The 288,358-nt window shown below is 37.9% G+C and overlaps 2 protein-coding genes across 2 annotated transcripts; both read left to right on the forward strand.

Annotated features, from left to right (window-relative positions):
* Positions 1-25,695: 25,695 nt before the first annotated feature.
* Positions 25,696-29,118, forward strand: LOC106084908 (phosphoenolpyruvate carboxykinase [GTP]). Its single transcript, XM_013248876.2, has 2 exons — positions 25,696-25,985; positions 26,874-29,118. Exons 1-2 carry the CDS (start codon positions 25,954-25,956, stop codon positions 28,777-28,779), a joined length of 1,938 nt encoding a protein of 645 aa, XP_013104330.2. The 5' UTR covers positions 25,696-25,953; the 3' UTR covers positions 28,780-29,118.
* Positions 29,119-54,472: 25,354 nt separating this feature from the next.
* LOC106084907 (uncharacterized) lies at positions 54,473-201,257 on the forward strand. Its single transcript, XM_013248875.2, has 10 exons — positions 54,473-54,555; positions 88,831-89,117; positions 116,735-117,641; positions 117,702-118,056; positions 154,312-154,495; positions 158,758-158,978; positions 159,633-159,724; positions 159,781-159,973; positions 178,870-178,970; positions 200,989-201,257. Exons 2-10 carry the CDS (start codon positions 88,867-88,869, stop codon positions 201,145-201,147), a joined length of 2,463 nt encoding a protein of 820 aa, XP_013104329.2. The 5' UTR covers positions 54,473-54,555; positions 88,831-88,866; the 3' UTR covers positions 201,148-201,257.
* The last annotated feature ends 87,101 nt before the right edge of the window (positions 201,258-288,358 follow it).

Here is a 288,358-nt window from a genome sequence, read left to right on the forward strand (position 1 = left end):
TAAAAAAAAAAAATAACGAAGACCACTTTATCGATTAAAATACATTGATAGAAAAAGGACGGTACTTTGGCAATTCTTGCCATCGCGGCAAAAGTGTTGTTTAGCCATCATAACATATTTGTCTTAATTTAATAAAATGGTTTAATACCATTTGTGTGCATAAAAACCTGTTCAAATGCACGAAAGCGGTGAAAATGGAAATAGTACACTCAAATAGTAGTGAAATGAAAATTTAACTAAATAAAATTAACAAGATTTGTGCTTAAGATTTTTGTGGCCCATTTCTTAATTTTTTCGTTATTTTTAGAAAGTATTTATTTATTCATCAACTAGCTGGACAGGGCCCGCTTAGCTGCGTCTTCTTTCACACTATTATTTTATCTGAACCCTATACTGGCACGGCCAGGAAAGTCCTGTTTGGGGTTGCTGGTACGGGCTTTCCGATATATCGCCCCAATGTGAATATCATATTGGATCTCCACTCCCAAATACATTTCATTTGAGCCTTACATTGCTATGTTTGGTGTGGGGGTATTTTTCGGATGACGTGAGGTGAGGTGTGAGGGGAGATATCCCACCCTGAATAAAGATATCAAATTTCTGTTTTTGGGCTATTATAAGCAAACAAAATATCGCTTAAATCACCACACCCATCTCCGAGATCTGGCGTTTTTGAAAATAAGGTAAGGAGAGGGTCCGCCCATTAAAGTTTGGATGTTAGATCTACTTCATTCTCTTGGCTTTTGTGGTGAATTGGAGTAGCCCCAAAAAGTGGATATTATATTCTTACTCTATTCCCAAGAACGACAATTGAGCCACATATTGCTATAGTTGATATATATGTGCGGTTTAGCGGGAGTTTATGTGGTGAGGCGTCCCTGAAACACTTCAAATAAATGATATTTTTCTCATAAATAAAAAACTTTTCATTGCATTATATATATATATTTATTTTTTATTTATATTTTTTCTTAATGGTCCCAGGGTTCAAAAAAAAAAAAGAAAATTGTCGATTCCATTTTGTGCCTCTCTTCGATGTCAGCGGCACCGTCTGTAAAGGGTCTTCTAAAAAAAATAATTTATATACATACATATTTAAAATTAATCGTTATAAATACCAATCTTAGCATTTTACGTGCAATACCATGAAGTCTAGATGCACATGTGTTTTCCTCCATCCCCAGCCCCCAAGTCAATACAATCTATTTATCTTATATCTTCTTATATATAACAAGTAAAAGCGTGCTAAGTTCGGCCGGGCCGAATCTTATATACCCTCCACCATGGATCGCATTTGTCGAGTTCTTTTCCCGGCATCTCTTCTTAGGCAAAAAGGATATAAGAAAAGAGTTGCTCTGCTATTAAAACGATATCAAGATATGGTCCGGTTCGGACCAAAATTAAATTATATGTTGGAGACCTGTGTAAAATTTCATCCAATTCGTATAAGAATTGCGCCCATTGGGGCTCACGAAGTAAAATAGAGAGAACGATTTATATGGGATCTGTATCGGGCTATAGACCGATTCAGACCATAATAAACACGTTTGTTGATGGTCATGAGAGGATCCGTCGTACAAAATTTCAGGCATATCGGATAATAATTGCGACTTCTAGGGGTCAAGAAGTCAAGATCCCAGATCGGTTTATATGGCAGCTATATCAGGTTATGAACCGATTTGAACCTTATTTGACACAGTTGTTGAAAGTAAAAATAAAATACGTCATGCAAAATTTCAGCCAAATCGGATAGGAATTGCGCCCTCTAGAAGCTCAAGAAGTCAAATCCCCAGATCTGTTTATATGACAGCTATATCAGGTTATGGACCGATTTCAACCATACTTGGCACAGTTGTTGGATATCATAACGAAATACTTGGTGCCAAAAATTCATTCCAATCGGATAAGAATTACGCACTCTAGAGGCTCAAGAAGTCAAGACCCAAGATCGGTTTATATGGCAGCTATATCAGGTTATGGACCGATTTGAACCATACTTGACACAGTTGTTGGATATCATAAAAAAACACGCCGAACAAAATTGCATTCCAATCGGATAAGAATTGCGCACTGTAGAGGCTTAAGAAGTCAAGACCCAAGATCGGTTTATATGGCAGCTATATCAGCTTATGGACCGATTTGAACCATACTTGGCACAGCTGTTGGATATCATAACAAAACACGTCGTGCGAAATTTCATTCCAATCGGATAAGAATTGCGCCCTCTAGAGGCTCAAGAAGTCAAGACCCAAGATCGGTTTATATGGCAGCTATATCAGGTTATGGACCGATTTCAACCATACTTGACACAGTTGTTGGATATCATAAAAAAACACGCCGTACAAAATTGCATTCCAATCGGATAAGAATTGCGCTCTCTAGAGGCTCAAGAAGTCAAGACCCAAGATCGGTTTATATGGCAGCTATATCAAAACATGGACCGATATGGCCCATTTACAAACCGACCTACACTAATAAGAAGTATTTGTGCAAAATTTCAAGCGGCTAGCTTTACTCCTTCGGAAGTTAGCGTGCTTTCGACAGACAGACGGACGGACGGACGGACAGACGGACGGACATGGCTAGATCGACATAAAATGTCACGACGATCAAGAATATATATACTTTATGGGGTCTCAGACGAATATTTCGAGTAGTTACAAACAGAATGACGAAATTAGTATACCCCCCATCTTATGGTGGAGGGTATAACAATTAATTTGTGTTTGTTTGCATGCTTGTTTGTTTGTCGGTTTGTTTGTTTGTTCCGTATACACGCAAAAATGGCTGAACCGATTACCTTGAAATTTTCACAGATTGTGTAGGTTGGTCTGGAAAAAATCATAGGCTATATAATTTTTGATATCGGAATCGGGGCGGACCATCCCCCTTATCCTGAAAGTACTACCCAAAAATAAAAGTGTACCGATCGGGACAATATGGTACTCAAATGAAAGGTATTCAGAAGTAGAGTACACATTTCAAATTAAAAATTTGTTCCAAGTAACTTGGAGGGCCGCCCAACCCCAAACCCCCCTAAACCAAAACCTCCCTCCCCCATACCCCAAAACCACCACCCAAAATCAAAAGTTGGCCGATAGGCACAATATGGGTATTAAATTAAAATGAATTAGAGAAAACGAATAAAGTAGCGGAGCGGACCCGGTTCGGCTAGTGGATAATAAAATATTGAAATAAGATAATATTAATAATATGTATTAATAAATACCACGTTTACATTTTACAATGTCCTCCAATTTGTTGCGTTTGGAGTTTATCCATTCTATTTGTTAACATTCGGCATTTTTCTGCATTACACTACTTCAACGCAACATTTTCCAAAATAATTTTGTTTTACTTTATATTTTTTGATATTTTTTTTTTTCTACCCACGCCACTTTGTGTTTTGTTTTGTATGTGATAGAAGCTGGACATATATTTGACTCATGCACACTTCTTTTCGCGATAAATATGTGTGAAAGGGAACACAGTATAATATTGGTCAATACACAATTTATACTATTGAATAACAATTTAATTCTTACCATTAAAAATATGTTTAGCTTTGGCTTATTTGTCAATCACTTGTCGTAACGCAAAAATATCGAATTTCTATATAAAAAATAATTAAAGCAATTAACACCTTGGTCAAATTTAGGTCTATATTTTTTCTGTGCACTTGGGATACTATACTTTTTAAGATCCGTAGATCTTCCTGTATCTTTCCGGTGCCCCCGACGCTAAGACCCAAAATACAATTTTTTGAGACTTTTTTTTTTTGAGTCGCGATCTACATGTCCCGCCGTATGGCAGGACGTAACTCAGATACTTGACTCCCTATGTCAAAATTAGACTCTAACTCTATTGACATAGACTTTTCTTTTGATTCACATATTATCCACTTCGAACTATACGTCCTATTGAAAGGTATTTAGAGGGTGTGCCGGTCCCAGACTCTGTCCCAAATGTATATACCAGATTCGTAGTCAACTCCCAAAGACCTTTCATTTCATACCCATTTTGTGACATTGGACACTTATGTCCATTTTGGGTTGGGGAGGCCCCGTAGACACATTAGACCAAATTCAACGTATGTGTACTCAACTTCCACAAATTCATTTGATACCCATATTGTCCCAATCGGTATACATGTCCGTTCGGATGGGTTTTGGGATGGGCGTCCCTTCATCCATCTCCGAGATCTGGCGTTTTTGAAAATGGTGATATGGGTAAGGGTCCGCTCTACCTTCAGATATCAAAAAATGTACTACAATATTTTCACCGTGGGCCCCGTAGACACTTTGGACCAAATCCAACTTATGTGTACTCAACTTCCACAAACCTTTCATTGGATACTCTCTTTCATTGGATATTCTCTCAGTCGGTAAATATGTCTTGTTGAGAGGTTTTTAATACCATTTTTTTTAAATACATTTCATTTGATACCCATATTGTCCCAATCGGTATATATGTCCGTTCGGGTGGGTTTTGGGATGAGACGTCGCTTCAGCTCATTTGACCTGAAAATTTTATACCAATTTCGTGTGTTTGGAGTACCATAAGGTGGCATTTCGCTTAAATCGATGCACCCATCTCCGAGATCTGGCGTTTTTGAAAATGGTGGTATGATGAAGGATCCGGTAGAAGGTAGAAATTATCACAGGATCATCTGTGATAATTTCATAAAAATCGGTTCATCCGGTTTTGAGCCTATATGGAACAGACAAACAAATAAACAAACAAAGCGCTACAGTTTAATTTTTCAGCCCAATTCTGAAAACTCATTGGAAATAAACTCCCAGGGAATTAAATTCTCCCTCGAAAAAAAATTGGGAGAGGGAATTCCGAATTTTCGAAAATAGCTGTTTTATTTTGGCTAAACATTTGACAACATTTTTTGGAAAAAAGAATATAAAATGGAAAAATAAGCAAGGTTGTTAAAAAAAAAACTTACAAACATGTATAGTGTTGCTTTTATAATGTTTGTTTTAATTTTTGTATTAAATACATTTTGAATTAATTGTCGGGTATGTCACGATATTTTTGTGTTGTGGTAGCAATTTTCGTCTTCATCCAGAAATCGTTGGCAAAATGTTCCAAATGCTTCCAGAGTGGTCTGGTGGACAGATATATAGATTGGTTGTGTCGTGTTGTCCCTGGTTGCATCCGCTGTATACATCCTGCACGTTGATGTTTTCCCTGGCTGAATCTACCGAACCGTTGTTGGGCAGAACGACTATAGTGAATAGTATAAAGAAAAAAAGGTGTAAATTTTCTGTTCTGTTAATTTTTGTAATAATTGATTTTTCACTCATTGTCAATAAACACCTTATTAGATTTACAATTCGATAAGTGAGGTTGTAAATGTAGTTATCATTTTCATTATATTTACGAATATTTTCATAAACAATAATAAATAAAGGGTGGTTTTTTAGCCATCATCTTTTTGGTAACACTGGCTTAAACAGCTCACGCACGTTTCATGTTTTGTTTCACTGTCAAATATCTTCTGTTTGGTCTATACTTTAACCATGAATCGTCTTACAAACGAACAACGCTTGCAAATTATTGAACTTTATTATCTAATTCGGGCTCTGTTAAGAAAGTTCATCGCGCCCTTCTTCCATTTTATGGACGAAGCTTACTATTGGCTCAGTGGGTACGTAAATAAACAGAATTGTCGATTTGTGAGTGAAGATCAGCCAGAAGCATTACAAGAGCTACCAATGCATCCAGAAAAGTCACAGTTTCGTGCGGTTTATGGGCTGGTGGAATCATTGGACCATACTTCTTCAAAGATGATGCGAATCGTAACGTATATGTGAATGGTGAGAGCTACCGTGAGATGATATCCAACTGCAAAGTTTCACTTGCATGACATGTGGTTTGAACAAGACGGTGCCACATGCTACTACCGTGAGATGATATCCAACTGCAAAGTTTCACTTGCATGACATGTGGTTTGATCAAGACGGTGCCACATGCTACACAGCACTAGTAACAATGGACTTATTGAGAGGCGAGTTCGGTGAACATTTTATTTCACGTTCGGGAATGGTTAATTGGGCGCCTAGATCGTGCGATTTAACGCCATTAGACTATTTTTTGTGGGGCCATGTTAAAGCTCATCTCTATACAGACAAGCCCGCTGCAATTGACGCATTGGAAGACAACATAGAACGAGTATGCCAAAATTAAACTAAGCGGATTTGCACAAAATAATCTTCAAATATTAGTTTATATGGATTCAAATATTAAATTATATGGATCGTACTGTCGATTCAAATAAACATTTCATGAATTTTTCTGCATTTTACGTGTCTTTTTAAACTTTCCGATTACTCTTTGAAAATCACCCTTTACGTTAAGAACCCTCCGCTGTGCCTTCTACAGTACACAGATTAAAAATTTGAATTATAATCTAAACTTCTAGGTCACATGGGTGTATCTTGACTTCAAATATTCTCCACATTATTGACATACAAAACTTGCCAATACCTTTCGGTTGAATGCAGTGCATATCTCGAAAAGTTAAGATTGTACGGCCACACAGGCACTAAGCTCAATTTTTTTTCCTTTTGGAGGGGTTGGTTAACACCCATCCAAAACAAATAAAAAAATAACTTTCTTAAAAGAATGAAATAATTTGTATACATAATTTTTAATCAATGGGGTCGGTTTTTATTTCATAAAAGGTCCCGTTCCTCCTGTACTTAAATTGGGGGCTTAATTCTGAGTACTTAATAAAAAAAAATCATTCAACTTACTCTACGTTCTCAACAAATCAAATCTAGAGACAGGGTTTTATCGGTTGCAAGTCATAACAGAATTCTTTGTGCACAATTTTAGCTAAATCGGATAAGATTTGCGCCTTTCAGGGTCTAAAGAAGTCAAATAAGATGATCTGATTATGAATTTCTCATTTTCAATCCCATCAATAAAGAAGGATTTTTTGACAACAAGTTGAAGTGTTTTCGACAGACAGACGAACATTACAAATGTCATAGCCATCTAGAATTGTTTGGGTTATAAAACCAATATTTGGAGATGTAACAAATGGAATGCCGAAGTTCGGGTAAACCCATCTCATGTGGAGCTTTAAATCGAATTGTTGAAGGAAATATTTAACAAATGTTGTTATTAAGGCAAGTACAGCAACTATAAACTTTCATTTCAAAAAATTTACTACATCCAACCGCTAAGTACAAGTCATATTAATTAGGCCTTGCAACTTCTCAATTGCAAGGCCTAATTATGGTCTTTGTGGCCATAATTACATCAGTCGCATGTTGTTTCACTATCAGGAATGTGTTTTCACTATTGTTCACTTTTAGAATCAAAAAGTATAGTGGAATATAATTTATTAATTTTTAGCTAAGCTAGACAAAAATAAGTGTATAATAATTTAAAAGCATATGTATTGAAGAATTCTGGGGGTGGGGGGTACAGACTATCTGGGGGTAGCTAAGCCCATAAAATATCGCAAAGCTACATACATAAATATATGTTTTTATTTGGCCTTTGTATTCATAATTTACAATTTTGAGTAACGCATTCTAATGCCATCTAAACACGACTCTTTAGTAAAAATATTGTCTCTGGTCGGTGAAATGACATTTTAGCTAATGGAAACTTACGTTACAAAGGAATATATTGATCGAATCCGCAATTTCAGTATCGAAAAAATGGAAATACAAAGTGCCTGTTCAAAAAGCATGAAACAATCCATGTTAAGTTAAACGACTGACAGACACAATTTTAGCTGAACAACTAATTAATTTCTATCAAAATAAATCTGAAGTTGATGGAAAACATTTCAACACATGCTGATTTAACTTCAAAAAATTATGGTTTATGAATAAAGAATCAAAAACAACCCATTTTCTAAAAAGATAAAGTGCAAAGCTGAGTGCCAATTTTGCGCGTAATATTTTTAACAGGGACTTTTCTTTCATATTATTACTTCTCAGTAATTACATATTATCAAAACCTGATAATTGGACTAGCATTAAACTAGGAAAGGAAATGCAATAAGTAAAAGCTTGCTTAGTTCGGCCGGACCGAATCTTGGAAACCCACCATCATGGATTCTGCTAAAAATGTATACAATATATACTTAGCCCAAGGGCATAATTTTATTCTACATACCAAACTTTTGTCAAACCTGCAAAAATTAAAGCTTCTACGCTTAAAAATGATTATCGTAAAAATTAATTGATTACATTATACGCGATAGTTCATGATCTTCACTCACGTTTAATTAAAAATTCGTAAGGAGTTAGAAAAATTACTTTGTAGAAATTAAACTAACTTTTCATGAGTATAGATGAAATAGTTGAAAACTCAGGTGTTGTTAGTAATTTTAATTAAACTAATTTCTTTGGCATAAGCATGAGCAAGCATAAGCATAAGCTAACACATTACCAAACATGGGTAAAAGCTTATTATCGTCGACGATACCTCTTCTCAAATTTACTACTGAATGAACTACTCAGAGAAATTTGGAATTTTGGTTCAATACGTGTAATTTACATAAGTGTTTACAATTTTTATTTCCTGAGTTCACAATAACATGCTCGGAAGTAAGCATAATTTAATAGCTGTTAGTGAATGTTGAAGTAAAATTGAATTTGCTGACTTAGGCTTTATCAAAATATATTTGATTATTTCATTTGGCATTTCAAACACGCAGAATAATGTGGGACATAATTTTAAAGTATGAAATAATTTAACATCATTTTGCTGGCTTGAGACTCGAAATCGGAACCTTTGTATTGAAAAGCAGAAACACATGATTTGTGCCACAAAAGCTTATACATTTTTTTCTTGATAAATGTTTTTTTAAATTATGCTCACTTCCACTGCTGATAACATCGTGTATATAAACAGAATATATCAAACCTACACAAAAACATGGCCACCTTTGATTGAAAACAGTTAGAAAATGTTTTGCTTTTGTGTTGTTGGCAAATACTTTAAAAGAAGAAAATAGTCGTAAACTCAATTAATAATGATTTGGTTGAATGCGTAGAGCGTCTGCTTTGTAAATGGAAGGTTCTTGGTTCAACACTCGGCTGCGACAAAAGGTAATGTTTATTTAATTTATAAATGCAATGTTTCTTATTTAATCTATCTTCAAAACTGCTGAGCAATTGATATCGTGGGGGTGAGGGAGACAGGCGGAACTGATTAATGCAATTAAGTTGTGGTCGCCAATCTCCAATTACGAGTCGATGCTTCGAAGAATTCGGAAATAGCGATTTTTTTCAATCATTTTTCCTTTGAGTTTCAATAAACATTAGTTCATATTTTAACAGCGGGAAGAAAAAAGTGAACTAATAGTATGCAAAAACCATTTCGTAACTGTTATGAACTTATTGAACTCGTAGCGAGCACACAATTATTTAGCGCCATAGGAAGTTCAATATTTCACAAACTTAGTTCATTTCAACTAGTGTTGAGGTTAAAAATTTTTAGAGACCGTATTTGGCACAGCTATTAAAAATCGTAACAGAACACCGCATGCTAAATTTCATCCAAATCGGATAAAAATTGCGGCATGTAAGGACTCAAGAAGTCAAATTGAGAGGTAGGTTTATATGGGAGCTACATTAGGTTATAGACCGATTTGGACCGTACTTGGCACAGTACGGAACACTACATGCAAAATTTCAACCAAATCGGAACATCAGAAATGTTTGCTGCAACAGCAGTAAGTCTGCTGAAAATGAGACAGCAATAATCTGTTCCAAAAAAGCAAACATTTTCTGCTGTTTCACATTTTAAAAAGTTAAAACCGTTGAGTAGAGCGGACGTATTTTTATTTCGATCCGCAAGAATTTTATGTAACTCGTAATAAGTAGTTATTTTCGGGGAAATTTTTAAGTCAGTCAAGGATATCTACGATAGTGTTATCCATTAGGCGGTTGATGGTCAGCGTCTGTTTCCAGTGGAGTGGTAGATCTAGAGACCGGGGATAGGTTTAGAATGAAATTCCCAAAGGCTACACGTCTACATGCGAAAATGGCACCACCAAGGCATGCGGATTGATGCGGATGAGGCTGATGGCTACCGAAGACATGCAGTTTTCATACTAAACTCCGACTCGTTCTCAGACCTTAACAAGTCTGAAGGAGTTGTATCTTACGGTTTCAACAAGTTGAGACTGAAGGTTTATGGAAGCGGTGGGGTTAGGAAATCAAATGACGACTCAGCAGTTGTTGCTGAATACTTGTCTGAGGAACTATCGACCACATCTCTGAAGTCAGGAGGATTGCAGGAGACTGGAAATTCCCCTGCCATGACCCGACAAGCCCTGTGTGGGTGGGTCGTCAGGAGAAGGGGGAAGGACGGAACTCAAAAGGTACTTCCACAGAAGCCGCTAGTGAAGCATCTATGGAAGAATCGTCCACATCGCAAGTGTTCTGTGTCCTATGGAAGAGGGTTTCCTATGCTTCCTCAACTGCCTCAGGATGGGTAAGGAAACTCATCATGACACGAATCTTGTAAGGATGAACTCCAGGCGGACTCAGAAGATGAGGCTAATGCAACGGTGGTGGAAATTCTGAGCGCCACAGAGCGTCTTGAAATTTTAGTTCAAATCTTGGTAAGAGTGTGCAACAACCATATAGACTGATTCCCAGATTTAAAGTATGAGTCGCATTCATCGCACGATTTGACTGAAATATGGCACAGTGAGTAGTATTAGGGCCCTCGATATTCTTGCTCAGTATGTCCTAAGGGAATCCATATTTGCATATTCCGATTTCCAGGTTTAAGGTCTTTGACCCATAAAAGGCGCATTTATTATCCGACAAAACCGATAAAGTGAGCTGTGTTAATCCCTTCAAAGTCTGTACCAAGTTTGGTTTGCATCGGACCTTATCTGGATATAGTCCCCATATAGAGCGATTTCCCGATTCAAGGTCATTAACCAAAAATTGAGCATTTATTACCCGATTTTTCTAAAATTTAATACAGCGAGTTATGCTTAACCACTACATCCATTTTTATTGCTTGATATATTACATTCTTCACAGAATTTTGACAAAATGTGGTTATTTTAAATACCCGAGATTGTTTATGTGTATCCAAAGTTCGGCCCTGCTGAACTCTATGCTTTTTTAATTGTTCGTTCCTAAATGAAATTTTTTAAAGTACAAACTATGAATGTGTCTCTTCACATTAGTAATTTTTCAAAATTTTCTATCTAATTAGTAAATTTTGGAATTTTTTTCCTAAAAACCCTTGGAAGAACTGGAATTCGGATTTGAATTTTGGACATGAAGACTATGTTAAAATATAGAGCTTTCTCAAAAATTGTTTGCTTGCACATTTATTGCCCTCTGAGAAGGTAAAATGTCATATAAAACCAACATTTGCAGAAAACTACCGTCAAACTAATTTAAAATCGGTGAAACCGGGCGGTATTACTATATGGGGGCTTTACCTGCACATGGACCAATGTTCATAATTTTTTTGTAATGTCTGTTTGCGCTTTCTTTTTTTGGGCTTGAAATCTTATTGAGATTCCATTGCAGGATATTGTCCGGCTTTATGCCATTGTTTAATGCTTTCTATCTAAAGAATAGTATAGCAAAAGACATTTAAACATCAAAAAAACTTTTTGTAATAGTGTTTTTTACCCACTAGAAGCATATAATGCAAATTTTAGATCGATAGCTTCATTAGAAATATTTTTGTCGCACCTTTCCATACAAGCTAAACCATTGAAAAAAGGGTATAGTATTAAGTAGTAAAAAATTTTTCTAACTATTTTTAAAACATTTTCTTACGCTTTATGATAATTTTCTCTTTTGTAATAAAATTTTGCCAAACTACGGAAACATATCCTTAAAATGGGTATGGAAATTTCATAAAAATTTTTCTTTATAACCAGTTTAAAAATCTTAATTCTCGTTCAAAATTACTTGAGGAAGGGGAAATTACATTCAAATTGTAGCCTGTGACATACCAAACAAAATGTTGTATGAAAACTTCTTTTGCAAATTTATACTGTAGCTTATTAGCATATATTAACTTGTTTTAAAAACAAGTTTAGTATACAACATTTTAGTTAGTGGGGAATGAAATATGGTATACATGATCCTAAAAATATGTGATGCACTTTTAAGACATTTTCATTAACTTCTTTTAGAAGGTATACTCCTTAACAAAACAAACAGCATGTTTTGTTACGACTTTTTTCATAAATTTTCATGAACGAAAGTAATTTAGTTTTTTAACACACAACATTTATTTGTGAGATTTTAAATTCGTGACAATTGTGATCACAATAATCATAATTTAATATTTTTTAACAGGATTTCAGCAAACTAGACGACAACTTATTGTCAAAAAAATGTGTATTTCTTTGAATGTGTATGTGTGGATATGTTTTGCCTGCCTTTGTATATGTTGGAATGTTTCGGCAGAGGCCGCGGCACGTGGTTTTTCTTTAAAAATTAATTTTGGGCAAATGTGAGAATGAATATGAGTGTGTGTGTGCGCTCGTTATGTCCACACAATCATCGTAACGGAAAGAGTAGTGTTTTTTGTGTGTTTTTGTTGTTGGGCAATCGTGCGTGTATAGTCGATCAGTAGATGTTTGTTTTGTTTTTTGGCAGACAGTATGGTTTGTTATTAGAAAGAATGAGGTTCGAAAGAGAGCAACGGAAAAAATGTGGCTAGATGTTATTGATGAACACAAACAAGCTATAGATCGATTCAGACCATATGGGACACGTTTGTTGAAGGTCATGGAAGAAGCCGTTGTACAAAATTTCTGCCAAATCGGATGAGAATTGCGCCCTCTATAGGCTCAGGAAGTCAAGGCCCAAGATTGGTTTATATGGCAGCTATATCAGGTTATGAACCGATTTGAATCATACTTATCACAGTCGTTGGAAGTCATAACAAAACACCTCATGCAAAATTTCAGTCAAATCGTAAGAGAATTGCGCCCTCTAGAGGCTCAAGAAGTCAAGATCAAAGATCGGTTTATATGGCAGCTATATCAAAATTTGGCCCATTTACAATCCCAACCGACCAACACTTATAAAAAGTATTTGTGTAAAATTTTAAGCGCCTAGCTTTACTGCTTCGAAAGTTAACGTGCTTTCGACAGACATACGGACGTGCTTTCGACAGACTAGACGCATATTTCGAGGTGTTACAAACAGAATGACGAAATTAGTATACCCCCATCCTATGGTGGAGGGTACAACAAAAAAACAATAAATGGCCCCTTTGTGAAAAGTGTGAATATATCCATTAAAGATATTAAAATTAAGAAGGTTAAAAGCGCGTCATAGGATACGAATAATAACTCATATTTAAAGTAGGTAATACATTTTTATTAGATAATTTATTTATTTATACATAAGCGTAAATTAAAAAAATATAAACAAAAAGTTAAATCCAAATAAAATAATAAATTTCCTAACTAATAGTACTATTATACTATAATTTATTACACAGTGTATGAGCTTTGCATAAAGTATTACTGGAAACTATTATTTCTACTACCTAACACGCATAAAATCTAACTTTTATTTATTCTGCTTATACCTCATACGTTGAAATAATACAGGAAAAAGAGAATAATCTTTAAGAAATATATCAATTTTTCTAAATTTATATGTTATAAATTAAAGGTTAACACACGACAAATTTGTATGAAACTGGTATTAAAACGCATGAGAATTTTCTTTATAATTACGCTAAAAACATGCTGAAATTAAGTTCAGATATCCCAACTGGGGTTCACTTTTATTTGGGTGACTGTGCGTTATAAGGACGTTTCGGCGGCACTGAAGGTCCTTCTGATGGCAGGAGGATTTGAAGTGGTTCTTGTCCAGGAACCATAGGTGTAAGAATTCCTGGACTTAAACTGATAATTTTCCTTAAACTAATTGCTTTGGAATAAGCGAGCACTTACCAAACATGGATAAAAACATATTATCGTCGACGATACCTCTTCTCAAATTTACTACTGAATGAACTACTCAAAGAAATTTGGAATTTTGGTTCAATATATTGTATGTAATTTATTTAAATGTTTACAATTTTTATTTCCTGAGTTCACAATAACATACTCGGAAGTAGGCAAAATTTAAAAGCTGTTAGTGTTGAAGTTAAATCGAATTTGATCACTGTGGCTTTGTCAACTCCAAAAATATGTTTTATTATTTCATTTGGCTTTCCAAACACGCGGAATAATGTGGGACATAATTTTAAGGTATGAAATAATAAAAAATCATATTGCTAGTACGAGACTCGAACTCGAGACCTTTGTATTGAGAAGCAGAATCACATGCTCTGTGCCAAAAAAGCTTCTGCACATTTTATTGCTAAATATTATTTTAAGTTGTGCTCACTTCCACTACTGATAACATTGTGTCTCTCAATAGAATATGTCAAGCCTAGTCAAAAAAAAGAAAACGGCCATCTTTAAGGGAAAAGAGTTAGAGTTAGAGTTAGAAAAAGAGTTAGTTAGACTAAAAAAATAATGATGCGGATGAATGCGAAGGGCGTCTGCTATGTAAACAGAAGGTTCTTGGTTCAACTCTCGGCTGCGACAAAAAGTAAAGTTTAATTGAATTTATAATATTTCATATTTAATTTGTCTTTTTTAAAACAGCTGAGCAATTGATAGCGTGGAAGTGGGAGACAGGCGGATCTAAATGGGTTATGTAATTAAGAAGTGTCCGCCAAAACTCCAATTGGATTGTTCAAAGAGTTCGGAAATAGCGATTTTTCAATAATTTTGCCTTTCAGTTTCAATGCTCTTTAGTTTGTATTTTACCTGCAGGAAGTTAAAGTGAACTATTACTCTGAACTCGTAGCGAGCACATAATTCTTTAGCGCCATATTAAGTTCAATATTTTCCAAATTTAGTTCATTTTAACTTGTGTTGAGGTTCAGTACGTAATAGTACATTTGCTAAATTTTAATTGACGTTTATCTCGGGCATTTTCTCAAAAAGACATTTGATGGTCTGTAAAAATTTTTCCGCCTGGATATGTGATGATGGATGACATGGTGCGGTTCGTATGTGTCTGATACCATTGGACGCAAAAAAGATTCAAACTCTCCTCAAACAAAATTTCGTCATTATTGGACATAATGGTATTTGGTATACCATGTATTGTATCTCATTGATGCAATTGTCTTTGTAGAGCTATATTTTAACTTCCACCTATTTGCCATGCGAATCAACAATAAAAAGAAGATTTGTTCCCATAAATGGGCCGGCATAATCAATGTGCAATTTTGACCACGGTCTGGCAAAACAAAATTGTTCTGACTGCAGATTTCATGGCGGGCAAGCTCTGGTGAACTTCATGTAACATATCCAAAATCCAAGAACGGAAAATATGAGGTACCTGATTTATCTTGTAACCTTTTTAACTTTTCGCTGAATATGCTTTAGTACGTTTGAAAGAATTGGATTCTTCCATGTTGCTTTAGCTATATCGCGTGATGTTATGAGGTACTTATTTTCTACTTCCCCCATAATATTTCGGCAATATTCGGAATGGTGGCCACCCACCTATTTAATAGTAGTCTGATCCCTTCTCCTAGGTGGCATATGCTCCGATATGGGCTATAGTAGATTAAACAAGTAAAAGCGTGCTAAGTTCGGCCGGGCCGAATCTTATATACCCTCCACCATGGGTCGCATTTGTCGAGTTCTTTTCCCGGCATCTCTTCTTAGGCAAAAAAGGATAAAAGAAACGATTTGCTCTGCTATTAGAGCGATATCAAGATAGGGTCCGGTTTGGACCACACTTACATTATATGTTGGAGATCGTGTAAAATGTCAACCAATTCGAATAAGAAATGCGCCCTTTGGGGGCTCAAGAAGTAAAATAGAGAGATCGATTAATATGGGAGCTGTATCGGGCTATAGACCGATTCAGACCATAATAAACACGTATATTGATGGTCAAGAGAGGATGCGTCGTACAAAATTTCAGGCAAATCGGAGAATAATTGCGACCTCTAGAGGCTCAAGAAATCAAGTCCCCAGATCTGTTTATATGACAGCTATATCAGGTTATGAACTGATTTGAACCATACTTGGAAAAGTTGTTGGACATGATAACAAAATACTTCGTGCAAAAATTCATTAAATCGGATAAGAATTTCGCCCTCTAGAGACTCAAGAAGTCAAGACCCAAGATCGGTTTATATGACAGCTTTATCAGGTTATGAACCGATTTTAACTATACTATACTATACTTTATCAGGTTATGAACCGATTTTAGCTATACTTGGCACACTTGTTGGACATCATAGCAAAACACGTCGTGCAAAATTTCATTCCAATCGGATAAGAATTGCGCACTCTAGAGGCTCCAGAAGTCAAGACCCAAGATCGGATTATATGGCAGCCATATCAAAACATGGACCGATATGGCCCATTTACAATACCAACCGACCTACACTAATAAAAAGTATTTGTGCAAAATTTCAAGCGGATAGCTGTTGTCCTTCGGAAGTTAGCGTGCTTTCGACAGACAGACGGACGGACGGACGGACATGGCTAAATCGACATAAAATGTCGCCACGATCAAGAATATATATACTTTATGCCAAACTTTTATGCTGGATTAGAGGAAAGAAGATCAAAGGATATCGAAATAAATGCCAGAGGAAGAGATTTCATAGACCTTTGTTATGATTTTGGCTTAGTAATTGCCAATGGAATGACGAAAGGAGACGAACTGGGAGAATATACCTTCGTGAGTACAGTCGGTACCTCCGTAAATGACATATGTGCGGTGTCCCAAGAACTTTTGTCCCAAATATGCTCTTTCAATGTTGAAAACCAAACCTGGTCTGACCCTATAACACTATCAATGTTGTACATGCAGAGGAAATAAGTACGCTGCTACCAAAATTAAAATGGAATGAAAGTAAATGTCTGATGTACAAAAACAAATTACATGACCTTGTCGAAACTCGAAAACAATCAGTACCTTTTACCTTTACTGATATAGGAAATTTAATAAAAGACGCCCATAAGGCTTGCTCAAAAGGCTTCATAAATTTCTCCAGAACTGAGAGATGGTTTAATATAAATTGTTACAAGGCAAGAGCAGCATCATTTAAAAGTCTAAATCAATTTAAACGTGAAGGTACTATTGAAAGCAAAAATCGATATTTAGAGAACAACCGACGGTATAAGGAAATATGCAGATCTTCAAAACATCAGTATCATATTCAAATAGAGGCAAAAATAGAAAACGTTAAAGACTCAAAGGATTGGTGGAAGATTGTTAAAGAAATCCGAAATGATGAAACTCCAAACAATAGATGTGTAACATCGGCAGAATTTAAATCCCATTTCCAACAGTTGCTTAATCAGCCGCAGCTATCCCCAGACGTACATTATGCGCATATGTACTGGATTAATGAAGACTTGGATAAGGATATAACTATACTTGAGGTTAAAGAAGCTCTGGCAAAAGCGAAGTTGAATAAAGCACCCGGAAAGGACCGTATAACATACGAATTTTATAAATTCGCTCCAGAGAACCTTTTAGAAGAAATAACCAAGTCCTGCAATGTGATCTATGACAAAGGTGAACTTGACCCATCGTTTTTCAAAAGCATTGTTTATCCAATTCACAAAAAGGGAGATATGTCACAGCCAGGAAATTACAGAGGCGTATCCTTCATGAATTGCCTACCAAAGATATTGATGGGAATAATTACAGAGCGATTAACACGATGGACTGAAAAAAATGGAAAACTTAACGAATACCAAGCAGGTTTTCGGAAAAACTATTCCACGTCAGATAACATCTTTTCATTATCCTCAATCATCCACTTCAACTGGGACAAAAACAAAAAACATATGCATTTTTCGTTGATTTTAGAGCTGCTTTCGATAGGATATCACGAAAGGCAATGATTTATAAGCTACATAGCATTGGTGTATCATCGAAGATGGTAAAATTTATTGAAAATGTATATGAAAAGACTAATTTCGCAGTATGGACAGGAGAGGAGCTCTCGCATGATTTTTGTACTAATACAGGTGTCAAACAAGGCTGTCTCCTTTCACCACTTTTATTTGCACTTTACTTAAATGACCTGAATGACTTCATTGGCGGTGGAACAAACTTAGAAGTCTTGAATATTCGTCTGTTACTCTATGCGGATGATATTGTTATTTTGGCAAACGATGTAAACGTATTACAACGGATGGTAAATAAATTAGAAAATTACTGTAAACTATGGAATGTAGAGGTGAACCTGAACAAGTCCAAAATAATGATTTTTAGAAAAGGAGGAAGAATTTCAAAAAATTAAAAATGGTTTTATAAAGGCGAACAAATTATTGTCACCTCTGAATACTGCTATTTAGGCATGATTTTGACACCAAAACTTAGTTTCACCAAGCATATCCAAAAACGAAATCAAGCGGCCAAAAATAGCATAAATTCAACATGGAAAAACTTTCTATGTAATCAGAATGTATCAGTCGCCGATGGAAACTTTTTCTTGCAGTTTGTAGAGCAATTCAAACATATGGGTCCCAGGTATGGGGGTTCTCTAATTTCGAAGAAGTGGACAAACTCTGTTTATATTTCCTCAAGAAAAATTGCCAACATTTACACCCACTTATATTCTTATGCTCGAAACCGGTGTAGAAATTGGACACGTATATACCCATGGTACACTCCTAAAATATTTGCATCGAGCCATGTTTGAATACAACGAAGAAAGGCTTCCACATAAACTTGCAAAACTTATTCATCGGCGCCAACTCTTCTGGGCCAAGGGAATAAATGAACTTACATATGTTGGAAAACAATATGGAGCGTCTTGACTACAAATCAAGTCATACTTGGATTCAAAATAGTGAGCGTTTACTAAAAAACCTGCGATCAAAATACATCGATGGCTATAGGGCGAAAGCAAATGAAACGAGAAGGTTCTATGGTAAACTTGATGCATCTGTAGGTCAATTATACCTGAACAACTGTTACACCCAAGACGAAATAACGTGGATATTTAAGGCCAGAAGCAACATGATAAAACTGAATGAAACCCGTTTCCCTCAGAACTCAAACCCTCGACGTTCAATGTGTAATACAAACGAAAATGAAAGTTTGCAACACTTTTTATGTACATAAATGTCCCGCTTTAAGGGAATTCCGAATTCAATACTTCCAAAAGGTTTTAAATGGTATCAAAATAGATTGGAAATCTTTAGTTAACTTTATAAAAATCTGTGTTCAATACAGAGAACAATCGTTACACGAGTTCAACTTCTAAACTATGAACATCTATCACAGATTTATAGCATTTGAACAGTAAACTAACGGCCGTAGGCCAATGTCATAAGAAATATCAATATGCTATTCTTATTTTTATTTTTATTTTAAAACTTAACTTACATATATTGCAACCAAATTCTTATAAATTATTAAATGAATGAAATAAAGAATACTACTACTACTACTACTACTATACTTTATGGGGTCTCAGACGAATATTTCGAGTAGTTACAAAAAGAATGACGAAATTAGTATACCCCCCATCCTATGGTGGAGGGTATAATAATAATAAAAGCGGTTTGTGATCAGTTAAGATCGTAAATTCTTCTCTCTAAATATTGTTAGCAAATCTGCGGAGTAATGAACTAAAAGATTTTCAGATTGAAGATATTTCTTTTCCTGTTCAAAACTTGATTTTTGCTCTCATCCTTTCTTAAAAGACGTTGGCTCTAACATGTTCGATTTATTCCGGAAAAATCATTCGCAAAATGTAATTAAGTTCAAAAATGCCTGCAGCTGTTGTTTGTCTGTAGGCTCAGGTGCTTAAGAAATTGTTCTAGTCTTTTCATATGTCGGCTGCACTCCACTTTGATTTATTTTAAATCCTAAAAAGGAAACTTCTTGAACAGCAAAGAAATCTGTTCTTCCCTTTAGCTTTAATCCGGCTTCTTGTTTGGCCCGACATCTTTTGAACCGTTTTACCACCAATCAAAATATCATCGAAATGCACCACAACCGATCTTCCATAATATGTTGGAAAATACTGGGTGCTGTTGAAATATCAAACGGCAATCTGGTAAACTCAAACAATTCACGGTGTGTGTTAATAGTCTATATTCTGACCAATTCGTTGTCTTCTTTAATCAGAGTGTACTCCCTATGCAAGTGCCATTGTCACCACAAATGCGTATGGTATTACCTGGCTTTATAACTGGAACTATTGGAGTAGCACAAGTAGGAACGTGAGGCTCAACACAGCCTAATAAACAGGGACCCGACGATAGAACCATTCCTGACTTTGTAAAGATTCCGAAGACTAGGATAGGCAAAGACAGAAAAGTCAATGGAGCCTAATGAGCAGGCGATGAGACCATCACCCACCCCCCAATAAGCCCATTTTATGGAGGACTAATGATTGAGTTTATTCAGATAAACCTCCACTGGAGCAAGACAGCTATCACGCTCTGATGGAGAAAATCAGCAAGGGCAAGATTAATATTGTATTAATTCAGGAGCCATGGACGACCCGGAACGACGTCTCTTCAATGAAACATATCAACTATCAATTATTCTATGCTAACACTGGTACTTGGGAGAGGTCCTGCGTTATTTGTCATAAAAATTTTAATAATGTATTCTACCCAGAGTAGTCAACATAGGATGCAACAGTGATGGGACCAGGAGACGGTGGATCATATCTGGCATCACTTTATCTGGCTGTTGACTCTCCGACACTGCCAACTACGTCGGAGCTGCAACGGCTAATGAGGAACGCAAAATAGACAGGAAACGAGGTACGATGCGAACTCTCCCCGCCTTCGTGGGGTAGTTAATATTGGTAACTTATAATTGGTAACACCACTACCTTGGTTAATAGGATTAGGGAGGAGGTTTTAAATGTGACAGTATGTTCGGAAAATCTAATCGATGAGGTTCAAGATGGGAGGGTCTCTATGGAGCACTCCTTCTCTGACTATCGCTACATTAGGTGTAAAAATAGCACGACCAACGCCAAATCTGATAAGCTTCCGTAATAAGTTGAAAACCAACTGGCCAAAATTTGGAAAACTACTCAGATGAAGACATGGGAAAGATAATTTAGATTGTCCAAGCATAATTTAGATTGTAGGCATTGACAACAATATGAATATCAGGTCTGCGACTGCACTAGTGGAGTCTTTCGCAGATAGTTGTCCTCTTCGAGAAAGAAAATCAGCCCAAGAAAACCACGGATGACCGGGGAGATTCGCAATGCTAGGAAAGAGTTCCGCAGACTTTATGTGAGAGCACGTCGTTAAAAAGCCCAAGTATGTGCCTCCTGGAAGGTTTTCTGCGACCAGGTCAGGCGTTTGTCTCAAAATCCCATGTCTAAACTAAAATGTCAGCAAACGACATGGAAGTGAGGGCAGAGACAACGGAGTACATGTTGAGGCTTTTGATGAAAAGCCATTTTCCACGTGATACTACGGAACTCACGGAAACACCGGAATCTTGGAATAATGAGGTTGGTCGAGGCTTATCAAAACGGAATTTATGGTCAAGGAAGCTTTGAGGAGCTTCAAACCATTAAGTCACCCAGACCTGAAGGAATATTTCCGGCGTTACTATAGAAGGAGGCCGACTATCTGGTGCCTTATCTAGCCAACATTTTCACAGCGTGCATAGGACTTGCATATACTCCGAAAGCCTGGCAGTTGGCAAGGGTGGTGTTTATACCGAAGCCCGGCAAGGCAAGTTATGCGACAGATCCATAAGCCTCGCGTCCTTTCTACTCAAAACCATGCAACGCATTGTGCACACCATGATAAAGAGTAGGACATCCAGCGAACTGCTCAAATACAAACAGCATACCTATGTCAAGCGAAGGTCGGTGGAAACTGCCCTGCATGAAGTTGTGCATAACATAGAAGAATCCTTCGAAGCCAAAACGTACACACTGGCGGTATGCATTGACATTGAGGGGCCTTTAACAATGTGCGGACTGACACACTGATAAATCCTTAGACCAGTACTGGGTGGATGTGGATAAATTGTGTGTCCCATGGCATAGATATAAGGGAGAAAGTGGCACAGGGCACGACACATGGGGCATTTTCTCGCCCCATCTATGGGTGACCACCATAAATGACCTATTACGGATGGTGACTAAGGAGAGATTTGAAGCAGTCTGCTACTCAGACGATGTAATACTTCCTTGGGCCTGAATCCGAGGGTGGGCCACTAGATCTACAAGAGCGTAATTAGACCAATATGTACCTATGCCTAGTTTGTTGGACTGCGATGGAGAAAAAGTGTAACTTAAGGATAATACAACAGGTTCAGAGAATATGTTGTCCCTGCTTAAGCGGAGCGATGAGGACCACGCTCGCCTAGGGCACTGGAGATTATTCTAGATATCAGTCCCATAGACGTAAAGACTAAGTGTGAGGTTATGAGACTTAAGGCGATGGGAGAATGGATTGAGGATGGGAGCAGCTCGTACCATCGCGGTATAATCGAGGCGACGTTAGGAAACCTGGATGGAATGGAAGAGGTTTTCGATTGGATACCTGAGATGAGCCTTGAGGTCGAGTGCTAGGGGCTGCTGCCAGCGGCACATTCTTGGACTGACGTAACCCTATTGATGCCATCTGGCCATAAGAGCAATAAGAAACAGGACGGTAAAGTCCCAAACAGATTTGGACTGTAAAGAGTTTAACGCCTTCTCTGAGAATGGCACAAACTGCATCTTTTGGGTTCAGGGCCATCCCAATCACATGTAACAGAAGTGCCAGGCGGTCGACAGGACATGGGGTGATCCGGATTGTGAGAAGACGAGGCTATTACTGAAATGAAGCAAGCAGGATGTCTAAAAGCTTTTGGTATCATATTAGGACACATAGGTCTACGAGCTCACAAAATCTGCAAAATCGGCGCGGCAAGTGATAGCGGCTAACGACGAAAGCCTGATTTATTTTTGCAAGAAATTCCTGATTTAAATTTTGTTTTTCGAGGTTACTTTTTAGTATGTAAAACGCACAACAAGTCGATTGCTGGCTTAGGTGTACATCCATAGTGGCATGGGGCGGATTAATATCCGTACCCTCTTCTCAACACAACCTAAGTTGTCCTTCGAAAATTGCATTGAATTCTAATAAAGATAACCCACTTTCGACGTTGTAAACAGGACTGGTTATGGAATTTTCCAACTCATCGAACCAATTCCTTCCTATGGGAGCTGGTCTGCTTCCTCGCACAACTAACAGTCTGAGCCTTTTGTTTACGGCACCTAAAGACATTGTAACCTGCACTTTCCACAAATTTAAAATTTTTTCCGTTGTGTTACACTGAGACAAGTTGTAGAGTTTCTCATGAAACTTACTCACACTCATAATTGACTGGCATCAGAGTCAATCTCCATTTCTACTTGTTTGTCACAAGTTTTCACCACTCTTTGGATGGATATGCTATTTATTCCATCGTTATTATATACTCTTGGTTTCCGTCGTTCGAGGGTAAGTCAATTTGGTTAACACATTTCTTACTCATTCCTCCTGTATAGTTATTTTTCGATGATCTGGTCTTAGTGATACACATTTTTAATATGTCCACGTTTTCTGCAAAAGTGGAGGATTAATCTGTCCGTTTTTGAACACTCTAACCCTTTAACCCACACACCAATCTATCGCGCAACAATGCATCCAAGTCTTTAAAACTACAACCCTCCACCTCTTTCTGGTAAAACTGGAAACGCTGTATGATTTGATTTGGCGGTGGGCAAAAATGTTTAGCTAACAAATCTATGGTCTTTTTAAACGTGTATGTATTCTCCAAAATATTGTCTGGTTTGATTGTGGATTTTAAAAGTATGTATGTATCCGACCTACATGGGATAAAAATACAGCCGTCATCCGATCCAGGTAAAATTGTCAATTTCTCACATCCATTGGGAAACTGGTTTAAGCCACCGTATTTTGAGCCATCCTACTTTCCTGGACTTTATTTTTCACTCGCCGTCAATTAACATAACTTTTATTTTGCAAAATATTGGGTTGCCCAAAAAGTATTTGTGGATTTTTCATATAGTCCGCGTTGACAAATTTTTTTACAGCTTGTGACTCTGTAATTGCATACTTTCTTCTGTCAGTTATCAGCTGTTACTTTTAGCTTGCTTAAGAAAAAAAGTGTAAAAAAGCATATTTGATTAAAGTTCATTCTATGTTTTATTAAAAATGGATTTACTTTCTTTTAAAAAATCCGCAATTACTTTTTGGGCAACCCAATACTTGTTTACTACAGCCGGTCGGAAAAGGAAGAAAGCGAGGATTAGGAAAAATCAGGGAATGTCAAAACAATCAATTTCCACGGTGGCCATTCTTAACTATACTACACAAGATATATTTCGAAAAAGTTCATCTTCGAACTTCACCCGCCTAGGAACAAAATAGAAGCTGTTCAAAGTCTCAGCTCAATATCTCTATTTTGTAAAACTGTAGCGTGATTTCAACAGATATTGGGACGGTTATGGCTTGGGAGATTTAGATTTTTACCACAATCAAGAATATATTTTCTTTGGTCGGAAAGGGATATTTCGATATCCCTTGCAAACGATATCCCATCCTTCGGTGGTGGGTATAATTAAATCCATTATAGTGGAAAAGTAAATACCTCCCGTATATTGATTTCAGAAATTAATTTTTAAACGTATCCATATGAAGCTGAACCAAAAAGACTTTCCTTGTAGATTTCTATATAAATAAACGATTCTAAAGATTAGGACCGTTGGGCAAGTCTGAGTATAAAAATGCTTTATTAGATGATTATTGGATTAATAACCACCAACGCAACACATTAATATTCAAATAATTTGAAAAATCTTAAAATTTTCTTTTAGTTTCCAAGACGCATTTTTTCTCAGAAAACTGTGCGCTTCTTTTTTTACTGCGTTGAATACAAGGACACATGGAAAGGTGTGGCAAATTTAAAGGTCAATAGGACAATAATTTGTTCGAGCAGAATATACAAAACAAAAACACGTCCATAAAGCAATAACAACTGTAGATTGAAAGACGTAAAAATTATAGTAGAAAAACAATAACAATCACCAAGCAAAACAATGTTTTCTAAAAATTATCAACACATACTGCCGCAATATCAATCAGGTATGGTGAACGAGTAGACGCTGGCGGGGGCTGTATTGGCAGCTATTTTGGTTCACAAAGAAAAGAAATGTAGCCGGCTGTTGCTAAACACATTGCTTTTTGTTGTTTTATTGTTCCGAAATCTACTCGACAACAGGAGAAAACACCATAAACAATACCTATAAACAAAGAACGTCGCACACAATCAAATATAAAATGCCTGTTGAGATAAGAATACAAACAATAACAAATCGACGAGCCTCCATAAAATAGCCAATCAGCGACGTTTGACCCATCGGTTCTCAAAACAAGCCACATTCCAAAAGCAAATGCATATACCAAATGCCAACACAGGTTCCGTACACGACGCCACCGCCTTAATACGCTGACAACGAACGGCGACGACGCTCTCGGCGATCATTGATGTAGTAGAGATAACACAACAATAACAAACCGAACCAAAGCGAAGCGAACTAACGAGTTCTAGCAGTGTCTAGAGGCCAGCCATCCTATGTCTACAATGCTAGCGTACGGAGTATAAAAATGCTCTCAAAGTGAAGCAGTTCTATCAGTTACTCGTGGCCTGAGTAAATGGAAAGATCAAGTGAACACTTCAGTGGTCTAAGAACAAAATTACTTTTTGACAAAAAACTCTGGAAAAACATATGAAAGTTGTTTGAAATCTGACTTTAGTTTAATAAAAACCAAAAATTGTGATAATCCACTTGTGATCGTGTTAAAAAATTTTAACATATTAAACAAAAATTTTGATACTTATTTTCTACGTCCTTGCAATCAAATAATAAATTGAAACAAAAATGCCTGAGCTCATCGAACAAACCAAAACCATGTAAGTAATGTGCATAGGTAAAATCAAAATAATTGGACAATTATGCGTTACGAAAAAAACAAAATCCTTTTTCTCAATAAATACATATTTTTTTGACATGGGTATGAAGTAAAAAAAATTCACAAGATTCATATGGCAAAAGAACTTGTGAAATGTATTAAGGTGCTATACCAGGTACTACTTTCTTCTTTTGTCGAACTCTAAAAAATTTTATGAAAAATGTGTGAATTAAGCAGCCTTTTTTTAATTGGAAAAAACAATTCTGCACAAGTGTTAAAATTTTCCTGAAAGTAATCGTATACAAATAAAAATGTTTGGGTTAAGGGTTTTCACATCTATTGTGAATGTGCAGAACAGAGTCCAACCCCTTTAGTCACCGATTATTTATACCCTAGGCCGTCACTGTAGTACACGGTATTATAACTTTGTTCACTCATTGCAACATTGCAAAGAAAGAGACCAGCCATTGTTATGGCTAGTCAGATATTAACCAGATTTAGCACATGATGTTCTATACGATGTATATGTAAAATTTCATCAAAATCGGTCCAGAATTAGATATCGCTTCTATATACATTCATAAATCTTTCATCTAGTATGACTGTGGTAGCCACATATTTAGTCAGATTTTTGCACGAGATATTTTTTTTTTTTTGCGCTTGTTCATCGAAATCGGTTCAGATTTTCTAATAGACTTCAGTTTATGGCTTCAGTTTAGTTTATGGCGGTAAAAACCATAAACTGAAGTCTGATCAGATTAAGACACAGGTTTCATGGTGGACTTGGTGGTGTGAGTTATTATACAGTGGGCTCCGCCTGACTTCTGCTTTCTTTACTTGTTTTGTTTTTTTTTTGTAATAAATTGGTATTATTTTTTTCTTCTTACAGTTCCAATGGAGTTTCATCTATGCAAAACAAATTGAAACAGGATAGCTGTGGTCTTTACAATCACATTCGTGGCATCAATGTGTCATATGGCTCCGTTCAAAGGCTTACACCCAAGGTCCATGCATTCGTCGAAGAGTCCGTGGTATTGTGTCAACCAGAACAAATACATATTTGTGATGGATCCGATATGGAACACAAAATGCTTTTGAAACATATGTTGGAAGCTGGCACCATTGTGCCTTTACCAAAGTATGAGAACTGCTGGCTGGCCCGTACAAATCCTGCCGATGTTGCACGTGTAGAATCTAAAACATTTATTTGCACTGAAACGAGGGAAGAGGCCATTCCCACCCCTCAAGATGGTGTGAAGGGAACATTGGGCAATTGGATTTCTATAAGCGATATGGAAAAAGCCATCAAAGATCGCTTTCCAGGTTGCATGAAAGGTCGTACGATGTATATCGTGCCCTTCAGCATGGGCCCTGTGGGATCTCCCCTCTCCAAAATTGGCGTTGAAATCACCGATTCCGCATATGTTGTGGCTTCAATGCGCATTATGACTAGAATGGGCGCCAATGTCTGGGAGCAATTGCAAAAAAAAGAAGAATTCGTTCGTGCACTTCATTCGGTTGGTACTCCTATCAATGGTATTGTCGAGTGTAACTCATGGCCTTGCGATCCTGAAAGAACAATAATTTTACACAAACCCGCTGATAACTTGATCGTTTCATATGGCTCTGGCTATGGTGGCAACTCGCTTCTTGGCAAAAAGTGTTTTGCTTTGCGCATCGGCAGCACTATTGCCAAGAAGGAAGGATGGCTGGCCGAACACATGCTGATTTTGGGCATCACTGATCCAAAAGGCGTGAAAAAGTACATAACAGCAGCATTCCCTTCGGCTTGCGGTAAAACAAATTTGGCTATGTTAAACCCAACCCTGCCCGGCTACAAAGTGGAATGTGTTGGTGATGATATTGCTTGGATGAAATTTGATAAGAACGGAACTTTACGTGCCATAAACCCTGAAAATGGTTTCTTTGGTGTTGCGCCTGGAACGTCTATGGAAACTAATCCAATTGCTATGAACACCGTGTTTAAGAACACAATTTTCACAAATGTTGCATCAACCTCCGATGGAGGCGTTTATTGGGAAGGAATGGAGAGTAGTTTGGCTGAGGGTGTTACTGTCACCGATTGGTTGGGTAATCCATGGGATAAGGACTCGGGCAAACCTGCAGCGCATCCTAATTCGCGTTTCTGCACTCCAGCCAATCAATGTCCAATTATAGACTCCGCCTGGGAAGATCCTGCCGGTGTGCCTATTAGTGCCATTCTTTTCGGAGGCCGTCGCCCCGCAGGCGTACCACTTATATACGAAGCCCGTAACTGGACGCATGGTGTATTTATGGGAGCCGCAATGCGTAGTGAATCTACTGCCGCTGCTGAACACAAGGGCAAGGTAATCATGCACGACCCATTCGCAATGCGCCCTTTCTTCGGTTACAATTTCGGAGACTACGTGCAACACTGGCTCAGTATGGAGGCTCGTGGTAATGCCCCAAAGATCTTCCATGTCAACTGGTTTAGAAAGGGTGCCAATGGCAAATTTATGTGGCCAGGATATGGAGATAACGTTCGTGTCCTTGAATGGGTTCTACGCCGCATAGATGGTGATGAGTGTGCTGCGGAATCCGCCATTGGCTACATACCTGCACAGAATGAACTAAATTTGAGTGGTATGCCGCAAAAAGTCGACTTGGCTGAACTTTTTTCCCTGCCAAAAGATTTCTGGAACAAAGAGGTTGAAGAAATTCGAAAATACTTTGAAACTCAGATTGGCTCAGATCTTCCAGCTGAAATCTATAACGAATTAGATGAACTGAAGCAACGCGTTGCCACTATGTAAATACTTCATTTATTATTTTCTTAGACTTTGTCCAAGACATCTTTCCGCTACCTGTTTGGCACTGAAGTATTTATCTATGCCCAAACAATCCATTATAGTGTAGATTCATATACATCACACCGCTGTTTCAATTAATTATAAATATATATATATATATTTTAATTTATAACATCGCTATTAATTATATAAGCATTATTTTTTTTAAGATTTTTGCATTGTATTGTACGAGTATTTAATAAATACTGTATTTGCTATATCTGTAATTGCCCTGTAGTTGTAGTCAAATCCATACACAACCACGATTGGAAAAATTTAATTTAATTAAATCGTGCACCTAAATATCTATATGTTTCAAAATATATACATATACACAATTTAAAAAAAGCCTTTAATTAAAACAAGTAAAAACGTGTTAAGTTCGGCGGGCCGAACTTTGGATACCCTCCACCAAGCTTATAATAATCATCCTATTTTAATATAACTCTACTACTATACCCATAGCTATGTCTAAATAAGGGCTGGTCTCAATCATATTTTATTCAGGTCCCGGGAATTCAAATACGAGAAACAGTTTAGCGAAATCAGGCAAGAAAACTGCTTTTTATTGGATTAAGACCCAAAATTAGAAGTTCGGTCTATATGACAGCTATATCTGCATAGTCTAACCTGATTCGTATTGGGGTCGGAAGTCGGGAGGCTTAAAATAACTCACTATTTCAAATTTCAACGATATCGGGCAATAAATGCAGCTTTTTTGGGCTTCAGACCCTTAATCGGCATATCGGTCCATATGACAGCTATATCTAAATATCGTCCGATCTTTACAATATCTGGGTCAGATGGCGGGAGGCTTAAAATAACTCACTGATTCCCATTTCAGTGAAATCGGGTAATAATTAAAGCTTTTATGGGCGTCGAACCCTTAATCGGCATATCCGTTTATATGACAGCTATAACTAAATATATTGCTATCTGAACCATATGCAAATAGGGATGTCGGGAAGCTTAAAATAACTCACTGTTTCAAATTTCAGCGAAATCGGTTAATTAATACAACTTTTATGGGCTCAGACCCTTAACCGGCTGATCGGTCTATAGGTAGCTATATCTAAATATAGTCCGATCTGAACCATATTAAACTAAGATGTCGCGAGGATCAAAGCAATTCACTGTTTCAAATTTCAACGAAATCGGGTAATAAATAAAGCTTTTATGGGCTTCAGACACTTTATCGGCAGACCGGTCCATATGGTAGCTATATCTAAATATAGTCCGATATGAGCCATATTTGGTCCAGATTTCGGAAGACTTAAAATAACTCTTTAAATCGAGAGATCGGTCTATGCGGCATCCAAATCTGGACAGATCTGGCCATATTGCAGAAAAATGTCGAGGTGCCTTAGTTAACTGACTGCCTAAATTTCGCCGATATCGGACAAAAAATGCGAACGGCCTAACACAACTCACTTTCCCAAATTTTGGTTTTATGGGCTCAAGACCTGAAATCGAGAGATCGGTCTATATGGCAGCTAAATATATTCAAATCTGCACCGATTGGGGCTAAATTGAAGAAGAAAGTCGACTGGCCTAACAACGCAACTTACTGTCCCAAATTTCAGCAAAATCGGATTATAAATGTGTCTTTTTTGGACCTTAAATCGACGGACGGATCTTTTTGTAACACGTCGAAATATGCGCCTGAGACCCCTTAAAGTATATATATTCTTGATCGTCATGTCATTTAAAGTCGATCTAGCCATATCCGTCCTTCCGTCTTTCTGTCGATAGAACGCTAACTTTCGAAGAAATAAAGCTAGGCGCTTGACATTTTGCACAAATACATTTTATTAGGGTAGGTCGGTTGGGTTTGTAAATGGGCCAAATCGGTCCATGTTTTGATATAGCTGCCATATAAACCGATCTTGGGTCTTGATTTCTTGAGCCTCTAGAGGGCGCAATACTCATCCGATTTGACTGATATTTTGCATGTAGTGTTTTGGTATCACTTCCAATAACTGTGCTAAGTACGACTCAAATCGGTTCATAATATGGTATAGCTGTCATATAAACCGATCTTGGATTTAGACTTCTTGAGCCAATAGAGCGCGCAATTCTCATCCGATTTGGAAGAAATTTTGTACAACGGCTTCTCTCATGACCTTCAACTTATGTGTCAAATATGGTCTGAATCGATCAATAGCTTGAAACAGCTTCCATATAAACCTTTCTCCCGATTTTGCTTCTTGAGCCCCTACAAGGCGCAATTCTTATCCGAATGAACTGAAATATTACACAATGACTTCTACAATGTTCAGCATTCATTTATGGTCCGAATCAGACTATAACTGATATAGCTCCAACAGCATAACAGTTATTTTCAATATTCTTTGTTTGCCTAAAAAGAGATACCGCGCATAGAACTCTACAAATGCGATACATGGTGAAGATTCGGCCCGGCCGAACTTAGCACGCTCTTACTTGTTGAAGAATATAGCGTGATTTCCAAAGACAGACGGACGGACATAGCTAGGTCATCTTAGATTTTTACGACGATCAAAAATATATATACTTTATAGGGTCGGAAATTTATATTACAATGTGTTGCAAACGGAATGACAAAATTAATACACCTCCATTCTTCGGTGGTGGGTATAAAAATAATTAAAAATTGGGCAAAATTTAAATCGATGCTTGTCGCCATTTTATATTTTACACAACTATCATCAGCAATCCTATTTCAGCCGGTTGTACGTTCCGTATTGACCCGATGGTATCATTCATCGGCAAGGGCTGCCGCCTTAGTGTTCAACACATTCCTACAACAACAGTGGCGACATAAATGTCTTGGCTGCGACCGAAAATTCCGCCATAGGTGCACACCCAGCTTATGGCTCTATTACAATGCGTGCAGTTGTCTTATGACTTGTCAAATTTAGCACATGTAGAGTTGTACAAGTTGTGTACGAAACTAACAAATGAAAATAACTTTTCAGAATAGCACATTTATTTTTTTTTTTATTAGAGCGTGCTCTATTCCTTCTGACAAAAATATTAAGAAATCAGCTGTTGTTGTAGTCAGTCAAATGAAAGCAACCCCAAATTAAACTGTTTTAATAAATATATGATTTAACCAGCTTTCTCACAACTTTAACAATTATAACTCATAAAAAAATCAGCTTTTGCTCAAATTTTTAGGTTATATCATACGAAAATAACATACAGGTGTGATAGCAAAATGAAGAATCGTATGTAAATTGACAATTTTGGCAAACATTACATGACATGTCATAAGACATCTACATACCGTGTAATTGCGCCTTTAATAAAGTACATATTCTCTGAAATTAAACGTTTTTATTTGCAAATAACTTTATTTCATTTTGCATGGACATACATTGCAAACATACATTTTCATTCGTAATTGCAAGAAAATATTCTCCAAGGTCTAAATCCTTTGTTCCACAAAGAAAATGTCATTTGAGCTGCGTACCTGCAACCGAAGTTATCGGTAGCGAAAATTTAGCCAGAGGTGCATACTGCCCTTTATAGATAACTATCCGAACCGGTCCCGCTCCGCTGCGCCTTCTTTTACTTTATCTGGAACAAAATTATGTTTTGAATATGTATTTTCGACAATTAAAGAGCCTTTAGTGAAATAACATGCTATGAAAGTAGTATATGTATACCGGTTGACTAACTGTATAAAAATATAAATGCCTTTATCTGAATCCTGTACGATCTTTATTGGTATAAGAATTCCCTCGGAGGGTTTAGGGTCATTAACGTTTGGGTGTTCGATATACTCTTCTCTCAAAAGTCTTTATTTCAGCCGGATATTGTCATGATGTCCGATTTGGGGGTTTTTCGGGGTTGAGGTGGTCCCCTAGACACTTATCCCTGAAAAAAATATCAGCATCGAACTCAAATATAATTTATTGAAACCCCACATTGCAATTGGTTTAAGGGGAGTTTATGAGATGAGGCATCCTCACACATTTGGCATCAACATTTTTATGCTTTGGGGGATATTTTGGAAAAGGGGCTGTGCCCCAAATACCTGGTCCCACATTTGGATATCATATTCGTTTTCTATTCTCAAATACCTTTATTTGAGCCCCACATTAACGTGGTCGTGCTCGATTTAGGGGTGTTTTGGGGAGTGGGTTGGTCCCCCAAACACTTAGCCCTGAAAATATATCACCATCGTTCTCTACTCTCAAATATCCTTATTTGAGCCCAATTTTGGCGTTGGCCTCAAAATTGGATATCATTTTTTTTCAATCTCAAATACCTTTCATTTCAACCCTTTTTGCAAGGGGCAGCATATATGTCCGGTTTGGGCTAAGGGCCCTAAAAACTATCAACATCGAGATCCACTCCCTTTGATACCCAAATTTTTATGATGAGCAAATCCATCCCATTTGGGGGTTTTCGTGGGAGTGGGACGTCTCCCAGGCAGTTGGTCCCGAATTTTGATATCAGATTCGTTCAAATACCGTTCATTTGAGTCCCATATTTCCATAGTAGCAAACATGACCGGCTTGGGGAATGCTTTGGGGGATGGGGCGGCCGTTCAGTGACTTGACGCCAAAATTAAGTATCAGATTCGGGTTCTACTCTAAAATACCTCTTATTACAGCCCCATATTGGAATGGTCAGCAAATACGTCCTATATGGGTGGGGTTATGGGGGTGGGGTGGCTCCATAGACACTTTTTCCCGAAAATGTATATCAGATTCCTGCTTTACTCCCAAAGACCTTTCATTTGAGCCCCATATTGCTATAGCCGCAAATTTGTCCTCTTTCGGAGGTGTTTTGCGATAGGCGGCTCCCCTAAAAACTTGGCCCCACATTTGGGTATCAGATTCGTATTCTACACTCAAATACCTTTTATCTAAGCTCCATATTGCCATGGTCAGTAAATAAGTCATTTTTGGGGGTTATTTTGGGAAAGGGATGGACCCCCAGAAACTTGGTTTCTCATTTGGATATCAGATTCGTATTCTATTCGCAAATACCTTTCATTTGAGACTCATATTGCCATGGTCGGTAATGTCCGATTTAGGGGTGTTTTGGGGCTTGGGGTGGTCCCCCTAGCACTTGGTCCGACAATTGGATATCAGATATGTTTTCTTATCCTTAATATCTTTCATTTGAGTCCCATATTTTCGTGATTGGTCTAAATATATAATTGGTTGGTTTTAGGGTGGGGCGGCCCCCCTAGATACCCCATCCGTAATTTGGACACCAAATTTTTATTTTAAGGGTATTATAAGAGAGCACACAAAATTTGGCTTAAATCGCACCACCCACCACTGAGGTCTGGCGTTTCTGAAAAAATGTAGTACCCTATTTTCACCACGGGATCATTATGCACCATCAGTGAAAATTTTATGGAAATTGGTTCAGCCGTTTTTTGAGTCTACAAGGTACACACAAACAAACATACAAATAAACCGACAAACAAACACAAATTGATTTTTATATATTGTATAAAGATTTTTGAACAAGAGGTTTTCTTAAAATTTAAGACACTTTTGATTTAAATAATTGCCTGGATGTCATATCCGCACTTGCAATGTAACCAGAATAAATCATAAGAATAAAATAATGACTCCAATGATGAAGCTACTATTTTAATTGTAATTTAATGGATAAATGAATAAATAAATAATTCGTAAACTTATGTTTCAAAAATTAAGGCAATGGGTTCGTTTTTACCACACGAAAGCAATCAAGCATCCGCTTTTTAATAGAAACAAAGTCTCTTCTTTAAATTAAACAATTCTCATAATAGATAAAACTCTTTCTACGTAGGCATTATCGCTTCCGACGTCACAACAAATGCTTACAGTTATTTTGTTCATACGGCATTTTTCATTTTCAGAAATTCAGATGTGTGAGTCTAGGTCAGGTTAGGTTAGGTTTAAGTGGCAGTCTGCTAACAGACTCACTTAGGCGTTTTCGTCCATTGTGATTGCACAGGAACATAAGAAGGAAGATGCCTTCTGGTCCCTACCATTGAACTATCCAGATCGCTTTAAAACCCAGGCCACATAGTTTTGGAATGCTCACACCCCCCCTCTTGATCCTGAAAACTTAGTTTACATGTACCTACAGGCATACCCACAATTCCAGCTTCCTGGAATGTCTAAGGTAATTCCTAGTCTAGCAAGCTCATCTGCTTTACAATTCCCGGCACACACAACAGGTGAATCTTGAACTGTTCGACCATCTCGTTGTGGGATCTGCGACAGTCGAGGGCGGTTTTTGCGTTCAGAAATACGTTCTGCAGGGATTTAATGGCTGCCTGGATGTCTGAAAAGATATTTATGCCAATCGTCGTTATGACATTATATCTTAGCCATTCCACCACTTCCTTAATTGCAAGGATATCCGCATGATACACAATGCAGTGGTCGGGTAACCTTTTCGTTATAACCACTTCTATATCTTTAGAGTACACCTTAAATACCAAGTGTAGTGGAATTTGTTTTTCTGTTCTGTATTCGCTAACTTAGCGACGGACAATTATTTGGCTTTTACTTTAAAGAAGTAAATGAAGATAAATATTTATGATGGATTTAGAGTATTTTTCTCTTGTTTTTCCATTTTGGATACGTGTGTGTATATGTCCTTCATTTACTTACTTTACTTTAATTGGTTATGACAGAATATTTGTTCCACAAGTCGAACGTAGAATAGCGTTCCGAGCGCCTCGATCTTCTGCGCTCATTCTAAAATCTCTGACATCAAGTTTCGAGGTGTCTCCCACCACTTGATCTTTCCATCGGGCTTTTGGTCTTCCTGGTTTGCGTGAACCACCGTGTTTGCCTTCAAAAGACTTCTTTGCTGCAGTTTCTTCATCCATTCTGACAACATGACCTAGCCAACGCAGCCGTTGTATTTTGATGCGTGTAACTATTCTATCGTCGTCATACAGCTCGTGGTTCATACGTCGCCTATATTCTCCATTATCGCAAACTGGTCCATATATTTTACGAAGAATCTTTCTCTCAAACACTCCAAGCACTGCCTCATCTGCTTTCACAAGTAACCATGCTTCAGAACCATATAACAGCACGGGTAGTATCAGTGTCTTGTATAGTGTAATCTTCGTCTATCGAGAGGGGGCTTGTTTCTTAACTGCCTACTTAGTCCAAAGTAGCATTTGTTGGCCAGTATTATTCGTCGCTTAATCTCAAAACTGGTGTCATTCGTTTCGGTTACGGCGGTGCCGAGGTATATAAAGTTACTGACTGTCTCAAAGTTGTGGTTCCCAACTTTCTCCATTTGCTCTTATCTGCTCGGTTGTGCAAGACATTTTGGGAGTTGAAACCATCCATTTCGTCTTATCTCCATTTACTGCCATACCCATTTTCACTGACTCTCTCTCGATTCTTTCAAAGGCAGCACTTACTACTTCCGATGACCAACCTATGATATCGATGTCGTCGGCATAGGCGAGAGGCATGTGTTCTCTTGTGATTAGTGTGCCATATCTATTCACATCTGCATCTCGTATTATCTTCTCCAGCAGGATATTAAAGGTATCACACGATAGGCTGTCTCCTTGTCTGAAACCTCGTTTGGTATTAAATGGTTTGGAGAAATTCTTTCCTATTCTTACTAAGAAACGCGTATCAGGAAGTGTCATCCTGCAGAATCTTATTAATTTTGCAGGGATACCAAACTCAGACATGGCTTGAAATACCTTTGAACGTAAAGGAGTATCGAAGGCGGCTTTGTAGTCAACGTAGAGATGGTAGTTGTGAATATCTAGTCCAAGGTGTGTTTACCAGGTCTAAAGTCGCATTGATAGGGCCCAATTATCTCATTGACTTTAGGTTTTAATCTTTCACACAGTACGCTCGAGAGTATCTTGTATTTATTTAATTATTTATTCCTCTGTAGTTGGCACATTCCGTCATGTCTCCTTTCTTGTGTACGGGACATAGTATGCTGAAGTTCCAATCATCGGGTATGCGTTCTTCTAGCCAGATTGCGCAGATGATGCATACGCCTTATCAGCGTGTCGCCACCGGTCTTAAATAATTCAGCGGGTAACCCGTCGGCTCCTGCTGCCTCAGCATGTTGTCTGTAGTAGAATTTCCGGACTTCATTCTGACTCCTGTACATCTCAATTCGCTCGCACTCACGTCTTTCCATTTCCTTTTTCTTTCTGCGGAATAGACGTTTCTCCTCTCTCCTGATTGATCCTGACCCGTTGCTACTGATTGCAGGGTTGCTCTGTGTGCCGCATTCTTGGCTTCAGTAGCATCTCGACACTCTTAGTCGTACCATGCGTTTCTTGGAGGAGGCTTTCGGTACCCAAGTACGGATTTCGCGGCATTTTCCATAGAGTGGGCAATAGTTTGCCACTGCGCCATTATATCATTGGATCAAGGAGTGCTTTCATCAGTTCATCAGACTGACCCAATCAGTTGGGTCAGTCGAGTGGAGTATGCAGCTGCCATGTGTTGTGTTTGCAGCTTTCCAATGTCCAGCTTCCGTGCAGTATTAGATCGTACTTTCCTCACCATGTTCAAACGAGTGCGAACCTTTGTTGCAACAAGGTAATAATCCGAATCTATATTCGCTCCACGGATCGATCGTACATCTAACACGCTGGATGATTGCCTTCCATCTATCACAACGTGACCAATTTGGTTTTCGTGTTTTGATCGGGTGACAGCCATGTGGCTTTGTGAATATTTTTATGTTGAACTGGTGCTTTCCGACTTTTGGACCATAAATGTCTTCCTTCCCTATCTTCGCATTAAAATCTCCCAGAATGATTGTAGTATCGTGGGCGGGGCGGCGGTCATATTCTCTCTCTAGGCGCTCGTAGAAAATATCATTGGTCTGCTCGTCTTTGTCTTCCGTCGGGGCATGGGCACAAATAAGTCTGATGTTGAAGAATTTGGCTTTTATGCGAATTGTGGCTAGCCTCTCATCCACCGGAGTAAAGCTGGAGACAAGGTGTTTCAGTCTCCGAGTGCGGATATTCCAGGTGCAGATCCGCAAATTATGGTCCTTTTTTCGTTTGCGTGGATCGTCAACGTTGGGGGGGGGGGGGGGGGACCGTTTTTACTATTCCTTTATTTCTCATAGTTTTCCGGGGGCGGGTTACTGGCCCAGCGCCCCAACCGCATGGGTTTCGTTGTGGCGAGCTGCTTGCTCCAAGATCCGACGCTCGCCGCCAGCCGCCCCTAACCTGGGACCAGACGCTGATGTTGGCCATTGGTTATTTGTAGGCGCCAATAACTCGCCTTGTCATCTCGAGTATCATTGGCATTCAGTATTTAATTAAGAGCCAGTGCCATCTGACTCCTCACTGAGATTCTCCTCTCGAAAATCGCTGACTGCTCGCATTTGCAGCGACTCCGCAAAAAAATGGAGCTTTATATATATATATAACAATAAATATGGCCAGTAGTAAACCGTTCAGTGCGAACAAAGGGCATCAACAAGCTCTCTCCATCAAACTCTATCGTCGGGATAAGCCTTGGCTTGATTCCAACTCACTTTTCATACAGCGGATCTATGTGTTTTTCGGGCGTCCCCTCCCTTGCTGTCCTTGCAGGTTCCAGTCCAGGATATTTGTCGCTATATACTCAAAAAAAGTGAACCCACGGTTGAGTAAAAATAAACTAGTTTCGAATTTAGTTCAACTTTATATTGCGCTGAAAAAATTTTTAGTTAATGCAGATCTAAGAATAATTACTTCATGTGGTTCAACGTTAACTAAAGGGAAATAAACTATTCTTTATTCAGTACATGTGTTGAACAATTGTATAAGACATTTTTTACTGAAACCAAAATAATTGATACTAGTTCAACCATGCACTCTCCGCTTGTGCCCTCTTTTGGTATACATAGTACCTATTATTTTAGACCCAGATTGACATAAACATATCCATTCAGAACGTTCGTACTCTTAAAGTCTTTTATTTGAGAACCAGATTGGCGTGAACATGTCGCAATGAGAATGTTTGGAGATACTTGGCCTAAAATTTCGATATCAAATTCGTACTCTATTCTTAAATATCTTGAATTTGCAGCCGATATTGTCACAATTTGGTTACATATCCGTTACGGTGATTTGGAGTAAGTCCGTCTGAAACTTGAATCCATATAATAATTTTAGGTTCGTACACTACTTCTGAATCCCTCGTATTTGAGTGCCACTTTATCATGATCGGAAGTCTCAGAGTTTAGGATGACCCCCAAGCCCTTGACGCCATATTTCTTTGTCAGATTCGCTATGCCTTTGGTTTAAGACACCATATTGCCATGATCGCGCTTTTCGTCACATTACAACTTACAACCCCAAAGCGGACATGTACTCTTTAGGACTGTTAGGGCAAGGACGACCTCCCACATAACCCGTATTTTCATCACAGAATCATTCTTCACTGCGAACATTTCAAGAAAATCGGTTATGTCGTTGTTGAGTCTATATCAGTTATGGGCACACTTACATTGTTAAAAAGACCAAACAGTGTTGGATATTTTGATTGATGCCAATTTCATTAAAATCCATTCAGTCGTTTGGCCATAATATGTACCACAAACTCACCTTTATAAAATTTTTGGCCGTTTAATAATATATGTACGATTTGCATACGATCTGTAATGTAATTATGTTGTTGTTGATATACAAAGAACAACAAAAATGCAAATGCCACACACGCCAGCAAGCAATGGACTGACCCACATGCCAAGTATAGCCACGTGCATCACACCCCCACAAACCACTCACCTAAATAGTGATACCCTTTTTCACACACAACTATCAGTCGCTTCTCTTACTCTCACTTAGCTCATGCTCCCACAACATGGCATTGCGTTCTCACAAATAACAACCTCGCCTAAATGGTAATACCCTTTCTCACACACATCTACCAGTTGCTTCTCTTACTCTCACCACTAATACTTCCACCTATCTTCAAGAAAGCTAGTTTTCATATATATTCGTCGCTTCTCTGGAAAAGTATCTTTCGATTGATGTCAATTTTATTAAAATCTATTTAGCCGTTTGGCCGTAATATGTACCATAAAATTCCCTTTTTAAAACCCTTGGCCGTTTAGGTTAGGTTAGGTTGAAAAGAGGGTGCAGATATTAATCCGATGCCATTATGCCACTATTGACATACACCTAAGCCAGTAATCGGCTTGTTGTGCTCCAACGTCTCATCGTCTTCCTCGCATGCCCTACACATGTTATCACTTGCCGCACCGATTTAACATTAGTGAGCTCGTAGTCCTATGTACGGGACACATGATACCAATAGCTTACCGACCTCTTTCTTTCTTTCTTTCAGTAATAGCCTCGTCTTCTCACGATCTGGATCTCCCGATTTTCGCCATCCTACCGACCGTTTCGCTGTTCCAAAATTTTGCATGCGCATTCGACGCCCACTCCCTTAACTCGGACTGCGTCGAAAGGCTTCGGATTAACCTAGTTTATCGTCTGCCCTTTCATTTCCCCTTACTCCATTATGGCCCGGCACCAAACGAAGCGGATTTTGCCATCCTCAGAGAAGGCGTTAATCTCCCTCTTACACTGCAAAACTGTTCGTGACCTTACCGTCCTGGTTGTTATTGCCCTTATGGCAATGTTACTGTCGGTAAAGATGTTCAGACTCGACGTCCTCGCGTTAGCACCACACCACTTAACGGATTCAGTGATCGCCCGGATCTCCGCCTGCAGGACCGTATTATGGTCAGGCAGTCTAAAACAGATGTCAGTCCCAGGGTTCTCAATGTAGATCCCCACGCCCACTCTGTCCTCTAGCTTTGATACATCCGTGTAACATGATCTTCCAGATGGCAATATTAGGTTTCCGTCAATCTATGACTATGCCGCTGGCAGCAGTGCCTCGCACTTGAGTTCAAGGTTCATCTCAGGTATCTGATCGAAAGCTTCTTCCCTTCCTTCCAGGCTTCCTATCATCGCCTTGATTATACCGCAATGGTATGCGTTGCTCCATTCCTCAATCCATTCTCCCATCGCCATCCCATAGCCACAGTGGCTGCCTCACACTTAATCTGTATGTCAATGGGTCGGATATCTAGAATAGTCTCCAGTGCCCTAGTGGGCGTGGTCCTCATCGCTCCGCCTATGCCAAGACAACATGTTCTCTGAACCTGTTTTATGGTCCATATGTTGCACTTTTTCTCCCCATATGTTGCACTTTTTCTCCATAGCAGTCCACCAAAATACTGAGGCGTAAGTAAGTATTGGTCTAATCTCGCTCCTGAAGGGCCGGTGGACTATCCTCGGATTCAGGCCCCATTTCGAGCCTACGGCCAGTCTACATAGTGCCCAAAATCTGTGACCCTTCTTCAAAATCTGTGACCCTTCTCACTCCTGAATGTGACACTTTCAATTCAGTTCTGTCCAAGATCACACCTAAGTATATGACCTTGTCAGATATCGAAATCGTCTTATTGAAGAAACCTTCGTCTTTCTTGTGTCTTTTCTGGGTTAACATTGAGACCTCTGGGGCTAGCCCAGTCACATGCAAGACCCTTTCGGCCCTTAGGAATAGCTCGTTCGGATCCTTAACCCTTAGAAGTATTATAACATCTGCGTACCAGACGGGTTCAAATCCCTAATCAGTCAGCATCCAGAATAGGTTATTTATGGTGGTCACCCATAGGAGTGGCTTTCGGAATATATGCAAGTCCTAGGCACGCTGTGAAAATATAGACCACATAAGGCGCCAAATAGTCTGCCTCTTTCTGTAGTAACGCTGCAAATATTATATCAGGTCCAGGTGACTTAAATGGTTTGAAGCTCCTCAAGGATTCTTCACCACAAATTCCGTAACATTCGATCAACGTCATTCCAAGATTCCGGTGTCTCCGTGAGTTCCGTCGTATCCTGTGGAAAATGGATTTTCATCAAAAGCCTCAACATGTCCTCTGCTCTCACTCCCATGTCGTCTACTAAAGCTTCAGTTTGGACATGGGTTTTTGAGAGAAACGTTTTTATTTTGGCGGCGTCATTAACGCTATTGACCTGTTCGCAGAAAAGCTTCCAGGAGGCAGTTTTGCCGCTCTGGTAATCTTATTGTATTCCTTCAGCCATGTGTAATACACATCCCAATAAACTTCCGCTTTTTTACGACGTGCTCTTTTCAAAAGTCTGCGCACCTCTTTCCCAATGTTGCGAATCTCCCCGGCCATCTAAGTTTTTTCTTGGGCTGATCTCCTTTCCCGAAGAGGACAACCATCTTCGAAGGACCAGTGTAGTCGTAATCCTGTTGACATGTTCATCAATGTCTTCTATGCTTGGACAAACTAAATTATCTTACCCAAGTCTTCTTCTGAGTAGCCTTCCGAATTTTTTCCGGAAGCTTATCGGATTCGGCGCTGGCCATGCTATTCTAATCCTGATGTAGCGATGGTCAGAGTAAGAGTGTTCCATGGAGACCCTCCAACCCTGAACATCATCGATTAGATTTTCCGAACATATTGTCACATCTAATACCTCCTCCCTAATCCTATTAACAAAGGTAGCGTTGTTACCAATATTAAGTGTTATTAGGTCCTTAGTATTCAAGAACTCTGCCAGGGCTTGGCCCCGCTTATTAGTGTTGGTACTACCTCACGAAATGTGGTGAGAGTTCACATCGCACCCTATTAGTACCTCGTTTCCTGTCTGTTGCTTTCCTCACCAGCCGGTGCCGCTCCGACGTGGGTAGCGGTGTCGGAGAGTCGAAAGGCAGATAAAGTGATGTCATTTATGCTTCACCGTCTCCCTGTCTCACCACTGTTGCATTCGACATTAACAACTCTGGGGAAAATATATAATTAAAATTTTTATAACACATAACGGAGGTCCTCGGCCGAGCACCAGTGTTAGCATATAATAATTGGTCGTTGATATGGTTCAGTCCAGAGACTTTTTTCCGGGTCGTCCATGGCTCCTGAATTTAGGCAATATCAAGCTTGCCCTTGCTGATTTGCTCCATCAGAGCGAGTGTATCAGCCTTGCTCCGGTGGATGTTTATCTGGATTACCTTAATCATTGGTCCTCCAGTAAATGGGCATCTTGGGAGTAGGTGATGGTCTCATCGTCTACTCCCTGTTCTTTAGACTGCTTTAAATTTCCTGTCACTGCACTGCCTGATGCCATTGTTTTAGGTTCTTTGCCTAGTCTAGTCATCCGACTCTTTATAAAGTCGGTAATGGTTCTATCGTCGGGTTCCTGTTCGTTAGTCTGTATTGGGTTTCAATTCCCTGTACAGCCTAATGTTTCAATACTTCAGGATCTTTGCCTATATAAGTCTTCTTAATCTTAAGTAAATGGGCTTCTTGGGAGTAGGTGATGGTACCATCATCGGCTCCCTGTTCGTTGGGTTGCATTGAGACTCCTGTCGCTGCGCTTCATAATGTCTCAATGTTAGGATCTTTACCTATACCCGTATTTCGAATCTTGAAATCGGTGATGAGTCCGTCGTCGGGTCCCTGTTTGTTAGACTGTGTTGGGTCTCTCGCCACTGCACTGCCTGATATTTTAGTATTGGGATCTTTGCTTATCCTAGTCTTTCCATTGACAGCCCCCTGTTCGTTGGGCGGTGTTGAGTCACTTGCCACTGTGCGGTCTGATGTCTCAAAATGAGTATTTCTGCCAATCCTAGTCTTCCCAATCTTAAAACAGACAGCTTTGCTCCCGTAGGGCGTCATGCATTTAGTCTTAGCCAAACTCGTCACGCAGACTTGATCAATGCCAATCACAAGGAGAGATCCTTCCTCCTTCTCCTACCTGTGGAAGACCACCCACTTCTCGGCGACCAAACCCAATCCCAACATGCGTTCCGTCGCAAATTTACTGCCCCATCCCTTGATGCAGACCGTCGCCTTTGTGAGCTGGGGATATCCATCTTTCTTACCGGGTCGAGCTTTGCGCCCTCCCAGGGAGCGTGAATATCTCTGACGAGCTATTACACGCAAAACGCAGCGTAAAGATGTCTCCTCTATACTCGCAGCTCATCATTTGTATGGGTGGACCCTCTACAGTGTTCCAAATATGTTCGAAAATTCGATCGTTAACCAGATCCTCCACTTGGGACCGATGATCTGGTGGAATCCTACCGGATGCACAGCCGATATTGATGACTGCATAAGTCAGCTCATCTCTGTTGTGCTTCCTTGATACTCTAGCGTAAGAGGGCGACTCCTTACCATTCTAAGCAACCATCTTCCCCTTCTGTGATGGCTCAGTTTGGAAGTCGCAGTCCTCCATGAAGACTAAGGGGCAGGACACTGTCTGGAGTCTCCATAGCGGGATGGCCGGCTTGGTTTTCCCAGAGTACTTGAAAGCGCGGAGCTCTGATTTTTTTTCCAGCTTCCAAAGAAGTGCTTGGAATGTCAGTTCCACCCCTCTAGCATCCTGCGCTTTCTCCCGATTGCGCTGCCGATACATACTCCTCTGTCTCTTTCATCGTGCACCAGATCGTTTTCTCGGTTCGCTTGTGAGATTAGCAAAGCCATCGCTCACTTCTGCCGTCATCCCGATTCGGCGTGATGACTGTTTCATTGACACAGTCGCTGTCTAAAACACCACCTTAACTGTAAGGCTAGGAACGAACTGTGCATCCCTCTGGTTTATCCGTCTCTTCCTCATTAATTAGTCTGACGACTAGTTGTGCGCTTGAAGCATAACTTTCGATTACAGGTGCAAAGGCACCCACACCTATAGGAGGGGAGGACAACACGCTACGGTCTGACGCCACCATCGCAGATGTTGAGTCTTCGGAGTCTATTTCTAGCCTACTCCAAAAGGCTTTAAATTTTTTCATAATAGGGAGTACCTATTCCGACATACGGTTATTTTTTTTCTTTGAGGATCGAAATAAAAACACGTCCGCTCCACTCACACTTGGCAACTTGGCAATTTAATTATACAATATAATAAAATAGTTGACATTTTCTTGTGTGTTAATACATATGCACAAATGTATTGCAAAATCTCTACTTCTATTCAGTTTAGATTTAATTAATACGCCCGAAATAATAAATTTAATTGTATTAAGTTTCATAATATATTTTTTTTAATTTGTTTATTTTATACTAGTCTTGTTTTTTGTTTATTAATATATTTGATATTTACTCTTTGTGAATATGCAGTTCATATATATTAACGATTCAAATAAAAAGATCACTCTTTTAGTTTTCAGTGGCTTTGGAGAAATTTTCAATTGTAAAAAATTAGCAAAGGGGAAATCACTATATTAATTTTCATAGAAGTTCCGTTACGCCATATCCACAATATTTTATTGATTCAAAGAAAAACTATTGGAACGAAATTTAAATGTTATGTATAGATATAAAGGCCTTAGTTATTAGTATAACTCCTTTGTAAAAACATCTGCGTGAGATCGCGCTGCACAAATGTTTGTTGCATGGACTTTTTAAAAAGAAATGCGAACTTTCAATTTAAAAAGTCCCTGCAACAAAAATAAAAAAGGACCAGTAAAATAACATGCAATTTTTGGGTTCTTTTCTAATTCGGGACGGGTCGTGCTCTATGCAGTATGTTCTCTTCTAAGCAATTGTGATGATAACCAATTTCTTCAAAATCGCTGCAGTTGACGTATATTATATTTCTTCCTATTATTTTATTCAAAGACGAAAAAGTAAATCTTTATTTCAACAGAAACAAGAGGGGAATTCATTTCTCACCAAATTTACCTTGTTTAAAAATATTTTCACCAGACGTCTTTGTCTTCACCAGCAAAATCATTTTCCACGTTCGTGAATGCATTTACAATAACAAAACGGTGATTAGTTCGTAATCGTTTGCATTTTTTATGCGATGGTAGAAACTGTTTTTTTTATTAAATACGAATTATTAGTTTCATATCACATGTTCACAGGTTTTAACTTGTTTGTTTTTGCTTATTGCCGTACACGACTTTTTTCTCCGAATGCGTACGCCACACTGAGCTTTGTATTAACTTGAGCGACACGGTATTTGGGTTGTTGTTTGCGTAATTTTCAGCTATTGCCTGCGTTGTTAGTGTATTAGTGCACGCACAAGGAGTTTTCGCTGGCGGCATACTCGAAATGCGTATTGCTCTGGATGGTGTACGACCCTGCCAATGATGTTCAATGGCATATGCATATTTGTTTTTATGCCCTCCACCATAGGATGGGGGGTATACTAATTTCGTCATTCTGTTTGTAACTACTCGAAATATTCGTCTGAGACCCCATAAAGAGGGTTTTGACTTCTTGAGCCTCTAGAGTGCGCAATTCTTATCCGATTGGAATGAAATTTTGCACGACGTGTTTTGTTATGATATCCAACAACTGTGCCAAGTATGGTTCAAATCGGTCCATAACCTGATATAGCTGCCATAAAAACAGATCTGGGGTCTTGAGTTCTTGAGCCTCTAGAGTGCCCAATTCTTATCCGATTGGAATGAAATTTCGCACGACGTATTTTGTTATGATATCCAACAACTGTGCAAAGTATGGTTCAAATCAGTCCATAACCTGATATAGCTGTCATATAAACCGATCTTGGGTCTCGACTTCTTGAGCCTCTAGAGGGCGCAATTCTTATCCGATTTCATTGAAATTTTGCACGAAGTATTTTGATACGATATCCTCCAACTGTGTCAAATAAGGTTCAAATCAGTTCATGACCTGATATAGCTGCCAAATAAACCGATCTGGGATCTTGACTTCTTGACCCCTAGAAGTCGCAATTGTCAGCATGTTTTCCGATTAGACAGTGACCTGTCATGATGGACACAATGACTGAGCCGCTGTTCTAGCCAATGACAACAAAGCTGTACACCTCTTCTAGCCTAGTCTAGATTAGGCCACATAGTTTTGGAATACTCACAGCCCCCTCTCTCACAAGCTCGTACGCTTTACAGTTTCCTCGGATATCTCTGTGGTCCGGTACCCAGAACAGGTGAATTTTGAACTGTTTAGCCATCTCGTTGAGAGATCTGCGACAGTCGAAGGCGGTTTTGTGTTCGGAAAAACGTTATCCAGGATTTAATGGCTAGCTGGCTGTCTGCGAAGATATTTTTGCCAATCGTAGTAATGACATAATTTAGCCATTCCACCACTTCCTTAATTGCAAGGATCTTTGCTTGATACACACTGCAGTGGTCGGGTAACCTCTTCGATATGACCAGTTCTAGATCTTTAGAGTACACCATCCGTATAGAAGTCTATGTAACTTCTGTTACCAGGGATATCGTAGTTCCAATCGGTTCTATCAGGAATAGTGGTACAGTACTTTTAATTAAAAAGCGGCTCAGGTAGGGTGTAACTCACACTGTTCCAGGCATCGGATATTGTATCAAGGATAACACAGTGTCCGTAGCCGCCACATGACCAATGAGAAAGCTCCCTTAACCTCACGACAGTGGTCACTGCAATTTGGGTAGCCACAATGTCCAAAGACATAAGATGTAGCGTTAAATTCAGTGTTTTAGATGGTGTCGTCCTCAGTGCGGCTGTGATGCAAAACCAAGCCATCCTTTGGATACGGTTAAGTATAGAGCAGTAGGAGGATTTTTGAAGCGCCATGCACCAAACCACAACACTATATAGCATAATAGGTCTGACAACTGTAGTATATACCCAATGCATGACACGCGGTCTAAACCCTATCTTTTGCCAATGGCTCTCTTGCAGGTGTATGGGGCAAGAGTGGCATTTCTTGCCCTTTCCAATATGTTGGATTTGAAGTTCAATTTCCTGTCCAGCAAAACACCCAGGTATTTTGCGCTTTCTGCAAATGGAACATGCTCTCCACCCAAGGAGACAGGTTCCACTGTAGGTAACATGTATCTCCTGCTGAAAAGAACAACTTCTGTCTTGCACAGCATACGCTTTTACATACCACTTTTACACATTTTTCTTCCAGTTAATGGCTATATTCCAAAGTAGAGGAGACAGTACACCTCCTTGAGGAGTTCCCAAGCCTGCTCCTTGAGGAGTTCCCAAGCCTGCCGTAATGCAACTTTTAGTAAGTAAGTTATTAATAAACTTTCTTACGGTAGAGTTGATGCCTAGAAACTCCAACTCCTTCATGATTGACGTCAATTTTACATTATTGGGAGCACCTTCAATGTCTAGAAATGCTACCATTGTATATTCCTTGATAGCAAGAGAACCCTCTATGTACCCGACTAGGTCGTGAAGGGCCGTTTTAGTGAATTTGCCTTTACTTTACGCATGCCGCTGCCGCGACAGGCGATCTCCAGGGATCATTGACCTAAGATTTGTTTCTAACAACCTCTCAAGAGTCTTCAACATAAAGGATGGACTAATAGAACGAAAATCTTTCGCCTTCGTATGGTAGAATTTTCTTGCTTTCGGAATGAAAATGACCTTCGTGTCCCTCCATTCCACAGGTATATATGACATTCTGATACAAAGGATTTTCGGTTCAGACATAATTTCCCTAATAGCCTCCGACGATTGCATACCAATGACAACCTCTTCTGGCGCCACGTTGTCTGTTGGAGAATTTCTCGGGAAAATTTGTAATAGGTCTCGAGGACTGAATCTTCCTTAGCATAGAAGCCTCAGATGTATCCTCCACGGAGCTGCAGAATTCTGCCCAGGATTTGCTCTGACCCTTTCTTAGCTCGGACTTATATTTTCTTTGCTCAGCCTTATAGATGTCCCAATCGTGTCGTGCTCTTGTGGCTTTTGCTCTGTTGAAGAGTTTTCTGCAGTCCTTACTTAGACCAACCAGCTCTGGGGTTGGTCTAACAGCGGTCGCTGTTTGCCCCTTGGCTTGGCACTAGGGCATACTAACCCAAGCGAGTCATTCAGGGCCTTCGTGATCCACTTGACCACTTCCTTTTCTGGTCTACAAGGGATAGACGTGCAGAATTTGAGCCGAAATTTATCCCAATCCGCCTTCCTTCTGTTTAGCCGAGGGACTATTTCTGCAGTATTTTCTCTAAGGCTGAAACTAATATAACGATGATCAAAGAAGCTATGGTCATCCAACACTTCCCAGTCGCATATTCTTCCACTTATATCTTCCGGTACAAAGGTTATATTTAGTACCTCCTGCCTGTTCCTGGTATTAAAGGTCGGTTTATCTCTTTTATTACAAATCGCCAGATTGCAACTTATAATATATTCAAAAAGCAGCTCACCCCTTTCATTGACATCCGAACATCTACATCTGGTGATGTGCATAAGCATCACTTCCTACAATGAAGCTTTTCTTCCCTACAGAAGCGGCTGCAAACAGCGACTTAAGGTTTGAATTGTGTGCCATATATAGTGATGCCAGTCAGTAATGAAATTTGTTTATTTCAAGGCTGTCTACTACCAAATCTTCAGTGCTTAGCGACGGAAGAAGAAAAACATTTAGACTACCCTTTGCAAGAATATAGGCTCTGTGTCTCCCATTCCCCGTACCCCAGAGAAGTCAAAATCACAGAATTTTTAGTCCACGAACCGTTCCGCAACACAGCCATGGTTCCTGGATGAGAAACACGTCAAATCCCCCTGCTAACAGGAGGACCTTTAGTGCAATGGTGGAGATTTATCTGTGAAACCGGACCATAGTGAGGATTCAGAACTTCCACCACTGCCTTCTTCTGATTCCACCAGGAGTTCATCCTCGCCAAATTCGTTAGATCTTGTCATGATGAGCTTCCCTACGCATCCAGGGGCAGGTGAGAAAGCTGTTGAGCCACTCATCCACAGCACAGTGGGCACTTGCGGTATGGACGATTTCTCCTTAGATTCTTCACTAACTGCTGCTGTCGAAGTACTTTTTGAGTTCCTTGCTTCCTCGCTGGCGCACACCTTGAGCCCTCTTCAATTGGGTGACCCAGCCACACAGAGCTTGTAGGGTCCCGTTTCGAATCATCGATGCCCTCCTGTCTCGATTGTGGCAGGGGGATTTTCAGACTCCTGCAATCCGCCAGACTTTAGCGATGTGGTTCCTCAGACAAGTGTTCAGCAACAAGTGCTGAGTCGTCTCCTGATTCCCCATCCCCACAGCTTCTATAGTTTCAGTTTCAACTTGTTGAATCCGTAGGATACAACCCCTTCAGACTTGTTGAGGTCTGCGAAACAGCCGGAGTTGAGTGCTAATACTGCATGTCTCCGGTCACCATCAGCCTCATCTAATCTACCAATCTTCCATTCGGTGGTTGAAAAATTGGGATTATGTTCCCTTAGTCTTCCAAGTATCGCTTCAGGGTCTGAGGGAATCTTTGGTGTCCAAGCATGCGCCATTGGTCAAGAAGGAATATCTTCCTTCTTGACTAAATCTAGTGCTGCACCTGGCCAGATCTCACCAATCTTTTTTAGCGCACAGCGATACATTTCAATTGAGCGTTGATCGCCGATGGCAATTAGTCTGTATCGGCCCCGATACCAGCCTGCATCGTCACAAACTGGAGGAGTCCCAAGAAATTCCGCAAGGACATCGGAGTGTACTGATGACAGTCCATTGACTATTCCACTCCAATTATTCCTAGGTATGCAGCCCTGTTCTTCTCCCTTATTGACAACTGCCATCACCAAACTGTCCCTAGCGACATTAGTTTTTTAGGCATGGGATGCCCTCTCAATCTCTGTCCCTATTAGGGAGAGTCTTAGGATCATTCGCACCAAGCCTCTCAATAAACCCGAAAGCTATGCGTCAAGATATATTCATTTACAGGTAGTGGCGGTTGCCCAACAACAAAATACTGAGTACACTATCTGTCAAAATCACTCTGATGTTGAGAATGTTACTAGTTCGCGTCATTTTTCGATGTTTGTGTGTGGAATGGTTCTTAACTAGAATGCACACACACAACCAATACTCGATGACAGATAGTGCACTTCGCGAGAAAAAATTGTACTCAGCTGCTTACGGCACACTACTCCAACCTAATCCTCTCAATGCGAAAATAAGAAATTGTTTCTGGACAGATTCAACTCTGTCTATATAGCACTGATAACTAGGAGACCATATGATGGAAGCGTACTCGAACGTTTGCCTGTCAAGGTAAGTAAACAGACGTTTAGACAAGTAAGGATCATTGAACTCCTTAGCCATCTTTTGATGAAACCTAGAGTAGACATTGATCTACTGACAACAGAATCAATATGAGCATCAAATTTCAGCCCGCCATCAAGTACACACATTATCCAGTTGGTGTCTACCAAAAAAAAATATGGCATCGTCAAGGCAGACCTTCTGTAAAAGGTAATTTTCTTACATTTACTCAGGTTCAGAGTCATATAATTCGTATCGTACCAATTTGCTAACCCGTCAAGATCGCTCTGGAGGACAGCAGAATCAGTGGCAAAAGCAATCGGAGAAAATAGCTTAACATCGTCGGCGTACATCAAAATTCGGCAGGTGCTGATGACGGATGGTAGGTCATTAAGATACAGTGCGAATAGAATCGGCCCTATACGACTTCCCTGGGGTACCTCAGATGGGGCAAATATATGACGGGATAAAATTCCTTTATAAACAACTTGTTGAGTCCTATTTGATAAATATGATGATACCCAGTTTAAAAGGGAAGATAGAAACCCCAATTTGTCAAGTTCGAAAAATAAAAGGCCGTGATTTATCTTAACAAAGACTTTACTAAAATCAGTGTATATCGCATCGACCTGACACTGTACAGGGAAAGACTCAAAAATGTGAGACGTAAATTCAAGGAGGTTAGTAGACGTTGATCTTTCATTAATAAATCCATGTTGAGACACAGAAAATACAGAGCTTAGCATAGAACGATCCTACTCGTCACCAATTTCTCAAACAGTTTTGGATAACAATAAGTTTTGCTATTTCTCTATAATTTTCCACGTTACCCTTACTTCCTTTCTTTGAAGTGGGATAATAAAACTATCTTTCCACATAGCAGGAAAACATTCAGAAGATAAAGAGTAGTTGAATAAATCCGTTAAAGGAACATACAACAGTTCTTTAACACTGCAGATGGCATTCCATCTGGACCTGGATCGAAATCACGCTTGCACGTACGAAGTGCATTCAAGACCTCATCATAAGTCAATCTTATGTAAGATATTGCAAAAGGATACGCTGTGTTAAGCAACGCATTCCTAATATAGGTGGCGAATAAATTCTCAATCTCAGCTACGTCCGAAGATTCAGTATTAAAATATTTGAGTGTGTTAGGAAGGCTAGTACATTTCCTTTTGGAATTGACAAAACCAAAAACCCGGGAGATGTATATCAACAACTAGTTCTAGTGTTTCCTAACTAGACATTGTCCATGCATTCTCTGACTTTTGAATATATGTCACCGTAATAGGTATCGAGGATAGGAACTTCATATACCAAGAGGCCTCAGATGTATCCTCCACGCAGCTGCAAAATTCCACCCAGGATTTTTTTTAACCTTTTTCAGCTCTCATTATCATCAAATATATACAAATGTGAGGGTTTACTAAATTATGCTCAACACTTTGTTCTACTAGCTGTGTCATTTTTCCAATGCATGTGTGTTTTCATCATTTTTTTATAAATTCCGATGCCCACTAACACTTCATTAAGGAACAGGCAGAAGCCTTCTTGCACATCATTGAGTGCCGCCCGATTCTACTTTAAGCTCAATGATAAGGTACCTCCTTTAAGTAACCGACTCGGAACGGAGTGCCAATGAAATTGAAAAACTTAAGAAAATCTTCTATGGTGTGTACATGACATATTTAAACCGGGAGAACCTAACAAAATTTTTACTTATTTTTGATGAAAAAGTGAAAAATAATTTCCAAATATTTTAAATTGTTCGTAAGTAATAGGAAGTGGTACTATTTTTTTTTATAAAAACATTATATTCACAATTTTTATCCTAACTCCCTTTCATTTGTTTGGGGGAATTTTTCCCAAGCTTTATCGCCTCATTCTCCCTTATATATTGATTTAGAATAGCTACTTTTTTCTCTGGGAGAGATTTCCCTTTTTCGAAGTTTCTTCAGAATAAGGGAAAGGGGATTAGGGAAAAAACACCCAGTAAATTGTTATTCAGAATAAGGGAAAAGGGAGTAGGGAATAAACTCCCAGGGAATTGTTATTCAGAATAGGGCTGTAAAATTCGGGGGTTTAAGCTCATTAAAGTCGCATTTATTACCCGAATTCTTTGTAATTTGTAACAGCGAGTTATTTAAGATTCCTTGAAATTCTTGACATTATGACCCAGATCAGACCGAATTTAAACAACGCTACTTTATAGACCGATCTTCCAATTTTGGATTTTATTCCTATAAAAAAACGAATACATTACACTATTTCGCTGAAACTGACTTTTATAAGGCTTAGTCGATGCGCTTTTTCTACTCCGATTGAGACACCTCCAAAACATGGTTATTTAACGCTTCAACAACATTTTCGGGTGACGAAATTCATTGACCACCCATTTTTTACCTTAATTTTCGGAAATATAAAAAGTCATAGGGTGCCAAGTCAGGGCCGTAAGGCGGATGACCCACCAATTCGACGTTTTGGCCGGTCAAAAGGGGTCTGGTGTGAGCCGTGTCTTGATTCGCATTGAATGATTCGTCTTGTTTTGCTCGATTTTCGAATTTCTCCCAAGCTCAGAATTGAGCTCTTACGTTGATCAAGCAGAACAGTCACCACATAACCAGTTTTTCCGGAGAAACAGATGACCGTTTGCTGTGAAGGACTTCTCCCACGAACAATTTTCGTTGGATTTGGCACGACCTCGAAGACCCAAACGGTCGGTTGTTGTTTTGTTTCTATGTTTATGAGATCCATGATTCACATGACGACCTTGCATGATATCAATGTTCTATGGTACAACAGCCGGTTTTGGACGACCTGCACGGAATTCGACTTTGAGCGAGCGTCGACGACGACTGAATTCATTTAAAATTTGAGATTCTCGAGGTGACCAACTTTCAAGCTCCATGGATGAGCCCCTGTACCCACTAGGGTCCCTAAATTGTACATACGTGCATACACCTCAGCACTGACTACGTTTAGTTTAGTGTTGATATCTATATCCGTTCAACAATTCTCGAATTATTTTCAAGAGTATTCAATTTCGAAACACTGTGCAATTTCCTTTTATACAAAATTTTATCTTTGCTCTTAAAAATTTATTGGCATCATTGTATTTAGCAGCCACGCAATTGCCTGTTGCATGCGCAAAAATAAATAAATGTATGCTTTTCGACGAACTTTTACAGGACCATCACGAAAGCTCGATGCCTGATTTTAAAGCTCTCATACATCCCATACACAAGAATTATCTACGGAGTGAATTCATAAAATAATTCCACACAGACGACAGCTACCGCAGTAAAAAGCGAGCATTACAGATGTTAAAACGTGAGCTTATGTCGTCTCCTTGTATTCTGGGAACAGAAAGTGTCTGATTCGTTAACTACTCCAAAAATTACCAATTCAATTCTTTGTGTTTGCCCGGAAAATGTTCAATTCACTCAAAGTGTAGTGAAAAAAATTTCTGTAAAATCAGTGATATAAAACGACATATTTGCCTCAATATTCGCTTATTGCTAAAAATTCAGAACAAACAAAGCAAAAAAATTGGCTACAGTCAACCCAGTGAAATAGAGAAATCTATTGGTTATACACACTTACACATGCAGATACATACCCTACGGCCAGGGATACTTTGACTAAACAGGCAACAACACTTGTTGCTTGACTAAGCGTCCGAAGGAGGAAATGACTAAAAGACAAGTCAGTGGGTGTTATCGTCTCTCTTGTGAGCTTCTATTGCTTCCTTTTCATGGAGATTGCTATTGGTAAGCATTACAATCGGTGTTGACTGCAACCCTCATTTTATTGTCATCTAAACGACAAGGCCTTCCAAATAGCACAATTGCACACCAGAGTCAAGAGTATGATGAAACGAAAAAAAGCACCGATACTCACCAACACTCGTCCACTCTTTAACAACATTAATACCTGTGGCAGCCCGGCCATCAATCCATCTGCCCTCATGGTTGTGGTTTGTTATACTTACAAAGTGTATCGATGTGAATATAGGTATGGGCTTGTGTGTGAAAGCAGCGCACAAAGCCTAGGCCAATTCATGGGTATACAGTTTGGATGAAACAGTTTCCAACAGGAATCCAGAGCTCAGGAAGACTCAGTTCCAGACAATAAAATTTAACAGGATAACACTCCAAATACAACCCCAAAATCATTATGAATAACAATGGTGGGGGGCTTCTGCTTAGCTCATATGAAGGCTGCCCCTTACGTGAATGAGCATGGTTGCCAAATTGGCAAGGTTCTCGTCTTCAAATAATAGTCAGACATACATTCCCTCATTACTTGATATATTGGGTTGCCCAAAAAGTAATTGCGGATTTTTTAAAAGAATGTAAATGCATTTTTAATAAAACTTAAAATGAACTTTAATCAAATATACTTTTTATACCCACCACCGAAGGATGGGGGTATATTCATTTTGTCATTCCGTTTGCAACACATCGAAATATCCATTTCCGACCCTATAAAGTATACATATTCTTGATCAGCGTAAAAATCTAAGACGATCTAGACATGTCCGTCCGTCTGTCTGTTGAAATCACGCTACAGCCTTTAAAAATTGAGATATTGAGCTGAAACTTTGCACAGATTCTTTTTTTGTCCACAAGCAGGTTAAGTTCGAAGATGGGCTATATCGGACTATATCTTGATATAGCCCCCATATAGACCGATCGTCCGATTTAGGGTCTTAGGCCCATAAAAGCCACATTTATTATCCGATTTTGCTGAAATTTGGGACAGTGAGTTGTGTAAGGCCCTTCGACATCCTCCATCAATTTGGCTCAGATCGGTCTAGATTTGGATATAGCTGCCATATAGACCGATCCTCCGATTTAGGGTCTTAGGCCCATAAAAGCCACATTTATTATCCGATTTTGCTGAAATTTGGGACAGTGAGTTGTGTTAGGCCCTTCAATATCCTCCGTCAATTTGGCTCAGATCGGTCTAGATTTGGATATAGCTGCCATATAGACCGATCCTCCGATTTGGGGTCTTAGGCCCATAAAAGCCACATTTATTATCCGATTTTGCTGAAATTTGGGACAGTGAGTTGTGTTAGGCCCTACAACGTCCTGCGTCAATTGGCTCTGATCCGTCCAGATTTAGATATAGCTGCCATATAGACCGATCCTCCGATTTGGGGTCTTAGGCCCATAAAACACGCATTTATTGTCCGATGTCGCCGATTTGGGACAGTGAGTTAAGTTAAACCCCTTGACATACTTCTGCATTATCGCACTGATCGGTCCAGATTTGGATATAGCTGCCATATAGACCGATCTCTCGGTTTTAGGTTTTGGGGCCATAAAAAGCGCATTTATTGTCCGATGTTGCCGAAATTTGGGACAAAGAGTTATGTTAAGCCCCTCCACATATTTCTGCTATGGGACATAAGTTATGAGTTTTGCACCGGATTTTGACGAAAGGTGGTTTACATATATAGCCGAGGTGGTGGGTATCCAAAGTTCGGCCCGGCCGAACTTAACGCCTTTTTACTTGTTTTACACTTTTTTTCTAAAGCAAGCTAAAAGTAAAGCTGATAACTGACAGAAGAAAGAATAGAATTACAGAGTCACAAGCTGTGAAAAAATTTGTCAACGCCGACTATATGAAAAATCCGCAATTACTTTTTGGGCAACCCAATAAAATTGAGATTTTTAAAGTGTTTCAAGAATGTAATAGCGAAAAATATGGGGTTTCAACAGTGAAAAACCAAAAGCAGTAAAAATGTTTCATAAAAAATAAATGATAGTGCAAAATTTTGCCCAAAAGGGCTCAAGAAATAATATCGGGAGGTCGATTTATATGGGAACTATATATTTTGACCAATTCAGATCACACATAGCACGTATATTGGAGGTCATAGGAGAAGCCACTTCACAAATCGCATTACATTTCAGCTAAATCGGAAAACAATTATATCTGGTTATGAACCGATTCGAACCATACTTGTCACAGTTGTTGGTAGCAAAAGACCTAACATTAGTTTTTATCCAAATCGCATAAGAATTGCATCCTATATAGGCTCAAGAATTCAAAATCCCATATCGATTTATATGAGAGATATATCAAAACATGGACCGATATGGCTCATTTACAATTCTAAATTGCATACAATTATAAGACAACCGACCTCCTCTATCGGACAGACAGACAGACAAAACATGGACCGATATGGCTCATTTACAATTCTAAATTGCATACAATTATAAGACAACCGACCTGCTCTATCGGACAGACAGACAGACGGACGGAAATGGCTAAATCGACTCAGAATCTCAGATCATTATTTCGATGCGTTACAAAGGGAATGACGAAACTAGTATATCCCTTATCCAGGGACGGGCCCAGGAATTAATTTGGGGAGGGAGGCCCCATTCCACATCTTACATATAAAAATTAATTTGTATTTGTTTGTGTTTGTTTGTATGTTTGTTTGTCCAAAACTTCTAAAAGCAGACAAACTAAACGTCCATATCAAAATGAAAGGTATTTGGGTATAGATTTCGAATCTGGCATATAAAATCAGATCGAAGTTTTTGGCGTCACCCTACCCCTCAAAAACGCTCCAAATAGACATATACCCATCATGACTATATGGGACTCCGTTTATTTGTTTGTTCCGTAGAATTAAAAACGGCTGAGCCTATTTTCTTAAAATTGTCATAGATTGTGTAAGTTTGTCTGGAAGGAAGCATAGGCTATGTAATTTTTAAATATCGGATAGGGGCGGTCCCGCCCTCTTACGCCATTCAAAACCAAAAGTGGACTGATAGGCACAATATGGGTATCACATGCAAGGTATTGGAGACTAGAAAACGATTATTGTATTAAAATTTGAGCCCAAGTACCCAGCGGGCCGCCCCAAACCCAAAAACTGCTCTAAACAGAAATATATGACATTCATGTCAATTTGGGACTCAAAGGAAAAGTATTCGGATGTAGATTACAAATATGGCATACAAAATTAGGTCCAAGTAATGGGAGGTCGCCCCACCTCCAAATACCTCTAAATGGGAATAAGGCATTAAAATTTGCGTTCAAGTCTAGGTGGCGCTTTTTCTTCCAAAAATATGTCAAAAAGGTTGACAATAAGAGACTCAAATGAAAGGCATTTGAAAGTAGAAAATGAGTTTAATATCCAATTTTGGAGCCAAGTGTTTGGAGTACGCCCTAAACCACCCCTAAACTGAAATTCATTTCCGATTATGGCAATATGGAGCTCAAATCAATATTATTTGGGAGTAAAGAAGGAATTTGTTATCTATTTTCAGTAAAAAGTACTGGTTGCCGCCCCAGCCTCAAAACACCCTCCAAACGGTTCATATTTACCGACCATTTCAATATGGGACCAAATTAAAGGGATTTGGAGTGGAGCACGAATTTGATATCCATATTTGATTCGAAATGTCTGAGGTACCATTCCTCCCCTAAAAAGCATTACTCATTACTCTAATTTTCAAAAACACCAGAACTCGGAGATTGGTAATGTGGTTCATTCACAGTTGAAACAAAACAAGGGGTCTATTGTTGGGGTCGGGTGCCTCGGGGGCAGCCAATCACGACAACATAGAGCTCAAACGAAAGGTGCTTGAGAGAAAAAACGAATTTGATATCCAATTGAAGAGCCAAGTGTTTGGGGAACTGACCCACACGAAAATACCTCTCGATTTTATTACAGCTATTTGATGTGGAAGTTAAATGATTTTCGGGAAATTGATACTCATTTTCGGTACAAAGACCCTGGGGTCCACCCCACCCTCAAACAGAACTTATTTACCGATTATGCCATTATGGGGCTCATATGAAATATATTTGAAAGTAGACACAAATGTTATATTTACTTAAAGAGCCAAGTGTCTGGTTGGCCACCCCACCCCCGAAATACACCCTAAACGGGAAATATTTACCAGTACTGTAATAAAGGACTTAATAGAAAGGCATTTAGGAGCGGGGCGGGTAAAAATTTGCCCAGGAACCGAGCAGGGGCGAACTTCTCACACATCAATGAATGCTTTCCGATTTATACTTAAATTCAACAATAAGATAGTATTTTATAGCCGAGTCTAAGGGAGTTAAAGAGGGCGCAGCGGAGCGGGCCCGGATCGGCTAGTTTTTAATAAAATCGAAAAATTACCTAAATTCTTCTGTGACTGTGAAGTTGGTTAGGATACATCAAATTTTTATTAAAAGTTGTGGTCGCTACTGGGTGCAGGGTGAAGGGTGCTTGCCAACACACTATTTATAGGTCTATCCTAATCTTTCAAATTCTTCAAAATGTGCTTGTCTCTCAAGATTCGTCGAATCAGCTTCGGTATTTTGATGAAATTGTTTCTTTTGCGCTCATTTTAGTTTGCTCTCAAAATAATTTTATGATTTCAACAGGTTGTTGTTTGTGTCGGTATATTGGTTTTAAATTACTTTTAATTCCATACAATTTTAGGCAAACAAACTTAAAACATTAGGCAGCTATAATTGTTAAATATTTAAAAAGAGCCATCTACATTCGGCGTAAATGACTTTAGTAAGGTCTTCCTTCAAACTTTATTAAAATCGATCGAAATTCTGCTATTAATGAAAAGGGTGTCCGGTAAAAATTGACTAGTGCCACATAAGTTAGTAATTTTCATCAAGTCTTTATAAGTATTAGAATTTCCCTAATTTATTGGAGATGAAATAAGAAAAGGTGTAACAACTAAAAATGAGAAATGCGAAGAGATTTCCAAGTTATTGTAGGTGTAAACTTTTTTCTTCCTTTGGCAATCTTATTTGCGTTTTTAATTGTTATGATAATTTTTGAAAGGAAAATTTATTTCAAATATTCTCAAAAACCATATTCTCTAGAAAGCTTTTGCATTCAAATAGCCCACTAATTGATGTTAACTCCTAGCGGCAAACGTAAACTTGCTTTCGTAGAAGAACGTCTGCCGATTAATAGGATTTAACAAGATTCTTTGCTAGTTAACAAATTTCCCTATTAAGGGAGTTTCGAAGTTTTTTAAAACATTAACTTTGAAAGTTTCATAAATTTTTTAAGAAATATTTTCTTCGAAGAAAATCAAAAATTCAATAAGTACATTTTTAACTTTGAAAAAATCGCTGTGTCCAAATCTTAGGTCAGAGCCTACAGAAGTAATAAATTTATACGAGAATCAACTATACGGATAGATTTCGACCCTTAATCACTATGAACTCCGTATCAATTGCTTTAAAAACTGTATGGTGAATTGTGGAGTTCCAAGAAAACAACGAAATGGTTTCATTTGAAATAATTATTTTATTAATATTATTTTTGATCATTTCGGGGTTCTAAAATTGTGTTTTCGAGTCCTTAAAATTTTTCATTGTATTCCTGATTTAATGCATATAATTTATAACTAAAAATTTCATATTTTTTGGAAATTTGGAAATCATGCATATATTATTTATTCAAGTTTTTCAGATTATCAAGCAAAAGATTTTATTAATGCTATTTTGCATAATTTTTTTTTAAATAATATAAATTATTTTTTTTAAGTATTTTATAAGTTTTAAAACAACAATTTTTAATTTTATAAGTTTTCCACCAAAACATCAAATCAGTCATTTTGGTGAGTAAGGCAAGACATGTGTATAAAATGCTTGGCCTTTCTAGTTTTAGAACTAATTTTAAAATAATATTTTCTCAACAGATAAAATTTCAATGAAAATAAAAAACTATCATTTAGAGAAAATTTCTATTGAATTATATCCTAGAGAAATGTTTGTTTATTCTTGCCTACAGAAAATGTCATTGAAATTTAGTCTTTGAATTTACGCAGTCCTTGAGGAGCTTCAAACCATTTAAGACCCGGACCTGATGGAATATTTCCGGCATTACTACAGAAAGAGGCCTACTTTCTGCCCTAAGACTTGCATATACTCCGAAAGCCTGGCAGAAGGCAAGGATGGTATTTATACCCAAGCTCGGCAAGGCAAGTCATGCAACAGCAAAGGCCTGCAGACCTTTAAGTCCAACATCCTCTCTACTCAAAACCAAATTTATGGTGGTCACCCCATAAATAATTTGCAACGATGGTATAATACTTCTTAGGGGTAAGAAACCGAACCAGCGAGCCAGAAGGGCCGAAAAGATCTTACATATGGCATATGACTGGGCTAGATCCAGGGGTCTCAGTGTTAACAAAGAGAAGACTGAAATATTCCCGTTCACGAGAAAAACGAAGGTGGGCCAATTTAACGCACCACGTTTCCCCAACAAAACGATTTCGATATCTGACAAGGTCAAATACTTACGATAGGAAACTTAATGTCAAATTCAGGAGCATGCTGAGAAGGCTCACAGATGTTGGACACTATGTATTGTAGAAGGGCCCTACGTTCGAAATGGGGCCTGAATCCTGGCTCTACAGAAACGTGTTTATATCAATACTTACTTACGCTTCAGTAGTTTGATGGACTGCTATGGAGAAAAAGTGCAACATAAGGACAATACAATAGGTTCAGAGAACATGTTGTCTTGGCATTGGTGTAGTGGTGCGGACCACGCCCACTAGGGCACTGGGGACTACTCTAGATTTCCGACCCATTGACATACAGATTAAATGTGAGGTAGCCACTGCGGCTGCGAGACTTAAGGCGATGGGGGAATGGATTGAGGATGGGAGCAGCTCATACCATCACGGTATAATCGAGGCGACGCACAGTGTTGCCCCGGTGGACAAAAATGCAAAAATCGGAAATGAAAATTTTTATGAAATCTTTTACTAATCTTTTAGAAAACACTTCAAATATGAAGAATTTAAAAAAAAATAATTATATTTGAAGTTCCTCGTCATCTAATGGGCGTTTTCGTACGAAGGTTTTTTAACAAATGGATGATGCATATTTTTTCCCAAAAATTAAAATTTCTGTTTATGTAAACAAAATTGATTTTTTATTTATTGGGGTACCAAAATAGAATAAGATCTTAAAGAGGACATAATTGACAGCACATTTGTCAACGTAAGGTGTCACTGACATGAACATATGGTTAGTACCGTTACTTTTAAATAAGAGGCAAAAATAAAGCAATTACTGTCAAAAGTGAAATTTTCAGCAGAGTGGATCTAAAAAAGTCCAACTGGGACCACGCTAACTCTTTTTCAGCGTTCTTCAGTGAAGTGTCCTGAATCAAAAAGGCTAAATTTCAGCTGCACCAACTTGCACCATTTGCGTATATAGTGTTATATTATATTAAAGCTAAAATGAAAGTGCGTGAGTTGTATAATATTTGGTTGTCTGTTAAAGCAGTAAACCCAACGCATGTAAACAAAGTAATAATAAACAAAATCGAAAGCAATGGCAACAAGTTACTGAATGAACAAGACAAAGAAAAAATAAAATCAACTTTAAAGAAGTTCAACAAAAAATGGGTTAAATGTTCCCGTATGAAACTAAGGTTTGAATCATCCAATAATATTTGGCTGGATACCGACATGCGTCTGGGCGTAAATGATTTCTTTGAGGTAATTAAAACATTTTTTTTAAAGCTTATCACCACTATGACCAAAAATATTTAAAATTAGGAACCAAGTACTAGTGGCAGTAGAGGAAGACCACGAAAGTCCTTTGAAGAATCGTGCAATAGAACAAAGAGAAGGCGAGTGGATGAGTTAGTTACATCGAATTCATCAGAATTAATTAAAAAAGCTGCGGAAAAGCTAACTATCCTGAGTAATCAAAGCACCATATCAGTTAAAGAGGCTTTGGGCTTGTACGTTGATATGGATTTGTCCTATAGAACATACAATATGATGAGAAATTTAGTAAATTCATTTCATAAGGATTGTTTCCCATCGTATAAGGCTTTATTCAAATCTAAACAAGAACTTATACCACATGATATCGAGGTAACAGAGAGCTCTGCAGAAATTCCATTGCAGTCTCTATTAAATCAAACCGCAAAAAGCTTGATGGACTCCCATAACTTGTGCCCCAAAAAAGATATTACATTAGAATGTAAATGGGGGTTCGATGGAAGTTCGAACCACAGCGTATATAAACAAAAATTTTCGAACCCAAGAATTAATGATGAGTTTATATTTGTGGCATCTCTGGTACCATTGCGATTTTTTGATCCTAAAACCTCCACAACATTATGGGAAAACGATCGCCATTCCTCACCCAGATATTGTCGACCAATAAAATTCATGTTTATGAAAGAAAACCCTGATTTGGTGAGAGATGTGGAACGGAATATTTCACTTCAAATCGAAAAATCTATGAAGCTAACTATGATAGATGGCGCTGTCTTAAATGTTCTTACGAATAATAAAAGCAGTTCAAATTGTTGTATTTGTGGGGCGAAGCCTACCGAAATGAACTCAACTGCAGTGTCTGAACGCGATGTAAATGAAGAGCATTATAAATATGGACTCTCGACGCTGCATGCTAGAATTAAGTTTTTTGAATGTATACTCCATATTGCGTATAAGTTAAAAGTGAGAAAATGGAGGGTTTCAAAAGAACAGGAGAAACAAGTAGTTTCTGAAACTAAGTCACAGATTCAAAAAAAAATTAAAGAACAATTAGGATTAATAGTAGATAAAGTTAAAAATGGTTATGGCACAACAAACGATGGAAATAGCGCCAGAACATTTTTCTCAAATATTGAAATTGCATCGAAAATAACTGGAGTTGATAACAATTTAATACGAAACTTTTCAATAATACTGCGAACTATTTCAAGTGGATCAAAAATAAATATAGAAAATTTCGATACGCTCTTGAAGGAAACAAGGGATTTGTATTTAAGCAAGTATGCTTGGTATTTCATGCCAGCTACGGTGCACAAAGTACTTGTCCATGGAATAGGATTCATAAAATATTTCTCAATTCCTATTGGAATTTTGTCAGAGGAGGCAATGGAGTCATGCCATAAAATAATCAGAAAGGCAAGACTAGAGCATACACGAAAGTGCGACAGAGAAAAAACTAATAAAGATTTGTTTGTATATATGATTTTACACTCAGAGCCATCCATTAGTGTTTTAAGTCAAAAGAATAGAAATATCTCCGAAAACTTAAATGATATTCAATATTATATTGAGCAAGATTGAAAACCATACAAAGAAATGTTGATACCTTTTTTGAAGTGTTATTATGTTTTATGTTGTTTTATAAGAAATATGAAATAAAAAATTAAATAAAATAAATTTGAAAAAAATTTCGCTTTACATTGGTTCAAGAAGTCAAATCGGGAGATCGGATTATATGGGAGCTATATCAGGACATAGTCCGATTTGAACCATACTTACCATGGATGTTGAAAGTCATAACAGTAGCCTTTGTGCAAAATTTCAGCGAAATCGGATAACAACTGCGACCTCCAGGAGCTCAAGAAGTCAAATCGGGAGATCGGTTTATATGGGAGCTATATCAGGATATAGCCCGATTTGGTCCATACTTAATGTTTTTCTTAATTTAAGTCAAATATACATGTATTTAAAATTTTAGAGCTCTATCTTAACTCTAACTATTTTTGTCCAACGAATGTATGAAGAGGCAACACTGTGCGACGGTAGGAAACTTGGAAGGAAGGGAAAAGGTTTCTGATCGGATAACTGACACGACACTTGAGGTCGAGTGCGAGGCACTGCTGACAACGGCGCAGTCTTGGACTAACGGAACCCTAGTATTGCCATCTAGAAGATCATGTTACACGGATGGATCAAAGCTAGAGGAGAGAATGGGCCTGGGGTCTATATTGAGTACCCAAGAACTGAGATCTGTTTTAGACTGTGAACAGTAAACTGGCGATTGGAGGCCACCATAGCGTAGAGGTTAACATGTCCGCTTATGACCCTGAACACATCCTTCGAATTCTTTGGCGAGAACATCAGGAAAAATTTGAAACGGTTGTTATGCTCTCCTAATGCTGGCGATATTTGTGAGGAACTATGCCAAAGAGGAGTCGAACGCTGGAACGCTTTTCAAACTCGGCTATAAAAAGGACTGCCCTTGTCATTGAGCTTAAACTTGAGTCGCGCTCAATGATATGTAAGAAGTTTTCTCCTGTTCCTTAATAGAATGTTCATGGGCAAAGTTTTCATTTGCAAACTGGCTATCAAGGCAATAACAACCACGACCATTTGGTCACGAAAAGTCCTGAAGTGTAAGAAGGAGATTATAGCCTTCTCAGAGGATGTTATGGTCCGCATCGTTTGGATGCGTTTGTTTACCCGAAGCCTTTCGATAGACCCTCCATAATGGATCGCATTTGTCGAGTTCTATGCGCAGTATCTCTTTTTTGGCAAACAAAGAATATTGAACAAGAATATGTTATTGTGTAATATTTCAGCTCATTTAGATAAGAATTGCGCCTTGTAAGGGCTCAAGAAGCAAAATCGGGAGATCGGTTTATATGGGAGCTGTACCAAGCTATTGATCGATTCAGACCATCTTAGACACGTATGTTGAAGGTCGTGAGAGAAGCCGTTGTACAAAATATCTTCCAAATCGGATGAGAATTGAGGGCGCAAGAAGTCAAGATCCCAGATCGGTTTATATGGCAGCTATATCAGCTTATGTACCGATTTGCGCACAGTTATTGGAAGTCATAACAAAACACCCCCTGCAAAATTTCAGCCAAATAGGATGAGAATTGCACCCTCCAGCGGCTCAAGAAATCAAGATCCAAGATCGGTTTATATGACAGCTATATCAGATTATGAACCGATTTGAAGCATACTTAACACAGTTAATGGAAGTGATACCAAAACGCCACGCAAAATTTCAGTCAAATCGGACGAGAATTAAAGTCAAGACCCAAGATAGGTTTATATGGCAGCTATATCATAACATGGACCAATTTGGCCCATTTACAATCTCAACCGACCCAAACTAATAAAAAGTAGTTATGCAAAATTTCAAGCGGCTAGCTTAACTCCTTCGAAAGTTAGCGTGCTTTCGACAGACAGACTTAAAATGACATGACGATCAAGAATATATATAGTTTACGGGGTCTCAGACACATATTTGTTACAAACAGAATGACGAAACTTGTATACCCCTATTCTATGGTAGAGGTAGAGGAGAGCTTTTGTTTCTATTAAGAAAAAATATATTAAAAAGTTAAGGCAGAATGTAGTGTCGCAAAAAATTTTGGGATAATGTTATATCGCCCAAAACATTGGCTTTACGCCATTGCCTAATGCTTTCTATTCAAAGAATAGTATAACAAAAAATATTTAAAAGTCAGCAAAAGGGAGTTATTGCTAGAAACATTTGACTGGTTTCCCGAATCGCGATTTCATTTTTGACCAAGAAAAATCATCACAATGGAATTTTATTATCAAAATGCATGCTCTGGCGCAGTCACGGTCAACATTTTCATGAAATAATTTTCAAACATTAACTTATATGGACCGTACTATCGATTCAAATAAAGATTTCATGAATTTTTCTGAATTTTATGTTTTTTTTTAACCTTTCCTATAGATCTTAAAAAATCACACTTTATAAGTCACACTTAGAAACTTTAAGGAAATCGGGTAATACATGAGGATTTTATGGCTCAAGATCCCAGATCCATAAGTCCACTATATCCAAATATGACCAACTCACTGCTCTAAATTTCAGCGAAATAGCAAAATACGACCTTTATGGGCTTAAGAACCTAAATCGGTAGATCGTTCCATATGGCAGCTATATCTAAAATTTGTCTGACCTTGACTATGTTCAGTTCGGACAATAAGAGTCCTAGTGCAACTTTCCGTTTCAAATTTCAGCGAAATCGGGTAAGAAATGAGGCTTTTATGGGCGTAAAACCCTAATTCGGAAGATCGGTGTATAAGACAGCTATATCTTAATATGGTCCGATCTGGGCTATGTTCAGGTCGGACAACTAGAGGCCTTGTACTTCTATCTGTTCCAAATTTCAGCAAAATCGGGTAACAAAAGGGGCATTTATGGGTTTAAGACCCTTAATTGGCAGATCGATCTATATAGTAGCTATATCTTAATATGGTTCATTCAGAATCAAACTCGTTGCGGATGTAGACAGAAAGTCACCGTTTTAGATTCCAAAAAAAAAAAAAAATCAGGAAATAAACGCGCTTTTAAATCGGTAGGTTGATCTTTATGGCAGCTTTATCTAATTATGGTCCGATTATACCATTATCGATTCGGATATCGGGGGCCTATCAAAAAAACTTGGCAAATGCCATTAATGGTGGATGGTATACCAGATTCAGCCCTGACACACTTAGCTCGATCTTATTTGTTTTGACTTTAAGACGAATCTTTTTAAAGTTGGTACAAATCTGTCCACTGATATGTTTTCGATTACGATTTAACGAAAGTCAACTCTAAAGTTATTTCATGTTAATTTAATTATTTTAAATGTTTGTTTTAATTCGCCAAATAACAAGTTCGTAAACCAAAAAAATAGCTAATAAGCAGGGTTGTCGAGCTTGGTTAATGTGGTAATTGTATCATAGATGCGTTTTCGCAATTAATACAATTCAAATTCAACATACCAACGCACGACCCTTGAAGCCATCACACCCAATATGGTTGAAAAGTCTTCTAACCAAAGACGAAACGCGTCCCATAGTGGTTGGTGTGTGTTGCTATCTTCGGCTTTCCTTTTCCATTTGCATCTCCGATCAATGAGCTCGTCTCGAAAGAGAAACAAACAACAAAACAATATATTTTAATGGTTTTTGTTTTGTCGGTTTCCAATCTCAAAATCCGCTTCGCTCTGATCCGCTCCACGCTCCAATTGTCACAGGTCGTAACAAATCATACAACAAGTGGTAGGAAACGTACTTTTTCTAGTATGATTGAAGCCTTGAAAGTATATATTAGGCGACTTGAAGATTTTATTTTAATTTGTACATTTAGGTACCAAAACGTAAAAAATGGCACTTTCTTTGCAATTTGAGTTTAAGCTCTGATATTTGGGATACATGTACCCCGTGACAGTATATATTGGGCAACTGGAAGATTTTTTTGAAATTTGTAAATTTTGGGATTAGGATTGAGCTACAGCTATAAAATCTTGGATACAGGCACATCCTGATAGTATGTTTGGTGTGAAAGACTAGGCCAGAAATTTGTACATTTAGGTACCAAAACGTAAAAAATGGCACTTTCTTTGCAATTTGAGTTTAAGCTCTGATATTTGGGATACATGTACCCCGTGACAGTATATATTGGGCAACTGGAAGATTTTTTTGAAATTTGTAAATTTTGGTAGTAAGACGTACAAATCATACTTTTTTAAGGATTGAGCTACAGCTATAAAATCTTGGATACAGGCACATCCTGATAGTATGTTTGGTGTGAAAGACTAGGCCAGAAATTCGTACATTTAGGTACTAAAATGAAATGCACACAATAGTTCTTTTTTTACAAATTTACCTAAAGCTCTAACACTGGGATACAATCGTATATAGTGGACATCTAGAAGTTAATATTTGTTAATTTAATTAATTTTAATTTTAATTTTTTTTATGGAGTGAGCTAGATCTCTGAAATTTACAATACAGATACACCTTGACAGAATGTATAGGCGACTACAAGATTTTTTGTAAATCTTACATTTAGGTACTAAACCGTTTCAATTTGTACTTTCCGTTTTACATATTGAGCTAAGGCTCACATAATTCGGAAACATTAACAGAAGTTTATTGGGATGTGTATTACACACGACTCAATGAATACAATAAGATTACCAGAGCGGCAAAACTCCTGGAAGCTTTTCTGTGAACAGGTCGATAGCGTTAATGACGCCGCGAAGATAAAAAAGTTTCTCTCAAAAACCCATGTCCAAACTGAAACTTTAGTAGACGATATGGGAGTGAGAGCTGAGACAACGGAGGATGTAAACCCATTTTCCACAGGATACGACGGGACTCACGGAGACACCGGAATCTTGGAATAATGACGTTGATCGAAGGTTTATAATAACGGAATTTATGGCGAAGGAATCCTGGAGAAGCTTTAAACCATTTAAGTCACCCGGACCTGATGGGATATTTCCGGCGTTACTACTCTTATCTGGCGCCTCGTCTGGCGAAAATTTTCACAGCCTGCCTAGGACTTTCTTATACTCCGAAAGCCTGGCAGGAGGCAAGGTTGGTGTTTATACCTAAGCCCGGCAAGGCAAGTTATGCGACACCAAAGGCCTACAGACCCATAAGCCCTATGTCCTTTCTACTCAAAACTATGTAACGTATTGTAAACAGCATGATAAAGAGTACTGCTCAAATACAAACAGCCTATGTCAAGGGAAGGTCGGTGGAGACTGACCTGCACGAGGTTGTGCATAAAATAGAAGAATCGTTCGATGCCAAAACGTACACACTGGCGGTATGCATTAATATCGAGGGGGCTTTTAACAATGTGCGTAGCGACACACTGATCCAATCCTTAGGCCAGTACAGGGTGGACCCGGTCCTTAGAGACTGGATAAACCATATTCAAAGGAACAGGCGGAAAAATTGTGTGTCCAATGGCATAAATATAAGGGAGAAAGTGGCACAGGGCACGCCACAGGGGGGCATTTTATCGTCACTCCTATGGGTGCCCACCATAAATGACCTACATATTACGAATGCTGACTAAGGAGAGATTTGAACCAGTCTGCTACGCAGACGATGTTATAATACTTCTAAGAGTTAAGGATCCGAACGAGCTATACAGAAGGGCCGAAAGGGTCTTGCATATGACTGGGCTAGAAGTTTTAGATACAAACTTCTCTTGTGTAAGTTTCAAGTCTATCTGAATCTTTATTTCAAATTTTCCTTAACGCTAGCTTAATAAATAAATGTTTACAATTAGCTGATGAATTCTTCATAGTATATGTTTACATTATGGCTCGCTATGGGTGGTCAAATGATATTTGCATTGAACTCTGTTTCTCTGTGGCTGGTTGGGGTAAATGGATTTTGTATATACAAAATCCATTTGCGACAATTTCGTTGATCATGGATTTTTGCTAATGCTGCAAAAATCCATAGTCATAATGAATTAAAATTCTGCGGACAGCGTGGGTGGCCCTGTAACTCCCCCAACGCTTGTTTCGGGCTCCGTCCTCGGAGTCGATGATAGATTTAACTTAAATCTTTTTACACTTTGATATGAAATAAGTATAATTATAATTGATATTAACAAATACAGACATGTATAATGGTAATTTGACACTTTTTGATGTTTTTCAATTTTGTTTCTATTTTGGACATTTTTTGTGTCCAATATTTCCATAGTAAGTTCTTCTTTGGTTGTATTTGTAAATGGTATAGCTTTAATAAACTCAGGGTTTAAATAATGGTGTTTAATAGTGTTTTCGACATTTGTAAAAGATTGATTTTTAAGGTATAAAGTACAATTTTTGTATTTAATCCATTTTGTTCCTTCTACAAAAATATTATGACCACAAGTAGTTTTCATTTTGGTTTTATGAAATTTCTGTATTACAATAGAGCCTGGCGTTATAATTTTTATTGTTTCTTCTGCTTTTTTCTTAATTCTAATGCAATTTTTTATTATGGATTTTGTAAAAATATCGATAATACATTCATCATTTAATTTTACAAGATTGCTTGCTTTTTCCGATTTCTCATTAAATTCGTAAACAATACCGTCTTTTAACAATATTTCTTTGTGCTTAAAACTAATTGTTTCATTTTTATCATCCAAAATTTCAAAAAGACGATATTTTTCATATTTTTCTTTTCCGTATTTAGGAATTAATAGAGTAAATATAATAATATTATGCTTATATAGTAATGACACTAAATCAATATTTTTAAATTCTTCGTCAGATTCTATCAGTTTTGTTTCTTGGTCTGTCAAAATATTTCTTGTGAGGATACCTAATCGGCTGGTCAAAATAACGTCCTCTATTGTGTCGATAAAATGAAGTAAAGAATTAATGTCATTGTGTATTTGAAAACATACTTTCAAATAGTAATAATGTTCCCTAATCTGAGTATTTAATACAAGACTTTTTATTTGGCTGGAAATATATCTTTCAATATTCAAAATATTTTTGTTTAGAATTTCTATCTGTTCCTGTAATTCCTTGTTTATTTTAATTTGTTTGTTATTTTCATTAATAAGTTCGGTATTTTCTGTATCTAAATTATGTAATGCATTATAGATTGCTTTTTCATCCTCACTGTCCATGGTTCCTGCAATAACTTTTAATGTTTTCCCTAATAAGTCAATTAATCCTCTTTTATTTCTTATTTTTGGTGTTAAAGCTTTAAGTTTTGTATCCAGTTCCCTAAAATTCCTAAGCAACGTCCTATGTATATAGTCATTTTTTGTGTCACTTGGTAGCGTTTCATTTAACATCTTAATATTAACTTCTATTTGGTTTCTAGCAACTTCTAGTTCTGTTATATTAATTATGTGTAATACTTTCATATTATACTCAATAAGCCGCACTTCATCCACTTTGATTGGTAAATAACCATTGTTGTTGTCCAAATCGATTATTTCGATATTCTCCGCATGAATTCCATATATCAAAATTATTAGTACCAACAAAGTTGTCATTGTGATCTAATAGAATATAAGATCAAGGAAGACCAATTTAGACAATTATGATAATTATTTGTTATTTAGATATATATATATATATATATGTATAAAATTAATGCAGTAATCTTTAAAATTCGATTTTATGCTCCTGTATTGTTGCTACTAATTATTTCGTTTAACAGCATTACCCCTTCTAGTGGTTTGTTGCACTGAGAATCTTACGTTCTGTGCGTTTTGGAATTTCTTTTTCTTTTTAACATGTGTTTTATAATAAATTTGTTTTGAATTTTGGTCTTTTAAATGAGAGTCGTCAATTTTCCTTCCTTCTATTTTCCTGAATTTCTGATAATTTTTGCCTCCTCTAGTCTCTTTGATATAATTGATGCCGTCTTCTAGAATTTTTTCTCCTATCCTTGATTCATTCAGTTTATTAATTACTTGTTCCTTTTTCTTTAGCATCCTATCATATATATCCGGGTATTGAGATTCATTAATCTTCCCTTGAATAAAATCAATTGGTTTTATATTTGTTGTACTATGTATAGTATGGTTGTAGAAACCATTTATTTGAATCATCTGTTCTTCTATAGAAATGTCAATTTTGCTTTGCTTGAGAATTCTTAAATGTTCATTGATAGTATTATGTAGCCTTTCAATATCGCTATTGCTATTATGATTTAAACTTGATGTAAAGTTAATTTCAATATTCTTTTCTTTTAAGAACTCCATCATTCCATGTGATTTCATTCCGAGTTCGTTATCTGTTACAATTTTTTCAATATTTCCATAAGAGCTTAAATATCTTAAGATGCATTTCCTAAATTCGGGGTCTGATCTATTGGTAACACGAGTTATAAGTGCTACTTTACTAAATTTGTCTATCATGGTAACAAATATACTTTTATTTATGGAATAAAATACATCCATATGGATAATTTCATGTGGTCTTCTAGGGGTTTCAGATATTTTATAAGGAACTAGATCTGGATTCCTTTCGTATTTTGACAGCATACAAACTTCACAATTGTTTATAAATTCCGATACTTTCTTATACAAATATGGGTAATAATATTTATCTTTAATTTCTTTGTAGTTTTCATTGCGTCCTCTATGGTTATTTTTCAAATGTTCATTAGAGATTATCTCTTCTAAATACTCCTCGTCGAGGATATCAATTAATTTCTTGAGACATCTGACAATTTTTAGATTACTATAATCTTTAAATAAGATTGATTTTAATTTATTAAATATGTCATCATCTACAAATAGTGCGTTTGTTTTTTCGTGATCAAAATGATTTTCTATAATTGTTTTCAGGAAATCATCGTCAAATTCCTTTGCCTTTATTACTTTTCTTTTGTGGTTATGTATGACTGAGTTTCTAATTGATACAGCGCCTGATATTATTTTTTGAAATATAACTTGATTGTCATAAATATTTATTGGTTTTTGCAATTCCTTAATTGAATTTAGATTTTCATTATTGTTAAAATTTTGATTTGATGATATGGTATTATTAATTTCAATTCTACTAAGACAGTCTGCCACCTTATTTAGGTGTCCTTCTTTATAGTTTATTTCATAATCATACTCTCCTATTTGAAGTCTCCACCGCATTAATTTCGAATTTGGCTCTTTTAAGTTATTTAACCATATTAGTGGTTTGTGGTCAGTAAAAAGTTTAATTTTCCTGCCATAGACATATGGCCTAAATTGTTTTAAACACCATACAATTCCAAGACATTCTTTCTCAATGGTGGAATAGTTTATTTCGTGTTCATTCAAAGTTCGAGATACGTATGCAATCGGTTTATCGTTCTGCGATAGAACTCCTCCAATAGCAACATTGCTCGCATCCGTAGTAATTTCAAAAGGTAAACTGAAGTCGGGATAAACTAATATTGGAGCATGAACCAACTTTTCCTTCAAAATGTTAAATGCATCGATGTAATTTATATCTTTTATATCTAAAATCGAGTCCTTTTTCAAGTATTTAGTCATGGGTTTAGTAATGTGTGCATAATTTTTTATGAATCTTCTATAATAGCCCGTCATTCCCAAGAATCTTTTTATTTCCTTTTCAGTTCTAGGAATTTGTAATTTTCTTATAACTTCAATTTTAGCTTGGTTCGGGGACACGCCTTCTTCATTTACTGTATGACCCAAAAATTCGACTTCTTTCCTGAAAAATTCACATTTATCTAATTGAATTTTGAGCCTTGCATTTCTTAATTTGTTAAGCACTGATTTCAAATTTTTTACATGTTCTTCTAGTCCATTGGAAAATACAATAATATCATCCATATAAACCATACACTCCCTTTTCGAAACATTTTCCCTTAAAATATTATCTACCAATCGTTGAAAAGTGCTCGGTGCATTTTTCAACCCGAATGGCATTCTATTAAATTCATAATGGCCGTTATCTACTGAAAATGCAGTTTTTTGTCTGTCCTTTTCATGGACTTCGATTTGGTGAAAACCGCTTTTGAGGTCAAGAATAGAAAAATAATTCGATTTTCCTAACTTGTCTAATATATCTGTTATATTTGGAATCGGATAATTATCCTCAATGGTTTTATCATTTAATTTTCGATAGTCAATGACTAATCTAAATTTCTTCATGCCCGATGCATCTGATTTCTTTGGTACAACCCAAACAGGACTGTTGTATGGACTACTGCTCGGTGCAATAATTCCATTACTTAACATTTCCAAAATCTGTTTTTGGATTTCATCTTTGTATATATAAGGGTACCGATAAATTTTACTTCTTATTGGTATTTCATCAGTGGTATCTATAGTATGCTTAATTTCGTGGGTAAAAGTCAATTTTCCATTATCAGAAAGTAAAACCTTAAAATCCCTAATTAGTTTCTCCAATTCTAATCTCTCCTTAGAATTAAGGTGTTCGGTTCTAATTTTCTTTAGAACTGAATCAACATCTATAATTTCGCTATTGATTTTTCCACTAATATCATTAATATTATGAATTTCCGAAATTTCTTCATACGTCAAAATCACTCCTGTATCTAAAACAATAGGTTTATTTGATTTATTATTAATCTTTACACACACTTCTCCATTTTCACATTTATAAAGACCTTCATTGAGAATTATTCCATTACCCTGCATAATATTATTAATTAATACGTCTCCATTTTCTAAAGGAAGACATATTTTACAATCTTGCTCTCCCGGTGGAATAGTTATCTTTACTTTCGTCGTTATTTTCTCAGAAAGTAATGGCAGTTTTGAACCATTTAGAAGTAAATACATCCCTTCGTAATTTATAATCGCTTTATTTTTCAATAAAATGTCGTTGCCTATTAATCCTTCAAAATTATTATTAAAATTGTAAACATAAAATTCAAACATTTGATTTGGCAAATTAAATTCCCTGAAAGCCTTCACCACGGCTTTATGTGTAACTATATGTGAATTTTTTAAAGCTAACATTTCCTTTGGTCCTTTTAATTGTACTATTTTACTTTGATGAAAAACATTTGGATTCACTAAGGAGTTTGTGGCTCCTGTATCAATCAAAAATTTGCACTTGTTAATTACTATGTAGGTGAGTTCATTGGAGCTGTCTGACAAAAATTTCCAATATCCATTGGTGTTGGTCTATCACTATCATTTATTGGCTGATTAGTTGAATCACTGCTAACGGTGTTATTTTGAAACGGGTTGTTTCGATTATTACTATCATTCTGTCTCGGAATATAATTTTGATATTGATCCTGATATCTGGTATAATTTTGATTCTGATGTTGATTTTGTCTGTGTCTTTGATTTTGATATTTATAGTTTTGATTTTTATTAAAGTTCGTATTTTGATTCACGCTTTTATTTCTATTGTCATGAGTAGAATTTGTTTCGTTTTTATTTGGAATTGGATTAGGATTATAGAAAGCATAATTCGTATCGTAAAGTATTTTCATCGCATTCTCGATATTATTTGGATTTCTACAAATTATAATGGAACGCATTGGTTCAATTAATTTGTTTTTAAATACGTCCAATGCTACCCTTTTATTAGCTGCAATGAGAGCATTGTAGCCCGCTTCGTTTTGATGTAATGATCGAGTTTTCATGTTAAGTCTTCTGAGATAAGTTATTATCTCGTCATAAAAATTCTTTGCATTAGTTTTAAATTTAACTGATCTTAATTTATCATATAACTGTTCATCTGTTAATCTATCGCCAAAGTTGTTAATAAGGGTTTCTTTTAGCTCTGTCCATCTTGTAAGGTGATTGTTTATTTCGGAAATGTCCTTAGCCGGTCCACTTAGTTTTGACTTAATTATGTCTAAAAATATTCCCTTCGACAAGTCATCATAGGTTTCTAAAATTTGCGTAATTCTGTCAACTAAGTCAATAAAGGTGTAGAGTTCGCTAAAACTACCGTTATAAACCGGTAATTTTGATAAATACTTTATAGGATCAACCGTGACTGCGTTAAGTGCCATTTTACTATTATTTAAAATTTTTTTTTTTGTCTAAATTAAAACTTTTTTCTTTGCTGATTTTTTTTTTATCAGAAACAATTTTTTTTTTAGCGTAAAATTTTCACAATTTTTTTTTTCACAATTTCTTAATATTCACTATTATTTTCTTATTAGTTACCATAAATTAGAGTTATCAGAAACAATTTTTTTTTTTTTTAGCGTAAATTTTTCACAATTTTTTTTTCACAATTTCTTAATATTCAATATTATTTTCTTATTAGTTACCATAAATTAGAGCTGGTATGTTTCTCCCTCTTTCTTCCTTTATCCGTCGTATGGTTTTTCCTGCTGCCCGGACAAAACCTTTTCCTGGATTCCGAAAGTAAATCCTTTTCGAGGATTTATGTTTTCATCCTTTTTCTTCCTTTATCCGTCGTATGGTTTTTCCTGTTGCCCGGACAAAACCTTTTCCTGGATTCCGAAAGTAAATCCTTTTCGAGGATTTATGTTTTCATCCTTTTCCTGGATGGTGTTGAGTCGTGGATACCTTGTAGGATCCTACCGACTGCGCCAGTTTTAGATACAAACTTCTCTTGTGTAAGTTTCAAGTCTATCTGAATCTTTATTTCAAATTTTCCTTAACGCTAGCTTAATAAATAAATGTTTACAATTAGCTGATGAATTCTTCATAGTATATGTTTACATTATGGCTCGCTATGGGTGGTCAAATGATATTTGCATTGATCTCTGTTTCTCTGTGGCTGGTTGGGGTAAATGGATTTTGTATATACAAAATCCATTTGCGACAATTTCGTTGATCATGGATTTTTGCTAATGCTGCAAAAATCCATAGTCATAATGAATTAAAATTCTGCGGACAGCGTGGGTGGCCCTGTAACTGCTAGACCCAGAGGTCTCAATGTTAACCCAGAGAAGACTGAATGGATTGAGGATGGGAAAGCTCATACCATCGCGGTATAATCGAAGCGACGATAGGAAACCTGGAAGAAAGTGGAGAGGTTTCCGATCAGATACCTGAGATGATATCGGCACAGTTTTGGATTGACGGAACCCTAGTATTGCCATATGAAAGATCATGTTACACGGATGGATCTAAGGTAGAGGACAGATTTCAGTACGTGGGTTTAAACCCCCAGGCCCACGGGTTTAAACCCACGGACTGAAATCTGTTTTAGACTGCCTGACCATAATACGGTCCTGCAGGCGGAGATCCGGGCGATCACTGAATCCGTTAAGTGGTGTGGTGCTAACGCGAGGACGTCGAGTCTGAACATCTTTACCGACAGTAACATTGCCATAGGGGCAATAACAACCAGGACGGTAAGGTCACGAACAGTTTTGCAGTGTAAGAAGGAGATTAACGCCTTCTCTGAGGATGGGAAAATTCGCATCGTTTGGGTGCCGGGACATAACTGACTTAGGGGAAATGAATGGGCAGACGATTTGGCGGTGAAGTCCAGAGGACTGCCGTCAATAAACTTGGTTAACGCGAAGCCTTTCCGGTCGACGCAGTCCGAGTTAAGGGAGTGGGCGACGAATGCGCATGCAACATTGTGGAACAGCGATACGGTCGGTAGGACGGCGAAAATCCTATGGGGGGATCCAGATCGTGAGAAGCTATTACTGAAAGGAAGCAAGAAGGAGGTCGGTATAGCTATTGGTATCATAACGGGACACAGGACTACGAGCTCACTTATGTAAAATCGGTGCGGCAAGTGATAGCATGTGTAGGGCATGCGGGAAAGATGATGAGACATTGGAGCATTTCCTTTGTTATTGCCTGGCTTTCGCGACCAACAGATACCGGTACTTATGTGGAGACACAATATCAGACATGAACCAACTTAGCGGAGGGGCATTAAAAAAACAATTAAGGATTTTGTAAGTAGCACGGAATTCCTAATTTAAAATTTTCTTTTAAGAGGTTACTTTATAGCTTTTAGAGCGCACAGCAAGCCGATTACTGGCTTAGGTATAGGACCATAGTAGCATGGGGCGGATTAATATTAGCACCCTCTTTACTACCTAACCTAACATTTAGGTACTAAAACGTACATTCTTTGCGTATTGAGCTACAGCTCTCAAAATTGCGTTACACTTACACTTTGTCAGTATTCATCGGGAGACTTGAAATTCATTCATTTAGCTTCTAAAACGTACAGAATAGTACTTTAATTACGGACTGAGCTCTTAAATTTGGGATACTCTAACTCAGTCCGTAATTAAAGTACTATTCTGTACGTTTTGGTACCTAGCTGTACGAGATTCAAACAAATCTTCTGAACACCTTGACAATTAATGTTGATTTAGTACAAAATAGTTCTCTCTCCACGAATTGATCTAAAGCTCTTGGAAGTTGGATACAGTTGCACCTTTGCTATGTAAATATATTTATATTAATCGACTTTAAGAATTTTTTGATATTCGCGTATTAAGGTATGCAAAATTTAAGTATCGGTACTCTAGTTATATTTCACAACATGGCATTTGAAATTTGTGGACTTTGACAAATTGCAGTCCACTGTAATGTCATCTTGAATACCAAACAAAGGGGCAGCGAAGCGTACCGGGGGTATGCTTTTCTATATATATGTAAGAGCTTCGTGACTGACTGATTGACTAATCAACGCCCATCCCAAACGGCCAAAGGTAGAATCATTAAACCTGGAACGAATGTGGGCCATAGGCGCGTGATAAGACGGGATTTTGTAATATTCGTACGTTTAGGTACTAAAAAGTACCAAATAGTACGAAATGGTGAATGCTTGCCCAGCGCAAAGGGCTAGGAGAATGAATTGGGGCTAAAATTAAAAAGCGTACAATTTTATAAATTTTTACGGATTGAATAAGAGCTCTGAATTTTGGTATTTAGGCTTACTATGGCAATTTAAATTGGGTGACTACATGAGTTTTTGGAAAATAGTACACTTAGGTGCCAAAAAGTACAGAAATTTTAGGAAATGTGTAAATATAGAATAAGAGCGAACGGATAGAGCTAGAGTTTTAAAATTCTGCGTAAAGGATCGGAAATATTGGGTTGCCCAAAAAGTAATTGCGGATTTTTCATATAGTCGGCGTTGACAAATTTTTTCACAGTTTGTGACTCTGTAATTGCATTCTTTCTTCTGTCAGTTATCAGCTGTTACTTTTAGCTTGCTTTAGAAAAAAAGTGTAAACAAAGTATATTTGATTAAAGTTCATTCTAAGTTTTATTAAAAATGCATTTACATTCTTTTAAAAAATCCGCAATTAGTTTTTGGGCAACCCAATACCTTGCAAATACACTTTTAGGTACAAAATGGTACTTCCTTTATAGATTGAGCTACAGCATTTCAAATTGCGATATAGTTACATCTTTGCAGTGTATTGATACTGCCAAGGCTTTGAAATTTGTACACCTTCAAAGTATATATATTTGGAGGCCACCGTAGCGCAGAGGTTAGCATGTCCGCCTATGACGCTGAACGATTGGGTTCGAATCCTGGCGAGACCATCAGAAAAATTTTAAGCGGTGGTTCTCCCTTCCTAATGCTGGCAACATTTGTGAGGTACTATGCCATGTAAAACTTCTCTCCAAAGAGGTGTCGCACTGCGGCACGCCGTCCGGACTCGGCTATAAATAGGAGCCACGTTATCATTGAGCTAAAACTTGAATCGGACTGCACTCATTGATATGTGAGCAGTTTGTCCGTGTTCCTTAGTGGACTGTTCATGGGCAAAATTTGCAATTTGCATTTAAAAGTATATTTCGCCGATTGAGGAATTTTTTGAAATTCGTACCTTAAGGAACACTAACGTAAGAATTGTGGCATTTGGAGGAGATGATGAGAAGTTGGAGCGTATGACATATGATGTCATTGCCCGGCTTTCGCGGCTAAAAGACACGGGTGCTTAGGTGGGACACGATACCAGACATAAACCAACTTAGGGAAGTGGTATGGAAAACAATTAAGGATTTTGTAAGGATTTTGTTTTAGAGCGCACAACAAGCCAATTACAGGCGTAGGTGTATGTTCATAGTGGCATGGGGATGGGTGGATTAATATTAATATTTTCAACCTAACCTAACTTAATAGATTGACTTACAGCTCCCAAATCGGGATGTAGTAGTTTTAGATAGTGCAGATCGGCAGACAAGGAGATTTTTTTGAAGTTCGAACATTTAGGTACTAAAACGTACAAAACGGTACTTTCCGTACATATTGATCTACAGCACTGTATATTTGGATACAGTTACAACTAGACAGTGTTTATTGGGCGACTAGGAGAATTTTTGGAATTGGTACATCTAGGTACTATATCGTACAAATTGGTACTTTCTTAACGGATTGAGCTAAAGCTCTAATAATTGGGATAAAGTTGCCAGTATATATTGGGCACTAGAAGAGTTTTCTCAAATGCCTACCTATAGGTAAGAAATAGTACAAAATAGGATATTATGATATACCTAAGTTCACAAGTGGCACAAATGGCAACTTCAACAATAGGGTAGAGAAAGACGAACGGAAAATGAGAAAAGGTACATTTCGTACGAATTGGCTACAATATGAGCTGTAGGGGAACAATGTTTGTCCAAAAAATGGTATATAACGCCCAACAAAAACACCTACTATAGTGCAAAGACATAATATAGTGTACAGGAACTTAAAAACATAAATTTTGTCATACGTACCTTATTTTAACTTTGTTTCGCTAAGCTTTGGAAGTAATGTCTTATAAAAAACTGTATCCCAATTTTATAAGCTCTAATTCAATTTGCAAAGAAAGTACCATTTTGTACGTTTTAGTACCTGAATGCACGAAAAAAAACTTTCTAGTCGTCCATTGTGTATACCAAATCTCCAGGCTGTAGCTGAATCCGCAAATTCGTTATTTCGTACCTCAAAGAAAAAATATCAGGATCTCGGAACAGGTACCATCTACTACGAAAAAATGTTAAAGCCTTTTTGGAGTAGGCTAGAAATGGACTCCAAAGACCCAATAGCTGCGGTGCTAAGCTCACAAGCAGACCGAGAAAGCGATTCTAGGCACAAAGGAAGAGACTGGGGAGTATGTATCAGCAGGGCAATCGGGCGAAAGTGCAGGATGCTGGAAGGGATAGAACTGACATTCCAAGCACTTCTACGGAAGCTGGAAAGAGAATCAGATCTCCCAAAGAGCATAACGCTGCTAAAATGCTGAAGCAGAAAAAGAGCACACCGTTTTAAGTACTCTGGGAAATCAAGCCAGCCATGGAGACTCCAGACATTGTCGTACGGAGGTAGACAAAGTCGGAATAGGAACGAAGGAAGCGCGCACGACCCCCGAGTCTGCATGGAGGACTGTGACTTCCAAAAGTAGGCCACAGCCATCACAGAAGGGGAAGATGGTTGCTGAGAATGGAAGGAGCCGCACTCTTACGCCAGAGAAGCAAGGAAGCACAACAGAGATGAGCTGACTTATGCAGTTATCAATATCGGCAGTGCATCCGTCAGGATTCCACCAGATCATCGGTCCCAAGTGGAGGATCTGGTTAATGAGCGGATTTTCAAACATGTGTGGAACTCTGTACAGGGTCCACCCATACAAATGATGAGCTGCGAGTATAGAGGGGACATATTTACGCTGCGTTTTGCGTCGGTGGAATGTATTGATACCGTCAAACAGCTCGTTAGGAGTATCCACGCTCCCTGGGAGTTCGCAAAGCTCGACCTGGTCAAAAAGATGGACATCCCCCAGCTCACAAAGGTGAAGGTCTTCATCAAAGGATCGGCCAATAAATTTGTGACGGAATGTATGTTGGGATTCTTGGGCAAGTAAAACGAAGGTTTGGTCGCAGAGAAATTTGTGGACTTTAACAATTTGCAGTCCACTGTTATGTCATCTCGAATACCAAACAAAGGGGCAGCGAAGCGGACCGGGAGTATGCTTGTCTATATAAATGTAAGAGCTCCGTGACTGACTGATTGACTAATCCACGCCCATCCCAAACGGGTAAAGGTAGAATCATGAAACTTGGAACGAATGTGGGCCATAGGGGCCTTCCTCCACTTCCAAGGAGGATGGAACTCTACTTGCGGTTGGCATTAATCAAATCTCCGTGACGAGTTTGGCTAAGACTGAAAGCAGTCTATTTTAAGATTGGGAAGACTGGGATAGGCAGAAATCCTCATATTGAGACATCAAGCCGTGCAGTGGCAGGTGACGCCCAACTAACAGGGGGGTGACGACGAGACAATCGCCGCCTCCCTCAATATTTAAAGGACTAGGATAAGCATAGATCCTAACACAAAAATATCTGGCGGTCCAGTGGCGAGAGATCCAACACAGCCTAACAAACAGGGACCCAACGACGTACCCGTCACCGTCTTTAAGATTCGGAAGAATTGGATAAGTAAAGATCTTAATATTGAAACTACAGGCAGAGAAGCAACAGGAATCTCAATGCAGCCTAACGAACAGGGAGTCGACGAAGGTACCATCACTTCCAAGAAGCTCATTTGCTTAATACTTGGAAGGCTAAGATAGGCAAAGATCCTAGTATTGAAACATCGGGCAGTACAGCGAATGGAAACCCAATACAGCCTAACAAACAGGGATCCGACGATGTTACCATTCCCGACTTTATAAAGATTCGGAAGACTAGGATAGGAAAAGAACCTTATACGATGACATCGGATAGTGCAGTGGCAGGAATGTTAATGCAGTCTAAAGAACAGGAAGAAGACGATGAGATCATCACCTACTCCCAAGATGTCCATTTACTGGAGGACCAATGATTGCGGTAATGCAATCTCTTGGAGAAAATCAGCAAGGGCAAGAATCATATTACCTCAATTCAGTAGCCATGGACGAACCGGAACAAAGTTTCTGGACTGAACCATATCAACTACACATAATTCCATGCTAACACAGGTACTCGGCTGAGGTCCTGCGTTATTTGTTATACCAATTTTAATTATACAATATATTTTCCCCAGAGTTGTCAACGTCGGATGCAACAGTGGTGAGACAGGGAGATAGTGGCGCATACTTGGCATCACTTTATCTGCCTTTCGACTCTCCGACACCGCCAACCACGTCGGAGCTGCAACGGCTGGTGAGGAAAGCAAAACAAACAGGAAACGAGGTACTAATAGGGTGCGATGCAAACTTTTACCACATTTCGTGGGTTAGTACCAACACTAATAAGCGGGGCCAACCCCTGGCAAAGTTCTTGAATACTAACAACCTATTAACACTTAATATTGGTAACACCGCTACCTTTCTTAATATGATTTGGGAATAGATATTAGATGTGACGATTTGTTCGGAAACTCTAATCGCTGAGGCCCAGGAGTGGTTTCCATGAAACACTCTTTCTCTGACCATCGCTACATTACCTTAAGAATAGCAAGGCCAGTGCCGAATCCGATAAGCTTCCAGAATAAGTTGATAACCAACTGGCCAATATTCGGAAGACTACTCAGCAGACGACTTGGACAAAATAATTTAGATTGCCCAAGCATAGAAGACATTGACGAAAATGTCGAAAAACCCCACTTGTGGGGTCTTTCGAAGATAGTTGTCCTCTTCGTGAAGGGAAATCAGCCCAAGAAAAACAATCGATGACTAGAGAGATTCGCAATATTGACATTTTAACAGAGCACGTCGTTGAAAAGCGGAAGTTTATTGGAATGTGTATTACACACGGCTCAGGGAAACAAAGGAAATGCTCCAAATCGTCATCAAAATACTAGCCAGGTTACCGAAATGTAACCTGTCGAATAACAGACCTTGCTTTAAAAAAATTGGTGATTTCGATTGTGCAAAAAAGTGTAGTATTTTTTGAACTAACGCAATGAAATCGAAACCTGGCATTCGTTTGTCAATGGCATATGAGAAGAATTGCTAGAAAGTTCTTCATCCGAAGACGAGGATGCGATTTTTACCGTATTATTTGGTCGAAATGACAACATATGGACATATGAACATGTTAGATTGAAAATGCAAAAAGTGTAACACTATGAGAGGATTGGAGTGATATTTGCAAAAGGTTGTCCCGTATAAGTGTTACATTAGTGTTAAATTTTTTTCAGAAACGAAATCACCATAGGATATCTGAACAAAAATATGTAAAACAAAAATATGCAAAAGTCTTGACAAACTATACAAAGTTTAGCCCTTGTTTTATGACCAAATGTTGGCGCCGATGAGTCTCTCCCTGGACTCATAAGTGACTAAAATTGTCCATAAGAAATTTTCAATATTTTTATCCATTTCACAGTACAGAAGGATTTTGAGAATTTTTCGATTTCGAAGCACAGTGAGGTGGTTCAATCAAATGCAAATAATTTTTTTTACCAAAAAAATTTGTTTACATTTTTTTCGAACTCCACACTATAATTGGTTGTGGACACTATTTGTACGCAAAGTCATTGTAGTTGCTGTCAGCAATCCAAATAACAAATCCAAATGGGAGTTGAATTATAAATGCATTCGTATATCGCAAAATTCGAAGTTCATCTCGGACAATTTTAAAAACAAAAACATAAGTTGAATATCGCAGATATTGCAGACCTCAAGCGCTTTTATATAGGATTTTGGAGCACTATCTAGCAATTTGGGAATCGGTTCACGCATGAAGTCCCCTTAAGGTAATGTTGTTTATACTTTATACAACAAGCTTTGTGAATGTGAAAAAATAGACCTACTCGGACGACACTTGAAAAAATTGTTAAAAAGAGTTATCGGAACTTAAATTTTTTGGTAGTAAAGTTCTATCCAGCAAAGAAAAAATGTGAATCGATGTATAACTGCGGTTTTGTGGTCCACTATTTAGCAAACTAATGGGAAAAGAACTCAGCATTCGACCAAAGACCTTAAAAAATATCTGTAACATTTTAAAAGTTACAAAAAATTTTTTTCAGTATTATTCGATTTAGAACCAAGTTGTGAAGTTTGGACTGGGTTATAAACAGAAGATCCCACATCATCGAGCTAAAACTTGAATCGGAGAGTACTCATTGATATGCGAGAAGTCAACCGCGGTTTGTTAATTGGATGATCGTTTGCAAATTTCAACCAATGCGTTTTCTATTTAGATATAGTTTTCCCTCTCATTCAAAAAGGTCATGTAAAAGTTCCAGAGGATACTAATAATTTAGCTTCTTTCCTTTGTAAATTTTGTACTTGAATAATTTGTATTTAAGCAAACAAAAAAAAAAACATATTGAAATATTTTATATTTAATAAATAAATAATTTAGGGACGCGATGAATGTTAATTCGAAGATACTGATATTTATAATGTACTAGTAGAATTTTTGTTTGAACCGTTCAGTGGAGCGGACATTTTGTTATTTCGCTCAGAAAGAATATTCTGTAACTCGTAATAGGTAGTTATTTTCGAAACACATTTTTAATCGCTCAAGAATAGCTACGATGTTATCTATTGGTGGTTGATGATCTGCGTCTGTTTCTAGGAGAGCGGCAGACCTAGAGCACAGGAGTAGGATTAGAATGCACTCCAAAGACCTAGCAGCTGCGGTGGTGGTATCAGGCTGTATCATGTTGTCAGCTAGTGAGACCTCCACTGATAGAGAGGCTCCACTAGCCGACAGATGACTGGTCAGCAGGGGCTTTTGACGAGGACACCTTGTTCGAGTCTTATGGACAAGGTCGATCCTATTTATCTTCGCCACACACCAATACGTGCTTTAAGAGGTTAGAAGAATAAATGGCACATCACTCTCATGTATATTTAGAAGCTTGGCGCGAACCATCCTAAAACTCTGAAACTGAAAATCTCCATACCACGATCAAAACAGGAGGGGAAGGGGTCCAAACGGGACTCCCAAAACCTGTGCCATTCGGTTGGATTGGGCTAAATGTGTGCGCCAGCTGAGAAGAACGGAACTCAAAAGATACTTTGACAGCAGCAGCTAGTGAAGCATGTAATGAGGACTCGTCCAAATTGTAAGTGTCCAGTGTCGTGAGGAAGAGTGGTTCCATTGCTTTCTCAACTGATCCTGGATGCGTAAGTAACACCATCATAACAAGGTCGAAATAATCTTGTGAAGATGAACTCGTGGCGGATTCAGAAGATGAGGCTAACACAACAGTGTTGGAAATTCATAATCCTGACTATGATTTGGTTGCTGCAGATAAATCTTGACCATTGTAAGGCCGATTCGGCGGAAATAAAGATTATTCTGACGGCAGGAGGATTTGACGTGGTTCTTATCCAGGAACCATGAGGTGTGGGGAAGAATGGGAAGAAAACGGGGAATGGGGGTACAGAGCCAGTATTCTTGCAAATAGTGGTTTAAATGTTTTTCTTCTTCCGTCGCTAAGCACTGAATATTTAATAGTAGCCAGCCTTGATGTTAATAAATCTCATTATATAGATAAAATTGTCAAGCGGATCACGAATGATATGAATGACTCGCTTGAACCGGCATGACCTAGTGTGAAGCAAAGGGGAAAACAGTGACCGCCATGGTGGATCCCAGAGCTAGTTGGTCTAGGAAGAAAGCCACAAAGGCACAATACGATTGGGATGCAACAAGCCTGAACTAAGAAAATGCAAGGGCGAGCAGAGAAAGGCTCAGAACAAATCCTGGGAGGAACTCTGCAGCTCCGTGCAGGATACATCTGAGGCCTCTAGGCTAGGGAAGATCCCAGAGACCTTTTACGGTGAGATATATTCAGAAGACAGGGAATGCACGGACAATGTCTAATGACGGACAACATGGCTCTAGAATAGGCTGTTGCTGGTATACATTAGTCGTAGTCGTAGGAAAATTGTGTGTGAGCCAAAAATCCTTTGGGCGATAAAAAATCGTCAGGTTCTGATGACGTATCACCGGTTGAATAACAAGCTGTGTCGCATAGACTGCTTCCTTCGCTTTGGGATGTATACTCGGCATGTCGTATATACCTATGGGATGGAGGGACACAAAGGCCCTTTTTATTCCAAAAGCAAGCAAACCTTACGACACGAAGGTGTCGTAAGGTGTCAGCCATCCTTTGTGCTGAAAGCTCTTGGGAGGTTATTAGAAACATATCTTAGGGCAAAGATCCCTTGAAATCTCCTGTTATGCAAGGGTAAGGGTAAGTTCACTGAAACAGCCCTTCACGACCTAGTCGGCTACATTGAGTGTTTTATCGCTGTCAAGGAATATACATTGGTAGCTTTTCTTGATATTGAAGGAGCTTTCAATAATGTGAAACCGACATAAATCATGAGGAAACTGGAGTTGTTAGGCATCAACACTATCGTAAGGCAGTTTATTATTGACTTAATTACTAAAAGATGCATTGCCAGGATTTGGACCTGAGGATTTAAAAAGATGGGTTAGCAGATGAGGAGTTCTGTCTTCTCTTCTTTGGAAAAAAACCATAACAATACACTATTGTCTCTGGAAGAAAAATATGTAAAAGTGGTCGTGTATGCTGATGACGTGACTATTGCCATATTGGGATTGTTTCCCAGCTAAACTTCAGGAAGCTCCAGGTACGACAACGAAGTTTGCTACCGAAAGTGGTCTGAGCAAAAATCTGTGCAAGATAGAAGTAGATGTTTTCATCAGCAAATCCAAATTACTTACAATGGAACCTGTCTCCTTAGGAGGAGAGAATGTTCCATTTGCTGAAAGTGTAAAATACCTGGGAGTTTTGCTGGGCAGGAAATTGAACTACAAATCATACATGCTACTCCTAACGTCTCTTGATATTGTGGCTAGAAAAATTGCTGCTATGGCGGCGGCTACTGACAATGTGTTATCCTTAATACAATACCAAATTCTTCAGGCAGTGTGAATTACACATAGCCTAAGCCGCTTTTTAATAAAAAGTATTGTACCACTATTCCTGATAGAACCGATTGGAACTACAAGATCCGTGGTAACAGAAGTTACATAGACTTCTGTACGGAGGAAACCAAACTCTAAAGAACTAACACAACTTCCGTAGTGTGTATCAAGCGGACATCCTTGCAATTAAGGAAGTTGTGAAATCGGTACGATATAATTCATGACAGCCAGGCAGCCATTTAGATCCTGGAGAACGTGTTTCTCAATTCAAAACCGCCATCGACTGTCGTAGATGTTTCAACTAGATGGCTGAACAGTTCAAAATTGACCTGTTCTGGTGCCGGACCACAGAGATATCCCACGGAATTGTAGTACAGATAAGCTTGGGAGACTAGGAACTACCTACCACATTCTAGGGGAACTGGAATCTATGGGTTTGCCTCTAACGACATGTAATCAAAGTGTTCAGGATCATGACCGAAGAACAACGAGTGACAGATGTCACAAAGTGCGGATTGTGAATATTCCAAAAATTTGGACGTCTCAGTCATTGTCATGACAGGTCACTGTCTGATTATAAAACATGCTGACAGACTGAAGGTTGCAAGTAACGACTTTTGTATAAGCTGTAAGGACTATAAAAGACTATAGATTATCTGCTGCGTGTGTGAATCCAGCACTGACAGTAAGAAGGTGTTCCACTTTACGTTCTTATTTCCCATTTAATTGAGCCCTATATTGACATGTTCGGGAAACAAGACCTTTTTGGAGGTGTTGTGAGGGTGGGATGGCCCCTCAGTCATTTCGCCCCAATGGTGTTATCAACTACGTTCCGTACCCCAAGTCCTTTCCTTTTGAGCTTCACAGTGCTGTAGGTAAAACGTCTAATACAAAATTTGATATCAGTAGAAGTCATAGGTCCCCCAATTTGGATACCTAATTTTTGTTTTTATGTTATTATAAAAGTGCAAACAAAATTTTATTTAAACCGCCCATCTCCGTGATCTGGCGCTTTTGAACATTATGGTACCTTAAGTACCCTAATTTCGCCACGGAAATTTTCAAGAAAATCCTTCCCACCCTTTTTTGAGTCTATACGTTACATAAAAGCAAACAAACATTAATTGATTTTTATATACATACGAGTATACGATTTTAAATGAATGTCAGAAGTCATTTAAGTCCATTGATGTTCATACTGAAATATGGTTTTAATGGTAAAAACTCAAGTAGAATTATTATTTTCTTGTTATGCTTTACAGTCAATTCCACAGTACGTAGAACACATCCTGGGGTTTATGATACTGTTGAGGAAGGTCAAAGTCAATTGGAATAAGAGTTTTAGAGGTGTTTCCAAAATGTCCAGTCCCAGGCATCCGTCTAATAGTCCCCGTTTCGCATCAAAACTGGAGCAGCATCAATACAGCTGGGATGAGACTGGAGTTGTGTTTGGTGGCAAAACAAATCAAGGGCAGAGTTCGTCCACTGTAAAAACTGCAACACGAACAACATCATCTCCTTTGCCATACAAAAGTTCTATGAAATCAAGGTAATAACTTTACTATATAATAAACTTTTTTTTAACCCATTAACGCCTGACCCTCGAATCCCTTGTCCGATTTTGATAAAATTTTATATATTAATTAGAGTATTTATGTTGACGTAGTATTATTTCTTTAAATTTTCACCAAAATTTATGTTAAAAAAAATATAATTTTTGAAAAATATGTTTTGTTTTTACATTGTGTTTGTTTGCGCTATTTTGATTTTTAAAATCTTTTCGTGATTTTTCGAACATACTCCAGCTCGAGATCAATTAAATGTTTTTTTTTTCAAAGAATTGCATAGCAAACAGCTTATAAAAGTTAGGCATGTGTGTGCTGTTTTCAAAACATGGTCGATTGCGATTTCTGATACGCCATGTACCTTCATTAACACCTTTGTCAAATTCATTAAGGTGCTCTACATACCCTACGACTATTGAGTGTGGTGAAGAGAGCGCTTTTGTTTTGAAACAGTGCTCAATAAGTCCTCTAACTCCCCTTAGCGCAGTAAGAGAGAAGAAAGCCTTACTTTCCACTCAACAAACATATCAAGATTGCCAACTCTTTTTGTTGTGCATTTGAACATTCATTGAATGTAACTGCAAGTGTTTTTGTGCTTAGGCCACATTGACCTGCAGCACAGCGACTGACAGGTTTGTTTGATTTGTCTGAGTGCGCTCTTCTATTTTGAGCTTCAAAATCTTTTCGTGATTTTTCGAACATATTCTAGATCAAGATCATATTTAATGGTTTGTAATTAAAGAATAGCTTAGCATGGATTATGTTCGAAAAATCACATAAATTTATTTTTTTTTATATAGAAATCATTAAATTCAACACGACACTGAAATGGATTCTAAAAATCCCACTCCTAAGAATTTTGAGAAACATTTTTATTAGATTTGTTTGGATATAAAAAATTTACGACTTTCGATAAGCCAATTTTCCTCAAAACGCGACCTTATATGACGGGAATTTTTTATACCCTCCACCATAAGATGGGGGGTATACTAATTTCGTCATTCTGATTGTAACTACTCGAAATATTCGTCCATAAAGTATATATATTCTTGATCGTCGTGAAATTTTATGTCGATCTAGCCATGTCCGTCCGTCCGTCTGTCTGTCGAAAGCACGCTAACTTCCGAAGGAGTAAAGCTAGCCTCTTGAAATTTTGCACAAATACTTCTTATTAGTGTAGGTCGGTTGGTATTGTAAATGGGCCATATCGGTCCATGTTTTGATATAGCTGCCATATAAACCGATCTTGGGTCTTGACTTCTTGAGCCTCTAGAGTGCGCAATTCTTATCCGATGAAATTTTGCACGACGTGTTTTGTTATTATATCCAACAACTGTGCCAAGTATAGTTCAAATCGGTCTATAAACTGATATAGCTGCCATATAAACCGATCTTGGGTCTTGACTTCTTGAGCCTCTAGCGTGCGCAATTCTTATCTGATTGAAATGAAATTTTGCACGACGTGTTTTGTTATTATATCCAACAACTTTTCCAAGTATGGTTCAAATCGGTCCATAACCTGATATAGCTCCCATATAAACCGATCTTGGGTCTTGACTTCTTGAGCCTCTAGAGGGCGTAATTCTTATCCGAATGGAATGGAATTTCGCACGACGTGTTTTGTTATGATACCCAACCACTGTGCCAAGTATGGTTGAAATCGGTCCATAAACCGATCTTGGGTCTTGACTTCTTGAGCCTCTAGTGGGCACAATTCTTATCCGATTTGAATGAATTTTTGCACGAAGTATTTCGTTATGATCCAATAACTGTGCCAAGTATGGTTGAAATCGGTCCATAACCTGATATAGCTGTCATATAAACAGATCTGGGGATTTGACTTCTTGAGCTTTTAGAGGGCGCAATTCCTTTCCGATTTGGCTGAAATTTTGCATGACGTATTTTATTTTTACTTTCAACAACTGTGTCAAATAAGGTTAAAATCGGTTCATAACCTGATATAGCTGCCATATAAACCGATCTGGGATCTTGACTTCTTGACCCCTAGAGGTCGCAATTATTATGCGATATGCCTGAAATTTTGTACGACGGATCCTCTCTCTATTTAACTTCATGAGCCCCAATGGGCGCAATTCTTATACGAATTGGCTGAAATTTTACACAGGTCTCCAACATATAATTTAATTGTGGTCCGAACCGGACCATATCTTGATATCGTTTTAATAGCAGAGCAACTCTTTTCTTATATCCTTTTTTGCCTAAGAAGAGATTCCGGGAAAAGAACTCGACAAATGCGATCCATGGTGGAGGGTATATAAGATTCGGCCCGGCCGAACTTAGCACGCTTTTACTTGTTTTAACTAGTTTCATTCATTCACTTTACGCCAGTCCAAATTTCTTTAGACCACCTCTTTCCCCAGTAGCGGAAAACAGTTGTCCTTCTCTCAAATACTATTGAAAATTTACGTTACAAGAGAGCTCATACACATGCACACTCATCTTCCAGCATCATGCGTTATAAAAGGTCTAAAACACAGCACTTTGTCAGGCAATGAAAATGCCACTAGTCGTTCTCAGAATATGGCTAAATGAATGAGAAGTAATTCATTTGGCTCTTCAATTTGCTTCGTATACCCTACATTACTACTGTGGTACAACGTATTATAACTTTGTGCAATTATTTGCGACGCTATGAAGGAGAAGAGCTAGACCCATTGAAATGTATACCGATCGGCTTAGAATCACTTTCTGATTCGATTTAGCCTTTCCCGTCCGTCGAAATCACCACAGCGTTCGAACGAATAAAGATATCAGCTTGAAAATTGGCATTGATACTTTCTATCAATGTAGGCCATTCCGGACTGCAAATAGGCCATATCGGATCAGATTTGGATACAGTCCCCATATAAACCGATCCCTAGTTTTGACATCGTGAGCCCCTAGAGGCCTCAATTTTTATTCAATTTGGCACAAAGACTTCTGTTCCGACTTCCAACATCTGTGCTATGACTGATCGGAATTGATCTGTATACTGATATAGTATCCATATTAACCGATTACCGGACTTGGACTTGGGCTCCTAAAAGTCTGAATAATGTCATAACGACGATTGGCATAAATATCTTCTCAGACAGCCATTAAATCCCTGGAGAACGTATTTCTGAGCACAAAAACCGCCCTCGACTGTCGCAGATCTCTCAACGAGATGACTGAACATTTCAAAATTCACCTGCTCTGGGTGCCGGGCCACAGAGATATGCCACCTAAGTGTGGGTTTCTGTTAGCCGCGAAAGACGGACAATTTCATAGGAAATGCTCCAACGCACAGTGGGAGAAAATCGAAAAACTAGTAAAAAATATGCCGTGCGAGAACGGGTTGAGATATCTGTTTGCAACATCTCATCATTTTCCTCGCATGCCCTACACATGGTATCACTTGCCGCACCAATTTTGGAACACCTTCTTACTTCCTTTCAGTAATAGACTCGTCCTTAGACGATCCGGATCACCCCACAGGATTTTCGCCGTCCTGCCAATTGCTTCTCTGTTCCAAGAATTTTTCCTGTAACTCGTAATATGTCATTATTTTTGGAAGAAAAATTTGAGTCACTCAAGGATAGCTACGATAGAGGTATCCATTAGCCGGTTGATGATCTGCGTCTGTTTCCGGTGAATCGGCAGATCTAGAGCCCGGGAGTAGGCTTAGAATGGACTCCAACGACCCAACAGCTCCGGTGGCAGTAGCATGATGTCTACTACTATACTATATACTATAACCTCGACTGGTGGAGCGGCTCCACAAGCCGACATACGACTGGTCAGCAGGGGCTTTTGACGAAGAAACCTGGTTCGAGTCTCAAGGACAAGGCCGAACCTATTCTTTCTTCGCATGCCTATAATTTACCTAGGCCATCGGCCTTCCCCGGCAAACCAACACGCTCTTTAAGAGGTTGGAATAATAGAGGACGCATCGCTCTCAGGTTTATTGAGAGGCTTGGTGCGAATGATCCTAAGACTCTCACAGGTTACCCCAAAGACTACATGTCTATATTCGGAAACTGCAGGCTGCGGTCACCTGGAGGGCATCCTATGCCAAAAATAACTAAGGCGAACAACAGTAAGATGGCTCCAAGAACCTCCAGTTTGGTGATGGCAGTTGTCGAAAAGGGAGAAGAACAGGGCTGCATACCTAGGAATAATTGGAGTGGAATATTCAATGGACTGTCATCAGTATACTCTGATGTCCTTGCGGAATTTCCTGGGTCTCCTCCAGTTTGTCACGACGCAGACTGGTATCGGGGCCGATACAGACTAATTACCTTCAAGGATCAACGCTCAACTGAAATGTATCGTAGTGCGCTAAAAAAAATTGGTGAGATCTGGCCAGGAGCAGCACTAGATTTAATCAAGAAGAAAGATATTCCTTCTCGACCAATGGCGAATGCTTCGATACCAAGGATTCCCTCAGATCCTGAAGCGATACTTGGAAGACTAAGGGAATGTAATCCCAATCTTTCAACTACCGACTGGAAGATTGGTAGACTGGATGAGGCTGATGGTGACCGGAGACATGCAGTATTCGTACTAAACTCCGGCGGTCTCGCTGACCTCAACAATTCTGAAGGGGTCGTATCCTACGGATTCAACTAGTTGAAACTGAAGGTGGGGTTGAGGAATCAGGAGACGACTCAGCAGTTGTTGCTTAACACTTGCCTGAAGAACTATCGACCACATCGCTAAAGTCTGACAGATTGCAGGAGACTCAAACTCCCCCTGCCACGATCGAGACAGGAGATGGCATCGAGACAGGACCCGACAAACCATGTGTGGGTGGGTCACAAAGTTGGATTGGGCTCAAAGTGTGCGCCAATGGGGAAGCACGGAACTCAAAAAGTACTTCGACAGCAGCAGTTAGTGAAGCATCTAAGGAGAAATCGTCCACACCGCAAGTATTCAGCATCCTGAGGAAGAGTGGTTCCACAGCTTTCTCATCTGCCCCTGGATGCTTACGGAAGCTCATCATGACAAGTTCTGACGAATCTTGTGAGAATGAACTCCTGGTGGAATTAGAAGACAAGGCTAACACAATAGTGGTTTAAGTTCTGAATCCTGACTATGTTATGTTTCTACAAATAAATCTCCTCCATTGTAAGGCCGCTCCAGCGGCACTAAAGGTTCTCCTGGTGGCAGAAATAGACATGTTTAGTTTAGTTAGCTTCAGCCTTGGAGCAAATACTGTAGAAGTCGTCCCACGGTTTAACAGAAAAAGGCGGTTTGGGATACATTTCGGCACAAATTCTATAGTCTATCCCTTCTAGACCAGAAAAGGATGTGGCAACTGCGCAGGATATAGACATAATGGTCAAGCGGATCACGAAGGTCCTGAATGACTCGCTTGTGTCAGCATGTCCTAGTGCCAAGCCAAGGGGCAAACAGCAACCGCCATGTTGGACCCCAAGTGGGTCTAAGGAAGGACTGCAGAAAACTCTTCAACATACCAAAAACAACAAGAGCACCACACGATTGGGTCATATATAAGGCTGTACTAAGAAAATATAAGGGCGAGCTGAAAAACGCTCAGAACAAATCCTGGGTAGAATTCTGCAACTCCGTGGAGGATACATCTGAGGCCTGTAGACTAAGGAAGATTCTTTCCTGGAGACCTATTACGGTGGGGTATATTCAGAAGTTAGAGAATGTATGGACAATGGCTAGTGAGGAAACACTAGAACTACTCGTTGATACACATTTCCCTGGAAATTCTCCAAAGGACAACGAGGCGCCAGAAGAGATTGTCACTGGTATGCATTCGTCGGAGGCTATTCGGGAAATTGTGTCTGAGCCGAAAATTCTTTGGCCGATAAGTAGTTTCGACACATTTAAGTCTCCAGGCCCTGATGATTTATCACAGGTTGAATTACAAGCTGTGTCTGATATAAAGGTTCCCTGGCTTAGGGAGATATACTCTGGTTGTATTAGAATGTCTTATATTTCTGTGGGATGGAGGGACACGAATGTCATTTTCATTCCGAAAGCAGGAAAACCCTACCACACAAAGGCGAAACATTTCGTCCTATTAGTCTGTCATCCTTTATTCTGAAGACTCTTGGGAGGTTGATAGAAACATATCTTAGGACAAAGATCCCTGGAGATCGCCTTTCGCGGCAGCAGCATGAATATAGTAAAGACAAATCCACTGAAACAGCCCTTCACGACCTACTCGGATACATAGAGGGTTCTCTCGATGTCAATATATTATTGTCTCTGGAAGGAAAGTGTCCCAGCACTCTAAGAGATATACTTCAGGAAGCTCTGCGAACAACAGCAAAGTAGGCTACCGAAAGTGGTCGAGGTATTAATCCGTTTATTACTGAAGTAGTTCTTTTCAGCAGGAGATACAAGTTGCCTGCAGTGGAACCTGTATCCTTGGGTGGAGAGAATGTTCCATTTACAGAAAGTGCAAAAACCTTGGAGTTTTGCTGGACATGAAATTGAACTAAAAATCCAATATTTTTGAAAGGGCAAGAAAGGCCCAATACACCTGCAAGAGAGCCATTGCCAAAAGTGTCATGCATTGGGTATATACTGCAGTTGTCAGACCTATTATGCTATATGGTGTTGTACATCACAGCCGCACTGAGACGACACCATATGATGCGCTGAACTTAATGCTACATTTTATGCCTCTGGATATTGTGGCTACCCAAATTGCAGCGACCACCGTGAGGTTAAGGGAGCTTTATCATTGGTCATGTGGCGGCTACGGACACTGTGTTATCCTTGATACAATATCCGATGTTCCAGGCTGTGTGGTTTACACCCCACCCGAGCCGCTTTTTGATTAAAAGTACTGTACCACTATTCCTATAGTGGTACATTATAGAACTGATTGAAACTACGATATCCCTGGTAACAGAAGTTACATAGACTTCTGTACGTATGGTTCCAAACATGGGATGTACTCAAAAGATCTAGAACTGGTCGTACCGAAAAGGTTACTCGACCACTGCAGTGGGTATCAAGCAGAGATCTTTGCAATTAAGGAAGTGGTGGAATGGCTATGATATAATGTCATAACGATGATTGTCTCTCAACGAGATGGCTGAACAGTTCAAAATTCACCTGTTCTGGGTGCCGGGCCACAGAGATATCCCGGCGAATTGAAAAGCGGACGAACTTTCAAAACTAGGAACTACCATACACATTCCAGGGATACTGGAATTTGTGGGTATGCCTCTAGCGACATGAAAGCTAAGTTTTCAGGACCATACCCGAAGGGCAACGAATGATAGATGCTCATAAAGAGGGGGTTGTAAGCATTCCTAAACTATATTGCCTAATCAAGACTTGGAGAGTTCTACTGCTTTACTGCCATTGGCTAAAAGGGACGTCTCAGTTATTGTGTCCTTCAGGATAGGTCACTGTCTAATCAGGAAACAATGTGACAGATTGAAGGTTGCCAGCAACGACTTTTGCAGAAGCTGTGAGGACATCGTGGAAGAAGAGACTATAGAACACCTTCTGTGTGTGTGTGTCCCGCACTTTGAGAACCTGTCTGATTTATCGGATGTGAACATTCGCAAGTTATTATGATTTTTAAAGCGATCTGGATGTTTCAACGGTAGGAACTAGAAGGCATCTTCCTTCTTCTGTTCCCGTGGTATATCAATGGACGAAAACATCTAAGTGAGTCTGATGCCAGACTGCCACTTTAACCTAACCGAACCTAACCATCCTTTGATTCAGGCCCCTTTTCGACCATACGGCAAGAAACACAAGTTACCTACAGTGGCACCTGTCTCCTTGTTATTAAAAAATTTTCCATTTACTGAAAGCGCAAAATACCTGAGTGTTTTGCTGGGCAGAAAATTTAACTTCAAGTCCAACATTTTGGAGGGGGCAAGAAAGAAACCGTTAGCAAAAGTTGGGGTTTAAGCTGCGTGCCATTCCCTGGGTATATACTGCAGTTGTCAGACCTATAATGCTATATGGTGTTGTGGTCTGGTGGACGGTGCTTAAATAGTCCACTTACTTTTCAATACTCAACCGGATCCAAAGAATGTTTGTGCATCACAGCCGTACTGAGGACGACACCATCTAATGCACTATATTTAATGATACACCTTATGCTTCTGGACATTGTGGCGAGATAAATTGCTGCGACCACTACTGGGAGCTTTCTTTTTGGATCAATGTGTCGGTCCGCACATTGTTAATAACCCCCTCGATTACCGCGATTCAGAGTCAGTGAACTTAATGTTAAGAACGCTACGTCCAAGGTTAATGTCTACCTGATCATTTCGTCAATAAGATTCAGACATATTGAAGGTTGTACAAAATTTCAGCCAAATCGGAAAGTAATTGCGCCCTCTGGAGGCTCAAGAAGTCAATATTCTATATCGGTTTATATGGCAGCTATATCAGGTAATGGACCGATTTGAGCAGTTGTTGGAAGTCATAACGAAACACGTCATGCAAATTTTTAATCGGGTTAGATTTAAGTAACAGTCTGCCCACAGACTCACTTACACGTTTTCGTCCATTGTGATACCACAGGAACAAAAAAAGGAAGATGCATTCTAGTTCCTACCTTTAAACCATTCAGATCGCTTTAAGAAGCCCAATAATTTGCGAATGTTCACATCCGCTACATCAGACAGGTTCTCAAACAAATGAGAACCTAAAGTGGAACTCCTTCCTGAAACTAATATAATGGTGATCAGAGAAGCTGTGGTCATCCAACATTTCCCGGTTGCATATTCTTACACATTTGTATATCTTCCGATGCAAATGTAATATCTACAAATCGCCAAATTGCTTACTTTACTTTATTTTAATTGGCTATGACAGAGTATTTGTTCCACTAGCCAAACCTAGAATAGCGTTCCAAGCGCCTCGATCTTCTTTCCATCGGGCTTTTGGTCTTCCCGGTTTGCGTGTACCACCGTGTTTGCCTTCAAAAGACGTCGTCATACAGCTCGTGGTTCATACGTCGCCTATATTCTCCATTGTCGCAAACTGGTCCATATATTTACGAAGAATCTTTCTCTCAAATACTCCAAATACTGCTTTCACAAGTACCCATGTTTCAAAATCATATAACAGCACGGGTAGTATCATTGTCTTGCACAGTGCAATCACTGTCTGTCGAGAGGTGACCTTGTTTCTAAACTGCTTACTTAGTCCAAAGTAGCATCTGTTTGCCAGTATTATTCTTCGCTTAATCCCAAAATTGGTGTCATTCGTTTCGGTTACGGCGGTGTCGAGGTAGATAAAGTTACTGACTGTCTCAAAGTTGTGGTTTACAACTTTCTCCATTTTCTTTATCTGCTCGGTTGTGCAAGGCTTCTTGGGAGTTGAAACCATCAATTTCGTCTTATTTCCATTTAGTGCCAGACCCATTTTCACTGACTTTCTTTCGATTCTTTCAAAGGCTGCAGTTACTATTTCCGGTGACCGACCTATGATATCGATGTCGTCGGCATAGGCGTACAGTACATCTAGGAAAAGTCTTCGTGCAAAATTGTATCCTAGTCGGAAAAGAATTGAGCCCTCTGGAGGTTCAATCATTATAATCGGGGGATCGGTTTATATAGAAGCTATGTCAGGTTATGGGGAGGCCACCATAGCGCAGAGGTAAGAATGTCCGCTTATGACGCTGAACGCCTGGCTTCGAATACTGGCGAGAACATCATAAAAAAAATTGTTGAGTTGGTTATCCCCTCCTAATGGTGGCAACATTTGTGAAGTATCTTGTAAAAATCGTCTCTCTCGAGAGGTGTCCCATTGCGACACGCCGTTCAGACTCGGCTAAAGGACCCACCTTATTATTGAGCTAAAACTTGAATTGGACACCACTCATTGATATGTGAAAAGTTTGCCCTTTTCCTTAATTGAACGTTCTTTAGCAAATTTGCACTTGCATATCAGTTTGTGAACCGATGAACCATACTAAGGACATCTGTTGAATGTCATAGAAAAAGTCCTTGTGCACAATTTCAGCCAAATCGGATAAGAATTGCGCTCTCTAGATATTTAAGAAGTATATTCGGGACTTTAGTTTTTATGGAAGCAATATCTAAATGCGGACCAAACTACCCCATTTACAATCCCAACTGACTTACATTAATAAGAAATATTTATGCAAAATTTCAAAAGAATACCTTTCAAGTGTGCATAGGTGAGCTGCAGAAGTCATTTTTAAATCCGAGGAAATCTAAATGCCTTATCATCGATAGAAATATGCACTTCTCTTTACAAACCCCGAACTTTGTTAAAGATAATCAAAATATTGATATACTTTCTGGAGCGAAGAAATTAGGTGTTGTATTTAACAGCACATTCAGTTGATGAATGGCATTGCTGGCTAAACATTTGCAAAACTTCGTACATTATTTGGCACATTCCTTCAATGCAGTTTCGAGATCTTTTGCCTAAGACTTTCCTGGTTCCTGAACTGTTATATGGATGTTTCATAAGATCATTGTGAAACAGAAACCTAAATAAGTAAAATAAATTGAGATTTGCTAGAGTCAGAACAAGCAGAAAGTTAGTTCCCTTCAAAAGACAAAGCCTGATGTATGAGTGGCAGTTTTTTATTAACACTGTACGTGGAAATACGTAAACACGTACACTGTATAGGAAATAATCTTCCGCTTAACATTCAAACTACAGGAACTAGTTTACTTTTAAAACAATACTTTTAATTTTTTTTCAATTACTAAGAAACTTGTCAATTATTTTTTTAATATTATTTGGTTTAATCTTTTTTTTTAATTATTTCCTAGTTTGTTTTTTATATTCCTCTCATTTTTTTTACTATGATTTTTGTTTTTTTGAAACTTCAATATTAGTTATTAATTAATTATACACAACTATCAACTACCTTATTTGAATAAATCATTGTATAATACGACCTGTAAGATTTTCAATAAAAATAATAAATAAACGTAAATTTTCAAAACTAAAATCAGTGACCCTAATGATTTGACCAACACTGTATATTCGAGAATTGGCACTGTATCTTAATCAATTTACAAATGCAAATTTTGCCCATGAACATTCCACTTAGGAACAGGGGCAAACTTCCGCCAGGGTTATAGTAATCTAGTCATTCCGTTTGTAACATCTCGAAATATTCGTTAAGATCCCATCAAGTATAAATATTCTTGATCGTCTCGTCGTTCTGTATCGATCTAGCCATGTCCCTCCGTTCGTCCGTCTGTCGAAATCACGATAGAGGTTGAACGCGTAAAACTAGCCGCTTGAAATTTTGCACAGATACTTAATATCTATGAAGGTCGATGGGGATTGCAAAGGGGTCAATTCGGCTAAGATATAGCTTCCATATAAACGATTTCCCGATTTGAGCCTCTGAAAGCCGCAATTTTGTCCCGATTTGGCTGTAACTTTGGATGTAGTGTTTTGTTATGACTGCCAACAACTGTGCAGGGTACGGTTCAAGTTGGTCTATAATCTGATATAGCTCCCATATAAACCGATCTCGCGATTTGACTTCTTTGATCTTGACCTTTTGAGCCACTGGAGGGCGAAATTGTTATCCTATTTGGCTGAAATTTTGCATGAAGTGTTTTGTTATGATTTCCAAGTGCTATTCTAAGTAAAAATGTGGAATTTTGCATGACGTGTTTCGTTATGATTTTCAACAAATGTACCAAGTATGGTTCAAACCATTCCATAACCAAATATAGCTGCCATATTAACCGATCTTGAATCTTGACTTCTTCAGCCTATCCGATTTGGCTGAAATATTGCTTGACGTGTTTCGCTACGACTTCCAACAACTGTGCTAAGTATGGTTCAATTCGGTCCATAACCTGATATAGCTGCCGTATTAGCCGATCTTGAATCTTGATTTCTTGAGGCACTAGAGGGCAGAATTCTTATCCAATTTTCCATGACGTGTTTTGTTACGACTTTCACACCTGTGCCAAATATGGTTTAAATCGGTGCATAAACTGATATAGCTGCCATATAAACCGATCTGGGATCTTGACTTCTAAAGCCTCTAGAGGGCGCATTATTATCAGATTTGTATTAGACAGCTTCCATATAAACCGATCTCCCTATTTTACTGCTTGAGCCCTAAAGGACGCAATACTTATTCGAATTGGCTGAAATTTTACACAATGATTTCTGCTATGTTCTCCAACATTTCGAACTATGGTCCGAATTGGACCAAATCGTGATATAGCTTTAATAGCATAGTAATTCTTTTCTTTTAACATCTGTTTGCCCAAAAACCGATACCGGGAAAAGAACTCCCTAGTCGCATGAAGCTTGATTGTAGGGAATCGTCTGAAGATTCGGAGATATGCGATATGTTTGCAGACTTTTTCGAAAGCAGATGTACCAAGTTGTCGTCCAGTTCCAGCTTTGCTTAGTAATAGGTTGATTTATTTCCAACGGATTATTCTTACTGAGAATGAGGTGCTGAATTGATTAAGATCATTGAAGAGTTCTAAGACACCTGGGATGGATGGTGTAGCGACGAATATTCTTAAATCGTGTGGTATGAGTTATATTGGCCTTCTACGGCCATATTCAATGATTCACCATCTTCAGAATATTTTCCTCATTCCTGGAGGTCAAGTTATAAAGGGTGATTTTAGCTATTATCTTTTTGGCAACACTGGTCTAAACAGCTCACGCACGTTTCGTGTTTTGTTTCACTGTCAAACATCTTCAGTTTGGTCTATCATTTAACCATGAATTGTCTTACAAACGAACAACGTTTGCAAATGTTTGAATTATATTACCAAAATGCGTGCTCTGTTAAGAAAGTTCGTCGCGCTGTTCTTCAATTTTACGACGAAGTTCATTTTTGGCTCAGTGGGTACGTAAATAATAATAATTGTCAATTTTGGAGTGAAGATCCGCCAGAAGCATTGTAAGAGCTACCAATGCATCCGGAAAAAGTCACAGTTAGGTCCGGTTTGTGGGCTGGTAGCATCATTGGACCGTACTTCTTTAAAGTTGATGCGAATCGTAACGTAACTGTGAATTAAGAGCGTTATCGTGAGATGATACCCACTTTTTTTGCCCAAAATGTAGGAGCTTGACTTGCATGACATGTGGCTTCAACAAGACGGTGTCACATGCCACACAGCACGCGTAACAATGGACTTATTGAGAGGCGAGTTCGGTGAACATTTCAGGACCGGTCAATTGGGCGCCTAGATCGTGCGATTTAAAGCCTTTAAACTATCTTTTGTGAGGCTATGTTAAAGCACATGTCTTTACACACAAGCCCGCTTCAATAGGGGCTTTCGAAGATAAAATTGAAGCATTTATTCGTGAGATACCGGCCGAATTGTTGGAAAGAGTATGCCAAAATTGGACTAAGCGGATGGACCATTTAAAGCGCAGTCACGGTCAACATTTACATGATATCGATAAAGATTTCATGCATTTTTCTGAATTTTATGTTTTTTTTTTTGAAAAACTTTCTTATAGCTCTTAAAAAATCACCCTTTATAATATCCTTACAGAAAATGGTAGCAGATGTTTAGGGGTATTGCGAAATTAAGTGCAATACCAAAGCTTTTTGAACTACTGGTTTCTCGAAGGATATCTCTTTTTTTCACACCAATCATTTCACTCTACCAACACTGCTTTGATAGGGGAACGTCGAGTTTGACCCATCTTTTTGAACTTATGTGTCATGTATATGATAGTTTTGCAAACATATTTCAAAGATATGTAATTTACACTGATTTTAGTAAGGCTTTTAATACTGAGCTGCATGATTTATTACAGTTTAAACCAGGGCTCGGAGTCGGAGAGGAGCAAATTTTCCTGGAGTCGGAGTCGAAAAAATTATCTCGACTCCGGACAAAATAAAAAGATTATGTTTCAAAAAAAAATTAAATTAGGATTCCATTGCAGGATATTGTCCAGCTTTAGACCATTGTTTAATGCTTTCTATTCAAAGAATAGTATAGCAAAAAACATTTAAAAGTCAGCAAAAGCCTGTTGTTGATAGAAACTTTTGACTGGTTATCCCGTATCGCGATTTTAATTTCGACCAAGAAATATCATCAGCGGGCCATGTCAAATGGATCATAGTGCTTTTCAACCATCCCAGCTGGAGCAGATTGTAAGGCACACATCTGAATTTGAACAGGGCTCTTTAAGACGAATTCATTCACAAGCGCAGTAGAAAACAAATAAAATCTTACTTCCCCTGTTCAAATCCAACGATGCCCAAAGCAAAGCACACACATCTTCAGCAAAACTCGTTTGTTCTTCGCACAGCAATCGCCCAACGGTTGATGCTGCCAGTGATGTTTTGTGTATAGGCAGTGACCCACACCACATGCGTCGTGCCTTTCGTTTGGTTTGTCTGTTTGCGCTTTCTGGTGGGTATAAAACCACCACCGAAGGATGGAGGTATGTATATTCATTTTGTCATTCGGTTTGCATATAGTCCGTCTGTCTGTTGAAATCACGCTACAGTCTTTAAAAATAGAGATATTGAGCTGAAATTTTGCACAAATTCTTTTTTTGTTTATAAGCATGTTAAGTTCGAAGATGGGCTATATGGGACTATATCTTGATATAGCCCCCATATAGACCGATCCGCCGATTTGGGCTCTTAGGCCTATCGTCAATTTGGCCTAGATTGGTCCAGATTTGGATATAGCTACCATATAGACCGATCCTCCGATTTAGGGTCTTAGGCCCATAAAAGCCACATTTATTATCCGATTTTGCTGAAATTTGGGACAGTGAGTTGCGTTAGGCCCTTCGACATCCTTCGTCAATTTGGCCCAGATCGGTTCTGATTTGGATATAGCTGCCATATAGACCGATCATCCGATTTAGGCTCTTAGGCCCATAAAAGCCACATTTATTATCCGATTTTGCTGAAATTTGGGACAGTGAGTTGTGTTAGGCCCTTCGACATCTTTCTTCAATTTGGCCCAGATCGGTTCAGATTTGGATATAGCTGCCATATAGACCGATTTCTTGTTTGATGGTTTTTGGGCCATAAAATGCTCATTTATTGTCCGATGTCGCCGAAATTTGGGACCGTGAGTTAAGTTAAGCCCCTTGACATACTTCAGCAATATCGCACAGATCGGTCCAGATTTGGATATAGCTGCCATATAGACCGATATCTAGGTTTTAGGTTTTGGGGACGTAAAAGACGCATTTATTGTCCGATGTCGTTGAAATTTGAGACAGTGAGTTTAGTAACGCTCTTCGACATCCTTCTTCAATTTTGCCCAGATCGGTCCAGATTTGAATATAGCTGCCATATAGATCGATCTCTCGATTTAAGGTTTTGGGCCCATAAAAGAGGCATTTATTGTCCGATTTCGCTGAAATTTGGGACGTTGTCTTAGGCATGTAGACCGATATCTCGATTTAAAGTCTTGGCCCCATAAAAGGCGCATTTATAATCCGATTTCACTGAAATTTGACACAGTGACTTATATTAGGCTTTTCGACATCCGTGTCGTAAATGGTTCAGATCGGTTTATTTTTAGATATAGCTACTGTACTTATTAGTATTTGGTCCAAATCAGAACATAAGGTATGAAATTTTCACAGAATTTTGATGAAAGGTGGTTTACATATATACCCGAGGTGGTGGGTATCCAAAGTTCGGCCAGGCCTTTTTACTTGTTTCGGTCTTAAAATGTTCAAAAAGATTTTGTTGAAAGTTTTTCCTTATTGAAAATTTCATTTAAATTTAGTATTCGGAAAAAATGTTGAAATTTTGTATTAAAAAGTGAAAGACATTTTGCCTTTTAGAAAAAATCATTAAAATTTTGTGCTTTGAAAAAATTTGATTAAAAATTTGTCTTTAGAAAAAAGCTTACTGAAATTTTGTGTTAGAAAAAATTTCATTGAAATGTTGTGTTTAGAAAAAATTTCATTGAAACTTGGTCGATACAACAAATTTGATTTAGATTTTGTATTTAAAATTTTGTGTTTGGAAAAATTTTTATTGAAATTTTGTCTCTCTGGACAAAACTTGGTTTTTATTATTATTCTTATCACTTTGTCATTAAGTTTGCAACGCATCGAAATATCCATTTCCGACCCTATAATATATATATATATATATATGTATATATATATATATATATATATATATATATATATATATATACATATATATATATATATATATATATATATATATATATATATATATATATATATATATATATATATATATATATATATATATATATATATATATATATATATATATATATATATATATTATGGTGGATTAATTTGTATGAATAAAAATAATATAAAATCTATACGGGGGGTGCGGATTAGGATATTATTATAGATGCATGGTTTATTCGGAGAAGTTTCTTAGAATTTTATGTAGCTAAAATATTCTTGGTCGTCGTAAAAAACTAGACTGCTCTCCCGATTTAGGGACTTGGGTCCATAAAAATCGCATTTAATACCCGATATTTCTGAAATTTGGCACAAGGACCTATGCTAGAATTTTCGATATTCTGGCCCTACATGGATCAGATCGGTCTGTATTTGGGTATAGCTGTCATTTATACCGATCTCCCAATTTAAGGTTTTGGGTCCATTAAAGGAGCATTTATTACCCGATTTCGCTGAAATTTGGCACAGTAAACTGTGTTAGACCCGTCAACATCCAACACATAGACCCATCACCTGATCTAATGTATTGATCCCATAAAAGTCGCATTTATTATACGATTTCGCACAGTGATCTATGTAAAGGGTGATTTTTTTGAGGTTAGGATTTTCATGCATTAGTATTTGACAGATCACGTGGGATTTCAGACATGGTGTCAAAGAGAAAGATGCTCAGTATGCTTTGACATTTCATCATGAATAGACTTACTAACGAGCAACGCTTGCAAATCATTGAATTTTATTACCAAAATCAGTGTTCGGTTCGAAATGTGTTCATTCACCGTAACGTTGCGTCCAACAGCATCTTTGAAAAAATACGGTCCAATGATTCCACCAGCGTACAAACCACACCAAACAGTGCATTTTTCGGGATGCATGGGCAGTTCTTGAACGGCTTCTGGTTGCTCTTCACTCCAAATGCGGCAATTTTGCTTATTTACGTAGCCATTCAACCAGAAATGAGCCTCATCGCTGAACAAAATTTGTCGATAAAAAAGCGGATTTTCTGCCAACTTTTCTAGGGCCCATTCACTGAAAATGATTTGCAAGCGTTGCTCGTTAGTAAGTCTATTCATGATGAAATGTCAAAGCATACTGAGCATCTTTCTCTTTGACACCATGTCTGAAATCCCACGTGATCTGTCAAATACTAATGCATGAAAATCCTAACCTCAAAAAAATCACCCTTTATTTTAAGAGAATTTAGACATGGCCGACCTTCTGTTTGTTGAAACAAATGTGCTGCTAAGTTCTCAAAGATGGTGTGTATCTTTATACAGCATCCTTTATACCTATCTCCTGGAAAGATATATCGAGTCGCTTTTTTGCTCCGATTTCAAGATATAACCGTGCCGAGTTTGGATAAAGCGATCTCTCGATGTACGTGTTTGAGCCCTGAAATGGCCTTTTACTACTTATTTTCGCCGTTAAAGACAGTATACACCTCTGGCGAAATTTTCGTTACCATAAGAGATGCATAGACATATCCTAAGCGAAATTTTCGTTAACGATACCGTTACCGAAAATTTCGCTAGCAGATACGCCACTCGAATGGAATTTTCTTTGCGTAAGAGGGTGACATAATAGACATTGGAGAATTTTTTTTTGCAATTATGAATGAAAGTTTATGTTTTGATAGGCCCATGCAGAATGAAACTAAGTTATTTGCAAATAAAAACAATAAATTCTTGATGCATATGTACTGTGTTAAACAAAAATGATTAAAATTTGGCCAAAATTATAAATCGTTGTTGGTCGCCACCTTGTATTTTAGAGGTGCATACCCAGCTTTACAGTGAGTTGCATGAACCCCTCAACATCTGAGTATGAACCAGATTTTACCATATTTCAATGCTGCTGCCATATTACCGATTAACGCATTCCCTACCCAGAATCAATGAAATTTGAAAGTGATCCCTGAAAATAATAGCAGAACTCCTGCTATAATAGCAGCAAAATTAACTACTAATGTTCAGCGGATAGTGTTTGCAATTTTCAGCAAACTTTTTTTATGAGTGTTTGTAACATCTCGAAATATGGGGTAAAGCTAGCCGGTCAAAATTTTGCACAAATACTTCTTTATTAGCATAAGCTCCCATAAACACTGTACCATGTACGTTCTAAATCGGTTCATCGGCTCCCATATAAACCGTTCTCAGAGTTTGACTATTTCAGCCTCTAGAAGGCGCATTTATTTCCCGATTAGGTTGAAATCTTGCAGTTTCGGGTTTTTGTTACGACTTCCTTCAACTGTCCCAATTGAGTTGCATTATACATGTCAACATCCATGCCGATAACGTCCATGTAGTCCTGATCTCCTGATTTAAGGTCTTAGGACCCGATTTCGCTGAGATTTGACACAGTGAGCTGTGTGAGACCGTTCGACGTCAGTGCCGTGTATGATTTAAATGGGACTATTTTGGGTGTAACCCCCATATAGAAACTATTAATGGCATTCCACTCAGGTTTATTTTACCTCATTTTGCCGAAATGTAGTAAGTTTTGGGGTAAGAGGGAGGGTCCGTCCCCCACCCTAAATCAACAAATAATATAGCCGATTATTTCGTCCAGATCATATTTGTATTCTACTCCGAAATATTTGAGACACATTTTGTCATTACAGTCCAATATGGCTTTTTTGGGCGGCTTGGGACGGCCCATTAGATACCTGTACCCACTTTATAATATCATATTTATACTCTACCCTCGTCTACCTATACTGTCCGGATTGGTCCATTTTTATTTTTGGGTGGTGCTTTTGGGGAAAGGTTCGCCCTCTTTTGATATCATACAAGTAAAAGTGTGCTAAATTCGGCCGGGCCGAATCTTGAGAATCCACCACAATGGATTCTGCTAAAATATGGCAGCTATATCAGGTTATATACTGATTTGCACCGTACTTGGCACAGAGTTTGAAAGTAATAAGAGAACACTATATGCAAAATTTCAACAAAATCGTGGTTTGTAAGGGCTCAAAAAGTCAAATCAGGATATCGGTTTATATAGGAGCTATGTCATGTTCTTGACCGATTTGGACCGTACTTGGTACAGTTGTTGAAAGTCATAACAGAACCCTATGTGCTAAATTTCAGCCAAATCAAACCCAAATTGCGGCCTCCAGGAGCTCAAGAAATCAAATCGGTTTATGGGTGCTATATCCGGTTATAGACTGATTTGGACCGTACTTGGCACAGTTGTCGATAGCTACAACAGAACACTATGTACAAAAATTCAGACAAATTTGACAAAAATTACGGCTTCCAGGGGCTCAAGAAGTCAAATCGGGAGATCGGTTTATATGGGATCTGTATCCAACTATAAATCGATATGGTTCATTTGCAATCCCCAGCGACCTACATCAATAAGAAGTATATGTGCAAAATTTCAACCGGCAAGCTTTATTCATTCGACTGTTATCGTGAATTCGACAGACGGACGGACATGGCTAAATTGACTTAAAATATCGGGACGATCAAAAATATATATACTTTATGGGGTCCTAGGTTTATATTTCGAGGTGATACAACCGGAATGACTAGATCAACATTCTCCCATCCTGATGGGTATAAAAATTGTATATTGCCTATTGGTGCTTCCACACAATCTCTGACAATTTTAAGAAAATCGGTTCATCCGTTTTTTAGTCTATGGTTAGGTTAGATTTAAGTGGCAGTTACGTCTCAGTAGTTTGGTGGAGAAAAAGTGCAATGTTAAGATAGATTAGATCTGCCATCAGACTCACTTAGTCGTTTTCGCCCATTGTGATACCACAGGAACAGTAGAAGGAAGATGCCTTCTAGTTCCTACAGTTGAACCACCCAGATCGCTTTAAAAAGCCCAAGAACTTGCAAATGTTTCAAAGCCCTCCTCAGTTAGCATCCACCCGTATCCACCACACGTGATCCACCCGTACTAGTCAAAGATTGGATCAGTGTGACGGTCGGCACATTGTTAAAAGCCCCCTCAATGTCAATGCAAACCTCCAATGTTTACGTCTTGTGATCGAAGGACTCAAGCACAACCTCGAGCAGGGCAGTCTCCACCGACCTTCCCCTGACATAGACATGCTGTTTGAATTTGATCTGTTCGCTCGATGTCCTACTCATTATCCACAACACGTTCTAGGGTTATGAGTAGAAAAGACGTAAGGCTTATAGGTCTGTAGGACATTGGGACGCATATCTTGCCTTGCCGGGCTTGGGTATAAATAACACCCTTGCCTTCTGCCAGGCTTTCGGAATATATGCAATTCCAGATAGTCGAGTGGTCTCCGAATTTTGGCCAGTTGGTTTTCAACTTATTACGGAAGCTTTTCGGCTTCGGTGCTGACCGTGCTATTTTTAACCTAATGTAGCGATGGTCAGAGAAGGAGTGCTGCATGGAGACCCTCCAATCCAGAACCTCGAACATATTTTCGCACATATCGTCACACCTAAAATCTTCCTAATCCTTTTATCAAAAGTAGCGGTGTTACCAATATTAAGTGTTACTAGGTCGTTAGTATTCAAGAATTCTGCCGGGGTTTGGCTCCACTTATTAATGATAGTACTACCCAACGAAATGTGTTGAGAGTTCGCATCGCACCTCGTATCCTGTCTGTTTTATTTTGCTCACCATCCGTTGAGGCTCTGACGTGGGTGGCATCACTGTTGCAATCGACATTGACAACTCTGGGGAAAATATATAACTTAAATTTTAATGACAAATAACGCAGGTCCTCGGCTGAGTACCAGTGTAAGCATAGAATAATTGGTAGTTGATATGGTTCAGTGAAGAAACATTGTTCCGGGTAGTCCATGGCTCCTGAATTAAGGCAATATGAACCTTAGCCTAGCTCAAGTGGAGATTTATCTAGATAATTTATTACTGCTCATTAGTTTTCAGTATTAGGATCTTTGCCTATCATATTCTTCCGAATCTTTATAAAGTCGGTAATGGTTCCATCGCCGGGTCCCTGTTTATTGGACTGAATTGAGTTTACCGTCCCTGAATTGAGTTTCCCGTCCCTGTACTGGCTGATGTGTTAATATAAGGATATTTGCCTATCTGAGCCTTCCAAATCTTAAGCAAATGGGCTTCTTGGGAGTAGGAGTTGGTCTCATCGTCGAATCTGTTGAGTCTCTCGGCCATGCACTGCCTGATGCCTGAACTTTCGCTTTTGCTTGTTTAAGACTCAACACATGATCGGTGGAAAACTACCGGATGAACTGCCGATATCGATGACTACATAAGTAAACTTATCTCTGTTCTGCATTCTTGCCACTCTGGCGTAAAAGGGCGGCTTCTTGCCTTTTTCAGCGGCCATTTTCGCTTCCGTGATGGCTATGGCATTCTTTTGGAAGTCACAGTCCTCCATGAAAACTCAGGGACATGGGCTCCATTGAGGGAGAGCTGGCCTGGTCTTCCCAGAGAACTTGAAAGCGGGGAGCTCTTTTCTTCTTCAGCGTCTTACAGCGTTATACTCGTCGGGAGACCTGATTCTTTTCCCAGCTACCGTCGAAGTGCTTGGAATGTCAGTTCCATTCTTTCCAGCATCCTGCGTTTTCGTCCGATTGCGCTGCCGGTGCAAACTGCACTGTCTCCTTCATCGTGCCCCGAATTGCTTTCTCGATCCTCTTATGAGCATAGCAGAGCCAACGCTCACTTTGCCGTAATCCTGTTCCTCATCTCTCTGTTCAGCTGCGATGGCTACGGTTTTTGACGGAATATCAAAATTGGAAACACCACCTTTACTTAAGGGGGTTATCCGTCTCTTCCTCGTTTGTTAGTTTGACGACTTGTTGTGCGCTTGAAGCATTACTCTCGACAGCAGGTGCCAAGGAACCAACACATACAAGAGGGGAGGACAACATGCTACGGTCTGATGCCACCGCCGCATTTGCTGGGTCTTTGGAGTCCATTTTGAGCATACCTGAAAGGCTTTTAATTTTTCGTAATAGGTACTTATTCCGATATACGTATATTTTTCTTCGAGGAGCGAAATGAAAACACATCCGCTCTACTCAACAGTTGCAATTGTAAATTTCGTGCCCGCGTTTAATAATACAATATTCTGGAAGATTTTTATGCAAATATTCCTCCGTATGAAATCATTGGAGAATCCATTACGTGTGCGAAAGTTTAAGCAACTCTTCGCCTTATCATGAGTCGTAATGTATGAGTCGTAAAACACGCTTCTAAGATATCTTTAGCTAATCCATTGCTTGTGCGGAAGTTTTAGCAATTCTCCACGACGGTTCTCTCACAACTCATTGCGTTATGACCTTTCGTATGAGTCGTGAAACATTCTTTTAGCATATCATTGAACAATCCATTACGTGTGCGTAAGTTTAGCAACTCTTCGCGACGATTATTACGCAACTCATTGCGTTATTATCGTCCAGAAGATTTGTTTTTAGTCGCCTAAGTAAACTTTTCGCGATTGTTTTTATTTTCATGCCTGGTGCTTTAAGGATTTGTTTTTAATTATGTTACTCTATGTTTTCTTTTGGGTGGACAACTTCCACAACACCAAACAGAATTCTTACTTTTTGACGATTCGTACTTATTATGACGAATATGACTAGTAATGCAAACATTTTTATACCCACTACCATAGGATAGGGGGTATATTCATTTAGTCATTCCGTTTGCAACATATCGAAATATCAATTTCCAACCCTACAAAGTATACATATTTCGGATCTTCGTAAAATTCTAAGACGATTTAACGAAGTCTGTCCGTCCGTCCGTTTTTTATAATCACTCTACAACCTTCAAAAATTGAGATACTGAGCTGAAATTTGGCACAGATAAAGACCTATCTGGCGATAAAGTGTCTGATGCCCATAAATGCTTAATTTTTTATCCGATTTCGATGAAATTTGAAACAGGGAGTAGTTTTAGGCCTCCTGATATCTTACTCAAATATGGTTCAGATCGGACTATATTTAGATATAGCTGTCTTATAGAGCGATCTGCCGATAGAGGGTCTGAAACCCATAAAAGCTTTATTTATTATACGATTTCGCTAAAATTTGAAACAGGGAGTGGGCTTTCCGACATCTGAACCTAACCTGACATATCATTGAGCGCAGTCCGATTTAAGTTTAAAGTTCAATGATAAAGGGCCTCCTTCTTATACCCGAGTCCGACCGGCGTGCCGCAGTGCGACGCCTCTTTGTTGGGAAAACCACCGCTGAAAACTTTTTCTGACGGTCTCGCTAGTATTCGAACCCAAGCGTTCTGCTTCATAGGCGGACATGCTAACCTCTGCGTTATGGTTATAGCTTTCATAAAAACCGGTATGCCGATTAAGGACCTTAAAAGCTTTAATTATTACCCGATTTCGCGGAAATGGGAATTGGTGAGTTATTTTAAGCCTTCCGCTATCTGACCCAGATATTGTAAAGATCGGACGATATTTAGATATAGCTGTCATATGGACCGATATGCCGATTAAGGGTCTGAACCCCATAAAAGCTGCTTTTATTGCCCGATTTCATTGAAATTTGAGATAGTGAATTATTTTAAGCCTCCCGACATTCGATCCAAATATGAATCAGATTAGACTATGCAGATATAGCTGTCATATAGACCGAACTTATAATTTTGGGTCTTAATCCCATAAAAAGCTGATTTCTTGCCTGATTTCGCTAAAACTGTATCTTGTATTAGAATTCTCGGGACTTGAATAAAATATGATTGAGACCAGCCCTTTTTTAGATATAACTATGGATATAGTAGTAGAGTTATAATAAAATATGAAGGTTATTACAACCTTGGTGGTGGGTATCCAAAGTTCCAAAAACTTAACATATTTCTACTTGTAATAAACCCTTTTTCTAAATGTAGGCAGTATGGGTGTGCTATAAATTTATTGGGCAGGCAACGAAGATCTCATGCTTCCTTCAGGCGAGCATTGGATCACATCAGGGTACCATTGTTCGAGCGCACAAAGAAAAGAAACCACCAATCGCCAGTATCGCTATTCAAAAAGAACATCTAGCAACACACACAATAGCCAAAACCTGCTAGTCATCTTTGATTGCCAAAGAGTGACCTTAAAATGTTGGAGTTTGCAGCGTTTCGCTACTTTTTATTTTATATTTAAGTTGTTTCGTTATATTGTTTGATTTGTTTGTTCAGCTGAAACCAATAGGTTTCGATTTGGCTTATGTTTAGAATAGAAAGGAAATAAATATCTTTTGTTTTTGCCATAAATACATTTGACAGGTTAGGGAAATCGCGATTTCGAAGCTGACCAAGGCTTCATTATCAGTTTTAAATTGTCATGAAATTTTAAATCTTCCACATTACTTGTTTACACGCAACTCTTATAGAGGAGTATTTTATAAATCTTAAAATATTCTCCATTGTTTCTCGTTTACACGATCCTTACGCGTTTCTTAGATCTTCCAAGATCCTACTGGCTTACTCTTCAGCATTTCATATAGATGATTCGCTGCCACTCTGCCAGAAGAGTCGCCTAGAGGACACAACTCGGAATCATCTACGATTCTTCGACTAGCTCGCCGCGATCATAACCTTCATCTTAAAGATTCGCGGAAGATTTTTTGGCGAAATGTATGTTTGTCGATGTTTATAAAGGGTGGTTAGAGTATTTTAAAGCATATGTATGAGCTGGCACAATACGTATTGTGCAAAGTGTACACTTAGATTGGAGGCCACCGTAGCGCAGAGGTTAGCATGTCCGCCTATGATGCTGAACGCCTGGTTTCGAATCCTGGCGAGACCATCAGTAAAAATTTTCAGCGGTGGTTTTCCCCTCCTAAAGCTGGCAACATTTGTGAGGTACTATGCCATGTAAAACTTCTCTCCAAAGAGATGTCGCACTGCGGCACGCCTTTCGGACTCGGCTATAAAAAGGAGTCCCCTTATCATTGAGCTTAAACTTGAATCGGACTGCACTCATTGATATGTGAGAGGTTTGCCCCTGTTGTATCCAAAGTAGTGCTGGCAAAATACCGATGGTACTATCGATATTTAATTTTTTGACTAAATATCGATTGTTATTTTTTTCTATTAATATTTTGAAAAAGTTCCGTCATTTGCAAAATAAAAAAAACAGCGTTCTAAGTTCGGCCGCGGAAAATCTTGTAAACCCACCACCATGGATTCTGCTAAAAACTTTACAACGTAAATTTAGTTGAAGGGCATAATTTTATTCTACGTACTAAACTTCTGTCAAAACAACAAAAATTCAAGCTTCTAGGACTGGGATGATCGAGAGACCAGTTTACATGGGAGCTATATCAGGTTATAGACTGATTGGGACCGTATTTGGCACAGTTGTTGGAAGTTCTAACAGAACACCGCATGCCAAATTTCAGGCAAATCGGACAAAAATTGCGGCTTGTAAGGACTCAAAACATCAAATCGGGGAATCGGTTTATATAGGAGCAATATCACTTTATAGACCGATTTGGACCATACTTGGCACAGTTGTAAGCAAAATTTCAGGCATATCTGAAAAAACTGTAAATGCAAAAGGCATTAAAATATCATTGTGGACTGTACTGCGTGCGTGGACTTGCATGTAACCGAATTCTTTCCTTGAGGGCAAGGGTTCTGGACACTCTTTGCAAGCAAACTCATTGATCCTCCTTTGGGCCGATGTAATGTGGTTCTTTACGTAAACTTCCTGGTAATAGCAGTTGCCGCAGAAATCACGACGTCCCAGCAGTATGTCTGTCTGTCCTACTGTCCATGTTATTTTGTGTACAAAGTACAAGTCGCAATTTTCATCCGGTCGTCTTCAAATTTGGTACGTGCCTGTTTTTCGGCCTAAAGACGAAGTCTATTGAAATCGGTTCAGATTCGGATGTGGCTCCCATATTTATATTCGTCCGCTTTGCAGTAAAAATGCAATAAAGTGGTCATTTGTAAACCGATTCACTTCAAATTTGGTAGGAAGATTTTCTTATGACTCTCTATATTACTGGTGAATTTCATAGAAATCGCTCCAGATTTTTGATATGGCTCTACTACATATACATATATATATATGTTCGTCCGATTTTGAGAAATATTGCAATAGAGTGCTCATTTGTTATCCGATTTTCTCGAAATTAGGCAGAAAGGATTTTCTTCTGACTTCTAATATTACTGGTGAATGGTGAATTTCATAGAAATCGCTTCAGATTTAGTTATAGCTGTCATATATGTATATCTCCCGATTTTCATTCCTAGAACCACTTCAAGAGCATTTAGTGACCAAACTTGGCAAAACGTAGTACAACAACGTTTTCCAAATTAGCAAAAAGTCCATATTCAGCAATGACAAACTTTTATTGTACCCACCACCATAGAATGGAGGACACACTAATCTAGTCATTCCGTTTGTAACACCTCGAAATATTCATCAGAGACCCAATAAATATATATATATTCTTGATCGTCATGTCATTTTAAGTCGATCTAGCCATGTCCGTCCGTCTGTCCGTCCGTCTGTCGAAAGCTAGCCGCTTAGTTGGTATTGTAAATGGGCCAAATAGGTCCATGTTTTGATATAGCTGCCATATAAACCGATCTTGGGTCTTGACTTCTTGAGCCTCTAGAGGGCGCAATTCTTATCCGATTATATTGAAATTTTGCACGTAGTGTTTTGGTAACACTTCCAACAATTACGCTAAATATGGTTTTAATCGGTCCATGTTTTGATATAGCTGCCATGTAAACCGATCTTGGATCTTGACTTCTTGAGCCAATATAGCGCGCAATTCTCATCCGATTTGCCTGAAATTTTGCATAAGGTATTTTGTTATGTAACTTCAAATAACTGTGCTAAGTATGGCGTAAATTGGTATAGAGCCTGATATAGCTGCCATATAAACCGATCTGGGATCCTGACTTCTTGAACCTCTAGCGGGAGCAATTCTCATCCGATTTGGTGAAATTTTGTACAACGGCTTCTCTCATAACCTTATTCAATATTCTATGTTTGTCTAAAAAGAGATACCGCGGATCGACAAATGCGATTAATGGTGGAGGGTATATAAGATTCGGCCCGGCCGAACTTACTTGTTCTAATTAATTCTATCTTTAATTTGTAAAAGTTTCGCTAGCTTAAGTATGAGATGTTTCCAATAATTGTAATTCTGCACTGTAACTTACGAGTATAAATATTTCTATATCTTGTTGTGTACGACAAATCAAATTAAAATAAATATATTTGGGAAAAAATAAGAAAACAAATGTTCAAAAATATATACAATTTTATTCCCGTTTTTCAAATTGTGCTCCGCCGTTTCTAAATTATTTTCCAGCAACCCATAAAAATATAAATTTACATATTTTTTTGCCGTCTCCTTTTAAGGCATAAACGAAATTGAATTTTCACTTTAAATTAAAGGCGAAATAATTTAATACTTTTTTGTATATTTTAACTTTTTCAGGTTGTGTACCTGATGATGATTACGAGTATATGTATATATTAACTAATTTTAAAATATAAATTTTTACTTATTCTAAGAACTTTTCAAGCTCAAGTTGGCAGCAATCCCTATGAATCATCATCTGTTCCAAGCCAGCGGAGTCCATCCATTCGCAGTAATTATAGTTGCCAAAGCATTTATTCAGACGCTTCTGTAACATCCTCAGCTCTCAATAGTAGATCGAGTAGATCGAACAGCCGAGACAACCCACCTCGCAGCCCAAAAATCACAACCACTTTTGCTAACAGTGATGACGATCAGTCATCGTATTACCATACGCCGTCCTCTGGCGGCTCTAGGTCACCGAAGAGTGTCTACTCTAATGAAAGTTCAGTGGACTCGACGTCTTCAATATTTTACAGTGATGCTCAAAGGCAAGTATCTCCCAGGCGAAGTCCACATAAGCCGTGTACATTTGTTTTTGAAGCCATAAGTCCTGTTGCCGAATCGCCGAGTAGAAAATTTGAGTACTATGAACCTGTATCACCTGACGTAAGTGACGACGTAGATGGATGCTTTTTCGATAATCGCCACCCTGCATCACCATTGTCCCCTAATATATATGAGCCTAATCGCAAAAATTCAAGTAAGTTAGTACGATCAAGCCCCTCGGAAAATTTACCCCGGTTTGATACCAAAAATGTTTCGATTCGAAAAGAGGAATGGGACATGACAGTGTCTTCGAACATAGGCGGCTATCAAGGGTTAGGTCCACAAAGTTATTATGCCAAAAGAGATTCTTGCATCACAGAATGTACCCAATTGTCCGTGGAATCGGAATCTAGTACAGTGGCCACTACAACAACATCATTTAGCTATTCTGATACTTCTACTAGGCAAACCTCATCGGATCAAACGCAAGATGTTAGTCCGCTAGTTGAGCAGGAGCCCGTTGTTCGTAAACGAAGGCACGCCATAAACATAACATCTAATCCAGGCTATCAGGTAAAGGTCTCAATAATGAATATAATGAAGTCATGTGTAATGATTTCAATTTAACAATAGGTTCTCCATAGTTCACACTCCACATTGGATCGTACCTGCTCCGACAGCATAGTTTCCCTACGCTATAGAAAATCAACGAGCGATTTAACCAAAGAAACCGAAGAAGATAAAAACAAGACTAAAATAGGTGGCGAACCTTCAACTCCAAGTGCTGGCAACAACATTAAACCACGCAGGCGAGGAAGTTCCAAGGGTGGACTGGCGTATTTAGCTAGTCGCCGTAGCTCTCGTGAATCCATGAAGAGTGCCTGTTCAAATGCATCCTTGGTATCAAATGATGATATAGGTCCATTAGCATTTCAAGCTTCTAATCGGGGTCGTCAAAGGAGAACCTCTAATTTTCTTGAGTTACCAGGTAAGACTAGAAACCTTATACAATTCTAAAATACAATCTATGTATGTACATATGTATGTTCTAAGGAGTGTATGAAAAAAAACAACATATATGTTATTTGTGTGTGTGTGCGTGTTTTTTTTTAAATTTTTAAACTTTTTATTGAAAAGTTTTATATACCAATGTATAACCTAGGATAGGATAGGAAGTATCACTTTATATAAATCTGAACCAATAAGGCCAACGACCTACATCAAAAAGAAATATTTGTTCAAAATTTCATGGCTTCTTAGTTTTTGCTTATCTGTTTGTTTATATTTTCATAGTTCTCTTTGTTTCATACATGTGTGTGTTTTTGGTTGGCATTTACCACAGGGCTAACGACCAAACCAATGGTTCGCCAAATTATGTTGGCAATCGTATGTGATATTTGCTGTGTTTTATTTTAGTACTGGATAGACAAGCCGTGAAGAGCAAAAATAAAAAGCAACAAAATTTTTCAGTGCAAGTCTGTTTGTTTGCCATGACGTGGTAACGCCATTAACCAGATGTTCTATTGGGTTGCCCAAAAAGTAATTGCGGATTTTTAAAAAAAAAATTAAATGCATTTTTAATAAAACTTAGAATGAACTTTAATCAAATATATAATTGCCATTTTGTTCGATAACCTTTTGCCATCTTCCTGGCAAATATAGTATTCCACGCTCATAGAACTTCTGGCCTTTATCTGCAAAAAACTGAACCGAGTGCGATTTTATAGCCTCATCATTGCCGAAAGTTTTACCATTTAAGGAGTTCTGCAAAGATCGAAATAAATGGTAGTCTGATGGTGCAAGGTCAGGGCTATATGGTGAATGCATCAAAAGTTCCCAGCCAAGCTCACTCAGATTTGGCGAGTGACCAAAGATGTGTGCGGTCTAGCGTTGTCCTGGTGGAATATGACACCTTTACGATTGACCAATTCTGGTCGCTTCTCCTTGATGACTGTATTCAATTTGTCCAATTGTTGACAGTAAACATCCGAATTAATCGTTTGGTTCCTTGGAAGCAGCTCAAAATATACCATACCCTTCCAATCCCACCAAACAGACAGCATAACCTTCTTTTGGTGGATATCAGCCTTTGAAGTGGTTTGAGCTGGTTCACCATGCTTGGACCATGATCGTTTTCGACTAACGTTGTTGTAAACAATCCATTTTTCATCTCCAGTTATGATCCGTTTTAAAAACGGATCGAATTTATTGCGTTTAAGGTGCATATCACAAGCGTTGATTCGGTTTGTTAAATGAATTTCTTTCAATACATGTGGCACCCATATTAAAATTGACGCCACACAAACAAATGTAAACAAAATTTCGCGCACTTTTTTTCTAAAGCAAGCTAAAAGTAACAGCTGATAACTGACAGAAGAAAGAATGCAATTACAGAGTCACAAGCCGTTGAAAAAATTTATCAACGCCGACTATATTACTACTATATTACCGACAATTACTTTTTGGGCAACCCAATACATAAGACTGCACTGGTAATTTATCCAGAACTTCCTTGTTCTGGATAGATGGCATTTTTATACGAAATAATGTAAAACACAGCTATTATTTGTTAACAAGCTGAAACTGACTCGCTTCGCTGCGCTTACTTTTACAATACACGGAACAAAATTTTCCTTTTAATGTTTATATTCGACAGATAATGTATGTCGCTTGACTAACAGTATGTGACTTCCAAATGGCTTTGTACGTACACTCAGAGAAATGCTTATCGTAAATAAGAGTTAAATATAAATACTCGTTACTCCAAGGTATTTATCCATGATTAGTTAAAAATGTCTAAAGAGTGAGAAAATAAACGTTGTACGAATTAAACTAACTACTCGAGATTATAGATAAAAAAAAAGCTTACAATCCAGGTGGAGTTAATTATTGAAAGAAGCGAGAATTTTACTAAATATTTGCAAAAGCATATCATCGTCGACAATGCCTTTTCTGAAATTTATAAATACACTTCTAATTGTGAGACATTGTGTCTATAAATAGAAAATAACAAAGTTGAACAAAATAAGCATGGTCTTCTTTGATGAAAAGCAGTGAGAAAATGTTTTGCTTTTGTGTTGTTAGTAAATATTGAAATATTGAAATCAGGGGGGCATTTTATCGCCTCTCCTATGGGTTACCACCATAAATGACCTATTACGGATGGTGAAGGAGGGGGGATTTGAACCCGTTTGCTACGCAGACGATGTTATAATACTTCTAAGGTGTAAGGATCCGAACGAGCTATGCAGAAGGGCCGAAAGGGTCTTGCATATGGCATATGACTCGGCTAGACCCAGAAGTCTCAATGTTAACTCAGAGAAGACTGAATGGATTGAGGACGGGAAAGCTCATACCATCGTGGTATAATCGAGGCGACGATAGGAAACCTGGAAGGAAGTGGAGAGGTTTCCGATCGAATACCTGAGATGAACCTTGAAGTCAAGTGCGACGTACTGCTGCCATCGGCACAGTCTTGGATTGATGGAACCCTAGTATTGCCATCTGAAAGATCATGTTACACGGATGGATCTAAGCTTACATTGAGAACCCAGGGACTGATATCTCTTTTAGGCTGCCTGACCATAATACGGTCCTGCAGGCAGAGATCCGGGCGATCACGGAATCCGTGAAGTGGTGTGGTGCTAACGCGAGGACGTCGAGTGTAAACATTTTTTCCGACAGTAAAATTTCCATAAGGGCAATAACAACCAGGACGGTAAGGTCACGAACAGTCTTGCAGTGTAAGTAGGAGATTAACGACTTCTGTGAGGATGGCAAAATTCGCAGCGTTTGAGTGCCGGGCCTTAACGGACTAAGGGGAAATGAAAGGGCAGACGATTTGACGGTGAAGGCCAGAGGACTGCCGTCAATAAACTTGGTTAACGCGAAGCCTTTCGGGTCGACGCAGTCCGAGTTAAGGGAGTGGGCGACGAATGCGCATGCATGCATTGTGGAACAGCGAAACAGTCGGAAAGATGGCGAAAATCTTATGGGGAATTCAGATCGTATTACTGAAAGGAAGCAAGAAGGAGGTCAGTATAGCTATTGGTATCATAACGGGGCACATAGGACACGAGCTCACTTATGTAAAATCGGTGGGGCAAGTGATTCCATGTGTAGGGCATGCGGGGAAGATAATGAGACGTTGGAGCATTTCCTTTGTCATTGTCCGTCTTTCGCGTCTAACACACTTAGGGGAGTGGCATTGAAAACAATTAAGGATTTTGTAAGTAGCACGGAATTCCTAATTTAAAATTTTCTTTTTAGAGGTTACTTTATATTATCGTTTTTAGAGCGCACAACCAACCGATTACTGGCTTTGGTGTATGTCCATAGTGGCATGGGGCGGATTAATATCTGCACCCTCTTTTCAAACTAACCTAACCTAACCTAAATATTGAAATGGGATAAGAGTCAAAGACTCAAACAATATTGATGTAACTGAATGATCAGAGCGTCTTCTTTGTAAACAGGAGGTTCTTGGTTCAATACTCGGCTGGGACAAAAGGTAAAGTTTTTTTATTTTATAATTGCAATGGTTTATATTAAATTTATATTCTTCACAATAGCCGAGCAATTGATAGTGTCGGGATGGGAGACAGGCGAAAATAAATGGGTTGAGTAATTTAGATGTGTCCAATTGGATGCTCCGGAGTGTTCGGAAAAAGCAATTTTCAATTATTGTATCTTTAGTTCATATTTTACCTTTGGGAAGTTGAAAGTGGACTAATCCGATGTATAAACAATTTCGTATCTATAAACAAATTGTTGAACTCGCATCGAGCATATTATTCTTTAGGGCCATAGGAAATTCAATATTTCCTAAATTTAGTTCAGTTTAATTGGTGTTGAGGCTCAAAATTTTTTGAGTGTATGAATCATATATGATCTTTGTTGATCTATGAGATCGCTCGGAGCGGTTTGGGTCATTTAATCCATCCGAAAATTGGAAAATTTTGTTTTTAGGTTACTATCAGAGAGCAAGCAAAATTAATTTCGCTTAAATCGAATAAACGATTTCGGTTTGAAAATAAGGCTGCTGCTATTTCTGGGTAATATTAGTTAATCTAAACATTGAAAATGCCTTTTTCTGCTTTGATGGATGGTTTAATTTTGTTTTATTTTATTAAACAGTTGAATATAGTTTTTTTTGTCAAAAAAAAAAAATATATTGAAAAGAGCAATATATATTCTTTAGTCAAACTAAGAGAGTAATGTTATACTTGTAATTCACTTTCCAATCGTAGTTATATATTTGTTTATTTATGTGTCAAAGATGGGTTAATATTTAATACTTTCTTTACAGCTAGAGCTCCGAAATTTGAGATGTAGATACATACACTTTGGTAGTATACACCAGACGACGAGAAATTCGTACATGAGGGTACTAAAATGTACAAAATTGTACTTTCTTTACAAATTGAGGTCCAGCTCTTAAAACTGGGACAAAGTTACGTCTTGACAGTATATAACGGCGACAAAAATATTTTTTTTGAAATTAGTACATTCATGTACAAAATGGTAAATTTTATACGGATTAAGTTAGAACTCTATAATTTAGGATACAGGTACACCTAAACAATAAATATTGGTCGACCGGGAGATTTTTTTGATTTTAGTACATTTAGGTATTAAAACGTACAAACTGGTACTTTCCTTACAGACTGTGCTATAGCTCGGAAATTTGGGATACAGGTACACTTCGGCAGTATATATCATGCGGTTAAAATATATATTTTTTTTTTTAATTCGAATATAAGGGTACTAAAACATGCAAGGTAAAGTTGAAAAGGTTAGGTTGAAAGAGGTTACGGATATTAATCCGCTCCATGCCACTATGGGTATACACTTATGGGATGCAACGTAAATGTTTGATCCGGCAGCTGTTTACGCAGCAATTTTCCAGAAATAAATTGATTAATCCGAAAGTCGGTTTTTGTTGTTTATTAGTTAACAATTCCAGAACGAAAAGAAGAAAATGTATATCTAAGTTTTCTGTGAAATAAATATTTGACAAACAATTCAAAATGTTACGTATGTTAAGTAAAAATTATATACAAAAAGTGTTTTACTACTTAAAAGGAAAAACACCTACAATACTCCCCCTCTAGGAGAATTTATGCCAAGTAAATTAAATGTGACGCGCTTTTTCTTTGCCGTGTCCTCACCGCTTGCTCCTGAACCACGACCCTCAATAAAAGCGGGCTTTAGCCTATCAATCGATACTGTACGAATGTTGCCATTAAAATCAATTTTGAAAAACTTTTTATCTCTTTCCACGACGCGATAAGGACCTTCGTACGGGTACTGCAACGAACGTTTATGTTCCACACGCACAAACACATATTCGCAACTACCGAGATCAGCCGGAACGTACACATCTTCATCCGCCTTCTTGTGATGAGATAAGCTGGAATTTACCCTTTTGAAGTATTCCCTTATTTTGTTAACAAAGTCGAAGGATGTTTCATTTAAACTTGGTACTATTATCTCTCCAGGCAGTCGTAATGTCTGTCCATAAACCATTTCCGCAGGGGATGCACCTATATCCTCCTTGACCACTGATCGTAACCCTAGCAATACTATCGGAAGAATGTCATACCAATTCTCTTTTTGACCACTTGGCAAGATCGAGGCTTTCAACTGTCGATGAAACCTTTCAATCATGCCATTGCCTTGAGGGTGATACGCTGTCGTGGATATCTTATGACATCCTAATAAATGTGTTAATTCAGAGAAAAGTCGTGATGTAAACTGTGCCCCTTGGTCACATGTTATTTGTACAGGCACCCCAAAACGGCTCACGTAGTTCGACACAAAACATTTAGCCACAGTCATAGCAGATATATCCTTAATAGGATATGCCTCTGGCCACCTAGAATGCCTGTCTATGATTGTAAGAATATATTGATGTCCACGTGAAGGCGGTAACGGGCCCACAAGATCCATATGAATGTGCTCAAATCTACCCTTAGGAATGTCAATTTTCTCGACAGGAGATTTGGTGTGGCGATTAACTTTTGATCTCTGACAGGAAAGGCACGTCTTAGTCCACGTGTTTATTTCCTTAGACATGTTTGGCCAGAAATAACGACGTGAAATCAATTTACCTGTGGTTCTAGTTCCGGGATGAGAAATAGAATGTAATTTCCTAAACACTTCTTCCCGCATATTGATGGGGACATAGGGTCTGGGGTTATCGATAGAAATTTCGCACCACAATTCCACATTTAAAACTAATATTTTACACAATCTTAAATTTAAATGTTTATCCTTGTCCTGAATTAGCTCTTTAAGTTCCTCGTCTCGTCCTTGTTCTATACAAAAACGTTTCAAGTTAAGATCTGAATTTTCTATTGCATCGAATTCGTAGCACCTCGATAAGGTGTCGGCAACGACATTCGATTCCCCTTTTACATACCGAATATCACTTGTAAATTGTGCGATGTATTCTAAATGTCTTGTCTGTCTTGGACTTCTTTCGGCCTTAGAATCCAATGCAAAAATAAGTGGTTTATGGTCAGTGTAAACTATAAATTGCCTGCCTTCTAAAAAATACCTGAAATGTTTAATATTTAAATAAATAGCCAAAAGCTCCCGATCAAAAGCGCTGTATTTGACTTCAGATTTTGTTAATCTCTTAGAAAAGAATGCTAATGGTTCCGCTCTATTTTCAATAATCTGATGTAAAACTCCGCCTACTGCACTGCCTGATGCGTCTACCGTCAACGTTATGGGAGCATCCTCGACAAAATGATTTAATAGAACGTTTGTCGCAAAACAGATTTTTATTCTATCAAAAGCTAACTCAGCAGTTTCCTCCCAATCTATTGAATTCTTTTTACACCGTTGAGATTTCGTTATCACTTCTTGAAGAGGACTTGCGAGCTCTGCCAACCTCGGAATATATCTACGGTAGTAATTCACCATGCCCATAAATTTCTGCTACAGTTTGAGAGACGTGGGTCGTTCAAACTCTCGAATCGCTGAAACTTTTGACTCAGCTGGTTTTATTCCTGCTTTCGAAACATTATGGCCTAGAAAATCTAATTCGGATACCCCAAATGAACACTTTCCCGGCTTAATATTCAGACCATATTCAACTAGCCGCTTAAAAACTTTCTTTAAATGAATTAAATGTTCCTCCTCTGATCCACTTGCAATCAATACGTCGTCCACATAAACGAAAACAAAATCAAATTCTCTGAGAACTTCGTTTATAAATCTTTGAAATGTCTGCGAGGAATTTCTGAGCCCAAATGGCATTCGCAAAAATTCGAACATACCGAAAGGAGTAGTGATTGCAGTTTTATGTACGTCTTCTTCCGCCATTGGAATCTGATGATAGGCTCGAACTAAATCGAGTTTTGAAAAAATCGTCTTACCTCTCAAATTAATATTGAAATCGTGCAAATGTGGTAATGGATATCTGTCAGGAACACGACGTTAAGTCTTCTGAAATCTCCACATGGACGCCAATCATTCGGTTCCTTTTTCGGGACTAGATGAAGAGGTGAAGCTACACTTGAATTTGATGGTCGACATATCCCAGATTTAACTAAAAACTCAAATTCTTTTTTCGCGATCTTGTATTTCAAAGGATCTAATCGTCTAGGTTTTGAAAATGGCAAGGAACCATTTGTTGTCAGTCTTTGTACCGTTGAGTGTGTTACAGGTTTTGAATAGTCGGATTCTGATATCAGTAACGGATACTTTTCGAGAAGGGTGGTGTATTTATCTTCCACTGCAAATACCTTGGGTAGAGAAATATTGCACAATTGGCCAACCGTCTTTGTTGATAAGCTAGTAAGTGGATCTAATAAAGCCCCGTTCTTCACATCACAAAATCTGCGCCTATAATCGGCTTCTCAATTTTAGCAATTGTAAAGACAAAGGGAAATTCTCGTCGGAGTCCTAAATTTACATGAAGAATTTTCCTACCAAACGTAGCTATATTCGAACCGTTGGCCGCTGACAAAACAATATCTGATGCTCGTTTAGATGAACCAAACGCCGAAACAGGTAAAACAGAGATATCTGCACCACTATCTATTAAAAAATTTAATTTATTAGACTTATCATAAATAAAAAGGCGACGAGTTACTAAATCTGACCGCCCATTGTCTGTCGCCTCAACAATGGGATTTATTGGTTTGTTTGGTTCTGTCGAGATTCGAAGTGACATGGCTGTTCACATTTCCGTGCATTTTCCCCGAACCTATAGTGGAATTTGCAAAGCCATCCTCTGCTCCTGGAACGAGACCTTGCTCGGTTAAATCCGAAACTACGAGATTGCCGCCTAGACTCCTCCCAATCTCTTCTCATTGCGTTAACTTCCAGAGATAGACTTTTAAATCCTTCGCATAAATTATTCGTGGCTTGAGCTAAAGTGCTAACAATTTTCCCCAAATTATCTTTTGTTGAATCTGACGCAGTTGGCCCTTTAACAACTGCAATTTCGTTGTCTTCCTGCAACACATCCCATAGACTGTCTGCTAAATGCATTAACTGGTCCTGATCTGTTAAATTGGACGCAGTCAGAGCGACGCTTAATATTTTTGGTAACTTTCTAATCCAAAGTTTTGTCAAAATATCAGTACTAAAGTTTGTCCCAGCAAGAAGTGATAAGGATCTAAAAAACTCTGAAGGTTTGCGGTCACCAATTTCCGTGTTGGACAAAATTTTGTCCAGCCTTTTGTTCTCACTAATAGTATGACGCTCTATCAAAATACGCTTAATTCCTCCGTACCTATCACTAGAAGGCGGATTTTGAATAAAATCTAAGACAGACATAATAACCTCCTGAGGCAACGCTGTGACAATGTACTCGTATTTCGTATTCGATGGTGTAATCCCTTTAGTTGCGAATTGCATCTCTGCGTGGATAAACCATGCCTCGGGACAACTTGTCCAAAATTCAGGTAGTTTCACCGTGGCCGCAGCTATTTCAAGACTGGCTGAAGCTATGCTTTGCTGAGGACATGGCTGCCCATTTTGAGTGCTAGACTCATTATTAATTGCGACATTAGAAGGATTCATACTGATGGAAGAGCTTACAGTAAATGTATTTATATAAATTTGTTTGGTGGTATGTTAATTGGTGTTTGCTTAAAATATCTTAACCTAATTGAATGAATATAGATAATTATACAAGATAATTTAATTATATAACTCACGACCGCTTCCAAATGAGGATACTATATTTCTTTGTTGGCGTCTCTTAGTGCTTAATCTGCCGTAATTTTAGATTTTAGAGAAGGTTCCAAATTTTTGCTATTTTCCAATGCTAATTCCCAATGGTATTTTGATAAATTGAATTGTTAAATTGAATAAATAAATTGAATTGGCAACGAATTATCCAAAATCCAATTGCTACACAGAGCTGGTATACCAAATTAGCAGAAACTCAGTCTGCTCACTGTTGTTCCACAGAGAAAAACTGATGAAAAAGCTGCAATCGTTTATCCGAATATATAATTTGCCTCTTTTCCAAAAAAATTCAATAATAGCTCCTGGCAGGATCGCCAGTTATGGGATGCAACGTAAATGTTTGATCCGACAGCTGTTTACGCAGCAATTTTCCAGAAATAAATTGATTAATCCGAAAGTCGGTTTTTGTTGTTTATTAGTTAACAATTCCAGAACGAAAAGAAGAAAATGTATATCTAAGTTTTCTGTGAAATAAATATTTGACAAACAATTCAAAATGTTACGTATGTTAAGTAAAAATTATATACAAAAAGTGTTTTACTACTTAAAAGGAAAAACACCTACACACTTAAGCTGGCAATCGGCTTGTTGTGCGCTCTAAATACTACAAAGTAACCTCGAGAAAGAAAATCTATGTTAGGAATTCCGTGCTAGATACAAAATCGCTAATTATTTTCCATACCTCGCCGCTAAGTTGGTTCATGTCTGGTATTGTGTCCCCACCTAAGGGTTATTCTATTCTGCTTTCGGAATAGTCGCTGAAATTATTAATTGTTCCGCGAGCGGAATCTCACAGCATTCAAATGTTTTTGTTACCATACCAAAACATGTTTTTTATTGTGTACTAATTGTTTTCTCCATTAATTTATATTTCAACTAACGTTTCGCAACGTATCCTCATCTTCCCCGCTTGCCCTATACATGCTATCACTTGCAGCACCGATTTTGCATAAATGAGCCCATTATGATACCGAAAGCTATACTGACCTCATTTTTACTTCCTTTCAGCAATAGCCTCGTCTTCTCACGTCCGGGACCCATAGGATTTTCGCCGTCCTACCGGCCGTTTCGATGTTCACAGTGTTACATTCGCTTTCGTCGACCACGCCCTTAACTCGGAGATCTACGTACAAAATGGTAAAGTTTTTACTCCCAAATTTTAGAGCTGTACTCTTAAAATTGGTATACTTATACAACATTTATTTACCAAGTAGAACAGGTTTTACAAATTCCGTATATTTAGGTACTTTTCAACGGATTGAGCTGGAGCTCTAAAAATTGTGGTACAATTACACCATGCGGTGTATATCGTGTGAATAGATGATTTTTTGAAATTTGTAGATTTAGGTATCAAATCATACATTTATATACTATAGGTATTTTCTTCGCCGATTGAGCTAGCGATTTAGGTACGCCTTTATTTTCTTTACCGATTGAGGATTGCTGGAGACATCAACTTTAATGTCTTACTGGACACGGGCTTGACGAATTAATGTTCTCTTTGGGTCACTGTCAATTGTCAGCCTCATGTTTTTCGAACCAAATACATTTCAAATGCATCTTTTTATGTAATGGATTTGACCCCACTAAGACTAAGGAGACTTATTCGTATAGAGACAAGATTAGAGAACTCTCTTCGAGAACAAAACCGTGGTTCTCCCAGAATATTCGCTCGGCCATTCACTCGAGGAAACGAGGTGGAAACGTTTTAGGACGCCTGCGTTGCATGATACCTTTCACAAGGGACCACGTCAATCAGTTGATTAAGACAGCTAAGATTATTATTACAGACCATATTTTTCAAGACATAGTAATTGGGAAAGATACTAATATATGCATGGACGGCAATATGCTGAATAATGCCGTTGTTAATGTCTCATAGATCCCAGTTGATCCCAATTTCTACTGCTTCAATGTGTCCCCTTCTCTCGATGATGAAGCTAGCTTTAGCTTCCGCTGTGTTGATCCCGTCGATGTCCTTGAGTGCGACGCGACTGTGAAATCTTTAGCTGTTGGATCTGCTCCCGCTTATTATCCCTCATATAACCTATGCTTTCAATAAGATTATGACCACAAGCTATTTTCTATCATCGTGGAAGCATGCCAAGATCATCCCACTCACTACGAAATCAAAGGAATATAGAATATCGGAATATAGTCGAAAGTCCTTGAGAAATTGTTGTATTTGCAAATGTAATTTTTGTCAACTCTTTGGAGAATGACAAGATTAATTTTCTTGTTCTTCATGACCATTTTAAAGCATTTGACACGGTGGATCATTTTTTGCTGTGTGCTAAGATGGGCCATCTTTACAATTTCTCTTCTACTTCCGTTCGTTTTATTTTGTCCTTCCTGGCGTACCCCACTCAGTCCGTCAATTACAAGTGTCTCTTCTTCTTTATTTTCCTTATTTTGAAATTCATATATACGCTGACGATGTACAGATACATATTGGCAGTCCAAGAGGTGAGGTTGCTGAGAACATGCGTCTGCTTAATCATGATCTGACAAGGGCCAACACGTGGGCGAAAGCCCAGAATCTTAATCCCGTTAGGTCAAAGTGTATTGTTGTCAAAAACATATTGTCTCGTTTTTCATGTGATGTCGGTATTGTCATTAACGACGCTAGATTGACAATTGTTCCTCATGCTAAAATCGTGGGCTTGGGCTAACCATATCGACTCTGTTGTTGGCCATGGATATTCAGTCGGTTACACCGCTGCGGGTTAGGTCGCTCTTGGCAAATATTTATCTTGTTCCCGACATTTGCTGCGGCTTGCTTATTGTGATTCGGCTAGTAGAAGAAATCCGAACACATTTTTTAATAGTGTTACACATCATGTCTTTGGCTTGGGACGACGTTAATCAATTGCTGAGTGCTCTATATCAGTGTAGGAGTCTCTTTTCAGTACTTGTTGTGTTTGAGGTCACTTACCCTCTTGCACAAATGCAACCAGTGTTTTTTTTCGTACTTCGGTGTAACTCGCAAATGTCGCACAGTGGTAGAAAATCGAAAAAACTTTTAAAAATGTGAGGTGTGGGAACAGTTAGAGATATCACTTTGAAATTTGAGCTCAATAAATCTGGCGAGAGGGTTGGTTCACAGAAAAATGAAAAACTGTGTTCAATTCCGAAATTTGTACATTCAATTAAAACAATTTGCTGAAATCGCACCTATTAGGGAATTTGTATTATTGATTTACAATTTATGATTGATTTAAAAATCCATTTAAAGTGGCTATTAAATCAATAAACCATTAATAACGTTTTTTTTAAATAATTTATATTTTTCTCATTAATAACAAATTTTTTATTTCATTGTATTAAATTGCGTATAAAACATGAAAATTTTCGAAAAAAAATTTTAATATCATTTCTTAATGGTCCTAGGCTTCAAAAAAAAAAAGAAACATTGTCGATTCCATTTGGGCTTTCTTTGTCGACGACACCGTCTGTAATATAAATTATATACATATATATTTAAATTGATTCGTAATAAATACCAATCTTAGCATTTTATCTGGAATACCACGAAATCTAGATCCGTATGTGTTATCTTCCATCTTCAGTGCCAAAGTCAATATAATCTATATATGGCTAACAAAATTATGAAACAAGATAATATAAATAATATTTTCATATTCCTCCAATTTGTTGCGTTTGGCATTTATCCATTCTATTTGTTCACATACGGCATTTTTCTGCATTACACTTTTCAGAGCAAAATTTTTCACAATAAATTTGTTCATCTTTAAAATTTCTGTGATGCAATAAGAAATAAGTACAAACGCATTAAGTTCGAACGCGGCGAACTTGGGATACCCATCAAATCCAAATTTTATTAACATATAGGAACACAAGAAATTTTTTCCCGGTATACTATTCTTTATCCGGTAAGGATGTTGAGGGGAACAAAACTACTCACTATTCTAAATTTTGTAAATTTCGGGTAGTCTTTTTTTACAATTCCATATTTTACTTTAATGAAAACAATTTCATAATAACCATTCATCTTAATTTTATAATCAAAATTCATCTTATTTACTATTGCCTCGAAGCCTTACGGCTTATTGTACTATTGTACTTTAATACCTACAAAAATTGCTTATTTCTTTCTCTTTTTATTTCGTAACAAGTAACAATAACTGAAACGTCTGTTCTAACCAGTGACAGCAAAGCGGTAGACCTTTTCAAGTCTAGATTAGGCCACATTGTGTTGGAATGCTCACATCCCCCTCTTTGTGACCATCTATAATTACATGTCGCTAGAGGCATACCCACAGATTCCAGTTTCCCTGTAATATGTAAGGTAGTTCCTAGTATCGCAAGCTCGTACAATTCCCTGCGATATCTCTGTGGCCCGGCACCCAGAATTGATGAATTTTGAACTGTTCAGCCATCTCGTTGAGAGATTGGCGACAGTCGATGGCGGTTTTTGTGTTCAGAGATACGTTTTCTAGGGATTTAATGGCTGCGTGAGAAGATATTTACGCCATTCATCGTTATGACATTATATCTTGGCCATTCCACCACTTCTTTAGGTGCAAGGGTCTCCACTTGGTACTTACTGCAGTGGGCGGGTAACCTTTTCACTAAGTCCGAAATATTTGAAACCAAGCGTTGGAAACATTTCACTGGATGGAGTTGATGAATGTTAGGGCTAATTTATTTATTCATTTTATTCTTATATACCACCTTATTTTTTCGGGCCAGCTTAGTCTGTTAAAAAATGTATTATACCCTCCACCATAGGATGGGGGTATACTAATTTCGTCATTCTGTTTGTAACTCCTCGAAATATGCGTCTAAGACTCCATAAAGTATATATATTCTTGATCGTCATTTTAAGTCGACATAGCCATGTCCGCCCGTCTGTCTGTCGAAAGCACGCTAACTTTCGAAGTAGTAAAGCTAGCCGCTCGAAATTTTGCTCAAATACTTTTTATTAGTGTAAGTCGGTTGGGATTGTAAATGGGCCAAATCGGTCCATGTTTTGATATAGCTGCCATATAAACCGATCTTGGGTTTTGACTTCTTGAGCCTCTAGAAGGCGCAATTCTCGTCCGATTTGACTGAAATTTTGCACGTAGTGTTTTGGTTTCACTTCCAACAACTGTGTTAAGTATGGCGCGAATTGGTACATAACCTGATATAGCTGCCCTATAAACCGATCTGGGTTCTTGATTTTTGAGCCTCTAGAGGGCGCAAATTCTCATCCGATTTGGAAGAAATTTTGTACAACGGCTTCTGTCATGACCTTCAACATATGTGTCTAATATGGTCTGAATCGATCGATAGCTTGATATAGCTCCCATATAAACCTATCTCCAGAGTTTGCTTCTTGAGCCCCTACAAGGCACAATTCTTATCCGAATGAACTGAAATATTACACAATGACTTCTACAATTTTCAGCATTCATGTATAGTCCGAATCGGACTATAACTTGATATAGCTCCAAATGCACAACAGGTTTTATTCAATATTCTTTGTTTGCCTAAGAAGAGATACCGCGCATAGAACTTGACTAATGCGATCCATGGTGGAGGGTATATAAGTTTCGGCCCGGCCGAACTTAGCACGCTCTTACTTGTTTCTTTTCAATTATTTAATACATTTTTGTTAACCATTTTTTCCTTTAAATTCAAATCTCAAAAACCACGAAAGTCTCCTCTTATTTTGTTTTCATTACCTTATATATATTCTTCAAAATTATTTTTAAATTATTTACCAACTGATATCAATTTATTTTTTAAAACCTGTGATGTATCGTATTTGATAGCCATAAATTCCTAATTTTAAGGCTAAACTATGTAAAATTGTTGGACTAATAGTACTTTAATTATTAGAATTTTATATTCTTGTTGTGCTGGTGTAAATAAAATTAAAAATTTTGAAAACATTTGGAAAAAGTAGTACCAAAGTGGAAAAATGTGTTGTTATTCTTTGCACTATTCGGTACGATATTGAGGAAATTCCATACCTAGACAAGATTTCATAATTTTATAAACTGTGTGACTACATGGGCTTACGAAAATCCAACATTAAAGCGGAGGTGCTACTTAAAGGGGGTAGCGAAGCAGACCGGGTGTATGCTAGTCACGATATTTAAAAGAGACACGTGACTGACTGATCACTGCCCAGCCCAAATAGCTGAAGCTAGAATCATGATCTTTCGCGAGTGTAGGTCTGGTACTTTCTTGTTACTTTCTTTGAACTAGAGCTCTGAATTTTCGTACATATATACACTATAATTGGGAGGCTTAATAATTTTTTGGACATTTGTGCATTTAGCTACTAAAAAGTATCAAAAAGGAACGAAAAAGGTAAATTTCGCACAGGGCTTAGGAATAAAAGACATCTATTGCGAAATAATGTATATAGCTGGCTCCAAAAAATGGCCTGTAATATAAAGAGAACATCGTTGTTTCTAAGCATATTCAGGGGCATACGTGATAGTACGAACTTTGGGAAAAAGAATTTTGAATTGTTAGCGGCATTTAAAAGAGCTGAACTCATTCCATATTATTTGAACGCGTTTTCTCTTCTAAAATATATATTTTATGTTAAGCTTTTAATATTATTGCCTTATATTACTACATTCCATGACTTATGCAAATATTTTTCTTACATCCACACTAACTTTCCGCTCATGTCTACCATCAAACATCCTTTCAATTACCAAACGGAATTGTTGCATTTAGAGTTTATTTTTTTGCATGTCTTGTTTGTATTTTAGATCTAATCGTGTTACAATTTGGTATATGTAAATGTTGTTTTAAATTGGAATTCGCTATTATACATTCATCACTTCAAATAATAACAAACCAAAATAGATGAAAACCAGAATGTATTGGGTTGCCCAAAAAGTAATTGTCGGTAATATAGTAGTAATATAGTCGACGTTGACAAATTTTTTCAACGGCTTGTGACTCTGTAATTGCATTCTTTCTTCTGTCAGTTATCAGCTGTTACTTTTAGCTTGCTTTAGAAAAAAAGTGCGCGAAATTTTGTTTACATTTGTTTGTTTAGCGTCAATTTTAATATGGGTACCACATGTATTGAAAGAAATTCATTTAACAAACCGAATCAACGCTTGTAATATGCACCTTAAACGCAATGAATTCGATCCGTTTTTAAAACGAATCATAACTGGAGATGAAAAATGGATTGTTTACAACAACGTTAGTCGAAAACGATCATGGTCCAAGCATGGTGAACCAGCTCAAACCACTTCAAAGGCTGATATCCACCAAAAGAAGGTTATGCTGTCTGTTTGGTGGGATTGGAAGGGTGTGGTATATTTTGAGCTGCTTCCAAGGAACCAAACAATTAATTCGGATGTTTACTGTCAACAATTGGACAAATTGAATACAGCCATCAAGGAGAAGCGACCAGAATTGGTCAATCGTAAAGGTGTCATATTCCACCAGGACAACGCTAGACCGCACACATCTTTGGTCACTCGCCAAAAATTGAGTGAGCTTGGCTGGGAACTTTTGATACATCCACCATATAGCCCTGACCTTGCACCATCAGACTACCATTTATTTCGATCTTTGCAGAACTCCTTAAATGGTAAAACTTTCGGCAATGATGAGGCTATAAAATCGCACTTGGTTCAGTTTTTTGCAAATAAAGGCCAGAAGTTCTATGAGCGTGGAATACTAAATTTGCCAGGAAGATGGCAAAAGGCTATCGAACAAAATGGCAATTATATATTTGATTAAAGTTCATTCTAAGTTTTATTAAAAATGCATTTACTTTCTTTTAAAAAATCCGCAATTACTTTTTAGGCAACCCAATATATTAAACGAGAGAATATGAAGATTCAATAAAAAATTCTGCAAGCCGGTGAAATATTTTGCCAATGTAAAATTTGCATTTGCATTCGTGCCCAAATAAAAGAACGTCCTGAAAAATTATTTTAGAAGTTTCTGGAAATTTGTACATTTAGATACTTAAAAAGTACTAAAAAGGTACGAAAGAAGTTGACGTTGCACTGGGCGTACGGTTGGAGCTAGAACTTCAAAATTTGGCTAAAAATACATCTGTTGAGATATAATGAGGGCGGGAAGAAAAAATTAAAAAAATTGAACTGGAAATGGGAGAAAATTTACTTTTTGTACCGCAATGGGTCCTATTCGGATTGAGCTAGAGCTCTGAATTTGGGATCTTAGGTCTACTGTGACATCCTTAATTCGACGACTGTATGCGTTTTTGGACATTTGGCTTCAATGATTACTACTGCGAAGTAAAGTGACTAGAAAGAACAAATATGGAAAATAGTTCTCAAAAAGGGAGAAAACGTACGTTTAGTGCCGCAATTGGAAACATTTAATACTTTGTTAAATTGACCTAGAGCTTTGAAAATGGTACATTAGATACTAAAAAGTATCAAAAAAGTACGAAAAATGTGATCCTCGCACTGGGTGATATAAGAGACCAAAAAGTTTCGTGCCGCAATTGGTACCATTTAGTCTTGTCTGTATGGATTGAGCTAAAGCTCTGGAATTTAGCATGAAGGCACAGCAAGGAAATATATGATGGGTGACGAAATGATTTTCCGAAATTCGTATATATTAGTAGCGAAAAGTGAAATAAGTAGCAAACTTTAAACATTTTGCAGTGATTGGTACTATTTGGTACTTTCTTTGCGGGTTGAATCAGAGCTCTGGAATTTGGAATGCAGGCATGATTTTTCAAAATCGTAAATTAAGATATTAAAACCTATCAAATGGTTTTTCTTTAAGAAAAAGCGCTCAAAATTGGGATACGGTTACATCTTGCCAATATATATTGAGCGACTAGAAGACTTTTTTATACCCACTAACGAAGGATGGGGGCATATTTATTTTTACATTACGTTTACAACACATCCAAATATTCATTTCCGACCCTATAAGGTATATATATTCTTGATCGTGAAATCACGCTACAGTCTTTAAAAATAGCGATATTGAGCTGAAACTTTGCACAGATTCTTTTTTTGTCCATAGGCAGGTTAAGTTCGAAGATAGACTATATCTTGATGTAGTCCCCATATAGAACGATCTACCGATTTAAGGTTTTAGGCCGATGAAAACCACATTTATTGTCCGATTTTGCTGAAATTTGGGACAGTGAGTTGTGTTAGGCCCTTTGACATCTTTTTATAAATTTGGAGCAGATCGGTGCAGATTTGGATATTGCTGCCATGTAGTTCGATCTCTCGCCTCATTGGAGGCGCATTTATTATCCGATTTCGCTGAAATTTGACACAGTGATCTATCTTAGACTTTTCGACATCCGTGTCCTATATGGTTCAAATCCGTCTATATTTGGATATAGCTCCCAAAAACGCAAATATTGAATAGGTATTTGTAATTATTAGACCAGTTTGATCTAAATCGAACCATATGCGAATATAGCTGCTATGTGTGCATGAATAATGCATTTTCACCGGATTATGACAAAAGGTGATTAACATATATACATGTGGTGGAGGGTATCCAAAGTTTGCTTTTTAATTGCCTTTTTACATGTTTGAAAGTCATACATTTAGGTATTAAAACGTACAAAATAGTACATTCATTACAGATTGCTACTATTTGGTACTTTCTTTGTAAAGTGAGCTAAAGTTCTACATTTTGGAACTTGGGTTCATTATGGCAACCTAAAATGTGCGAACGGACAGTGCTGGAACTGTTGGTTAAAAAGGGGGTTTGGGGAAAACAGATCAAGAAACGAAAGAAAACGTACGTTTTGGGCCGCATTTGTCAGCATTTGGTACAGATCGTGGGAAAATTTGGCGTACCGGTACACCTTGAGAGAATATACCGGACGACTAGAAGATTTTGTTTAGGTACTAAAACGTACAAAATAGTTATTTCTTTACGGCTTGAGTTGAGAGTATATACAGGGTGACTACGAGATTTTTTATTTGTACATTAAGGTATTAAAAAGGCCACATTGAGAGCATATACCGGGGATACTGTTACACTTTGAAAGCATATGTTGTGCTAAGTTACTAAGAGTTTTTTAAAATTCGTTCAGTTAGACACTAAAACGTACATAATAGTACTTTATTTATTGATTGAGATAGAGGTCTTGATAACAAATGTATATTGGTCTCCTTGGATATTTTTATAAAATTCGTTAATTTAGGTACTAAAACGTACAAAACGGTACTTCCTATAAGAATTGAACTGGAACAGGTGGGTAACAGGTACATCCTGAGAGTGTATACCGGGCAAATAGAAGAAATTTTGGAAGATTGTATATTAAGATACTAAAACGTGCAATTGATACTTTCTTTACAGATTGAGCTACAGCTCTCAAAATTGAGATACATTTACTCCTTGACAGTAAATATCCGCCTACTGGAAGATTTTTTTTTAATTTCTACGTTTACGTACTAAGCCTACAAAATGGTATTTTCTTTACGAATAGAGCTTGATATCAGAAATTTGGTATACCGGTTCAACTTTGAAGTATATGGCGACGTTTATAATGGTACATCCTTTACGGATCGAGCAAAATCTTTGAAATTTTGGATACAGGTACACATTAAAAGTACATACTCGTACCGGGAGAAGAGAATAATTTTTTTAAGTTCGTAAATTAAGGCACTTGAACGTACATTATGGTTTTTCATTTACAAATTAAACACCAGACCTCAAAATTGAAATACAGTCATACCTCGACTTTGGATGTAGCATCGGGGGCAACGAAGCGTACCGTCCATATAAAAGAGTCGCGTGATTGACTGGCATGGATGGAAAATGCAAATTTTAAAATTGTACTAAAAAGGTATTTTTTGGCCCGCAAGAGTACTTTCAAGTTTCAAGTTCAGGTATACAAAATATATCGTTGTCTTACCGATTACAGAATGTGTGGCGGAAATTTAAAAAAAGAAAGAGTTTTGGTTCTCAGAACAAACTTTTTTAGAGTCAATTAAATATAACCCTAACCGAAGACCAAGGTGGCCACCTTGAGCAGATGTTTTTATATTTGTGAAGTATCTAGCCAAGTATCTCTACGAATATCCCTATACGACTCGCCATTCGAACTCGGCACATCGTTGAACTAAAACTTTAATCGGACTGCACTCTGTAATAAGGGAGAAGTATCCCTTGTACCTTAATGGAAGCCGAAGGGTTTGCGATATATCCAGGATATACATATATCGGAGATGGTTGGACGAATTTGTGATTGTATAATAATAATACATAGTTACCCAAAAACAAAAATTTCGAGTCACGTAATTAAGGGAAACATCCAAACCTAAAACCCCCGAACGGGGGTTGTATTGCCCCCAAGCAAGTTGAAAATATTTTTAATTGTCGAATTAAATTGTTATTAATTAGTATTAATTGTGTATTGACCAAGATTATATTGTGATCCCTTTCACACACATGTAATACGAAAAGAAGTGCGGATGAGTCAAATATATGTCCAGCTTCTATCACATACAGACACAAAATAGAGTGGCTGGACAAAAACAATATCAAGAAAATTAAAAGTGTATTTTTGTTTTATCTGCATAAAATGTATTTTTTTGGTAATTTTAAAGTTGAACAAATTAATTGTGAAAATTTTTTCACTGCAATAGTGTAATCCAGAAAAATGCCCCATGTGTACAAATAGAATGGATAAATGCCAAACAAATTGGAGGACAGTGTAGAATGTAAACGTGGCATTTATATAAATATATACTATTAGTATTATCGTATTTTAATTTTTTATTATTCATATACAAATTATTTATATTGATTGGCGCTGAAGATGGAAGATCTAGATTTCGTTGTATTCAACGCAAAATGCTTAATCGGTATTTATTACCATTCATTATAAATATGTATTTAAATTATATTGTTTATAATACTCTTTACAGACGGTGTCGCCGACAACGAAGAGAGGCTCAAAATGTAATAAAAATTGTTTCTTCTTTTAAAAAGCCTGGGGCCACTAAGAAAAAATATAATTATTTTTTACATATATTTTCCATGCTTTATACGCAAATTAATCCAATGAAGTTTTTTGCTAATGAAAAAATATCAATTATTTATTTTTATCAAAACAGTAATAACGTTGTTTAATAGGAAAATGCAAATTTCAAATGAATGGTTTATTGAGTTAATAACCACTTTAATTGGATTTTTGGAGCTTATCATAAATCCAAATTGCAAAATTGTTAATCAATTATAAAAATTCCTTTATAGGTCCGATATCAGCATTTTTTTTATTGAATGTACAAATATTTTAATTAAACATAAGCATCAATAACAACAGCTTTAGACGAAGGGCGACAACCTTCGTTTAAAGCAGAAAGTACAGCATTTGATTTCGCTTTGTTTATCACTTGAATGTTAGTCATGTGTTTCGTTATGCTTTGCATTGTTTTCGTGCTTATTTACAATTTGCGCTTTGAAGAGCTTTGTAACACAAATATTGGCGGCGAACATATTACTCATCTGTAGAGATAAGCGATGGGTAAATACCTAAAAGGTGTTTACCCGGTAAATTGGGTAAATACTTGGGTTTTTACCAATTTATACCCAAAAGCTGGGTATTTGTAATTTTGCAGATATCGTGGGTATAAAAATATTTTCCAAACAATTTTTCATGATTTCGTTTTCTTTGTATGTAAACCTGATTTTCTGATCTCATAATATAGGATTTCAGTTATATTGTTATGATTGCCAGGTGTAGGGTACGTATCTCATTATGTGTTAAATTGGCACGGTGGCAGAGCCGGCTACTCATCAGCTATTCGGGGGGATCCTCCTTATTACGAGATACATTCAATCATAGACATAACTTTCGTGCCAGAAAAGCTTCTTTTATTTGTCTCATGGGATAGAAAAGTTATAGGGAAGTGAGAAAATAGATTAAAGAAAGAAAGAACAACAACAACACTTGAGAATATTAGAAAAGAGATTGAAAGAACAACACAATTTTAACATTTGTTGGACGGACGGACAGTAGATATGAGCCACCCTCCCCTCCTGATGCTCTGCGAACAATCAGCCTGCGTATTACCTGGCTCAAAATAAATCAGTATCGGTAATACCCTACTATTTGCCATTACACCATCTTGTTACACGACCAAAGTACAAAGATGCGCACTGTCCATTTTATCCATTTTTTCTCTTTACTTGAAATGTATCCCCTGCAGCACCCACTTCATTGACTTACGAAATCTACTCCGACATTTCTATCGTCATGGTCAAAAAGAAGAAGAAGAAAAAATGGGTTTAAAATTCAATGACATTTAATTTCTCTTTTTTCTTTATTTCAACAGTGTTAAGTCTATATAAAGAAATTAATACGATGCAAATTAGGTATATAAAAAAAATTAATATGTATATAGAGGAACATAAAAAAAATATGAAAAAAAAAATAAAATATTTAAAAAAAAAGAGAATGGGGCTTAAACTACATTTGTTTTTCGCTTAAATATTAAAAATATTACGAGATGCATCTCTTCTTAGTTTCTAATATGCATGCAAGTAAATAAGACACAAATGTCATAGCCGCCTACTCTTTAAAATTTCTCTTTATTAGTAGTATATTCCCATTTTTTTTTGTTATTCGCTCAGTTAGCGTACTCACCCACAATACATAAACACAATAATTGCGTAAATTCTCTTAAGTGAGGTATACTTTACGTTAACGCGGCTTCGACATTTGTAAATATCACTAAAATATATTTTTTTTTTCTGGCTGCTCTTTTCTTTTTTATTGTTATTGTTATTATTCTGTTTCGCAGTATTGACGTCTCTATATTCTCGTTTCCTTTTCTTTTTTTTTTAAATTTTTCATATAATGAAATAGGTTACAATTTTTTTTGTTTTGTTTTATTCTTCACTTCTCTTTTCGTTTGTGTATATACATACATAATTAGGATTAAAATTATTAACAAAAATAAAATTTAATTTGGAAATATTTCTCGATAAACGTCGTTTTTTTCTTTCTTTTGATTTTCTTTGTCGAAGGCTGCAAATAAATGCGTCGGTTCCAAAGATTATGGGCTGCTGATATAAGCTAGTTCTGCGATTAGGGGGTGGTGTATGGACACATGTTTCACAACGGAGTTGGTTTATTTATGGGTTTTCATATGGTGATAAGTTTTTTATTTTTCTTTTTCTCTTGCTAGGTTTGCGCCTACATATTTTTATACCCTCCACCATAAGATGGGGGTATACTAATTTCGTCATTCTGTTTGTAACTACTCGAAATATTCGTCTGAGACCCCATAAAGTATATATATTCTTGATCGTCGTGACATTTTATGTCGATCTAGCCATGTCCGTCCGTCTGTCCGTCCGTCCGTCCGTCCGTCCGTCTGTCTGTCGAAAGCACGCTAACTTCCGAAGGAGTAAAGCTAGCCGCTTGAAATTTTGCACAAATACTTCTTATTAGTGTAGGTCGGTTGGTATCGTAAATGGGCCATATCGGTCCATGTTTTGATATAGCTGCCATATAAACCGATCTTGGGTCTTGACTTCTTGAGCCTCTAGAGTGCGCAATTCTTATCCGATTGGAATGCAATTTTGTACGGCGTGTTTTTTTATGATATCCAACAACTGTGTCAAGTATGGTTCAAATCGGTCCATAACCTGATATAGCTGCCATATAAACCGATCTTGGGTCTTGACTTCTTGAGCCTCTAGAGGGCGCAATTCTTATCCGATTGAAATGGAATTTCGCACGACGTGTTTTGTTATGATATCCAACAACTGTGCCAAGTATGGTTCAAATTGGTCCATAACCTGATATAGCTGCCATATAAACCGATCTTGGGTCTTGATTTCTTGAGTCTCTAGAGTGCGCAATTCTTATCCGATTGGAATGCAATTTTGTACGGCGTGTTTTTTAATGATATCCAACAACTGTGTCAAGTATGGTTCAAATCGGTCCATAACCTGATATAGCTGCCATATAAACCGATCTTGGGTCTTGACTTCTTGAGCCTCTAGAGTGCGTAATTCTTATCCGATTGGAATGAATTTTTGGCACCAAGTATTTCGTTATGATATCCAACAACTGTGCCAAGTATGGTTGAAATCGGTCCATAACCTGATATAGCTGTCATATAAACAGATCTGGGGATTTGACTTCTTGAGCTTCTAGAGGGCGCAATTCCTATTCGATTTGGCTGTAATTTTGCATGACTTATTTTATTTTTACTTTCAACAACTGTGTCAAATAAGGTTCAAATCGGTTCATAACCTGATATAGCTGCCATATAAACCGATCTGGGATCTTGACTTCTTGACCCCTAGAAGTCGCAATTATTATCCGATATGCCTGAAATTTTGTACGACGGATCCTCTCATGACCATCAACAAACGTGTTTATTATGGTCTGAATCGGTCTATAGCCCGATACAGATCCCATATAAATCGTTCTCTCTATTTTACTTCGTGAGCCCCAATGGGCGCAATTCTTATACGAATTGGATGAAATTTTACACAGGTCTCCAACATATAATTTAATTGTGGTCCGAACCGGACCATATCTTGATATCGTTTTAATAGCAGAGCAACTCTTTTCTTATATTCTTTTTGCCTAAGAAGAGATGCCGGGAAAAGAACTCGACAAATGCGATCCATGGTGGAGGGTATATAAGATTCGGCCCGGCCGAACTTAGCACGCTTTTACTTGTTTTTCTTAAGTTTTCTAAATCAATTTTCTTTATAGGCTCTGTTTGGTCACTTCAAGTAATTGTATACCCTTTTATTTAAGGGAAATCGGCTTTAGGTTAGTTTCTTTATTTATAACTAAACTGGTACAAGTTATTAATTTATTTATTAATTTTTTTTGTACTATTGATTTCAGTTAGGCCCTTATAGGAAAACATAGTATTTGGCCTTTAGCTGTTCACTTTATGGTGAAAACAAACACCTTAGTCAAAAGTTTTCTTTTTTTTCACGTGGCTAATGCTTTTGAGATATGTACTTTTATTATTATTTAATGAACTTCCTTTTTTTTATTTTTATTTTTTTTTAGTTTAGTTCGAGAAGAAAAAAAAACTAAGAAACCTGTCAGAGAAAAGCTTTTGATTTCCCCTACTTCCCTCCCTTCTCTCTCCAATAACAATCCACTCACCAGTAATTTAGAACCTGAGTTGTATTCTATCTTTTTGATGGCATTACAGTGGGCCACCTAAAACTGCTACTCAAAACGCCACGTAACAGGCTCGCACCCGTCGATACCATAACTGGTATGGAGCGTGTGCGTAAAAGCATATTGGTATGACTCCTTTTGGGAATATCCATTAATATAACTAGAAAGTAAAACAAATCATCTAACCCAAAACGTGTGGCCTCGACCCATGACCCACCACTATATAAAATGCCGGGCTTAACTGTAAAACTATGCAGAAAACAGGTCCTTTCCGTGAAACACGCCCATAATTTTTCCATCCATCCCTGCTACTTTATATAAAGAGTTTCCGAGAGTTTCCAAAACAACACACTTTATTCTAGTAGGGGCCAGTTTAGAATTAAAATTGTCACTCTTCTTACTAAGGCTAAAGTTTTTACGATAGACAACCTGACCCTTGTAAAATGTGATATTTCTAGACCGTAGATTATAATAGCGTTTACCACGCTCATGTGCCGCTTCTAAGTTCGAAAAGACCTTGTCCCTTATGAGTTGAAGTTTGTCTGAAATATTGTTGATAGTAAAATCCACGTTTTTTAATGACGCAATGCTCCTCAACACCTCATATGCTGATCCGTCCTGCACCATCTCTAGGCCAAAAAGAGCATAATAGGGAGCGACTCCAATAGCAGAATGATGGGTGCTTCTAAGTGCGAACGCAACATCGCTGAGATGTTGGTCACAGTTGCGCTGATCGCGGCCAATATATGATCGAATCATTTGGAGAACGGATCTATTTACTCTTTCGGCCGCGTTGGATTGGGGGGCATATAGACCTGTTCGAATGTGCTTAACACCGTACTTTAACAAGAACTCCCTAAAAATATCCGACGTAAATTGTCGTCCATTGTCGGAATGAATATATTCCGGTACCCCGAAGGTATGGAAGATGCGTTTTTCCAAGAAGTTCATGACGTTTAGGGCAGTTGCCTTTCTCAATGGCTCGAGGTGAACAAATTTCGTGAAGTGATATAGACAGACAAAGATTACTGTATTTCCGTCCTTGCTGCGGGGGTAGGGACCCATGAAGTCTATATACAGACGTTGATATGGACGTTCGGTGACGAGCTGCTTACCCATTAATGGTTTTTTAAAGGCATTTGTCGATTTGCAGGCGTTACAAGTATCACAGCTTTTCACCACCTCACTTACATCCCTAGCCATATTGGGCCAATAATAACGATCTCGGAGGCGTGACAGGGTCTTGGAAATGCCTCCATGTCCTGAGGATGGTGAAAAATGTGCTGCATTAACTAACTCCATCCTGTATTCATCAGGTACCCATAACTTCCACGTTCTTTCTTCGTCAATCGCATCACCGGCAGCAAAATTGGTCCTTTTATACACATAACCATCTGAAACGCATATATCCGGTAAACTGCCTTTTTTCTCAAGGATCTGATTCTTGAGTAGCTCATAAGCCTCTGATCTAAAGTGAGGACTATCTAGATCCACGTCCAATATGCGTTGCAGCTGAATCGCCTCAATATCCACACGCGAAAGTGTATCCGCTACGACATTAAGTGATCCCTTTCGGTGCTGTATGTCGAACTCAAAGCTTTGAAGTTTCAAACTCCATCTGGCCAATCGACCCGTCAGCTTCGTCTGATTCATCAGCCACTTTAGGCTGGCGTGGTCAGTTATGATTGTAAATGGCAGGCCTTCCACATATGGTCGAAATCTTTTAACACTTAGCACCGCAGCGTAGCATTCAAGCTCCGTTACGCTATAATTGCGCTGAGCCTTGTTTAACTTCGCCGACATGTAAACTATGGGGTGCTCGTGGCCATTATCGTCCATCTGGAACAAAACGCCGCCTACTCCTAATGATGAAGCATCACACTGCACATAAAATCGGCGTTGAAAATCTGGGTTTATTAAAACGGGCGCGGACGTAAGGCTCACTTTGAGTGTCTTGAAGGATCCAAGAGCTTCAGGGCTCAAACAAAAATTCCGTATACGCTCTTTGGTCAAGCAATCATGAAGTGGTGCGGCGATGGATGCATAATCCCTTATGAAGCGGCGATACCAGCCACACATTCCCAAAAAGCGTCGAAGCTGTTTAGGAGTTTTGGGCATGGGGAATGATTTGACTGCCTCAACCTTAGCTTCATCTGTGCGTATGCATCCCTCGCCCACCACAAATCCCAAATACCTGACCTCTCTATAGCATAACTTGCTCTTCTCCAAATTAATTGTAAGACCTGCAGCCGCCAATCTACGTGCCACATCCGAAAGTAAGTTCATGCGAGAATCAAAGTCGGCGGATACCACTAGGAGATCGTCGAGGTAGACAAAGACATTCTCACGAATGGCTGCTGTAATAACTTTGTCCATTAACCTGCACATTCGCTGGGCGGCATTACACAGTCCAAAAGGCATGACTGTATACTGATATAATGGCCGCCCAGGGACTGTGAACGCCGTTTTCTCCCTCGACTTTCTCTCTAGTGGTATTTGCCAAAAGGCATCTTTTAAATCTATTGCCGATATGAATTTTGTCTCCTGAAGCCTGCTTAAAATTCCCTCTATGTGGGGGAGAGGATACGCATCCTTTATGGTCCTTGCGTTAACCTTCCGGGCGTCAAGGCACAGGCGGTTCTTCGTTTCCTTCCTCACTTGGGTCACGGGTGAGCTCCAGCTGCTATTGCTCAGTTCAATTACACCCAAGGCCAGCATGCGATCCAATTCGTCATACAGTAACTTTTGGATAACGGGGGAAACAGGATAATGTCTCTGTTTTATAGGGATATCATCGTTGGTCACCTCTATAATATGTTCCTCGAGAGACGTTCGACCTAGTCCGAGAACAGCGAACGAGGGGAAACTTAACTTAACCTCGGCTAGTTTTGCTTGTTGATCCTGAGATAACACATGTCGGTTTGCTTCTTCTATGGACTCAACACCTTCTAGAACCTCAGAAATACTGACTGGCCGCACTTTCTCTTCTCCAATCAATGATAATCCGAAGACACGCCAAAAGTCAATCCCAAAATACATTTCTTGTTCCAAATCAGGTACTATCAAGAAGTCCATGTCCTTTGTTTGATCCTTCCATACGACTGGAAGGGTTACCATTCCAGTTACAGTCACAACCCCTCCATTAGCCGTCCGTACATCTTGATTGCGTAATTTTACCACAGGCTTATCCAAACCTTCCAAAAATCTATCCGCAACTCTTCCAATGCAGCATGCTGCTGCCCCTGAATCTAACAAGGCCATCACCATTTTTCCTCCAACCGATGTATTAACATAGAAGCGATTATCGCCCCCTATGCTGACAATTGTCTCGATTGCCATTTTGCGGTCTTTTCTCGAAGTTTAGCAATTTTTTTTATATTTCTTACTTTTAATTTTCATTTCTTCATTAAAAATTCGTGTTCTAACAATTTCATAATCCATTTTTCTCTGATGAAGTGATCTATGCTCCTGATGCACCTCACTTTTGCCCTCGACAGCTTCGCGTGGAGGTCTTTGCAATATTCTTATAGATTGGGATCCGGGTTTTCCACTGTCGGGCAAGAGGACCCGGTCAACTCCGCCACAACCCGATTTTTTAAAACAAATTCACAGTATGACTCATCCTTTCCACAGGAGAAACACTTCATGTCATGGAAAGTGGATTTACAAACGTTTTCCTGCCTAATCATTTGAACATTCTTGCGATAGAAGTCGCCAGGCATTCCACAAATGAAGCAGAGGTTCATATGAAACGGCGAGGGACAAAACACCTCATTGGAACTTCCAAGAACATTTTTGTCCAAGGACACTCCCGTATACGGTCTCGGAGCAGGGTTACCCATATTATTCGATCTATTCTGGGCATTTCTCGGGTGGCAACCGCTAGTTCCTTTATCAGGCCCCACTGGTCGTGCTGGCAATGTAACGGCTTCAATGCCGAAACGACATTCCTCTTCCTCAACAGAATTTGTCAACGAAACCTCATTCACCGGCTTCGTCCTTTGGCGGCCCTCTCTAAGAAGTCTCTCAGCTCGACGACATTCTGTTTTAAGATCCGCCATTGTAGATATTTTGGAGGCAAATATAAGTGCCCCTATATTATGTCGCACATTACCACGAATAATGCTGACCAATTCAGCTTCTGGAATCCTTTTTCGCAGTCTAAAAGTCAAATTGTGTATATCAGAATAAAAAGATTCAAATCCTTCTCCTGGCTGTTGCTTCCGTTCCATGATCTCTCTGATTATTTCATAGTCCGAGTCAGATGACTTGAAATGGTTAAGTAACTCCTCCTTTAGCGCGAAATAATCAAAGTCCACATCGTCAGCGTGATCCTCTAACACCTGCCAGTACCACTGAGCCGCGGAGCCGGAGAGAAGTGACGAAAAATCAGTAAATAATTGGTCATATGAAATGTTATGCTGTTCTCGCATTTTCTCAATTCTAAAAACAAAACTTTCAATAGTCATGTCGCGAGCAGATCCATCGAATTTCATATGCCACCTGTCAAAATCTACTGGTTTTCTCTTATTCAGTTCCCGCTGACTATACGACATCCCTAAGTCTCCGTCCCCACGCCCAGATTGTGAATTAGTGGCATCACTGCTCCTATTTCCACTCCGATTCACAGATGTTTCCGAAGTTCTACTCCCCCTGGGGTCCAGAGCAGGTTCCGTTGTCGTATCTCTATCCAGAGTCGAGCTTGAACCGGGAGGAGCTATTGCCGAAGCATTAATAGATCCCTCAACATCAGCAACCCTATGGCTAAGTGATGCCATCTCGCCACGCATGCGTCGAAGTTCGTCCATGCAATTTGTCATAAGCTGATTCTGTTGGTATATCATAGACATCATCTGTGCCAGCTGATCGGCGGGGGCGTTGCTAGGTGCCGGTTGCCCCTGAGTTGTTGGCAATGCCGCACCGCTTTCCTCCTGTTCGGACATCCCACCTATCTTCTCTAATTTTCTACTAAAACTCAAGGAATTTTCTGAATCGTCAATTACTCTTACTAAGGCACCAGCAGAGACTTCCGAGGTTCTGCCAAATACTAAGTCTGCACACCTGTTCAGATAATCAGTTGGGACAAAGTCCACTGACCTTGGAATACCGGTATCGATCTGCGTCAAAATCGATCCTACTACTTGTGATTCGAGAGACCTGGTGACACTTCGTGTTACACGCCTTTCCCGCGATATTATCCCACTCAATGGATTCTCCAGACGTTCCTCTCTTCTTTCCATGCACTATTTGTGTACTTCCACCCAAACACAATTAAATAAAAATAAAAAAAAAATTGAAAAGAAAATTCAGGTAAAAAAAATTCTAAAAAAAAAATATTAAAATATACATATGTATGTATGTATATATAGGCCAATATAAATCGTCAATGGTAGGTGCTGGAAGACGACACATTTCTTCAAATGCAACTATAAAATAGATAATAACTCCTCAACAAATATCTGACACACAGAACAAAGGTCGTAGGGTTGAACACGTCGTGTGACCTCACCATAAGGTAATTACACCAGGTTGTTCAAACCCCTCAAACATACAAATAAATACAAGGAATCACCCGAAATCACGCCTATTTCTGAGCCTTATTCCGAGGAATCCTATGTCATCCGCACAAAAACAAGAGAAACGAAACTCACAACTTCCGAGTTAAAATATAAAAAGAGGGTGAATCATCATCAACATATATACTGAAATCTAACCTGGAACCTCAAAGCAATAAGTTCCATATGCACTTCAGCTAAACAGATAGAATACCTAAAACAAAACAAAAAGATATCCCGTTCGTTGGGCGCCATATGTTATGATTGCCAGGTGTAGGGTACGTATCTCATTAGGTGTTAAATTGGCACGGTGGCAGAGCCGGCTACTCATCAACTATTCGGGGGGATCCTCCTTATTACGAGATACATTCAATCATAGACATAACTTTCGTGCCAGAAAAGCTTCTTTTATTTGTCTCATGGGATAGAAAAGTTATAGGGAAGTGAGAAAATAGATTAAAGAAAGAAAGAACAACAACAACACTTGAGTATATTAGAAAAGAGATTGAAAGAACAACACAATTTTAACATTTGTTGGACGGACGGACAGTAGATATGAGCCACCCTCCCCTCCTGATGCTCTGCGAACAATCAGCCTGCGTATTACCTGGCTCAAAATAAATCAGTATCGGTAATACCCTACTATTTGCCATTACACCATCTTGTTACACGACCAAAGTACAAAGATGCGCACTGTCCATTTTATCCATTTTTTCTCTTTACTTGCAATGTATCCCCTGCAGCACCCACTTCATTGACTTACGAAATCTACTCCGACATTTCTATCGTCATGGTCAAAAAGAAGAAGAAGAAAAAATGGGTTTAAAATTCAATGACATTTAATTTCTCTTTTTTTTTCTTTATTTCAACAGAGTTAAGTCTATATAAAGAAATTAATACGATGCAAATTAGGTATATAAAAAAAAATTAATATGTATATAGAGGAACATAAAAAAAATATGAAAAAAAAATAAAATATTTAAAAAAAAGAGAATGGGGCTTAAACTACATTTGTTTTTCGCTTAAATATTAAAAATATTACGAGATGCATCTCTTCTTAGTTTCTAATATGCATGCAAGTAAATAAGACACAAATGTCATAGCCGCCTACTCTTTAAAATTTCTCTTTATTAGTAGTATATTCCCATTTTTTTTTTGTTATTCGCTCAGTTAGCGTACTCACCCACAATACATAAACACAATAATTGCGTAAATTCTCTTAAGTGATGTATACTTTACGTTAACGCGGCTTTGACATTTGTGAATATCACTAAATTTTGTTTTTCTGGCTTCTCTTTTCTTTTTTATTGTTATTATTCTGTTTCGCAATATTGACGTCTCTATATTCTCGTTTCCTTTTCTTTTCTTTTTTTTTAAATTTTACATATAATGAAATAGGTTACAATTTTTTTTGTTTTGTTTTGTTCTTCACTTCTCTTTTCGTTTGTGTATATACATAATTAGGATTAAAATTATTAACAAAAATAAAATTTAATTTGGAAATATTTCTCGATAAACGTCGTTTTTTTCTTTCTTTTGATTTTCTTTGATCAGGGCACTAAGTCGAAGGCTGCAAATAAATGCGTCGGATCCAAAGATTATGGGCTGCTGAGATAAGCTAGTTCTGCGATTAGGGGGTGGTGTATGGACACATGTTTCACATTTATGGGTTTTCATATGGTGATAAGTTTTTTTATTTTTCTTTTTCTCTTGCTAGGTTTGCGCCTACATATTTTTTTTCTTAAGTTTTCTAAATAAATTTTCTTTATAGGCTCTGTTTGGTCACTTCAAGTAATTGTATACCCTTTTATTTAAGGGAAATCGGCTTTAGGTTAGTTTCTTTATTTATAACTAAACTGGTACAAGTTATTAATTTATTTATTCCTTTTTTTTGTACTATTGATTTCAGTTAGGCCCTTATAGGAAAACATAGTATTTGGCCTTTAGCTGTTCACTTTATGGTGAAAACAAACACCTTAGTCAAAAGTTTTCTTTTTTTCACGTGGCTAATGCTTTTGAGATATTTACTTTTATTATTATTTAATGAACTTCCTTTTTTTATTTTTATTTTTATTTTTATTTTTATTTTTTTTTTAGTTTATTAGCAAATTGAGCTCAAATTAAAAACATTTTTTTTAAACCCGTTCTTTTTTCTGACACGTGTATCTTTTTTCTAACCCAAATCCACCAATTAACCTTAGTTCGAGAAGAAGAAAAAACTAAGAAACCTGTCAGAGAAAAGCTTTTGATTTCCCCTACTTCCTTCCCTTCTCTCTCCAATAACAATCCACTCACCAGTAATTTAGAACCTGAGTTGTATTCTATCTTTTCGATGGCATTACAGTGGGCCACCTATAACTGCTACTCAAAACGCCACGTAACAATATATAGCCGCTATATAGACCGATCTCCAGACTTAAAGACTTGAGGCAATCAATTGGTCTTTTTTCATCCGATTTCGATGAAATTTGACACAGTGAGTTCTGGTAGACCCCTACCCATTTCTGTGAAGTGTGGTCCAAATTGGACCACATTTGGATATAGCTGCCATATAGACCGATCTCCCGATACAGTGTAATGAGCCTAAGAAAGAAGCATTTTTCGTCTGATTTGGATGAAATTTGGCCCAGCGAGTTCTGGTACCCCTCTAAACCTTGTTGTTGAATATCGTCCAGATCGGGCCATATATGGATATAGCTGCCATATAGACCGAACTCCCGATATGGAGTATTGATCTCATTAAAGGAGCATTTTTCATTCGATTTTGATGAAATTTGAAACAGTGAGATTTTTGATATTCATCTGAAACTGAAAGGGTACCAAAACGCACTGTTTAAAATTTCATCAAAATCGAATGAAAAATGCTACTTTTATGAGCTCAATACTCCATATCGGGAGATCGGTCTATATGGCAGCTATATCCATATATGGTCCGATCTGGACGTTATTCAACAACATGGTTTAAAGGTGTACCAAAACGCACTGTTTCAAATTTCATCCAAATCGGATGAATAATACTCCTTTTATTGGCGCAATACTATATATCGGGAGATCGGTCTATATGGCAGCTATATCCAAATATGGTCTGAGCTTGAAGATATTCAACAAAAAGTTTAAGAGCAGAAACAAAATGGGTAGGGGTCTGTTCCAAATTTCATCGAAATCGGATGAAAAATTACCAATTTATAGCCTCAAGACTTTAAGTCTGGAGATCGGTCTATATAGCGGCTTTATATAACTAAAATCTGATTTTATGAGATCAGAAGATCAGGTTTATACACAAAGAATACGAAATCATCAAAAATTGTTTGGAAAATATTTTTATGTCCAAGATATCGGCAAAATTATTTACGGGTATCTACGCAATAACTACCCAAGCGTTGGGTATTTAGGCGGTAGAAACCCATCTCTACTCATCTGCTTAGAGCAAGAGTCAAGCGAAAACTTAACATCAAATTTAATGTTTTCTGAAATTTTTTTCAATAACTTTTCATTTTATCTCATTAAGTTGTGGGACGTTCAAGCGATAACGAGAATGATTTTAAAATAATATCGATTTGGTATAAAAATTTAGTACTACACTAAAGGAAATTTTTATTCAAAATAGCAAAAATGTTTGCCAAAACAACAGTTTTTTTCTGCTGAGAATGGCAAAGCAGATATGACTGACTGAGGAGATTTTAATTTGTGGAATATTACTGATAAGAAATTAACTGAGGAACAGCTTCCTTGTACACATGATATCGCATGCAGTGGTATACTTTTCGAAAGGTGGCTCAATCTCTTATTCATCCATTTGATTGCTCTGTTAATGTGTACATGGCCGCCCGTTAGCCAAGATGGTAACGTGCTCGAATCACAATGGACTAAAATGTGTCTGACTGAGTCTATTTAGAAAATAGACGACCACTCTAACCTAATATGTACATGTATTGTTGTTTCCTATTTAAAAATCATGTGTGCAATGCAACAACAATTTCCGGACCCTTGTTCTTCCTGACCCATTGCTGTTGGATGTTGTTTTATGTCGCAGATTACGCGAGATTTGGGGAATGTTATGCTACTATTTATGTTTTCCTGTTACTGCTGGTCATATGTTTTAATTATATTAGGTAATTTTTCTGTCTGCAATCAGTCAACTTTCTCATTTTTCACAAAATTAAAATCTAATTCATTTTATTTTACTTTATTTTATTTTCACTTTACCATAAATTATGTAACAATCATTTTCAGCAAGTCTTTTCATCAATGAACATGCTGTTCTGAAAGTGTAAACACTTAGCTATTACAGCATAACTTTGTTATAACACGAGTAATAACAACAATGACTACTTCCAAACAAGAAACAGTCAGTAGATAGTTTTGGATATTATCAGCAGACTTTTTTCCATGAGTATAACAGCTATACAAGTTGTTAATAAGGCTAATTAATACCAAATGGTACTAATCGTTTTACATTTCATCCAATCTATAAGGTGTCGCTTGCATGCCAATGTCGATACCGAAAGGTGCTGGAAACACCATGTATGATATACATTTACTTGCTGGATTGGAACAGATTTTAACCAAATTCGTTACACTCATGCAAAAATTTCTGCTTATAGTAGCAAACATTGTTTGCTGACTTGAAGTCGTAAAGTTACTGTTAGTTGCTTTTGTTGCTTTTATTTCAGCAATTGTTCTGCTGTTATAGTAAAATGTTAGCAATTTTAGAATAGCAGGCTGACTCGTGAAAAAGTATTAATCGGGTAATTACCCAAGCATTTGGAATTTACCGGCTATCATCCATTTTCTAATCGTCATTTGTATATGTTGTTTGCAGCTTTTCCCAAAAACGATACTTCGATTTCTTCTTTTCTTTGCCTTTCTGCACTTTTCCTTAACTTTCTTCACTTTCTTTACTTTATGTCATACACATATTGTTATTCAACGTCGCCCAAGAAATGATTGCACAATTCTCTTTGAGGATACATCGGTTGATGCAAATAATGGAAAAACTCAAAATGAGTTATATTTTTAGCCATGACTGATAATGTGACGCAAACACATTTGGTTTCATCAATCACGCAACATGATATATTGTGTAAAATGGCCATAAGGAATATATTGATATTGTATAATTTCGTTCAATGTACATTTATAAGGTAAGGGTATTACCAACAAATAAAACTTCAAGCCCACCTATACATCCCTGACTCGGACATATACATTTCCGAGTGTTATATAATTAGCGGATCAAATAAACTTAAAATTGTATCTAAAATTGTATCCTTAAAATTGTATCTAAAACTAAGTAGTACTCGAATTTTCACATACCACATACTAAATAGTTATTTATTAAGAATTTGTGATCCTTGTATTGCAGTTCCCGACCACTTTAGACCACGAGTTTGTTCCTTGCCCGACCGTCCATACAATCCCAGGGTGAGCGATGATCTTTATCGTTTGAGACACTTTTCAATAAGCAAGGGAAATGTAGTCAATTGTGGAGACTCCATTATATCACGGCGATCGCGCAGTAATACCAGTGTAAATTCCACAAACAGCAGGTAAGCAATTTTTATAAAAGTAGAAGATAACCTTTCAACAAAAATCTAAATTTAAATCTTAAAAATTTAATAACATAGACCGAAGAACTGCATTAAACTTTGATGAAAATTTCGAAGAACAAAATTTAATGAATTTTTTTTAAAGGTCGCTTTAAAAATTGTAATAACTTGGGAATGTTCACATCCACCAATCCTGGGGAGTCCTCAAAAAGTACAGAACAGAGGAACAGCAGATGTTCTTTTGTTGCCTTTTGCAGCTGTTTAAGGCCACAAGTTTCTGGTCAGCTAAACATCCCGGTATTTTGTGTTTTCTTTAAATGGATCATTCTATTCTATCAAGGAGACCTTATATCTCCTTTCGTCTTGGCCGACTATTTTTGGGGTCGCCGTCGTTAGTAGAGATTTCTAAAGTATGTCTCTTATAAGCATGGGAACCACGCCATCTGCATACGCGGCTTTTACAGACAGTAATCAGGGACTCGATTACTACAGACAGTAATCAGGTTTCCATTTTAAAAAGCTGCGATGGCCACATACTCTTGACGTCAAATATTTATATCAGATTCCTCGATCGTTTTATTTCTAAGACCTTTAATTTGAGACCCATTTTGTAATTATTCTCATGCTTGCAAAGCGGAAAAATTTCTAACCATTTCTAGAACTTTTGAACGGGTAAGGTGTTTTCCAATAGGTATGCATAATTTGCGGGCGAAAACACTATTACGAAAATTTTTTCAATTAAAAACTTAATTGATTAATCATTTTTAATTGAATCCGGATTTTTTGCAATTACAATCGTGGAGAAAATTTATGCAATTTTCACTTAAAAATTGGTTGATTTAATCATTTTTTTAAATTAAATCTTAAAATATTTATTTACAAAATGTGATTGCAATTTTTATCTTTTTCAATTAAACAATAACGGCTTAGGCCACAAACTTTTTTTCTTTTTGTTACTCGATTCGTTCAGCAATTTATTGAAAAGAGCCGAAATGGCACACGAATCGACTGACAAAATGGAAAAAGCTCATGGTTTAGGCCTTTATTGTACCGAATTTCGCCAAACCCGTTATATGGCAACTATTTACTTTTTTTAGACCATTAGAAGCCATTTCAAAAAATCCTATTCTAATCATCTCTAGACCTTTTTTTGGCCATATCTGTGCGATGCTTGATGTGGTTATGTGAGAGCATTAGTGTACTCTGCGTTCCAAATTGCACTCGTTCGTTCACAGAGGCAATCAACATTATCGTAGTATTTAAAAAAATCTTACAAACCAGCGCCAATAATTTGAAATGGTGCAGTGTCTATTCAAGAATATAGAAGGTGAACGTTTTTATGGACAGTAAGTTGTCCAATAGGTAAATAACAACCAAGATGGTGAATTCACGCACTGTCTTGATGTTCTCACCTTTCTTGAGCGGGCCATACTTCTGGACTGTAAGAGCCAGAGGACTGCTATCAATAAACTTGGGGAATGTGGAGCGTTTCAAAGTATTCCAAGTTAAGAGGCGTGGACGATATATTGTGGAACCAACTTAGGACATAAATGGGAAAACGATTAGGGAATTAATTGTATAGATTATCTTTTCATGACTTACAGCGCACAGCAAGCCAATGACTGGCTTAGAAATGTGTCCATAGTGGGATAAGACGGGTTAAAAACCTCACGCTTTTGCAATAATATTAAAATGAGCACCAACAAATTGAAAAAAAAAATAATTTATTTTCTATTTTTATAAACAATTTGTCAGTGCCTATATAGCGCGCTTTTCGCAAAAATTTTAATATAACATTTGCATATTTTTAAATAAATTAGTAATTGATCAGATAAAAAAATCGAAAAAGTCAATAATTTTTTTTAATTTGATCAATTAATTTTTAATTGAAATTTTTTCAATCACCTTTCTCAAAACACTGTTTGTTGATATCATCAATTTCCTGAAGCAGCAGTTTGATTTAAAAAATATATTGGATCAATTAATTTCGTAATTAAAACCGATATTTACTTTTTTCTGTGTACAAAAAACATGCTAACGTGTCCGGTATATACCTAAGGCCTATGAGATTTTCGAGTTCCAAAAATTCTTTTTTCGTTAATTTTAGTCTAGGTAGGGTCGGTATTTTTGGAATTGTGGGACTTTTTGTGAGCCGATTACAAATTTACTTGCACCATTGGAAAGACGTTCGTACCTTTCCCAAGACTATTAGGCCCCAAAGTTTTAAACCAATTTCCTTTTTGGGTTAACATGCAAGTGTGCAAACAAAATTTTGCTTAAATCAGTTCACCCATTTCCTCGATAAGGCGTTTTTGAAAATAAGAGAATATAAGAGTAGGAACCATTTGTATAGAAATCTATGTAACATCTATTACCATTGTAGATATTGTAGGGATTGGGATATTGTAGTTCCAATGGGTTCTTTCAGGAATAGTGGTACAGTATTTTTTTTTTATCAAAATGCGACTCAGGCAGTTTGCTATCTGCAACTGCCTGCAATATCAGGCATTTTATCAACAATAACACAGTGTCCGTTGCCACCGCTTGACGGCAGCGGTCGCAGTAATTTTTTTTAGGCACGATGTCCAGAGGAGTTAGGTGTAGAATTAAATTCAGTACATCAGTTGATGTCGCCTCAGTGCGACTGTTATGCACAAACAAGCCATTCTTTGGATCCGGCTGAATTTTGAACAGTGCATTTGTTAATACTTCCACCATTTTGTTAGACTCCAACAGCTTTATTGACAAAACTTAATGCAGAGTTGAAATAGGTTTATTTGACAGTTCTTAAAGGAAATCTGCCAAATAAACCTATATCAAATCTTCATTAAGTTTTGTGAATAAGACCGTTTACGGTTGGCATTAAGCTCGTGTTTCACAGTGAAAATCAATACTTTTCGCAACAATTTTTTTAGATAATATATGTTGATTCAAAAAATCTTGCTGATTTCATTCAGAATGACATTTCCTCAAAAAGTATGTTAAAATCTTAATAAAATTATTATGTTATCAGTGAGATTTTTTAATGTCTAAAAAAAGTAAGCGTGAAATATATGGGTTTTTCACAGCGAAATATGAGCCCGCCTTTTCTTCATTATTTGCTCATCCGATTCGGATATTAGTAATAGGACAATTCACTCTATATGACAGAAATGCACGTGGAGTGATTTCCGCGTATATTGTTAGAAACTCTATTAGGCTCTAAATACCATACAAGATGGTGAATAACCATGTTCTCCAAAACCGTGGAGAGAGCAGAGCATATCGCAAATGGCCAATACTTCAAAGGGTTATTCGCCTCACCCTTCTTGGGGATCGGCCAAAACAACAATGGTATGTTTCTTCGTGTTCGAAAAGAAATCTGAGCCATAATGCTAGATACATTCTCGATTAAGGGGAGTGGTTGATTGTAGCATGGAAGAAATTCCTGCAAATATATCAGCCAAAAGGTTAGCTGTATAAACCTGGTCCGTGAACGTCTAGTCATCCTAAACAAGAGTTGGGAAAGAGAAGAACTACCTTTTACACTTTTTACAAACGACCAAGAGCTTTTACTTCCTCTGGTAGAAGCCTGAGAAATTTCTCGCATCTAAGCACTTTGGCACAGGAAAATCTTGCCTGTTTGCGCAGCAGTTCAGCAATGGCGTTCTTATACAAACGCCAGATCTTGAATGCCTTCGACCTGACAGATCCCTGCATGTCTGATTAAACCAACTTTTGTCGTTTTATTTAACCTTTTTAGTCTTAATTGAAAAAAATGTCTTCGTTCCATTCAAAATTATTGTCCCGATCATTTCAGCAATTGCATTTATATCGTCATCTAGAAAACAAAGTTTCCAATTAAAATGCCGAAAGAAATCGTTGAGCTCAGATTTTGTTTGTTAGAATGGCAGAGCCAAGTGTTTGCCAAAACAACAGTGGTATGTTTGCTAACATAGCAATAAGGGATTCTTTCCCAGTCTCAGCAGCCAGAAACTTTTGTTTTAGGAAATATTTTTGCTATTTTCAATAATAAATTTCGTTGAGGGAAGGCTTGATGTCGCAACTGTCGGGACTGTGGAGTACATTCTAAGTATAACTTCGTGTTTTATATCTGACGCACCACTCATATTTGTAAAAGTACAACAAAAAGTACCTACTGTGAGGTGAATAGGTATTATTTCAATGGTTCAAATATGGCTCCTACAAATCCCTTGTCCAATTGCAAAATAAGTTTGAATACGTTGGCAAAGAGTTTTTAATAAAATCATGCAATTTTGTAGGGCAAGTGAACGCTCTCCCTTCGATGGATCATGCTGTGGTGGAGGTTATGCAAACGTAGATTCTGTACCAGCTTCTCCAGACGAGGATTCGGAGAATGTCGAGCCAACCCCCCCACCACGATATCGCGTTGTAATGCTGGGTGATGCAGGCGTTGGAAAAACTGCGCTAGTCAATCAATTCATGACATCGGAATACATGCACACCTATGATGCCAGTCTAGGTAAGTCAAAAATATACTATGCCATCGCATTACACATTTTTAAAGCCGCTATTATACGGTATGTGCTTGTCTTATGACATCTCACTTTTTGCATTCACATACAATTTAAAAAGTTTTTTTTTTTTCAAATTGTCAATTTACATGTGATTCATCATTTTTGCTATCATATGTACTATGTAATTTCGCATGCCTTAAATGAGCAAATCTGATTTTTTAAAGTTGTGAGAAAGGTGAATTTAGGATTTCTAAATTTTGAAAACAATTTAATTTGAGGTTGCTTTCATTCGACGGACAACATAAACAGCAGATTTCTTTATTTTGTCGGAAGGAATAGATCACGTTCTAAACCAAAAAATTACATGTGCTATTTTGAAAAGTGATTTTCATATGTTAGTTTCATTTGTATCACGATATGTACTACTCTACATATGCTACAATTGACATGTCATAAGACACCTCCATACTGTGTAATAGAGACCTAAGTAGAAAATTTAATGTTGAATAAAAAGTACTCAAAACTAAGACGCAGTAAGTTAATGGCCCTATAACGATTTTCACAACTCCACTGATCCTTGTATATAGTAAGGCCTTAATCATTTGTTTTCCATCAAAACATTGGTATGTTTTAGTAAATAATATAAATTTGAGTTTTAGATGATGAATTCGGTGAAAAGACGGTCAGCGTTCTTTTGGACGATGAAGAGTCCGAGTTGGTTTTTATCGACCATCCAAGCGTTGAAATGAGCGTAAGTATGCTTCTTGTGGTAAATTTGGCTATTCATTGTTACAATTGTCCTATTAGGTGGAGAATTCATTGTCAACCTATGAACCCCATGGATGTGTAGTGGTTTTCTCAATCGTTGAAAAGGCATCCTTCCGTGTTGCCGAGGAAATAGTCAATTATCTGTGGCAAGAAAACTATACAAAAGAGAAAGCTGTCATTCTCGTCGGAAACAAAGCGGATTTGGCGCGTTCACGCTCCATATCATCACAAGGTAAGATATTATTGGAAATGCACACTCGAATTCAATGAAACGAAGGTTTACCTAAGAATGAAAAACATTCTTTTGAATTGACAACATGTATAACAAAATGGAAAATCAATGCTATCTATGTAAATATAATAAAATATGTTATAAAGTAAATTATGCAAAGTCGATTGACACTCCAACACCCTTCCTAAATCCAGTTCAACGCCAATTGATTTTTGAAATTTTACGAACAGAGTGGTACTTAAAGTTTTGGTCATACGGTGGCGGATAGGCACCATAGAATCCGTTGAACTGAAAATGCATTCATTTTCATTTTGATGTGATCCTTTACAAAATTAAGCTTTGTAGCAATATTTTTAGTTCTGCTACTGAGTGTTTCTTCTTTAAAAAGTTTCAAACAGTTTTGAATGTCTTCGCAGATTACACTTAAAGTAATCACCAGTAATCGGCTCGTAGTCCTATGTGTCCTGTTATGATACTCAAAGTTATACTGACCTCCTTCTTACTTCTTGCGGAGAGTCAGCTTGGAGATCTACATTGAGAACCTGTTTTCGACTGCTTCACCATAATACGGTCTTGTAGGCGGAGATCCGTGTTGTGGTATTAACACTAGGACGTTGTATTAACGCTAGGACGTTGTTCTAACGCTAAGAAGTTGTATTAACACTAGGACGCCGCGTGTGAATGTCTTTACGCACAGTACACTGGCTATCAGGGTAATAACTACCAGAACGGTAAGGTCGCAAACTGTCTTAGAGTGCCATCCGCCTTCTCAGAGGATGGCACGATCCGTAGGAAGTAAGAAGGAGGTCAGTATAGCTTTGGGTCGGATGTCTAGAATCGACGTATTCTATCAATATGTGGCACTCAGAATTGTTGTTGCTTAACCTAAATAAGTGGTTAATTCTTCCTTTGAGGTACTTCAGAACACGTTTCAACTCTACCCCATCTTCCAGAGTAGGACAGCTTTTTTTTCTATGGAAACACTCGCAGCAATGCTAGACCTTGAATGAATACTGAGGTATAAAAGCGATCCAATCAGTTCTTGGTATTTGGTGTTTTTAGGTTAGGTTTGGTTGAAAAGAGGGTGCAGATATTAACCCGCCCCATGCCACTACGGACATACACTTAAGCCAGTAATCAATCGGCTTTTTGTGCGCTCTAAAAACTATAAAGTAACCTCTAAAAAGAAAATTTTTAGTTAGGAATTCCGAGCTACTTACAAAATCTTTAATTGTTTTGAATACAACTCCCCTAAGTTGGTTCATGTCTGATATTGTGTCTCCACTTAAGTGTCGGTATCTGTTGGACGCGAAAGCCGGACAATGACAAAGGAAATGTTCCAACGTCGCATCATCTTCCCCTCATGCCCTACACATGCTATCACTTGCCGCACCGATTTTACATAAATGAGCACGTAGTCCTGTGTCCCGTTATGATACCAATAGCTATACTGACCTCTTTCTTACTTCCTTTCAGCAATAGACTCGTCTTCTCACGATCTGGATCGCCCCATTGGATTTTCGCCGTCCTGCCGACGGTTTCGCTGTTCAACATTGTTGCATGCGCATTCGTCGCCCACTTCCTTAACTCGGACTGCGTCGTACCGAAAGGTGTACGTTTTGGCATCATGGGATTCTTCTATTTTATGCACAACCTCGTGCAGATCATTCTCCACCGACCTTTCCTTGACATAGGCATGCTGCTTGTATTTGAGCAGTTCGCCGGATGTCCTACTCTTTATCATGGTGTCCAAGGTTTGGAGTAGAAAGGACGTGAGGCTTAGGTCTGCAGGCCTTTGGTGTCGTATACCTTGCCTTGCCGGATTTGAGTATAAATACCACTCTTGCCTCCTGCCAGGCTTTCGAAGTATATGCTAGTCCTAGGCACGCTGTTAAAATATTAGCCAGGTGGTGCGCCACATAGTCGGCCTCCTTCCGTAGTAACACCGGAAATATTCCGTCAGGTCCGGGTGACTTTATTATAAATTTCAGTTTCAGTTTAGAAATGGTGCGACATTTTCGTCAATGTCTTCTACGCTTGAACAATCTAAATTATCTTGCCCAAGCATTCTTGTGAGTAGTTTTCCGAATTTTGTCCAGTTAGGTTTTAACTTATTCCGGAAGCTTATCGGATTCGGCGCTGGCCGTGCTGTTCTTATCCTAATGTAGCGATGGTCAAAGAAAAAGTTTTCCATGGAGACCCTCCAATACTGAACCTCATCGATTAGATTTTCCAAACATATCGTCTCATCTAATACCACCTCCCTAATCCTATTAACTAAAGTAGCGGTGTTACCAATATTAAGTTTTATAAGATCGTTTGTATTCAAGAACTCTGCAAGGACTGCCCCACTTATTAGTGTTGGTACTACCCCACGAAATGTGATGAGAGTTCGCATCGCACCCTATTAGTACCTCATTTCCGGTCTGTTTTGCTTTCCTCATTAGCCGTTGCAGCTCCGACGTGGGTGCCGGTGTCGGAGAGTCGAAAGGCAGATAAAGTAATGCAGGTATGCCGTCTCACCACTGTTGCATCCGACGTTGACAACTCTGGGGAAAATATATAATTCAAATTTTTATGACGAATAACGCCTGCCTGATGTTTTAGTATTAGGATCTTTGCTTATCCTAGTCTACCCAATTTTGAGAGAGTCGGTGATTGTCTCGTCGTCAGCCCCCTATCCGTTAGGAGGTATCGAGTGTCCCGCCACCGCACCGCCTGATGGCTAAATAGCAGCATATTTTCCTATCCTAGTCTCCTTATTCTTGAAAAAGACGGCCACGGACCCGTAGTACACCATGCCTTTAGTCCTAGCCAAACTTGTCACAAAGACTTGATCAATGCTCACCACAAGGAGAGTTCCTTCCTCCTTCAACTCCCTGTGGAAAACCTCCAATTTCTCCACGACGACGACCGTCGCGATTTCACCGCCCACATCCTTGATTAAGTACGTCGCCTTTGTGAACTGTGGGATGTCGATCTTACTCACAAGGTCAAGCTTTGCGTCCCAAGGAGGGTGGATACTTCCAACGAGCTTTTTGAAGGTATCAATACATTCCGCTGAGGCAAAGCGCAGCATTAAGATGGCTATACTCACAGCTCATAATACGTATGGGTGCAGCCCCTTTAGAGTTCAACACATGTTCGACAACCCGTTCGTTTATCAAATGTCTCACCTAGGACCGAAGATCTGGTGGAATCCTACCGGATGCTTAGTCGATTTCGGGGACTGCATAACTCATCTCCAAACCACTCCGGCGTAAGAGGGCGGCTCTTTCTCAGACCATCCCTACCACAGGTTTATAATAGTACGGCCGGCGCCGAATCCGATTACCTTCCGTAATAAGTTGAAAACCAAGTGGACAAAATTCGGAAGACTTATCAGATGAAAACTTGGGCAAAATAATTTAGATTGTTCAAGCATTGAAGACAATGTAAAAAGGATTACCACTGCAATAGTAGGATCTTTCGAAGATTGTTGTCCTCTTCGAGAAAGAAAATCAGCCCAAGAAAAACTCTGGATGACCGGGAAGATTCGCTATATTGGGAATGAGGTCCGCAGACCTTACAACAGAGCACGTCATAAAAAACGGAGGTTTACTGGGATATGTACTACTCACGGCTCAAGGAATACAATAAGATTACCACAGCAAAACGTGCCTCCTGGACGCGAACTGGTCGATAATGTTAATGATGCCACCAAGATGAAAAAGTTTTTGTCAAAAACCCATATCCAAACTGAAATGTTAGTAGGCGACTGGGGGTGAGTGTAGAGACAACGGAGGACATGTTGAGGCTTTTGATGGAAACGCATTTTCCCCAGGATACGAGGGTATACACCGGAATTTTGGAATAATGAGCTTGTTGGAAGGATTATCATTGCCGACTTTATGGCAAAGGAAGCCTTGAGGACTTTCAAACCATTTAAGTCACCCGGACCTGACGGCGTTACAACAAAAGGAAGCCGACTATGTGGCGCTCCATCTGGCCACTATCTTCACAGCGTGCCTGGGACTTGCATACACTCCAAAAGCCTGGCAGAAGGCAAGGGTGGTATTTATACCCAAACCCGGCAATTATGCGACACCAAAGGCCTACAGACCCATAAGCCTTACGTCTTTCTACTCAAAACCATTGAAGGTGTTGTAGATACCATTATAAAGAGCAGGATATGCATAGAACTGCTCAAATACAAAAAGAATGCTTATGTCAAGGAACGGTCGGTGGAGACTGCCCTGCACGTGGTTGTGCAAAAAATAGAAGAATTCCTCGATGCACTAATCCAATCTTTAGACCAGTTCTTGGAGACTATTTAAACAATATGCTATGGAACAGGTGGATGAATTATGGGTCTCATGACACAAATATAAGGGAGAAAGTGGCACAGGGCACGCCACAGTAGAGCATTTTATGATCACTCCTACGTGTGATCACCATAAATGACCTATTACGGATGCAGACTGAGGAGTGATTTGAACCCATCACAATACTTCTAAGAGGTAAGGATCCGAATCAGCTGTGCAGAAGAGTCGAAAGGGTCTTGCAGATGGCATTGGACTGAGCTAGACCCTAGTCTCAATGTTAACCTAGAGAAGACTGAAATCTAACTGTTCACGAGAAAGACGAGAGTTGGCCAATTTGACGCACCATGTTTCCTCAATAGGAGGATTTCGAAATCTGAAAAGGTCAAATACTTAGGAGTGATCTTGGCCCGGCCGATACGGGATAACTATGAGCACCACACAGGCTGGAACTATGAGCTCCGACTTGTGTGGTGCCCATCGTTATCACGGAAAGCTTAGCTGAAAGCTACCGGGCGCGTCCACAGGTTGCAGATGGTGGAAAGCTCCATTTTTATGCGGAGTAGCTGCAAATGCGGGCGCGGGCAGTCAGCGATTTTCAAGAGGAGAGTCTCAGTGAGGAGTCAGGTGGCACAGGCTCTTAATTAAATACTGAGTGGCAGTGATACTCGAGATGGCAAGGCGAGTTATTGGCGCCTTCAAATAACCAATGGCCAACATCAGCATCTGTTCCCAGGTTAGGGGCGGCTGGCGGCGAGCGTCGGATCTTGGAGCAAGCGGTTCGCCACAACGAGGGATACGTGTGTAATCCCACAAAACCCATGCGGTTGGGGCGCTGGGCCAGTAACCCTCCCCCGGAAAACTGAGAACTACTATGAGAAACAAAGGAATAGTATAAACGGACACCCCCAACGTTGACGACCCAAGCAAACGAAAAAAGGACCATGATTTGCGGATCTGCACCTTGAATGTCCGCACTCTTTATAGAGAAGGTGCAGTATACGCGCTGGAGGATGTATTAGAGAAGTACAAGGCAGATATAAACGCCTTACAGGAAGTGCGATGCACTGGGAATGGCGTCACTACAACACCAAACTGTGACGAACTATACTATAGCTGCCATAACACGAGGCATGAATTTGGCTGTGGATTTATGGTTAGTCGGATACTGAAACACCTTGTCTCCAGCTTTACTCCGATGGATGAGAGGCTAGCCACAATCCGCATAAAAGCCAAATTCTTCAACAACAGCCTTATTTGTGCCCATGCCCCGACGGAAGACAAAGACGAGTAGACCAAGGATATTTTCTACGAGCGCCTAGAGAGAGAATATGACCGTTGTCCCGCCCATAATATTAAAATCGTTCTGGGAGATTTTAATGCAAAGATAGGGAAGGAAGACATTTTTGGTCCAACAGTCGGAAAGTTTAGCCTCCACGGGATAACGTCCAGTAATAGGTTGAGGCTGATAGATTTCGCCGCGGCAAAAAACATGGTAGTTAGTAGCACCAGATTTCATCATAAAAATATTCACAAAGCCACATGGCTGTCACCCGATCAAAACACGAGAATCCAAATTGATCACGTTGTGATAGATGGAAGGCATTCATCCAGCGTGTTAGATGTACGATCGATCCGTGGAGCGAATATAGATTCGGATCATTAACTCGTTGCAGCAAAGGTTCGCACCCGTTTGAACATGGCGAGGAAAGTACGATCTGACACTGCACGGAAGCTGGACATTGAAAAGCTGCAAACACAACAAACGGGAACGGCATCTCCACTCGACTGACCCAACTGATTGATGAAAGCACTCCTTGTTCCAATGATATAATGGCGCAGTGGCAAACTATTGCCCACTCCATGGAAAATGCCGCGAAATCCTTACTTGGGTACCGGAAACCTCCTCCAAGAAACGCATGGTACGACCAAGAGTATCGAGATGCTACTGAATCCAAGACTGTGGCATATAGAGCAACCCTGCAATCAGTAGCAACGCGCCAGATGAAGGAGAGGTATCGGGAGAAAAGGAGAGAGGAGAAGCGTCTATTCCGCAAAAAGAAAAAGGAAATGAAAAGACGTGAGTGTGAGCGAATTGAGATGTAAAGGAGTCGGAATGAAGTCCGGAAATTCTACCAAAGAATTAAACATCAAACCGATGGCTTTGGTGCAGGCACATCCTCCTGCAGGGACAAAGAAGGAAATCTGGTAACTGACACAGATAACATGCTGAGGATATGGAAAGAACATTTTACCCAACTGCTGGTGTCCGATGTTGGCGGCAAAGAGGATACCGCAGAAGCAATCCCTGATGATGGTATAGAATGTTTACCTCCTAGTCAGAATGAGGTCCAAGTAGCAGTGACCCGACTAAACTACAACAAGGCAGCAGGAGCCGACGGTTTAACCGCTGAACTATTTAAGACCGTAGGCGACACGCTGATAAGGCGTACGCATCAGCTTATCTGCGCAATCTGGCTAGAAGAACGCATACCCGATGACTGGAACCTGAGCATACTATGCCCCATACACAAGAAAGGAGACAAGACGGAATGTGCCAACTACAGAGGAATAAGTTTCCTCCCCATCGCATACAAGATACTCTCGAGCGTACTGTGTGAAAGATTAAAACCTAAAGTCAATAAGATAATTGGGCCCTATCAATGCGGCTTTAGACCTGGTAAATCAACCCTAGACCAGATATTCACACTGCGCCAAATCCTGGAAAAGACCCGAGAAGGACAAATCAACACCTACCATTAATTAATTAATAAGACTTTGCAGGATGACACTTGCTGATACGCGTTCCTCAGTAAGAATAGGAAAGAATTTCTCCAAACCATTTAATATCACACGAGGTTTCAGACAAGGAGACAGCCTATCGTGTGACCTCTTTAATATCCTGGTGGAGAAGATTATACGAGATGCAGATGTGAATAGATATGGCACACTAGTCACATGCTACTCGCCTATGCCGACGACATCGATATCATAGGTCGGTCACCAGAAGTAGTAACTGCAGCCTTTGAAAGAATCGAAAGAGAGTAAGTGAAAATGGGTATGGCAGTAAATGGAGATAAGACGAAATGGATGGTTTCAACTCCCAAAAAGCTTTGCACAACCGAGCAGATAAAGGAAATGGAGAAAGTTTGGAACTATAACTTTGAGACAGTCAGTAACTTTATCTACCTCAGCACCGCCGTAACCGAAACGAATGACACCAGTTTTGAGATTAAGCGAAGAATAATACTGGCAAACAGATGCTACTTTGGACTAAGTAGGCAGTTTAGAAACAAGGCCACCTCTCGACAGACGAAAATTACACTATTCAAGACACTGATACTACCCGTGCTGTTATATGGTTCTGAAGCATGGGTACTTGTGGAAGTAGATGAGGCAGTGCTTGGACTATTTAAGAGAAAGATTCTTCGTAAAATATATGGACCAGTTTGCGTTAACGGAGAATATAGGTGACGTATGAACCACGAGCTGTATGAGCTGTATGTCGACGATAGCATAGTTATACGCATCAAAATACAACGGCTGCGTTGGATAGGTCATGTAGTCAGAATGGATGAAGAAGCTCCAGCAAAGAAGTCTTTTGAAGGCAAACACGGTGGTACACGCAAACCGGGAAGACCAAAAGCCCGATGAAAAGATCAAGTTGAGGAAGACACCTCGAAACTTGGTGTCAGAGATTTTAGAATGAGCGCAGAAGATCGAGGCGCTTGGAACGCTATTCTACGTTCGGCTAGTGGAACAAATATTTTGTCATTGCCAATTAAAGTAAAGTAAAGATCTTGGACAAGAAACTGAATTAGAAGTGTTACATGCGTGAGCATACTAAGAAGGCTCACAGATATTGGGAAAAATGTAGACGGGCCGTAGGCTTGAAATGGGGCTTGAATGCGAGGATAGTCCACAGACTTTACAGGATTGTGATTAGACCAATACTTACTTACGCCTCAGTAGTTTGGTGGACTGCGATGAAGAAAAATTGTCATGAAAGGATACTGCAACAGGTTCAGAGAACATGTTGTCTTGACATAGGCGGAGCGAAGATGACTACGCCCACTAGGGCATTGGAGACTATTCTAGATATTCGACCCAATGACATACAGATTAAGTGCGAGGCAGCCACTGCGGCTATGAGACTTAAAGCGATGAGAAAATGGATAGAGGATAGGAGCATATCATACCATCGCGGTATAATCGATGCGACGGTAAGAAACCCGAATGGATTAGATCAGATTTTCGATAGGATACCTGTGATGATGATGATGTGCACAGGAGGGGAAAACCACAGCGGATTTTTTTTTCTGATAGAACAGGATTTGAACCCAGGCGTTCAGCGTCATAAGCAGACATGCCAACCTCTGCGCTATGGTGGCCTCACTGTTTCCAACTGTCTGACCATAATCCGATCCTGCAGGTGGAGTTCGGGGCAATTGCGAAATGAGTGAGGTGGTGTGGTCTTCACGAGAGGACGTCGAGTGTGAACATCTTTACGGACAGTATACTCACAGTAAACTAAATCAGGGCAATAACAACCAAAACGGTGAGGTCACGAACAGTCTTGGAATGTAAGAAGGAGATTAACGCCTTTTCTGAGAATGGCACAATCCGCATTGTTTGGGTTCCGGACCATAAAATGAAAGAACAGAAGATTTGGCAGTGAAACCCAGAAACTGCCGTCAACAAACTCGATTAACCCGATGCCTTTCGGGTCTACGTACTGTGTAACAGCGAAACGATCTGTGGGACGGCAAAAATCATATGGGGAGATCCGGATCGCGAAAAGTCGAGGCTATTACTGAATGGAAGCAAGAAGGAGGTCAGTATAACTTTCGGTATCATAATGGGTCACATAGGACTACGAGCTCACTTATGCAGAATCGGTGCGGCAAGTAATAACATGTGAAGCGCATGTGGGGAAGGTTGGAGCATTTCCTATGTCATTGCCCGGCTTTCGCGGCCAACAGACACCCCAACTTAGGTGGGGACACAGTACCAGACATGTACCAACTTAGGGGAGTGTTATGGAAAACAATTAAGGATTTTGTAAGTTGCACGGAATTCCTATCTTTTCAACCTTATCTAAGTGGAGGCAATCATGGTTCCACGATAACATTAAACGACTTATCGACAATAGAGACATTGTATGCGGACTGGAAACGCTACAAGATGTCCCCGTTCCATGAGGAATATAAAGCAGCACGAGAGCATATAACGAAACAAATTCAACGAGTAAAATTTATTTTCTACGAATACAGATTTAGCTCTGCAGCAAATTCATAAATACATGGCAAATTATTCGGGAATTGATATAGAAAAATCCAAAGAACAAACACTCGATACTGGAATTGATGTTGACGCACTGAAGAAACAATTTGTGGACCTCAATCTGACCCCATGAGGTGATCTGCCATCTCTAATTTTACAACACCTGCTGCACGTTTAACCCAACCTACCAGCCGCAGCCCATACCTTTCACCATCTGAAGTCCTATCCTCCTGCCTTGCCGTCAAATCCAACGCTATGGGATCTCCATCCATCCAAAATTCTTTAAGCACAATCTCCTACCATTTCCTTCACATGTTACTTACATCCTTAATACAATAATAACAATAAGCACGTTTCCTTATTTGTGGACATATGATTAGATTATTCCTATTGTGAAACCTAATAAAGAATACAGGCCAATAACTATATGACCTTTCCTATCAAAAGTGTTTGAGAAAATCATCCGCAAGCAAATAACGTTGACCGGTTATAACGCCCAAATTTTTTTTGGGTTATATGTCCGCTTTAGAGGAGTTCATAACGCCAATTTTTTTCGGGTCTGTATACAGTCGGACATAAAACCCGACAGAGAGATGCCAATAAATTTATAAAATAATACCCAAAACATAAAAATTAAATTAAAAATCAAAATTGGATGTTAATTTTGAATTCAATTCACTCTAATTATTTATGCTACATAAATGCAAAAGCTGCACAAAAAGGATTACATTTTCTAGTTGTAATCACAAAAAATGTATAATAGGACTTGCAATGTATCATTAAACTACTAGACAAAACGGGCAATTAATTTGGATTGAGTCTGCCTGCATCTTTAGTGGTCATGACTCTCAAATAACTGAAAAAGTTTAACTTGATAGTCGCTCCTGCCTGTGGTTATAAGCAGTTGCTTATACGCACATTATATTTTGTATACGCCAAACATTTAAGTACCAAAATTTATGGCTCGCGCGACATAAATTTTTCGCCAGCAGCGCTTTCTACTTCTACACTCTTATTTTAAATGTTCACTTATTTACTCTTAAATATCTACATTATAGAAATATATTTATACCCTACACCACTACTGTGGTACAGGGTATTATAACTTGGTGAATTTGTTTGTAACACTCAGAAGGAAGAGAGATACATCCATTGATAAGTATACCGAACGCCTCAGGACCACTTTCTGATTCGGTTTAGCTATGTCCCTCCGTCTGTCTGTCAGTCAGTCCATGTTAATTTGTGTACAAAGTACAGTTCGCAATTTTCATTCGATCGTATTCAAATTTGCCACAAACATTTTCTTGGGCCAAGAGACAAAGCCTATTGAAATTGAAGAAATCGGTTCAGATTTGGATATAGCTTCCATATTGCAATTATATCGTCATTTTTACACCGATTCTCACGAAATTTTGCCTGAGGGATTCTCTTATAAGACTCGATATTATTGGTGAATTTCGTAGAAATCGGTTCAGATTTAGATATAGGTTCCATATTTATTTTCGTCCGATTTTGAATAATACTTAAGTAATTTGTTAACCGATCTTCTCAAAATTTGTTCAGTTCCAGATATAGCTCGCATATATATGCCTCTCCCGATTATTACTTTTAAGGCCATTGCTAAAGCATTTATTTATCGATCTTATGCACGGATTTTGTTCGAAATTCTAAATACCAAATTTAAGCAAATTTTATATCTGACGACTAAGCCTGTATATCCAATATGGAGAAGGGAATCAAAAGGTCGTCTTTGCCCGACTAGTCCATCCTTACTAGTTTTTTTTATAATTTTATATGCATCATTTTCGTTCAACTTGAATTGAATTTTCCTAAATCATTTTGAAAAAAAGCACGAATTCTGCACTATTCCAATCAAAAGTTAAAAATCAAAATTCTATCACTTCTTCCCAAACTCATATATACTATGCAGCCGAGGTATATTTTTGATTACTTACAATTCGTTCAGTCCACCAGAGGAAAAAATTGATTTTACCGCAGCACCGCGCCAAGATTTGTGATTGGCACTTTTCATACACTCAAAAAAACTTTGGAACCAACTACCAGCAACCAACTCCTAGGCAATGCAATGGCGTTCAAAACCACACAGATTGTTTGAACAGATTTAGTGTAACACCAACTTTTCAAGCATGTTAACTTTTAAAATCTAACGTTTTCCTTTTAATTGTTCTTCGTCACATATTCCTGTTTATAGTATTAATTGTGTCTTTACTTCCACCTACATAAATAGGTTAATGCTCTTGAAACTAATTTGTAAACGACATTACTTTTCTTTATTTTACATTATGCATAAAATACTTTGTTGCTCAAATAAATAATGTAAAATTTCTCACCCGCACAGTCAATGAAATATATAAATAAATTTTTCCTCCGAATCCCTATCAAATCCACAAGTCAAAAATGTAGTCCCAATTTTCGAAAATAAATCCCCAATTTGAGAAGAGATCCCAAATACTGGCAACACTGCCTCCAGCTATTTCGAACAGTAGTATGACAGACCAATTAGTTACTTCGACTCAGAAAATCCTTCATTAACTCCGTTTACACTGCTCTTTTAATCCGGATTTAATAGTTCGATCATCTGTCAATTACACTGAAAATATCAAAATTTAGGAAAATCGCAAAAAAAAAATTGGGTCCTTTATGACAAACGACACCTGTTGACCACTGCTTGTAAATTTGCTGTGGAGGCTACAAATATTGTTTGGCGCAAAGCATTTTTTGTACGTATTTATGGGACTTATGAAGTAAAAAAAACATTAGCTCGAATGGGGAAACGGGGCTCTGCATTTTGTAAACTCAAGGGGTTTTTCCAATTTTTTAATAAAATGGAACAGCGAAAATCCTATGGGGGGATCCAGATCGTGAGAAGACGAGGCTATTACTGAAAGGAAGTAAGAAGGAAGTCAGTATAGCTATTGGTATTATAACGGGACACGTAGGACTACAAGCTCTTGAAACTAATTTGTAAACGACATTACTTTTCTTTATTTTACATTATGCATAAAATACTTTGTTGCTCAAATAAATAATGTAAAATTTCTCACCCGCACAGTCAATGAAATATATAAATAAATTTTTCCTCCGAATCCCTATCAAATCCACAAGTCAAAAATGTAGTCCCAATTTTCGAAAATAAATCCCCAATTTGAGAAGAGATCCCAAATACTGGCAACACTGCCTCCAGCTATTTCGAACAGTAGTATGACAGACCAATTAGTTACTTCGACTCAGAAAATCCTTCATTAACTCCGTTTACACTGCTCTTTTAATCCGGATTTAATAGTTCGATCATCTGTCAATTACACTGAAAATATCAAAATTTAGGAAAATCGCAAAAAAAAATTGGGTCCTTTATGACAAACGACACCTGTTGACCACTGCTTGTAAATTTGCTGTGGAGGCTACAAATATTGTTTGGCGCAAAGCATTTTTTGTACGTATTTATGGGACTTATGAAGTAAAAAAACATTAGCTCGAATGGGAAAACGGGGCTCTGCATTTTGTAAACTCAAGGGGTTTTTCCAATTTTTTAATAAAATGGAACTGCGAAAATTCTATGGGGGGATCCAGATCGTGAGAAGACGAGGCTATTACTGAAAGGAAGTAAGAAGGAAGTCAGTATAGCTATTGGTATTATAACGGGACACATAGGACTACAAGCTCACTTATGTAAAATCGGTGTGGCATTTACTTTGTTATTGCCCGGCTTTCGCGTCTAACAGATATCGGCACTTAAGTTGGATCACAATATCAGACATGAACCATGTTAGGGGCGTGACATGGAAATAATTAAAGATTTTGTAAATAGCACGGAATTCCTAACTTAGATTTTCTTTTCAAAGTTACTTTTTTGTATATAGAGCGCACAATAAGCCGATTACTGGCTTAGTTGTATGTCCATAGTGGCATGAGCGAATCAACATCCGCACCCTCTTTTCAACCTTACCTAATAAAAAATTGCTTATATGGCATATGGCACCCGTTTATGATGACATATTTGGTTCAACTTCACCTAAAACGCATCTACAATAAGTCCTCTTCACAACAAATAAAAGCAAAAATTAATGTATTTAAGCTAGTTCTTTCAATTAAAGACTAATCAATGAAAATACTTTTCTTCACCAACAAATTTTCTCACATTTTTTGACTTCCAAACTGTATAACTTTGAATTGCGTAATCAGATATGGACCAAAGAACAGCAGCAAGCCACCTTAAGGCTGTATTACACGGCATGTAGTTATATTTAGACATGTTAAATTTAGCACATGTAGAGTTGTATATCTCGTGTGATACAAACGAAACTAACATACGAAAATCACTTTTCAAAATAGCACATGTAATTTGTTTCGATTAGAGCGTGCTCTATTCTTTCTGACAAAAACATAAAGAAATCAGCTGTTTTTGTTGTCAGTCGAATGAAAGCAACCCCAAATTAAATTGTTTTCACAAATTTTTGATTTAACCAGCTTTCTCACAACATCAACAATTTTAACGCAAAAAAAAATCAGCTTTTGCTCAAATTTGTAGGTTATGTCATACGAAAATGACATCCATGTTTGATAATAAAAATGATGAATCGTGTGTAAATTGGCAATATTATCAAACATTTTCAATTACACATGTATTCAAGTGGCATGTGATAAGACATCTACATGCCGTGTAATAGCGGCTTTAAAAATAAGTGCAGATGGTTGATATGCAGCGAATGGCAAGCTCACACCTCATACTAGTAATCGTTGTTGACGCTCTCTGCGACACTCTCAACGACCAAAACATAGAATACTCTTTTGAATTCGTTGAGCTATTGTAAGTGCTTTTGCTGATGAGCATAAAATGATTGCTTGCCTTGTTTTAGATTTTGAGCAAAAAAATGGATGTAAGTCTGCCAATTTTGAACAGACGGAGACAGGCAGCACGTACTATGCAGTTCTCTGATGTGGGCACGTTTTGCGGCAAAGTCGTTGCAAATTTTGTCACAAATCCAAATCATGCATCGAAATGAAATTCGAATCACAAATGCCATCGTGCAAACTACGAACCAATATCCTCCAAAATTTCAGCAGCAAAAAGTCGAATATCGCTGAAACTTGTGGAGATATTGTAAACCTCAATCACTATCCAGCAAAAATGGAATTTAAACAAGTAAAAGCGTGCTAAGTTCGGCCGGGCCGAATCTTATATACCCTCCACCATTTGTCGCATTTGTCGAGTTCTTTTCCCGCCATCTCTTCTTAGGCAAAAAAGGATATAAGAAAAGAGTTGCTTTGCTATTAAAACGATATCAAGATATGGTCCGGTTCGGACCACAATTAAATTATATGTTGGAGACCTGTGTAAAATTTCAGCCAATTCGTATAAGAATTGCGCCCATTGGGGCTCACGAAGTAAAATAGAGAGAATGATTTATATGGGATAATAAACACGTTTGTTGATGATCATGAGAGGATCCGTCGTACAAAATTTCAGGCATATCGGATAATAATTGCGACCTCTAGGGGTCAAGAAGTCAAGATCCCAGATCGGTTTATATGACAGCTATATCAGGTTATGAACCGATTTGAACAATACTTGGCACAGTTGTTGGATATCATAACAAAACACGTCGAGCAACATTTCAATCTGATCGGATAAGAATTGCGCACGCTAGAGGCTCAAGAAGTCAAGACCCAAGATCGGTTTATATGGCAGCTATATCAAAACATGGACCGATATGGCCCATTTACAATACCAACCGACCTACACTAATAAGAAGTACTTGTGCAAAATTTCAAGCAGCTAGCTTTACTCCTTCGGAAGTTAGCGTGCTTTCGACAGACAGACAGACGGACGGACGGACAGACGGACGGACAGACGGACGGACAGACGGACGGACATGGCTAGATCGACATAAAATGTCGCGACGATCAAGAATATATATACTTTATGGGGTCTCAGACGAATATTTCGAGTAGTTACAAACAGAATGACGAAATTAGTATACCCCCCATCTTATGGTGGAGGGTATAAAAATCGATCCACAAGGGAAGATGTGGCAACCCGAACAATTTTTCGAAATGCCGAAGTGACCAACTTAAGGGAACTGTCAAAGGAGCTCGGCCCACCTAGGGCATTGACGTTTTGCACATAATCTCGAAAACACCTCAGCTCTTACCATTTCAAATTTTCAAAGAGTTATCTCTATCCTTTCTCAAATGGCATATCTTTTATTAATTTTTTTTATTCGATTCTATCCAGTGCCACATCTGGCATTCAAAAAGCGCAATTGAAATACTGTATCTTAACATATTGCTTCCGAAGCTTAAAAAATTGCCGACCTCCTTGTTAAACAACACCCTCACCACAACAACACCAAAAAACACTCAACAACACCAGCACAATTTTTGCAAATCTTATACAAAACAATAATTTTCATAAAAGGCGAGGCTATTACTGAAAGGTAGTACAAAGGAGACCAGAATAAAGGACAAATAAGACTTTGAGCGCATTTATGGAGAATAGATGCGGCAAATGATAGATTGTGTAGGGCATGAGGTTATGATGGTGAAACATTGGAGCATTTCATATGTGACTGCTTGGTTTCCAACTTTTCCAAGTCATTAAAGCATGAAATAGTCTCTATATCCTTGCCGACTTGCAACTAGTGTTATTCTGAATGTTGCAACCCAAGTAGGATATCCCATGTTATTGCACATATGCAGGCTCTCATATCACACCCTCTATAAAACCCAAAAGGAAATTTCTCTATTCTATCCGATTTTATGTATCAGACATGATGTTGTCATCACCATTAAACATAAAAACAGACCGCTAGATTTACACAATAAAGATTTTTAAAGGACATTTTCATACCTTTCCAAAATTGTGTAAAACATTCCCTAAATCGGACTCTATATATTCTAAATTCCATGTGGACTTCGCTAAATTCGGTGCAAAAATCTCTATTTGAGAAATGTGCCCTTATATGAGAGCTACTATAAACCATTGGTTGATTCGTCCATTGGTCGGAATATACTTTTGCCATGCCGAGAAAAAGTCGCTTTCTAATTTTGGACAAATTGGAACAAACATAGGGTTTCAGAGCAAAAATACCGAAAGTTCGAGGTAGGTTTGTATGGGACCTACACCTAAAGTTGGATTAATATGGACCTTATTCGATATATTCGCATTTTATAGATTTAAAATCTTTAATCTGGGGCTCGATTCATATGGTTCATATAAAAAATATGGACTGTGATGAGTATATTTTAATAAACTTTTCAAAATTTCAGAAAACCCGGACATTAAATATGTCTTTTAGGGGTTGACGAATTCAAATCTATAGTCGAGCCTATACGGTGGCAAGGAAAAGATATACTCCTATATGGACGAATTATTATTTTTCATCTGAATACCTCAGTCGAAGTTCATCAAATCGATTTAACCATGTAATAATATTATCAAATTTTGCCTTACTATTCAATTTCAAAAATATATTTACCACAACAAGAGTAAACTGAGGAGAATCAAATCGTAGCACTTAAGAATTAAGCATCTAAGAAAAATTTTAAACATTTCTTTTTAATGAACTCGATTTTTTGCAACGCAGCACTAACTTAGCAGCAATATAAGCACAGCAGAACTTGTTTCTTTATGCTGCTTTTTTCTCTGTGCAGCTTTCTTTTCGACTATTCGACTTCAAAATCTATTATACGTACCTGTGAACTTTGACTTTTTACTAAAAATTCGACTAATCGAGTGGTTGAAAGTCGACTTTGGGATCCCTAATACGTCCATAGTGTCATGGGACGGATTAAAATCCGCACCTTTTCAACCTAACCAAATCTAATCTAAAAATAGTCATGAAGAAAATTTTGTCGAAATTTCGTTTTTAGAGAAAATTTTATCGAGAATAATTCATTGAAATGTGTCTTTATCATTAACTGAAAAAGGAAAGTAATCCCTAAAATTTCTAAAAGGTTTTATTTTCATAAAGAAATGAAAATGAACTTATCATGTAAAAATTTCAAAAACATGTACCGGGTTTTTTAAAAGCCTTATTTTTCGAATAGTTCGATACACAAGTTTGTAGAAATAGACGGTTTAAAAAAGATTTGGTGACAATAAATATATCAATGCATTGATTTTCCATTCGCACAGACTAGTCTGATGGAATTAAGATCGGATTTATTTGCCATTTCGTAATCGGAAATATATATAATAAAGTTGAATTCGAAAAATAAAGTTGAATTCGAAAACTTGTTGCCATCGGGGTTACCGGAGCACGCTTGATGATATCTGCTGTTATTTGAAACCATAAATTTCTTCATCATAGTTTTATGCACTTTTGATTGAGGGTGATTTTTTAGCTATTATCTTTTTGGTAACGCTAGTTTAAACAGCTCACGTACGTTTCGTGTTTTGTTTCACTGTCAAACATCTTTAGTTTGGTCTGTAATTAAACCGTGAATCGTCTTACAAACGAACAACGCTTGCAAATTATTGAATTTTATTATCCAGATGTGTGCTCCTTCCTCATTTTTGGCACAATGGGTACGTAAATAAGCAGAACTGTCGATTTAAGAGTGAAGATCAGCCAGAAGCATTGCAAGAGCTACCAATGCAGGCAGAAAAAATCACAGTTTGGTGCGGTTTATGGACTCGTGGCATCATTAGACCTTATTTCTTCAAAGATGATGCGAATCGTAACGTAACTGTAAATAGTGGGCGCTATCGTGAGATGATATCCAATTTTTTGTTGGCCCAAAATGCAACAGCTTTACTTGCATGACATGTGTCACATTTCAACAAGACGGTGCCACATGCCACAAAGAACGCGTAACAATGGACCTATTGAGAGGCGAGTTCGGTGAACATTTTATTTCACGTTCGTGACCGGTCAATTAGCCGCCTAGATCGTATGATTTAATGCCTTTAGACTATTTTTTGTGGGGCTATATTAAAGTTCGTTTCTATACAGACAATCCCGCTCCAATTGACGCATTTGAAGACAACTTTGAAGCATTTATTCGTGAGATACTGGCCGAAATATTGAGCCGAAAGAGTATGCAAAAATTAAACTAAGCGAATGGATCATTTGAGGCGCAGTCACGGTCAACATTTGCATAAACTAATTTTCAAACATTAAATTATATGGACCGTATTATCGATTCAGATGAAGATTTCATGCATTTTTCTGATTTAAATGTGTTTTTTTTATGAAAAACTTTCATATAAAAATCACCCTTTATATAATATTCTCAATACTCGTAATTGTTGCGTTACTGATTAAAAAATTAATTAACATATTTCAGATGGAAAATCGTTAGCAGCTTCCCGCGATGTAAAATTCATAGAGACGTCTAGTGGAATTCAGCACAACGTAGATGAGCTACTGGTGGGTGTTTTAAAACAGGTACGCATTTTTTTAATATTATTACGGCTTTGTTCACAAAACTATATGAAGCCTTAAAATAGGTTTATTTGACAGTTCTATAATAGATATATACCTAATAATCCTATTTCCAATTTACGTTAAGTTTTGTGAATAATGCCGTTAATGTCTAAAGGAAGAATTTTTATCGTTACTTTTGATCGGGTATTTCATTGCACCATCAACTGGGAATCTTCGTCATTCTCGCAAATTAAAAACCTGAAAGACTTTCATAAGAAACGAATTAAGATTAAATTTATTTATTTATTTACCATAAAAAGTGAATAATTGTGGAATATATATATATATATATATATATATATATATATATATATATATATATATATATATATATATATATATATATATATATATAAATATATATATATATATATATATATATATATATATATATATATATATATATATAAATATATATATATATATATATATATATATATATGTGTGTGTAGAAAAAGACTTTTAAATTTCAACAAATTTATATAAAGGGTGATTTTTTTGAGGTTAGGATTTTCATGCATTAGTATTTGACAGATCACGTGGGATTTCAGACATGGTGTCAAAGAGAAAGATGCTCAGTATGCTTTGACATTTTATCATGAATAGACTTACTAACGAGCAACGCTTGCAAATCATTGAATTTTATTACCAAAATCAGTGTTCGGTTCGAAATGTGTTCATTCACCGTAACATTGCGTCCAACAGCATCTTTGAAAAAATACGGTCCAATGATTCCACCAGCGTACAAACCACACCAAACAGTGCATTTTTCGGGATGCATGGGCAGTTCTTGAACGGCTTCTGGTTGCTCTTCACTCCAAATGCGGCAATTTTGCTTATTTACGTAGCCATTCAACCAGAAATGAGCCTCATCGCTGAACAAAATTTGTCAAAATTTGAACACATTTCGAACCGAACACTGATTTTGGTAATAAAATTCAATTATTTGCAAGCGTTGCTCGTTAGTAAGTCTATTCATGATGAAATGTCAAAGCATACTGAGCATCTTTCTCTTTGACACCATGTCTGAAATCCCACGTGATCTGTCAAATACTAATGCATGAAAATCCTAACCTCAAAAAAATCACCCTTTATATATATATATATATATATATATATAAATATATATATATATATATATATAAATATATATATATATATATATATATATATATATATATATATATATATATATATATATATATATAAATATATATATATATATATATATATATATATATATATATATATATATATAAATATATATATATATATATATATATATATATATATATATATATATATATATATATTTATATATATATATATATATATATTTATATATATATATATATATATATATATATAAAGGGTGATTTTTTTGAGGTTAGGATTTTCATGCATTAGTATTTGACAGATCACGTGGGATTTCAGACATGGTGTCAAAGAGAAAGATGCTCAGTATGCTTTGACATTTCATCATGAATAGACTTACTAACGAGCAACGCTTGCAAATAATTGAATTTTATTACCAAAATCAGTGTTCGGTTCGAAATGTGTTCAAATTTTGACAAATTTTGTTCAGCGATGAGGCTCATTTCTGGTTGAATGGCTACGTAAATAAGCAAAATTGCCGCATTTGGAGTGAAGAGCAACCAGAAGCCGTTCAAGAACTGCCCATGCATCCCGAAAAATGCACTGTTTGGTGTGGTTTGTACGCTGGTGGAATCATTGGACCGTATTTTTTCAAAGATGCTGTTGGACGCAATGTTACGGTGAATGAACACATTTCGAACCGAACACTGATTTTGGTAATAAAATTCAATGATTTGCAAGCGTTGCTCGTTAGTAAGTCTATTCATGATAAAATGTCAAAGCATACTGAGCATCTTTCTCTTTGACACCATGTCTGAAATCCCACGTGATCTGTCAAATACTAATGCATGAAAATCCTAACCTCAAAAAAATCACCCTTTATATAAATTTGTTGAAATTTAAAAGTCTTTTTCTACACACACATATATATATATATATATATATATATATATATATATATATATATATATATATATATATATATGTAGATATACATTTATATCGTAGAAAAAGATTTTTAAATTTCAACAACCCACAAATATTCACTTTTCATGGTAAATAAATAAATAAATTTAATCTTAATTCGTTTCTTAAGTAAGTCTTTCAGGTTCTTAATTTGAGAGAATGACGGAGAAGTAACGAAGATTATCAGTTAATGTAGCAATGAAATACAAATACGTATATCGTTTGAGGAATTATATGACACCTGACATTGTTCATCAATTAATATTATAGTACCAAAGTATATCTGTAAATATGTAAAGGTGCATAAAATTCGTTGTCAATTCGAAAATTAATTGTTATTATATATTTGTAAGATACATCCTCACGTGAAATAGACCAAAATTGTCATAAAATCACATCCATGTGTACAGAGAGCAATAAATAATTATATAAAGAGTCTGTCTATCAACATGTCTTCCTATCAGACAGTGACCTGTCATGACGGACACAATGACTGTGACGTCTGTTCTAGCCAGCGGTAGACCTCATCTAGTCTAGATTTGGCCACATAATTTTGGAATGTTCACAACCCCCTTTTGTGACCATCTATCACTCTATGCCCTTCGGGCCTGATCCTGAAAACCTAGCTTACATGTCGTTAAAGGCATACCCACAGATTCCAATTCCCCTGGAATGTGTAAAGTAGTTCCTACACAGAAAAAATTAATAACTAGGTTCAGTTAACAAATTTGTACGATCAATTAAAAAATTTGCTGAAACCGGTCCTATAAAGGAATTTGAATTATTGATTATCAATTTTGCAATTTAGATTTATGACAAACTCGAAAATCCAATAAAAGTTGTTATTATCTCCATGAACAAATTATTTAAAAAAAGGCCCTTTCTTTTAAGCAGCCAATCACCCTGGCTCTTTTACAATACACAAAACAAAAATTTCCTTCAATTTGCAATCTAAACTTCTAGGGTTCACGATTCCATCTTGGCCTTAAAGGTTTGTGTACAATATATTTGTTAGTACTTTACTCCTAAGAACCTTTCATTTGATATCAACATTGACCGCCCTTAAGATACTTTGATATCAAATTCATACACTGCTCTTAAATATCTTGATTTCGAATGACAATATGGTCATAGTTAGGTTACATGTCCGTTAAGCTCTTTTGTGGTTAAGGCTCTCTGAAAGATGAATCCATGTTTTAATGTTTGGTTGATACCATACTTCTAAAACCCTCGCAATTGAGTACTACCCTATCATTATCGTTGGTTTTAGAGGCTGAGATGACCCTCAGACACATGACGCCATATTTCTATGTCAGATTCGCTAAACCTTCCTTTTGAGACACCATATTGCTTTGATTACGCTTTCGTCGTGTTGCCTCTAAGATTCCCAAAGCGGATATGTACTACTTGGGAATGTTAGTGGAAAAGCGACCTACCGCATATACCGTTTTTTTATCATTTCAAGAAAATAGATTACGTCGCCTATACGGATATAAAAACAAAAGAAAATTGTTTTTTTACATAATAAAGTTATGAGCCCATCACATATTGCAAACTACTGCATCCTCTCCCCTACTTTTTAAACTGTCCACCAACTAATTCTTTCATTGAGTGCATATACTTTGACTGAGCACAATCATTCATAACCGGCTATTTTTTCAATTTTCACTTCTATGTTTGAATACAAAAAGTGACACCCACTCACCTACTGCACACGACCTGTACTGCAGTCACGAAATTGTTTGTCTTGTTGTGTAGGCTCTAAATAAATATACATACAAACAACAAAATTCCAAATGTCTTAGAGATTGGCTCAACAACATTTATCGCGCACCTCACTTTCACTACACCCCCACCTACTATAAATATCCCAGTAGCCCAGGCCACTAGTTCCAAACCTGTTTATTCACTAGTGCCAAAGTAATCAGGACTAGTTCCACTTTTGTTTACTTTCAGTGTAAACAACTGGTGAATTTAAAATAGGTTTGTCATTGGAGTAACCAGCTGACCCTGGAACTAGTAAATCTGCTTATTCCAACAAACTAGTTCCACTTTTGTTTACTTTCAGTGTAAACAACTGGTGAATTTAAAATAGGTTTGTCATTGGAGTAACCAGCTGACCCTGGAACTAGTAATTCTGCTTATTCCAACAAACTAGTTCCGCAATTGATTTCTGGTGACACTTGTGACATTTGTCAATGTTTTTTTTTTTATTTTCCGCTTGCTTTCAGTTTTTTTTTTTCTGTCACTCTCTCTACTTAAACAATTTTCAATTTTGTAAGTTTTGTCAATGGTCGGCAAGGAGATTTGAACTTATCATCTTATGTTTTGTAGTCTTCTACGCATCCTCCGTGTCTTCCACGCATCCACCATCTCTTTGATAATTATGAAATAACACATTCAGCATTACTGCAAGGCAATAATTTTCTCAATAAAATTAAATCCAAAACAATGAGAAATCGCGTTTAAAAATTTTTATCAATGAGAAACACATAAAATCTTACGAAGAATTTTCTAAAATTAGTTTAATGAAAAAATAACAAAAAAATTTACGGCCGGGGGACTCGAACCTAGTTTTGCGAAAATATCAGTGACATTTTTGAATTTTTGGTGGCGCAAATTCGTTTTCGCACTCAAGAAGCACGATCATTTTTTTAAACCGAACCCCGTCAGCAGTACCTGTTGCTATTTCGGCAAATAGTATTTCAGAGTCAAAGCATAAATATCTACATTTCTTTGAATTCTGCGTATAATGCAACAGCAGGGACAAAGTTCGCTTTTAAAGTTAGCTACTGAAATAGATGATGGTGCCAACTGGTTTCTGGATGTACAACTGGGTAGTGATACTCTTTCTCTCGCACGTCTACCAGTTGGTTTTTTTCTCTCACCACTAATACTCCCACCCATGGCTTTGCATTCACACCTATAACGAATGCTTTAAAAAACAACCAACAACAATTTGCTATGTTTATGTTTTATAGCTTCTTCTTGCTTTATTGAACATTATTTCTTTATTTTCATGGCTTTCCTTTAGGGAGATGTAATAATCCCCTAAATTACTTTTGGGGCTTATTTCTCTTTTTAGAGTTTGGATGGTTTTTTATTGGAGGCTATTTCGTAGTGCCGAACTTTCAAAAAAATATAAGAGAGCTGTTTTGTTATTTTAAAAACAAAAAAGGTCATAAAGTCCAATGGGCGTTCTGGCCGATTTTTCGGCGGTCATAATGTAGATCATAACGGCCAAAAATGTTTTTGGGCGTTAAAGCCCATTTGTGTCAATAAGAAGTATCTGTGCAAAACTTCAAGCGGCTGTCTTTAGGCGTTCGACTGCTATCTTGATTTCGATAGACAGACGGACGGACAACAATAACATGAAACAAGTAAAAAACGTTTTACAAACACATTTTATCCAAAAATTTGTAATGTTAAGAACAAATTTGTAATGTTTAGAATGGGATATGAATCAGGAAGAATATGTCATCGATATCCCAGTATGATTCGATTGTACTCGGAACGGTTACCGATAGGTCTTATAAATCCCAATGTTCGATATTCCAGTGGAATCGACTAAAAATGCCCATTCTATAGGCTTAATAAGAGTCGGGAGATCGGTCTAAATGCCGTATATTTCCAAATATGACCCGATCTGAATGGAACTAGCCATGTCCGTCTGTCGAAATCCCGATAGCGATCGAACGCATGGTGAGTACCCGAGATTCGACCCGGCCGAACTTAGCACGCTTTTACCAGTCTTCCAGTCAGTGATTGAAAGATTGGAATTGCAGTCCCCTAGTCTCCCAAGTATGGATTCAGGATCTGAGGGAATCCTTGGTATCAAATTGTGTGCCATTGGTCGAGAAGGAATATCTTCCTTCTTGACTAAATCCAATGCTGTGCCTGGCCAGATCTCGCTAATCTTCTATAGAGCCCAACGATACAATTCAGCTGAGCGTTGATCCCCAAAAGCAATTAGTTTGTATCGGCCCCGGTACTAGCCTGCTTCATCACATATTGGAGGAGGCCCAGGCAATTCGGCAATGAAGTTTGAGTCTACAGATGACAATCCATTGACTATCCCACTCCAATAGTTCGTTGGTATGCAGCACTGTTTTTCTCCCTTGCCGAAAACTACCATCACCAAGCTGTCCTTAGCGACGTTAACCAAGGTCTTTGGACCCTTATTACTATTGTTCGCCTTAGTTCTTTTAGGCATGGGATGCGCTCCAGATGACAATTTCAGAGAGCCAAAACCCCTTAAAGAACAAACATGTTCATACTTTACATTTGAAATTGCCATATTAGTAAACAAAATATATATTGAAATTTTAGTAATAAACTCATGGAATAAAGTTTGCTGAAAATAACAAACTCTTTCTGCTACATATAAGTAGTTAATTTTGCTGCTTTTATGGCAGTAATTCTGCTATTACAGTAGCAGTTCTGCAATTTCAGAGCAGCAGGCTGACTATTGAAAAGTCTGTTGTATGCTAAAAAAGACTGCTGCTGAATTATAAAGGAATGGAAATCAGCCCTAGAAAAACACTGGATGACCGGGGAGATTCGCAATATTGGGAAAGAGGTCGCCAGTTTTTTAACAGAGCACGTCGTAAAAAAGCGGAAGTTTATTGGGATGTGTATTATACAAGGAATACAATAAGATTACCAGAGCGGTAAAACGTGCCTCCTGGAAGCTTTTCTGTGACCAAGTCGTCCTTTCTTCTCAAAACCATGGAACGTTTGTAGGCACCAAGATAAAGAGTAGGACATCCGACATCTGGCAAGGTCTAATACGTAGTTGTGATCTTGGACAGGAAACTGAATTGGAAGCGAACTGAGAAGGAACCACAGGTTCATAGAACATGTTGTCTTGCCATATCGCCCACTAGGGCAATTTTACAATGCAATTTTTGCCAATGAACATTCCACCAAGGAATGTTCATATCAATGAGTGCAGTCCGATTCAAGTTTGAGCTCCATGATAAGAGGCCTCCTTTTTATAGCCGAGTCCGAACTGCGTGTCGCAGTGCGACACCTCTTTGGAGAGAAGTTTTACATGACATAGTATCTCACAAATGTTTCCAGCATTAGGAAGGGAAAACCATCGCTGAAAATTTTTTCTGATGGTCTAGCCAGGATTCGAACCCAGGTGTTTAGCGTCATAGGCGGACATGCTAACCTCTGCGCTACGGTGGCCTCCTAGGGCACCGGAGCCTATTCTAGATATCCGACCCATTGACATACAGATTAAGTGTGAGGCAGCCACTGCGGCTATGAGACTTAAGCCGATGAGAGAATGGATTGAGAATGGGAGCAGCTCATACCAACGAGGTGACGATCGGAAATCTGGAAGGAAGGGAAGAGGTTTCCGACCGGATACCTGAGATGAACCTTGAAGTCGAGTGCGAGGCACTGCTGCCAGAGAAACAATGTTGGATTGACGGAACCCTAGTGTTGCCATCTGGAAGATCATGTTACACAGATGGATCAAAGCTAGAGGACAGAGTGGGCCTGAGGGTCTACATTGAGAACCCTGGGAATGAGATCTGTTTTAGACTGTCTGACCATAATACGGTCCTGCAGGCGAAGATCAGGGCGATCACGGAATGCGTGAAGTGGTGTGGTGCTAACGCGAGGACATCGAGTGTGAACATCTTTGCCGACAGTAAAGTTACCATAAGGGCAATAACAACCAGGACGGTAAGGTCACGAACAGTCGTGCAGTGTAAGAAGAAGATAAACGTATTCCGTGAGGATGGCAAAAACCAGCACTTACGTGGAACACAATACCAGACATGAACCAACTTAGGGGAGTGGTATTGAAAACAATTAAGGATTTTGTAAGTAGCACGGAATTACTAATTTAAAATTTTCGTTGTAGAGATTACTTTATAGTTTTTAGAGCACACAACAAGCAGATTACTGGCTTAGGTGAATGCCCATTGTGGCATGGGGCGGATTTATATCTGCACCCTCTTTTCAACCTAACATAGCCTAACCTAATTATAAAGGGGCTGTTAGAAGAAGAAAAATACAAATGTAAATGTGTGTCTCAGTGGATGTTTATAATCACCACGGAATGTAAAGTTTAATCTTTTTTCTTAAAATTTAGAAACAAAAGGCCATGCCAGTCATTTACCCATTAGTAAAGCAATAACAAACAAGTAGGAGCGTGCTAAGTTCGGCCGGGCCGAATCTTATATACCCTCCACCATGGTTGCATCTGTCGAGTTCTTTGCGCAGTATCTGTTTTTAGGCAAACAAAGTATAATGAATAAGGACGGAGGAGCAGCTATATCAAGTTATAGTCCGATTCGGGGCTTAAGAAGCGAAATCGGGAGATCGGTTTATATGGAAGCTGTGTCAAGCTATAAATCGATTCTAACCATATTGCACACCTTGAATGCCATGGGAGGAGCCGTTGCACAAAATTTGTGCCAAATCGGATGAGAATTACGCTCTCTAGAGGCTCAAGAAGTCAAGACCCAAGACCGGTTTATATGGCAGCTATATCGGCTTATGGACCGATTAGGACCATACTTCGCACAGTTGTTGAAAGTGATATCAAAACACTATTTGTAAAATTTCAGTCAAATCGGAAGAGAATTGCGCCCTCTAGAGGCTCAAGAAGTCAAGACCCAAGATCGGTTCATATGGCAGCTATATCAGCTTATGGACCGATTAGGACCATGCTTCGCACAGTTGTTGAAAGTGATATCAAAACACTATGTGTAAAATTTCAGTCAAATCGGAAGAGAAATGCGCCCTCTAGAGGCTCAAGAAGTCAAGACCCAAAATCGGTTTATATGGCAGCTATATCAGATAATGGACCGATTAGGACCATACTTCGCACAGTCGTTGGAAGTGATATCAAAACACTACGTACAAAAATTCACTCAAATCGGACGTGAATTGCGCCCTCTAGAGACTCAAGAAGTCAAGACCCAAGATCGGTTTATATGGCAGCTATATCAAAACATGGACCGATTTGGCCCATTTACTATCCTAACCGACCTACACTAATAAGAAGTATTTGTGCAAAATTTCAAGCGGCTAGCTCTACTCCTTCAAAAGTTAGCGTGCTTTCGACAGACAGACGATCGGACGGACGGACATGGCTAGTTCGACTAAAAATTTCACGACGACCAAGAATATATATACAATACTTTATGGGGTCTTAGACGCATATTTTGAGATGTTACAAACAGAATGGCGAAATTAGTATACCCCCATCCTTTGGTGGAGGGTAAAAAAATGTGAGCGAGCTCAGCCCAATTTGAAAATGTATACCAATGGATAGATCAGGCAGCTTCCTAGCAGTAATTCTTTCATTTAAAAGTGAGGACATAAGCACTTTGACCAAGTATCAATACAGCTCAAAAAAAAACTTCAAAAGAGAACATGTAGCCAAGTATCAAATGAAAAGAAGTTAAGAGTGGCGTACGAACCTGTCATAGAAATGTAACGGTAGCCCCTGAGATTCGCCAAAAAGCCTCAAGTAAATATGCTGCCTGATAATATAATATAAATTTAGATAACAAATATAGCGCAGTCTTTGTTCTGTGTATTGTAAGAGACGGCACATCGAAACGTGGCTGGGTGGGCTAGTTTTATTTGTTTAAAAATAATGAATGTCCATTATACACTTTTTCAACGCTCTTTTTTGGAGGCCACCGTGGTTCAGAGGTAAGAATGTCCGCCTATGGCGCTAATCGCCAGGGTTCTAATCCCAACGTTGGTTATCCCCTACTAATGCTGACGACTTTTGTGAGGAACTATGTCGGACAGCACTCACAAATATTTTGGAATACGATGGAATGTTTGTGGAAAATATTTCCATTTGCATACTCTTTTCCAAAATGTTATGCCCAACAACTAGCGAATGTTCGCATCAACTAAATCAGATAAGTTCTCAAAGAAATGAAAACGTAAAGTGGAACTCCTTCTGACTGCTAGTGCGGGCCACACACACAGCAGATGTTCATTAGCCTCTTCTTACTCGACGTGCTTCGGTAAAAGTCGTTACTGGCAACCTTTAGTCTGTCATGATGTTTTCCAGTGAGCTGTCATGACGGATACAATGACTCAGTCGTCCGTTCTAGCCTGTGACAGTAAAGCGGTAAACCTCTTCAAGTCTACACCAGGCCACATAATTTTAAAATGCCCACAACTGCCCCTTTTTGACCATTTATCATTCGTTGCCCAACGGGCCTGATCCTGAAGACTTAGCTTACATGTCGCTAGATGCATACCCACAGATTCCAGTTCTCCTGGAATGTGTAAGGTACACTCAACCAAATTTGTTATTCAAAACAGCAAAAATGTTTGCTAACACAACAGGTTTTGTTCGCTGAAAATGGGAAAGCAGGCATTACTGTTGCTGCAGCAAACAGAGGGCCACTGTATTAGCAAACATTTCGGTCAGCTTAATAAAAAATCTATTGAAAAAAATTTTATGCTATATTTTATGTTTGCCTGTTACTTGTTTTGATTATTTAAAGCATTATTTAGAAAATTTTTTGGAAGATATGATTTTAATTTGGGGAATATTACTGTAAAGAAGCTACCTGTTCCATCCATTGGTATACATTTCCAAATGTGGCTGAGCTCGGTTGCGTTTTTTGTTATTGCTTTACCAATAGGTACATGCCTGGCATCACCTTTTGTATCTAAATTTAGAGAAAACAGATTATGGAAAGTATAAACCCACTGAGGATTAAAAACATCCACTGAGACACACATTTACATTTGTATTATATTTTTTCTGTTAACATTTCTCAATAATTAACAGACTTTTCAGCGGTAAGCCTGCTGCTCTGAAATTGCAGAACTACTACTGTAATAACAGAACTACTGTTACAATAGCAGCAAAATTAACTACTAATATTCGGCAGTCAGTGTTTCCTATTTTCGGCAAACTTTTTTCTGTGAGTGTAGTTCCTTGTTCCCGGCACAAAAAACGGGTGAATTTTGTTACTATTCAGCCATCTCGTTGAGAGATTCGAGGGCGGTTTTTGAATTTAGAAATACATTCTCCAGAATTTAGCGGCTGCCGAGAAGATCATCATAATATCATATCCGCTAATAACAACTATGGCCGCGTACTTATTGTGTGTAAACCAGCGATGCCCAGCCATTTGGATCTAATAAGATGGGCCAGCATAGGAACCCCTCAAGGAGGTGTACTGTCTCCTCTACTTTGGAATATAGCCATTAACAATATATTATTGTCTCTGGAAGAAAAAGGCGTAAAAGTGGTCGCTTATGCTGATGACGTAGCAATTGCGGTAAGGGGAAAGTTTCCCAGCACTCTAAGAGATTTACTTCAGGAAGCTCTACGTGCAACAGCAAAGTGGACTACCGAAAGTGGTCTAGGTATAAATCCGTGCAAGACAGAAGTAATTCTTTTCAGCAGGAGATTCAAGTTGCCTACAGTGGAATCTGTCACCTTGGGAGGAGAGAAATACCTGGGTGTTTTGTTGGACTGGAAATTTAACTTCAAATCCAACATTTTGGAAAGGGCAAGAAAGTCACCTCTAGCCCTATACACATGCAAGAGAGCCATTGGCAAAGGTTGCGGGTTATGACCGCCATATGGTGTTGTGGTCTTGTGGACGGCGCTTCAAAAGTCCACCTTCTGCTCAATACTTAACCGGATCCAAAGGATGACTTGCCGCACTGAGGACGACACTGATGCACTGCATTTAATGTTACATTTTATGCCTCTTGACATTATGGATAGACACACTACTGCGACCACTGCCGTGAGGCTAAGGGAGCTTTCTCTTTTGTCATGTGGCGGCTACGAAGACTGTGTTATCCTTGATACAATATCCGATGTTCCAGGCAGTGTGGATTACACCCTACCTTTTTGATAAAAAATACTTACCATTATTCCTGATAGAACCGATTGGAACTACGATATCCCTGATAATAAAAATTACATAGACTTCTATACAGATGGTTCCAAACTAAACGACCAGGTGGGTTTTGGGGTGTACTCTAAAGATCTAGAACTGGTTATATCGAAAAGGTTACCCGACCACTTCAGTGTGTATCAAGCGGAGATCCTTGCAATTAAGGCAGCGGTGGAATGGCTAAGATTTAATGTTATTACGACAATTGGCATAAATATCTTCTCAGACAGCCATTAAATCGCTGAAGAACGTGTTTCTGAACACAAAAACTGACCTCGACTGTCGCAGATCTTTCAACGAGATGGCTGAACAGTTCAAAATTCACCTGTTCTGGGTGCCGGGCCAAAGAGATATCCCAGGGATTTGTAAAGCGGACGAGCTTGCGAGACTAGGAACTACTCTACACATTCCTCTAGCAACATGAAAGCTAAGTTTTCAGGACCAGGCCGGATGGACAACGAACAAAGGGGGGGGGCCTGTGAGCATTCTAAATCTATGTGGCCTAATCTAGACTTGAAGAGGTCTGCCGCTCTGCCGTCACTGGCTAGAACAGACGTCTCAGTCATTGTGTCCGTCATGACAGGTCACGGTCTAATCGGAAAACATGCTGACAGACTAAAGGTTGCCAGCAACAACTTTTGCAGAAGCTGTGAGAACATCGAGGAAGAAGAAACTATAGAACATCTTTTGTGTGTGTGTCCACTTTGGGACAGGTTCTCAAAGCGGATGTGAACATTCGCAAGTTATTGCGATTTTTTAAGCGATCTGGATGGTTCCACAGTAGGGACTACAAAGGCATCTTCCTACTTCTGCTCCTGTGGTATCACTATGGACGAAAACGTCTAAGTGAGTCTGATCGCAGACTGCCACTTAAACCTAACCTAACCTAATTTAAAAGATTTATCTCGCCCAAAAAATGGAATTAAATCTTGATCATTTTCGTACGTGGATTAACTCAACAACAGTGCATCGAGGAACTTAATTTAATTTTTGGCGATGAAATTCTACCAAGGCCAGCGTTTATCGATGGTATGGTGAATTCAACCGAGGTCATAGTTCACTCCAAGACGTATTTCGTAAAGGTCGCCCAAACTCAGTTGGTGTTCCAAAAACCATTGATGCTGTGCGCCAACTGATATTGCAAGATCATGTGACCTATCGAGAGATTGAGACAACCTTAGGCATTAGTGGGAGCAGCTTACATTAAATATTGCATAAACAATTGACCGTCCAACAATTTGTCAATCGCTCAAAAAAAAGGCTCGTACTGATTGGTCGAAAGATATGCTCCAAAAATGGGAACAAACCGCATTTTTGATCGCTTAAAACATCGATATGATGAGTCATCCGCCGTATAGTCCTGACTTGGCACCGAATGACTTATATTTATTCACCTACGTAATAGATAAAATCAGAGCTCAAAGTTTTTTAACACCTGAAGAAGCGGTTTATGCATTCAGAATGCATGTTTTGGAGATACCTCAATCAGAACGGGCCTGATCCTGAAGACTTAGCTTACATGTCGCTAGATGCATACCCACAGATTCCAGTTCTCCTGGAATGTGTAAGGTACACTCAACCAAATTTGTTATTCAAAACAGCAAAAATGTTTGCTAACACAACAGGTTTTGTTCGCTGAAAATGGGAAAGCAGGCATTACTGTTGCTGCAGCAAACAGAGGGCCACTGTATTAGCAAACATTTCGGTCAGCTTAATAAAAAATCTATTGAAAAAAATTTTATGTTTGCCTGTTACTTGTTTTGATTATTTAAAGCATTATTTAGAAAATTTTTTGGAAGATATGATTTTAATTTGGGGAATATTACTGTAAAGAAGCTACCTGTTCCATCCATTGGTATACATTTCCAAATGTGGCTGAGCTCGGTTGCGTTTTTTGTTATTGCTTTACCAATAGGTACATGCCTGGCATCACCTTTTGTATCTAAATTTAGAGAAAAAAGATTATGGAAAGTATAAATCCACTGAGGATTAAAAACATCCACTGAGACACACATTTACATTTGTATTATATTTTTTCTGTTAACATTTCTCAATAATTAACAGACTTTTCAGCGGTAAGCCTGCTGCTCTGAAATTGCAGAACTACTACTGTAATAACAGAACTACTGTTACAATAGCAGCAAAATTAACTACTAATATTCGGCAGTCAGTGTTTCCTATTTTCGGCAAACTTTTTTCTGTGAGTGTAGTTCCTTGTTCCCGGCACAAAAAACGGGTGAATTTTGTTACTATTCAGCCATCTCGTTGAGAGATTCGAGGGCGGTTTTTGAATTTAGAAATACATTCTCCAGAATTTAGCGGCTGCCGAGAAGATCATCATAATATCATATCCGCTAATAACAACTATGGCCGCGTACTTATTGTGTGTAAACCAGCGATGCCCAGCCATTTGGATCTAATAAGATGGGCCAGCATAGGAACCCCTCAAGGAGGTGTACTGTCTCCTCTACTTTGGAATATAGCCATTAACAATATATTATTGTCTCTGGAAGAAAAAGGCGTAAAAGTGGTCGCTTATGCTGATGACGTAGCAATTGCGGTAAGGGGAAAGTTTCCCAGCACTCTAAGAGATTTACTTCAGGAAGCTCTACGTGCAACAGCAAAGTGGACTACCGAAAGTGGTCTAGGTATAAATCCGTGCAAGACAGAAGTAATTCTTTTCAGCAGGAGATTCAAGTTGCCTACAGTGGAATCTGTCACCTTGGGAGGAGAGAAATACCTGGGTGTTTTGTTGGACTGGAAATTTAACTTCAAATCCAACATTTTGGAAAGGGCAAGAAAGTCACCTCTAGCCCTATACACATGCAAGAGAGCCATTGGCAAAGGTTGCGGGTTATGACCGCCATATGGTGTTGTGGTCTTGTGGACGGCGCTTCAAAAGTCCACCTTCTGCTCAATACTTAACCGGATCCAAAGGATGACTTGCCGCACTGAGGACGACACTGATGCACTGCATTTAATGTTACATTTTATGCCTCTTGACATTATGGATAGACACACTACTGCGACCACTGCCGTGAGGCTAAGGGAGCTTTCTCTTTTGTCATGTGGCGGCTACGAAGACTGTGTTATCCTTGATACAATATCCGATGTTCCAGGCAGTGTGGATTACACCCTACCTTTTTGATAAAAAATACTTACCATTATTCCTGATAGAACCGATTGGAACTACGATATCCCTGATAATAAAAATTACATAGACTTCTATACAGATGGTTCCAAACTAAACGACCAGGTGGGTTTTGGGGTGTACTCTAAAGATCTAGAACTGGTTATATCGAAAAGGTTACCCGACCACTTCAGTGTGTATCAAGCGGAGATCCTTGCAATTAAGGCAGCGGTGGAATGGCTAAGATTTAATGTTATTACGACAATTGGCATAAATATCTTCTCAGACAGCCATTAAATCGCTGAAGAACGTGTTTCTGATCACAAAAACTGACCTCGACTGTCGCAGATCTTTCAACGAGATGGCTGAACAGTTCAAAATTCACCTGTTCTGGGTGCCGGGCCAAAGAGATATCCCAGGGATTTGTAAAGCGGACGAGCTTGCGAGACTAGGAACTACTCTACACATTCCTCTAGCAACATGAAAGCTAAGTTTTCAGGACCAGGCCGGATGGACAACGAACAAAGGGGGGGGGGGGGGGCCTGTGAGCATTCTAAATCTATGTGGCCTAATCTAGACTTGAAGAGGTCTGCCGCTCTGCCGTCACTGGCTAGAACAGACGTCTCAGTCATTGTGTCCGTCATGACAGGTCACGGTCTAATCGGAAAACATGCTGACAGACTAAAGGTTGCCAGCAACAACTTTTGCAGAAGCTGTGAGAACATCGAGGAAGAAGAAACTATAGAACATCTTTTGTGTGTGTGTCCACTTTGAGACAGGTTCTCAAAGCGGATGTGAACATTCGCAAGTTATTGCGATTTTTTAAGCGATCTGGATGGTTCCACAGTAGGGACTACAAAGGCATCTTCCTACTTCTGCTCCTGTGGTATCACTATGGACGAAAACGTCTAAGTGAGTCTGATCGCAGACTGCCACTTAAACCTAACCTAACCTAATTTAAAAGATTTATCTCGCCCAAAAAATGGAATTAAATCTTGATCATTTTCGTACGTGGATTAACTCAACAACAGTGCATCGAGGAACTTAATTTAATTTTTGGCGATGAAATTCTACCAAGGCCAGCGTTTATCGATGGTATGGTGAATTCAACCGAGGTCATAGTTCACTCCAAGACGTATTTCGTAAAGGTCGCCCAAACTCAGTTGGTGTTCCAAAAACCATTGATGCTGTGCGCCAACTGATATTGCAAGATCATGTGACCTATCGAGAGATTGAGACAACCTTAGGCATTAGTGGGAGCAACTTACATTAAATATTGCATAAACAATTGACCGTCCAACAATTTGTCAATCGCTCAAAAAAAAGGCTCGTACTGATTGGTCGAAAGATATGCTCCAAAAATGGGAACAAACCGCATTTTTGATCGCTTAAAACATCGATATGATGAGTCATCCGCCGTATAGTCCTGACTTGGCACCGAATGACTTATATTTATTCACCTACGTAATAGATAAAATCAGAGCTCAAAGTTTTTTAACACCTGAAGAAGCGGTTTATGCATTCAGAATGCATGTTTTGGAGATACCTCAATCAGAACGGGCCTGATCCTGAAGACTTAGCTTACATGTCGCTAGATGCATACCCACAGATTCCAGTTCTCCTGGAATGTGTAAGGTACACTCAACCAAATTTGTTATTCAAAACAGCAAAAATGTTTGCTAACACAACAGGTTTTGTTCGCTGAAAATGGGAAAGCAGGCATTACTGTTGCTGCAGCAAACAGAGGGCCACTGTATTAGCAAACATTTCGGTCAGCTTAATAAAAAATCTATTGAAAAAAATTTTATGCTATATTTTATGTTTGCCTGTTACTTGTTTTGATTATTTAAAGCATTATTTAGAAAATTTTTTGGAAGATATGATTTTAATTTGGAGAATATTACTGTAAAGAAGCTACCTGTTCCATCCATTGGTATACATTTCCAAATGTGGCTGAGCTCGGTTGCGTTTTTTGTTATTGCTTTACCAATAGGTACATGCCTGGCATCACCTTTTGTATCTAAATTTAGAGAAAAAAGATTATGGAAAGTATAAATCCACTGAGGATTAAAAACATCCACTGAGACACACATTTACATTTGTATTATATTTTTTCTGTTAACATTTCTCAATAATTAACAGACTTTTCAGCGGTAAGCCTGCTGCTCTGAAATTGCAGAACTACTACTGTAATAACAGAACTACTGTTACAATAGCAGCAAAATTAACTACTAATATTCGGCAGTCAGTGTTTCCTATTTTCGGCAAACTTTTTTCTGTGAGTGTAGTTCCTTGTTCCCGGCACAAAAAACGGGTGAATTTTGTTACTATTCAGCCATCTCGTTGAGAGATTCGAGGGCGGTTTTTGAATTTAGAAATACATTCTCCAGAATTTAGCGGCTGCCGAGAAGATCATCATAATATCATATCCGCTAATAACAACTATGGCCGCGTACTTATTGTGTGTAAACCAGCGATGCCCAGCCATTTGGATCTAATAAGATGGGCCAGCATAGGAACCCCTCAAGGAGGTGTACTGTCTCCTCTACTTTGGAATATAGCCATTAACAATATATTATTGTCTCTGGAAGAAAAAGGCGTAAAAGTGGTCGCTTATGCTGATGACGTAGCAATTGCGGAAAGGGGAAAGTTTCCCAGCACTCTAAGAGATTTACTTCAGGAAGCTCTACGTGCAACAGCAAAGTGGACTACCGAAAGTGGTCTAGGTATAAATCCGTGCAAGACAGAAGTAATTCTTTTCAGCAGGACATTCAAGTTGCCTACAGTGGAATCTGTCACCTTGGGAGGAGAGAAATACCTGGGTGTTTTGTTGGACTGGAAATTTAACTTCAAATCCAACATTTTGGAAAGGGCAAGAAAGTCACCTCTAGCCCTATACACATGCAAGAGAGCCATTGGCAAAGGTTGCGGGTTATGACCGCCATATGGTGTTGTGGTCTTGTGGACGGCGCTTCAAAAGTCCACCTTCTGCTCAATACTTAACCGGATCCAAAGGATGACTTGCCGCACTGAGGACGACACTGATGCACTGCATTTAATGTTACATTTTATGCCTCTTGACATTATGGATAGACACACTACTGCGACCACTGCCGTGAGGCTAAGGGAGCTTTCTCTTTTGTCATGTGGCGGCTACGAAGACTGTGTTATCCTTGATACAATATCCGATGTTCCAGGCAGTGTGGATTACACCCTACCTTTTTGATAAAAAATACTTACCATTATTCCTGATAGAACCGATTGGAACTACGATATCCCTGATAATAAAAATTACATAGACTTCTATACAGATGGTTCCAAACTAAACGACCAGGTGGGTTTTGGGGTGTACTCTAAAGATCTAGAACTGGTTATATCGAAAAGGTTACCCGACCACTTCAGTGTGTATCAAGCGGAGATCCTTGCAATTAAGGCAGCGGTGGAATGGCTAAGATTTAATGTTATTACGACAATTGGCATAAATATCTTCTCAGACAGCCATTAAATCGCTGAAGAACGTGTTTCTGAACACAAAAACTGACCTCGACTGTCGCAGATCTTTCAACGAGATGGCTGAACAGTTCAAAATTCACCTGTTCTGGGTGCCGGGCCAAAGAGATATCCCAGGGATTTGTAAAGCGGACGAGCTTGCGAGACTAGGAACTACTCTACACATTCCTCCAGCAACATGAAAGCTAAGTTTTCAGGACCAGGCCGGATGGACAACGAACAAAGGGGGGGGGGCCTGTGAGCATTCTAAATCTATGTGGCCTAATCTAGACTTGAAGAGGTCTGCCGCTCTGCCGTCACTGGCTAGAACAGACGTCTCAGTCATTGTGTCCGTCATGACAGGTCACGGTCTAATCGGAAAACATGCTGACAGACTAAAGGTTGCCAGCAACAACTTTTGCAGAAGCTGTGAGAACATCGAGGAAGAAGAAACTATAGAACATCTTTTGTGTGTGTGTCCACTTTGAGACAGGTTCTCAAAGCGGATGTGAACATTCGCAAGTTATTGCGATTTTTTAAGCGATCTGGATGGTTCCACAGTAGGGACTACAAAGGCATCTTCCTACTTCTGCTCCTGTGGTATCACTATGGACGAAAACGTCTAAGTGAGTCTGATCGCAGACTGCCACTTAAACCTAACCTAACCTAATTTAAAAGATTTATCTCGCCCAAAAAATGGAATTAAATCTTGATCATTTTCGTACGTGGATTAACTCAACAACAGTGCATCGAGGAACTTAATTTAATTTTTGGCGATGAAATTCTACCAAGGCCAGCGTTTATCGATGGTATGGTGAATTCAACCGAGGTCATAGTTCACTCCAAGACGTATTTCGTAAAGGTCGCCCAAACTCAGTTGGTGTTCCAAAAACCATTGATGCTGTGCGCCAACTGATATTGCAAGATCATGTGACCTATCGAGAGATTGAGACAACCTTAGGCATTAGTGGGAGCAGCTTACATTAAATATTGCATAAACAATTGACCGTCCAACAATTTGTCAATCGCTCAAAAAAAAGGCTCGTACTGATTGGTCGAAAGATATGCTCCAAAAATGGGAACAAACCGCATTTTTGATCGCTTAAAACATCGATATGATGAGTCATCCGCCGTATAGTCCTGACTTGGCACCGAATGACTTATATTTATTCACCTACGTAATAGATAAAATCAGAGCTCAAAGTTTTTTAACACCTGAAGAAGCGGTTTATGCATTCAGAATGCATGTTTTGGAGATACCTCAATCAGAGCGACAAAAGTGCTTCAACAATTGGTTCAAACATATGCAAAAGTGTATAGATCTTAATGGGAAATATTTTGAAAAACAATAAAGCGATTTTCGATAATTAATTTTTTTTTTCTCTAATCCCAAAAGAGAGCCGAACGCTTCAAACTTGACTTTATATAACCATTTCAGGTGCTTGCCAAACTTACTGTTTTGAACTTTTACATGTGCACGGAAAAGTTTACACTTCTGCCATACACCCTTCATTTGAATATCATATCGCCATTATTGGACTACATGTCAACTACATATCTCTCAGCCACTTGTTTTATGTTTGAATGTTACATTCGTACACTACTCCTAGAACCCTTTTTTAGACTCAGATTATGTTAAATCGGCAACATGTCCTTTCGAGCAGTTTTGGAGGCCCTTAAGATTGTCGATGTCAAATTCCTACTCTATTCTCATATACCTTGAATTTGAGTCCCATATTGTCATAGAAAGGCTACATGTCCGTTGGTGCCTTTGGGGTTAGGTTAGGTTGAAAAGAGGGTGCAGATATTAAATATTGAATCCATATTTCAAATTAAGGTACATACTCTGCTTGGTTTACGGAGAAAGGATAATTCCCTAAAAATTAACGCCGTATTTTATGTCCATAGACCAGATCGCGCTACATGCCGCTTTGGGTTATTCAGTGGCAAAGCAATCCCTCACACAACCCCCTTCTGATGTTGAAAGTGCACTATTTTCATCACATGACCATTTTAAACTATTTGAATATTGTAAGTAAATCTAAGTCTATATGAACGTAGAAACATATAAAAATATATTGATTTTTTACCTTAAAACATATGGGACCATCACTTAATGTATGCAAAAATACTGCACACTCTTTCTTTTACTTGTTTTAACTTTCCGTCAACTATTTTATTCATTTAGTGCATAGCGCGGCTACACAATTAGTTTATTTGACTCTTTGTAATGTTTTCTTCAATGTTTGAATAAGTGCGTTGCCAAAGTTGTATTTAATCGTTTCCAACATATTAAACCGCAAACGTCATTGTCCATAGCCGCAACTTAAGTTAAGAACACCAAATAGGGCCACACGCATCACACAGCACACACCGCACCCCAATAGCGACATCTTTCAGCATACTCTTTCTCTCGCATATACCAGTCACCTTTCGCACTCTCACCATCAATACACCCACCTATTGCTTTGCATTCACAGAGGTAACATATGCTTTAGTATAAAGCAACAACAATATGCTATGTTGCTGCTTCTTCTTCTAATTCCGACTATGACATTTGGTTTATGAACAAAATTGGATATGAAAAGCGTGGCACACTATGTATGTTGATATTTGGCTTGAACAGAAAAATGAATATGTAGTTGAAAATGTACTTTTTCAACATAAACACACAATTTTCTCAAATTAGTGTCAAAGTGTTAAACTTATCACATGCGCCAAATTTTGGGGAGTTTTCTTTTGCCTTTTTAGTTCTCAAAAATTTGCAACAAAAAAAGCGGTCGAACGCGTGTTTTATTGATGTAGGTCGTTGGGGATTTCAAATGAGCCATATCGGTTCAGATTTGGATATAGCCCCCGTATAAACCGATGATCCGATACGACTTCTTAAGCGCCTGGAAGCCAAAATTTTCATTATATTTGGATGAAATTTAAAATAAAGTCTTGAGTTATGACTTCCAATATCCATGCAAAGTATTATCCGAATTGCTATATAAACAAATATAGCCCCCATAAAAACCGATCCCCGGATTTGACTTCTTCAGCCCTTAGAAACCTAAATTTTCACCTGATTTGGCTGCAATTTGGCCCAAACTCCTATCTTTCGACCTACAACATAATTGCCAAGTTTTATCCGAATTGGTCAATATGGTGATATAGGCCGCCCTAAGTATCGATAACCCGATATGACGTTTTGATACCTAAATAATTCAAATACAAACTCAGTTAATAAGGGTACATTTTTAGCGGAATCCATGGCGGTGGATAACCAAGAATCGACTCGGCCGAACTTAGCACGCTTTTACTTGTTTTATATAGTTCTGGACATACAATATATTAACCGGGTATTTTTACTTACTTTTACCCTTTTCTTTTTCAATTTCAGATGCGACTTAAGGAATCGCGGGAGAAAAAGGCTAATTCATCTAAAATGAGGACATCCCGCACCCACATATCACTGCAAATGGCGAAAGAAATACTACACAAGATTTGTTTAAGTGATATTTCAAAATCAAAAAGTTGCGAAAATCTACACGTTTTGTAAACCTTGATCATGTCATATTTTTTTTTAATTGCGATTGATTTACCTCGTTTACAGTATATTTTTTAACATGGTTCACTCCTATTCAAAAAACAAAAAAAAACAAACCTTAAGTTGGCATTAAAAGAGTCATTGTGTTAATCTGTATATACAGTGGTGGAAAATATTACATGTAAAATTTGTGTTTCCTTGTTTGATCTTACAAAAAAATTGTGCAATCGAACAAGGAAACACAAATTTTACATGCAATCGTATGTAGGGCAAATAAAAAGCCTTCTTGATCTAATGGTTAACGCTTGTTGATTTGTTTTTGGACAAACAAAATGTGTCTAATATATGTATCTGATTTGAATACAAAATCAAGAATGTGCCCATTTGACATATTTTGGAAAAAATGATAAAACAAGTTGAGTCAAATATTTGGCTAATCTGAACCTACCATTAGTAAATGTTTTCCATTTTATTCTATCCACCGCCGTAAGTTTTCAATTTTTTCATTTCTTACGGTCAGGTTATGCTTCTTCTATTCTCCGTGTACCAAAATTAAATAAAACACGGTGGACAGTAAGCGGGAATAAAACTTACTAACCGCGGTGCAGAAGGCGCGTTATCAGTCTATGAGTCATCAAAACGCAGTAGTCTTGGATCCACTCCTGTAGGTGTAGGTGCGAAGAGAATGCGCAGTTCATCCCCAACCTTTAAGTAAAGTTGGTGTTTCCGATTCAGACTCAGACAACGACGATGTCAATAAAATAATCATCGCAACAGAATTAAAAACGGGGTCAACAGAATGATGGCAAAAGTAAGGGAAAACATCAAAATAAAAAAACTATTTGGGGCACAACAAAAGTAACCAAAAAAAATGTACCAGTAGGTTATTCTGCCAAAAGAGCTGGATGTTTCTAGGGATGGAATAGACACTTCAAACACTTCTGCAGAAGATGGTGAAAGGATCCGGTTACCCGAAGAGCAAAATGCCCTGAAACCTCAAGAAATCGAACCAACCCTCCCACATTGCTTTCCCCCGAGAACATCAACGGAGGGAGACAAAATAGGATCTTACGCCAAAAGTAGCCACACAGACGAGCTGACATATGCAGTCATCAACAGAAGCAGTAGTTCGGGTAAGACTCCACCAGATCTTCAGTCTCAAGTCGAGAATCTGGTCAAAAAGAATATTCTGGAACAGGTGCTGAACCCTGGGGATAGTCCAGCCATACAAATCATGCAGCAATATCAATTTTTCCACAGAGTGAGATACGCGAAAAGTGGGGTGTAGTGGCTACAACCCCACCGCAGTCTAGCAAAGAGGGAGACGAAGACGACACAATCACCGACTCCCAAATAGCCTGTATACTGAAAGACCAATGATATAGGTCATCCAGGTTAACCTCCACCGGAGCGAGACGGAAATGGTTAGCAAATTTAAGATTCATATTGCTTTAATTCAGGAACCATGGACGCTCCGGATCAAAGTTACTGGCCTGAACTAATTATTGTATGGTAACACGGTAACTCGAGCGAGAAGCTGTATTATTTCTCATAAAAATTTAAATTATCTCTGTGCAACAGAATTGAGAATGTCGTTCGTAAAAGTTCATTGGACTAGAACATTGGAACCATACCTTGGCATCACTTTGTTTGCCTTTCAACTCTCCGGTACCACCACATACTAGTCTGTTGAGAAAGGCAATATAAACAGGTAATAGGGTACTTGTAGAGTTTTAGGCAAACCCATATCGCAATCCCTGTTTGATTTTTTGAATACTAACATTGAGAGGGCGCCACTGCGGCTATGAGACTTAAGGCGATGGGAGAATGGCTTGAGGATGGGAGCAGCTCATACCCATAACGGAATAATCGACCTGGAAGGTTACCGATCGGATACCTATGATGAACCTTGAAGTCGAGTGCGAGGCACTGCTGCCATCGGAACTGTCTTGGATTGACCCTAGTATTTCCATCTGGAAGATCATGTTACACGGATGGATCAAAGCTAGAGGACAGAGTGTGCCTGGGGGTGTACATTGAGAACCCAGGGACTGAGATCTGTTTTAGACTGCCTGATCATAATACGGTCCTGCAGGCGGAGATCTGGGCGATCACGGAATGCGTAAAGTGCTGTGGTGCTAACGCGAGGTGTGAACATCTTTACCGACAGTAAAATTGCCATAAGGGCAATAACAACCAGGACTGTGAGGTCACGAACAGTCTTGCAGTGTAAGAAGGAGGTTAACGCCTTCTCTGAGGATGGCAAAATCCGCACCGTTTAAGTGCCAGGCCATAACGGAGTAATAGAAAATGAAAGGGCAGACGATATGAAGGTGAAGGTCAGAGCTATTACCATACACTACTACTACTAATACTAAATTGCCCATGAACTTTCCATTAAGCAACAGGTGATATGTCTCTCATATCAATGAGAGAGTCCGATTATAATTTTAGGCTCAATGATATGGGCCCTCCTTTTTTATTCCGAGTCCGAACGGCTTGCGGCATAGCGACGCCAGTTGGTAATACTACTAAATTTCCCAAGAACATTCCACTAAGGAAAAGGCGATACTACTCTCATATCAATGAGTGCAGTCTGATTAAAGTTTAAGCTCAATGATAAGGGGCCTCCGTTTTTGTGCCGAGTCCGAACGGCTTGCCGCATAGTGACACCACTAAGTCGAGAAGTTTTAACATAGCTGGATACCTCACAAATGTAGCTAGCATTAGTAAGGGGATTTGAAGCTAGGCATTCGACGTCACAGGGGGACATGCTAACCTCTGCTCAACGGTGGACTCCAACCAGTTGGTAGAGAAGTTTTAAAATGGCAGGATACCTCACAAAGGTAGCTAGCATTAGTAAGGGGATAACCACCGCTGAAAAAATTTTTTGAAGTTCACGCCGGGATTTGAACTCAGTTTAAAATAGCTCAGCCGAATCCAATAAACTTCCGAAATAAGTTAAAAACCAAATCGACAAATTTTGATTGCTCGAGCATAACATAGAAACAGATCGATAGAGTTAGAGACGCTATAGCGGGCTAATATTTATATAGAAAACCACTGGGTTGGAAAAGATTCTTAATCGCATACTTCAAGCGTAAGGTGTCCCGCATAAGTCATGTGATTCGTGAGTGAGATCCAAATCCAATCACGTGATCGTGCGTGACCATTATTGAATTAAAATTCTGAGTGCAAAAATTAGTTAAATCATATTTACGAAACTAATCACGAATCGCGAAAACATTACGACCCACGAGACACTCACGACTCACAAGACACTCACGAGACGTTCACGACTCACGAGACACTCACAAAAAAATCACGACTAAATTTTAACGGCTCTATTCTAAAAACTTAAAGGAACCTTAAATAGGTTTATTTGACAGTTCTACACTGAAAGGATGTTTTCATTAATTCAATGAAAATTTTCGCAAGTACAAAGAAATTTTTCATTAATGCAATGAAAAGTTTCATTACTGTAAATTTTGTCATTTTATAATTTTATTACATGATTGAAACGGAATTCATTGATGGAATGAACAATTTTTTTCTAAAATAAAAGTAAATTATGTGAATACTTCAATAATGATATAAACTACTATGCATCCTAAAGCAGTATGGAATAAATTAACCAAAAAAGTTGTTGAAAAACGCTAAATTTTTTTTTGTAATGAAAAACAAATTATTGAAAATAATTTCATTCCCTTAATAACGAATTTCATTACATAATTCGCAAAACTCGCATGCCATTAAGTACATGCAAAACCGGCTCCAAATCCCCCGGCCAGTAAAAATATTTTTTTTTTTTTTAAACTTATTTTAGAAAATTCGGCATAATAAATATATATTTCAAATTCAACAATTTTTTTTTATTTTTTCCTTTTTATACCCACCACCACAAGGTGGGCGTACACTAATCTAGTCATTCCATATGTAACACTTCGAAATATACGTCTAAGACTAAAAAGTATATATATTCATGATCGTCTCAACGTTCTGAGTCGATCTAGCCATGTCCGTTCGTCCGTCTGTCGCAATGACGGTAGCGGTCGAATGCGTAAACTAGCCGCTTGAAATTTTGCACAGATACTTAATATTATTGTAGGTCATTGGGGATTTAAAATGGGCCATAGGATTAGGATTTGTGTTAAATACGGTCCAAATCGGTCTATAACCATATATAGCTCCCATATAAACAACTGTCCCAACTACGGTCCGAATCGGTCTATAACCTGATATAGCCAAACCAACCTGATAATTACCAATCTCCGGGTTTCACTTCTTGAGTCCTTACAATCCGCAATGTTTGCCCGATTTGGCTGAAATTGAGCATTTATTATGTATTTAAACAACTGTTCCAGGTACGGTCCAAATCGGTCTATAACCTGATATAGCTCATATATAAACCGATCTCTTCATTTGACTTCTTGATTCCTTACGAACCGCAATTTTTATCCGATTTGGTCAAAATTTTGCATGCGGTTTTCTGAAACGACTTCCAACAACTGCGCCAAATACGCTCCAAATCAGTCCATAAGCTGATAATAGCTCCCATGTAAACCGGTCTCTTGATCATCCATGTTCGGTTCCTAGAAGCTTTAATTTTGCTGGTTTAACAGAGTTTTGGTATGAGGAATAAAATGATGCCCTTTTACTAAAATTATTTTTTATAAATTTTTAGCAGAACCCATGGTGGTGGGTTACCAAGAACATAGCACGCTTTTACTTGTTTTATTTTAATTAATTGATGCACATATTACCGTGCAGTCATACTTATTGACTTACTTCATCATAAGGAAGATAATGTCGGTAGGCTAGAGGATGCATTCAAGACTACCAAACATGAGATCATGAGTTCGAATTGTTTCTAGGGTGTTAGTAGAGAGAGTGATAGAAAAATACCCGAGAGCAATTAGTAAACGAACGAAAATGAGCAGAGCGCCGAACAAAGAAAATAAATTATCATGAGAAAAAATTATTAGATGAAAATAAATTATTTTCTATTGATTGAATGAAACTTGTTTCATTCATGAAATGAAGCCCACGTTGGTTCCAAAACAATGACAAATTTCATTGCATTAATATAAAATTTCATGCTAGTTACGAATGGTTTCCTTTCAGAATATAAATTCAAATCTACATTAAGTTTTGTGAATACAGGTGTAAAAAACTAATGATAGAAAGTGTTAACGGATGCATAAAAATTAAAAATCAAATAACTGGTTATGCAGGGCTGATACATTTTATATATTAATCGTATGTTCAAATGCTGTGCGCTTTGAGACGCATGAAAAAATTATTATTCGCTTAATGGAAAAATATTTGTTTAACTGTGAATCATGATATTCTCATGCGTCGTGAGTGTCTCGTGAGTCGCGCAAAGGTAAAATTTTCGTCTCGAGAGAGTGCATGAGCGTGAGTCGACATAAATATGTCATGCTTGAGCAATTTTTTTTTTCTCGGAAGCAGAACTAGGAGTCAGGATGCTCAATGTACACGCTCGGACCTGTTTGTCCCCTTCAAGTGCAGCCCATGTAGAGAGGTGCGCGTGATCGATTTTCCACTCACGCTCACGAGAAAAAAAAATTGCTCAAGCATGACATATTTATGTCGACTCACGCTCATGCACTCTCTCGAGACGAAAATTTTACCTTTGCGCGACTCACGAGACACTCACGACGCATGAGAATATCATGATTCACAGTTAAACAAATATTTTTCCATTAAGCGAATAATAATTTTTTCATGCGTCTCAAAGCGCACAGCATTTGAACATACGATTAATATATAAAATGTATCAGCCCTGCATAACCAGTTATTTGATTTTTAATTTTTATGCATCCGTTAACACTTTCTATCATTAGTTTTTTACACCTGTATTCACAAAACTTAATGTAGATTTGAATTTATATTCTGAAAGGAAACCATTCGTAACTAGCATGAAATTTTACATTAATGCAATGAAATTTGTCATTGTTTTGGAACCAACGTGGGCTTCATTTCATGAATGAAACAAGTTTCATTCAATCAATAGAAAATAATTTATTTTCATCTAATAATTTTTTCTCATGATAATTTATTTTCTTTGTTCGGCGCTCTGCTCATTTTCGTTCGTTTACTAATTGCTCTCGGGTATTTTTCTATCACTCTCTCTACTAACACCCTAGAAACAATTCGAACTCATGATCTCATGTTTGGTAGTCTTGAATGCATCCTCTAGCCTACCGACATTATCTTCCTTATGATGAAGTAAGTCAATAAGTATGACTGCACGGTAATATGTGCATCAATTAATTAAAATAAAACAAGTAAAAGCGTGCTATGTTCTTGGTAACCCACCACCATGGGTTCTGCTAAAAATTTATAAAAAATAATTTTAGTAAAAGGGCATCATTTTATTCCTCATACCAAAACTCTGTTAAACCAGCAAAATTAAAGCTTCTAGGAACCGAACATGGATGATCAAGAGACCGGTTTACATGGGAGCTATTATCAGCTTATGGACTGATTTGGAGCGTATTTGGCGCAGTTGTTGGAAGTCGTTTCAGAAAACCGCATGCAAAATTTTGACCAAATCGGATAAAAATTGCGGTTCGTAAGGAATCAAGAAGTCAAATGAAGAGATCGGTTTATATATGAGCTATATCAGGTTATAGACCGATTTGGACCGTACCTGGAACAGTTGTTTAAATACATAATAAATGCTCAATTTCAGCCAAATCGGGCAAACATTGCGGATTGTAAGGACTCAAGAAGTGAAACCCGGAGATTGGTAATTATCAGGTTGGTTTGGCTATATCAGGTTATAGACCGATTCGGACCGTAGTTGGGACAGTTGTTTATATGGGAGCTATATATGGTTATAGACCGATTTGGACCGTATTTAACACAAATCCTAATCCTATGGCCCATTTTAAATCCCCAATGACCTACAATAATATTAAGTATCTGTGCAAAATTTCAAGCGGCTAGTTTACGCATTCGACCGCTACCGTCATTGCGACAGACGGACGAACGGACATGGCTAGATCGACTCAGAACGTTGAGACGATCATGAATATATATACTTTTTAGTCTTAGACGTATATTTCGAAGTGTTACATATGGAATGACTAGATTAGTGTACGCCCACCCTGTGGTGGTGGGTATAAAAAGGAAAAAATAAAAAAAAATTGTTGAATTTGAAATATATATTTATTATGCCGAATTTTCTAAAATAAGTTTAAAAAAAAAAAAAAATATTTTTACTGGCCGGGGGATTTGGAGCCGGTTTTGCATGTACTTAATGGCATGCGAGTTTTGCGAATTATGTAATGAAATTCGTCATTAAGGGAATGAAATTATTTTCAATAATTTGTTTTTCATTACAAAAAAAATTTTAGCGTTTTTCAACAACTTTTTTTGTTAATTTATTCCATACTGCTTTAGGATGCATATTAGTTTATATCATTATTGAAGTATTCACATAATTTACTTTTATTTTAGAAAAAAAATTGTTCATTCCATCAATGAATTCCGTTTCAATCATGTAATAAAATTATAAAATGACAAAATTTACAGTAATGAAACTTTTCATTGCATTAATGAAAAATTTCTTTGTACTTGCGAAAATTTTCATTGAATTAATGAAAACATCCTTTCAGTGTAGAACTGTCAAATAAACCTATTTAAGGTTCCTTTAAGTTTTTAGAATAGAGCCGTTAAAATTTAGTCGTGATTTTTTTGTGAGTGTCTCGTGAGTCGTGAACGTCTCGTGAGTGTCTTGTGAGTCGCGAGTGTCTCGTGGGTCGTAATGTTTTCGCGATTCGTGATTAGTTTCGTAAATATGATTTAACTAATTTTTGCACTCAGAATTTTAATTCAATAATGGTCACGCACGATCACGTGATTGGATTTGGATCTCACTCACGAATCACATGACTTATGCGGGACACTTTACGCTTGAAGTATGCGATTAAGAATCTTTTCCAACCCAGTGGTTTTCTATATAAATATTAGCCCGCTATAGCGTCTCTAACTCTATCGATCTGTTTCTATGTTATGCTCGAGCAATCAAAATTTGTCGATTTGGTTTTTAACTTATTTCGGAAGTTTATTGGATTCGGCTGAGCTATTTTAAACTGAGTTCAAATCCCGGCGTGAACTTCAAAAAATTTTTTCAGCGGTGGTTATCCCCTTACTAATTCTAGCTACCTTTGTGAGGTATCCTGCCATTTTAAAACTTCTCTACCAACTGGTTGGAGACCACCGTTGAGCAGAAGTTAGCATGTCCCCCTGTGACGTCGAATGCCTAGCTTCAAATCCCCTTACTAATGTTGGCTACATTTGTGAGGTATCCAGCTATGTTAAAACTTCTCGACTTAGTGGTGTCACTATGCGGCAAGCCGTTCGGACTCGGCACAAAAACGGAGGCCCCTTATCATTGAGCTTAAACTTTAATCAGACTGCACTAATTGATATGAGTGTAGTATCGCCTTTTCCTTAGTGGAATGTTCTTGGGAAATTTAGTAGTATTACCAACTGGCGTCGCTATGCCGCAAGCCGTTCGGACTCGGAATAAAAAAGGAGGGCCCATATCATTGAGCCTAAAATTATAATCGGACTCTCTCATTGATATGAGAGACATATCACCTGTTCCTTAATGGAAAGTTCATGGGCAATTTAGTATTAGTAGTAGTAGTGTATGGTAATAGCTCTGACCTTCACCTTCATATCGTATATATATATATATATATATATATATATATATATATATATATATATATATAAATAAATATATATATATATATATATATATATATATATATATATATATATATATATGTATATAATATTACACGTGCGTTTACGAGAGCAGGCCTTTACTTTTTGGAATGACATGTAGTTACTTAACAATTGACGTCATAAATGCACATCACTTGGCATAGTGCCATTATACCAAACAAAATTCCCAGCTAACTTCAATGGTTTTACTTTCGGAACTTAAATTTGCTAATTTCAGTTTTAGTGATAAATAAGTCATACAAAAGCACCTCTATTTTAAAGAAACACAAGCTCAACATTAGTTTTAACCTTGTTTCATGCTTATTAAAAGTGATCATATACAACGCTAGAATGACTTACTCAATTTTACATTTCTACAAACCTAAAATCATAACCAACTGACTATTAAGTGTTGATTGTAGTTTATAAAGTAAGTAATTTTTTCTAATACCATTTCTATCACTCTTTGGGATTTGCTCCAAAAACATGAATGTCTTCAGACACAGTAACGAGCCAATAGATCTTTAACCGGAACCCCTAGACGGGGTTCGTGAACTATGGTGTGTCTTCATACAATAAAAAAATAAAGAATACGCTTACATTGAAACCGTAAATCAAAGTCTTTCAACAATATATCTGACCGTTGGTATTAAATTAGTGATAACAACTATTATACTAAAAATATGTTCATATCAAATCTATGATCTGTAATATTTATATAAGCATTTATATTTATACACAAAAAACTGATTAGCATATACAAACTATATACAAATATTTTCTAACTTCGATAGACGAAACTACAAACAAATCAACTAAAATGTCGTCGGTGACTAAATATGATTTGCATGCCTACACTAAAATGTATGGAGGATAAAGTAAGAAGCATTATTTATTATAATAATTTATGTAATATAAAGTTAGAATATATTTAGTACTAAAACGTGAATTTAAATTCAACCCTATCATATACTATAAAAATGTGCACCAGTTCTGCAACCATTAAAAAAATAAACTAGAAATAAATGACAAGAATTGAACAAACTGACAAAAGCAATAATACTTGAAAATAATCAATTTGATTTAAACTGGTCTTAATTATTAATGTTAAAATTTCCAATACTATGTATATTAAAAATGTGTAGTAGCTGTTAGTACTAATAGCTCTTTAGTCCTGATTAGGGTTGTCGAAAATCTGCGGTTTCTTGAAAATCGGGTTTCGATTTAACCGAAAATATGGATATTTTGCAAATACAGGTTTTCGATTATTTACAATTTAAAAAAAACCGGTGAAACCTGTCAAACCAGTTTCTCACACAATAATTTTTTTGTTTTTTTTTTCTATTTTAGTTGTAATTTGGAATTAATCCATTTATTTGAAACTAATTAATGTGTATTACATTCTAATAAATGTATATACATTTCATTTGCACTTGGCGAAATTATCTTAAAATAATATATTAAAAACAGAGATGCTTTGCATTTGGGCGATTTCTTCCTTAATCCTTAATATAATTGGACGAAGAGAAAATACAGTCGCTATAAGTAGACATGGTACTTACAGTTTGTTATTTAAATTATTAAACAAGAATTTGAGCACCCTTTCTGCTTCAATCAAGGTAGTGGATTTCTAGAAAGTTCTTCTACTGGTAATACGCGGATCTGTGTAATACGCTTTAGGAAAATATTTGAACAATGGAAAATTAAAAACCGATTAACCGACATTAAAAAACTATTTTTTTTCGTTTTCAGCTTCTGACCATTTCTTTAAAAACCGATTTCGGTGGAGACAATCGAAACGGGTTGACCGTTTTCGCTTTTGGCAACCCTAATCCTGATGTATCTGAGTCTGCGAGAGCTTAAACGAAACCTAATTTTACTTGTCTTAAGCAGATATCTAAGGAAAATTATCAATTTTCAAGTCAGAGTGATGGTATTAGTTCAGTAGAACACGCCCTTCGAAAGGGTAGGGAGGCTACCCACATTCTGCATGCCATGCTATAAAAGAGATTTTTTTTGCAAATAGAGAAACGCATACAAAGGTTCCCTTTTACAAAAAAAGCAAAATATGAAATATTATGGCCGTCGGTTGACGATGAACCGTGCCGACATGACGTCCAAATTGTGATGTAATGCTTTCTAAGGAATCCAGTTGCGTATTTTAGGTCCTAGCATGAAATCGGAAAAAAGGCGCTGAACGCCTACGTTCGAATTCTGGCGAGGACATCAGAAAAATTTTCAGCGGCGACATTTGTAGGGAAATATGCCATTTGAAACAAGAAAGCGTGCCAAGTTCGGCCGGGCCGAATCTTATATACCCTCCACTGGAGATTCTGCTCGGCCAAATTTAGCACGATAAAACTAAAGAGAATATACATATACATAAGCATGACGTTAAATTGATTTTTAAAATTAATTGAAATCCCGAATAACATGTTTTATATATTAAGAATGATAGATATTGTCCGGGTAAAAAACTTTATATTTGTCACAAATTCTTCCATAAATTTATCGCAAGAATAACATGTACTTTCACCGTAAACAAAGTCCAACGTTTTTCACAAAATAAGTTTACTTGGCGACAATTTCCTTTATGAGAAATAGATTATTTTTTACGTGTAGTCTCAAATTTTTCGAACTTCTAAACAAATATTCATATGAAAACTAAAAGTAAAACACATTAGAAAAATATTTTGCTGGCAGTAAAATTCAACATAACATATTCTTTAATCGTACACTCAAAAAATTAATTCGTTTCACATAAAAGAAATTGTCGCCAGGCAAACTTCTTTTCTGAAAGCGTTGAATTTTAGTTACTATCAAAATACATGATTTTCGTGATAAATTCTTGCAATAATTTGTGGCAAATACAGTTTTTTACATTGACAATACCTTCCATTCTTGATATATAAAATGTTATTCGGGGTTTTCTTTAATTTATCGTCATGATTATGTATATGCCCATTCTTTTTAATTTTAAAATAGATTTTGCATTTTTTGAAGAGGATGCCAAGCTCAATGTAATGCTGTAACGTAATTCTAACTCAAATGTTTACCAATTATAAGCAAAAAAAAATTAAAAACATGATTCAAATAAGAAATGTGTGCATTCAATTAAAAAAATCCCTGAAATCGGACTTATAAACGGATTTATATAATTGATTAACAATTTTGGATTTATGAGTGGTTGTTAACTCAATAAACTAATTTATTTGAAACTTATCCTTTCTCTTAAATAACATTTTTGCCAATATATTTATTAAAAGGAAATAATTGGTATTTTTTGCATAAATAAAAACTCTTTATTTTTTTGGATTAAATTGCGCATAAAACATTCAGAGTGTTGCTTTAAAATATTTATTTTTTAATATATATTATCTAAAAGAAAGAATAAAAAATTGCTTTTTCTTTATGAGCCTCTGTTCATTGCCGTGGATTTATGTTAAAGTGAATCGTAATAAATATCAATCTTAGCATTTTGCGCACGATAAAACGAATGAATACTGCATTTGTTATCTTCCGTTGTCGTTTTCCAAGCCAATAAAGTCTCTTAAGGTATAATAACATATGAAAGTAAAATAACATTTACAAATACCACATCTACATTTCTCCATGTCCTCAAATTTAAATGCGTTTGGAATGTTTCTATTTCATTTGCTCACATTCTAATGTTTTCTGCTTCACACAATTTCAGCATAACACCTTTTTAAATAAATTGTTTTTACTAAACAATGATTATTTAGTACATTATTTTATTTGATTGAGAGATAAATAACAACCACACTTTCTATTTTTCTTGATATTTATTGTCTAGCCATATATATTTGGCTCATTCGTACTTCTTCGCATTACATATGTGTGAAAGAGGACACAACTCAATGCAAATACTCGCAATTTAATTCGTATAATTAAAAATATGTTCAACGTATGCCTCCTTTACAAATCACTTGCCATGAAACAAAAAAAAAACCCAGGATAACCAAAGTTAGTTACATTCAATAATGATACGTTTATGGCTACCATTTGATATGCTGAGACGAAACGTTACATAATTACAATAAAAGAAAAACTTCATAATAAAAGTACTCTCGCAACAATGTCTCTAACTTTTTTCTTTTCTTCGATGCCAAAACGAACACACTGGCGGTATGCAATGACATCGAGAGGGCTTTTAACAATATGCGGGCCGACACACGGATCACTTCCTTAGATACTGGATAAACAATATGCTAAGGAATTAATGGATAAATGGTGGATTTCATGACATAAATATAAGGGAGAAATTGGCACAGGACACGCCTCAGGGAGGCATATTATCGCCACTCCTGTGAGTGCCCATCACAAATGGCCTATTACAGATGCTGACTGAGGAGGGAATTGAATCCGTGTGCTGCGCAGACGATGCTACAATGCTTCTAAAAGATAAGCTATGCAGAAGGGACGAAAGGGTCTTGGAGATAGCATATGACTGGGCTAGAACTAGGGATTTCAATGTTAACCCAGAAACGACCGAGATCTACCTGTTCACGAAGAAGACAAAGGTGGGCCAATTTAACGCAAGGCGTTTCCACAATAGAACAATTTACATATCTAATAAGGTCAAATACTTAAAAGTTATATTGGACAGGAAACTGATTTGGAAGAGTCATATTCAGGATCGTACCGAGAAGGTCCACAGATGTTGGGCACCATGTAGACCTGAATCCGAGGATAGTTCACTGGCTCAATAGCAGCATGATTAGACCAATTCTTAGTTACGCCTCAGTAGTTTGGTGTACTGCGATGGAAAAGAATAAGTGCAACGTTAGGATAATACAACAGGTTCAGATAACATTTTGTCTTTGCATAGGAGGAGCGATGAGGACCAGAAGTGCATAGGAATGGAAGAGGTTTTCGATCGATAACCTTAGATGACACTTGAGGTCGAGTTCGAGGCACTGCTGAAAGCGGCATAGTCTTGGATTAGACATCCTGACCATACGGTCCTGCAGGCGGAGATCCGGGCGATCGCGGAATACGTGAGGTGGTGTGATGTTAATGCGAGGATGTCGAGTGTAAACATCCTTATGGATAGTACACTGGCCTTGAGGGTAAAAACAACCAGGACGGTAAAGTCACGAACAGTCTTGGAGTGTACGAAGGAGATTAATGGCAGTACTTCTTCTCTTCCTTCCAGGTTTCCTATCGTCGCCTCGATTATAACGCGATGGTATGAGCTGCTCCCATCCTCAATCCATTCTCCCATCCTCATCGCTTCGCCTATGCCAAGACAACATGTTCTCTGAACCTGTTGTATGGTCCTTATGTTGCACTTTTTCTCCATAGCAGTCCACCAAACTACTGAGGTGAAAGTAAGTATTGGTCTAATCACACTCCTGTAGAGCCAGTGGACTATCCTAGGATTCAGGCCCCATTTCGAGCCTACACAGTGTCTACACAGTGTCCAACATCTGTGAGCCTTCTCAGTACGTTCTGAATGTGACACTTCGAATTTAGTTGCATGTCCAAGATCACACCTAAGTATTTGACCTTGTTAGATATTGAAGTCGTCTAATTTAAAAAACGTGGTACGTTAAATTGGCCCACCTTCGTCTTTCTCGTGAGTAGGCATATTTCAGTCTTCTCTGGGTTAACATTGAGACCTCTGGGTCTATCCCGTATATATGCCATATGCAAGCCCAGCCATGCATAGCTCGTTCGGATCCTTACCCCTTAGAAGTATTATAACATCGCACAGTGGGCCAAATGGCAAAAAAATTGGAAATAAGTCTACAACTTTTTATCTGTTGATTTTAGCCATACAAAATGTTCTAGACATTTGTAGAGGAGGACATAGGCTTTCAGAAAAGTGCTGTTGTTGGTCCATATCTTTAATACAGGGTGAGCTACAGGGTGTGAAAGTTGACCACTTTTGACTTCTCCAAGCTTCTGGGGGCCATAACTTTTGATCTACTCAACCGATTTACATGATTTAGGACTCTAGAGAAAGAGCTTGACAAGATCTAAAAAACTTATGCATAAAGTACCATGCCATCGTGTACTGTTAAGGAGTTATGAATTGTTTAATTTTAAAATATGAAAATTTGGCCTTGGTTTTTTTCAGTGTTTTTTAAATAACTCCGTCAATTTTAAAGCTATAAACTTCATACTTCACACAAATTATGCCAGCATATGTGTGCATAAAATACAAAAGGAATCACGTGAATATCTTTGGCGGTTTAAAAATGGCATCGTTTTCAATATGAAAAATATTTTTTTTGTCAAAAAATTGCAAAATTTTTCAAAAAAGATACTCCCATTTCCTTTAAGTTTTCGCAAACTTTGGCCATCAAAGCATTATCATTTCTTTCCATTTTCACAAAGTCGAGGTATTAAGAAAAGTTTTAAGTGCTAATTTGGCTAATTTCGATATCAAACAACACCGTTATCTTAAGACCAAAATGGCCAATTTTTTTACTAAACTTCAAAAGTTTCTCACTGGAAAAAAAGTTCCACGGGGATTTTTTCGCTTTTTTTGAACTTAAATGAAAGCTTAAAATGTTCCCAACATTTTAAGGTATGTCTCGCCATATCCTAGCCATAAATGAGATCGTAGCGATCAAAATACTGAAAAAAGTCAATTTTCAAGTAGTGCTATATTCATTGCTAAAAAACAAGTATTACGTCACATTTTATTGCAAAGATGTTAAATAAACTTTTATTTGGTAACACTTCTTCTACAAAACACAAAAAGAATCATGGAAATATCTCTATTCTATTCCATTTTATGGAACCGGCAATAAAAAAGTCAATTTTTCAAAAAAGTCGAATTTCCCAAATTTTGTTTTTGTTGTCCTAATTGCACATGACACACTATAGCCATATTTACGCAACATACCTTATCGTAAAGGAAATTTTCATACCTTTCCAACAATGTATAAAACATTTCTCAACTCGGATTCTATCTACTCTAAAATTCATTTACACTTCATTAAACTCTATATAAAAATGTCTATTTGTGAAATGGAACCTTATATGGGGCCTACACTAAAACATTGAAAGATTTGCCCAGGGTTTACAATACAAATGTGTTAGAATAAAAAAAGGTCTCCTGCCAAAGTTTAAAAAAATTGGAATAAAAATATGTGTTTTAGAGCGAAAACACTTCGCATCGGCGTGCGTTTGTATAGTACCTACATCTATTTTTAATGTAAGCTGATGATTTTTGAATAAAAAGTAACCTAGAAATATACCTGCATATATATATATATTTGTGTTAAGATTTGATGCAGACAAATGTTACCTGTTTCGCTATGTCGAATTCCCAGGAAATCCACCGTATCAATGAATGTGAAAAAACCTACCCATAAAAAATTCATTGTCATTTTTTTTAACCAAATTCGAGTCCAGGTAAATAATTATAGAAGAGTAAGTAAAAAGAGGCACTTTGGACCCCTTTTTACGATTGCGTCTGATACCTGAAATGGGTCATTAATTGTGAATATATTGCATAAATATTTGAACAAAATCCAAATTTTCTTCATTATATTTTGTAGAGGCGTAAAGGACATTTATAAGTTATGGAAGTCATACTGAAGTATTCCACTCTTTCGAAAATTGTATGGGACATCAAAAATGATTCCAAATCATACACGGAGTCATTTAAGGAACTTGTTTACACTTTGGACCACATATATGGAATAAGGCTAAATAAAGACGCTTTAGACAAACTTGAAAAATTCTACAAATCATTTGAGAGAAGGTTGCCAGAATGTTCATTCGCAAAAATCAAGTTTTTCAAAATGTATGAGAAGTGGCTGAAATCGGATCTACTTATTGAAATTAAACCGCTGATTCCCGGCCGGCCTAGCAAAGCATACGACGAAGTTACGGAGAAAACCAAAAAGAAAAAACAAGAGGAACTATTGGCGGCACATCCGCCAAATTTAATAAAAGATACGTTCAAAACAGCATTGTTAAAAACACAACCAAAAAATGTTGGACGAATTGTCGATGTTTTACCATTAGCATCTCCGAAAAGGGTAAAGAGAATGGTAGAAAGTATTCCAACTCCAAAATCGACTACAGAATTCACGGAGGAAGATGCACTGGCCCTGATTTTGAACCTAGGCCTCTCAAGAAACAAATACTCAACAATGAGGAAGGCTCTTCGTGAAAAAGGATGGGGTTGTTTACCCTCAAAACATAAATTGTACAACACCAGGACGAAAATGGTGCCATCAAATATATACGTGGACGAATTAAAAGCAAGAGTGAAACTTGCTGATCTTGTTGAAAATACAGCTGTTAGAATTATTTCTAATTTTACTGAAGAACAGTTGAACACATGTAATAATTCCGAAGTGGTTTTGATCAGCAAATGGGGTTGTGATGGATCATCTGGATTTTCCGAATATAAGCAACAAACAGAAATAGATACCAACTTCGCATCAATTTTCATGGCATCATTAGTACCATTGAGAATGAGATTGTACAAGGACCAATCTTCATCATCGAAAGAAAATGCATTTCAAGATATATGGATAAATAGAACACCTGGGTCAAAATATTTATGTCGCCCAATTCGGTTTGAGTATACAAAGGAAGACCGGAACACAACACGATCTTTGGTGAACGAAATAAAGGAAGAAATTGCTGCATTACCCATGATTGTTATAAACCAATTGGGAAGAAATATAAAAGTTTCGTTTCAACTACAACTCACTATGATCGATGGAAAGGTGGCAAACGCATTAACTGGCGTTATGTCCAATTGGAGATGCAATATTTGTGGCAAGAAGAATGGGCAATTCGAGGACAAGTCTGATGAAAATTTAGTAAACGAAAATGCGCTCAATTTCGGTATTTCGCCCCTGCACTGTAGAATTCGATTCATGGAGTATTGTTTGCATTTATCGTATGACCTTAAATATCGGACTAGCCCTGGAAACCGCGATGTCTCTGCTAGAAACAACCAAGATCTTCACAAAATGAGGCAGGAAGAGAAGAATCGAATCCAGTTGGAGTTTAAACAAAAGGGACTTATAATAGATAAACCTCTTTACGGATACGGAAGCACAAATGATGGCAACTCGGCAAGGCGGTTTTTTGAGGACCCCGTATCGACATCTAAAATAACCGGTCTTGATGAACACTTGCTAAGACGATTCAAAGTGATTTTGGCTGTAATCAATAGCAAAAAGATGATAAATTCAACCAAATTTGAAGCTTATAGTAATGACACAAAAAACATTTTATCTGATTTATATTCGTGGAAAGCTTTAACACCGACACACAGTGGGCCAAATGGCAAAAAAATTGGAAATAAGTCTACAACTTTTTATCTGTTGATTTTAGCCATACAAAATGTTCTAGACATTTGTAGAGGAGGACATAGGCTTTCAGAAAAGTGCTGTTGTTGGTCCATATCTTTAATACAGGGTGAGCTACAGGGTGTGAAAGTTGACCACTTTTGACTTCTCCAAGCTTCTGGGGGCCATAACTTTTGATCTACTCAACCGATTTACATGATTTAGGACTCTAGAGAAAGAGCTTGACAAGATCTAAAAAACTTATGCATAAAGTACCATGCCATCGTGTACTGTTAAGGAGTTATGAATTGTTTAATTTTAAAATATGAAAATTTGGCCTTGGTTTTTTTCAGTGTTTTTTAAATAACTCCGTCAATTTTAAAGCTATAAACTTCATACTTCACACAAATTATGCCAGCATATGTGTGCATAAAATACAAAAGGAATCACGTGAATATCTTTGGCGGTTTAAAAATGGCATCGTTTTCAATATGAAAAATATTTTTTTTGTCAAAAAATTGCAAAATTTTTCAAAAAAGATACTCCCATTTCCTTTAAGTTTTCGCAAACTTTGGCCATCAAAGCATTATCATTTCTTTCCATTTTCACAAAGTCGAGGTATTAAGAAAAGTTTTAAGTGCTAATTTGGCTAATTTCGATATCAAACAACACCGTTATCTTAAGACCAAAATGGCCAATTTTTTTACTAAACTTCAAAAGTTTCTCACTGGAAAAAAAGTTCCACGGGGATTTTTTCGCTTTTTTTGAACTTAAATGAAAGCTTAAAATGTTCCCAACATTTTAAGGTATGTCTCGCCATATCCTAGCCATAAATGAGATCGTAGCGATCAAAATACTGAAAAAAGTCAATTTTCAAGTAGTGCTATATTCATTGCTAAAAAACAAGTATTACGTCACATTTTATTGCAAAGATGTTAAATAAACTTTTATTTGGTAACACTTCTTCTACAAAACACAAAAAGAATCATGGAAATATCTCTATTCTATTCCATTTTATGGAACCGGCAATAAAAAAGTCAATTTTTCAAAAAAGTCGAATTTCCCAAATTTTGTTTTTGTTGTCCTAATTGCACATGACACACTATAGCCATATTTACGCAACATACCTTATCGTAAAGGAAATTTTCATACCTTTCCAACAATGTATAAAACATTTCTCAACTCGGATTCTATCTACTCTAAAATTCATTTACACTTCATTAAACTCTATATAAAAATGTCTATTTGTGAAATGGAACCTTATATGGGGCCTACACTAAAACATTGATAGATTTGCCCAGGGTTTACAATACAAATGTGTTAGAATAAAAAAAGGTCTCCTGCCAAAGTTTAAAAAAATTGGAATAAAAATATGTGTTTTAGAGCGAAAACACTTCGCATCGGCGTGCGTTTATATGTATATTAGCTACTCCCAAAATAAAAAAGCATTTTAGTTTTGTATTATTTGATTTTATTCTCTACCAAATAATCTAAGGTATCAAAATTTAAAAGCTCTTTAATTTGAATGGCATCGGGATCGTCTTTATCTATATCGTCACATATTTTTGGTAGCCATTTAGTTCTGATGCTGTATAGTACCGGATCAGACGATAACAATAAATATTGAAGTAAATCATAATTTTGGTTAAATTTGGTGCTCTTTCGGGTATTGAAAAGCCGGAACTGTTTAACATCTCTATTACGGGATTCCTGAGCTTCTTCTGTAAGTTCTCCTAACGGAAGTATGTTGTATTCCACAATTTCCTTGCCATGATGTAAGACTTTATGTACTGTCGGTGTTAAAGCTTTCCACGAATATAAATCAGATAAAATGTTTTTTGTGTCATTACTATAAGCTTCAAATTTGGTTGAATTTATCATCTTTTTGCTATTGATTACAGCCAAAATCACTTTGAATCGTCTTAGCAAGTGTTCATCAAGACCGGTTATTTTAGATGTCGATACGGGGTCCTCAAAAAACCGCCTTGCCGAGTTGCCATCATTTGTGCTTCCGTATCCGTAAAGAGGTTTATCTATTATAAGTCCCTTTTGTTTAAACTCCAACTGGATTCGATTCTTCTCTTCCTGCCTCATTTTGTGAAGATCTTGGTTGTTTCTAGCAGAGACATCGCGGTTTCCAGGGCTAGTCCGATATTTAAGGTCATACGATAAATGCAAACAATACTCCATGAATCGAATTCTACAGTGCAGGGGCGAAATACCGAAATTGAGCGCATTTTCGTTTACTAAATTTTCATCAGACTTGTCCTCGAATTGCCCATTCTTCTTGCCACAAATATTGCATCTCCAATTGGACATAACGCCAGTTAATGCGTTTGCCACCTTTCCATCGATCATAGTGAGTTGTAGTTGAAACGAAACTTTTATATTTCTTCCCAATTGGTTTATAACAATCATGGGTAATGCAGCAATTTCTTCCTTTATTTCGTTCACCAAAGATCGTGTTGTGTTCCGGTCTTCCTTTGTATACTCAAACCGAATTGGGCGACATAAATATTTTGACCCAGGTGTTCTATTTATCCATATATCTTGAAATGCATTTTCTTTCGATGATGAAGATTGGTCCTTGTACAATCTCATTCTCAATGGTACTAATGATGCCATGAAAATTGATGCGAAGTTGGTATCTATTTCTGTTTGTTGCTTATATTCGGAAAATCCAGATGATCCATCACAACCCCATTTGCTGATCAAAACCACTTCGGAATTATTACATGTGTTCAACTGTTCTTCAGTAAAATTAGAAATAATTCTAACAGCTGTATTTTCAACAAGATCAGCAAGTTTCACTCTTGCTTTTAATTCGTCCACGTATATATTTGATGGCACCATTTTCGTCCTGGTGTTGTACAATTTATGTTTTGAGGGTAAACAACCCCATCCTTTTTCACGAAGAGCCTTCCTCATTGTTGAGTATTTGTTTCTTGAGAGGCCTAGGTTCAAAATCAGGGCCAGTGCATCTTCCTCCGTGAATTCTGTAGTCGATTTTGGAGTTGGAATACTTTCTACCATTCTCTTTACCCTTTTCGGAGATGCTAATGGTAAAACATCGACAATTCGTCCAACATTTTTTGGTTGTGTTTTTAACAATGCTGTTTTGAACGTATCTTTTATTAAATTTGGCGGATGTGCCGCCAATAGTTCCTCTTGTTTTTTCTTTTTGGTTTTCTCCGTAACTTCGTCGTATGCTTTGCTAGGCCGGCCGGGAATCAGCGGTTTAATTTCAATAAGTAGATCCGATTTCAGCCACTTCTCATACATTTTGAAAAACTTGATTTTTGCGAATGAACATTCTGGCAACCTTCTCTCAAATGATTTGTAGAATTTTTCAAGTTTGTCTAAAGCGTCTTTATTTAGCCTTATTCCATATATGTGGTCCAAAGTGTAAACAAGTTCCTTAAATGACTCCGTGTATGATTTGGAATCATTTTTGATGTCCCATACAATTTTCGAAAGAGTGGAATACTTCAGTATGACTTCCATAACTTATAAATGTCCTTTACGCCTCTACAAAATATAATGAAGAAAATTTGGATTTTGTTCAAATATTTATGCAATATATTCACAATTAATGACCCATTTCAGGTATCAGACGCAATCGTAAAAAGGGGTCCAAAGTGCCTCTTTTTACTTACTCTTCTATAATTATTTACCTGGACTCGAATTTGGTTAAAAAAAATGACAATGAATTTTTTATGGGTAGGTTTTTTCACATTCATTGATACGGTGGATTTCCTGGGAATTCGACATAGCGAAACAGGTAACATTTGTCTGCATCAAATCTTAACACAAATATATATATATATGCAGGTATATTTCTAGGTTACTTTTTATTCAAAAATCATCAGCTTACATTAAAAATAGATGTAGGTACTATACAAACGCACGCCGATGCGAAGTGTTTTCGCTCTAAAACACATATTTTTATTCCAATTTTTTTAAACTTTGGCAGGAGACCTTTTTTTATTCTAACACATTTGTATTGTAAACCCTGGGCAAATCTTTCAATGTTTTAGTGTAGGCCCCATATAAGGTTCCATTTCACAAATAGACATTTTTATATAGAGTTTAATGAAGTGTAAATGAATTTTAGAGTAGATAGAATCCGAGTTGAGAAATGTTTTATACATTGTTGGAAAGGTATGAAAATTTCCTTTACGATAAGGTATGTTGCGTAAATATGGCTATAGTGTGTCATGTGCAATTAGGACAACAAAAACAAAATTTGGGAAATTCGACTTTTTTGAAAAATTGACTTTTTTATTGCCGGTTCCATAAAATGGAATAGAATAGAGATATTTCCATGATTCTTTTTGTGTTTTGTAGAAGAAGTGTTACCAAATAAAAGTTTATTTAACATCTTTGCAATAAAATGTGACGTAATACTTGTTTTTTAGCAATGAATATAGCACTACTTGAAAATTGACTTTTTTCAGTATTTTGATCGCTACGATCTCATTTATGGCTAGGATATGGCGAGACATACCTTAAAATGTTGGGAACATTTTAAGCTTTCATTTAAGTTCAAAAAAAGCGAAAAAATCCCCGTGGAACTTTTTTTCCAGTGAGAAACTTTTGAAGTTTAGTAAAAAAATTGGCCATTTTGGTCTTAAGATAACGGTGTTGTTTGATATCGAAATTAGCCAAATTAGCACTTAAAACTTTTCTTAATACCTCGACTTTGTGAAAATGGAAAGAAATGATAATGCTTTGATGGCCAAAGTTTGCGAAAACTTAAAGGAAATGGGAGTATCTTTTTTGAAAAATTTTGCAATTTTTTGACAAAAAAAATATTTTTCATATTGAAAACGATGCCATTTTTAAACCGCCAAAGATATTCACGTGATTCCTTTTGTATTTTATGCACACATATGCTGGCATAATTTGTGTGAAGTATGAAGTTTATAGCTTTAAAATTGACGGAGTTATTTAAAAAACACTGAAAAAAACCAAGGCCAAATTTTCATATTTTAAAATTAAACAATTCATAACTCCTTAACAGTACACGATGGCATGGTACTTTATGCATAAGTTTTTTAGATCTTGTCAAGCTCTTTCTCTAGAGTCCTAAATCATGTAAATCGGTTGAGTAGATCAAAAGTTATGGCCCCCAGAAGCTTGGAGAAGTCAAAAGTGGTCAACTTTCACACCCTGTAGCTCACCCTGTATTAAAGATATGGACCAACAACAGCACTTTTCTGAAAGCCTATGTCCTCCTCTACAAATGTCTAGAACATTTTGTATGGCTAAAATCAACAGATAAAAAGTTGTAGACTTATTTCCAATTTTTTTGCCATTTGGCCCACTGTGCATCGTCTAGCAGACGGGTTCAAATGCCTCCTCGATGTCAATGCATACCGCCAGGCTGTACGTGTTGGCATCGAGGTATTCTTCTATTTTATGCATAACCTCGTGCAGTGCAGTCTCCACCGACCTTCCCTTGACATAGGCATGCTGTTTGTATTTGAGCAGTTCGCTGGATGTCCAACTCTTTATCATGGTGTCCATAAAACGTTCCATGGGTCTGTAGGTCTTTGGTGTCGCATAACCACCAACCTTGCCCCTGCCAGGCTTTCGGAGTATATGCAAGTCACGCTGTGAAAATTTTGGCCAGATGAGGCGCCAGATAGTCTGCCTCTTTCTGTAATAACGCTGGAAATATTCCATCAGGTCCGGGTGACTTAAATGATTTGAAGCTCCTCAAGGATTCCTTCACCATAAATTCCGTTATTATAAACCTTTATTCCAAGATTCCGGTGACTCCATGAGTCCCTTCGTATCCTGTGGAAAATGGGTTTTCATCCAAAGCCTCGACACGTCTTCCGTTGTCTCGGCTCTTACTCCCATGTTAGTTAATTTTATTAAATTATCTAAAAAGACCACCGTGGCGCAGAGGTTAGCATGTCCGCCTATGACGACGAACGTTTGGGTTCAAACCCCGGCTACATTTGTGAAGTATCCTGCCATGTTAAAACTTCTCTTCCAAGTGGTGTCGCTATGCGACACGCCTTTTGGACTCGGCATGAAAAAGGAAGCCCCTTTTCATTGAGCTTAAACTTTAATCGGACTGCACTCATTGATATGAGGGAAGTATCCCCGTTCCTAAATGGAATGTTCATGGGAAATTCAGTATTAGCAACCACAAATTTAAAAGTTATACTTTTTAGATATTTGGGGCACCGAATTCATTAAAAATGCATATGGGCTTCTTTGTAATGTTTACGTTGGTGGACCACTCGAAATCGATTGATTTCATACAAAAGCATCAACATAAATCGAATCGCTGAACAACTGTGCTTAAAAATTTTGTGACTCGCTGCAGTTTTCTAGTGTATATACATTGTGGCATAAGGCGGATTAATATCCGCACCCTATTTTCAACCTAACCTATTTGCTTTTATTATTTAAAGCACAATTTTATCTATAAACTGTGAAAAATTAAGACGATGTCTCTATTTATTCATCTAAAATTATATTTTATATTAAATAAATTTTATCGCAAATTGCTAACCTCCGATGAGAAAATCCTACAGACATTTTCAAACACCCCTAAAAATTTGGTATTTTTTGATTTGCGGAGACATTTGTAAACCGATGTTTTACTTATATACAAATTGAGATTGCCAACAAACTTTACAATAATTTTGCTTAATCATGTTTTCAGTCAAAAGTTATGGGGGTTAGAAATCAAGGAATTGTAAAAAAATAATTGTCATATTTCGTGTACTTTGTATTTTACTTATAGGAATCAAAACGAATAATATACAGAGAAATTGCGTCTCAAAAAAATGCTTGTCGTTTTTCGAGGTGTTTTTGGGGATGGGGTGGCCCTCCTGACACTTGGTTTCATATCAAATTCGTACTCTACTCTTCAATACCTTCCGCTTGAGGTATGGTTCTACTGACATAATACCACCACCCTGACTTGGAATTTTCATCCCCGCAGAACTTGTGCTTTCTCATTCAAAAATTATTCTTGTTATATTCTCCGCGGAATATTTTTTTATTAACAACTAACATGCTTAGTTGGCGGAATGCAATAACATAGTTTTACACTTGATTGATCGTTCGTGCCCCTAGTACAAACCCAACATAGTACTTGCAACTGCGCGTGTGGCCGTCACTGCAAAAAATTAACTCCAAAGAAAAAGTGAAATACACCTAAACAATTTTGGGTGTATTTGATTTTGAGTACTATTTGGACTTATTATATGTTATTATATGTCCAAAACTTTTGAGAGCTTTTCATTATAACGAGGATTAATTTCATTTTCACGCCAAATTTTTCTTTATTACAAAATTATTCCTATATTTACCAATTGCTAAAAAAAATGGAGTAGAGTTATTTATTTTTTTAATACATATTTCGAAATTTCATACTTTTGGGGAGTTATTTCATTGTATTGAAATCTGTAGCCTCTACCATTAGCTAATCTACAAAATGGAGAATCCTTGTCATCGTGAAAATAGCAAAAAAAGTGCAATGGTTTTGATTAAGAATCGTAAGTTCTATATCATATTTCCAGCTCATTTTAATTCATTCATATATTCTACTACTTTTCTCTCGCCTAGTATCATATTTTTCGAGCCACAAAAATATTTATGTGAAAGCCAAAAATATATCACTGACTCAAGACAAAAATATGTTGACACCTGTAAAATTTAGCATAGCATATTCTTTAATCTTCTACATTGACATTATGATGTAATCTAAAAACCTTTTCAAAACACGGGTGGTGCCGACAATATAATATCCTTCACTACCCGGTGTATTAGCTACTTCGTTTAATCAAATTGATGAGAATATCTGGTGAAAATATATGTATATAAGAGCTGAATCCTAAGGAAGATCCGATATCGATGAAATTTCGCAATTTGTTGAGACATTAATGCATCTCCTGCTTTGTAAATATCTGACTAAAATTATGACAATTACAAACATAAAAGCGCATTCCCCATAATCGGCTGGGAGCTATGTATGTTTCTAATAACAACCTGCTTGTTGAGCGCTTTCTTGGTTATTTTATGTAGATCTATAGGCTACTCCTTGTGAACGATTTCCAACCAACTCACTTTCCTATATAGAAATAACGCGTGTCTTCTTTGTCAGCCATTTGTCAAAGATCTGTCTTTATTATAGGTTACCTGTTTTAGGCTTCAAATACATTGATTGGCTACTTCTGCATCAAGAAAGGCCGCTACTAAGTTCGTTTTTCATAGTTGGAAGCACATACTTTTCACGATTTTTTTTTTTTTTTTTTTGAAAAACTATAAAATTTCAATGGTAGCAAGACTTTTCTTAACATTTTTCATAAGTAATGAGGGAATGTCCCTTCGAAATTACCAAATTTTCTTGCTCCGAAATCTATTATCTAAAACAAAGTAATTACGTCCTTTCTACTCAAAACCATGGAAGGTCGGTGGAGTCTGCCCTGCACGAGGTTGTGCATAAAATAGAAGAATCGTTCGATGCCAAAATGTATACACTGGCGGTATGCATTGACATCGAGGGGGCTTTTAACAATGTGCGAAGCGACACACTGATCCAATCCTTAGACCAGTACCGGGTGGACCCGGTCCTTAGAGACTAGATAAACCATATGCTAAGGAACAGGTGGATAAATTGTGTGTTCAATGGCATAAATATAACGGAAAAAGTGGCACAGGGCATGCCACAGGGGGCATTTTATCGCCACACCTATGGGTGACCTATTACGGATGCTGACTGAGACGGGATTTGAACCCGTCTGCTACGCAGACGATGTTATAATACTTCTAAGAGGTAATGATCCGAACGAGCTATGCAGAAGGGCCGAAAGGGTCTTGCATATGGCATATGACTGGGCTAGACCCAAAGGTTTCAATGTTAACCCGGAGAAGACTGAAATATGTCTGTTCACGAGGAAGACGAAGGTGGGCCAATTTAACGCACCACATTTCCTCAGTAAGACGATTTCGATATCTGACAAGGTCAAATACTTTGGCGTGATCTTGAACAGGAAACTGAATTGGAACTGTCACATTCAGGAGCTCACTGAAAAGGCTCACAGATGTTGGGCACTATGTAGACGGGCTGTAGGCTCGAAATGGGGCCTGAATCCTAGGATAGTCCACTGGCTCTACAGGAGCGTGATTAGACCAATACTTACTTACGCCTCAGTAGTTTGGTGGACTGCTATGGAGAAAAGTGCAACATAAGGACCATACAACAGGTTCAGAGAACACGTTGTGTTGGCATAGGCGGAGCGATGAGGACCACGCCCACAAGGGCACTGGAGACTATTCTAGATATCCGACCCATTGACACACAGATTAAGTCCGTAGCAGCCACTACGGCTATGAGACTTAAGGCGATGGGAGAATGGATTGAGGATGGGAGCAGCTCATACCATCGCGGTATAATCGAGGCAACGATAGGAAACCTGGAAGGAAGTGGAGAGGTTTCCGATCGGATACCTGAGATGAACCTTGAAGTCGAGTGCGACGCACTGCTGCCATCGGCACAGTCTTGGATTGACGGAACCTTCGTATTGCCATCTGGAAGATCATGTTACACGGATGGATCAAAGCTAGAGGACAGAGTGGGCTTGGGGGTTTACATTGAAAACCCAGGGACTGAGATCTGCTTTAGACTGCCTGACCATAATACGGTCCTGCAGGCAGAGATCCGGGCGATAACGGAATGCGTGGAGTGGTGTGGTGCTAACGCGAGGACGTCGAGTCTGAACATCTTTACCGACAGTAAAATTGCCATAAGGGCAATAACAACCAGGACGGTAGGGTCACGAGTAGTCTTGCAGTGTAAGAAGGAGATTAACACCTTCTCTGAGAATGGGAAAATCCGCATCGTTTCGATGCCGGGCCATAACGGAGTAAGAGGGAAATGAAAGGGCAGACGATTTAGCGGTGAAGGCCTTTCGGGTCGACGCAGTCCGAGTTAAGGGCGACGAATGCGCATGCAACATTGTGGAACAGCGAAACGGTCGGTAGGACGGCGAAAATCCTATGGCGGGATCCAGATCGTGAGAAGACGAGGCTATTACTGAAAGGAAGCAAGAAGGAGGTCCCTTATTTTATTCTACAAACATAAACAACCTACCCGATATTCCGACGAATCTCCAGCCCTAAACCAAATTTTGTAGAATCGTGTATAAATAATTATAAATAAAATTCTGAACTGGGTGAGTTAGTTTAGGTGAGATTGGATGAGGATGGTTCTACCCATAGGCGTTTAGGTTTTTGTCGGGGCCATTTCGCGAACCATTGGGATTCTTCAATAGCCTTTCTCTCTCATATTCGGGTAGCTAACAGACATCGACAATGAATCTGGCACATTCCATCAATACACACTCTTGATTATGGGAGGCCATCGTAACGCAGAGGTAAGGATGTTCGCCGTTGACACTGAACGCCTAGGTTCGAATCTTGCCGAGAACATGAGACTTTGCCATGAAAAACTTTTCTCCAAAACGCTGTCGCACTGCGGCACGGCGTTCAAACTCGACTATAAAAAAGAGGTTCCTTATCATTGAGCTTAAATCTTGAATTGGACAGCACTCATTGATATGTGAGAATTTGACCCCTGTTTCTTAATGAAATGTCCATGGACAAAATTAGCAAATTTCATCCTCTTGATGATGAGAGACGTCGATTTGAAGTTCTGAGCAGTGGATACAGCATCAGGCACTACAATCCATGTTAAAAGATATTTAATATCTATATCCCAAACCTAATACGTCTGGGTAGGGATTACCACACGCAGCCTACTGTCCACATATCACTCTATCATGGGTAGTCAGTCTGCAAATCGGCCATAACCCCGTCGGGTAGAACGGTTTGCCCGAAAAGCCATTGCATTACAGACATATTATTAAATGTCTTTCTATGTCCTCAAATGCCTCCAACGTAAATTCCTTAAACAGACAAGTCATCTCCAGGTGATGCACTACACTATGTGACCCAGTATCAGCCAACCTCTCACTGATATATGGGTGCTGACACCTATAGAAGCAAGCCCTTCCTAGTTTGCCTTTTGCCTCTTCAACGTCTTCACGAACAAGGATGGGAGACTAGTCGGTATCAAGTTCTTGGTCGCACTACATTGCAGCTTCCCCGCCTTCGGTGTGAAAACTACCTTCACCTTCATCCACGACAAGGGTACATAAGAGTACCTACCAGCCAGACAGTCAAAGCCCTCTTGCTATCAACCCCAAGAAGCTACTGTCTGGCTGATAGGTACTCCTATGTACCCTTGGACCAGGAAACGTATACGGCCAAAAGTTGGGCACTACACATGAGTCAAAAGCAGTAGTTTGGTGGACTATGACAGGTTCAAAGAACATGTTGTCTTGCTGACTTAAGACGATGGGAGAATGAATTGAGGATAGGAACAGCTCACACCATAGCGGTATATTCGAGGCGACGACGGAAACCTGGAGGCTATGGAAGAGGTTTCCGGTCGGATGCCTAGGACGACACTTGAGGTCGAGTGCGAGGCACTGATGCCAGCGGCACAGTCTTGGATTGACGGAACCCTAGTATTGCCATCTGGAAGATCATGTTACACGGATGGATCAAAGCTAAAGGACAGAGTGGGCCTGATGGTTTACATTGAGAATCCAGGGACTGAGATCTGTTTTAGACTGCCTGATCATAATACGGTCCTGCAGGCGGAGATCCGGGCCATCACGGAATGTGTGAGGTGGTGTGGTGCTAACGCGGAGACGTCGAATATAAACATCTTTACGGACAGTAAACAGGGCATAAGGGTAATAACAACCAGGACGGTTAGATCACGAACAGTCTTAGAATGTAAGAAGGAGATTAACGGCTTCTCTGAGGATAGCACGATCTGCATCGTTTGGGTGCCGGGCCATAGTGGAGTAACTAGCAATTGACAAACCGTCTGTTTTCTACAATAGAAAACAGACGGTTTGTATTTTAAGCCCAGATAACTGCCGTCGACAAACTTGGTTAACCTGAAGCTTTTCGGGTCGACACAGTCCAAATTAAGGGCGTGGGCTATGAATGGTATGGTATTTGGGAGTACGATCGGAGGGAATGCACGTTTACGTCCAGCCTTATTGCTCATCGGAAGGGGGTTTGATTACCTTCAGTGATCCCTTACCACCGATAAAAATAAAATTTACGTGCATTGGTTTTTTATTGTAAATTAATAAAAGTTCAAGGAAACAGATGTTAAGATTCGAAGTCTATAGGCATAGCAACAGAAACGGAAATAGGCAGACAGGACACGGAGGTCCAAATGATGTTCTGCAACAAGACAACTTTTGTTGCAACCCCATAAATGACTATTACAAACCTTTTCCTACATTATTATTGGTCTAACAGATATTTTTCGAGTTTTCTCTTAACCGCCTCTTTAAAAACGTCATCTCAATGTTAATAGCAAATGATAGCAAATAAAGAAGATCCAAAATGAAATGATTTATGTTCTTTGTAAATTCGAAAAATATTCAATTTAGCTTTGTGTACTGCTGTTGGCCAAAGAAAACAAAGGGTGACCTCCTGCTCACCACAATAACATAAAGTCGAGCAAAACTTTAATATTTTAAAATTCTTACCGATTCATGATATCGATTTATTTGATAATTTTTTCTATAGTTCAAATATCACTACTTCATTTTAATCAAATTTCAAAGTAATTTTTAAAGTTTAATTAACACGAAACGCTATATGGACTTATGGTCACCCTTTTATACTCTCTTTCTTTTATCTTCAGAAACATATGTTAAAAATCAAAGTTCATTGACTTAATTTGTTTGTTGTAGCTCTCCCTGGTCGAAAGTACTTTCGCAGAGACTGACGATGTTAGCTCAAGTGGTTAATGTTGCCGCTGTTGCAAAAAAATAACAGACTATGTTGACTAGACGTTCACAGTGGTGGATGGTGAGAGATGTTGCTTGGCTTTACCTTTATTTTGAAAATGTTGCTAGAACAAAGCTTTGGCAACATTATTTAGAAGCACATATCAGCATGTTTATACTGATCTCGAAACATGCAGGAAACAACATCACCCAGCTCAATTGGCATAGGCCCATTTTAAATGAGCGTAATGCTCATTTAAGGCAATGAAAATTAAAAATATTTACGTAGAAATGTATGTAAAGTAGGTGATGATGCCTGCCTAATGAAACGGGAGTAAAAAATATTTAAAATAATGTAAAGAAATTGAAATCAAAAGCGAACAAAACTTTTGAAAAAAAAGAGACAACACTCGAAAAAGAAATAAGTGTAAAAATGTGTAAAACTATTTAATATTTGGGAAAAACAAACTTAAGCCGATTTATCATTAAAGCTAGGCCTTTTTCTCTATAATATTTAACTTCGTTTTATAAAAAACATTAATTTTCAAAGTACTTAACAAAACAAAAAAAATAATTTTCTCATTTCAAAAATACCTGGTCATGTCTGGCTGATTAACTTAGACCACTTGTGTGCCTTTCTTAGACATTTTTTTCCTCACGGGTTTGTGCACTTTCATTAGTGGGCATGAGGGGTTTTTTTTCATTTTACGTGATAGATTAATATAGAAAATTATACATCAATTGTTACATTTAAACACTTGAGGTTATAGACTCGTATTTCGTAAATTTCAGCACAAAAATTCCTGTAAGATGGGGTTTTAGAACTTCACCTTAGTTTTACCTCTAATAAATGCGTTCGGGTTGCGGCGGATAGAAAAACAACGACTCGAGCACAGGCGATGCAGTTAGTACAGGGGCCACTGAAAACTCGTGTGCTGGATCTTCACAGTTTAGGCAATTCGGTATTAAATCTCACAATCCTCTCAATTATTCTGTTTCATCAGCTGTATAGAGTTGGAAAGTGATCAACCATTAATGACAGAATGGATTGCATGCGAAACATAAGAATGAAAAAATTAAATATTTAACTATTAATATAAGCCGGAAAAAAATTATTTTTAACCACTAATTTAAATATGGTGAGGTTTACCACAGGTTATTCTAAAAATAATATCACTTTTACACCGATTTCACCGAACAATTTAGAAAGCGAAGAACAATGAAATTAAAACTTTTGAACACTGTTTGAGGTTAACTGTTTGACCTTCTTGCAAGGAAATGGACGAGAATCTTCTCCGCTGTCTATAAAAGGGCTCGGTCATGCTGATAGCTAACGTTTTTATTCCAAAAACGGGTAAGATTACAGATAAACAAACAGTGGTAGAACGACACCGATAAATAAGTGTTCTAACTATCCTGAATGTGGCAAACAGCTATCGCTAGCGTAACGTCAGTTACAGATTCAGTTTTAAAGTTGAAAACAACAACAAAGTAATAAATAAAAATTCAAATCAAAAACAAAAAGAAAAAATGCGAAAGCTGGGAATTGCTTGGCAAACAAGGTCTTCATAAGCAAGCGCCATTACATCTACGAATGAGCATGTAAACCTGTGGGACAGCGATACGGTCGGTGGGACAGCGAAAATCCTATGGGAGGATCCAGATCGTGAGAAGACGAGGCTATTACTGAAAGGAAGTATAAAGAAGGTCAGTATAGCTTTCGGTATCATAACGGGACATATAGGACTACGACCTCACTTATGTAAAATCGGTGCGGCAAGTGATAGCATGTGTAGGTCATGCGGGGAAGATGATGAGGCATTGGAACATTTCGTATGTCATCGCCGGCTTTCGCGGCTAAAAGACACTGGCACCTTGGTGGGGACACAATACCAGACATGAAGCATCTCAAGGGGGTGGCATATACAACAATTAAGGATAGCACGGAATTCCCAACTTAAATTTCTTTTTCGAGGTTACTTTTTTTATTTACAGCGCACAACAAGCCGATTACTGGCTTAGGTGTATGTCCATAGTGACATGGGACGGATTAATGTCTGTACCCTCTTTTCATCCTAAGCAAACCTAGAGTGCAAAACAATACGATTAATGGCTTAGGTGTATGTCCATGGTGGCATGGGGCAAATTAATATCCGCGCCCTCTTTTCAACCTTACCAGTCATGATTCGCTTTAAAAACGGATCGAATTCATTGTGTTTAAGGTGCATATCACAAGCGTTGATTCGGTTTGTTAAATGAATTTCTTTCAATACATGTGGTACCCAAGTATCAAGCTTTTTCACCAGTCCAAGACTTTTTATGTGATAATGAACGGTTGATTTTGGTATATTTAACTTCTCTCCTATCTCACGCTCAGTTACATGACGATCCAATTCGATGAATGCTTTGAACGTGGCTCATCTTTAAGTGAAAAATCTCCAGAACGGAATTTACGAAACCAATTTTGACACTGTCTTCTTTTTAAGGCTTTATCACCATACACATCTCGTAACTTTTTAGCAACCTGCTCCGCGTTTTTTCCTTTACGGAAATAATAAAGTAAAATATGACGAAAATGCTCCTTTGTGGGCTCCATATTAAAATTGACGCCAAACAAACAAATGTAAACAAAATTTCGTGCACTTTTTTTCTAAAGCAAGCTAAAAGTAACAGCTGATAACTGACAGAAGAAAGAATGCAATTACAGAGTCACAAGCCGTTGAAAAAATTTGTCAACGCCGACTATATGAAAAATCCGCAATTACTTTTTGAGCAACCCAATATATTGAATGAATAGAAGATATTTTCTAGTCAGGCTAAAAAGTACAAAATACTTGACAATGTATATAAGAATACTATAAGAGTCTTATGAAATTCGTACATTTACTTACTTTAATTGGCTATGACAGAATTTTTGTTCCACTAGCCAAACGTGGAATAGCGTTCCAAGCGCCTCGATCTTCTGCGCTCATTCTAAAACCTCTGACACCAAGTTTTGAGGTGTCTCCCACAACTTGATCTTTTCATCGGGCTTTTGGTCTTCCCGGTTTGCGTGTACCACCGTGTTTGCCTTCAAAAGACTTCTTTGCTGGAGCTTCTTTCTCCATTCTGACAGCATGACCTAGCCAACGCAGCCGCTGTATTTTGATGCGTGTAAATATGCTGTCGTCGTCATACAGCTCGTGGTGCATACGTCACCAATATTCTCCGTTAACGCAAACTGGTCCATATATTTTACGAAGAATCTTTCTCTCAAATACTCCAAGCACTGCCTCGTCTGCTTTCACAAGTACCCATGTTCGTACTTTTAGGTACCCAAAATTTAAGTAAACAAGTAAAAGCATGCTAAGTTCGGCCGGGCCGAATCTTATATACCCTCCACCATGGATCGCATTTGTCGAGTTCTTTTCCCGGCATCTCTTCTTAGGCAAAAAAGGATATAAGAAAAGAGTTGCTCTGCTATTAAAACGATATCAAGATATGGTCCGGTTCGGACCACAATTAAATTATATGTTGGAGACCTGTGTAAAATTTCAGCCAATTCGTATAAGAATTGCGCCCATTGGGACTCACGAAGTAAAATAGAGAGAACGATTTATATGGGATCTCTATCGGACTATAGACCGATTCAGACCATAATAAACACGTTTGTTGATGGTCATGAGAGGATCCATCGTACAAAATTTCAGGCATATCGGATAATAATTGCGACCTCCAGGGGTCAAGAAATCAAGACCCAAGATCGGATTATATGGCAGCTATATCAGGTTATGGACCGATTTGAACCATACTTGGCACAGTTGTTGGATATAACAACAAAACACGTCGTGCAAAATTTCATTCCAATCGGACAAGAATTGCGCACTCTAGAGGCTCAAGAAGTCAAGACCCAAGATCGGTTTATATGGCAGCTATTCAGGTTATGGACCGATTTGAACTATACTTGGCACAGTTTTTGGATATCATAGCAAAACACGTCGTGCAAAATTTCATTCTGATCGGATAAGAATTGCGCACGCTAGAGACTCAAGAAGTCAAGACCCAAGATCGGTTTATATGACAGCTATATCAAAACATGGACCGATATGGCCCATTTACAATACCAACCGACCTACACTAATAAGAAGTATTTGTGCAAAATTTCAAGCGGCTAGCTTTACTCCTTCGGAAGTTAGCGGACGGACGGACAGACGGACGGACATGGCTAGATCGACATAAAATGTCGCGACGATCAAGAATATATATACTTTATGGGGTCTCAGACGAATATTTCGAGTAGTTACAAACAGAATGACGAAATTAGTATACCCCCCATCTTATGGTGGAGGGTATAAAAATTTGAAAAATTACACTTACTTTTCATTATTTTGATAGCATCAAATCATACTTTACAACAATGCCACAAAAAGCATTTTAATGAAATATTTGAGCATGTTTCCTGAAAAGTGAATAGACCGGATTTTCAAAATATACTTTTTACAAATCCGGCACGCACCAGGGTACGTGGCATAAAAAAGGAGGAAGGTCAGTGAGCTTAAACTTTCATCGGACATGCCATGTTCCTTAATAAAATGTTCATAGGATATTTAGCATTAGTTTATCCAAATATACCGACCCAACACAGCTCACTATAACTAGTTTTAGCGAAATGGAATAATAAAGTGTCTAATACAGCTCGCTGTGCCAAATTTCACACTGTGTCAAACTTCTTTTTAAAAAACTGTAGCGTGTTTTCAACAGACGGACGGAGAAACGGAGATGGCTATATCGTCTTAAATTTTTACTACGATTTTTACTTTACGAGATTGAAAATGGATATTTCGATGAGTTGCAAACGGAATAACAAAATGAATATGCCCCCATCCTTCGGTGGTGGGTATAAAAACCAAGTTTTGTTTTAGTATTAACTTTCTTTTAACAGAATCACGATATTCAGACAGACAATGAGATTATAATAATTATTAAATTCAACAAAGAGGCGGCGTAAAGGGTAATTGTTTGCATAGTTCGATGTAAAATAACTTAATTTAAGCAACTGATAGTTACGGAATGGTCTAAAGGGAACATTTATGTTAATTCTATTCAAAATTTACGTAATTTAATTAAATTTAATCTGAATTCATACTATGGTAGAGCAGGAGCAAATCGAAAAAATAGTAAAAATATGCCGAGTGAAGACGGGTAGAGATATCTCTTTGAAATTTGAACGATTAGAGCTGAGGTGTTAGCGAAATCATGTGCAAATTTCAAGACCCTAGGTTGTCCGACCCCCTTTTGTTGGACCCCAAATGCTGGTGTCCTCGCTATTTCGAATTTGCTTTGAATTTTTTGCATGATTTGGAAAATCATTTGGCAAAATTTACAACGACTTTGATGCAAAAAGTGTCCACATCCAATTATTCAGTTAAAAGTTATACAGTTTGGAAGTCAAAAAATGTAAAAGAAGTCTTTTTTGCATATTTTGGTCAAAAAACGTGTTTTCATTGCTTAGTCTTTATTGAAAAAACATGCTTAGCAGGATCCCTATATAAAAAAATTAACAGCTTATGTCAAACTTTCTTTATAGATACGAAACAATGAAACTACCTTCTTTGGCCAAAAACTATCAAAAATTGTCCTTTTCAAAATTTTTTGATTTGCAACTCGCATAACTTCTGACTAAAAACCCGGATTTCAGCATATATTGCTGCAAAAATATAGCTAGAAGTGCCTTTTTGTCAGAAGTGCATTTTTTGAGCACTTTCTAGCTAATAAAAAATTTTAGAAATCGGATCAAAAATGCATTTTTGACAGACCGAAAAAAAAATTTGGTAGGGCCGAGCTTAACAACTTGGATGCCCATCAATGAGCCCCAGGTCTTTCTAAGCCATGGAATTTTTCCCATGGGCTGGATAGCACGTTTGCTATAACCATATAAAATTTTAGAAGATATCTTTATCTCTTCGCAAATGGCAGACTTATCTTCACAAATTTTTTCCTACCCCACTGTGCGATGCAGTCCGAGTGATGGGCATAGGCGACGGATGTGCATGTAACACTGTGGAGCTGCTGTCGGTAAGACGACGAAAATCCAATGTGAAGATCCGTTTCGTGAGAAAACCAGGCTATTGTTGAGGCCATGCCACGCCCCTAAGTGCATTTTGTAAGTAGCACGGTTTTCTTACTTTGATTTTCTTTTTCGAGGTTACTTTTTGTAGTATTTAGAGCCCATAACAAGTCGATTACTGGCTTAGGTGTATGTCCCCAATACCTCTTTTCAACCTAACTTAACCTAAGTAGCAGGTCAGTACAACTTTCGGTATCGTAGCAGGACACTTCTGCAAAATCGGTGCGGAATGTGTAAGGCATATGGGGGAAATGATGAGACGTTGGAACAATACTGACACCGGCGCTTAGGTGGGGACACAATACCAGACATGGACCGACTTAGAGACGTGGTATGGAAAACAAGTAGGAATTTGTAAGTAGTACGGAATTCCAGACTTTTTCGAGGTAACTTTTTTAGTATTAAAAGTGCACAACGAGCCGATTACTGGCTTAGGTGTATGTCTATAGTGACATGGGTGAATTAATATCAGCACCCTCTTTTCAACCTAACCTTACTTGAACACCTCTATATATATCGTTGTTGTATTTCAAATTTCAAAGTTTAGCCCGGCCGTATTTATTTCTCTTTAGTAAGTAAAACTAGATTTTTATTTCGTTTACGTTTTGCATAACATGATCTGCTACCATTTCCATCACATTACTTCTTTTCTTTAATGTTTTTGGGATCATAACAATGTTAGCTATGATGTTATCTAGGTAGTTCAGTGTTTAAATGATAAGTGATAGAGAGCGAGTGTGAGTTTTCTTGGAAAACATACATTTTAAAATTTTGAATGAAAACAAGCAAAAAGGCATTAAGTTCGGCCAGGCCGATATTGAGTGGTCTTATAAATATAAGTCACTGTTGAATTTTGTATTTCAAATTTCAACAAAATCGGGTAATAAATAAAGCTTTTACGGGCTTCAGACCCATAATCGGCATATCAGTCTATATGACAGCTATAACTTAATACCGACCTATTTTTACCACATTTGGATCGGATAGCGGTGGCCTAAAACTACTCTCTGTTTTAAATTTCAGTGAAATCGGTTAAAAAATAAAGCTTTTATGGGCTTCAGACCCTTTATGGGAAGATCGGTTTATATGACAGCTATATCTAAACATAGTCCGATTTGAACCATACTTAGGTCAGATGTCGGGAGGCCTACAACTACTCACTGCTTAAAATTTCAGCTTCGGATGAAAAATTAAGTTTTTTTGGGCATTAGACCCTTTATAGGAAAATCGGTCTATATAGCAGCTATATCAAAATATGGTCCGATTTGGCCCGTTCAAGAATTTAACCAGCGTGCATCAAAAAGACGTATCTGTGCCAAATTTCAGCTCAATATCTCAATTTTTGAAGCCTGACATTCAGACATCGTTAAATCGTCTTAGAATTTTACGACGATCCGAAATTTATATACTTTGTAGGGACGGAAATTGATATTTCGATGTGTTGCAAACGGAATGACTAAATGCATATACCCCCTATCCTACGGTGGTGGGTAAAAAAATTGTGCTTATATGGTAGTGTCGGTAACAAAATTCAAATAATATTAAAGAAGTCTTGAACGACGTCATGGTAGACATTTGGCATGCTCGAAAATTTTTAATGTGGAAGGAACGCGACTCTGCTGATGCTCTTCTAAAGCTTCGCCAAATTTAAATTTTCCGGTGGGAAGGCAAAAACAAATTATGGCGAAACAAATACATTTCGCTGATTTTTAACCGGTCTTCAACTGGAAAGGATCTCGAGAAAAATGGTTGAATAATGAAATGACTATTGTATAAATACATTGTTAACAATTGTAGTATTAGTGATAAGATATTTATGCATAATCGACAATTTTCTATCTCTATTTTGACAAATATTGTGGTATTTTGCAATAAAATTGAATTCAGTAACTATACAATGACTTGGAAACTTCGATTTCGCGTGTATTTATATATGCAATATATCGACGGATTTGCCACACATAAGAGATGACAAAATTTCTATTTTGCATGAAACCTAACGGACGTATTCAAAAAACTTAATGAAGCCTTAAAATAGGTTTATTTGACAGTTCTAAAAAGGAAACCTGTCAAATAAGCCTATTTCAAGTCTACATTAAGTTTTATGGATACCGGTCCAAGACTCTAGTAATTATGCATAAATAGCTGTCCGGAGCAGTTAAAACATCATAATTGGAAAATCGCAAATCGAGCATCAGGCGTAATTGAGTTCAAAAGTTCGAAACAGTTATTGAAAACTCAATCAAGACTCATTATAAAAGTAGACGTAGTTGAATTTAGTTTTTAAAAAAAAATTGCTATGTTTTTGCCAAGAGATCCTGGTAACTCCCTATTTTTCATGCGCAATAATGAACATACACATTATTTCGCACAGACAATCAATTATATTTCAATATCAATTATATTTCAATGTTATTAGCTGTTGTGGAATTCAACCATCAGATCAAAATAAAACACTCACAACACTTTAAAATACTATAGGACATTATTTTAAGTGATAAATTTAAGACCTATGTAACTATGCGAATTAAAACACATAAGAAACTTGTAATCCCCACCGAGGTTTGTAATCAAATCAAATTTCTTGTTTATTTATAAAATCGTAAATTAAAATTTAATATATGCATGCAAATAAGAATTATTAAGTATTTCGTAGTTTTAACTCATACCTCCAATTAAATATTTATATATACATACATACATTTATTATTACAAAATGTGACGCAGATGTTCAAGTGCGAGTCTCTATAGCATATCATTGTCTTAAAAACACATTTTCCCGCAGGGTGAGAAGAAATGTGCAGAACGCTGGCAATAGAGTTTGCATATTTATTTTTCGATTGATTGTTGAAAGAGACTTAAATAAAACTATTTGTTTGCTGTTAGTGAAAGTGTGTACTTACTTAATCAATGACGAAGAATAGTAAGTTTGAATTGTGTGAGGTGTATAGTTAGGAATGCCTACACAAAAAATGTATCTTCTTCAAGAAATAAATGCTCCTAATTACTTTTCTTGTACCCTCCACCATAGGATGGGGGTATATTAATTTCATCATTCCGTTTGTAACACATCCAAATATTCGTCCAAGACCCCATAAAGTATATGTATAATTGATCGTCATGACATTTTAAGTCGATCTAGCCATGTCCGCCGTCCGTCTGTCGAAAGCACAGTTACTTTCGAAGGAGTGACGCTAGGCACTTGAAATTTTGCACAAATACTTCTTATTAGTGTTGGTCACTTGGTATAGCGATGGTCGGAGAAGGAGTGCTCCTTGGAGACCCTCCAATCTTGAACCTCATGGACCAGATTTTCCGAATATATTGTCACATCTAGAACCTACTCCCTAGTCCTATTAGCGGTGTTACCAATATTAAGTCTCATCAGGTCGTTAGCATTCAAGAATTCTGCCAGGGCTTGTCCCTGTTTATTAACGTGTTTCTACCCCACGAAATATGGTGAGAGTTCGCATCGCACCCTATTAACTCATTTCCTGTTTTGCTTTTCTCACGACCAGTTTTTATACCGCTGAGTGGAGCCGACGTTTTACTAGTTTACTCCGCAAGAATTTTCCTGTAATTCGTAATAGGTCATTATTTTCGGATGAAGAATTTAAGTCACTCAAAGATAGCTGCGATAGAGGCATCCATTAGGCGGTTGATGATCTGCGTCTGTTTCTAGTGAAGCGGCAGATCTAGAGCCCAGAAGTAGGCTTAAAATCGACTCCCAAGTCCCAACGAAGACACCTGGTTCGAGTCTTAGGGACAAGGCCAAGCCTATTCTTTCTTCGCATGCCTATAATTTGCCTAGGCCATCGGCCTTCCCCGACAAACCAATACGCTCTTTAAGAGGGTGGAATAATAGAAGACGCATCGCTCTTAGGGGTATTGAGAGGCTTGGTGCGAATAAACCTGAGATGCTCACTAATAGAGAGAGAGACTCCTAAAATTGGGCTCGAGAATTCGCTACACAGGCTACCCCAAAGGCTGCACGTCTAGTTCGGAAATTGCACCGCAGTCAGCCAAAAGGCTGCGGTCTAGGAATAATTGGAGTGGGATAGTCAATGGACTATCATCAGAATACTCCGATGTCCTTGCGGAATTTACTGGGTCTCCTCCACTTTGTGATGATGCAGGCTGGTATCGGGGCCGATAAAAACTAATTACCTTCGGGGATCAATGTTAAATTGAAATGTATCGCTATGCGCTAAAAAAGATTGGTGAGATCTGGCCAGGTGCAGCACTAGATTTAGTCAAGAAGGGAGATATTCCTTCTCGACCAATGACGCAAGCTTGTATACCAAGGATTCCCTCAGATCCTGAATCGATACTTGGAAGACTAAGGGAATGTAATCCCAATCTTTCAACTACAGACTGGAAGATTGGATGATTCTGATAGTGACCGGAGACATGCAGTATTCGTACTAAACTCCGGCTGTCCCGCAGACCTGGAGGAATGATTCGTAAACTAAGAATTTCGGGATTTAAACTACTCAAGGGTACGGGGAATGGGAGACACAGATCCTGTATTCTTGCAAAGAGTAGTTTAAATTATTTTCTTCTTCCGTTGCTAAGCACTGAAGATTTAGTATTAGCTAGCCTTGACATAAACAAGTCTCATTACCGGCTGGCTTTCCAATATGTGGCACACGATTCAGAGTTGCGAAGGATATAGACGTAGTGGTTAAGCGGATCATGAATGACCTGAAAGTCTTGCTTGTGTCATCATGTCCTAGCGCCAAATCAAGGGACAAAAAGCGACCGCCATGGTGGACCCCAGAGCAGGTTGGTCTAAGGAAGGACTGCAGAAAACTCTTCAACAGAGCAAAAGCTACAAGAGCACCACACGATTGGCTGAGCTAAGAAAATATAAGGGTGAGCTGAGAAATCCTGGGTAGAATTCTGCAGCTCCGTGGAGGATACATCTGAGGCCTCTAGAATAAGGAAGATTCTGTCGCCGAGACCTATATATTCAGAAGTCAGAGAATGTATGGACAATGTCTAGTGAGGAAACACTAGAACTACTCATTGATACACATTTCCCGGGAAATTCTCCAACGGACAACGTGGCGCCAGAAGAGGCTGTCATTGAGCCGAAAATCCTTTGGCGATTAGAAGTTTCGACTCCTTTAAGTCTTCAGACCTTGATGATGTATCGCCGTTGAATCACAGTCTAGTAGACTGATTCTCCCTGACTGATTAGGGAGATATGCTCTGCTTGTATCAGAATGTCATATATACCTGTGGGATGAAGGGACACGAAGGTCATTTTTACTCCGAAAGAAGGAATACGCTACCACACGAAGGCGAAAGATTTATGTCCTATTAGTCTGTCGTCCTTTATGCTGAATACTATTGAGAGGTTGATAGAAACATATCTTAGAGCAAAGATTCCTGGAGAACGTCTGTCGCGGCAGCAGCATGCATATAGTAAAGGCAAATCCACTGAAACAGCCCTTTACGACCTAGTCGGCTACATAGAGGTTTCTCTCGCTGTCAAGTAATATAGAATGGCAGCATTTCTTGACATTGAAGGTGCTTTCAATAATGTAAAACCGACGTCAATTATAAAGAAGTCGGAGTTTCTAGGTTTACTTACTAAAAGATACATTACGACGGGCGTGCGATCTGTGGATCTAAAAAGATGGGTCAGCAAAGGAACACCTCCAGGAGGTTAACGTACCGATAACGAAAATTTCGCTAGCAGGTTCGCAGCACAAATGAAATTTTCTTTGCGTAACAGGGTAACATAATAGGCATTGGTGAATTTTTTTCTTGCAACTACCAATGAAAATGTATGTTTTAATAGGGAACAGAGGCAAACTTCTCACATATCAGTGAGTGCAGTCCGATTCAAATTTAATAATAATGATGATAATGGGTCTCCTTTTTATATCCGATTCCGAAAGCCTCTTTTGAGCAAAAGTTTTTACATGGCATAGTACCTTACAAATGACGCCAGCATAAGGAGATTTTTCTTTATTTGCAAATTCATTTTATTAGCCAAAAATGATCGAATTCGGCCAAAATTATAAATCGATGTTTGTCGCTATCTTGTATTCTAAACAACTATCTTTCAGTGGCGATATAAATGTCTAGTCTGCAACCGCACTTCACATTTTGCTGTGCCAAACGGTATCTTTCGCACTATGCAAATTTTTGACATTTCTTTCTGAACAACAACAAGCAATGCTATTTTAAAAAATCAACATTTTTTGAAAATTACCCATGTCTTGTTTAGAAAAATTTTTTTAGTAAACTCGCAGTAAGAACTAATAAATAAATAAACTTAGGGATTGTTCACAAATAAAAGTATCTTTGTATTAATGATTTAATTGTACCAAGATTTAATAAGCATATAAAATTCAATTGATTGCTGATGCCGACGCCGTCTAACAAATATTTCACACCGAGGTTGCAAAAGTGTCAAATAAAAACATTTGATTTTCCAAATTCTTTTAACAGTGTAGCCTATATCATCAATTTTCAAATGGCAATGTGAAAATATAATGTTTTTAACGAAATAATCAATAAATCATAAACAAATAAATATGTGCGGCTAATAATCGCCACTTGCAAATTGAATTAGATTTGCTTATCTTATTCACAACTAACAACATGGAAATCTCCTTTATAAAAGTCAAGATTTCCTTTGCTTCTGTCAAAGTCCCTGGGCTACTCAAAAATTATTCACCATACTAAACATCAAATCTTTACAAACCGTACAACTTTGCTATCATTCGGCACGCAATACAGTTATTTGAATTAAAGTTGAGTATGCACCTCTAGCGACATATATGTCGCCATTAAAAAATAGAATAGTGTAGAATACAAGATGGCGACAAACATCGATTTATAATTTTAGCCGAATTTTAATCACGTTTTGGTATCGAAGGATTTTTCTATTTGATGCACAACCTCGCTCAGGGCATTCTCCACCGACCTTCCCTTGACATAGGCATGCTGTTTGTATTTGAGCAGTTCGCTAGATTTCCTACTCTTTATCATCGTGTCCACAATACGTTCCATGGTTTTGAGTAGAAAGGACGTAAGACTTATAGGCTTTTAGACCTTTGGTATCGCATAACTTGCCTTGCCGGGCTTGGATATAAATACCACCCTTGCCTCCTGCCAGGATTTCGGAGTATATGCAAGTCCTACGCACGCTGTAAAAATATTGGCCAGGTGAGGCGCCAGATAGTCTTCCTCATTCTTTAGCAACGCCGAAATATCCCATCAGGTCCGGGTGACTTAAATGGTTTTTAGCTCCTCAAGGATTCCTTCACCCTAAATTCCGTAATGATTAGCCTTCGACCAACCTCATTATTCCGAGATTCCGTTGTCTCCGTGAGTCCCGTCGTATGCTGTGGAAATGCGTTTTCATCAAAAGCCTCAACGTGTCCTCCGTTGGCTCTGCTCTCACTCCATTAACGCTATCGACTTCGATGAATCTATTGTAATGTCAAGATATATTCATTTACAGGTAGTGGCAGTTACCCAACAACAACATATTGAGTACACTATCTGTCAAAATCAGTGATTAGTGCAACTCTGAATTTGTGTATGTTACTAGTTTCCGCCATTTTTCGTTGTTTGTGTGTGTGTGGTTCTTAACCATAATACTTACACTCAACCAAAACTGGTTGACAGATAGTGCACTTCGCGAGAAAAAATTGTACTCAACTGTTTACGGTACACTACCTAGTAATTATGTCATGTGTAATGTTTGCAGATGACATATCAGTTTCCTATACGTACAAATCGGATAATGCTTTTAGGATAAAGATGGAGAAAGACTCATCGTTAATATATCAATTTGCATTTAGTATTAAGCCCGAATGACCATACTAGAAATCTAAAGTCGAAGGTTTATTCTGCTGTTGGTGTGTTGTACAAATTTAGAAGAAAACGCGAAACTTATGATTTACAAGCATTGATCCATAGTCACATTGAGTATCTTGCCATTGTTTACGCATACGAAATGATCCATGAATTAAAATCCTTGCAAAGACCAAAGCACTAACATGTGTATATAACCTCGATATTAGGCACAATACTGTACATCTGTACAGAGATTATGCAAAGTCAATATTGCCAACACACGGGTTATACAAAAAACAGTTACGTATTTACGTATGCAAAACTATTCACAAAATTGGAAATAGATCCATACCGATCTCATTAAATGATCACAAATTTAACACCAGAAATTCGTCTAATGGCTGGTACTATGTTCGTTTTTCGCGACATTTTTTCATGTTTAAGTTTTTTAGATAATAGGTTTTGATGGAAAAAAAAATTTGTTGGTTTCATTTAGTGGGACATTTCCTTATAACTTATCAAAATTCAAAATCTTCATAAAAGTTTTATGTTTTGATTGAGATTTTTGTAATGTTTCAAAAAAGTAGCGGTGAAAAATGTGTGTTTCAACTGTGGAAAACGAATATAGTACCAGCCTTAACTTGAGAACGGCAAGGTGCCGCCTGGAAACCACCACCAAACAAAGAATTGACTACTCTGGCAGTATTGAATTGTTTCCCTTTCTTTGTAAAAATATCAGTACTTTGTCAAATTTTAAAAGTAGGGTTGAAAAATGTTTACTTTCAAATGTTGAATTGCTTCTATGAACATTTGCAAAGAATTAAACGCATACCTGTGGCATGACGGAATTGTGTTATTTGCCATTCCAAATAAATTATTAGGTGAGCACTATTATAGCGTCGTGGTGATCTAGACGGGTTAAATGATGAAAATTTACGAAGATCCCTATCCGCAATGTCATTCGTTATGTGTTCGGATTTGTTGAAATCGCTGACATAAATCGAGAGGTAGGACATACGCTCAAAATGCACAAGTCCGATAGAATGTGCCGGTAATTACAGATTTTGAACGTAAAACCAAAGAGAACACAAGTGACAATAAATTGAAATATGACCGTAGTGGTCCGGTGTGTTATAATTCCCGAGAGAAAAACACATCGCGAAATTGTCCTAAGCCACCGAAGAAAGCAAATAATCTATCAATACGATTGTAAATACGAAAATTACAACCAAGGACGTGAAATTCAATAATTCCAATTTCATTCCAATGGTCGGTTCGAGAAGTGTGGTTTCCCTGATAAAGCCATCCGTAGCCCGGAAACTGAATTATGAATTTGTGCCGTGTTGTAAATCAATCCAAGGTTTCACGGGAGGCGAATATCGCTGTACGCGTAAGACAGCAGGAATTAAAAAAAAATGACGGACAATGCTATGATTGTAAATTTGTTGTTGTCGATGATGAAGAAATGACACGTGTCCCTCTAGGACATATAGTTAAGGAGATACAGGCATTTTAAGTTTTGCAAGCGAAATTTAGATTTTTAATGGATTTTCGATGAAATCTCGAATTTGTTAATGCTTTCACGAGTTAAAGCCCATTTCCCTCTAGAACGCTTAGTTTAGTTTCTTGATGGAGTCAAGAAATGAGGCCCATTTCCCTATAGGGCGCATAGATAAGGAGACACAGCCATTTTAAGTTTTGCGATTCTACAGAAACGTCATTGAAGACATCGTAAATTCAGCACTGTGGCCAGCAGTGACAGGATGAAGCCATAATGTCACTTGCTTCCAGGGGTTGACAAAGTGTACCAAGAATATGCTCATCATGAGGACCATTCCGAGGAGCCCTGTAGGTTAGCCCTAAAAACTATATAGTAACCTCTAAAAGAAAATTTTAAGTTAGGAATTCCGTGCTACTTACAAAAGCCTGTATGTTTTCAATGCCACTCCCCTAAGTTGGTTCATGTCTGTTATTGCCCTTATGGCAATTTTACTGTCGGTAAAGATGTTCACACTCGACGTCCTCGCGTTAGCTCCACACCATTTCACGAATTCCGTGATCGCCCGGATCTCCACCTGCAGGTCAGGCAGTCTAAAGCAGATGTCAGTCCCTGGGTTTTCAATGTAAACCCCCATGCCCACTTTGTCCTCTAGCTTTGATCCATCCGTGTAACATGATCTTCCAGAGGGCAATACTAGGGTTCCGTCAATCCAAGACTGTGCCGATGGCAGCAGCGCGTCGCACTCGACTTCAAGGTTCATCTCAGGTATCCGATCGGAAACCTCTCCACTTCCTTCCAGGTTTCCTATCGTCGCCTCGATTATTCCGCGATGGTAAGAGCTGCTCCCCTCCTCAACCCATTCTCCCATCGCCTTAAGTCTCATAGCCGTAGTGGCTGCCTCACACTTAATCTGTATGTCAATGGGTCGGATATCTAGAATAGTCTCCAGTGCCCTAGTGGGCGTGGTCGTCATCGCTCCGCCTATGCCAAGACAACATGTTCGCTGAACCTGTTGTATGGTCCTTATGTTGCACTTTTCTCCATAGCAGTCCACCAAACTACTGAGGCGTAAGTAAGTATTGGTCTAATCACGCTCCTGTAGAGCCAGTGTACTATCCTAGGATTCAGGTCCCATTTCGAGCCTACGGCCCGTCTACATAGTGCCCAACATCTGTGAGCCTTCTCAGTACGCTCCTGAATGTGACACTTCCAATTCAATTTTCTTTACAAGATCACACCTAAGTATTTGACCTTGTCAGATACCGAAATCGTCTTGTTGAGGAAACGTGGTACTTTAAATTCGCCCACCTTCGTCTTCCTCGTGAACAGACATATTTCAGTCTTCTGCGTTAACATTGAGACCTCTGGGTCTAGCCCAGTCATATGCCATATGCAAGACCCTTTCGGCCCTTCTGCATAGCTCGTTCGGATCCTTACCTTTTAGAAGTATTATAACATCGTCTGCGTAGCAGATGGGTTTAAATCCCTCCTCAGTCAGCATCCGTAATAGGTCATTTATGGTGGTCACCCATAGGAGTGGCGATAAAATGCCTCTTGTGGAGTGTCCTGTGCCACTTTCTCCCATATATATTTATGCCATTGGACACACAATTTATCCACCCGTTCCTTAGCATATGGTTTATCCAGTCTCTAAGGACCGGGTCCACCCGGTATCGGTCTAAGGATTGGATGAGTGTGTCGCTCCGCACATTGTTAAAAGCCCCCTCGATGTTAATGCATACCGCCAGTGTGTACGTCTTGGCATCGAGGGATTCTTGTTGTGCATAAACCTCGTGCAGGGCTGTCTCCACCGACCTTCCCTTGACATAGGAGCCCTGTAAATCGGGGACAAGTTATAGTCAAGTTGGCCGAGTTGTCATCCGTTTATTCTTGATGATGCCTACCCTTATAAATTACACATGACGGCAACTCTGGACAGCTGTCAAATCCGATGAAGATAAGTGGGGAGAGGAGCATTTCAACCGAGCTCTGTATTGGCATATCCTAAGCCACATTTTCTTCTCCGTTACCGTTACCGAAAATGTCGCTAGCAGGTACGCAGCTGAAATGAAATCAAGATATATTCATTTACAGGTAGTGGCAGATGTTGAGTGCACTAACCATCAAAACCAGTGTTTAGTGCAACTCTGATTTGTGTGTGTTACTAGTTCGCGCCATTTGTGTGTTAACAGATAGTGCACTTCCCGAGAAAAAATTTTACTCCGCTGTTTACGGTACACTACCTGGTAATTATTTCATGAATGAATTTTTCTTTGCGTAACTTGGCTTTAAAGAATTTTTGCTATAATAAAAATGAATGTTTCATCGATATATAGTTTTGCCTGATTTTCAATCATTTCGTTTGTGCTGAGTACCTGCTAGCGAATTTTTTGGCAACGGTATCGATGACGAAAATTTCGCTAGGATTTGCCAATGCATTTCTTATAGTAACGAAAATTTCGCCAGAAGTGCATACTGCCCTTTAGGCTGATTTCATAAAGGTAAAACAGATTATGGATCCATCAAAACAGGATTAAATGACAAGTGTAGACGTTGTTTAAGATGGATATGCATCTCTTGCGAAATTTTCGGTTGCAGCCATGACATAATTACCAGGTAGTGTACCGTAAGCAGCTGAGCAAAATTTTTTCTGGCGAAGTGCAGTATCTGTCAACGAGTTTTGGTTGTGTGTGTGCATTCGAGTTATGAACCATTAAAAACACAAACAACGAAAAATAGCGCGAACTAGTAACATAATCAAAACCAGAGTTGCACTAATCACTGATTTTGACAGATAGTGCACTCAATATTTTGTTGTTGGGCAACTGCCACTACCTGTAAATGAATATATTATGGTTGCAGCCAAGACATTTATGTCGCCACTGAAAAATTATAAAACAAAAATTTAAGAGTAAAATTTGCGTTTATTTTATTATGGAGTGTGATAGTTGTTCATGCAAAACACAGACAATAGATTCCTATAGATGAATTTCCTTCTCTCAAAAATTGCAACTACGAACAACGATTAGAAATCTGTCGTTTTCTTTTGCTTCATTCTTGAGAGTCACCTAAAGGCTGGTACTATATTCGTTTTTCATAGGTGAAAACTCATGTCTTTCACGGTTACATTTTTGAAACACACAAAAATCTCAATGGTAGCATAATACTGTTACGTTTTTACTATAGGCGTTGTACTTTCAATTAAAACAGAGTTCTTTTACAATAACTTTACTGAACAATGATTATTGATCTGATTATTTGCTTTACAACTCACTAACAACTGTTTGCTGATACGTTTACCATACGCGCTTTTATAAGAGACTGACTTGTGTTGCGTGGTGCCACTGCCTTATCTCTCTCTGCTGGCCACATCGATGTTTCGAGAATATCCAATATGGTAACTTCGAGATAATTCCTCTATTGATATTGGATTAGCTGACCATCGTTGACGAACACAAACACGCATACCATTACGAAACAATTGAAGATGGTCTCATTTGTACAACAACCACAAATCATATGGTGCAATCTACCATCTTGCCATCGAGTTGTTATTTCAAAAATGACATTGTTATCAAAACAACCAAAGAAACGTGCGCTCGTGTGTGTACATGTACAGGTAATATGAAAGAAACAGAACAAAAAAAAAACAAAGAGAACGTGCAAAAAAACAAACTAAAGTAATTACAACAAATAACACTATCCCTGTTTAAGCCTGTTCGTCCCGAATAGGCACAGTTTCCGTTCCGTATGTGGCCAACCGATCTAGAAGCACCACTTTAATTTTTGACCTTAGGCATCTGAGCTTCTGGATGCGATATACGACGGCATTTATTTTCTTGGTGATTTTGAAGGGGCCTTTCCAATGTGTTTGCAATTTCGGACACAAAACCTTCTTTCGTTGTGGGTTAAATAATAACACCAGTTGTCCTTTTTGGAAGCCTTCTGTATTTGCCTGACGGTCGTATTTTGCCTTCACCCGATTGCTGACCATTTTAATTCGATTGCGAACTGAATCGTGAACTTCACGAAATGTGTCCTGAACATCTGTTGCGTAGTTTTCATAACTATCTGGTTTAGTACCGAATATAAAATCACCAGCCAATTTCAACTCGTTTCCAAATAAAATCTTGACCGGCGTCTGGGATGTGGAATCGTGTATCGCAGACCTAAATGACAACAAAAATTTCCGTTTGTGCACATCCTAGTCTTTCTGGCCATTGCCTACCACTTTCCGAAGGTGCTCTTCCAGGGTACGAATGAACCTTTCCACCATGCCGCCAGATTGCGGATGTTGTTCTGGTTTTACTGATTCCATATGAGTCACACATTTTTTACAAATTGCAGATTCAAAATTTCCACCCTGATCGGAATGAATCTCTGATGGAACACCTTAGCGACATATCCAATTTCTGATGAAAACATCCACAATTGTCTTTGCCACTTGACTTGGGATGGCATAAACATCAGGCCATTTGCTGAAATAGTCCATGACAACTAGAACATAACGGTTTCCTGAGTCGCTAAATGGGAATGGTCCAACCACACCCATTGCTACCCTTTCAAACGGTGCTCCCGAATTATACTGTTCCATGTGACCTCGACTCTTCCGTGTTGGATCTTTAGCTTTCATACACCTTTCGCAATTGGCTACCCATTCAGCGATAGATTTTTACCATCTAACCTAGTAGAATCTGCGTCATCGTGGATCTCAGCTAATACGTCCTTAATTTTGGAATCTGGTACGATAATTAGATTTCGGCTGGCCTTTCCATTTTTGGTACAATAAGATTTCAGGAGAGGGCTTTCCGGGTCGATTTCCTTTCGGGTTGGTCTTTTATATGCTTCCTATGCCAAAATAATCTTGTCTTCACCAGATTCAATCGTCAGTAGTCTGATATCCACGATGCTTTGCTTAGATTCTGCCTTTGAGCAATGCCTGCATTCAATCTTGCATGGTCATCGTAACAGGGCATCAGCATTACCATGTTTGCCACCCTTTCTAAGCGCGATCTTGAAATCGTAGCTTTAAAGCCGTTCAATCCAACGAGCCAGTTGAGCTTCTGGATTCTTGAACTGTAGCAACCATCGAAGTTCTGAATGGTCTGTCCTCATACTTTTATAAGTACTTCTGGTAGTGTTTTATGGCTTCTCTTCTCTTCTTATTACGCAGTATTTCCTTTCTTGACCGTTGACTTGCATTTCTTATGGAAACGAAAATATTGCCAGAGGTGAAAACTGCGCTTAACTTAAGTTCATGTTGCTTGGGCCATCCATTTCCACTCGTAATTGCAAAAAAAAATCTCCAATACCTATTTTGTCACCTCATTACGCAAAGAAAATTTCATTTGAGTTACGTACCGCACAAATTACACTTCTTCCGTACTACACATGATTTTGCAAATCTGTTGGAAGTTGTATTGATGCCTTCGAAGCCGGTGGTGTAATTTGTCACAGAAAGAATGTCTGTCATTACACAAAAAAAAATCCATTAAGGAAAAGTACAGCTAATAAACAGGGTTGTCGAGTGTGGTTAATGTTGTAATTGTATCATAGATGCGTATTCGATATTAATACGATTCAAATACAACATACCAACGCACGGCCCTTGAAGCCATCACACCTAATATGGTTAAAAAGTCTTCTTACCAAAGACGAAGCGCGTCCTGTAGTGGTTGGTGTGTGTTGCTATCTTTGGTTTTCCTTTTTCATTTGCCTCTCCGATCATTGAGCTCGTCTCGAAAGAGAAACAAACAAAAATTATAAAATTTGATGATCTCGCTCTAACACACAAAAAACTTGAAAAATGATAAATTCGGAAGAGCCCTGCCAGAATTCGAACCTGAGCACACGGAGCAACAGCGAGAACCATTGCCGTTGTCTTAGCAATCGAAGCCATCAACACAACTTTCAACAGATGCGCAAAATCATGGGTAGCACGGAAGAAGTGTAATTTGTCACAGAAAGAATGTCTGTCATTACACAAAAATATATGCATTAAGGAAAAGACAGGTTTGTCGAGTGTGGTAATTGTATCATAGATGCGTTTTCGCAATAAATACGATTTAAATACAACATACCAACGCAGGATTCACTGAATAAGCAATCAGCCGACATACAATTTTTTGAATTTTTGACAGTAGTCGGCATTGAGGATGTCAACTTGCTCTTTGCTTACATTCTCACATTCGTTGATGGTTTGCATATGTCATTTATTTAAATTTGAATTTTGAAACGTTTGAAATTTTCGAAATAAAAGATTTGAAAAACTACAAAAAATTTCGCGTTTTATTAAAAGAATATTAAAGAAATAAAAAGAAAAATGCGTAGGTGTGCTTTGTGCAACAAGCAGGACCACAAAATAAATGGACCGTTCTTTAGTGTGCCGAAGGATTTGGTCAGCCTGCAGGAATGGAGCGAATTGTGTGGCATTGAACTGGAAGCCAAACATTTTATTTGCGGTGACCATTTCCTTCCAGATGAGGTTGTATCATTTAGTAATAGAAAAGTGCTATTACAAAAAGCGAAACCTTTTTTTGTCTTGCTAAAGAAGTCCGATTGTTTAGAAGAGTAAGATGTCCCATAGCAAGTTCAAGGGAACTTATTGATATTAATATTTTGCACTTTATTTAGGGTGGAATTTACCTCAATGGACGAATCTGAAAATGAATGCAATATTGAGTTTGTATAGTGAGATAAATTAATACATAAATATTAAAGATTTTCTATTTTAGAGAATTAAATGTATTGGAAGATAAAATAGATGCTATTTTGGAATGCCCTTGCAAAACTATTCCACAATCAAATACGATGAGACGTGAAATTGGGACACAGACTGAGTAAGAACTTTGCTTCCGTATGTACAAGTACATTAATGGTATTTATTGCAAAAAAAAAGTGTGAAGTAATCCGCCGTTTAATATAGGCATCCTACATATGAATATTGCCTGTTTGGTGTTGTAGTCACATTTGCATGTAGAGGTAGCGATCCTCATCAGGTGGGATGACAACCAGACAGGGCGAAGTTTGTAGCCTGTGTGGTGCTCATAGCTATCCCGTGCCTTAATTGTTGATTGTTGTGAGGGTGTACTGGTCTAATCGTATTCGTTCGTTTAAAAGGAGATCCCAAAAATGTTAATAGAAACAAGTAAGGAAAGCCACAAGTCGGGCGGTTCAGACTATATAATACCCAAAAGCTATCTCATAAGCGATATAGGGCAACATAATTCTGAACCGATTTCAAAAGACTTTGGCAGAGGGTTTCAGATGGTTTATAACACAAAATGTACAAATTTCGAGCAAATATGGGTTTTCGGCTTTACTACATGTTAAGCCCCTATGACACTTTTGATGCCTCTTGTTAAAAATTCTCAACGGTAACACTAGTCATATGCACCTTCCCTCAACTGGGCGCTTCCACAGGTTGCAGTCTCGCGCAATCAGCGAGTTATTGGCGCCTTTAAATAACCAATTGCTTACATGGAGCTTGACGAAGATCGCCACTTCCAAATATTGTGGATACAAGAACAACAGAATAGATACGTCTTGGTTTACTCACATTTTGTGTTGGTTACAAGACCTCTTACATTCATGACCATTTAGAACTTTTTCTTTTCCAAGACTGCGGCTTCAAGAAACATGTTTTTGAATTGAATACGTCTACGCCTTTGTCAGCAGAAAAATCATATGCCATAAAATGTTTAACAAACAGCAAATAACAAAACAGATAGTTTTTTTTCAGAGAAAGAAGGAGAGAATGAAAGAAAACAAAAATCTACTGACATTTGATGACATTTCCAATCGGCACATTTGACATCCTCAATGATGTTATGGGGCCTATTCACTTTATGTTTTCGAATGTGACCTAACCTTCTATTGGTGAATCCTGGAAATTTTCTTAAATTTAATGAAATTTTCCTCATGCAAAATATCAGCCAAATCGGATGAGAATTCCGCGCTCTATTGGCTCAAGAAGTCAAGATCCAGGATCGGTTTATATGACAGCTATATTAAAACATGGACCGATTTGGCCCATTTACAATCCCAACCGACCTACACTAATAGAAAGTATTAGTGCAAAATTTCGAGCGGTATAAAAAAAAAACAAACAAACACTTTCGAAACACACCTCGAAATATGCATCTAAGACCCCATAAAGTATATATATTCTTGATCGTCATGACATTTTAAGTCGAACTAGCCATTTCCGTTCGATTTGATTCCTTATCCGGTTTGAATGCAATTTTGCACGAAGTATTTTCATATGATATCCAACAACTGTGCCAAGTATGGTTCAAATCGGTCTATAACCTGATATAGCTGTCATATAAACCGATCTGAGATCTTGAACCACTAGAGGTCGCAATTCTTATCCGATTTGGCTGAAATTTTGTACGACGGATCCTCTGATGACCATCAACATATTATCGTCTGAAAAGACTGATACAGCTCCCATATAAATCGATCTCTCTATTTTACTTCTTGAGCCCCGCCAAAGGACGCAGTTCTTATTCGAATTGGCTGACATTTTACACAGGTCTCCAACATCTAATTTAATTGTAGTCCGAACCGGACCATATCTTGTTTTCTTTTATCATATTTTTGCCTAAAAAGTTATACCGGGAAAAGAACAAGACAAATGCTATCCATGGTGGAGGATATATAAGATTCGGCCCGGCCGAACTAAGCGCGCTTTTACTTGTTCCTAATTCATTTTCATTTCCATATTAAAGTTGAGATATTCGTGTTGTTATTTGTTTTCTTAATTTATGCCATTAATTGTTGACTCATCCCCTGCAAAACCGTTTCTGTTAGACAAAGCCATAAAAATTACTGCCATAAAACTAAGAAGTGTGTACTCATACCTGTTTTTTAGTGGGTTAAAGGACAAAAACGACTTAATATGCAAATCATAAATCAAATATTTAGCATTTTGTAGTACAAAAACCCGAGGAAAATCTCAAAAAAGGATACAAAATCTTGACAACAAATTACGAATTCCCAATGAGAGGCGGACAGTGCCATTGGACAATGAAGGAAAAAGTGAACAGAAACCAAAACCATTTCAAGCTGTCAGCATAATTTCTGTCCCAGCTGTTGCCAGGACAGCTCAAGATTTCCAGGGAAACATGACAAGCAACTGTGGTTGAATCCTAACCTTCTATTGGTGAATCCTGATACCAACGCAAGGCCCTTGAAGCCATGAAACCTAATATGGTTGAAAAGTCTTCTAACCAAAGACGAAATGCATCCGATAGTGGTTGGTGTGTGTTGCTATCTTTGGCTTTCCTTTTCCATTTGCATCTCCGATCATTGAGCTCGTCTCGAAAGAGAAACAAACAAAAAATTGTAAAATTTAATAATCTCGCCCTAACAGACAAAAAACTTGAAAAATTTAAAATAAATAACCATGAAAAAATGTTGCTTACAGCGAATATAGTACCTCAAATCAAGTGGATTGGGGCTCTCGTTAAAATCACGTTTACACTAGAGCCCAAATCCACTTGATTTGAGATAATCTCCAAAACCCGTTTACACTACGATTGAAGGATTTGCAGTTGTCATAGAGATGTTTTTGACAGCGTTTTTATTGTCTCTGTATTTTTATTGTGTTCAGAATATTGTGGTCAGATATTAAATTGGTGAAGCGATATTATTTAATTTAATTACAAAATTTTATAATTTAAATAAGGAATTGTCAGATGTTGAGAAAAAGTGATGCCCAAAACTTCCGATAATAACCGGTATTCAATACAAACGCAGTGTTGCATTTGAATTTTAAAGGAGATTTGCTGCAAATCTCCTCAAATAAATAAATTTGCTCACACTGAAAATGTATGGAAAACCTCGTTGCAAAACACGACATTTCCAAAATCTCGTCGCAAATCCAGGTTTGCTCCAAGGGTAAACATGATTTTAGTATATGTCAATGCAATTTTAATGGTAACGGAAATTTCGCCAAAGGCGCATACTTTCCTTAAACTTTGGCTAAAAATAGCGGAAAAGTAGTACTCTACTTATAGTGAGGAAAATGGCAAAAAACTGTTATAGTGGCTTGTTTTTCTTTATTAAGTTGAGTAAAAGTATATAAAATAGAGAAAACAATATGCTATACTGCTTTGAAATAGTCGCGGAAATGTATAATTGTTCCGCGAGCGGAACTTAACAGCATTCAAATGTTTTTTGTTTCCATACCAAAACACCCTTTTTTTGTCTGCACTTATTGTTTTCTCCATTTAATTTATTTTTTCGCAAATATATGAAGAAAAATGAAGCATTGAAACCAAGGCGGATTTAAAAAGGTGGTCTCACGCCAGCCAGGTTTGACGGTATTAAGATGTGAGGTTTTTGTTTGCATTCTCTTTGTTGTCATCTTCTTTCTCGCATATTCTCTGCTCATGTACGCACACGTATATACACATGCACACAAATTTTTTGGTGTGTGTTGGCTAAACGTCGATCAGCTTGATAGCAAGATGGCAGATTACACCAGATGATTTTTGGTTGTTGTACAAATGAGACCACCTTTAATTGTTTCGCCATACATTGAAATCAATAAAACATACAAAAATTATGCCGGCAATGGTTTCAAGTGCTGCCACTTTGATTTTTTGTCATTTTCCTCACTATAAGCAGATTACTACTTTTTCGCCTATTTTTAGCCAACGTTACAACGAATTTTTTTAGGAAGTTTGACATCATTCCACTTGAAAAGCTGAATAGAATACTCAGCTTATGACTATATGTTCTTATCTTATGACATGTCATATTTTTCTATTGTTAGAGTTGGACACATTGGGTTAGGTTAGATTTAAGTGGCAGTGAGCCATCAGACTCACTTAGACGTTTCGTCCATTGTGGTACTTCAGAAAACAGAACAGAAGTAGGAAGATGCCTCCTAGTTCCTACACCCAGACATACGGTATTGATAGAAAAGTAACACCGTATGGTACGGATGGTATAGACGAAACATAAAATGATTAGTACCGTTTGGTACTAGCCAACTGGTATTGGTGTTAATACCAATATGTTATTGGTTTTAGCACCAGACCGTTATTGGTTTAAGTACCAAGCAGTTATGGATTATTCCATCCCTTACTGAACCAAAAAAAAAGCAATTGAAAGTAATGTTAATCTAATTTTATTTCGATTATTTATGTTAATATTTACAAAAGGTAATGTTACACCCAAAGAGCGTAAGACAGAAGAAGAATGGGTTTCTAGCTTGTCTTCTCCATACCGTAAAATAACTCGCGTTAAGGACAGAACCTTTTCCATGTATTCCAATTGGAATCACATTGAGGGTTGCAACACTTTTGGTTTTTTATTTTGATTTGCCATTCTCTCGAACATTTTTTTGTACTCCACTTATTAATTCATCGTGAACTAATTTTAGTCCCTTTCGCGTTTTTAATTCGTAAAGTCATGTATTTGCGTCGCAGTTTTTATTTGTTATGTTTTTTTTTGTTTTTTTTTTTTAATGCTTATAAAAAAATTATTGAATTTAAAGCAAATTAGGCTTTTAGTTTAAGTTCCTTTGGATTTAATAACTTTAACAGTGAAAAGTGTCGGTTTGTTACAGGTGACAAACTTTGGTCGTCGCAAGTGGAAATTTATTTAAAAAAAATTAAATAGTTGTTAAAAGTGATTTAATCTGAAGGAACTTAAATTAACAATCTAATTTCCTTTTAATGTAATCACTTCATGTGCAGAAAATTGTTAAAAAAAACAGTGTCGGTTGTCGCGTGTGTTTGTGTGTTTATGTCGTCTTTGTTAAAAAAAAATGCTGAAATCATTAAAAATATAAAAAATTTAGAAAAAAAACTTTAGTGAGTGTTTTGAAAGTGAATAAGCCAGTACATCCAGAGGAAAACCCCGTTTCACCCGTTTACTGTTATTGATTTAAATATTCGGTAAAGGGTGAAATTGTGTCCTTAACTGGATGCAACAACTAATATAACTCCAAAAAATTAGAATCAATTTTCTGGAGTGTTACAGGGTTTCATCTTAGGATGAAACCCTATAACAATTGGAAATTTGGGGAAAGTAAAAGCTCTCTCTTAGAAATCTCTTTCTAGGAGAGAGGTATCTATTTAGCGCGCGCTTTTAAATGGAAAACGCGCTAAATGTCCATCCAAAGGACAAAATATACCAGTGGTGCGCTAACCTGCGCTTAAATAAAGAGGAGATCAATAGTGGCACATATATCTTCCATCCGATATGGCCTTTTAAGGCAATAAAACTCCCAACTTTGGTCCGATCTTTACAAAATTGATTTACACTAAAAAAAATTTAAAAAAGTTTGCTTTTGTTTTATTTTATGCTTCTATTTATGTAATACCATGTCTACATTGAATCGTTTTGCTTATGTGGTTTTGAAAACATCTCAACCGTCCACACTTTTTGAGATGTTTTGGAAATTGATTATTTCATCACTACAACACAAATTTTATGATGCACTATTGTTAAGATTTATTGTCTTTTACTTTTGCTGCAAAATGTTGTTTGTTTTATAATTGTTTCTTTTAGAATTTGTTTTATAATTTGCTGCTAAGATATACATTTCTCCATTTGCCTACTGGTAAATATGTCATTCATGAAGCTTCCTTAATCTGCGTGTCCCTTAAATGAGGCTACCTACCACAACATAATTTGTTCCTTGCTGTACCTTTATAATAATCACTTGTATGCAATGCAACAACATTTTGTCCCTTGCTTCTATTGGAATTTTATTTATGTTTGCGTATTTATTTTTGTATTTTTGAAAAACAGAAATAAAAAATTTTAACATTCAATTGAAACCTTACTCTTAAATAAAGGCAAGGGAAAAGAAATAAAAAGAAAAAAACCAACAGCCCTTCGAGGGTCGCATGTAATTAATAATGTAAGTACGCCATGAATTAAGGTGAGTCTTTGCGAAAGCAAAAAGAAATGAAAGTGAAGTAAATTAAATAATTTAATTTAGTTTAAATAAATGGGTTATGTGTATTTAAACACTTCAAAAATAAAGGTAATTTTTTTCTTTAACTATATATATATATATATATATATATATATATATATATATATATATATATATATATATATATATATATATATATATATATATATATATATATATATATATATATATATATATATATATATATATATATATATATATATATATATATACAGGGTGGCTGATGAATATTGCTACAATGATGAATATTGCTACATTTTTTTTTCGGTGTATGGAATACATTTTTCTTTTATTCATGTTAAATTAAATTATTAAATTAATTATTAAATTATTATTATTAAATAGAAAAAAAGTTATTACATTTTTTTTTGGTAGCGGCTTTCATCAGCCACCCTGTATATATATATATATATATATATATATATATATATATATATATATATATATATATATATATATATATATATATATATATATATATATATATATATATATATATATATATATATATATATATATATATATATATATATATATATATATATATATATATATATATATATATATATATGCGCGAAACATATTTTTTATTATATGCATGAGCAACATTTCTTATTATATGCATGAGATCTATGTTTTAAAGAATGAGGCTCTTTTGCTGGACGAAACAATGGATACGATATCTGCAGATGAAGTTTCTGATGATACTTTGTCTGCAGATGAAGGGTCTCTTATAATTTCTGCAGATACTTTATCTGCATATAAAATGAGCAACGCCAGTCTGGAAACCATATCCGAAAAGGAAAACTATGGATTCGGTAACTTCTTAGATTATCGGTCAACAAAAAAGGAGCCTTGAATATATATATATAAATATATATATATATATATATATAACACATTTCGAACCGAACACTGATTTTGGTAATAAAATTCAATGATTTGCAAGCGTTGCTCGTTAGTAAGTCTATTCATGATGAAATGTCAAAGCATACTGAGCATCTTTCTCTTTGACACCATGTCTGAAATCCCACGTGATCTGTCAAATACTAATGCATGAAAATCCTAACCTCAAAAAAATCACCCTTTATATATATATATATATATATATATATATATATATATATACAGAAGGGAGACCCCAACTGCACTTGCCACTAAGATTTGACAAAAGCCGGCAAAATATTGCTTTGCGAAATTACACTGAGGATTTGCGTCTTTCAAATCCCAGCGATGATTTCTATAAAGTTATTCTTGTACACGTTTCGACTTTTATTCGCATCCTCGAATTATAGATGAGAGTCTGAAGGCGATAAAATATATATCACCTGAATTTTTTGACAAAGGACATCCATGTTATAGCCACAGATTGGAAATTCTCGACCATTTCACTATGGTCCTTTTGCGCAAAAAGGAAAATGGATAAATTTCATTCTCTTCCATAGTAAAACTTTATATTGGAGGGTACCTTTTTTCATAAAAGTAGCTTTCAGCAGCTTTTTTCCTAAGTTCTTTTTTTTCATCCAATAATTTAATATATGAATTTTTATATTTTTTTTACCTTTTGGATTATTTCTTTGTGATTTTTAGTTAGGTAATCCTAATTTTTATTTCCTTTTTTTTATTCTATAGGTAGGTTGCGAACGCGTAACGTTTAATAATAAAACGAACGCGTAATGTTTAATAATAATACACTAAGGCGCTACAAAAAATAAACAAAATACTTTTTTTTTTTTTTTATTTATTTCATTTCATGCAATGCGAAGCCATCAGGCCTATAAATAATCACACTATGCATAAGACGTACTTTTTCTAACATAAGTTAAAAAACTACTCGTATATTTTAATACGAAACTTTTCTATTATTTTAATGTGCAACGTTTAGATCCAACATATCAAACGTTAATACAATAAAGTGCGTAAAAACCTGTGCAAATACTTGAAAGTTGTGAAATTGAAAATTGTACAAATTCTAAGGACATTCTACGTCAAAAACATGGTAGTCCAATGTGTGGAAAAGGACGCTGTGGTGTATTCATGTGAAACCACTTCTGGGAATCGATGGGTATGGAATCTATTGTTGAATACAGAGAATTATGGTTGGTCACGGTGTAACATTACTTTTTGTAATTATTAACATAAATAATCGAAATAAAATTAGATTAAAACTATTTTCAATGGTTTTTTGTTTGGTACATTAGGGGGTGGAATAATTAATAACGGTTTAATACTAAAACCAAAAACGGTCTAGTGCTAAAACCAATAAAAGATTGGTATTAAGGCCTATCATTTATACTAATCGTCATTTGTACTAATCATTTTATGTTTCATCCTTACTATCCGATATAGTTTTTTTACCATATAGTGTTGCTTTTAATTTGCAATTAAATTGCAATGGTCTGAGAAACTAGATATCTCTTCGATCTTGCCTCTCATGAATTATTTTCGGAGGAGCCCCATTGGAGAATTTCCATTCGCCGAGCATTAGGATAGATTTCGAAGACTACAAAGCACAAGAACTGCTCTGCATGCCATCACCACACATTTGTATAATGCAACTCACTGTCACAAATGCTACCAATACGGGATTATAAATGAATAGGTGCATTTATAAATGACTCATAATTTTAAATTGAAAATATATATGATACCTTGTCTCAGAATTTCATATTTATATCCTTTTAACATTGACTGATATTGTCAGGTTAGTACTTGCCTTTTACAGTAAGTAAGATCTTCAGAACAACAAAATTACTACATAAAACATAAGAAGTTCAAAAATCACTCACATGTCGTCAGCATTAGAAGGGGTTAACCATCGCTGCAAATTTTTCTTTATGTTCTCCCCAGGATTCGAAGGCAGACGTTCAGCGTCATATGCGGCCACATATATAGAATACTACATAAATATAAAACACTATGCAAATAAAATTATTTTTACCCTCCTTGCTTTGTATTCAAAAGCATTTGGCCATGACAAAAAAAATACTTAAATTGGCTATGACAGAACATTTGTTCCATTAGCCAAACGTAGAATAGCGTTCCAAGCACCTCGATCTTTTGCGCTTCTACTAAAATTTCTGACACCAAGTTTAGATATGACTTTCGCCATTTAATCTTTCAATCAAAATTCAAATTAATTCACGATGAATTAATATCCCAAAGTGGAATACAAAAAAATGTTCGAGAGAATGGCAAAAAAATTTCCCGGCATCTCTTCTTAGGCAAAAAAAAGGATATAAGAAACGATTTGCTCTGCTATTAGAGCGATATTAAGATATGGTCCGGTTTGGACCACAATTAAATTATATTTATGTTGGACACCTGTGTAAAATGACAGCCAATTCGAATAAGAATTGCGCTCTTTGTGGGCTCAAGAAGTAAAATAGAGAGATCGATTTATATGGGAGCTGTATCGGGCTATAGACCGATTCAGACCATAATAAACACGTATGTTAATGGTCATGAGAGAATCCAAATGCAAATTTACAAATTTTGCCCATGAACATTCCACTAAGGAACAGGGGCTAACTTCTAACATATCAATGAGTGCAGTCCGATTCAAGTTTTAAGCTCAATGATACGGGGCCTCCTTTTTATAGCCGAGTCCGAACGGCGTGCCGCAGTGCGACACCTCTTTGGAGAGAAGTTTTACATGGCATAGTACCTCACAAATGTTGCCAGCATTAGGAGGGGAAAACCACCGCTGAACATTTTTTCTGATGGTCTCGCCAGGATTCGAACCCTGGCGTTCAGCGTCATAGGCGGACATGCTAACCTCTGCGCTACGGTGGCCTCCAGAGAATCCGTCGTACAAAATTTCAGGCAAATCGAATAATAATTGCGACCTCTAGAGGCTCAAGAAGTCAAGATCCCAGATCGGTTTATATGGCAGCTAAATCAGGTTATGAACCGACTTGTACTTTATTTGACATAGTTATTGAAAGTAACAATAACAAATCGGATAGGAATTGCGCCCTCTAGAAGCTCAAGAAGTCAAGTCCCCAGATCTGTTTATATGGCAGCTATATCAGGTTATGAACCGATTTGAACATACTTGGCACGGTTGTTGGATATCATAACGAAACACGTCGTGCAAAATTTCATTCCAATCGGATAAGAATTGCGCACTCTAGAGGCTCAAGAAGTCAAGACCCAAGATCGGTTTATATGGCAGCTATATCAGGTTATGAACCGATTTGAACCATACTTGGCACAGTTGTTGGATATCATAACAAAACACGTCGTGCAAAATTTCAACCCAATCGGATAAGAATTGCGCACTCTAGAGGCTCAAGAAGTCAAGACCCAAGATCGGTTTATATGGCAGCTATATCAAAACATGGACCGATATGGCCCATTTACAATACCAACCGACCTACACTAATAAGAAGTATTTGTGCAAACTTTCAAGCGGCTAGCTTTACTCCTTCGGAAGTTAGCGTGCTTTCGACAGACAGACGGACGGACGGACGGACATGGCTAGATCGACATAAAATTTCACGACGATCAATTCTTCTTCTTTCTTACGCTCTTTGACATTCTTGATAGATTTTAATATTTCTCAGGGCCTTCGTGATCCGCTTCACCTTATATCTATATCCTTCGCAGTTTCCACTTCCTTTTCTGGTCTAGAAGGGATAGACGTGCAGAATTTGTGCCGAAATGTATCCCAATCCGCCTTTCTTCTGATTAGCCTAGGAACCACTTCTGCATTTTTTCTCCAAGGCTGAAACTAATATAACGATGATTAGGGAAGCTGTTGTTATCCAACACATCCATGTCGCATATTCTTGCACTAATATCTTCCGATACAATGGTAATATCTACTACCTCCTGGCTGTTCCTGATAATAAAGGAAGGCTTATCCCCTTTATTACAAAAAGCCAAATTGCAACTTATAATATATTCGATAAGCAGCTTACCTCTTTCATTGACATTCGAAATTCCCCATATCTGGTGATGTGCATTAGCATCACTTCCTACAATGAGGTTCTTCTTCACTACAGAAGCGACTTCAACCAGCAACTTAAGGTTTGAAGGCGGCGTCTCTGAATCGTGGGACGTATATAGGGAAGTAATAAGACTTATTTATTTTAAGGCTGGCTACTACTTAATTTTTAGTGCTTAGCGACGGACAGAAAAACATTTAGATTACTCCTTGCAAGAAAGCAGGCTCTGTGTCTCCCATTCCCCGTACCCTTGAGTAGTTTAAATCCGGAATTCTTATTCCAATAACCATTCCTCCACAGTCCCATTGTTCCTGGATAAGAACCACGTTAAATCCCCCTGCCATCAGGAGGACCTTTAATGCCCTTGAATGGGCCTAACAATGGTAAAAATTTATCTGTAGAAACCGGACCATAGTCAGGATTCAAAACTTCCACCACTGTTGTGTTAGTCTCGTCTTCTGATTCCACGGATGAACTCCTATCCGCACAAGTTTCGTTAAATCTTGTCATGATAAGCTTAAGCCGTATGCATCCAGGGACAGGTGAGTAAGCAGTGAAACTACTCTTCCTCAGGACACTGGATACTTGCGGTGTGGACGATTCCTCTTTAAATGTTTGACTATCTACTGCTGTCGAAGTACTTTTTGAATTTCGTTCTTCCCCGCACACCTTGACCCCAGTTCAACCGGATGACCCACCCAGACGGGGCTTGTCATAGTGTGATACGAATGAAATTAACACATGAAAATCACTTTTCAAAATAGCACTGTCGTTTTTTCTATTAGAGCGGTGCTCTATTCCTTTGGCAAATACATAAGGAAATCTGCTGCCTTTGCTTTAAGTTGAATGAAAAGACCCCAAATTCAATTTTTTCAAAGTTTTAACAATTTTTAGCCATATAAAATCAGCTTTTGCTCACATTTTTAGTTTATTTCATACAAAAATAACATATTAGTATGATAGCAAAAATGATGAATCGTATGTAAGTTGGCAATTTTGACACACATAATGAAATACCAATGATAGATAAAAAGTGGCATGTCATAAGACAAGAACATGTAGTGTGATAGAACCTTTAGTTCGTATGGAGAAATATGCTAACCCTCAGTTATGCGGGTAATATTATCGTCGCTTACATACGCCGTTTATTATAAGATATGGTGTCGTCATTCACGTTGAATGACAAACTAAAAGACGAAAAACGCAAATATATTGCGTTCAATGTTTAACCGTTCTGGAATGCAAAAATTGCTTAAGATTTTAATAAAATCACATTTATTAACTCCAAGAAGCATTTTTAAAAATTAAAATGCTTTTATTTTGTTTTGTTAATATTTGATTATTTCGAATGTGTGTCAGTGCTGCCAACTTCGAAGTACAAATCATTTACCTGGAAGAGCGTTTATTAACCCATAAGCTTACGAACCCTCTAGACTTGTAAATAAAACAACCCATGTTAAAGCCAGAACTATATTGGGGTTTCGCGTTGAAACTTCGTATAAAAAAATTAACGGAAAAATTTGCCGAAATGTGTTCGTTTCGTCATAACTTGTTTTTTTTTATCTAGGAAAAATATACATTTCGGGACGCCCATTGAAAGCACAACAACAGTCGCTGTGCAACAAGTCATTTTCTTACGCAAAATAAATGCGATTGTCAAACTTCTAATTGTAACTGGGTGTTTGTTCGTGTTAGTGATGTTGCTCACATGTACTCTGGTTGGAAAAAAATAAAGTGTTTGTGGATGCATTAAGAAGAAAGTTTTTTTCTAATATAAGTAAATATACTCAAAAGAAAAATAAATATTTCTTTCACAGCATGCAACTCAATCAATCTGTACGAAAAAATAAGGTTTGTAAAAGAATGTGTTACGCTTTTGATCTTGCAATTACAACAACAATATTTGGATAAAAGTGGAAGATGATGACAAAGGCTTTTGGAAAGTTGTGCTTATTTAACTTATAATAGTGAAAATACTACAAAATCTGATTATTTTTACAAATAAATTCTACATTTGTTCTCTTTTTAAATTGTTTTGTGTTTCATTATATATTATTTAAGAAGGGGTGGGTTTTGGTTGAAATTACAAAAACATACATACTCGTAAGCAGCTGATAAATTGTTTGATGCCATTTTTTTTATATGTAAATGGCAACATTTTAGCCGAAGAAACCCAAAAACATCAATCTTGTCAAACCACCGAAAGAACGACTTTTGAATAATTTTCCGTAAAAAACAAAGTAGTACCAGCCTTTACATTCAATCTTCATTTACGTTTTCTCCTACTTGATTACATTTTCAATCGGTAGATTTGACATCCTTAATGATGTTCATGGGGCCTATCCACTTTATGTGTTCGCAAGTAACCTAACCTTCTATTCTTGGTGAAACAATTAAAGGTGGTCTCATTTGTACAACAACCACAAATCATATGGTGAAATCCGCCATCTTGTCATCAAGCTGATCAGCGTTTTGCCAACACACAAAAACAAATTAGTGTGCATGTATGTTTACGTGTTCGTACAAGAACAGAGTATATGCTAGAAAGAAGATAACAACGAAGAGAATGCAAACAAAAATCTGACACCTTAATACCGTCAAACCCGGCTGGCGGTTAACTGTTGTTCGCGTGAGACGACCTTTTTAAATCCATCTTGCCTTCTATTAGTGAATCCTGGCTGCAAACCAAGGCTGATTTATTTAAAGGTTGTCTCATTTGTACAACAACGTAAAAACCATATGGGGAAATCACCATCTTACCTTCAAACTGATCGACATTTTGCAAAAACAAACGAAGAAATTTGAGAGAAAAAAGATAACAACCAAGAGAATGCAAACAAAAATGTTAAATCTTAATGGATGATACTATGTTCGCTTTTCACCGTTGGACGTTTACTTTTTTGAACTATACACAAATAAAGTTTCACGCATAGTGTGATACAAATGAAAATAATACATAAAAATCACTTTTCAAAATAGCACTGTTACTTTTCGATTAGAGCGTTGGTCTAATCCTTCTGACAAAAACATAAAGAAATCAGCTGTTTTTGCTGTCAGTTGAAGGAAAACAACCTCAAGTTTAATAGTTTTCGCAACTTTATGATTTAAACAGCTTTCGCACATATTTGTTGCTATAAAAAATCAGCTTTTGCTCATATACTAGTGCGATAGCAAAAATGATGAATCGTATGTAAATGGGCAATTTTGACGCACATAATCAAATAATAATGATACAAAGTGGCATGTCATAAGACAAGAACATGTACTGTGATAGAGCCTTTAATACCGCCAAATCTGGCCGCCTGTTAACAGCTGTTCGCGTGACAGCACCTTTTTAAACCCGCCTTGGCTGCAAACAAAAATTTCGTTTGAATTGCTTAGTCCACTTATACCACAGATACAATAGGTATGGATGTGACATCGCTTCTTTTAAGAGACACCACGTAAAAAGATTAGAAAAAAAACGAAGAAAATTAGGAGAAGAGGGAATTTCAACATAACTTTTTATCAACAATGAATGAGTTTTCAATGGATTGATTTGATTAATATTTAAAACATTAAATTATTTTTACTAAACATTTCTTAACTGTCTTGTTAGCTTCTATTTGTAAACTTTTAGGTTACGTAAGGTTGGAAAGAGTTTGCATATATTAATCCGCCCCATGCCACTATGGACATACACCTAAGCCAGTAATCGGCTTGTTGTGTGCTCTAAAAACTATAAAGTAACCTCTAAAAAATTTTAAGTTATGAATTCCGTGCTACTTACAAAATCCTTATTCCATCCAAAGTTGGTTCGTATCTGGTATTGTGTCTCCACATATGTGCCGACATCTGTTAGACGCGAAAACCGGGCACTGACAAAGGAAATGCTTGTCGCACCGAACTCGTAGTTCTATGTGTCCCGTTATGATACCAATAGCTATACTGACCTGCTTTTTGCTTCCTTTCAGTAATAACCTCGTCATCTCACGATCTGGATCCCCCATAGGATTTTCGTCGTCCTACCGACCGTTTCGTTGTTCCACAACGTTGCATGAGCATTTGTCGCCCAATCCCTTAATTCGGACTGTGTCGACCCGAAAGGCTTCGGGTTAACCAAGTTTATTGACGGCAGTCCTCCGGCCTTCACCGCCAAATCGTCTGCCCTTTCATTTCCCCTTACTCCGTAATGGCACTGCACCCAAACGATGCGGATTTTGTCATCCTCAGAGCAGGCGTCAATCTCCTTCATACACTGCAAGACTGTTCGTGGCCTTACCGTCCTGGTTGTTATTGCCCTTAGGCAATTTTTCTGTCGGTAAAGATGTTCACACTCGACGTCCTTGCGTTATCACTACACCACTTCACGCATTCCGTGATCGCCCAGATCTCCGCCTGCAGGAACGTATTGTGCTCAGGCAGTCTAAAACATAACTCAGTCCCTGGATTCTCAATGTAAACCTCCAGGCCCACTCTATCCTCTTGCTTTGATCCATCCGTGTAACATGATCTTCCAGATGGCAATACTGGGGTTCCGTCAATCCTAGACTGTGCCGATGGTAACAGTGCCTCCCACTCGACTTCATGGTTCATCTGAGTTATCCGATCGCAAAACCTCTTCCCTTCCTTCCAGGTTTCTTATCATCGCCCCGATTATTATGTCAATGGGTCGGATATCTAGAAAAGTATCCATTGCCCTAGTGGGCTTGGTCCTCATCGCTCCGCCTATGCTCCTGAATGTGACACTTCCAATTCAGACGATTGCGAAATCGTCTTATTGAGCAAACGTGGTGCGTTAAATTGGCCCACCTTCGTCTTCCTCGTGAACAGACATATTTCAGTCTTCTCTGGGTTAACACTGAGACCTCTGGGTCTAGCCCAGTCATATGCCATATGCAAGACCCTTTCGGCCCTTCTGCATAGCTCGTTCGGATCCTTTCCCCTTAGAAGTATTATGACATCGCCTGTGTAGCAGACGGGTTCAAATCCCTCCTCAGTCAGTATCCGTAATAAGTCATTTATGGTGGTCACCCATAGGGGTGTCGATAAAATGCTCCCTGTGGCGTGCCCTGTGCCACTTTCTCCCATATATATTTATGCCATGGGACACACAATTTATTCACATATTCCTTAGCATATGGTTCACCCAGTCTCTAAGGACCGGCTCAATCCGGTGCTGGTCTAAGGATTGGATCAGTGTGTCGGTCCACACATTGTTAAAAGCGATATCAATGCAAACCGTTAGTGTGTACGTTTTGGCAGCGAAGGATTCTTCTATTTTATGCACAACCTCGTGCAGGGCAGTCTCCACCAACCTTCCCTCGACAAAGGCATGCTGCTTGTATTTGAGCATTTCGCTGCATGTCCTACTCTTTATCATCGTATCCACAATACGCTCCATGGTTTTGAGTAGAAAGGACGTAAGGCTTATGGGTCTGTAGGCCTCTGATGTCGCATAACTTGCCTTGCCGGGATTGGGTATAATCACCAGCCTTGCCTCCTGCTAGGCTTTCGAAGTATATGTCCTAGGCCCGCTGTGAGAATTTTGGCCAGATGAGGCGCCAGATAGTCTGCCTGTAGTAACGCCCGAAAAATATTCCATCAGGTTCCGGTGTCTCCGTGAGTCCCGTCGTATCCTGTGGAAAATGTGGTTTCGTCAAAAGCCTCAACATGTCCTCCGTTGTCTCTGCTCTCACTCCCATGTCGTCTATTAAAGTTTAAGTTTGGACATGGGTTTTTGAGAGAAATTTTTTATGTTGGCGGCGTCATTAACGCCATCGACCTGTTCGCAGAAAAGCTTCTAGGAGGCAAGTTTTGCCGCTCTGGTAATCTTATTGTATTCCTTGAGCCGTGTGTAATACACATTCCAATATACTTCCGCTTTTTATCGACGTGCTCTGTTAAAAAGACTGCGGACCTCTTTCCCAATATTGCGAATCTCCCCGGTCATCCACAGTTTTTCTTGGGTTGATTTCCTTTCCCGAATAGGACAACTATCTTGACATTTTTGTCAATGTCGTCTACGCTTTAACAATCTAAATTATCTTGCCCAAATCTTCTTCTGAGTAGCCTTTCGAATTTTGTTTGTTAGCTTGTTATTTTATGTTCATCCTACTCCATTCCATCTTAAGTGACTCTTAATAATGAAACAAAAGAAAACGTCAGATTTCTTATCGTTGTTCGTGGTTGCCATTTGTTTGAGAGAGTAAACATTCATATTTATCAATCTATTGTGTATAACTCAGGGTCGGTATTCTATTCTGCTTTCGGAATAGACGCTGACATTTTTAATTGTTCCTCGAGCGGAATTTTACAGCAATCAAATGTTGCTATTTTCATACCATTGTTTTCTCCACACTAATTTCTTTGTGTGTGTTGGCAAAACGTCGACCAGTTTGACGACATTGGTCAATATATCCGGCTTTATGACCTTTTTAGATCCCAAACAAAACCGATTTCATGGCTGAATAATCGATAAAAGTACCAAAATATGCAACTGTTTTCAAGACTTGTGTATGGTTGTGTATGATATGCACATTCATGTATACGCATGTTCGCTTGTGTATCTTAAAACCCCAAAAACGCAGTGTTAACGAACAGGATGTTTTGTTTTTGGATTTAGATTAAAAAAAATCCATTAAAAAGGGCTACAATATGGCGGATTGCACCATATGATTTGTGGTTGTTGTACAAATGAGACCACTTTTAATAGTTTCGCCATGGTCTACATATTTCTGTGTAATCGTTAATCATAAACGCCAATCATTGAATAAAATCAGATGATTTTAATTTTTTAGCCATTGCTGATGGTTATGTGTACCTGTGAAGCATATACCCTTAAGGCCGAAACAGAATGAGCGCGTTGAGGTTTGTTTTTAAGCAAAAGCAAAGGGGAAAAGTCAAAAAAATTTTAATTTTGACACTTCAAAGGGAGCGTCATTCTGTGCTGCCAGCTGTTTTTGTTGTCAGTTGAATGAAAGCAACCCCAAATTAAATTTTTTTCACAACTTTAAAGCTGTTACTCAGGATTCACTAATAGAAGGTTAGGTCACATGCAAAACACAAAGTGGATAGGCCCCATAAACATCATTAAGGATGTCAAATCTGACGATTGAAAATGTCATCATATAGGAGAAAACGTAAACAAAGAATGAGTGTAAAAAGAGAACAAGTTGACATCCTCAATGCCAAGTACTGCCAAATATTAAAAAAAAAAGTATATCGGCTGATCGCTTGGCTTAACCTTATTCAGTGAATCCTGGCTGTTACTATATTCGATTTTCATAGTTGAAAACACATTTTTTGAAACACTACAAAAATTTTAATGAAAGCATAATATTTTTATGAATATTTTTTCATAATTAATTTTTTCATAATCAATGAAATTAGCAAATTTTTTTGCTTCAAAATCTACTATCTAAAACAAGTAAAAGCGTGCTAAGTTCGGCCGGGCCGAATCTTATATACCCTCCACCATGGATCGCATTTGTCGAGTTCTTTTCCCGGCATCTCTTCTTAGGCAAAAAAAGGATATAAGAAAAGATTTGCTCTGCTATTAGTGCGATATCAAGATATGGAAGGACTGCAGAAAACTCTTCAACAGAGCAAAAGCTACAAGAGCACCACACGATTGGCTGAGCTAAGAAAATATAAGGGTGAGCTGAGAAATCCTGGGTAGAATTCTGCAGCTCCGTGGAGGATACATCTGAGGCCTCTAGAATAAGGAAGATTCTGTCGCCGAGACCTATATATTCAGAAGTCAGAGAATGTATGGACAATGTCTAGTGAGGAAACACTAGAACTACTCGTTGATACACATTTCCCGGGAAATTCTCCAACGGACAACGTGGCGCCAGAAGAGGCTGTCATTGAGCCGAAAATCCTTTGGCGATTAGAAGTTTCGACTCCTTTAAGTCTCCAGACCTTGATGATGTATCGCCGTTGAATCACAGTCTAGTAGACTGATTCTCCCTGACTGATTAGGGAGATATGCTCTGCTTGTATCAGAATGTCATATATACCTGTGGGATGAAGGGACACGAAGGTCATTTTTACTCCGAAAGCAGGAATACGCTACCACACGAAGGCGAAAGATTTATGTCCTATTAGTCTGTCGTCCTTTATGCTGAATACTATTGAGAGGTTGATAGAAACATATCTTAGAGCAAAGATTCCTGGAGAACGTCTGTCGCGGCAGCAGCATGCATATAGTAAAGGCAAATCCACTGAAACAGCCCTTTACGACCTAGTCGGCTACATAGAGGTTTCTCTCGCTGTCAAGTAATATAGAATGGCAGCATTTCTTGACATTGAAGGTGCTTTCAATAATGTAAAACCGACGTCAATTATAAAGAAGTCGGAGTTTCTAGGTTTACTTACTAAAAGATACATTACGATGGGCGTGCGATCTGTGGATCTAAAAAGATGGGTCAGCAAAGGAACACCTCCAGGAGGTTAACGTACCGATAACGAAAATTTCGCTAGCAGGTTCGCAGCACAAATGAAATTTTCTTTGCGTAACAGGGTAACATAATAGGCATTGGTGAATTTTTTTCTTGCAACTACCAATGAAAATGTATGTTTTAATAGGGAACAGAGGCAAACTTCTCACATATCAGTGAGTGCAGTCCGATTCAAATTTAATAATAATGATGATAATGGGTCTCCTTTTTATATCCGATTCCGAAAGCCTCTTTTGAGCAAAAGTTTTTACATGGCATAGTACCTTACAAATGACGCCAGCATAAGGAGATTTTTCTTTATTTGCAAATTCATTTTATTAGCCAAAAATGATCGAATTCGGCCAAAATTATAAATCGATGTTTGTCGCTATCTTGTATTCTAAACAACTATCTTTCAGTGGCGATATAAATGTCTAGTCTGCAACCGCACTTCACATTTTGCTGTGCCAAACGGTATCTTTCGCACTATACAAATTTTTGACATTTCTTTCTGAACAACAACAAGCAATGCTATTTTAAAAAATCAACATTTTTTGAAAATTACCCATGACTTGTTTAGAAAAATTTTTTTAGTAAACTCGCAGTAAGAACTAATAAATAAATAAACTTAGGGATTGTTCACAAATAAAAGTATCTTTGTATTAATGATTTAATTGTACCAAGATTTAATAAGCATATAAAATTCAATTGATTGCTGATGCCGACGCCGTCTAACAAATATTTCACACCGAGGTTGCAAAAGTGTCAAATAAAAACATTTGATTTTCCAAATTCTTTTAACAGTGTAGCCTATATCATCAATTTTCAAATGGCAATGTGAAAATATAATGTTTTTAACGAAATAATCAATAAATCATAAACAAATAAATATGTGCGGCTAATAATCGCCACTTGCAAATTGAATTAGATTTGCTTATCTTATTCACAACTAACAACATGGAAATCTCCTTTATAAAAGTCAAGATTTCCTTTGCTTCTGTCAAAGTCCCTGGGCTACTCAAAAATTATTCACCATACTAAACATCAAATCTTTACAAACCGTACAACTTTGCTATCATTCGGCACGCAATACAGTTATTTGAATTAAAGTTGAGTATGCACCTCTAGCGACATATATGTCGCCATTAAAAAATAGAATAGTGTAGAATACAAGATGGCGACAAACATCGATTTATAATTTTAGCCGAATTTTAATCACGTTTTGGTATCGAAGGATTTTTCTATTTGATGCACAACCTCGCTCAGGGCATTCTCCACCGACCTTCCCTTGACATAGGCATGCTGTTTGTATTTGAGCAGTTCGCTAGATTTCCTACTCTTTATCATCGTGTCCACAATACGTTCCATGGTTTTGAGTAGAAAGGACGTAAGACTTATAGGCTTTTAGACCTTTGGTATCGCATAACTTGCCTTGCCGGGCTTGGATATAAATACCACCCTTGCCTCCTGCCAGGATTTCGGAGTATATGCAAGTCCCACGCACGCTGTAAAAATATTGGCCAGGTGAGGCGCCAGATAGTCTTCCTCATTCTGTAGCAACGCCGAAATATCCCATCAGGTCCGGGTGACTTAAATGGTTTTTAGCTCCTCAAGGATTCCTTCACCCTAAATTCCGTAATGATTAGCCTTCGACCAACCTCATTATTCCGAGATTCCGTTGTCTCCGTGAGTCCCGTCGTATGCTGTGGAAATGCGTTTTCATCAAAAGCCTCAACGTGTCCTCCGTTGGCTCTGCTCTCACTCCCATGTCGTATATTAAAGTATCAGTTTGGACATGGTCATTAACGCTATCGACTTCGATGAATCTATTGTAATGTCAAGATATATTCATTTACAGGTAGTGGCAGTTACCCAACAACAACATATTGAGTACACTATCTGTCAAAATCAGTGATTAGTGCAACTCTGAATTTGTGTATGTTACTAGTTCCCGCCATTTTTCGTTGTTTGTGTGTGTGTGGTTCTTAACCATAATACTTACACTCAACCAAAACTGGTTGACAGATAGTGCACTTCGCGAGAAAAAATTGTACTCAACTGTTTACGGTACACTACCTAGTAATTATGTCATGTGTAATGTTTGCAGATGACATATCAGTTTCCTATACGTACAAATCGGATAATGCTTTTAGGATAAAGATGGAGAAAGACTCATCGTTAATATATCAATTTGCATTTAGTATTAAGCCCGAATGACCATACTAGAAATCTAAAGTCGAAGGTTTATTCTGCTGTTGGTGTGTTGTACAAATTTAGAAGAAAACGTGAAACTTATGATTTACAAGCATTGATCCATAGTCACATTGAGTATCTTGCCATTGTTTACGCATACGAAATGATCCATGAATTAAAATCCTTGCAAAGACCAAAGCACTAACATGTGTATATAACCTCGATATTAGGCACAATACTGTACATCTGTACAGAGATTATGCAAAGTCAATATTGCCAACACACGGGTTATACAAAAAACAGTTACGTATTTACGTATGCAAAACTATTCACAAAATTGGAAATAGATCCATACCGATCTCATTAAATGATCACAAATTTAACACCAGAAATTCGTCTAATGGCTGGTACTATGTTCGTTTTTCGCGACATTTTTTCATGTTTAAGTTTTTTAGATAATAGGTTTTGATGGAAAAAAAAATTTTTTGGTTTCATTTAGTGGGACATTTCCTTATAACTTATCAACATTCAAAATCTTCATAAAAGTTTTATGTTTTGATTGAGATTTTTGTAATGTTTCAAAAAAGTAGCGGTGAAAAATGTGTGTTTCAACTGTGGAAAACGAATATAGTACCAGCCTTAACTTGAGAACGGCAAGGTGCCGCCTGGAAACCACCACCAAACAAAGAATTGACTACTCTGGCAGTATTGAATTGTTTCCCTTTCTTTGTAAAAATATCAGTACTTTGTCAAATTTTAAAAGTAGGGTTGAAAAATGTTTACTTTCAAATGTTGAATTGCTTCTATGAACATTTGCAAAGAATTAAACGCATACCTGTGGCATGACGGAATTGTGTTATTTGCCATTCCAAATAAATTATTAGGTGAGCACTATTATAGCGTCGTGGTGATCTAGACGGGTTAAATGATGAAAATTTACGAAGATCCCTATCCGCAATGTCATTCGTTATGTGTTCGGATTTGTTGAAATCGCTGACATAAATCGAGAGGTAGGACATACGCTCAAAATGCACAAGTCCGATAGAATGTGCCGGTAATTACAGATTTTGAACGTAAAACCAAAGAGAACACAAGTGACAATAAATTGAAATATGACCGTAGTGGTCCGGTGTGTTATAATTCCCGAGAGAAAAACACATCGCGAAATTGTCCTAAGCCACCGAAGAGAGCAAATAATCTATCAATACGATTGTAAATACGAAAATTACAACCAAGGACGTGAAATTCAATAATTCCAATTTCATTCCAATGGTCGGTTCGAGAAGTGTGGTTTCCCTGATAAAGCCATCCGTAGCCCGGAAACTGAATTATGAATTTGTGCCGTGTTGTAAATCAATCCAAGGTTTCACGGGAGGCGAATATCGCTGTACGCGTAAGACAGCAGGAATTAAAAAAAAATGACGGACAATGCTATGATTGTAAATTTGTTGTTGTCGATGATGAAGAAATGACACGTGTCCCTCTAGGACATATAGTTAAGGAGATACAGGCATTTTAAGTTTTGCAAGCGAAATTTAGATTTTTAATGGATTTTCGATGAAATCTCGAATTTGTTAATGCTTTCACGAGTTAAAGCCCATTTCCCTCTAGAACGCTTAGTTTAGTTTCTTGATGGAGTCAAGAAATGAGGCCCATTTCCCTATAGGGCGCATAGATAAGGAGACACAGCCATTTTAAGTTTTGCGATTCTACAGAAACGTCATTGAAGACATCGTAAATTCAGCACTGTGGCCAGCAGTGACAGGATGAAGCCATAATGTCACTTGCTTCCAGGGGTTGACAAAGTGTACCAAGAATATGCTCATCATGAGGACCATTCCGAGGAGCCCTGTAGGTTAGCCCTAAAAACTATATAGTAACCTCTAAAAGAAAATTTTAAGTTAGGAATTCCGTGCTACTTACAAAAGCCTGTATGTTTTCAATGCCACTCCCCTAAGTTGGTTCATGTCTGTTATTGCCCTTATGGCAATTTTACTGTCGGTAAAGATGTTCACACTCGACGTCCTCGCGTTAGCTCCACACCATTTCACGAATTCCGTGATCGCCCGGATCTCCACCTGCAGGTCAGGCAGTCTAAAGCAGATGTCAGTCCCTGGGTTTTCAATGTAAACCCCCATGCCCACTTTGTCCTCTAGCTTTGATCCATCCGTGTAACATGATCTTCCAGAGGGCAATACTAGGGTTCCGTCAATCCAAGACTGTGCCGATGGCAGCAGCGCGTCGCACTCGACTTCAAGGTTCATCTCAGGTATCCGATCGGAAACCTCTCCACTTCCTTCCAGGTTTCCTATCGTCGCCTCGATTATTCCGCGATGGTAAGAGCTGCTCCCCTCCTCAACCCATTCTCCCATCGCCTTAAGTCTCATAGCCGTAGTGGCTGCCTCACACTTAATCTGTATGTCAATGGGTCGGATATCTAGAATAGTCTCCAGTGCCCTAGTGGGCGTGGTCGTCATCGCTCCGCCTATGCCAAGACAACATGTTCGCTGAACCTGTTGTATGGTCCTTATGTTGCACTTTTCTCCATAGCAGTCCACCAAACTACTGAGGCGTAAGTAAGTATTGGTCTAATCACGCTCCTGTAGAGCCAGTGGACTATCCTAGGATTCAGGTCCCATTTCGAGCCTACGGCCCGTCTACATAGTGCCCAACATCTGTGAGCCTTCTCAGTACGCTCCTGAATGTGACACTTCCAATTCAATTTTCTTTACAAGATCACACCTAAGTATTTGACCTTGTCAGATACCGAAATCGTCTTGTTGAGGAAACGTGGTACTTTAAATTCGCCCACCTTCGTCTTCCTCGTGAACAGACATATTTCAGTCTTCTGCGTTAACATTGAGACCTCTGGGTCTAGCCCAGTCATATGCCATATGCAAGACCCTTTTGGCCCTTCTGCATAGCTCGTTCGGATCCTTACCTTTTAGAAGTATTATAACATCGTCTGCGTAGCAGATGTGTTTAAATCCCTCCTCAGTCAGCATCCGTAATAGGTCATTTATGGTGGTCACCCATAGGAGTGGCGATAAAATGCCTCTTGTGGAGTGTCCTGTGCCACTTTCTCCCATATATATTTATGCCATTGGACACACAATTTATCCACCCGTTCCTTAGCATATGGTTTATCCAGTCTCTAAGGACCGGGTCCACCCGGTATCGGTCTAAGGATTGGATGAGTGTGTCGCTCCGCACATTGTTAAAAGCCCCCTCGATGTTAATGCATACCGCCAGTGTGTACGTCTTGGCATCGAGGGATTCTTGTTGTGCATAAACCTCGTGCAGGGCTGTCTCCACCGACCTTCCCTTGACATAGGAGCCCTTGTAAATCGGGGACAAGTTATAGTCAAGTTGGCCGAGTTGTCATCCGTTTATTCTTGATGATGCCTACCCTTATAAATTACACATGACGGCAACTCTGGACAGCTGTCAAATCCGATGAAGATAAGTGGGGAGAGGAGCATTTCAACCGAGCTCTGTATTGGCATATCCTAAGCCACATTTTCTTCTCCGTTACCGTTACCGAAAATGTCGCTAGCAGGTACGCAGCTGAAATGAAATCAAGATATATTCATTTACAGGTAGTGGCAGATGTTGAGTGCACTAACCATCAAAACCAGTGTTTAGTGCAACTCTGATTTGTGTGTGTTACTAGTTCGCGCCATTTGTGTGTTAACAGATAGTGCACTTCCCGAGAAAAAATTTTACTCCGCTGTTTACGGTACACTACCTGGTAATTATTTCATGAATGAATTTTTCTTTGCGTAACTTGGCTTTAAAGAATTTTTGCTATAATAAAAATGAATGTTTCATCGATATATAGTTTTGCCTGATTTTCAATCATTTCGTTTGTGCTGAGTACCTGCTAGCGAATTTTTTGGCAACGGTATCGATGACGAAAATTTCGCTAGGATTTGCCAATGCATTTCTTATAGTAACGAAAATTTCGCCAGAAGTGCATACTGCCCTTTAGGCTGATTTCATAAAGGTAAAACAGATTATGGATCCATCAAAACAGGATTAAATGACAAGTGTAGACGTTGTTTAAGATGGATATGCATCTCTTGCGAAATTTTCGGTTGCAGCCATGACATAATTACCAGGTATTGTACCGTAAGCAGCTGAGCAAAATTTTTTCTGGCGAAGTGCAGTATCTGTCAACGAGTTTTGGTTGTGTGTGTGCATTCGAGTTATGAACCATTAAAAACACAAACAACGAAAAATAGCGCGAACTAGTAACATAATCAAAACCAGAGTTGCACTAATCACTGATTTTGACAGATAGTGCACTCAATATTTTGTTGTTGGGCAACTGCCACTACCTGTAAATGAATATATTATGGTTGCAGCCAAGACATTTATGTCGCCACTGAAAAATTATAAAACAAAAATTTAAGAGTAAAATTTGCGTTTATTTTATTATGGAGTGTGATAGTTGTTCATGCAAAACACAGACAATAGATTCCTATAGATGAATTTCCTTCTCTCAAAAATTGCAACTACGAACAACGATTAGAAATCTGTCGTTTTCTTTTGCTTCATTCTTGAGAGTCACCTAAAGGCTGGTACTATATTCGTTTTTCATAGGTGAAAACTCATGTCTTTCACGGTTACATTTTTGAAACACACAAAAATCTCAATGGTAGCATAATACTGTTACGTTTTTACTATAGGCGTTGTACTTTCAATTAAAACACAGTTCGTTTACAATAACTTTACTGAACAATGATTATTGATCTGATTATTTGCTTTACAACTCACTAACAACTGTTTGCTGATACGTTTACCATACGCGCTTTTATAAGAGACTGACTTGTGTTGCGTGGTGCCACTGCCTTATCTCTCTCTGCTGGCCACATCGATGTTTCGAGAATATCCAATATGGTAACTTCGAGATAATTCCTCTATTGATATTGGATTAGCTGACCATCGTTGACGAACACAAACACGCATACCATTGCGAAACAATTGAAGATGGTCTCATTTGTACAACAACCACAAATCATATGGTGCAATCTACCATCTTGCCATCGAGTTGTTATTTCAAAAATGACATTGTTATCAAAACAACCAAAGAAACGTGCGCTCGTGTGTGTACATGTACAGGTAATATGAAAGAAACAGAACAAAAAAAAAACAAAGAGAACGTGCAAAAAAACAAACTAAAGTAATTACAACAAATAACACTATCCCTGTTTAAGCCTGTTCGTCCCGAATAGGCACAGTTTCCGTTCCGTATGTGGCCAACCGATCTAGAAGCACCACTTTAATTTTTGACCTTAGGCATCTGAGCTTCTGGATGCGATATACGACGGCATTTATTTTCTTGGTGATTTTGAAGGGGCCTTTCCAATGTGTTTGCAATTTCGGACACAAAACCTTCTTTCGTTGTGGGTTAAATAATAACACCAGTTGTCCTTTTTGGAAGCCATCCGTATTTGCCTGACGGTCGTATTTTGCCTTCACCCGATTGCTGACCATTTTAATTCGATTGCGAACTGAATCGTGAACTTCACGAAATGTGTCCTGAACATCTGTTGCGTAGTTTTCATAACTATCTGGTTTAGTACCGAATATAAAATCACCAGCCAATTTCAACTCGTTTCCAAATAAAATCTTGACCGGCGTCTGGGATGTGGAATCGTGTATCGCAGACCTATATGACAACAAAAATTTCCGTTTGTGCACATCCTAGTCTTTCTGGCCATTGCCTACCACTTTCCGAAGGTGCTCTTCCAGGGTACGAATGAACCTTTCCACCATGCCGCCAGATTGCGGATGTTGTTCTGGTTTTACTGATTCCATATGAGTCATACATTTTTTACAAATTGCAGATTCAAAATTTCCACCCTGATCGGAATGAATCTCTGATGGAACACCTTAGCGACATATCCAATTTCTGATGAAAACATCCACAATTGTCTTTGCCACTTGACTTGGGATGGCATAAACATCAGACCATTTGCTGAAATAGTCCATGACAACTAGAACATAACGGTTTCCTGAGTCGCTAAATGGGAATGGTCCAACCACACCCATTGCTACCCTTTCAAACGGTGCTCCCGAATTATACTGTTCCATGTGACCTCGACTCTTCCGTGTTGGATCTTTAGCTTTCATACACCTTTCGCAATTGGCTACCCATTCAGCGATAGATTTTTACCATCTAACCTAGTAGAATCTGCGTCATCGTGGATCTCAGCTAATACGTCCTTAATTTTGGAATCTGGTACGATAATTAGATTTCGGCTGGCCTTTCCATTTTTGGTACAATATGATTTCAGGAGAGGGCTTTCCGGGTCGATTTCCTTTCGGGTTGGTCTTTTATCTGCTTCCTATGCCAAAATAATCTTGTCTTCACCAGATTCAATCGTCAGTAGTCTGATATCCACGATGCTTTGCTTAGATTCTGCCTTTGAGCAATGCCTGCATTCAATCTTGCATGGTCATCGTAACAGGGCATCAGCATTACCATGTTTGCCACCCTTTCTAAGCGCGATCTTGAAATCGTAGCTTTAAAGCCGTTCAATCCAACGAGCCAGTTGAGCTTCTGGATTCTTGAACTGTAGCAACCATCGAAGTTCTGAATGGTCTGTCCTCATACTTTTATAAGTACTTCTGGTAGTGTTTTATGGCTTCTCTTCTCTTCTTATTACGCAGTATTTCCTTTCTTGACCGTTGACTTGCATTTCTTATGGAAACGAAAATATTGCCAGAGGTGAAAACTGCGCTTAACTTAAGTTCATGTTGCTTGGGCCATCCATTTCCACTCGTAATTGCAAAAAAAAATCTCCAATACCTATTTTGTCACCTCATTACGCAAAGAAAATTTCATTTGAGTTACGTACCGCACAAATTACACTTCTTCCGTACTACACATGATTTTGCAAATCTGTTGGAAGTTGTATTGATGCCTTCGAAGCCGGTGGTGTAATTTGTCACAGAAAGAATGTCTGTCATTACACAAAAAAAAATCCATTAAGGAAAAGTACAGCTAATAAACAGGGTTGTCGAGTGTGGTTAATGTTGTAATTGTATCATAGATGCGTATTCGATATTAATACGATTCAAATACAACATACCAACGCACGGCCCTTGAAGCCATCACACCTAATATGGTTAAAAAGTCTTCTTACCAAAGACGAAGCGCGTCCTGTAGTGGTTGGTGTGTGTTGCTATCTTTGGTTTTCCTTTTTCATTTGCCTCTCCGATCATTGAGCTCGTCTCGAAAGAGAAACAAACAAAAATTATAAAATTTGATGATCTCGCTCTAACACACAAAAAACTTGAAAAATGATAAATTCGGAAGAGCCCTGCCAGAATTCGAACCTGAGCACACGGAGCAACAGCGAGAACCATTGCCGTTGTCTTAGCAATCGAAGCCATCAACACAACTTCCAACAGATGCGCAAAATCATGGGTAGCACGGAAGAAGTGTAATTTGTCACAGAAAGAATGTCTGTCATTACACAAAAATATATGCATTAAGGAAAAGACAGGTTTGTCGAGTGTGGTAATTGTATCATAGATGCGTTTTCGCAATAAATACGATTTAAATACAACATACCAACGCAGGATTCACTGAATAAGGTTAGGCCAAGCAATCAGCCGACATACAATTTTTTGAATTTTTGACAGTAGTCGGCATTGAGGATGTCAACTTGCTCTTTGCTTACATTCTCACATTCGTTGATGGTTTGCATATGTCATTTATTTAAATTTGAATTTTGAAACGTTTGAAATTTTCGAAATAAAAGATTTGAAAAACTACAAAAAATTTCGCGTCTTATTAAAAGAATATTAAAGAAATAAAAAGAAAAATGCGTAGGTGTGCTTTGTGCAACAAGCAGGACCACAAAATAAATGGACCGTTCTTTAGTGTGCCGAAGGATTTGGTCAGCCTGCAGGAATGGAGCGAATTGTGTGGCATTGAACTGGAAGCCAAACATTTTATTTGCGGTGACCATTTCCTTCCAGATGAGGTTGTATCATTTAGTAATAGAAAAGTGCTATTACAAAAAGCGAAACCTTTTTTTTGTCTTGCTAAAGAAGTCCGATTGTTTAGAAGAGTAAGATGTCCCATAGCAAGTTCAAGGGAACTTATTGATATTAATATTTTGCACTTTATTTAGGGTGGAATTTACCTCAATGGACGAATCTGAAAATGAATGCAATATTGAGTTTGTATAGTGAGATAAATTAATACATAAATATTAAAGATTTTCTATTTTAGAGAATTAAATGTATTGGAAGATAAAATAGATGCTATTTTGGAATGCCCTTGCAAAACTATTCCACAATCAAATACGATGAGACGTGAAATTGGAACACAGACTGAGTAAGAACTTTGCTTCCGTATGTACAAGTACATTAATGGTATTTATTGCAAAAAAAAAAGTGTGAAGTAATCCGCCGTTTAATATAGGCATCCTACATATGAATATTGCCTGTTTGGTGTTGTAGTCACATTTGCATGTAGAGGTAGCGATCCTCATCAGGTGGGATGACAACCAGACAGGGCGAAGTTTGTAGCCTGTGTGGTGCTCATAGCTATCCCGTGCCTTAATTGTTGATTGTTGTGAGGGTGTACTGGTCTAATCGTATTCGTTCGTTTAAAAGGAGATCCCAAAAATGTTAATAGAAACAAGTAAGGAAAGCCACAAGTCGGGCGGTTCAGACTATATAATACCCAAAAGCTATCTCATAAGCGATATAGGGCAACATAATTCTGAACCGATTTCAAAAGACTTTGGCAGAGGGTTTCAGATGGTTTATAACACAAAATGTACAAATTTCGAGCAAATATGGGTTTTCGGCTTTACTACATGTTAAGCCCCTATGACACTTTTGATGCCTCTTGTTAAAAATTCTCAACGGTAACACTAGTCATATGCTCCTTCCCTCAACTGGGCGCTTCCACAGGTTGCAGTCTCGCGCAATCAGCGAGTTTTTGGCGCCTTTAAATAACCAATTGCTTACATGGAGCTTGACGAAGATCGCCACTTCCAAATATTGTGGATACAAGAACAACAGAATAGATACGTCTTGGTTTACTCACATTTTGTGTTGGTTACAAGACCTCTTACATTCATGACCATTTAGAACTTTTTCTTTTCCAAGACTGCGGCTTCAAGAAACATGTTTTTGAATTGAATACGTCTACGCCTTTGTCAGCAGAAAAATCATATGCCATAAAATGTTTAACAAACAGCAAATAACAAAACAGATAGTTTTTTTTCAGAGAAAGAAGGAGAGAATGAAAGAAAACAAAAATCTACTGACATTTGATGACATTTCCAATCGGCACATTTGACATCCTCAATGATGTTATGGGGCCTATTCACTTTATGTTTTCGAATGTGACCTAACCTTCTATTGGTGAATCCTGGAAATTTTCTTAAATTTAATGAAATTTTCCTCATGCAAAATATCAGCCAAATCGGATGAGAATTCCGCGCTCTATTGGCTCAAGAAGTCAAGATCCAGGATCGGTTTATATGACAGCTATATTAAAACATGGACCGATTTGGCCCATTTACAATCCCAACCGACCTACACTAATAGAAAGTATTAGTGCAAAATTTCGAGCGGTATAAAAAAAACAAACCAACACTTTCGAAACACACCTCGAAATATGCATCTAAGACCCCATAAAGTATATATATTCTTGATCGTCATGACATTTTAAGTCGAACTAGCCATTTCCGTTCGATTTGATTCCTTATCCGGTTTGAATGCAATTTTGCACGAAGTATTTTCATATGATATCCAACAACTGTGCCAAGTATGGTTCAAATCGGTCTATAACCTGATATAGCTGTCATATAAACCGATCTGAGATCTTGAACCACTAGAGGTCGCAATTCTTATCCGATTTGGCTGAAATTTTGTAAGACGGATCCTCTGATGACCATCAACATATTATCGTCTGAAAAGACTGATACAGCTCCCATATAAATCGATCTCTCTATTTTACTTCTTGAGCCCCGCCAAAGGACGCAGTTCTTATTCGAATTGGCTGACATTTTACACAGGTCTCCAACATCTAATTTAATTGTAGTCCGAACCGGACCATATCTTGTTTTCTTTTATCATATTTTTGCCTAAAAAGTTATACCGGGAAAAGAACAAGACAAATGCTATCCATGGTGGAGGATATATAAGATTCGGCCCGGCCGAACTAAGCGCGCTTTTACTTGTTCCTAATTCATTTTCATTTCCATATTAAAGTTGAGATATTCGTGTTGTTATTTGTTTTCTTAATTTATGCCATTAATTGTTGACTCATCCCCTGCAAAACCGTTTCTGTTAGACAAAGCCATAAAAATTACTGCCATAAAACTAAGAAGTGTGTACTCATACCTGTTTTTTAGTGGGTTAAAGGACAAAAACGACTTAATATGCAAATCATAAATCAAATATTTAGCATTTTGTAGTACAAAAACCCGAGGAAAATCTCAAAAAAGGATACAAAATCTTGACAACAAATTACGAATTCCCAATGAGAGGCGGACAGTGCCATTGGACAATGAAGGAAAAAGTGAACAGAAACCAAAACCATTTCAAGCTGTCAGCATAATTTCTGTCCCAGCTGTTGCCAGGACAGCTCAAGATTTCCAGGGAAACATGACAAGCAACTGTGGTTGAATCCTAACCTTCTATTGGTGAATCCTGATACCAACGCAAGGCCCTTGAAGCCATGAAACCTAATATGGTTGAAAAGTCTTCTATCCAAAGACGAAATGCATCCGATAGTGGTTGGTGTGTGTTGCTATCTTTGGCTTTCCTTTTCCATTTGCATCTCCGATCATTGAGCTCGTCTCGAAAGAGAAACAAACAAAAAATTGTAAAATTTAATAATCTCGCCCTAACAGACAAAAAACTTGAAAAATTTAAAATAAATAACCATGAAAAAATGTTGCTTACAGCGAATATAGTACCTCAAATCAAGTGGATTGGGGCTCTCGTTAAAATCACGTTTACACTAGAGCCCAAATCCACTTGATTTGAGATAATCTCCAAAACCCGTTTACACTACGATTGAAGGATTTGCAGTTGTCATAGAGATGTTTTTGACAGCGTTTTTATTGTCTCTGTATTTTTATTGTGTTCAGAATATTGTGGTCAGATATTAAATTGGTGAAGCGATATTATTTAATTTAATTACAAAATTTTATAATTTAAATAAGGAATTGTCAGATGTTGAGAAAAAGTGATGCCCAAAACTTCCGATAATAACCGGTATTCAATACAAACGCAGTGTTGCATTTGAATTTTAAAGGAGATTTGCTGCAAATCTCCTCAAATAAATAAATTTGCTCACACTGAAAATGTATGGAAAACCTCGTTGCAAAACACGACATTTCCAAAATCTCGTCGCAAATCCAGGTTTGCTCCAAGGGTAAACATGATTTTAGTATATGTCAATGCATTTTTAATGGTAACGGAAATTTCGCCAAAGGCGCATACTTTCCTTAAAGTGGATTTTCTCGCTTAAAGCTAATAGTCTGTTTAGCTTTTCAGGCGGAATGCTGTCAAACTCCATATAAAAAAAACTTTGGCTAAAAATAGCGGAAAAGTAGTACTCTACTTATAGTGAGGAAAATGGCAAAAAACTGTTATAGTGGCTTGTTTTTCTTTATTAAGTTGAGTAAAAGTATATAAAATAGAGAAAACAATATGCTATACTGCTTTGAAATAGTCGCGGAAATGTATAATTGTTCCGCGAGCGGAACTTAACAGCTTTCAAATGTTTTTTGTTTCCATACCAAAACACCCTTTTTTTGTCTGCACTTATTGTTTTCTCCATTTAATTTATTTTTTCGCAAATATATGAAGAAAAATGAAGCATTGAAACCAAGGCGGATTTAAAAAGGTGGTCTCACGCCAGCCAGGTTTGACGGTATTAAGATGTGAGGTTTTTGTTTGCATTCTCTTTGTTGTCATCTTCTTTCTCGCATATTCTCTGCTCATGTACGCACACGTATATACACATGCACACAAATTTTTTGGTGTGTGTTGGCTAAACGTCGATCAGCTTGATAGCAAGATGGCAGATTACACCAGATGATTTTTGGTTGTTGTACAAATGAGACCACCTTTAATTGTTTCGCCATACATTGAAATCAATAAAACATACAAAAATTATGCCGGCAATGGTTTCAAGTGCTGCCACTTTGATTTTTTGTCATTTTCCTCACTATAAGCAGATTACTACTTTTTCGCCTATTTTTAGCCAACGTTACAACGAATTTTTTTAGGAAGTTTGACATCATTCCACTTGAAAAGCTGAATAGAATACTCAGCTTATGACTATATGTTCTTATCTTATGACATGTCATATT

Source organism: Stomoxys calcitrans, chromosome 5 (assembly GCF_963082655.1).
Source record: "Stomoxys calcitrans chromosome 5, idStoCalc2.1, whole genome shotgun sequence".
Classification (NCBI taxonomy): Eukaryota; Metazoa; Arthropoda; class Insecta; order Diptera; family Muscidae; genus Stomoxys; species Stomoxys calcitrans.

Excerpts from the sequence above, each read along its gene's own strand:
- LOC106084908 (XM_013248876.2), top strand. The coding sequence starts at position 25,954 with ATGCCTGAGCTCATCGAACAAACCAAAACCAT. Across the intron at positions 25,986-26,873 it reads ATCGAACAAACCAAAACCAT|TTCCAATGGAGTTTCATCTA; the intron begins GTAAGTAATGTG and ends TTCTTCTTACAG.
- LOC106084907 (XM_013248875.2), top strand. The coding sequence starts at position 88,867 with ATGATACTGTTGAGGAAGGTCAAAGTCAATTGGAATAAGAGTTTTAGA. Across the intron at positions 159,725-159,780 it reads ATCCAAGCGTTGAAATGAGC|GTGGAGAATTCATTGTCAAC; the intron begins GTAAGTATGCTT and ends TTGTCCTATTAG. Across the intron at positions 178,971-200,988 it reads TGGTGGGTGTTTTAAAACAG|ATGCGACTTAAGGAATCGCG; the intron begins GTACGCATTTTT and ends TTTCAATTTCAG.